This window comes from Canis lupus, chromosome 35 (assembly GCF_048164855.1).
Source record: "Canis lupus baileyi chromosome 35, mCanLup2.hap1, whole genome shotgun sequence".
Classification (NCBI taxonomy): domain Eukaryota; kingdom Metazoa; phylum Chordata; class Mammalia; order Carnivora; family Canidae; genus Canis; species Canis lupus.
Window position 1 is genome coordinate 8,531,143 of NC_132872.1, and position 288,358 is coordinate 8,819,500.

General features: G+C 39.4%; 2 protein-coding genes and 2 long non-coding RNA genes across 23 annotated transcripts; 1 reads left to right on the forward strand and 3 right to left on the reverse strand.

The window, feature by feature from the left end:
* Positions 1-6,985: 6,985 nt before the first annotated feature.
* On the reverse strand, positions 6,986-21,591 carry TEX55 (testis expressed 55). Of its 8 annotated transcripts, none has more exons than XM_072812091.1 (4): positions 20,364-21,589; positions 19,646-19,792; positions 18,290-18,349; positions 6,986-7,891 (listed from the first exon to the last, which is right to left on the reverse strand). In XM_072812091.1, exons 1-4 carry the CDS (start codon positions 21,510-21,512, stop codon positions 7,841-7,843), a joined length of 1,407 nt encoding a protein of 468 aa, XP_072668192.1. In that variant the 5' UTR covers positions 21,513-21,589; the 3' UTR covers positions 6,986-7,840. The 8 variants fall into 8 exon arrangements, with proteins under 8 accessions (XP_072668192.1, XP_072668191.1, XP_072668190.1 ...); XM_072812090.1 differs by having other exon boundaries at positions 18,290-18,352; XM_072812089.1 differs by having other exon boundaries at positions 7,804-8,259; positions 20,364-21,590.
* Positions 21,592-21,760: 169 nt separating this feature from the next.
* Positions 21,761-221,230, forward strand: IGSF11 (immunoglobulin superfamily member 11). Of its 10 annotated transcripts, none has more exons than XM_072812100.1 (9): positions 21,761-21,906; positions 22,208-22,386; positions 36,986-37,047; positions 67,213-67,291; positions 196,366-196,529; positions 197,925-198,132; positions 216,187-216,309; positions 217,201-217,267; positions 218,861-221,230. In XM_072812100.1, the coding sequence occupies exons 2-9, from the start codon at positions 22,302-22,304 to the stop codon at positions 219,303-219,305; spliced, it is 1,233 nt and encodes a 410-aa protein (XP_072668201.1). In that variant the 5' UTR covers positions 21,761-21,906; positions 22,208-22,301; the 3' UTR covers positions 219,306-221,230. The 10 variants fall into 10 exon arrangements, with proteins under 10 accessions (XP_072668201.1, XP_072668197.1, XP_072668199.1 ...); XM_072812096.1 differs by having other exon boundaries at positions 21,764-21,906; positions 217,117-217,267; XM_072812094.1 differs by lacking the exons at positions 21,761-21,906; positions 22,208-22,386 and adding an exon at positions 201,198-201,353 and having other exon boundaries at positions 37,033-37,047.
* Positions 25,852-71,990, reverse strand: LOC140624992 (uncharacterized). 4 transcript variants are annotated; one of them, XR_012024405.1, is made up of 6 exons: positions 71,910-71,990; positions 69,423-70,009; positions 49,354-49,623; positions 34,585-34,673; positions 27,383-27,555; positions 25,852-26,808 (listed from the first exon to the last, which is right to left on the reverse strand). It is a non-coding gene; the product is annotated as an uncharacterized lncRNA (long non-coding RNA). The 4 variants fall into 4 exon arrangements; XR_012024403.1 differs by lacking the exon at positions 34,585-34,673 and adding an exon at positions 64,391-64,588 and having other exon boundaries at positions 49,148-49,623; XR_012024404.1 differs by lacking the exon at positions 34,585-34,673.
* On the reverse strand, positions 85,588-95,959 carry LOC140624734 (uncharacterized). The gene is made up of 3 exons (XR_012024217.1): positions 95,795-95,959; positions 87,851-88,000; positions 85,588-85,743 (listed from the first exon to the last, which is right to left on the reverse strand). It is a non-coding gene; the product is annotated as an uncharacterized lncRNA (long non-coding RNA).
* Positions 221,231-288,358: the final 67,128 nt, after the last annotated feature.

Sequence of the window (288,358 nt, forward strand, 5' to 3'; positions counted from 1 at the left end):
CCACCATCAGGAGTCAGCTCCTCCCTCCTTGCCTTTCACTCATTCCCACCATTTCCTTTTTTGAAGGTTCAACAGGATAAACCAACATTATCTAGATTTAAGGAAAATAATAAGAATTCTAGGTCTTTGTCTTCTTATAAGTACAATTGTGTTTCTCTGCTTTTCTCTTGGAACTTGGCCACCAGCTCTTAAAGAACAGTGAATTAGGTTGTGGCCTCTCTCAATTTGATATTAGTAAGCATATACACTTCTGATTTTTAAAAGTTTTTGTTTATTTTATTAGATATTGGGGGTAGAAAATTCTGTGATGCAGTTTAAAGCTACACGCTTAATCAGAAGGGTCCTAAGAATGTTTAAGAACATAAATCAGACTTTCTGGTTCCCCCCCCTGAAAACAGCTCAGTGGCTTCCTTTTGTGTTCAAGAGTAGGATCCAAGCTCCCCACTGTGGCTTATAAGTCACTCATGTATTCGCCAACTTCATTGGGTACTACTTTCATCCTATCTGTGGTCCAAACACATGGCTTTCACACTTGCCATTCTTGTGAGCAAAAATCCATTGGCCCTAGTGGTTCTGGGCTGCCTCCTCATCATTCTTCAGGTGCAGCTCTGCTCTCACTTCCTCTGAGAAGCCTTTCTTGATGGCCCTTCCTAAAGTAGCCTGCCTGTCCGCTCCACTCTAGTCCCATGCTCTCTTTTATTATTTATTTATTTATTTTTTCCTCGCTCTCTTTTAAACATGTTTTATTTCCTTCGTAAAAATAGGCTGCTATTATCTTATTTGTTGTTTTTCTTCCTCTGCCTTTGCCGCCTTACTGAAACTAGAATAGTTTAAAATGAATGAATGGGCACCCCCGGTGCCTTAGTGGTTTAGTGCCGACTTCAGCCCAGGGCCTGATCCTGGAGACCCAGGATCGAGTCCACATCAGGCTCCCTGCATGGAGCCTGCTTCTCCCTCTGCCTGTGTCTCTGCCTCTCTCTCTGTCTCTCTCTCTGTGCCTCTCATGAATAAATAAATAAAATCTTTAAAAAATTAAAAAAAAATGAATGAATGAGTTTCTGAATTGGGAGGTTTAGGGTGAATTAGATCTATTTGTCCTGGGCAGGCGGGGGGTAGGGAGCCCATTGCATTAAATAATGCTTGAGAAGAGCTAAAAGTATCTGACCAAAGTGCCAGTTTTATGAAGGGATCTGCATTTCTTTCTGTATTGCCCTAAATTATTCTCTGCTTTTAAAATATTCATTATTCTATTCTGATAATAAAATGAATGCACACCCATTGCAGAAAATAAAAAACACTTTTCTTCCTTATCCAGTGATAAATACAATATATATTGTGGTGCAGAATCATTCATTCAGGAACTACTTGAGGTATTATTATGCATCAGGCACAGTTCTAGCAGGCATCAAACAGATGAAATCCCTACCCTTATGGCAGTTTTGATCTTCTTTGCATTGCCCCCAACATAATTGGGATCATAACTTATTTAGTCTTCTAAACCAGTTATTTTCACTTACAAAATGGTGCAGACATTTCCCTATGTGATAATTCTACAACATATTTTTAATGTATATATTATATCCTACCATATGAATGCTGTTATATATTTAACTATATCCCAAAGGATATAGATTCAGATTTTCAATTTTTCAGTATTATAAAATAATGTGAATATTCTTATACATACATTTTTAAACACATTTCATTATTTCCTTAGTGTAAATTCCTAGAATTAGAATTTCTGACTAAAGGGCATGTTTGTTTTAAAGTGTTTGGATTCAAAAAACAAAACAAAACAAAACAAAATAAAGTGTTTGGATTCAGGGCACCTGGAGGGTTCAGTGGTTGAGCGTCTGCCTTTGGCTCAGGGCATGATCCCAGGGTCCTGGGATCGAGTGTCCCATCGGGCTCCCCGCAGGGAGCCTGCTTCTCTCTCTGCCTGTGTCTCTGCCTCTCTCTGTGTCTCTCATGAATGAATAAATAAAATCTTTTTTTTTTTTAATAAAGCATTTGGATTCATGTGATCCAATTGAATTCCAAAGAGGTTGTAAAAGGTATATTCCCCACAACAGTGTAAAAAAGGACCCACTTAACTGCACTTTTAGCTAGGTTAGGTGCCATCTTTAAAACATTCTTTGTCTAAAAAATACTTAATTGGTATCTAATTTTTGTTTGATTTCTATTTCTTTGGCTATAAATAAATGTCCCATTCATGTTCTTGGCCTTTTTTGACTGGTTTTAAAAATTGATTTGTGGAACTTGTCATATATTTAGGATATTGACCTGCCATGTTCACTGCAACCATTACTCTTGCTTAATCATTTACATGTTGCTAACTTTGATACTTTTAAAATATTTCATGTCAATTATACAAATATTTTCCTTAATGATTTTCACCTTTGGCATTATGCTTAAAAGAGGCTCTCCAACTTAAGATTTGTATTTTCCTATTTTATTTCTTTCAGTCTGTCTCTTTCTCTACTTAACTCTTTGTAGGTATATGTATACAGTTACGTATGTATATGTGTACTATATGACATGGGGTAGATCCAGCTATACTCGTCCAAATAATTAAACAGTAAGTACAGCAACATTAATTGGGTGCATAGAATCTCATTGTATAGATATGTCATAATTTATTTGATCAGTCTGTGGCTGGACATTTTTGAGGTTGGAAAAGTTATCCCCACTTTTTTCTCAATATAAAAATTTGACACAAATCTCCCTTATAAATTCTCCAGGCTTAGTGTCATTTCTGGATGTGTAATTTGACTATACGAGTGATTTCATTTTGGAGCAGGTTGGGTGATGACAAGGTGTGGCTCTAGTAGTAGATGACTAAAATGGAGTGTAAAGGTCATTAGAAAGGAGGAGTCCTTTGTTACTCATACATAGCTCACTCTTCCCCCTGGTATCTGCCCACACTGCGTTTGGAGCCTCTGAGGCTCTGCCTGAAAGAGCATCTTCTCCCTCTACTGAGCCACCTTTGTGAGTTTGGAGGTGGAACTTCTGCCCTGGTTTATCTGTCCCGTTTGCTTTCTGTTTTCAGAAATCACAAAAATCTCTGGTTTCTCTCTCTCCTGCTTTGAGTATCAAAATGGATTTACTTAAAAAAAAAAAGATTTTATTTCTTCATGAGAGACACAGAGACACAGGCAGAGGGAGAAGCAGACTCCTTGTGGGGAGCCTGATGCAGGACTCGGTCCCTAGGACCCCGGGACCATGACCTGAGCCAAAGGCAGTCGCTCAACCACTGAGCCACCTAGATGCCCCAAAATGGATTGACTTCTTTTTGTAAATCTTTCCTGTTAGTTTTTTTTTCCTGTTAGTTTAATGGAGTTTGAGAAAAACCACTTTTTTCTTTTTTAAAACAACATTACAACACAGAATTAGGCAGACAACTCTGCCTACAGGAATCCTCTCTGTTCATAACCACAGGCCACACTACTACTTTCTTTCTCTGATGCCGGTGTACTGCAAATTCTGCTAATGCTACGGAGGAAAAAATAGCCTTTTGAGAGCCTAATAGGGCACTGGCACACTAGTATTGCTTGCCACACATAAAAAGCACAATTTTCTCTGAGTTTTAGCCTTATGTTATTCCCAGACAACTGCCATGATGATTCAAGCACAGAAACACAGATGCCTGGCATCTGTGTAGTAGTGTTCTAGTTTTTCCACAGTTGGCCATACCTCTGTGCACAAAAATATAGCTAGACATATGAGCACAAAAACATGAACACAACTGTACTTATATCCTCATGTATATATATTCACATTGATTACATAAGGGGGAAAGAAGGTAAGTGGAGGAGAGTAACACAGAATAGTAGTCAAGAAATAATATGAGGCTTTATTGTGGAGATCATTTCACCGTAGACACATATATCTATAATCATCACATTGGACACCTTACACAATGTTATATGTCAACTAGATCTCAATAAAGCAGGACACACACATGTGCATATGTGGTAAATAATAGGAAGCTAATTGAAAAAAATAAAGCATTTGCAAGAGACCGAAGAGACAAGGGAATTTGTAAAAAAATGGAAGAAATAGGATCATTCTCCTGTAAAGCTCAGGTATTCCTGTTTCCAATGTTTCTGAGTTTCTCCTTCACTCCTCTGTTGTAAGGTGGACTTAAAAATATTAATGTCCACGTTTATTCTTTTTTAAATAATAGCTTTATTGATATATAATTCATATACCATAAGATTCACCCTTTTGAAGCATATAATTCAATGGTTTTTGGAACACAGTCGTGCACGATCACTACTATCTAATTCCAGCACATTTTCATCACCCCCCAAAGAAACCTCATGTTCATTGCATTCACTCCCCATTACCCGCCCTCCTCTGCCTCTGACATCCACGAATCAACTTCCTATCTCTATGGATTTGCCTATGCTTGACATTTCACATACAAACATGGATAACGTATGGCCTTTGTATCTGGCTTCTTTCACTTGCCAGAATGTTTTCAAGGTTCATCCATGTCATAATCATGGATCAGCACTTCATTCCTTTTTAGAAGTGATATTCCACTGTATACATACATCACATTTTCTTCACTTTGAGTTTTTAAAAAAATTGTGATAAAAAGCACATCACATAAGATCAATGATCATAACCATTTTTTTTGTTTTTTTTTTGTTTTTTTTTTTAAATTTTTTTTTTTTTATTTATTTATGATAGGCACACAGTGAGAGAGAGAGAGGCAGAGACAGGCAGAGGGAGAAGCAGGCTCCATGCACCGGGAGCCCGACGTGGGATTCGATCTTGGATCTCCAGGATCGCGCCCTGGGCCAAAGGCAGGCGCTAAACCACTGAGCCACCCAGGGATCCCTGATCATAACCATTTTTAAACTTACAGTTCAGTGGTATTAAGTACATTCACACTGTTGTGCAGCAGGCCTCTGGAACTTTTCCTCTTGCAAAACAGAAACTTGATGCCTGCTAAACAACTTCCTATTTTCCCTACCCCAGTCCGCTAGCCATCATTTTACTTTGTTTCTATGAACTTGTCTGCTTTAGATACCTTATATAAGTGGAATTGTACAATATTTGTCATATTGTGAATGGCTTATTTCACTTAGCATCATGCCCTCAGGGGTGACCTATACTGTAGCATGTGATGGAACTTCCTCCCTTTATAAGACTGAATACTATTCCTTTGTATGTATTTATGATATTTTGCTTATCCATTCATCTGTCGATTAACACATTTTAAAAATCCATTCATCACTTGCTGGGCATCTTCGCTGTCTCCACTTTTTGGTTATTATGCATGCTGTTGGGAACACGTGTGTATGGGTTTTTGTCAGGTCATTTATTTTCAGTTGTTTTGGGTATATACGTACGTGTGGAACTGATGAGTCATATAAGACAACATTTAACTTTTTGAAGAATTGCCATGCTGTTTTCCAAAGTGGCTGCGCCATTTTATGTTCCCACCAACAGTGTGTAGTGTTCTAGTTTTTCCACATCCTTGTCAACACTTGTTATTGTCTTCTTGATTACAGCCATTCTAGTGGGTGTGAAGTGGTAGCTCACCTTGGTTTTGATTTCCATTTCCCTAATGATGAATGATGTTACATTTATTCTTTAAGTGGAAGAGGGGAGGGGAAAATGGCCTAGTTCCTTTACTTTCTGTTACTGTGATATGGCGTGGTGGGGAATGTAGTGAGGGAGGATCATTAGGATTGCTCAGGTAAAACAGAATATTAATGCTGTTGATAATAATAGCACTAAAATAGTAAGAGCTAACAGTAACAGGCACTATTCTGAGTGCTTTTACATGTTATCTCATTTAACACTTGGAACACTCACACCTCCATCTCTCTGTTTTTAAAAAAAGATTTATTTATTCATGAGAGAGAGAGAGATAGAGAGAGGCAGAAGGAGAAGCAGGCTCCCTAAGTCCCAATGTGGGGCTCCATCCCAGAACCCCAGGATCATGACCTAAGCCAAAGGCAGACACTTAACCGACTGAGCCACCCAGGTCCTCTCACACCTCATATGTATAGGAATATCTCCTTCTTCAGAAGAATCCTTGGAGGATTCCTTCAAAGGGGATCCTATCTTTTGATCTCTGGTTGTTCTGACATTTTTCTTCCACGTGGCCATCTGTGTCCTCTCTCAGCCCTACTCCGAAAAGGCCTTCCCTGAGACTCCACTTTCCTTCCTAGCTGACAGCTCATTCCACTTAGATTCTCACCGTTAGTGTTTACTCCGGACCTGGGATTACTTCTTACCACTTAAGGACTAAGAAGTGAATATATTTTTAGCTGACTGATCTTCTCCACTAGACAGCTCTTTTAGCAGAGAGCCCGAGTAACAGAAAGTGAGACCTGATCTACTGTGTTATTCCTTCTTCTTTCAGTCCTGTGTGTTCATACAGGATTATGGGGCCATACCAAGCTCATCCCCTTTGGTCCACTGCCTCACTGCAAAAGTTCAAAATGACAGTTGTGAAATGTATCACAGAAAGCCAATGAGAAGGGCTGAAATGACTGGAGTGGGCTGGCCTGAAGTGTCCTGCTTTGAGAAGTGTGTTACAGCTGTCTGGTGTTAGGGCTGGAAGCCAGTGAACTAAATTTAATACTTAATTTCAGACGTTACTGATAACATCCAAGTTTTTGAACACTAATAACTTATGGGTTGTTTTGTTCAACTGACTGATTAATTATAACCTTAGTCACGTCATCAACTTTTCTTGTAAGTTCTTTAGCTTTCACCTGGTTTTGCTAGCCCACAATCAACAGACAAGCTGCTTATCTGAGTGGATGACATTTAGTGAGTTTGAGCCCATGCACATTTTGTGGACAACTGAGCTCTGAAGTTATCTATCAGCAGGAGATTTTTTTGGTATAATTATTAGAAATGAAATTCAGGTATAAAAAAATTGGATTTGTGCTTGACAGTTCAAACAGAAACTTAATTCATTGTAATGCAACCACATAATCACACCGAGACACCAGTATAAAGAATCAAATCTGCTTTAATGTTCAAACAAATATTAAACAACAGGTTCAGCTTACAAAAATAGTATTAGATGATCATCTCAGTTATGATTGCTGGGCAGATACTCTCATATCAGACAGATCATGTTAAGGCTTTTTACTTTTAAATACCAGTTACACTGGTTACACATTCCATACAATGTGGATACTCTTCAGGGGATAAAGGTAATGAGGAAATGTGATTCTCCTCTCCCACAGGTGTGTACATAGTAATATAACATGTTTGAATTCTGTTGTAGGTTAAAAATCAGAGGAGAGCTGTTCTGAGGATTAGATTAAATCCCATCTACTAAGGGCAAAATATAACAGGCAGGGTCAAAGAGGAAAATAGTAAAAATATATCGGAGGTATTAAGAGATGAGAAAAAAGAGATTACAACAACCACTTTCCATTGAGAGAGAGGTAAAAAAAGGCTGTTAAAATTATTTTCCACATATTTGATTGAAAATTTTATAAACAGCTTGGAGACATGATAGCGTTGTATGCTTTATAAGAGCTATGTATAAATTGCTCATATTAATTTCTTGATCCTCCTTGGGATCTGAGAACCAGTTATTGTGCAGTGCTTTGGAGGAATGAGTACGAAATACCAATACATGGGTAAGTATAACATGTATATATTTTGTATGATTAGTCAGAGGTGTCCATAACTACTATGTGAATTTTTGAAGTAGATCTCCTATAGAATTTTACTGAAAAGTTAAGAACACATTTAGGCAAAGTCACTACCAATGACCATTCAAAAATCATTTTTCACAGTAAGAGACAGAACATAGTGTTGATACTGAGAGTTGTAAACAATGTTGAGGAGAAATTCACTCTCTGTAGGTTTCACTTTTGTCTCTGTTTTCTATCATTGCCTGTACCTGAGGAGAATGAAAAAGAATTTTTTTTCCACTTGCAATTTTGGTCAACTTGGAATTTCCATATCTTGTGAAGTTAAAATATACAGAAATTTAAAATATAAAAGTCCTTGTACTGACCTAGTACAAATAATTTAGACTTTGATAAGTCAAAGATACCTGTTGTAATTTCAGGGGAACCATTTAAAACATATTTTTAAAAGATTTGCTTATTTATTTGAGACAGAGAGAGGTAGAGAGAGCAGGGTGGAGGGGCAGGAGATAAAGTGTCAAGCAGAGTCCAAGCTGAGTGCAGAGCCCCATGCAGGGCTCAATCTCGTAACCCTGAGATCACGACCTGAGCCAACACCAAGAGTCAGATGCTTAACCAACTGCGTCAGCCAGGTGTCCCCATTAAAAAATATTAAAAGGAATTATTAGAGCAGTGACTCTATTCTGTATGATACTGTAATTATAGATACATTTCATATATATTTGCCAAAACCTATAGAATTTACAACACAAAGAGAGAATCCTAATGTAAACCATGGACTTTAGTTAATACTAATAATATATCAGTATTAGCTCATCACTGTAAGAAATGTACCATGCCAACTCAAGGTGTCAATCATAGGGGATTCTAGGGGTGGACAATGGGGAAAGGAGAGGGAATAAATGGGAACTCAAGGTACTTTCTGTTTAATTCTTCTGCAAACCTAAAAACTACTCTAAAAATATAGTCTATCAATTTTTGAACTCACCCTAATGGGAAACCAACAAAAAAATTTCAGAATGTATAACTTCTAAACTAATAGAAAAATGGAGTCATAAAAGAAGGCAAAAAGTAGAGGAAAAGAAATGGAAGAAGTAGAACAAATAGCATATGCTTGGACAATAGATGTAAACCCAATTATATCTTTAATAACATCAAATATAAATGGGCTAAAATTAAAATCTTGTCAGGTTTGAATAATGATAAAAACTTATATGCTATTTATAAGAAAGACATCTAAAACTTAAAGACAAAGTAAAGTTAAAAGGATATCATATCATTTAAAAATTGACTAAAATAAATCTGAGACAGCTATAACAATAACTGAACAGAGTTGTCAGAGTTCACGATATATCCCTTAATGATAACAAGGTCAAGTAACCAGAAAGTTATAATAATTCTAATTCACACATACCTAATAATATAACCTTTACTACATATACACAGCATACATTAACAGAACTAAAGGAGATAGGCAATCTTACAATCATATCAGCAGACTTGAACAACGTATTTAGCAAACTTGATCTAATGGACATATTCAGAACACTTTCTAATAATTGCAGAATAAAGTTTTTCAACCCTAATTAACTCATTCACGGTTAACAATGTGTTGTATTATAAAGCAAATCAACACATTTCAAAAATTTTAAATCTTGTTTTATGAGTAAAGTGCAATTGACTTAGAAATCATTAACCAAAAGGCAATTAGAAAATCCAGTATTTGATAGTTTATATAAATAATATCCCTAAGCCCTTGAGTTGAAGAAGAAACATAATAAAAATTGGAAACTATTTTGAACTAAAGAAGTGGAAGTACCAAATACTTAAACTTATGTGATAAAACCTTAAATGCATATGTTTTATACAAAAAAGTAAGAGCTGCTTCTATATGCAAGAAGAAGCACTTACAAAATGAATTCTGCAAATAACACCTATACACTATGAACAAAAATCAATTGATGTGATTTACCACCTTCATAAAATGAAGCATAAAAATCACATGATTGTCTTAATAGATCCAGAAAAAGCATTTGACAAAATTTAACACCCTCTCATGATTAAAAATTCTCAAAACAGTAAGAAATAGAAGGAAGTCACCTCAACATAATAAAGGCCATCTATGAAAAGCTCACAGCTAACATCATACTCAGTGGTGAAAACCTGAAAGCTATTCCTCTAAGTTCAGGGACAAGAAAACAGACCCCCTCTTGCCATTTGAACATAGTACTGGAAGTCCTAGCCAGAGCAATGAGGCAAGGAAAAGAAATAAAAGGCATCTAAATCAAAAAGGAAGAAGTAAAATCATCGTTTCCACTTAAAATGAATTGCATTTTCTAGTTTTTTTGTAAGAGAAATATTTTAGACCATAGTCTGAATATTGTGAATGGTATGTTGTGTAGATTGACTTCTGTCATTATTTCTCTAATGAATGTTGAAATAGGAAAAAGAATTCTAAAATTCTTATAGAACCACAAAAGACCTTGAATAGCCAAATCAAGCTGGAGAAAGAACAGAGACGGAGGCATCACACTTCTTTATTCCAAAATACATTACCAAGGCACGGTAATAAAAACGATATGGTACCAGAATAAAGACAGATATATAGAACAGAATATAGAGCCCAGAAATAAATCCATACATACACAGTCAACTGATCTTCAACAGGATGCCAAAGCTACACAGAAGGAAAGGAAACTCTTTTCAACAAATGGTGCTGGGAAAACTTTTTACATACAAAAGAATGAAACTGGATCCTTAATAAAAATAATCAAAATGGAATAAAGACTTAAACATAAGACTTAAAACTGTAAAATTCCTAGAAAATAATGTAGAGGGAAAGCTTCATGACATTGGTCTTGGCAATTATTTCATGGATGTGACACACAAAACATATGCAACAAGAAAAATGAGACTACCCCAAACTAAAAGTCTTCCACACAGCAAAAGAAACAACACAGTGAACAGGAAACTTACAAAATGGGAGAGAATATTTGCAAACCATATATTTGATAGAGGATTAATTCCAAAATATGTTTTGTAACACTGACAACTCAAAAGTAAAAAAAAACAAAAAACAAAAAAAACAACCTAATTTAAAAATGGACTAACTTAAAAAAGGACTTGAATACACATTCTTCAAAGCAGGCATACAAATGACCAACAGTATATGTATATGAAAAAATATGGGATCCCTGGGTGGCGCAGCGGTTTGGCGCCTGCCTTTGGCCCAGGGCGCGATCCTGGAGACCCGGGATCGAATCCCACATCGGGCTCCCAGTGCATGGAGCCTGCTTCTCCCTCTGCCTGTGTCTCTCTGCCTCTCTCTCTCTCTGTGACTATCATGAATAAATAAATAAAATCTTTAAAAAAAAAAAAAAAAAAAAAAAGAAAAAATATTCAATGTCACTAATCATCAGGGAAATGCAAATCAAAAACCACAACAAGACATCATCCAACACCAGCTGGGATAACTATTACTAAAACAACAAAGACAATAAATGTAGGTAAGGATGTGGAGAAATTTGAACTTTTGCACACTGTTGGTGGGAATGCAAAAAGAATGTAGCCACTATGGAAAAAAATATGGAGAATCCTCAACAAATTAAAAATAGAACCAGAAATTCTAATAATTCTAATAATTGCAGAATAAAGTTTTTCAACCCTAATTAACTCATTCATGGTTAACAATGGGTTGTATCATTGTTAAATTCCACTTCTGGGTTGCTCTATTTATTCAAAAGAATTGAAATCAGGATCTTGAAGAGATATGTTCACTGCAGCATGATTCATAGTAGTCAAGATGTGGAAACAAAATGTCAATCAACAGATAAATGGATAAAGACAATGTGGTATATCCACATAATGAAATACTATTCAGTTTCAAAAAACAACAAAGTTCTGCAATATGTGACAATATGGATGAATAAAGACATTATGCTAAGTAAAATAACCCAGTCACAGAAAGACAAATACTGCATACTACTTACATGAAGTATTTAAAGTACAGATTCATAAAATCAAAGAGTGGTGGTTGCCAGGGGTTAGGAAAAGGGGGAAACGGGAGTTGCTAATTAATGGACATAAAGTCTCAGTTAAGGAAGATCAATAAACTCTAGAGATCTACTATACAACATTGTACCTATATTCAATATAATGTATGGTTCACTTAATAACTTGTTAAGAGAACAGATTTAATGTTAAATGTTCTTACCACAATAAAACTTTAAAAATAAATGGAAGAGACAGTGAACAGATGCCAACTCCAAGATGATCCAATGTTGATATTATTAGATAAGCATTTTAAGGCTGTTACTATAGCTGCATTCAATGAAGTAAAGGAAAATATACTGGAAATCAAAGAAAATATAAAATATACCAGAAGATAAATAGCAAATAAAGAAAAGGACCAAACAGAAATTTTAGGACTGAAAAATAAAAAATTCACTGGATGGGCTTAATAGGGAATATAGATGACAGAAGAAAGAGTCATTGAACTTGAAAATAGAGCCAAGAAGTTCTTTGACCTGGAGAACAAGAAAACTTGAAAGAAATGAAGAGAACTTTGGAGAATCTGTGGGATAATATCAAAAGGTCTATCATAAGGTTAATTTGAGTATTGAAAAGAGGGAGAGAGAGAGAGAACAGGACAGGAAAATGTCTGGAGAAACTGTGGCAGACAACTTCCAAAATTTGGTAAAAGATCTAAATTTATAAGATTTAAGCAGTTCAGCTACCCCCCCCCCCCCCATCATAAATTCCAATGAACATCACGGTAAAACCTCTGGAAACTAAAGAAAATGAGATTATGAAGGCAATTAGAGAAAAATGGCACATTACATATAGGTAACAACAACTTGGATGACTGTGGGTTTCTCATCCAAAAGTATAAAGGCCAGGAAGTAGTGAAACCACATTTTTAAGAGCTGGACAAGTCAGAATTCTATATCCAGCAAAAATGTTCTACAAGAAAGAATAAGTCATAGATTACCAGGTAAAAGAAAACGATAAGAGTATTCTTTACCAGTAGTGCTGCAGTACAAAAAATGCTGGAAGAAAATTTTCAAGTTGAAAGGAAATAATTTCAGAGAGAAACACGGAAATTCACAAATGAAAGAAGAATATTAGAAATAGAAATTATCTGGATAAATGCAAAGATTACTTTTTTTCTCTTGAGTTCCTTAGAACACATATGATTATTTAAAGCCAAAATTATAAATTTATTATAAAAAAAATAAAGCCAAAATTATGGGATGCCTGGTGGCTCAGTGGTTGAGCATCTGCTTTTGGCTCAGGTTGTGACCCTGGGGTCCTGGGATCCTGTGACCCAGGTCTCTGCAGGGAGCCTGCTTCTCCCTCTACCTATGTCTCTGCCTCCCTCTGTGTCTCTTGTGAATAAATGAAATATTTAAAAAATAAAAATAAAGCCAAAATTATTGTCTTGTGAGGGTTTTCACTTATGTAGGAAAGTGATAGACAAATTTAACATAAAAGAATAGATGGGACTAGAGGACTCTATATGATTATAAAGCTTCCTTTTCATGTGTAGTGACACAGTATCAATTTTATACTGTGAAAGGTTAGGGGTATATATTGCAATCCCCAGAGCAAGCACTAAAAAATAAGAGGTATAGCCAACAGCCAATACACAAATTAAAGAAGGATAGTAAAATTATTCAAATAATCCAAGAGAAGGCAATAAAAGTGGAATGGAAGAATAAAAGAGAAAAAGGAAAACAAATAATAAAATGAGAGCTCTAAATTCAACCATATTGATATTTAGGTTAAATACTAAAGACCTAAACCAGGGGTTGGCAGACTTTTTCTGAAAAGAGCTGAATAGTATATTTGAGGCATTGCAGGACACAAACTATCTGCTGCTCCTGCTGCTGAATCTTCCTCCTCCTTCCCCTCTTCTTGTACTTTTCTTCTCCTTCTTCCTCTCCTTTCTCTTCCTCCTTCTCATTCTCTTCCTCTGTCCCCTTCAACCATTTTAAAAGGGCAAAATTTTTCTAACCTTGTGGGCCATTTAAAATCAGGTGGTCCATAATTTGCCTACTCTTGTTCTAAATGGTTCACTTAAAAAGCAGAGCTTATCAGAAAGGATAAGAAAGACCCAATTCTGTGGTATCTACAAGAGGCACAATTTAAATATAAAGCATAGATGGGTTGAAGAAAAGTAGTTGAAAAAATATATACCAAGTAAACTGTAAGATATGAAGGTCGGACTGGCTATATAAATATCAGAGAAAATAGACATCAAGGTAAAGAATATTACCAAAGAGAAAGATGGTCATTCATAATGATAGAAGAGTCAATTAATCAGAAAGACACAATAATCATAAATGCACATATTATCTTACTGTTTTCAGAAAATTTCCTGGCCTTAGCACAGGAAAAGAGAACCCAAAAGGAACTCTGCAGACCTTTGAGTTAAGAAGACGGAGCTGAGATCCTGGGGAAACCAAGACAGTTATAGTTTACAAACCAGAGATGGGAGAATGGCACAGAAAGTGCTCTGGAGATCTGCAGAAGGTCCCTGTCAAGTAAGGTATCCCCTGCATAGACCAGTGCATGTGTGTAAGAAAACTACCAGAGGCCATGGAAAGAACCAAGCGAGGAATAGTGCCTATTACCACCAGTCAAACTGGAAAACCTCATGATTCATGGGTTGAATACTCAAAGAGTCTTGCCTCAGGAGTAGGAAATAATTAGCCCTAGACTGAAAACTCTTCTGTTCCTCTAAAAAAATCTTAAAAGTAAGATCTGAAAAGATCAAGCTGTTTCCAAGTAAATTAGCTGGGCCCCAAAATAAAGTCCAAGAATATTTTACAAAAAAAAAAAAAAAAATCCAGCACCCACCAAAGCAAAATTCATAATATCTTATATGAATTAAAAATTGTCAGGCATATACCTACAACTAATACAATGTTATGTGTAAATTATATCTCAATAAAAAAATTACCAGGCATATAAAGAGGCAGGAAAATTAAAACTGTTATTATAACTATATTCTCTATGTGCAAAAAGTAAAGAAGAGATATCATCACTCTGAAAAGACACAAACTAAACTCCTAGGGGTGTAACTACAGAATTATAATATATGCAGTGAGAAATATACAGACACTTCATTATTAATGCCACTTTAGACATTGTAGAAGGCAAGATTACTAAAGTTGAAGACACAGTGATAGAAAGTATCCAAAATGAGATAAAGAGAGGAAAAATATTTTAATACAGAGAATCAAGTGAGCTGTGAGACAATTTCAAGTGGCCCATTATACGTGTATTTGGAGTTCTTAGAGGAGGAGGCTGGGACAGAAACATCTTTGAAGGAATAGTGGCTGACAAATGTCCAAATAGGATGAAAACCATGAGCCCACAGTTCTTAGAAGTTCAAAGCACCACAGCACAAGAAACATAAAGAAAACTAGAACAATGCTACTGTAAATGAGAGTTGAATTGATCAAAAATACTTTTTTTTTAAAAGATTTTATTTATTTATTCATGAGAGAGCAGAGAGAGAGAGAGAGAGAGGCAGAGACACAGGCAGAGGGAGAAGCAGGCTCCATCCTGGGACTCCAGGATCACGCCCTGGGCTGAAGGCAGGCATTTTAACTGCTGAGCCACCCAGGTGTCCCTGATCAAAAATACTTTGACAAACTTTCGGACAGCAATCTTTTAAAGCTGAACTTATGTAAATACTCTCTGACTTAGCAATTCCATTTCTAGGTATGAACCCCATAGAATCGCATGTACATATGCACCAAGAGGTAAGGACACAAATGTTCATTTCAGCATTGTTCATAACAACCAAAAGTCTAACTCAGAGTAGAGAATACAGAAATGAAAAGGAATGAATATGCACAAAATGAATGAATCTCATAAACATACTGTTGATCTAAGCAAGCCAGCCCCCAAATAATACATAATATTGAGTTTATTTATATAAAAATCTAAAAAAGCCAAACTAATCCAGAAGTCAGAATGGCAGTTATTTTGTGGAAGAGAAGGGTAGTGATTGGAAACAGGCACCATGTGGGATTCTGAGGAGCTGGTAACGTTCTATCTCTTGCCTGATGGGTAGTTTCATGGGTCTATTCAATTAGTGCTAATTAGTCAAGTTGTACAGTTTTGATCTGTGTAATTTTCTGTATGTATGCTCAAAAAGTTTTGTAAATGGAAATAGACATATTTAACTACATTACCAGAATAAGGGAGAAAAATCATGCAATCATCTCAATAGATATAGAAAAATAAGTTGATAAAGTTAATGATACATGATGAAATGACGTCAGAAAAGACTAGATGAGAACTTCCTTAATATGATTAATAGTATCTATAGAATAGTACAAACATCATACTTAATGGTTAAATAGGGAAAAAAAATTTTTTTAAGATCAAGAGCAAGCAAAGTGAACCACTGTAGCTATTAATTCTTACATTAATGCTATTGGAGATCCCTAATTAGTGTACTATTATCAGTCAATATCCCAACAGGAAATAAATGGCACATTCAAAATAGAAGAATTCAATGAAAGTTCATTCAGAAAGGGTTTATTTAAAAGAATTGGGCATAAGAGACTCACAGAAGATAATGCAATAATCCAAAGCCAGCAAAAGTGGAGCTAACTTCTAAATCATGAAGGTCAAGACGGGGGGGACATTACTGGAATTCAGAAACAAAGAGTTAAGCAAAAAGACATCTTGAGAGGAACAGTGCTCACAGACTCTAGACCCATCAAAGGGAAAGAGCCAGGGAAGTAAACCGGATCTCACTCTCTTTCCTCTTTCTAATCTTCCTCCAGGGTTTCCCATTGGCTTAACCCAACCAGGAGTCAGAAGGAATGAGAGCCTGTTGATCTAGTCCATATGGATTAGCTACTTTGTAGGGCAGAAAAGAGAAAAAGGTGGATCTGAAGAGGCACACAGAAGATGCATAATAAATGCAATAAGACAAGGGTGAAAACAGGGTAAGGACTGGAAAGCTCAAATAAAACTGTCACTATTTGCAAATGATAGATTGTATATGTAGAAACACCCAAAAACCCAATTTACAAATACATGTTTAGGATTAATAAGTTGAATTTAGTAAGGTTGCCGGATATAAGATCAACAACAACAAAAAAATTAGATTTATTTCTATATGCCAGGAATTAGAACCTGAAATTTTAAAAACTTCTATTTACAATAGCATCACAATTATAAAATACCCATGAATAAGTGTATCAGAAATATGTAAAACCTTTGTGCAAATGATGACTATACTGAGAGAAATTAAAGACCTAAATAAATGCAGAGGATAAAGGATTGGAAATACTCATTGTTTCAAGCCATCCTTTCTTCCCAAATTGATCTACAGATTCAGTGCTATCCTAATAAAAATCCCACCAGGGTGCGCTTCTGATTGTGTGTATATAGGTCTGTGACTTGACAAATAACTCTATATTGATACGGTAATGCACAGGCCTAAGAATAAGCAAGATATTTTAAAAGAAAAATAAGATGTGAGGACTTGTTCTGATTGATATTAAGGTTTATTTTAAGGTATACTAACATAAGACAGTCTCATATGGAGCAAGGATAGACAAATATTCCATCAGAATCAAATAAAAAGCAGTGTGGGAGAAAAACCATGAGACACTCAACTCTAGGAAACAAGCTGAGGGTTGCTAGAGGGGAGGTAGATGGGGGATGGGGTAATTGGGTGATGGGCATTAAGGAGGGGACGTGATGTGACAAGCATGATGTGACAAGCACTGGATGTTATATGCAATGGATAAATTATTGAACACTATATCTGAAACTAAGTATGTACTATATATATATTGACTAACTGATTTAAAATTTAAAAAAGATTAACAACAACAAAAAAAAGCAAGGTGGGAGGTATGGTCTTTTCAATAAAAGGTGCTTGTTAATTGGATGTCTGCTTAGGAAAAGAAATGAAACTTGATCCCATATCCCACCCTACACAAAATCAATTCCGAAGTGACTGGACAGTAATGCCAAAGGCAAAATAAACTAAGTTTAACTCTGCCCCCCACCTCCAACCCCGTCCCCACCAAAAAAAAAAAAAAAAAGAAAAAAAGAAAAATCCACAAACTTCTATGAGATAATATAAGGGGTTATGGTCAGGAGTTTAGACTAATGAGACTTCTAAAAGAGGACAGAGGACACCAGAAGTACTAATCATAAATTTAAAAGGTTATTAAATGTTACTGTATCAGAAATAATAATTTCTGTTCATCAAAAGACACTTCTAAGAGATAAAAAGGGAAGGCAGAGAGCAGAAGAAACCTGCAAGCAACACAACAAAGGGCTCATAACCTTCTAGAACATGTGTAAAATCATGACAAATGAGTAAGAAAAGGACAAAAAATCCCATAGAAAAATAAGTATTTCCCAATGGCCACTACACAAATGAGAAGGTATGCAGCTGCCTTAGTAAAAGCAGATTGAAGCTGCAGAGATTACCAGTCATCCATCAGTATGGCTAATGCTAAAAAGACATTAGCATTCAACACTTTAAAAATGCTCACTTCGTGATAACCCATGGAGTTGTACTTGTTTTGTTTTGTATGCATGTACATGTGCTGTATTTTATAATAAACAGAATTAAAACTTGTTCTCTTTCTCCTATGACATACCTGGCCCAGCATAAAACTGAGGGGGTCTTCTGGCTTTTCAAAGACTAAGTTTTCAGTGATCTGCTGAGAGAGAGCATAAGGCATCACATTATGGTTCTGAACTAAAGTTATATGGTCAGTTCTAGCTGAAGTCATCTCTTGCACTAACCTAGCACCGCAGCCTTTTAAAGAAATTCACGGACCTCTACAAAGTGACAAATTGCTTTCTTACTATTGATAAGATTAGGCAAAAGATATAGAGCAGGGTTAATGAATAAAATCATTCATCTCTGTTTTATATGAGGAACACGAGATTCACTGAAGTTAATTAACTTTCTTCAAATCACAAAGATGAGAATTGGCAAAGTTAGGCTGGAGCTCTGGGTTAACAGTTTGCATAATCTGTGCTCTCACCTCAATACTCTACTTCTTTAAACTTTAACTTTTCTAGTTTAAATGTGTTTTTTTTTTCCAGTTTAAATGTTTTGAGGTGGGCCATTCTCATTTTACACCTTTCTAACCACAAAGTTACTACTTGTACATACACATGCATTGCTGGGTAATAATATTAACATAAAAATAAACATGTCAGGCAAACAAAACCCACCAAACAACAAAGAGGTCATAAATGTAATCACTTCTTATAATTCTATATTGAGCACGGAAATAGCATACTTTCAAGGAGGTTCCAGCCCCATATCCTGTGGTCAATAATATTTGTAATTTCAAGAATTAAAAGCAACTTTTAACTACTTCTTTTTCTCCCTAAAGAATACAGGCTTTTAGGTGGTCAGATTGGTCATCTTTTGAAAGTATTATATTGCTGCCTGAAAAAACTTTTTTTCCTCTCCTTTTCAATTGACAATATTTTGTCCTTCCCTCCCAGTCTGGCTCAAGCTTTAACCCTTGGCCAAGTTTTTCCCTATCAGTTATCCTGTCTGATCCCTAATCCCTCTGAAGGGCTTCATATCACACTAAGTAGCATTTCTTGGTGTTTGCTTTTTAAATTTTATTTATTTATTTGAAAGAGAGAGAGAGATTGAACGCATGAGTGGGGAGAGGAACAGAGGGAGAGGGAGAAGCAGGCTCTCCACTGTGCAGGCGGCCCTACACAGGGCTGGATCCTGAGATCATGACCTGAGCTGAAGGCAGACCCTAAACCGACTGAGTTCCCCCAAGCCCCGCCCCCTTTCTTTGGTGTTTATCATTTGCTACTTTTGGTTAATATCTCTCAGTGCACTTACTTCTTAATGAGATTATAATGCTTTTATAACAAAGGCCCATTCTTGTACCTCTAAAAGCCAGGTCCAAGTTTGTTTTTTTAACATTGTAATTACTGTAAAACTCACTCTTAAAGAATGAGGTTGAGAGGTTTACCTGGAATATCTGCAGAATGTGGTGCTTCTCCATGTATCGTAGTGAAACTTGATAGGGATCTTCATATACAATAGGAGGGAACTGCCTCCTGTAAGTTTGATTGTATCCAAAAGATTTCCTTCCTCCTTGGTATTCTGAAATCTCATCCTGAAATAGAAATATTCCCCCCAGAGTCTTTTTAATTAATAAAAAGCCCCAGGAAGTTTTGTCGTAATTGTTGCCCTTATCAGTGGCACCTGGTGTTGATGGGACCTGAACACCAGGAGTTGGAGGAAAGACACACTATCATGACAAATCTGACTGATCCTCCTGGCAATGTAATGCACCTTGAGTCCCGGGAGATACCTTATGCATCTCTAATCTACTTCAAATACTTTTCTCTTCACAGGGATCTCCAAAAGACTCCAGATTCCTCTCCTTTGCTAGAAGCCCAGAGAGGGGAAATGACTTAGGAAAGCAACAGAACCAGGACTTGAACCCTGAATCCTGGCTCATTCGTCCCTCCTGAATGGCTTTCCTGTAACAGAGAGGGCAACACATCTCCCACCCTTCTCCTGCCTTTCCTGAATCTCCTGACTTCCTGACTAAACTATAACGTGTTGGTTTATTCCTCATCTTTGATCCAACATGTGCCTTCTCCCCGCCCCCATACTACCAAACAGGCCCTTGGCTTGGCCTCCAGTGTCCCTGGTGGTCATCAAATGCCCCTTTAACCTACAGGCTTGGTTTCTGCGGCTTCAGTTTTTTCTCGACTTATATAGTCCAACTTGGATGAGATACAGGGGAATCCTTGGGAGTAGAATTGGTCTTTTGCTTGCAAATTATTGGTGAATCTGGCATCACAGGCATCCAATCCTTTCAGACCGGTTACACTTTCAGTGTCAGATTCAGCTGAAGTCCAGGAATTGTCTCGGTCTATTTCTTCCGTCTCAAATTTGCAGGGTTCTACTCTGGGTTCAGGCTCTTTGTATTCCTTACTGTAACCCAGTTGTCTAAATATTTTGTCATCATACGGGCCGGGTGCTCCATAGTCAGCCAGGTAGTCTTCTTTGTGATTCTCTCCATCCATTAAGGGGTCAGCCTGGTCATTGCCGTCATCCTTGTCAGCTGCAAGGTGCTCAGCACTATGGGCTTGCTCAGCTGCTTGCTCTTCAACTAGCTCAGGGGCTTCCTCATCCACGTCTGGGTAGGTCTTTATAAGCGTTCTGGGGTCACCTTGGGTAGACGGTCTATGACCAGTCTTTTCAGAAGTTCTTCGCTCAACCAGTCCAGACAATCTGCTGCCAATCTGTTCAGAAGTTCTTCGGTCATCCTGGCTGGACGTTCTGTGGCCAACCTGTTCGGGGGCTCCTTGCTCAGGTGCAACAGGGCTTCTGCCGACGACCTGCTCAGAAGTTCTCTGGCTGGTCTGGGTAGACGGTCCGTGGTTAATCTGCTTGTAGGCTCTTCGTTCAGTCTGGCTGGACCTCCTGCTGTCGGTCTGCCCGGAAGCTCGTCCCTCGGCCTGGCTGGACCGTCTGTGTTCCATCTGTCCATCAGTTCTTTGTTCCAGCGGAAGAAACATCTGGCTGTTAGTCTCTTGAGCACCCCCAGGGCCGGTCTGGCTGGACGTGGTGCCATGCATCTGTCCGTGCGCTCTTCGGTCACCCTGATCAGATGCCTGGCGCCCAGGGGGTTCGGACACCCTGCGGTCAGTCTGTCCAGACATTCCCTGCGCAGCCTGCTCAGCCGTTCTGGGGTCAGTCTGCTCATCTACCTCTTCTTCATCCTGGTCCCGCCAGGTGTCTTGCTGGCCATCTGTGCGGCTGTCATCTGGGGACTTGGCTGTGCTCTCGGGACCCAAGGATTCTGCGGGAGGTTCTTCCATGATCCGCACTCTGCACCCCCGCCCCCCCCGCTGGCGGGTCTAGGAGGCCGGAAGTCGCGGGGCGGGGCGGGGCTGGTCTCCTAGGTGACGTCGCGCCCACGGGCTTTGTTCCGCCCCCAGGGCGCCTGCTCTTCCGGTGCGCGTGCGCAGAGGCGGCTTGCGCCCCGCACGCGGGAAGAGCGCGCTTCCGGTGAGCGGAAGGTGATGGCCGCGTGCGTCGAGGCCCCGCGCGCTGGGACCCGGTGCCGCAGAGCCGACCCCCCGCGGGTCGAGGTTCCCCGCGGGTGCATGAAACGGGGTCGCCCAGGGAGCTAGCGGCGGAGGCCGCCGGCCAATCAGGTCCCCGCCTCGGGCCTGCAGCGCTGCTAGCTCCCCCCCACCCCCGATGTAGCAGGTGGGCCAGCCCTGTGGATTGTTCTGGTTTTTTCTCCTTTTCCTTTTTCTTTTTTTTTTTTTTTTTAACTTTATTTATTCATGAGAGACGCAGAAAGAGAGGCAGAGAGAGAAGCAGGCTCCGCGCAGGAGCCCAACGCGGGACTGGATCCCGGGTCTCCAGGGTCACGCCCTGGGCCGAAGGCGGCGCTAACCGCTGAGCCACCCGGGCTGCCCCCCCTTTTCCTTTTTTTTTTTTTTTTTTTTTAAGAAGCCATTTAAAAAAATCCTGCCTGTAGCAGCAGTGCCCATGGTGTTTTCAGGGGCCCCAGGAAGAGCTAAGTCCTCCTAACGCACCTGTCAGCGAGACCGCGGTCAGGTGGCGCCTTCCTCGCCATCAGCGTGTGGGCTGGGGAGATGCGCTCCCCCGCCGCGTGCTCACCACCTCGCAGCCCTGCGCGCCCACTGCCGCGGGACCACCCCGCTCTGGCTCCAGGGACAGGTGAGCAGCTGATTGCTCCCCTTTGGGGGAAGAGCTGGCTTGGCTCTTGGGAACTTGGGGCTGTGCAAGCCCTAAGGTGTGTGTGTGTCTGTTTTGTTTTCTGTTCTCTCCTCCCTCCCTGTTTTACCCGAATTACGCATCCATGGCTGGAAGTCTACAGGGAAGGTCGGAGATCTGGTGAGAATGAGTCTTTCAAGCACTCCATGTAATGGACTTAGAGCAGAAGGGAGGAAGGTTAGGGTTAGGACCTAGGGTCCCAGGAAAAAAAAAAAAAAGTATAAGAAAGGTGGGGGAAGATGGGAAAAGGAATATCTAACACGTGGGGAATTTGAAACCTGATGGTGGCCGCTGTGGTCTGGCTTTTGAGATGTGACCGCCCCTTTCTGAAAGAAGCTTTAGGAACCCACTTGAGGCCTGCATGCCCCTTCCTTTCAAGAGGAGGGCAGTTCAGAGGTGGTGATTGATGAGACATTTGTCTGACCCTTCAAAGCCTGGAGTCTCTGAGGCAAGCCAACCGTTGGTAATAGAATACCAGATACGCCTTTTTTTTTTTTTTTTTTAAGATTTTATTTATTTATTCATGAGCGAGGCAGAGACACAGGCAGAGGGAGAAGCAGGCTACATGCAGGGAGCCCAAGGTGGGACTCGATCCCGGGTCTCCAGGATCAGGCCCTGGGCCGAAGACGGTGCTAAACCACTGAGCCACCAGGGCTGCCCCGGATTCGCCTTTAATTGCATTCAATAATTAGAGGTAACACTTAAGATCCAAACACAGATAGCTAAAAAAGCAAAACAAAACAAAACAAAACCCCACAGCTGTGATCAAGAGAGGAGAGGGAGAGAGTGATGCCATACTTAGGAGCCAAAAGGAGAACCTAGGTACACCGAAGTAAAATCAGTTCTGTAACAGTTCCCAGAACATAGTAGGTGCTCAAGATGCGTTTGCTGAGTATAAACGTATGAAGCATCTGCCTCAGTTATTTATCTAAGAATGTGTAGAGCAAATAGACTTTGCCTTTGTAGTAAAATAGGGTTGATGGGCTATGGTTTACAATTTCAAAGGAGCAGTAGTTTTGTAGAATTTTTCTATTTATGAATTTGAATTCCATGGCTGTAGAAAAGTAAGAAAAACAAACATAAAAAAAATCAAATAAAATTGCCCAAACACCTTTATTAATATTTAAATGTATATTCTCCTAGAATTTCCCCCACTCACATCTATATGTCTAATAGCTATAGTTATGTGTGTATTTGACAAAAGAGAATCAAACTGCGTTTGTTCGGTAAACTGCATTTTTTCATTTAATACCGTGGTATAAATTTCTTCTTTGTCAATAAATGTAATCTAAATTAAAGGACACTGGCTTTTGGAGTTAGACCAAATTTGTTCTGATTCTGTACCTGTCACTCACTGGCTTGGGCAAATCTCATTATTTCTCTGAACCTCAATTTTCTCATCTTCAGATGAAAATGGGAATAGTATAATAGCTTTCAGAGTCCTTGTGACAAATGAGATAATATATATGATTAGTTCATATGTGTTTTATAAAGAGTAGCTATTTTAAAATTCATATGTAATCTATTATATGAATTTATTTTGTTGCTTTTAACAGTGCTGCATTGACCATCATCGTACAGACATTTTACAAGCTTGTCATGTTTTTCTCCTAAAGGTGAATTTTTAGTTGTAGAATTGCTTAGCTAAGAAAGTGTGCTCATTCTGGTCCTTGGAAAGTACTGTATTTTAAAATGCCTTTCAGAAAAGTTGAGCCATTCTATGGCTCCACTGGTCCTATATGAGAGTGCTATTTCCCTATACCAACACCATTTCTGAATATATTTTTATTTTTGTCTGGCTAAGTGAAAGTATCTTTTAAAATTTGTATTCTTTTTATATGTTTAATGGCTGTTTGTTTTTGGTAAATGTCCTTGTCATGCCTTTGTCCTTTCCTTGCTGATTTGTGAGAGCTTTAATATATATTAAAAATCTTATTTTTTTATTATATAAATTGCAAATAAAGTTTCCTGGCTTATTTGCTGTGTAGAAGTTTTATTTTTTTTATTTTATTTTTTTAACAAATGTGTTTTGAAACAAGCCACGCACTATTTTCAAACTAATTTTTTTTTTTTTAAATTTTTTATGGTCACACACAAAGAGAGAGAGAAGCAGGCTCCATGCACCAGGAGCCCGATGCGGGATTCGATCCCGGGTCTCCAGGACCGCGCCCTGGGCCGAAAGCAGGCGCCAAACCACTGCGCCACCCAGGGATCCCGAAGTTTTATTTTTTAATTTTTATGAAGTTATATTCATTTTTTTCTGTGTGTGTGTGTTTTTAAAGATTTTGTTTATTTGACAGCACAGGCAGTGGGGAAGCAGGGAGCCCAATGTGGGCCTCTGTCCTGAGCTGAGGGCAGGTGCTTAGCTGACTGAGCCATCCAGGTGCCCCTGTAGTTTTTATCTTTGGGTCATGTTTACAAAGACCTTCCTTATCTCTTAAGATTGCATAAATGTACCCTACCTGTATTTCCTTTTAGTACTTTTCAGTATGTGTGTATCCTCCCCCCTTTTTTTAAGTAGAGTTAAGTGCTCAAAACTTAAGTGTGAAGCTTGATGAATTTTTAGGTGTATCCATCCACACATACACCACCCAGATCAAGAGATAGACTGTTCCCAGTGCTCTAGCAGGTTTCCCCATGCCCCTACCCAGTGAATACCCTTCTCAAAGTTAAGTGCTGTTCTGATCTGTTTTTCACTATCTTAGTTTTTCTGGCTTTTGAACATCATACGGTATAACTCTTGTTCTGGCCTCTTATATAGTTATGAGACTCAGCCTTATTCGTACATGTAGTAGTAGATATTATTCATGGTTGCTGAGCATTATTCCGTTGTATGATTATACCATAAACTGTTGATCAATTCTGATGTTATTGACATTGTTTATAGCTTGAAACTATGAAGAACTTCTTGTGTGTGTGTCTTTTGGAGGACATAAGTGCTTATTTCTCTGGAATATACTAGACTAAGGGTTCCTAAGTCATAAGATAGATTTCTATTTGGCTTTAGTAAATACTGCTAGATAGTTTCCCAAAATGGTGGTACCGATTTACACTCTCACTAGCAGTGCATAAATGAGTTCAGTTTGCTTTGCATTTTTGCCTTTTACTGTTGGCTGTTCTAGTTTGTTGCTTCTTATTGGAGGTTTCATTTGTATTACCCTTATGACTAATCCTGTTGAGCCCTTTTACAGATACTTACTGGCATTTGGATATCCTTTTTTACAAAGTGCCTAGTCACATCTTTTTTTTTTTTTTAAGATTGTATTTATTTATTTATGAGAGACACAGAGAGGTAGAGACAAAGGCAGAGGGAGAAGCTGGCTCCCCGCAAGGAGCCCAATGTGGGACTCGATCCCGGATCCCGGGATCACGCCCTGAGCTGAAGGCAGACGCTCAACTACTGAGCCACCCAGGTGTCCCTTGCCCAGTTTTATATCAGATTGTTTGTCTTACTGATTTGTAGGACTTTTTTTTTTTCTAGATTTTATTTATTCGAGAGAGAGAACAAGAGAGAGGATGTGAGCAAGGGGGAGGGGCAGAGGGAAAGGGAGAAGCAGACTCCCACTGATCAGGAAGTCTGATGTGGGACTTGATCTCAGGACCCTGGGATCATGAAGACAGACTTTTAACTGGCTGAGCCACCCAGGTGCCCTGTAGGACTTCTTTACATAGCATGCTTGTATGTATGTGTTTGTATGTACGTGTGTATTTTTTAAACACTAAAGCGTTAAGCTTTCTTTTTTATTTATATATATTTTTTATTGGAGTTCGATTTGCCAACATATAGCATAACACCCATAACACCACTCATCCCGTCTGTATTTTATTTTGGTAGATGGTTTGTGATAGAAATCTAACTTCACCTTATTTGTAAAAGGTTAACTAGATATTGCAGTGCCTTTTTAAAAACAAAAAAAACAAAAAACAAAAACAAAAACAAAAAAACCTCATACACATTAAGCAGTCACTCCTCATTATCTCGCCCCCATAGTCCCTTGAAACCACAAATCTGCTGTTTCATGAATTTGCCTCTTGTGGATATTTTAAATAAATAGAATCATATAAATATGGTATTTGGTGACTGGGCTTTGAATTACTTAGCACGTGTTTTTTCAGGTTCATCTATATTAGCTGGATGTGGCGAGTCGGGGCCAGCCTGGGTGCAGGGCCAGGGTGCTCTGCTCGGCCGCTCTGCGGGCTGACCCTCCGCACCCCCGTGCAGCCCCCAGCAGCATCCACGCCCTTCCAGGCTGGGGCAGGTCCGGGAAGGGCCTCGGAGATGGAGTCGGCTCTTGAGGCAAGCTTCTCTCCAGCGGGGCGGTGGGAAGATTGATGGGGAGTACATCGAGATCCGGTTATGGAACACTGCAGGACAAGAGCGACTTAGAGCATGGTACAGCACTATTACAGAAATGCACAGGGCTGTTGTCTTCGTGTATGATATGACCACGTGGCTCGTTCTTATAGCCTGCCGTCTTGGCTAGAAGAATGCAAACAACATTCGCCAGCCAGTGACATACCACAATTCTCGTTGGAAAGAAATGTGACTTGAGAAGTGCCATTCAAGGACCTTCAGACTTGGCACAAAAATTTGCTGACACACACAGTATGCCTTTGAAACCTCTGCGAAAAACCCCAATGGTAATGACCATGTGGAAGCTGTATTTATGAGCCAAGGTCATAAACTTAAGAGCCACAAACCACTGATGCTTAGTCAACCCCCTGATAATGGAATTATTCTGAAACCTGAACCAAACCTTGCAATGACATGCTGGTGCAAAGTAACAGTCTTTATTATACTCTCTAATTTTGACTAAAGAAATACTTTTGAAATATGACAGTGATAAGTCATAAGGTTTAATCTCAAATATAATGGGTCATCCCGACATTTTACTATTTATCATTGTCATGCTAATTTTTGTATCTTGTATCTACTTACTTGAGTTTGTCATTGTGACAACACAGGGCAAAAGTTGGCTTTCACGTGAGGTTGAAAATGAAGCAAAGGTAGGATGAATCAGAACCATCTTCCCGTTGAGAGCCCAGTGAAGGAGGCTTCAAATGAGAGCATGATGGTATTTTAGGAGTAAATGACCGTTCAATCATGTGTTCCTGGGATAGAAAAAAAATAAAAGGGTTTAGGACATATTGGCAAGGTATGTCCTTTGAATGGGAAACATTCTCAATAGGACAAAACTGGTATTTGCCTCTCCCTAAAGTTCTTTCTTTGTATTATTGATGTATTTAATTGCATTATTATTGGTACATTTTAGAGCCAAGACAATTTTTAGTTCTAGTGGGAGGAGAAGGCATAGAATGTTTTCTGGTTCTCAGTGCATAAAGAATGACTTCCAGTGATTCAACATGCTTGATATTTCTTTTTTTTTTAATGCTTGATATTTCTAATCAATATATCAATCAGATCTACAGAAGTTGGGATGCCTGGGTGGCTCAGCGGTTGAGCGTCTACCTTCGCCTCAGTCCGTGATCCTGGAGACGTGGGATTGAGTCCCACATCGGGCTCCCTGCATGGAGCCTGCTTCTCCCTCTGCCTATGTCTCTGCCTCTCCCTGTGTGTGTCTCTCATGAATAAATGAATGGAATCTTAAAAAAAAATCTACAGAAGTCATTATTTTTAGAAAAAATAACAAGTTTTATTTAGTAAGTTTTCTTACTAAATTCTATTAAAATATGCAAAATAGGTCTGACTTTAAATGAAGTGACATAATAAGGTGCTTTATATTTTATTTGGTATCTTTAATGAAAAACCAATTGAAAGTATTGGAAGAGTTGTAATTGGGGTGAAAATAGGTAAATGTGATTCCTGGCTACCACAGGAGATATATTAAAAAATTTTATATATTTATAAAAAATATAAATTTTTATATTTCTGTAACTTCAAGCTGTGTATCTGGAATAGTATCTCTTGCTCTCCCCCCCACAGTCAGTCAATTCAATGACTGAAGGTTGAATTAACAAATCTACTTCTATTTGGATTGTAGCTCTGAAGGCATACCTCTAATTGCTAGGAGTCTACATATATTTCTGTAATAGTATTGTGTTGCAACACACCAGTTTTTAAAATCTTTAAATTTTATGGTCACAACAAGCTATTCCCCCTCAGAATGAAAAATAAATAAGATATTGAGAAATACCTGTCTCTCTTAGTAATGTAAAGAATAGTACAAGAAGTTTCTTACCTGAAAAACATTTATTTTGAGTTTTAGACTTTGCACATAGAAAATAGTAAGCTTGCATACAAAGCTATTACACGAATGGAATGTAAGCCATGAACTCTAAGTGATGTGTGCACATTGACTAATTCTGATAGATTGCTGCCCTTGATAATTTTAGAGGTAATTAAGCCAAGAGATGGTTATACTTACAATATTTTCAGAATGTAGGAAATCAAATGTGTAATCTAATCTAGTTTAAGATTTTTATTTAATATTATGGCGGTCCTAACTGAATAATTATAAAAACAAGATAATGCTATTAAATGAACTAACTGAAAGAAATAATTATTCAGTTTTAAATATTAGAGCTTAAGGAAAAACAAGTTGGCTTTATCTGTGTTTAGGGAGATTAATCCATTTTTCTTAATGCTAAAATTAAAAATGGTTTTAATTTAAATTGTTGATTTGTTAACTATTTTTATAGTAAAAACAATGACAACTGTGCTAATTGTGGTGGGTGTAACAGTTTTTTAAAGAAGGGAATCTGTTTATTGCTTTTAAAACATTTTCTAAAGTATGGGAAGAAAGTTTACAAACTTTCTCAGCACATTTACGTTTTTAAGTGCTGTTAATGGTTAAAAATATTTTTTAACTTTATTTCTTTTTATAAGAACTTAATATAAGTATCTGTTACAGTTCTGTAAAAGAACTTATTTTTTCACTTAAATATTTATTAATTTTAAAATATTTATATCGTTTGTAATGATTTACTGTTTTGATTTTTTCTACATGTTTTTATTTTTTAAAAAAGCATATTTATCAGTTGAATGGGGTAGAGGTTTTAGATCTTTTCCAAAATATTTATAGAACACTTCATTGTTGAGAAATCACTTCCAGCATGGTGGCTATAAAACAAATAATTCTAAGTTTTTAAAGCACAAGTCACACATTTTGTAACTCCTGTGTGAATTTATTTTAACTATGACATTTAATTGAAAACATCAGATATGTTTTGGAAAAGTCTTAATTTGAGAACAACTGAAGGAAGCTAATCCAGAATCTATACGTAGTTAGCTGTTAGTGATGATGCTTCATTGATGGTATATTGCTAATATATTTCCTCATGAAATCTAAAGTTAAATAATTTCATTGTGGAATAGAGTCACTGTAACATTTCCATTATGAAGTTCAATAAACCAGCTTTGCCATAAAAAAGTCTCATCTATATTATAGCATGCTTGAATAATATTCCACTATAATGTATATAACATGTTTATCCATTCTTCTGTTGATGGACATTTGTGTTGTTTTCACCTTTGGCTATTGTGAATATGTACACTTATCCAGGTATTTGAGTACTCATTTTTTAAGTTTTGGGGATATATATGTAGTAATGAATTACTGAATCGAGGCATTTCTGTGCTTAACTTTTAAGGCACTACTAGACTGTTTTGCCCAGCAACTACACCATCTTATATTATCATCAGTGATGTATGAGGGTTTCAAATTCTCTATGTTCTTACCAATACTTGCTGTCTTCCATATTTGGTCTATACTAAATGTGAAGTGGTATCTTCTCATGGTTTTGATGCCTTAAGGACTAAGGGTATTGAGCATCTTTTTCTTTGTTTGTTGGACACTTTTATATTTCTTTGAAGAAATATCTATTCAAGGCATTTGCCCATTTTCAAATTGAGTAATTTGTCTTTTGGAGATCGTCAGAATTCTTTATACATTTGGATGCTAAACCATTATCAGATATATGATTTGTAAATATAATCTCCCATGCTATCTTTACTTTGATAGTGTCCTTTGATGCACAGAGTTTTAAATTTTGATGAACTCCAGTTTATCTGTTCTGTTTCTTTTGTTGTTTGTGCTTCTGGTGTCTCATTTAAGAAACCATTATTTGGGCAGCCCTGGTGGCACAGCGGTTTATAGCCGCCTGCAGCCCAGGGAGTGATCCTGGAGACCTCGGATCGAGTCCCACGTCAGGCTCCCTGCATGGAGCCTGCTTCTCCCTCTGCCTGTGTCTCTATCCCTCTCTCTCTCTGTCTCTCATGAACAAATAAATAAAATCTTAAAAAAAAACATTATCTAATCCAAGGTTGTGAAGATTTAGACCTTTGTTTCATTCAGAGAGTTTTATAGCCTTAGCTATTATATTTATGTGTTTGATATATTTTAAATTAATTCTTGTATGTGGTATGAGGTAGGTCCAACTGCAGTTCTTTGCATGGGGATATTCAATTGTCTCAATACCATTTGCTGAAAATTCTTTCTTTTTTCCCTATCCAGTTGGCCATTACCATTAGTTTGCTAGAGTTGCCATTTCAAAATACCACAGTCTGGGTGACTTAAAACAACAGGCGTTAATTTTCTTACCTTTCTAGAGGCCAGAAGTCTAAGATCAAGGTTTTATCAGGTTTGGGTTCTTTATTTCTCTCTCTCTTTGGAGTAAGGGAATGCATTGTAAATGAAATTGTTTCTTAATTTTGTTTTTTTCTATTGTTCATTGGTAGTATATAGAAATGCAGCTCATTTTTGTGAGTTAATCTATTCTGCAACTTTGCTAAACTCCCTATTTCTAATAGTTTTTTTTTTTCTGGATTTTATTTTTAAAGATTTTATTTAATTATTCATAAAAGAGAGTCAGAGGCACAGACAGAGGGAAATTCTGACTCCTCACAGGAATCCTGATGTGGGACTTGATCCCCAGACCAGGATCATGCCCTGAGCCAAAGGCCAGATGCTCAACCACTTGAGCCACCCAGGGCTTTTTTTCTGGATTTTAAAGGGTTTTCTATATACAGGATCATGTCGTTTGTGAAAAGAGATGGTTTTATTTTTCTCTTCCAATTTGATGTATTATTATTATTATTATTATTATTAGCCTATTTATGCTTAATGGAACTTCCAGGACAATGGTGAATAGAAGTGGGGAGAGTGGGCATTCTTGTCTTTCTTCTGATCATAAGGGGATGACTTTCACTATTGAGTATGATACGGACTTTTCACCAAAACTCTATCATATTGAGGAAGTGCCCTCTATTCCTTGTTTTCTGAGTTGTTGTTGTTGTTGTTTTAAATCAGGAAAGGGTATTGGAATTTGAAAATTCCTTTTATATATCAGTTGAAGTGATTATGTTTTTGTTCTCCCTCATTCTATTAATGTGATGTATTACATTGATTCATTTTTGTATTGTAAAACACTTTTACATTCCTGGAATAAATCCTGTATTTGGTCACAGATTGTGATGCATTTAATATGTTTCTGGACTCAATCAGCTAGTATTTTGTTGAGGATTTTTACATCTATATTCATAAGAGATAATAGTTTGTAGTTTTCTTGTTATTGTCTAGGTATCAGGGTAATGCTGGCTTATAGAATGAGTTACAAAGTGTTCCTCCTCTTTCATTCTTTGAAAGAATTTGAGAAGGCTTTGTGTTAATTTTTTTGTAAATGGTTGTTGGTAGAATTCATCAGTGAAGTCACCTGTTACTAGATTTAAAAAAAAAATTGGGGGGTGGTTTCGATTACTGATTCAACCTGTTTATGTGTTACAGGTCTGTTGAGATTTTTTTTCTATTTCTTCTTCTTTTTTTAAATAGATTTTTATTCATTTATTCATGAGAGACAGAGACAGAGAGAGAGAGAGGCAGAGACACAGGCAGAGGAAGAAGCAGGCTCCATGCAGAGAGCCCCATGTGGGACTTGATCCCAGGGACTCCAGGATCACACCCTGGGCTGACGGCTGATGCTTAACCGCTGAGCTGCCCAGGCATCCCTTCTGTTTCTTCTTGAGGCTTCTTTGGTCGCTATTTCTAGGAATTTGTCCTTTTCATATAGGTTGTCTTTTTTTTTTTTTTCTGTACAGTTGCTCATAGCATTCTCTTTATAAGCCTTTTTACTTCTGTAAGATTGGTAGTAATGTCCTCACTTTCATTTCTGGCCTTAGTTACCACTTCTTTCTCTCTTTTTTGTCAGTCTAGCTAAAGGTTTGTCAGTTTTGTTGATTTTTTTCGAAGGACCAACTTTTGTTGATCCTCTCTATTGTTTTCCTATATTCTATTTAATTTATCTCTGCTCTATTTTTTAGAATAGAATTTTCTTTCATCTTCTTTTTTTTTAATTTTTATTTATTTATGATAGTCACACACAGAGAGAGAGAGAATGACAGAGAGAGGCAGACACATAGGCAGAGGGAGAAGCAGGCTCCATGTACCGGGAGCCCGACGTGGGATTCGATTCCGGGTCTCCAGGATCGTGCCCTGGGCCAAAGGCAGGCGCCAAACTGCTGCGCCACCCAGGGATCCCTCTTTAATCTTCTAAATTAGGGTTTAGTTTGTTCTTCTCCTTAAAGATCCTTAAGATGTAAAGTTACAGATTTGAGATCTTTCATATTTTAATTTTATTTATTTTTAAAGATTTTATTTATTGATTCATGAGTGACACACAGAGAGAGGCAGAGACATAGGTAGAGGGAGAATCAGGCTCCCTGCCAGGATCCCGATGCAGGACTCAATCTCAGGACCCTGAGACCACGACCTGAGCCAAAGGCAAATGTTCAACCACTGAGCCACCCAGGTGCTCCTCTTTCTTCTTTTTTAATGTAGGAATTTATAGCTATAAATTTTTTTCTGAGCCTTTTGTTTGCTGCATCCCCTGTAAGTTGGTGTATTATATTTTTATTTTCATCTGTCTTGAGGTATTTTCATCCATCTTAAAGCATTACATTTCTCTTGAAATTTCTTCTTTGACCTGTTGGTTATTTAAAAGTGTGCTGTTTAATTTCCTAATATTTGTGAAGTTTTCAGTTTTTCTTCTGTTATTGACATATAGCTTCATTCCACTGTGTTCAGATAAGTTATTTGTATGATTTAAATCTTTTAGAATTTAATAAGACTTGATTTGGGTCCTAATATATGGTCTATGTTGGAGAATGTTCCATGAGAAGAATGTCTATCTGATGTTTTTTGTTGGGGTGTTCTTTATATGTCTCTTAGGTCTAGTTGGTTTATAGTGTTGTTCAAGTCCTGTATTTTCTTATCTTCTGTCTAGATATTTGATCCATTGGACACCTATGTCAGTTCTTTAGGTAACCCTCAGACAAAACACAAACAATTCTTTTAGAACAAGGTATACTCTGCTCCCTCTACGTATAGGAGACAATGATCCCATACTGTGAGCATGGACTGCTATCTTCAAAACTGCTGCTGAGTTGAGAAGCAGAGAGCAAGAACAAGTAAAAATGTTGCACTGGCCTCCAACTGTTTGCTGGTTGCCTCCTTGTTTCAGCATTCACTTGATTGCTCTTGCCTTTGTCTATTTTTCAGAATCCTGAAAACGTTGACTGGCAGTTTTTGCTCATTTTTAAATAGTTTTTGTGGAAGGATGAACCCCTGGAGCTACCTACTCTGCCACTTTCACTGACATTACTCCCTACCCTTCCCCTCTTAAACTTTTGAAAATGGCAACTTGTATATGCACATGAGATGTCTAGCTTTTTTTTTCCCAAAGATTTATTCATTCATTCATGAGAGACACAGAGAGAGAGGCAGAGACCCAGGCAGAGGGAGAAGCATGGTCCATGCCCGATGTGGGACTCGATCCCAGGTCTCCAGGATCATGACCTGGGCTGAAGGCAGCGCTAAACTACTAAGCCACCAGAGCTGCCCTGTCTAGCTTTTTTTTTATTTTTTATTTTTTTTAAGAATTGGAAAATATGTCAATACTAAGCCCCCAATTCCACATATCAGCAATTGCCTGGTGAGTCGTGGTTGCCCAGTTCAGGCATGACATACAGTCTTCATTTTCCCTGCACTTTCCCTCCTGCTCCTTAACCGTTTAAGTCATCTGATTAGTTCCTCCACCCATTTTAATTTTCAATCTCTTTAGTATTACGTAGTGATTACAAGCCTAGGCCTTGGGCCGTATAGAACTGGATTTGAATGTTGTCCTTACCATTTAAAGGCTGTGTGTCCTTAGAAAAGTGATCTGTCCTCTGTGATCTTTGGTGTCTTCATTTGTAAAATGAGGAGAAACGTAATTACCTGAGTTATGAGATAAGTAAATGATATAATATTTATGAAGAATTCAGCCCAATGCCTAATATTCAGCAAGTAAATATAGTTGTCATGAGTTTTAATGTAAATGTATTAAAGTCATTTTTTATGTCCCTTGGTAATGTGGAATGTTTCTCTTGTTGAGTATATTTGTTTAAAAATATTATTCTCATGTAATTTATGAATTTTGTTGTGAATTGGATCTTTTTTCCTAATATATTTTCTAAATAGCTAATGGTGATATGTAAGAAAGATAATCCTGTTTCTCTCTTCTCCTGCCATCTTTTTTATTTTCTTATTAAATTAAATAGATTTTCAGATTAGTTTCATTTTTCTTGATAGACAATTATAATGATAATTTTCCTCTACTTTTATAATATTTATACTCTAATTCTTTTTTTTCTAATATTGAATAGGACTGCCAAACAATGTTTAATAATTATGAAGATTACAGATGTCATTTTATTCCTGAATATAATGAGAATGTCCCGTTAAGTGCAATGCTTAATTTTAGTTTCTGATGTATGAATAAGAATATATTACAGAATAATTTCTATGATAAGTTTCTATTTCTATTTTACAAAAGGTTTTAATTGGCTTTTGAATTTTATAAAATAATTTGTAGAATCTATTGAAATAATCATATGATTTTATCCATTTTATTCATGTAATTACATCTATAGATTTTTTTTTTTTAGATTTTTAAATGTGAAATCAGTAATCCATTCCTAGAATAGACCTTTACTTGGTCATTCTATGTTTGTCTTTTAATGCAATTCTGGGATCAGTTGCTAATATTTTATTTACTCCATAATCTAATTGTGGAGTATTTTTAACATTCTAAAAAGAAATCCTGTATACATTAGTAGTCATTCCCCATTCTTCCCCCTCACCCCAAGCCTGGGTAATCACCATTATATTTTTGGTATCTATGGATTTGCCTATTTCTGACATTTCACAAAGATGGAATCATACAATATAATCTATGTCTTTCACTTAGCATAATGTTTTCAAGGCTTATCAATGTTGTGGCGTGTATCAGTATTTCATTTTCTATTTAGTATCATATAATTTTTATTATTTGGGTATACCACATGTTTATCCATTCTTCAGAATTCAGTAAATTCACATTATTTCTACTTTTTGGCTATTATGAATAATGTAGCTATGAACATTTGTGTACAAGTTTTAATGTGTATAAATAGTTTAATTTCTGTTTGCTATATACCTGGTGTGAAATTGCTGGGTCATATGATAACTCTCTGTAATCTTTTGAGGACCACCAAAACTATTTTCCAAAATTGCTTCACAATTTTACATTCCCACAAGCAGTATAGGAGGATTCTAATTTCTACACATCCTCATCAACACTTATTATTATGTATTTATTATTTCAGCCTTATTAGTGGGTATGAAGTCTTGTATCTTTGTGGATTTGACTTTCATTTCTCTGATGGCTACTGATGTTGAATATTTTTTTTTCATGTTGAATATTTTTTAATGTGTTCATTGGCCATTTATATATTTTCTTTGGAGAAATCTATTCAGATTTTTTGCTCATTTTAAATTGGGTTGCTTGCCTATTTATTATTGAGTGGTAAGAATTCTTTATATGTTCTAGATATAAATCCCATATAAAATATATGATTTGCAAATATTTTCTCCTATGTTATGTGTTGTCTTTTTGTTCCCTTGATGGTATCCTTTGACATACAGAAGTATTAAATTTAATGACCTTCCATGGCCTGTGCTTTTATTCTCATATTTAAGAAAACATTAATCCTAGATCTCAAAGATTTAGATCTATAGATGAAAACCTGGAAATGCCATCTTCTAAGTGAAGAGAGTTCATGTGTCTGTGGTTTCCTAATCTGCAAAGAGCTGGTAACATTTAACTCCTTACTGATTTTGGCAGAGAAGCCATAGTTTACTAAAAAAGATTGGATGAGTGTGCTACTGTTTTGATAACTAGTTGAAATTGTTACAAATGACTTACTACAAGGAGTAAAACAGGAGAGAAGGAAGAAGGTCAGAGCTCCTGCATGGTGCTCCCATCCCATTAGGTGATCTCATATAAACCTAACTGGGTTAGCTTCAGATAAACCTTTTTTAAAAAAATGTTGCTGTGTAACTAAATAGTCTAATGAAATAGTTCCCATTCGAATGCTTTGTACTCAAATCATGTGTCCAAAGAGATCTTATTAAAAGCAACTATTTTTAAATTTTAAAATAATGGGATTTGTCTATTATAATGTTATCACAACATAGAATTTCTTTCTTCTTTTCCTCACCTCTCTAAGGTAAGAAGAGGAGATGTTTCTGGTGGGACTTATGCTCTGGTGGGACTACTTTTCTAGTAGGGGTGAGTTACTTAATAGTAGATTTTAAAACTATTTGTAGTTATTATCTCTGATGACCTAGCTGAAAGAAGGGCCTTTTATGATACTGACCTCTTCTCACACCCTCTTACATTTTTATGGTACTGACCTCTTCTTACATTCTCCCATTTCTCAATCCTGGGAAAAAATATTGTTTTAATTTCAAAAATATTTGTTGAGCATTTGCTATGTGTCAGGCAAGGAGGATGCAAAAGGAAATAAGACAGATACAGTTTTTAACGTGAAGAATTTCACATCCTAGAAGGGATCTCTGATAAGAAAACAAGCAACTATAATACAATGTGTTAAGAGCAATGGCAGGAGAAGTACAAACAGGTATTGGTGCATGTAAATGAGACACTTGAATCAAAGTTGAGGGGAGGGGAACAGTGACATAAAAGTATAAAAGTAGTGTAGTGTATAGTCAGTTTATTGTTGTAAGACCTTTGGAGTGCTAGAGTCTAGCTGCAGGTGCAACATCTATGAATTACATTAGACAAATTTCTTAATCTTTACTGCCTTCAGTTTTCTCATATTTGAAATAAGGACAATAATAATACTCATTGAGTTTCTATGAAAATAAATGAATTAAAATAAAGTGCTTAGCATAGTGCCATAGTAAACAATAAAAATGAAACTCATGATTCTGAGAGGGGTATTTTTCTGAAGGGTTATTAAGAGTTAAGAAGTAAATGGAGTGGTCAATGTCAGAGGAATATTTCAGGCAGAGAAAAGAGCATGTTGCATGCCTGGAGGCAGAACAGATCATGGAGAGTTTGAATAACTAAATAAAATTCATTATGCTGTAATACTGAGTAGGAGGGAGCTGGAGAAAAAAATAGATGAAATAGGAGAGATAGACAGGGGCCAATCAGAGATATGTTTGGTCTTTATGCTGAGAGTATGCAGAATTGAGAGGAGGACTAAAATAGTGGAGTAAGAGGACCCTAAGCTCACCCCTTCCCATGGATGCAGCTAGATAATACTCACATTCCTGTAAAGAACCCAGATAATGACCCAAAGACTTACTGAACAAACTCCACAACTAAAGTAGAGAAGACACCACATTGAAGAGGGTAGGAAAGGTGGAGATGTGAGGGAGAGCTAATTATCCATCTCAGAGCATGTCCTAGAGGGAATTCTCCAGGAACAAAGGAACTGGTAAGTATTATATCCCTCCCCTGCTCCACAGTATAACCAGCAGGGCAGTGACATTCACTACCTCACTTTTCTTTTTTTATTTTTATTTTTTTACTACCTCACTTTCTTATGCCAAGCCCTACCCCCCACACTTCTGCAGATCCACCCCTTCTGGGCATGTTTGCCTCAGTCTGAGTACTGCAGGTGCTTTTTCCCAGAAGACTGTGCAAACCTTGCCAATGCTGCATGTCTTGATGTGCACATTTTATGTGGCCTTGGTCCTAGTGGTGGTGATGAAGTCTCATTTTGCAAGCATATCAGAGCTCACCTTGTTAAAACTGCATGCCCCATGCTGGCAAGGGACTGAACACTGTCCACAAGAGGCAAAGAGAACCTCTGCAGATAACTGGGTTGAAGGAAAAAGTGGCCAAGAAACAACAGCTGGGCACACACCATGCACATAGGAGACACCCCTGAAGCATCAGGTTCTGGTGAACAGGGAATGCTGCATTTTGGGCCATTACAGGGCATCTTCTTCATAAAGCCATTACTTTTAAGAGCAGGAGACTGAGCTGATACCCCTAATACACAGAAACAAAGAGAACTCGACAGAATGAGACAGAAATGTGTCTCAAAAGAAGGAACAGGACAAAACCACAGCAAGTGACCTAAGTGAAAGGGATGTAAGCAAGATGTCTGATAGAGAATTTAAAGTTATGATTGTACAGATACTCACTAGACTTAAGAAAAAAGGGGAGAACCTTAGTGAGACCCTTAACAAAGACATATAATACATAAAAAAACCAATAAGAGATGAAGAATACAATACATGAAATAAAAAATATACTAGATGGCATAAATAGTAGGCTAGAGGAAGCAGAAGAATGACTTACAGACTTGGAAGACAGAATAATGGAGAGTAATCAAGCTGAGCAGGTGAGAGAAAAAAATTATGCAAAATGGGAATAAACTTTGGGAACTCAGTGACTCCAACTCCATCAAATGTTATAATAATTTACATTTTAGGGATCCTAGAAGGAGAAAGAGAAAAGGTGGCAGAAAATTTATTTGAAGAAATAATAGCTGAAAAGTTCCTAATTTAGGGAGGAAAACAGATACCCAAATACAAGAGGCACAGAGAGCCTCCAACAAAACCAACCCAAAGAGGTCCATACAAAGACATGTAGTGATTAAAATGGCAAAAAGTAGTGATAAAGAGAATTTTAAAAGCAGCAAGAGAAAAGAAGACAATCACATACAAGGGAAACTCCATAAGGCTATCAGCAGATTTCTCAGCACAAACTTTACAAGCTAGAAGGGAGTAGAATGATATATTCAAAGTGCTGAAAGGAAACGGTCTGCAGCCAAGAATACTCTGTCCAGCAATGCTATCATTCAGAATAAAAGGAGAGTTCGTTTCCTAGACAAACAAGCTAAAGAGTTCATGACTACTAAACCAACCCTACAAGAAATGTTAAAGAGGACTCCAAGTGGAAGGAAAGACCACAAATAAGAGTAAGGAAAAGTAGGAGGCACAAAAGCAGTAAAAGTAAGTGTATCTGTACAAATAAGTCAAAAGGCTCATAAAGTAAAAAGATGTGAACTATGATACTGTATACCAAAAATGTGAGTAAAGAAATGTGCTCAAACTTAAGCAGCCATCAAGTTAATGTAGATTGCTATATGCAGAAGATGTTATATACAAACCTAATGGTAATCACAAATCAAAAACCAATAATAGATATGCAAAAAATAGAGAAAGGAATCCAACCAAGTATATCACTAAAGAAAGTGCAAACTGAGAGAAGAGAGTAGGAGAAGAAAGAATCCGAGAAGAACTACAAAAACAACTAAAAAACAAGTAACAAAATGGCAATAAATACATACTTACCAGTAATTACTTTAAATATAAATGAACTAAAGCCTCCAATCAAAGACATAGGGTCATAAAATGGATTAAAAAACAAAACTTATCTATATACTGCCTACAAGAGACTCATTTCAGACCTAGATACACTTATAGATTGAAAGTGAGGGGATAGAGAAACATTTGTCATGCAAATGGATGTCAAAAAAAGCTGGGGTAGTAATACTTATTTTAAAAAAATGCCTTTAAAACAAAGACTGTAACAAGAGACAGAGAAGGACACTATACAATAATAAAGAGGACAATCCAGTAGGAAGATATAACAATTATAAATATTTATGCACCAAACATGATAGTACCTAAATACATAAAACAAGTAATAAAAAAAATAAAGGAACTAATCAATAGTAATATAATAATAGTAGGAGACTTTAATTCCACTATGTCAATGGTCAGATGATCCAAACAGAAAATCTACAAGGAAACAATATCTGAATGTCTTCTTTGGAGAAATGTCTGTTCATGTGTTCTGCCCAATTTAAATTGGATTATTTGGGTTTTTTTTAGTGTTGAGTTGTATAAGTTTTTTACGTATTTTGGACACCTTTATTGGTTATGGTATTTGCAAATATCTTCTCCAATTCCATAGCTTGTCTTTTAATTGTTGGTTGTTCCCTGCTGTGCTGAAGCTTTTTATCTTGATGAAGTCCCAATAATTCATTTTTGCTTGGTTCCCTTACCTCAAGAGACATACCTAGAAAGATGTTGCTGATGTCACTGTCAGAGAAACTACTGCTTGTCCTCTCTTCTAGGCTTTTTATGGTTTCATGTCTCATATTTAGGTCCTTAATCCATTTTGAGTTTATTTTTGTCTGTGGTGTAAGAAAGTGGTCTGGTTTTATTGAACAAAACCTGTTGCTGTACAGTTTTCCCAACACTATTTGTTGAAGAGACTGTTTTTTCCCCCCATTGGTTATTCTTTCCTGCTTTGTCAAATATTAGTTGACCATATAGTTGTGAGTCAAATTCTGGGTCCTGCATTCTGTTACATTGATCTATGTGTCTGTTTTTGTGCCAGTACCATACTGTCTTGATGATTACAACTTTATAATACTGCTTGAAGTCCAGAATTGTGAAGCCTGTTGCTTCTTTGTTTATATTTATTTGTTTATTTGAGAGGGAGGGGGGGGGGCAGAGGGAAAGAATCTCAGACTCCCTGATAAGCGGGGAACTCAACTCAGGACTCCATATCATGACACTTAGATCATTACCTGAGCCAAAACCAAGAGTTGAGTGCTCAACTGACTGAGCCACCAGTTGTCCCCCTTTCCTTTTTCAACATTACCTGAGCTATTCAGGGTCTTTTCTGGTTCTGTACAAATTTTAGAATTTTTTTTTTCTAGCTCTGTGAGAAATGCTGGCATTATTTTGATAAGAATTGCATTGACTGTGTAGTGCTCTGGGTGGTATAGACATTTTAATAATACTTGCTCTTCTAATCTGTAAGCATGGAATGTTTTTCCTTTTCCTGTGTCTTCTTCAATTTCATTAAGTGTTCTACAGCTTTCAGAGTACAGATCTTTTACCTCTTAGGTTAGTTTTTTCTTAGGTGTCTTATGGTTTTTGGTGCCATTGTAAATGGGATTGATTTCTTGATTTCTCTTTCTGCTGTTTCATTGTTAGTGTATAGAAATGCAACAGATTTCTTTTTTCTTTTTTTTTAAATTTAAAGGCAATTAATTAACACATAGTGTGTTGTTAATTTCAGAGGTAGAGTTCAGTGATTTTTCTGTCTTACATAATACCCAGTGCTCATTACATCACAGCAACAGATTTCTGTATGTTGATTTTTATATCCTGTGACTTCGCTGAATTCATGTGTCAGTTCTAGCCAATTTTTATGGAGTCTTTTGAATTTTCTACAGAGTATCATGTCATCTGTGAAGAGTGAAAGTTTGATTTCTTCCTTGTCATTTCAGATACTTTCATTTATTTTTATTTGATTTCCGAGGTCAGGACTTCCAGTACTATGTTGAACAACAGTCTACTAAACATTTTTTAAGAAGTTAATACTCATTCTTCTCAAATTTTCCCAAAAAATAGAAGAGGAAGGAAAACTTCCAAATTCATTTTATGAGGCCATATTACACTGATACCAAACCAGATAAAGATACCACAAAAAAGAGAACCAATATTTCTGATTAATATGGCTGCAAAAGTCCTCAACAAAATATTGGAAAACAGGGGTGCCTGGGTAGCTCAGTCAGTTCAGAGTCTCACTCTTGATTTTGGCTCAGATCATGGTCTCAGGGTTTTGAGATTGAGCCTCACATCAGGCTCCATGCCCAAAGTGGATTAAGAGATTAAGATTCTCTCTCTCCTTCTTCCTCTGCACCCCTCCCCCCACCAGTGTCCTCCCCATCTAAAATATATATACATTGACAAACATATTCCAACAACACATTTAAAAAATTGTTTACCACAATAAAGTGGGATTTATTCCTGGGATACAAAGGTAGTTCAATATTCACAAATCAATCAACATGATACATCCCATCAATAAAAAAGAAAGGATAAAAACTATATGGTCATTTCAATAGATGCAGAAAAAGTATTTGATAATATACAACATTCACACATGATAAAAACCCTCAATAAAGTAGGCTTGGAGGAACCATACCTCAACATCATAAAAGCCATATATGAAAAACCTACAGCTAACATCATACTCAATGGGAAAAAAACTGAGAGCTTTTCTCTTAAGGTCAGGAATGGGACAAGGATGTCCATTCTCGCCACTTTTATCTAACATGGTACTGGAAGCCCTAGCCATAGCAATCAGACAACAAATGAAATAATAGGCATCCAAATCTGCAAGGAAGAAGTCAAACTCACTCTTTGAAGATGACATGATAATATAGAAAACCATAAAGATTCCACCAGATAATTACTAGAACTGATAAATTAATTCTGTGAAGTTACAGGATACAAAATCAATGTGCAGAAATCCATTGCATTTCTATACACTAATAATGAAGCCGAAGAAAGAGAAATTAAGAAAAAAATCCCATTTACAATTATACCAAAAATAATAAAATACCTAGGAATAAACTTAACCAAAGAGGTGAAAGACCTGTACTCTGATAACTGTAAAACATTAATGAAAGAAATTGAAGAAGACACAAAGAAATGGAAAGACATTCTGTTCTCATAGATTGGAAGAATATTGTTAAAATGTCTATACTACCCAATATAGTCTACATACTTAATGTATGGAGAGCATTTTCCACAGAGTTAGAACAAACAATCCCTGAATGCCAAAGCAACCTTAAAAAAGAAAAAACTGGGGTATTACAATTCTAGATTTCAAGTTATATTACAAAGCTGTAGTAATCAAAATTCAAAATTGATGAAAACCTAAATATGAGATAGGAAACCATCAAAATCCTAGAGGAAAACACAGGCAGTAACCTCTTTGACCCTTGCTGTAGCATCTTCTTACTAGACCTGTTGCCATAGGCAAGAGAAACAAAAGGAAAAATGAACTACTGGGATATCATCAAGATAAAAAGCTTCTGTACAGCATGGAACAACCAACAAAACTGAACAGCAGCCTATGGAATGGGAGAAGGTATTTGCAAATGACATATCTGATAAAGGGTTAGTATCTGAAATCTATAAAGAACTTAACTGAACTCAATACCCCAAAACCAAATAATCCAGCTAAGAAATGGGCAGAGGACATGAATAGACATTTTTCCACAAAAGACATGCAGAGGGCTAACAGACACATAAAAAGATGGTCAACCTCACTCATCATCGGAGAAATACAAATCAAAATCATAATGCAATGTCATTTCACACCTGTCAGAATGACTAAAATGAACAACACAGGAAACAAGTGTTGGCAAGCATGTGGAGAAAACGGAACCCTCATGCAGTGTTAGTGGGAATGCAAACTGGTGCAACCAAGGTGGAAGACAGTATGGAGGTTCCTCAAAAAATTAAAAATAAAACTACCATATGATCCATTAATCACACTACTTTGCACTTGCCCAAAGAATATGAAAACACTAATTTGAAAAGATACATGTACTCCTATGTTTATTGCAGCATTGTTTACAACCTAAATTATGGAAGCAGCCTATGTCCATCAATAGATGAATGGATAAAGAAGGTGTGGTACAATGTGCAAAGATATATGTACAATGAAATATTATTCAGCCATGAAAAGACTGAAATCTTGCCATTTGCAGCAACATGTATGGATCTAGAGAGTGTAATGTTAAGCAAAATAAGGTAATCAGGCAAGACAAATACCATATGATTTCACTCATATGTGGAATTTTAAAAACAAAATAGCAAAGAAAGGGGAAAAAAAGAGCAACCAAAAAGCAAAGAGATAGTCGAGAGGAGGTGGAGGGGGGAAAATGGGTGAAATAGGTGAAGGGGATTAAGAGTATGTTCATCTTGATGAGTATGGAGTAATATATAGAACAGTTAAATCACTATATTGTACACCTGAAACTAATATAACACTGTATGCTAACTACACTGAAATTTAAATAAAAGAACACATAGAGTCGTGAAAGGGTTTCTTGCAAGGTACTGACATGACCATATTTGCATTTTAGATCATTCTTGTTGTAACTGAAAAAATAGATTGAAGGAATTGCCCAGAGGTGGGAAGACTAATAAAACTGTATTATCAAGACTTCCATTTATAAAATGGCCAAGGAAAGATGGCGCTACACTCTTCTCCTAGAAATTAATGCAAGAAGAACAAGAAATAAAAACGCAAATTCAGTCTTTGAAAAAAATTAGATAATATCTATATCCCCGAACCACAATATATAAGAAAGGATTGCTGAGAGTAATTATGGTCAAAAGGAGTCTGAACAGATATGGAAAGATACTGCTTGCATCTGCATATTTTAGCCAAAATCAGCAGGGGGAAAAAATCCCCAAACATTTTCTATATTTGGAATAATGGGAATGTGCCAGTGGGAGCATCCCTAGACAAATGAGAAGCAGTATCAATCAGTAAGTGAATGGAGAGTCACACTGATAAGCCATATCTAGGCATTTTATTTTATAGGTGAGATAAGGTGGAGGAAAGAGATTTTACTGGTAAAATAAAAAGAGAGTAGAGAAAAGAGATGCTGCACTGGGGGCACCCTAGAGTTACTGATCATTGTTGACGAACGAGAAGTAAAAGCGAAGAAAACCTACACATATAACCCTGTACCGTAAGGAACATTATTATGAACCAGGAAGAATTTCTGATAATCTAGAACATAGTCTTGGCTCCTTTCTCTTATACACCTTCTACCAATAGTGACCATAGGAAGAACTCAGCTCATTAAAATATGAGCAGTAATTCCAAAAGGAATCAGCATGGGATCATATAAATATATTCCCCCCCCCAAAAAAAAGGAGGAAAGAAATAATAAACAAGCAAAATAAATGGAGAAAGAAAACTGTCATTAGAAAAAGGGTCACAATGGATCAGACAAAAATTTTGACCAAGCATGTTGTCATGAATTAAAGGATAAAATGAAACAATAGCAAATTTCAATTGTGCATCGTGCATTCTCCCTATAAATTAAAACTCAAAACAGAAAGCTCCAAGATCTCAGCAAAGATACACTGAGACCAGAAGGAATTGAGTAATGAACTGAGGAAAGAAATAAGAAAGTATTACAGAAATGAAACTAGCCCAAAGGAGATGAGACATAATACTTTGGAGACAAGGAGGCTAGGGAGAATTAAGAAAAGTAAGAAAAATGAAACACACACACACACAATGTAAAAGCCTTGGGAACAAAAATAACTGATAGTAAAGGTAAAGAAGATCCAACATACATGATAGGGTACAGATTGAATGGAGTAAATCAATTTTTAATGTGTAGTTTAAGAATTTTTCCCCTACAACCAAGAAATTAAAGAAGAATTTTAAAAGTCATAGAAACAAATGAAAATGAGACAAAACTTTTGAGATGCAGCAAAGGTGGTGCTAGGAGGAACGTACATAGCAACACAAGCCTTTCTCAAGGAACAAGAAAGGTCTCAATTAACACAAACTAACCTTACCCCTAAAGGAGCTGGAGAAAGAACAGCAAATAAAGCCTAAACCGAGTAGGAGAAGAGAAATAATAAAGATTAGGGCAGAAATCAATGAAATACAAACCAAAAGAACAGTAGAACAGATCAATGAAATGAGGAGCTGGTTCTTTGAAAGAATTAAGATTGATAAACCCATAGCCAGACTTATCAAAAAGAAAAGAGAAAGGATCCACATTAATAAAATCATGAATGAAAGAGGAGAGATCATGAACAACACCAAGGAAATACAAACAATTACAAGAACATATTATGAGCAACTATATGCCAACAAATTAGGCGATCTAGAAGAAATGGATGCATTCCTAGAGATGTATAAACTACCAAAACTGAAAGGAAGAAATAGAAAGTCTGCACAGACCCATAACCAGCAAGGAAATTGAAGCAGTAATCAAAAATCTCCCAACAAGAGTCCAGAGCTGGATGGCTTCCCAGAGGAATTCTACCAAACATTTAAAGAAGAGTTAATACCTATTCTTCTGAAATTATTTCAAAAAAAAAAAAAAAAAAGAAATAGAAGGAAAATTCCCAGGCTCTTCCTATGAGGTCAGAATTACCCTGATCCCAAAACCAGACAAAGACCCCACCAGAAAGAACAATTACAAACCAATATCCCTGAAGAATTTTTTCCCTAGAAACAAAGTCTTGTATCTATTTGTGGAAAAGGCGTACTTCATCCCAAGACAACTTGACACAGAACAGTCAGCACAGATATCATTTTTTAAAAAATAAATGGCCCTTAAAGATTAAGGCTTTTGTGCAATGAGGCAAAAAGATCAAATTTCATATGGCGAAAAAAATGAGCTGGCTCAGACTCTGCACAGCAACAATCAATGCTAAAAAACAGTGGGACAATGCAAAAACCTCAAGGAAAGAAAATGCAGATTCAAGGAATGTATTCACAGTGAAATCATCATTCTTGTTATAAAGACAACAGATATGTTTCAACATCCAAAAACCCAGAGAATGTAATTTCCATGAATCTTTATAATATGGATTTCTTTAGTATTCTAATGGGAAAACTTGAACAACTTGGATGAATGGAGAAACTGTAGCAGAAGGAGTGGAGGGAGGTGCCAGTATAATTAAGTATGATCAGCGTGGAGTTAAGAATGGGGGTTATGATTAGAATGGGAATCTTTTTTCTAATCTTGGATAGGTGGAAATGATAGGACAAATAAAAGATGAGAAGCAGTAGGAAAAATGGAATGTAGCATAAGCACCTTTTATATTCGGAAGCCAGAAGTTACTTAAGCTGATAAATGAAGTACTAGAAGTATAAATATATTCAAAATTTTAAAGATAAGTACTAAAAGAAATCTTCTAATCCATGAAAATTAGGTGTTGGCCTGAGAAGAGGAGCAGAAAGGAAATAAAGTAATGTAAACATTGGTTCATTTAATCCAAAGAAATAGAGGATTAAATGTATTATAAACTTATAGTAAGCCCACTGATATAATTGCAACTGTTAGAAAGTGAGTGAAAAGATATTCATTGCAATATCATTTATGTGAGCAAAAAGTTGGGAGTAATATATATATATATATATATATATATATATATATATAGGATATCAATAACACTTATATGTATATAACATATGGTATATCCAGACAGTGCAGCTATTATAGTGAACTCTATATATAGAGATATATATTTACCTATGTATTTATATGGGATAGTCTCCAAAACAAATTATGAAGTGGCAAAACAAGGTACTGAGTAAATAGAATGGGGAACAAAACCCAATATATATGTACTTATATATGTTTAAGATGTATGTCTTGAAGGACACAGAAAACTTAGGTTAGTTTGGTTTCCTTTATTAAGGGAGCTCTGTCACTAGGGGTCAGGGGTGAAAGGAAAATGTTTACTGTATACTTCATGGTAATCTTAAGATTTTGTAGCACGTATTTTTTTGTACCATAAGTTTTGTACCATTACTTTTAAAAAGTAACTTTAAAAAAGGAGGCTATTTAAGTTATTTGTGTAAGAGAGGGTGGTGACCTGAGTTAGAGAAATGGCGGTGGGGATGGAGAGAAGCAGATGGATTAGAAGCATTATCAGCTGCAATGATGGGGAGTGAGAAGGAGTCAAAGATAACATGAAGGTTTCTTCTGGCTTGGGTAATGGGGTGGGTGGCCGTGCCACTCCACAGGGTAGGGCAGTCAGGCCTTCTGTTCCTCTGTAGAATTCTGTTATCTCATGCCTTTCTACCTTTCCATGACATGTTTTCACCTCTTGGTGGACAGTTTCCCTGTCTTTTATAAGCTCAAGATTATCTGGAATATCAGATGCATACCAGATGTCAACTCAATCACATAGTCTTAATTATCTAATTACAAGACTAAAGAATCATAAAATTTAAATCTTAAAATGGACCTTAGAAATGCATCATGGGTTCATCGTTTTATTTTACCAATGAAAACCCTAATGGCAGAGGCACTGCATGATTTAAATTCTCTTTTTTTAAAAGGTGATTTAAATTCTTGTTAAAAATTTAAATAAGTTGGATTATGAGCTTACATATTTTTGATTTCCCTTTTCTTCCCTTGTTTAAAGAATAATAAATTATAACACACCTAAGTGGTGGATACTAGAGCAACACTGTCTTTTAACCACATGTGACAATGAATGAGAATGTTACACTGTCTCGTCTGTGGTCTCTGTCTCATTGGCTTCAACATCTCTTTAGCTGCCTAGACTCAAGAGGTAAAGATTTATTTATTCTCTCCTATTTTAATTATACTCTCCTATCCCACTCTGCATCAATCCATTGTTGAACGACTTAGGTTTTCCTTCTGAAACACATTGGTGTTTTTTCTCTATTGCCATTATTACACCTTGGAGTTCAGATTTTCTTGCCTGGACCATAGCAATGGCCCTCAAACCCATCTCCTTGACTTTAGCCTTTTTTTGTTTCAGTTTATCTTCCAAATTACAGTGAATGTTACCTTCTAAAAATGTGGATCTTACTGTGACCTCTCACAAATTTTTCAATAACTGTTCAAAGCAGGTAGATCAAAGTCCAGATTTCCTGGGTGGCATTCAAGGTGTCATCTTTTCCAAAATTAAGCCTTTACTTTTTCACTCTGAAATAACTTTTCTTTTGTTTATTTTTGTTAAAGAGTTATCCATCTTCAAGAGTGCGTTCACTTACCACTTGGCTTTCCTAGAGCAAAATTTCCTCTTACTTTTGTGTCTTTGAGTTTGGGCCATCAGTAGAATGGTATTCTGATGATTTTCTTTCTTTTTATTTAGTGATGTTTGTGTCCATGTACCTTTTTCTTTACATACAGAGATGGCGTCTTTTTCATTTTAGTATATTCCACCAATGTTCTCTTTCCCAACTTTTGCATATTCTGTGGGCTCAGAGATGATGCCATAGATGAATCAGAAATTTGTGACTCCTCTGGAGAACTTTAGTGGTCTGAAAGTGGATTGAAAACAGGTTAGAAACCAGAGGGATTAACCACAAATATTTAAGTAATCGCGCAACAGAAGCTGTGGAGACTTAATATATTTCTAAACGGTGTTCTCCATTTGTGACTTTTTTTACTTGCAATTTTCACATGTCTTATTTATTTTGCAATTTATCATAGTTGGGGCAGATTTTAAAAAGTGAAACATTGTATTTGATATGACTGATTTCCCAAAGGGGACTAGGTAATGAATACAAACAAATTTGTTACCTGAGATACTAATGCAAATTTTGGAACAGTTTTTGAAAATATATAAAAGTATTTGAAAGAAATATTTGAGTAGAAAGTTATTTTTAGGGACGCCTGGGTGGCTCGGATTGAGCACCTAGCCTCAGGCCCAGGGTGTGACCCTGGAGACCTGGGATGGAGTCCCACATCGGGCTCCCCAAAGGAAGCCTGCTTCTCCCTCTGCCTGTGTCTCTGCCTCTCTCCCTCTGTGTTTCTCATGAATCAATAAATAAAATCTTAAAAAAAAAACCACACCTCATTTTTAAAGTAGTGGTAATATAGCTAATAATACCTTATGTGCACTACATGATTTCTTCCACTAGAGGGAAGCAACGACTCATGAGTGCATCGGGTGGTAGTTTAAAAAAAACGCTTCAGAATTATCCGTAGAATAGTTTCCAATGCAAAATCGGACAGGATGCATGTGTCACTAATTTTAAAAAGCATTTATTTTGTTGACTTTCTGACCAAGTAGAAATTAAGCCCTAGTATTAGCCGTTAAGTCTAATAAAAGCAAATTGTGTTACATGGTACAAGAGTTCTCTTACCTTAGTTTTGATGCTCTTTCCTCATCTTACTTGCTCACACAGCAAACATGAATTAAGCCCTATTCTGTGCTAGGCCCCTTGCTTTTCCTGGAAGTACAAAGCTGGATAGGACATAGTCCTTGCTGCAGAGAACCCTATTTTATCTAAAAAAAATTTTTTTTTTAGTATTCCTGTGCTAAATAAAATAGGGGATTCCTGTATGTGTAAGACATAACTATAAATCACATGAATTGAATGCATCCAGTGTCCTAGGCACTGTTCCAAGTTGCTTTACTTTTTTTCATCTCACTACTCAAACAAGGAATCAGTATTATTTTACGGGTGTGACATGGAGGCCCAAGAGGTTAAGTATTTGCCAGGCATCATACAATATTTAAGTGGTAGAACTAACATTTGAACTGAGGCAGTCTTTTTTTTTTTTTAAGATTTTATTTATTTATCCATGAGACACAGAAGCAGAGGCAGAGGGAGGACCCCAGGATCACACCCTGAGCCCAAGGCAGATGCTCAGCCGCTGAGCCAGCCAGGTGCCCCTGAACTGAGGCAGTCTTAACACAACACCTACACCCCATCTATACTGCTCTGCTGCTTCCCATGTAAGCTCTGTTCTCAAAAAACAATTGCTTATGGAGAAAGGAGACATGGTGGGGAAATAGCATCATGACTTAAGTGCTTCCTCTTGAAGTCTATGACGAAGTGTCAATGAAAGTATTCCTCTTTCTCAACTAGATTCTGGCCAGTTTAAGGATAAACAGAAGACTTGGAGATGGGGCGAAAGTATCACCTTCATTACTGACAGAAGGCAAATTAGAGCATTTGGTTTTAGATCTGTTAGCTAAATGGGCTTACAGATATTGAGTCACAGCATCAGCAGGCTTCTCCACTCGCCCCTCCCTGCCCCATGAACAGAAGCCTAGGCTTAGGGTACCCCTCACCCCCAACCTTCCATCCAGTGCTTGACCCCAGCAGGGACATGGTCCCCAGAAGGGAGTGAAATGAGTGCTTCCTATAAGCACCTCACTCCCAAAAGGAAGAAGGGAGGCTCTGAGCCAGGCATGACCAATTTCTTCTTCCCAAATTTACCACTCAGATAAATCACCTTATGTCTTCTAAGCAGAGAGAAGCCAGTAATTACAATTAGTGAGTTCCTTCTGGGAAGGAAACTTCAGAATAGTGGAGATTTATACCTCCCTAATATTTTCCTGCTCTTGCCAGCTATTTACTAGCTAATTTTTTTTGAGAAAGTCATTGTGGTAGACAGAATCATGATCCCCCAAACATGTCTACATCTCAATTCCTGGCATCTGTGAACATCAGGTTACATGTCACAGGGAATTAAGGTTACAGATGGAATTAAGTTTGCTAATCAGCTGACTTTAAAATGGGAGATTATCCTGAATGACCCAGTAGTGTTAGGGAAGGAATGCTTGTGTCCTTCCAAAATTCATATGTTTAAGCCTTAACCCTTAATGTGATGATATTTGGAGGTAGAGCCTTTAGAAGGCATATTTGGGTTTGATTTAGGCTGTGAGAGCAAGGCCCTCATGATAAGATTAGTGCCTTTATAACAAGAGGAAGAGGGAAAGGGGGAAATCCACCATACCCCCTGTCTGAGTCCACATAGAGGGAAGGCGATGGGAACACAGAGTGAGAAGGCAGCCATCTGCAAGCCAGGAAGAGAGCTCTCATGAGAGCGCAACCATGCTGGCCCATCCTGATCTTGGGCTTCCAGACGCCAGAACTGTGAGAAAATAAGTGTCTGTTGTTTAAGTCTCTGTCTTCAGAGTCTTGTTATAGCAGCCTGGTGTGACTGAGACAAGTTAGGTACAATGTCATCAGCCTTAAAAGTGGAATAGGGATGTGGAAGGGTCAGACAGATGGCAGCATGACAAAGACTTGGCTCACAGAGTGTGAGAACGCAGACCTTGTGACAAAAGAGTTGTCTAACCTAAATGAGACTCCTGGTCTAGAAGACACTATGGTATGGATTAGATGGAGTAAAGCTCAGTGGATTAAAAAGAGGAGCTCCGTGGGGGCACCTGGTGGCTCAGTCGGTTGAGCGTCCACTCTCAATTTTGGTTCAGGTCATGATCTCAGGGTCGTGAAATCGAGCTCCATGAGATAGAGGTTAAGATTGTCTCTCTCCTTCTACCCCTCCCCTCCATTCATGCGCTCGCTCTCTCTCTCTCTCTCAGATAAATAAATAAATAAAATCTTTTTTTTTTCTTTCTTTTCAAATAAGAGGAACTCCATGGCCAGGCTCCCTGCTTTAGGCCTCATGAGATTAAATGGGGCTTGCAAGACAGAGGGAAAGTTATAACTTATATAAGCCAATCAAGGTCTGTGTTACTCTCTGTTTCTTTTCCCTTTTGATATGCTTTGGCATTTAGTAACAGCATGAACATCCAGTCCTTCCTAGCTGCTGGACATAAAGACACATTTGCACAGTATGCGGTAGATAGTTAAATGCAAAGTAGCACAACTTTACAGCCAGAGGCAAATATAATGATGGCATTAGTAATCTGCAGGAAGACCCAAAGGAGGAGAAAGTATCTCATTCAGGGTCAGGGAGTGCTGTCTAGTTGTTTTCTTCATTTAAGGAGTCTTGAGAATTTTGGACTTTATTATCATTAATAAAGATCACATTTCCTTTTAAGAAGTTAAAGCCGTATATATGTTCCATTTGAGTCGCAACTATTTATCCTATATCCACATGTATGCCCCAGAGTCTGGGCCATGAGAGTAGACCAGTGAAGAGAACCTTGAGGACAAGTCTGCCCACTAGTAGGTACATTCCCACCAAGAAGAATACTTGAAAGAAAAGTCACAAATCATGATAGATTATATTCAATACACTCATTGTTTATTTGGTGAGTCCCTACTAAGTACTAAACATGGGTTAGGTAGTTGCCAGAGATTAAATAAATAAATAAATAATTAAACAAACTGCCCCTGTCCTCAAGGAGCTCAAATATGCTTTAAAAGGAAGAAATGGGGACGCCTGGGTGACTCAGAGGTTGAGCATCTGCTTTCAGCTCAGGGTGTGATCCCAGGGTCCCGGAACAAGCCCTGCAGTGGGTTCCCTGCATGGAACCTGCTTCTCCCTCTGCCTATGTCTCTGCATTTCATTCTGTTTTTCTCACGAATAAATAATTAAAATCTTTTGAAAAAAAAGGAAAGAAATTAATAGTTAAAACACAGTATAAATGAAAATAAAGATGCTTATAAGAGACAATTCCCATGAGCTCTGAGCATCCTGCATGCTCCAGTTGGCTATGCCAAGAATAAAGGCCTTGAGTTTTCTTTACTTAGATGATTTCTCGGAGTTGGATTTGCAGTAAGCAACCCCATGGATAAGGTAATGTCTTCCCCAAAGAACATCTTACTGCCCACTATAAAAGTGGTGAATCTCCAAGATAAGTGTTTCTCTCCCGTAATGCATCCCACTGCATATGTAGACAACTTTCTAGACCCATCTGTGTCACCCCTGTGAGACTTGGAGAACCCAAGGAACTGGCACAGACATGAAGTTTTGGCTACTACTTTGCTGTAAGCAATAAAGTCCTTTGTCTCTGATCCAGCAATCTCGTGTCTTCTGCCAGCATCCATGAAATGTAGGAAGCTAACTGGATAGCTTCTAAGTAGGGTACAATCCCAGACCTTTCACAATTTCTGACTGTATTCTGCGTTGGAAAAGTAAACAGACTTGAGGAATGAATGTGGATATTCTAGGCTGATGAGGACATACACCATGTCAGACGACACCAAGTCAGGCACGTTTACCCTGTGAAGGCTTTAGCAATATTGTTGATCCTGACCTTTATAGATCTACTGGGTTCATGGGTTCAATTCTTGGAAAAAGTGAGTATGTGCATCCTTTTTGTAGTAGCTCTTTACTAAGAACCATTTGCATATCCCTGATGATGAGTGATGTTGAGCACCTTTTCATGTGCCTGCTGTCCATCTGGTGTCTTCTTTGGAAAAATGTCTATTCAGGCCCTCTGCCCATTTTTTTTCCTCTGCCCATTTTTTAATCAGATTATTTGCGTTTTTGATGTTGAGTTGAATAAATTCTTTATATATTTTGGATATTAACCCCTTATCAAATATATCATTTGCAAATATCTGGTCTCATTCAATAGATTGTCTTTTCTTTCTTTCTTTCTTTCTTTCTTTCTTTCTTTCTTTCTTTCTTTCTTTTCTTTTTTTTAGAGGTGGCACATGGTTATGGGTGGGAGGAGGGAAACGCAGAAGGAGAGGGAGAGAGAGAATCCCATGTAGGCTCCATGATGGGCATGGCTCAATTCTGCAACCCTGAGGTCACTACCCTAGCTAAAATCAAGAGTGGGACACTTAAGTGACAGAACCACCCAGGCATCCTTGCCTTTTCGTTTTGTTGGTAGTTTTTTTCACTGTACAAAAGCTTTTTATTTTGGTGTAGTTCCAATAGTTTATTTTTGCTTTTGATTTCCCTGCTTGAGGAGACATATCTAGAAAAATGTTGTGATGGTCGACGTCAAAGAAATACTGCCTATGTTTTCTTCTAGAAGTCTTGCGGTGTCATGTCTCAACGTCTATGTTCTTTTATCCATTTTAAGTTTATTTTTGTGTATGGTGAAAAAAATAGCCTGGTTTCCTTCTTTTGTATGTAGCTGTCCAGTTTTCCTCTTTATTGAAGAACTGCCTTTTCCCCATTTTATATTTTTGGCTCCTTTGTCATAGATTAATTGACCATATAAATGTTGGCTTATTTCTGGGCTCGATTCTGTTCCATTGATCTATGTGTGCACTGCTCCCTATTTTATATGGTGTTAAAAATATGGTGGCTGCTTTCTGGAGCTTTCTGGCTTTGTTTACATATGCTACTTGGTCTAGATATTCTTGTCCCTTTTTCTGTATTCTGCTCCATTTTGACTCCCAGAACTTTCTACTCCTTGTTCTGTCCTTTCCTAGCATTGCTGACTCTATATTAGCATCTTCTTCCACAAGGACCTTAACTGATAAAGGAGATCTGTTGTCAAATCCTTCAGAAGCTGCCTAATTGCTGCTTTATATTTCCTGCCAAACAGACATCAATTTCATACAAGTTTTGTGGCTGTTAGTGGTTCACTTGCCCTCATTTGTATTTTGTGGTTTGGAAACATGCCTTGTTGTCCAAATTTTAAATAAATGTCACTCATAGGCTTTTGACTTTGCTACCTGGTTACTCTTCCTGTTCTTATGCGAGGATTAGGGAAAATGGAAAAACTATGCTGCCATTGCCACCATCTTCCTGGGATCCACGTTAAAACTCTCATCACTATGATCATTAGTTTGGCCAGTATATTCCTGCCATCTGCTGCATCCGATGAGGTGATTTATAGGAATACTTGAGCTTTACAGAAAGTACCTCTAAAATGTCTTAAGATCATTTCCCTTATTTTATGTAGGCTATCTTCTGATCTTAATTTGATTCCTGTCTCAGAAGCAATCATGTTGATTAGCTGACATAAATAAATTGCCTTGGTGGTTCTATTTCTCATAATGAATTATTTACATATTCACTTCAAGCTAACCTTTATTTGGGGCCTACTCTATGTGCCAGGCGATGTGGGCTGGGCACAAGAGAGACAGGGTTGAAATAAGCCATAGTCCCTACACCGAAGGATTTCACAGTCAAATAAACTTGTTTGCTAGTATTCAGGATCTATCCCTAACCTCAGGTGGTATCAGACATTCAACAAACTCTGACAAAGAAAAGGAATTTAAACTATCAAAATCTTATATAAAAAAAAACAACTAGTAAAATTTCTGGGAGGTAGAGGAAACAGAAACTTCTACTGAGCCCCAAATTAATGTGAAGGACAAGACTTTGTTTTGAGTATTACTGATATTGAATTTCCTGGTAGTTGTTAGTGGTTTATCATCTCAAAATATAGACAGGTAGAGTTATTTAATGACTCCGGTTTTTCCTGACTAGTAGGGTCAATCAAGGTAATTTTAGTAGTCTGGTGAAAGAAGGCCTTAGAAACCCAAATACATGAATAGCCAGCAGCTTCTGCAGGGAGCACTCTGCAGTACAGCGTTTGGTCTGTCTGGGCTCACTCCGTTGACATGGAGCTGATGATGTGGAATCCCTGGGAAGTGTATGTAAAAGAGCGCAGTGCTGATGATTCAAGGTGAAATAACTGAGCTTTGCCCTAGAGATAGCTTAGAAATCTTCAGTTTCTTATGTAACATTAAGACATTTAGTGTGTGAATTGTATTATGGAGCACTTTTGGTTATTTACATTTTTAATATTATCCTTACAATATTATATATTGTATATGTGTATATATGTATATCTATATGCAACATGGACACATATATATGCAATTTTGTCCCCCCCCAAAATTCATAAGTTAAAATCCTAACCCCCAAGGTGATGGTATTAGGAGGTGGAGCCTTTGGGAGGTGATAAGGTCATGAAGAAATTAGTGCCCATAAAAGAGAGGCCCCAGAGAGCCCCGTTCACCATGCCAGGACACAGAAGATGGCAGTGTAGGAGGAAATGGGGTCTCACCAGACACCTGATCTGCCAGCATTTGATCTTGGACTCCTCAGTCTCCAGAACTGTGAGAAATACATTTCTGTTGTTTATAAGCTGCCCAGTCTCTGGCATTTTGTTTTAGCAGCCCAAATAGACCAAGGAGTTGGGAATAACCTAAAGGGAAATAGTCCATGAAGCTAACTGGGGATGATCGATGAAAGAATACACAACATCTATTAAGTTGTCTATTTAGTCTGCTTGATTATAGCTTTGTCTTAAAATATAACCCTAACAATTGATTTTGAAGCTATATAGCACTTACTTGATATTATAACCCTAACAATTGATTTTGAAGCTATATAGCACTTAATGATATTATTCTTTTTTTCCCTCTTCTTTCTTTTTTTTTAAATTTCAAATTTTTATTTAAATTCTAGTAATTTAACATATATGATAAAATTGGTTTCAAGTGTAGAATTTAGTGATTCATCACTTACACATAATACCCAGTGCTCATCACAAGTGCCCTCCTCAGAATGCAAGCTGGTGCAGCCACTCTGGAAAACAGTACAGAGGATCCTCAGAAAGTTGAAAATAGAGCTACCCTATGACCTAGCAATTTTACTACCAGGTATTTACCCCCAAAACACAAATGTAGTGACCTGAAGGAGCACCTACACCCTGATGTTTATAGCAGCAATGTCCACAATGGCCAAACTATGGAAAGAGCCCAGATGTCCATTGACAGATGAATAGATAAAGAAGATGTGGTGTATATATATGCAATGGAATACTACTTAGCTATCAAAAAATGAAATTTTGTCATTTACAATGACATGGGTGGAACTAAAGGATATTATGCTAAGCAAAATAAGTCAATCAGAGAAAGAATTATCATATGATCTCACTCATGTGTAATTTAAGAAACAAAACAGAGGGTTATAGGGGAGGAGAGGAAAAAATAAAACAATAAAATCAGAGAGGAAGACAAGCCATAAGAGACTCTTAATCATAGGAAACAAAGAAGATTGCTGGAGGGTGGAAGAAGAGGGACAGGGTAATTAGGTGATGGACATTAAGGAGGGCATGTGATGTAATGAGCACTGGATATTAAGATTAATGAATCACTGACCTCTACCTCTGAAACAAATAATACGTTATATGTTAATTAATTGAATTTAAATAAAATTTTAAAAACCCAATTACCCTCTTTAATCCCTCTCATCCGTCTAGTCCACCCCCACCCACCTGCCCTTCAGCAACCTTCAGTTTGTTCTCTATAGTTAAGAGTCTCTAATGGTTTGCTTCCCTCTCTCTCTTTTTAAATACCCCTGAGACAGGATCAGGTTTTTGTTTGTTTGTTTGTTTTATTTCTGAAAACCTTTCTTTTTTATGTAGCTTTGGTCACAGAAGCATGATAAGTTGATGTCTTCAGAGAAAGCTTACCATGCCTCCCAGAACCTTCTTTTAGGATTTCAGTAAAATTTAGTTTTTTATTGTTATAAATATTTAAACATACAAACTCTGAAGACTAAACATAAGTAAACAGAATTTCATGTTTTCATCAAGGAGACCTATAGTGACATCAATTAATCTGAAATATTTAATGATGAGCATGATTACTATTACGCTTCATAAAATTTAAGGATAAGTGGCAAACTTTGGAATCAAAGTACTCATCAGTTGAAGGGTAGAACAGGCATATCCCCATAAACTATATTATTGGGTTAACTGTAAAGATGCTTTTGGGGATATGATTTAATACATTGTTCATTATTTTCTGTATGAGTACTCATGGAAAAAATTTCTCTCTGTTCTTGGTACCTGGAATAGTTGGGCAGCTCCTAAACTATTGTTTTGTTTATCTTTTAAGGACTCTGTGTTTTATAATTGATTATATTCCTCTTTGCATCACCTGCCAGGAAGCTCAGAGCCAAATTTATGGCTGACCTATAGTAAATTTGGAGGATATGATTATCTGCCTTAACGTCACACTTCATCTAAATTTTACTTTACCATTATTTCTTACTTATTAATTTTTATTTATAACTTATTATATGGTTTATTTTTTTGTAAGCCACTAAATTTAATTGAGGGTTGAATAAATAAAACAAGTAGCTCATATAAATAATTACAAATGATAGGCATTTTCATGGTCCAACTCAGCTGCTCCAGGGTTGTTGCTAAATATGGGGAGACTGGATAAAGCAAGAAGTTGCTCTAAACTCTAGATGATGATCCCATGACCTGTAATGTAGGAGGAAGCAAGAAGTCAGGCTTTACAAGGGAAACCTTGTTGGAGCCTCCCATACTTAATTTGGACTGTGACCCCAAACTTGAGGACTATAACCTCAAACTCCTTTTTCTTCCCTATCTTCTGTTTTCATTGCTTGCCTCAGCACAGACCAAGGTTATATTGTAAGGGGAGGTCTCTTACCCTTAAACATCTTCCCTTGCTGCCTGAAATTCCACCAGACACAGATTTTTTGAACCACCAAGCAAATGCCTATGGAAGGCTTAAGAATTGTATCTTCGTACTTCCCTCCACAAGTAGGAATGGATGAACAACAGCATTACAAAGCTGAAAGGGATTTCAGAGAGCCCAAAGAACTCTCACTTTGTAAAAAGGGAAATTGAAAGGCACCTAAGTGGCTCAGTGGTTGAGCCCTTTGGCTCATGTTGGGGTTTGGGATTGAGCCCCATGTCAGGCTCAGTGCAGAGTCTGCAGAGATTCTCTCTCCTGCCCCTCCCACTTGTGCTCTCTCTCTCTCTCTCTCTCTCAAATAAATAAATCCTAAAAAAAAGGACACATGAAAGGGTCAAGGAGCACTCCACGGACAGTCAGATGCTCCATCAAATGTAAATAGCAGGTGGAACACATTAACACATTTTTTAAATTAATGTTCAAAAAAAATTGGATATTCATTTTACTTTTTAAGTCACTGAGAGGCATTAATATATTGCCCTAAAATGAAAATTAACGCAATGCATAAAAAGGCAAAACCAACAAATAAGCTAGAAAACTTACTGGGTAAAATTTTAGTAGGAGGGAATTCATTAATATCTGAATAGATTTTTGGTCTACAGGGAAGTAGTTAAACTGAAAAAAACAAAAACAAAAACAAAAACAACTGTCAGCCTAGGTATGGTCTGTCTTCCTCTAAAGATGCAAATTAAGCATGGACTCTCAAATGCTACTTAGGATAGGAAAGTTACAATTAGCTGCTATAATAATATGCTCTTGGTTCTTGCTTTGTTTCACAGTGGCTTTAATTAAAGGCCTAGTGATGTCGGAAAGTCACATTAATTATTCATCTGCAAACATTTACATAGACTTCCCTGTACCCCTTCAATAAATTATCAACTTCACATCTCCATAATTTAATCAAATGACTAAAAATACACCATCTCCAGCTTCTGTGCCTCCTCTCTGGGCTTTGTCTCTTCTGGGTTATTTGTTACTGGAGAAGACTTCCCACTGTTATTAAGAAAGAAGAGAAGAAAATCTGCCTGCTAAAACTGTATAGATAGCGTTTCCTTTTTTCCACACTGTCATATTGATTGGTATAAAGCTGGGGTTTGCAAATGTCCATAATTTTTTGGAGCAAGATGAGAGGTACCATAGAATTGTGCTATTATTAAAAGCCAACATGATGTTGGGATATATTAATAGAAGCATAATATTCAAGAATAAAGCAATTTCTCCCATAATCCTCAGAGTGTGAAGAATCAAAGCTTCAACCACTAAGCATAGAAAAATCATAAAAAGGGAAACTTTTAGGGGTTATAGCTGAAAGATGAAGAATAGGCGTAGAGAGCCAAATGTAAAATCAGAAACGCCATTTAAGAAAAATTATTTGAGAAGGCAGATGTGCAATTCGATGTATAAATTACTTAGTAGGTCTGCAGGTTGGCCTAACTCTTAAAGGTACGTTGGGAAACAAATAAACTCAAGGCTTCAAAGGATGGTGAAGGGGAAAACATAGATTTTGGAGTCTGTTGGAGCTGAGTTCAAATTTCAGCTTTGCTGTTTACCAGTGCTGATTTTTAGACCCTTTCTGAACTTTCCAAAGTCTTACTGATCTTGATAGGTAATGTCTTAGCCCAGGGTCATTTGATTACCAGGAGTAGAAACCCATTCGAGCCAGGTTAAGCATATCAGATTTACTTTAAGGAAACAAAGGGATCTCATGGAACACACATGTACTGACTATAGTCCAGCCTTATGGAGATTGAAAAGTTTTTAGGCAGCTTTTCCTTTTTTTTTTTTAAGTTTTCTTTATTTATTCATGAGAGACACAGAAACAGGCAGAGGGAGAAGTAGGCTCCTCACTGGGAGCCCGACGTGGGACTCGATCCTGGATCCCAAGATCACGCCCTGAGCTGAAGGCAGAGGCTTAATCGCTGAGCCACCCAGGCATCCCAGATTTTCCTTTTTTCTAAGTGTTCCCCTAGAGTCTCTCATTTTTGATTCCTGTGCAAGATTTGTATTTCCTGAAGAAATTAAGGAGGACCTAAATAAATAGATGGACATCCTATTTTTGCAGATGAAAAAATTAACATAGTTAAGATGGCAATACTCCCCAAATTGGTCTAGAGATTCAACACAGTCCCTATCATCATTCCAGCTGTGTGTGGGGCTTTTTTTTTTTTTTGGTAGAAATTGACAAGCTGATCCTAAAATTTATACAGAAATTCTAGAAACACAGGATAGCTAAAATAATCTTGAAAAACAAAGTTAGAAAATTCACATTTCCTGATTTCAAATTTTACTACAAAGTCTCAGAAATCAGGACAGTGTGGTTCTGGCATGAGATAAGATCTATACATTCAATAGAATATAACTGTGAGTCCAGAAATAATCCATATCTCTATGGTCAACTTATTTTTTACAATGGTGCACGAACATTCAATATGAAAAGAATAGTCTTTTCAGCAATGGTGCTGGGACACTGGATGTGTACATGTGTAAAAGATCCATGTGTTAAAGAATGAAGTTGAAGCTTTACCTCACACTTCATACAAAATTATGACAGGACTATGAAACTCTCGGAAGGAAAAATAGGTCTACATCTTTATGGCTTCAAATTAGGGAATAATTTTGTAAATATGACACCAAAATCACAGGCAACAAAAGAAAAGGCAAGTAACTTAGACTCCATCAAAACTAAAAATGTGGGCAGCCCGGGTGGCTCAGTAGTTTTGCGCTGCCTTCGACCCAGAGTGTGATCCTGGAGACCCAGGATTGAGTCCCACGTTGGGCTCCCTGCATGTAGCCTGTTTCTCCCAATGCCTGTGTCTCTGCCTTTCTCTTTCTCTCTCTCTCTCATTAATAAATAATAAAATCTTAAAAAAAACTAAAAATGTTTGTACATGAAAGGACAGTATCAAAAGAGTGAAAATACAACCCACAGAATGGGAGAAAATATTTGCAAATAGTTGATCTGATGAGGGTCTAATATCCAGAATGTATAAAGGATTCCTATAACTCAACAAGGCAAAAAAGAAATCTCAAATAAACAACACAATTTAAAAATGGGCAAAGGGTGGCTCAGTGGTTGGGCATCTGCCTTTGGCTCAGAGGAGAGGGCTGTAATGTAGTCCCTAAGTCTCCAAACTGGGCCTTAGCTTCTCAAAATGGAGTGTGAGAGGAACTATCACCTTTAGTACAAAAATGCTGTGTATTATACCTCAAAATTGGATTCAATGAGATAACATGTAAAGCACCAAGGAAAGTAACTAGATTCCCACCTACCATTTTGCTCTAGTTTTTACTTCTTGTCAGATTAAAAGGACCATGATTAGATATATCACCCATTGCGATTCTTTGTGGCGTGGTTGCCCAGAGAGGCCAGTGAAGTGGGGTACTTCATACAGCCTGGCAGTAGTCTGCTACTGAGGTCTCAGACCCATCCTGATAAGCCTGTGTTTTGATCTCTTAAGAATCCTCCAGAACCTTTGGGCTTGGCAAGGTACTAGGATCATCCTTTCCCACATCTAATGGGCCTGGAACAGTGTTCTCGCCAGAGGTCCCTGAAAGGACATGGTGATGAGTTCAAACCCCTGAGTGACTCTCTGTGGTTGTGAGACCCTTGAGTGTCCCCAAAATCCTGGTGCAGCTGAGGTCTTGTACTGTGGGATTTCCTGTGAACCAGAGCAAGTCTCTCCAACCCACCTCAGTTCAATTCATACCAGAAGGTTTTCTGAGGGGACATCAGGTGCCTCTCTGAGACAGGAGACTGTCTACAGCTGTCTTCACTCTTTGATGCAGGTAAGTCAAATCCATGGCAAGTGACAAGTTAGCTTATGGCAACCTGTTCATAAATTCTGTATTCTTAGTTTTGAATTCTCAATCGGGGGGTGAGCTATTTCATTTATGTAGTTGAATTTGATACTCTGAATTTCTAACAAAACTTTTGCCATGTGGGATTTTTCAGATATGGATGGATCTGTGGCCTCAGATCTTAACTCGATTTCTCATATCATGGCATTGTGTTGACCATAAGTATCAGTCAGCATTCCTGTTTTTCTATGTTTCCTCTGAGAGGGTAACCACTCCCACATGGTCACCTCAAGGACTTCTGATTATATAACATATATGTTTCTCAGAAGTTTGGAAAAAAATTTTTCAGATTTTATTTATTGATTCCTGAGAGATAGAGAGAGAGAGAGAGAGAGAGAGAGAGAGGCAGAAGCAGGCTCCTCGCAGATCTGAGAGCCCGAAGCGAGGCTCAATCCCAGGATTCTGGGATCATGACCTGAGCTGAAGGCAGACACTTAACCAACTGAGCCACCCAGGAACCCAGGATTATGGAAAATTTTGATATGCATTTCCTTCTATCCTTTGATAGTGTAAAGTAGATTGACTCCACTGGGGGCAGGGAACAGGGCACGTGGGCACTAACTGCTTTGACAGGGCCAGGTACAGAAGTAGCTCTGAATCCTACATAATTTCTCAGAATATACGGAGTTGACTAGTAGCTTCCAGAGTCCGTGTCCAGGTAACATGAAGCACTTATGCCATAGAAAAATACAGGCAGTATTAGTGCTTCTGCATCTGTTGTATCCATGGTTTATTCTGATAGGCTGTTTTCTGACTGCGTCTTTCCATCTCTTCATGTTATGATAGGCAGGAAGGAAGACTGGAGAGAGCATTGTATCAATTCCAGGCTTGTATCAATTCTTCACTATTTCTATAAGCATACATCGTGTCCCTTGTAGATGTCGCTCAACCTTCGTGCCTTGAACCTAATTCTTCTTACTAGGGTGTTTGTGTGGGGGTAGTAAATTGTGTGCTTAAACCATATAGCTCATGCCTGGTGCAAAGAAGATGCTCACTGAATGGTAATTTTTTTTTTTCTGAATGGTAATTTGAATCAAAATTCACCTGTCTGGGTGAATTCTCCTAAAGGCCCAGCTCACATAGTTACCTCCCCTCTGTAGCTTCTCAGACTCTCTCCATGTGGGTTCTTGACGATGTTATTGTAATTTGTCCTTTGTGCTTTGTTGGTCCCTTAGGCTTCTGCGGTAGCAATATCTGCATGGTTCAAATGCATTACCGGAAGACCATGAGTGCTGGCCATTTGCCATGCGACTTAGGCCTGACCTCCTTCATACAGTGCTGTGATCTGCAGAGATCAGAAGCTAAAGATAGTATCATTTTCTCCCATGAGGACTGTGAATTGTTGCATTTTCTCTATGCACAGGGCTGAACTTTACTATGATTAAAGCACTGAAGGAAAGCAAAGCATTTTCATCCTGATTTCAGCCTTCCTACCATTGGTTTGCTCCACTTCCGTTATACCTTCAGTAGCTTTTATACATTTTTACTTCTCTTCTCAAACTATACCTGGCATCTCATCTCCTACTCCAAGAATTTGACCTTGTCTTTATTTTTCAGTTGAGAAAATCAACATCCATTTCCTCCTCTGCCACCTGAAGTTATGCCCTTCTTTCTTATGTTTCTTTCTTTTTAAAGATTTTCCTTATTTATTTATAGAGAGAGAGAGAGAGAGCACACAAGCAGGGAGAGGAGCAAAGGGAGTGGCAGAGAATCTCAAGCAGACTCTGTACACAGCGTGGAGCCTGGCTTGGGGCTCAGTCTCACAACCCTGAGATCATGACCTGAGCTGAAGCCAAGGGTCAGACGCCCCAACCCACTGAGCCACCCAGACACCCCAGGAGGGCTATGTTTCTGTACTTTCTCATTTCCTATACACTCCTTAGCTCACTCCAATCTGACTTGTCTCTAATATTGGAATTTCTTAAGTGACAAGGATTCAGCGGGATTTTTGTCTCCTTGTCTTGCTTAACCCTTTTATATTATTTAAGTTTTTGATAAATCACTCCTTCAGCTGTGGCATCTGAGACATTTTTCTCTCCTGGTATTCATTCTACTCTCCGATCTTTGTATCATAGCCTCTTTTAAAGGTTCTTTCTCTCATCTGCTCATTCTTTCGCTTATTGATTGATTCATTCTACAGTTTTTTTGAGTGCCTACTCTGCACTAGGTTCTGTACTAGGCACTGGGCTAAGTACAATGGAATATAACCTTGACAAGGCCTTTGCCTTCCTGGAGCTTAATTCGAATTGGGGAAATCTTTGGTAAACAAATAATAAACGAACAGTTACAAATTATTATTAGTGCCATAAAGAAACATAGAGTGAATAATGGGGGACCCATTATAAATATAGTGAATAGGGAAGACCTCTTGAAGGAGAAACCAATAATAGTGTGAAGAGCAGAAGAACATTCTAGCAGGAGAAACGCACTGAAATGGCATGTAAAGCCGTGGGAATGGATTAAATCACTTGGAGATGGAAAAGAGAATGTTTAACATTTAAAGTTGAGCAGAGGAAGATTCAGCAGAGGGAATAGAAATGGCCGCGAAGGTAGGAGGCTCATGTGATGAGTGAGCTGGGACAATGTGGTAGGCAGACTAATGGCCCCCCAAACATCTATGTCCTGATCTTCAGAACTTGTGAATATATTGGGTCACATGGTTGCCCATGGAATAAAAGTTGCGAATCAGCTGACTTTAAAATAGGAAGATCATCAGGGATTATGTGGGTGTGCCCCAAAGTAGTCACAGGAGTTCTCATCAAAGTGGAAGACGGAGGCAGGAGAGGGATAACAGGAGAAAGTCTCCACCTGCTGTTGGAGTTGGAGGAAGAAGGCCAAAAAGCAAGAAGTGCAGATAGCCTCTAGAAGCAGGCAAAGCCCCCCTGCCCACCTGGATTCTAGCTCAAGAAGACCCACTGTGGATTTTTGACCTCTAGAACTGTAGGATAATAGATTTGTACTGGTTAAGCCACCAAAAATGTGGTGATTTGGTATAGCATCAATAGAAAAAACTGGCTTGTGATCTCAGCTGCAACAAGGTTATGAGCCAAGCCCTCTCCTCAGCTTCTCATTCTCTGTACCTGCTCTGGACAATCTGGTTCTCATCATGACTCCTGTCTGAGCATATACTCTGGCCTCCCACTCTGCAGCTGTCACCTCTCTGAACTATAGATTTGTACACAAGTCTTTATTTCATAGCCCGTTAAATAGATAATAAAGGGAAATTTATTGATCTTTTCCCCAAATCTGAGGTTTTTTTTTTTCTGTGCTGCTTATCTCTGTGATTGGTACCAACATTCAATCAGTTGCCAAGTAAATCCTCTCTCACTTCTCACAGTGAATCATTAAGTTCTCTAGAGTCTCTCTGCTGACCCATCCCCACCTCTCCTTTCTATTGTCACTGCCTTGGTTCAGGCCTTTCTCACGTCTGGCCTGGATTACTGTGGTATCAGGCTGAAATTCCTGCCTTCCTGCCCAGCTGCCAATCAATTCTCTATGCTACTGCTGCTAGAGTATTCTTTTAAAAAAATAACCGAATGTGTTTCTCCCCTCCTTAAATTCCTCTGGTAGCTTCCTGCAGTAGCTTTTGACATCTCACCTTGGCTAGGCTGAACTAAAGTCCCCACAATTTCATTTCTCGTATGTCTCCGGTTAGGATGTGAGAGCTGGAGGATGGTAGCAACAGGTACCTTCTCCAGGTTATTCAAGGAAACTCTAATTTAGGTGCTTCTGAGAAGAGATGTGGCAGCCATGATTAGAGTCCCCTCATAAGTTGACTTTGAATTAATCAGGGGGATTATGCTGGGTGGGCCTGACTTAATCATTGGAAGGCCTTTGAAAGAGGAGCAGGCCTTCTCTGAGTGCAGAGATGCTGAACTGTGAGTGACAACCCTTACCTTGTTCCTGTAGAGCTCTGGCGTGCATGTGATCTCCCTTCCAGTGTGGGCCCTATGGACTTCAGAATTGCTTAGCCCGCCCCCACTACCGGGTAAGCCAGCTGCATGTAATAAATCCTTCTATGTCTATGTCTATATCTGTATCTATGTATATACCTATATCTAGCCCCAGATCTCTCTGTGTGTGTGTATGTGCATATGTGCATGTGCATGCAACCTACTAGTTCTCCAGTTGAACAGTGATCCATACACAAGTTGGTACCAGAATTTATGGTTCCAGAGGAACAGAATCTTTTTAATTTTTTTTTAAATTTATTTATTGGGACTCCTGGGTGGCTCAGTCAGTGAAGCGTCAGCCTTCAGCTAGGGTCATGATCCCAGAGTCCTGGGATTGAGCCTCATGTTAGGCTTTCTGCTCCACAGGGAGCCTGCTTCTCCCTCTCCCTCTGCCTCTGCCCCTGCCCCTGCTTGTGCTCTCATGCTCTCTGTGTCTCTGAAATAAATAAAATCAGATTTTACTTACTTATTTGAAAGAGAGAGAAATAGCTAAGCGGAGGGAAGGGTGGAGGGAGAGAGAGAATCTTAAGCAGGCTCCACGCTCAGCACAGATCTTGACACAGGGCTTGATCTCATGACTGTGAGATCATGACCTGAGCCAAAATCAAGAGTTGGATGCTTAACCGACTGAGCCACCCAGGTGTCCCCAGAGGAACAGGGTCTTAAGGATGAGTTCTTGGAATTGACTTTGTATTTTATGGAATTGGTTCTCTGATTAGATTTAAGGGCACCCATGACTGACGCTGTTTCCAGTGGCATGAAGTGGCAATAATGTTAATAAAATTATCGTGTTTGGAAATCTTTCATCAACTACAGAAAGCAAGGCTCTGAGGCACCAAGTATTAGCAACCTCAGTACATTTTAGTCACAATGAGGAACTTAGTGGGATTGGTTGGTTGTTTTCAAGTGCACTGGAAAAAGTAGAGGAAGAAAATGATGAGCTCAGGGCTTCACATTGACTGACCTGAAAGCTTCTATCACTTTCTTGAAAGAGATCCTTATTTCCTTTAACCACAAAGTCAAGATTTCTTAAAACCAAACCCAGAGCTTCCTTTTGCAAGTGGCTGAATTATGACACAAATTGAATTTCCAACCCTACAGTATCTATTCTGTTAAAAATAGATCTTTACCGGGATGGAATGGGATCAAGACCATATGGTAGATTCCAGTGAAGATGAGGGAATTTGGACCTCTAAATTTAATCAAGGCTTTTTTTTTTTCTAGTAGAAGCAGCCTTTGCACTTCCACCTGTGAAGGTTAGTGGTGTACGTGAGACTGGGCTTGAGCCCAACAGGTATGAAATAGACCCTGAAGGCACAAACACATTGCATGAGGAAGTGGTCCAAATGATGATGGTCTCTTCTGCTATATTATCTTCTCTGTCTCAGCCTGTCCTTACAGCCTTGTGAGAATTTCTCTAAGACCAGTTGACTGAGCAAGAAAAAGCTCAAGACTGATTATACAGATGTTTTTGTGTGATTTGCAGGCACCAATCCAATGTGGACAACTGCCATACTTACTATGTACAGCCCCTCTCTGGGACAGCCTTGAAAGCATGCAGTGAAGGGAAATCTTCCAAAGTGAGTTAAACTCTGAGCAGTGCACCAAGTTGTTTATTTTGCTTGGAAGGAGATACAGCCAGGTGTGTGATTGCATACTGACTCATGGGCTGTGGCCAGTGGTTTGGCTGGATGGTCAGGACTCAGGAGTGTGATTAGAAAAGTGGTAACAAGGAAGTCTGGGGAAGAGGTATGAGAATGGGCAAATAGTGTGAAGATACTTGTGTCCCATGTGAATTCTTACCAGAGGGTGATCTTGGCAGAAGAGTATTTTAATAATCAAGTGCATAGAATGGCATGTTCTGTGGATACCAGTCAGTCTCTTTCCCCAGCCCCTCCTGTCATTGCCTAATGGACTCATGAACAAGTAGCTATGGTGGCAGGGATTGAGGTTATGCACTGGGCTTGGCAAAATGGAAGAACACTCATTGAGGCCAGCCTAGCTATAGGCACTGCTCATGGCCAAATGGCCAGAAGCAGAGACCAACGTTGAGCCCCCGTTATGGCATCATTCCCTGGGGTGATCAGCTGTTGGCAGGCTGATTACACTGGACAGCTTTCATCATGGAAAGTGCATCACTTTGCCCTTACTTAAAAATAAACTTACTCTAAATATGGATTTTCCTCCTCTGTATATAAATGCTTCCACCGGAACTACTATCCATAGATTTGTAGAATGCCTTTTCCACTGTCATGGTATTCCACATCGCATCACTTCCAGCCAGGAATTTAATTTCACAACAAAGGAAGTGCAGCAAAGTACCCAAGGCCATGGAATTCACTGGTCTTTTCATGTTCTCCATTATTCCAAGAAGCTGGCTTAAAATAATAGGGGGATGTCTCTCCAAATAACTAGCTATGGTGCCAGCTACAAATACTTTACAGAACAGAGACAGCGTCCGCCAGCATATTCCAGGATGCAGTATTTCTTCTAAATTTAGTGTATAATATTTGAAACTGTTTCTTCCATAGCCAGGATTCATGGATCCAAGGATCCTGAAAATGCCACTGCCTCCTCTCACTTTTTCCCCTAGTAACACACAAGATTTTTGCTTCTTGGCCCCATATCTTTAGGTTCCACTGGTCTAGAAGTCTTTATTCCAAAGAGGAGAATGCTTCCACCAGGGGCACACAATGATTATTTCATTGAACTTGAAGTTGACATGACCACTTGTCTTTGGGCTCCTCATGCCTCTGAATCAACAAAGAAAGTTGTTACTGTACTAGCTGTGATGACTTATGTGACCAATCTTACATGTTTTGAGATTTTTAGAAATTAAAGGAGGCATCAGATACAATATTCCTTAGAAATAGAATGCAAATTCCTCAACTTCAACAGTAAATGAAATATATCGGCATCACTACCTATACATTGATAGTTGAATCAAGTAATTGGGTTTAAATTTCCAAGATAGACAATATCCTACAGGGAAGATACATAGCTAATATACCATACTCTCTCAGTCAAATGAATACCCTCATTTTATGAGCCCTCCTCCCGAGTCTCTTTTTCTTTTAACCATGGCAGGATCACATTTTGTCAAAAACAGTGATCACAAATAATGTGAAGATTGCAACTTCTGTGATTCATGATATATCACTATTTCCTTCAAGGAATTTTTTCTTTAGTGTAATTTTTTTTAAGATTGTATTTTTAAGCAATCTCTACCCCCAACATTGGGCTCAAAGTCACAACCCTGAGATCAAGATCACATGCTTCACTGACTGAGCCAGCCAGGTGCCCCTCTTTAGTGTAAATATTTTCTGTCTGGAAATCATGGAACCCAGCCATTCAAGGCTTCGCCAAATTGTGAGTATGACTACGACTGTGTGACATTTATGCCCAGCCTGTTCCTTAGCTCTCCTTGCTCTCACAGGACCTCACTTCCCTCTCAAAGATTTCCCCCAGCTGTTTCAAGCAGCCTCCACAATTCTGGTGTTTCACATATGCTCATAAATAATTATGTCTGTGCTCTTCAACTCTTGTGTGACCCCATGACTGCAAACCACAAGAGAGGTAACTTCCCCTGGCAAAGAGCTTTTGTTTGAGGATGCTTCTCTGCTGGGCACTGCTGCCCTTGACCTGCTATATGCCGAGGCTGTGTTTCCTGGTGGGGTTGGGGGAAAGGAAGAGTAGTCTCTCTGATTCTGTATGCATTTGGTCACCTAGACAAAGGTGGGTCTGTTGTGTTCAGTCTCCTGCAGTCTTTCATAAATATACTTCCTTTGGCCTTTTGCCATGTTACTGCTCTCAGAGGAATTTGAGCTCATCCATCAGTACAGCCACGTACTGATAAGAAATGAGAAAAATGGGCATAGCATTCCCATCACTGTCCCCAATTTTCTCTTGTCTTTATTCCACAGCTGCGTCTATACCTCTCGGTCTCCTCTCAGCAAAAATTAAAAAATTAAAACCCCAAGCCAAAAAAAAAAAAAAAAAGGCAGAAAAAAACCAATCCCTGCACCCCAAAAGGCTCGTATACTCTAAAGATAGCTATTTGGATGCTACTGATGTTTTAGACAATCTGATTCTTAGTTGTCCAGGAAGGTACTGTGGGACAATTTAAAAAAATTTTTTTAATTGTTAGATTATATTAGAATCTGCATAAAATATCATCATTCAGTTGTTATTTAGATACGCTTGCTTTACCAGCTCATTTCCCATCACTTTATATTTTTTCCCTTAAGTATTCCAAATATGTACTAGATTTCTATCTAGAACAGCATTGCAACATATTATTTCGGGCTTGGATATAAATACAATAACCCTACAGGCTGAATCCCGGGAAAAAAGCTAAGCTCTTTTCTTTCTATTAGATATCAATTTATTTTTGCTTTCAATTTTCAAAGGAATAAGAAAAATACATTTGAAATTCATGCTGAGGGCCTAGGGTTAAAAAGTCTCCACCTGTTTTGGTCTGGAAGAACTGTGATATAGCAGGAGCTCTAAAGTCAGAAACACCCGAGTTCCAACTCCACTTACATGTTCCCTGTCATGATGCTTTATGGACCTCAGTTTACCCCCTTTGAAAATAGAAGATACGCCCCAGTATTCATGTCAGGGTTAAATGAGATAACGTAAAGTGCCTAGTACCTGGGGCGTCAACAATTGTTACTTCCTCCTACGCAGTGCCTCTTCTTCCAGAGTTGTCTCATGCTTCAGCGAATCATTGTTATATGCAATTTTCATTGCCATGACGACAGAATCAGAGCAGCGAAAAATTTCCTCCCCAAACAGGAGCAACAGTTAACAAAGTAGCACCTTCTTAATTGGTGGCAAATATGTGATTTCTTTCCTTCTCTTTCCCCCTCTCTTTTAACTAGTTTCCCTAATCCTGTTTATTTACTCTGAATCAACCAAAAGGAGAAGTTAGTAATTTTCTACTCACCGTGAAAATATTAACAATGATATCAAGTTCTTTTCTAGCACCTGCCTTCCAACAGCTGCCTGTAGAATATCATTGAAAGTACCTGGGATTTTATTATAATGTAAAATTAGAATTTTTCATAATCAGTGTCTGTATTTGTCAAATACCTTTAAGCTATATTTCCATATTATTCATGAAATCTCAAAGAGTTACAGTGGTCATTTAGTCTTGCTTTCCCTCTCTAAATAGAATCATATGCAAGAGGAATTTTTCTACTCTTTGTTTTGACATGCCTTAAAATTGACTCAATTAATTTCCATGGTAATATATTTCACTCCTTCATAGTTTTTGTGGTCTTAATAACCACCAACCTACAAAAACTTAAGCCTCTTCTCTCTTTTACCAAAGATATATAAAATAACTGATCATTGTTATTAATATATTTTTATTGGCTCTAATTAAGAAAGATCCCAAGTTGTATCTTTCCTTTAGGGTCGTTAACTTTTTGTCACATGAGAGCACAAAACTATTGTATTTATTTGTTTATAAAAGAATATTTATTTTAAGAGAGAGAGAGCAGGATGGAGGGGCAGAAGGAGAGTCTTAAGCAGGCTCTGTGCTCAGCAGGGAGTCTGATGGGGGGCACAGAGCCCTATGGGGGCTCCTTCCCAGGACCCTGAGATCATGACCAGAGCTGAAACCAGGAGTCAGATGCTTTAACCAACTTTAACCTTATAACACTCAGGCACCCCAGTACAAAGCTTGCTTTTATTTATTTATTTATTTATTTATTTATTTATTTATTTATTTATAAAAATATTTATTTATTCATTCATGAGAGACACTGAGAGAGACAGAGACAGAGACACAGGTAGAGGGAAAAGCAGGCTCCACGCAGGGAGCCCAATGTGGGACTCGATCCCGGGACCTCAGGATCACGCCCTGGGCCGAAGGCAGGCACTAAACTGTCGAGCCACCCAGGGATCCCAAAGCTATTTTAAAACAGTGTGTTCCATTAAAACATATTTTTATTTTTAATAATTATTTTATTTTATTTTTTATTTTTAGAGAGAGAGAGAGAAAGTGTGTGAGCTGGTTGGGGGAGGGAGGGAGAGGTAGAGAGAGCATCCTAAGCAGGCTCCATGTCCAGTGTGGAGCCCATGGTGCAAGGATGGATCCCACAACCCTGAGATCATGACCTGAGCAGAAATCAAGAGTCAGTCACTAAACCTTCTGAGCCACCCAGGTGCCCCAAAACATATTTTTAAAAGCTCATTTTGAAAGCTTGATTCCTTGAAGCAGTTTGGCAGAGATCTGTAGGCTTCAGAGGTGAGAAAAGAAGTCATTGAATGAAAAATGTATTTTACTAAGTTATAATTGACATGTAATATATTAGTTTCAGGTGTACAACATAGTGACTCAACTTTTGTATACATTGCAAAATGATTACCGCAAGACTAGTTATCATCTGTCACCATATAAATATGTTAATAAAATATTATTGACTATATTCCCATGCTGTACATTATGCCCCCATGACTTATTTATTTTATAACTGGACATTTATGTTTCTTTTTTTTTTTTGACATTTATGTTTCTTGATCTCCTTTACCCACTTTGTCCTCCCTCCTCAGGCTCTCTGACTCTGGCAACCACCAATCTATTCTTTGTATAACAGTCTGTTTTTTTTGTTTGTTTGCTTTTGTTTTACTTGGGTTTTTTGTTTGTTTGTTTGTTTGTTTTAGATTTCACTTATATGTGTGTACTTATTTATAGACATTTATATATAAATAATATGTGGGTATATACTATTTATATATATTTACATATATATAAAATCGTATCATATTATGATAATACAATACACACACACCCTACATCTTTTTTATCTATTCATCATCGATGAACACTTAGGTTGTTTCCATAACTTGGCTATTGTAAATAATGCTTCTATGAAAATATCTGTTCAGGTTAGTGTCTTTGTTTTCTTTGGATAAATACCCAGTAGTGGAATTCCTATATAATATGGTAGTTCTATGTTTAATTGGTTGAGGAACCTCCATACTGTTTTCCATAGTGGCTGCACCAATTTATATTCCCACCAACAGTACACGAGGGTTCACTTTTTTCCACATCCTTATCAACACTTGTTATTTCTTGTCTTTTTTTATAATAGTCGCTTTGGCAGTTACAAATGATATTTCATTGTGGTTTTGATTTGCTTTTCCCTGATGATTAGTGATGTTGGGCATCATTTTATGTGATTGTTGGCCATCTCTATGTCTTCCTTGGAAAGATATCTATTCAGACCTTCTGCCCATTTTTTTAATTGGATTGTTTAGTTTTTGTTATTGAGTTGTATGAGTTCTTTATATATTTTGGATATTAACCTCTTATCAGACATATGATTTGTAAATATCTTCTCCCATTCAGTAGGTTGCGTTTTTGCTTTGTTGATAGTTTCCTTAGCTATGCAGAAGCTTTATAGTTTGATATATTTCCATTTGCTTATTTTTCCTTTGTTCCCCCTGCCTTTGGAGTCAGATCCAAAGGAACACTGCTAAGACCAGAGTCAAGGAGCATACTGCTTATGTTTTCCTCTAGGAGTTTTATGTTTTCAGGTCTTATATACAAGGCGTTAATCCATTTTGAGTTAATTTTGTCTATGATGGGAGATAGTGGTATAATTTTATTCTTTTGCATGTAGCTGTCCAGTTTTACCAACACCATTTATCAAAGAGACTGTGTCCTTTCCCCATTGTACATTCTTGCCTCATTTGTCAAAAATGAACTGACCATATACGGGTTTATTTTTGGGCTCTCCATTCTGTTCCATTAATCTCTGTGTATGATTTTTATTCCAATACCATACAGTTTTGATTAATATAGCTTTGTAGTACATTTTGAAATGAAGGAGTGTGATACCTCTGGCTTTGTTCTTTCTCAAAGATTGTTTTGGCTATTCAGGATCTTTTGTGGTTCTATATAAATTTTATAATTATTAGTTCTAGTTCTGTGAGAAATGCCATTGGAATTTTGATAGGGATTGCACTGGATCTTTAGATTGCTTTGGGTAATATAGACTTTTAAAAAATAATAATTCTTCCAATCCATGAGCATGGAATATCTTTCCATTTATTTATGTCATTTTCAATTTCTTTCATCAATTTCTTATAGTTTTCAGAGTACAGGTCTTTTCACTTCCCTGGTTAAATTTATTTCTAGTATTTTATTATTTTTTTTCAAGATTGTATTTATTTATTCATGAGAGACAGAGAGAGAGAGAGAGAGAGAGAGAGAGGCAGAGACACAGGCAGGGGGAGAACAGGCTTCCTGCAAGGTGCCAGATGCGGGACTTGATCCTGGATCCCGGTATCAGGCCCCAAGCCAAAGGCAGACACTTAACCGCTGAGCCACCCAGGTGTCCCAATATTTTATTCTTTTTGATGCAATTATAAATGGGGTTGTTTTCTTATTTTGAAAATGAATTTCTTAATTTGAAATTTTCTCATTTGAGAAAAGAACTGAATGACAAAGAAATATGTCAGTAAAATTATTTCTGTCTCATTGATGAAGAATTACTGCAGATATGGAAGTCATGCTTCTTGCAAGAAAATATAAAATGGAATAATTCTCTGGGCTTTTGATAAGTTATTTGGAGCAGAAAATGTTTTTTCTCAGGTACAATTATAGAGAGGAATTAGATAAGAAAGAAGCTAAAAGTGCTAAAAATGGAACTGTAGCAGAGATTGCTAGCTGCTCACCTGATAACCATTTTCTTATTCTTTTAAAACTTAGGCAGAAGCCTTTTTTAAAAAAAGACTTTATTTATTTATTCATGAGAGACACAGAGAGAGAGGCAGAGATACAGGCAGAGGGAGAAGCAGGCTCCCTGTGGGGAGCCTGATGTAGAACTCGATTCCAGGACCCCAGGATCACTACCTGAGCCAAGGCAGACGCTCAACCACTGAGCCACCCAGGCGTCCCTTTCTTATTTTTTCTTTAGGAAGGGAAGCTCAGTTTTCATGGGGGTGATATTGTGTTCAGGTTAACAAATGTTACATTTCCCTGCCTCCTTTACAAATAGAAATGGGCAAGTGATACAGTTCAGTTCAAGGATTTACAAATGGAAGTTTAAGTTTAGAACTTCTGGGAATGTGTCTTAAAAAGTGAGTGACCCATGGTTAGTATGGCTTTGCTGCTCTATGGACTTTTTCCTTTTCTTCCCCCATGAAATATAAAATGCATAATCGATGTGGGTCTATTTATCTTGTAAAAGTAAGGGAAAGCCTAGGTACCTTATAGATAACTCACCTCAGACCTCAGTCTTGTAACCGTTTCTTTGATGAAGTCATTATTGCTTTAGATTGGCTGCTTATTAGAATTGCCTGAGTATATTTTTAAAAACTAAGTGTTGGGACTTCTACTAGTAGGTATGAGGTAGAAGATAGTGGCAGACCAGTGTTTCTGTTGCAAAAGCCATACAAATTAAAAATACATTTCTAAAGGTATCTGAGAGCTGTAAAAGCAAGTTTATGATACTAAAATTCCAGAAAGGAAAGAACTGTCCTAAGGTAGGTGGATGGACAATTGCCACTTCTCTTCCTAGAGTCATTTGCCAGCCTTGGGCATGGGCTACTGATCTGTTGTGATCTAGGCAGAAGAGTCTGCTAAGAGAAAGAGAAATGTATAAAGTTTTTAGTGATCATGAAGGGTTGGAGTGAAGAAAGGAAACTTGAAGCACAGTAAATGCATGTCTGGTTTTCCTCACAGGACATTGGTCAAGCTTTGGTTCTATACAGGTAGCTGAAGAGCTAAGCTGAAAGCTTTTAAAAGGCAGAGTGAAATCCCCTGCAGTCTCCTGATACTTAGGAAACAAAGATCTGCCATGGGAGGGGACAAGCATCAAATGCACACAGCTCGTCTCCCCTTCAAGAAGACATTTGCTAGATTTTAAAATGTAGGGGCAGGCGATGACAGAACTGGGCTGAGAATTTTGGAAAGGTAGAGCTGGATCTTTCACAGTGTGTTAGAGCCAAAGATATGGAAACATACCAGGCTCTCAATAAGAAGTTCAGGAAATCAGGAATATCAGGTTCAGAAAGCCTGAGAAAGAGGGGAACTAGAGGTAGATCTGAGTCTTACTAAAACTGAAACTTAGTCCCAACCCTGTCAGTACTTAACTGGATTGAGGCAATCAGCCTCTCCTCCTATATGCTAATAGAGGACAGAAAAAAACCCTCTTTGGTGAAGGTAACACAGAGTTTGGCATACTATAAAAAATTACTAGGCAAACAATGAGGCAAGACAAATAGGGCCTATAATTAAGAGAAAAAGAAGACAATTGACTAGGGCCACAGATGGTCTAGATGTTGAAGTTTGCAGACAAGGAATTTATAATAACTGTGATTCATATGTTTAAGAAAATAAAGGAAAACATGGCCAAAGAGATGAAATGATGGAAAATCTCACCAGACAACTGTAATCTATAAAAAAAATTAAATGGATATATGTAGCCTAAAAATACAGTATCTGAAATTAAGAACTTAATAAATTGATTTTATGAGATTGGACACAGCTGAACACAGAATTAGTAAACTGGAAGACAATTCAAGAGAAAATATCCAAGTTGAAGCATAGAGAGACACAAGAATAGAAAGAACAAAACAGTGTAACAAATGTGTATTTAATCCCTCTCTCTGAAAAAAGAAATCTTGATTTTTTTCAGATATAGTGTGCAATGATTTATCATTTATGTATATGTAACACCCCGTGCTCATCACATCACCTGCCCTTTTATTTAATTAAAAAAAATTTTTATTGGAGTTCAATTTGCCAACATATAGCATAACACCCAGTGTTCATCCCACCAGGTTCCCCCTCAGTGCCCGTCACCCAGACACTCCCACCCCCCACCCACCTCCCTTTCCACCACCCCTTGTTCGTTTCCCAGTTAGGTGTCTCTCATGTTCTGTCTCCCTCTCTGATATTTCCCACTCATTTTTTCTCCTTTCCCCTTTATTCCTTTTCACTATTTTTTATATTCCCCAGATGAATGAGACCATATAATGTTTGTCCTTCTCCGATTGACTTATTTCACTCAGCATAATACCCTCCAGTTCCATCCACGTCAAAGGAAATGGTGGGTATTTGTCGTTTCTAATGGCTGAGGAAAACTCCATTGTATACATAGACCACACCTTCTTTATCCATTCATCTTTTGATGGACACCGAGGCTCCTTCTACAGTTTGGCTATTGTGGACATTGGTGCTATAAACATCGGGGTGCAAAAAAAAACATCGGGGTGCAGGTGTCCTGGCGTTTCACTGTATCCGTATCTTTGGGGTAAATCCCCAGCAGTGCAATTGCTGGGTCGTAGGGCAGGTCTATTTTTAACTCTTTGAGGAACCTCCACACAGTGTTCCAGAGTGGCTGTACCAGTTCCCATTCCCACCAACAGTGCAAGAGGGTTCCCCTTTCTCCACATCCTTTCCAACATTTGTTGTTTCCTGTCTTGTTAATTTTCCCCATTCTCACTGGTGTGAGGTGGTATCTCATTGTGGTTTGGATTTGTATTTCCCTGATGGCAAGTGATGCGGAGCATTTTCTCATGTGCTTGTTGCCACCTGCCCTTTTAAATGACCATCACCAAATTACCCCATCCCATTGTCCACCTCCCCAAAAATCTTTTTTTTTTCTCTCCGAAAATCTTGATTTGTAATGATACCACTTACTGCCATGGTATAAATACTGTCACCATGGCTGATTTCAAGCAACCAATGATTTAATAGCCACGCCACCAAATACCTGAATATTTAACAATTTACTTTGGCAAGAAGTTATACTGCACTCTTCATGTGAATCATATTCAGAAACTCTAAAATATATTAGAAACCCAGAGGAAATAGAATGAGGTAGATGCAACCTTTGAAGAGCTTATAGCTGAGACTATCCAAAACTTTTAAAATAAATCAAGTCATGGATTAAAGAACTCAGCCCACTACAAGCATAATAAATACAAAGAATGCTACACAAAGAAAACTGCACCTCATTGTAATACAGTTGCAAACCAAGGTGCAATGGGCTGGATGGTGATGCCCAAAGTGAATTATCCATGTCATAATCCTTGAAACCTGTGAGCGTTATCTTGTTTGGAAAAAGGGTTTTCCCAGATGGAATTAAATTAGGATTTTGAAATTGGTATATCATCCTGAATTATTTAATCCTGGGGGACCCTAATTATTTTCCTATTATTTTTCTATCATTGTAACAAAAAGGTAAATATAAATTACCTGCATCAGTTATTAAGAAGGTGATATTACTATGGACTTTAAAGACATCAAACATACACTGAAATTTTTATTTATTTGGAGCCAATACATTTGGATAAGATAGAGTTTTGAAAAATAACAACTAGCCAAAGCTGCCAGGGATAAATAAAATCTGAATAGTGTGTTATTTATGAAAAAGATTGTCGGGATCCCTGGGTGGCGCAGCGGTTTGGCGCCTGCCTTTGGCCCAGGGCGCGATCCTGGAGACCCGGGATCGAATCCCACGTCCGGCTCCCGGTGCATGGAGCCTGCTTCTCCCTCTGCCTATGTCTCTGCCTCTCTCTCTCTCTGTGTGACTATCATAAATAAATAAAAATTAAAAAAAAAAAAAAGAAAAAGATTGTCGAAGGAGAAACACTTTTACATAATGAAAACCCAGGTTTGGTGGATATATAAGTAAATTCTCACAAACATTTGTGGAAGAAACAAAACACGTCTTCCACAAATCATTTTCTAAAGAATAGAATAGAGACAGAAGAACATCTTACTTTATATGAAGCCAGGATATCCTTGCTTCTTACACTTGATGAGGAAATTATAAGAAAATTATCTGCTGATCTTTCTCATGAATGTAGATGCAAAAATTTTGAACAAGCACTTTAAAAAATCCAGTTGTATGTAAAAAGGGATGAACATATGACCAGTGGCATTTATTTCACAGACACAATGGTAGCTTACTATTCACAACTCAATTAAGGTAACTTACACATTATCAAGGTAAAGAAGAAGAAGAAGAAGAAGAAGAAGAAGAAGAAGAAGAAAGAAGAAAGAAGAAAGAAGAAAGAAGAAAGAAGAAAGAAGAAAGAAGAAAGAAGAAGAAGGAAGAAGAAGAAGAAGAAGGAAGAAGAGGAAGAGGAAGAGGAAGAGGAAGAAGAAGAAGAAGAAGAAGAAGAAGAAGAAGAAGAAGAAGAAGAAAGTGCATGCTCATTGCAACAAGTACAGAAAAAGCATTTCAGAAAACTTAAAACTGCACCTGAGTGGCTCAGTTGGTTAAGTGTGTGGCTTCTCCTCAGGTCGTGATCCCAGGGTCCTGGGATGGAGCCCCACATAAGGGCTCCCTGATCAGCAGGAAGCCTGCGACTCCCTCTCCTTTTCCTTGCTCCTCCCCTTGCTTGTGCTGGCTCTCTCTATGTCAAATGAATAAATAAAATCTTAAAAAAAATTAAGAGACATTAATGATTTTTTAAAATCCTGGCAAACATGGAATAAAATGGAATTTTCTTAATTTAATAAATATATTAAAAAATATAGAGGAGACATCATATTAAATGATGAAATATTCACAATGCTTCCACTGATATGAGATATAAGACAAGGAGTCCTACTGCCAACACTTCCATTCAACTTTTTCTGGAGGTCTTAGGAAGTGCAATAAGGTGAGAGAAAGAAATAAATAAGGATTGAAAAGGATTATTTTCAGATGACATGACTGTATATGTAGACCATTCAAAAGAATCTATAACTATTAGAGTCGATAAGTAAATTATTGGAAATAAGATGTATGAGTTAAATTTTTTTCTATATACCAGGCAAAAACAAATAGAAAATAAAATTTGAAATATGATACCATTGATAATAGCATCAAAGGATTGTAGTCAGCTAAATTTAGGGATAAATTTAATTGGGAATATAACTAAAAGTGGACAAATAGCTACTAAATACGACTGTGAGAAATGAAAGAACCCTAAATGCCTTGCTTGATTTGGCATGTTCTTAGATTGGAAGAATGAATATTATAAAGATATCATTTTTCCTAAATTAATCTACAGTTTCAACATAATCTCAATCAAAATCGCAGGAGATTTTATTGTGGAAATTTAGGTGCTGGTTCTAAAATTTACCTGGAAATGCAAAGAAGCAAGAGTAGCCAAAGCAGCCTTAACAAAAACAAAACTGAGAAAAAAAAAGAAAGAAAAAACTGGAGGATTTACACTACTAGGTATCATGACTATTATATATCTATAGTAATTAAGGCAGGGTAGCATTGGAGCTAGAAGAGAGAACTTGATCGATCGGAACAGAATAGAGGAATCAAAACTCACACATATTCGTCTCATTGATGACAAGGCTACACTGTAGTTCAGTATGGAAAGGCTAACCTTTTCAATAAATGGTGCTGGGTTAGCCGGCTATCTCTGTGTCCCACCATGCACAAAAATCATATCCGTATGGATTGCAGATATAAATGTGAAAGGTAAGATAATGCATTTGGAAGAAAATGTAGGAGATCATCTTTCTGACCTTGTAGTTTTTCATCAGTGGGCATTTCATCCCAATGTGTTCAATAATGTTTTTGGAAGAAAATATAGGAGATCATCTTTCTGACCTTGTTTTCCTAGTTTTTCATTGGTCGGCATTTCATCCCAATGTGAGGGCTCACCAGTGTTCTTGGCATCTCTGAGTGCCTCTCTTACCTCACTCAACCAAGAACATGATGATAGCTCCAATCTCTCCTTTCTCACCACCGTCAGGGAGTATATGCAGTTCTGTGCGACCATCTTCTGGCCTCTACCCATCAACACTTTTTCCAGAGCCATCATCCCTCTCCTACCACTCATTTTCTAAATCACAGCAGTGCCTCCTTGAACTGTTCCACCTGCCAGGGAAAGTGAAGGCACTCCAGTCGGACTTCCTCACCTTTTCTCTTTCTCTCCCTTGGTTCTTCTTAGAGAAGCTTCCATGACCTTCTTGGTAGGGTTGGAACCTCATTTATGTAGTATCCCTGACCTGTCTCCAGGATGATGTAACAATAGAAGCCTTTTGTTTCAATCCATCTGTCTTGTCTCTTGATATTTAAAAAGGAGGTATTTGATTTATTTTTTAAAAGATTTTATTTATTCATAGAGACAGACAGATACACACACACACACACACAGGCAGAGGGAGAAGCAGGCCTAATGCAGGGAGCCTGACATGGGACTTGATCCCGCGTCTCCAGGATCAAGCCCTGGACTGAAGGTGGCGCTAAACCGCTGAGCCACCTGGGTTGCCCGAGGTATTTGATTTAAAAACAAATAAAACCACAAACAATAATGACAACAACAACAAAAGCAGGTAGACCGTTTCCATCTCTTGAAGCCTGGTTACTAGGAAGTGGCCCTGCCATGGACTCAAAGAAGGGACCATCCTTCTCAAAGCAAAAGAATGACCCTTCCCTCCCCAGCTGCCTGTTCTGCCTTCTGCCCAACAAAACTCATGGCTTTCTGTAAAACGGTGAAAGATTGAAGGAAAACATGATTTACAAAGGGAAGTTAAAAAGGCATCACCTTGTTTCAGAATATCTCAGTTACACATTCTGTTGCTTGAGCCAGAAATTATCTACTTCTCCATTGCTAGTCAACCTTCAGTCTTTTTAGAGGAATCATTTCTTCAGAGAATTCTTTTCAGATCTCTCTAATTATGTTAGATTCTGTTTCAGTCCTGCTTAAGCACCTAAACTCTCTCCTTCATATCACTGTCACATTTGTTTGTATGATTATGTGATAAATTTCTGCATTTTCCACTAAACTGGAAGTTCTGTAAGAGCAAACATCTTCTGATTTTTGTTACTTAATGTATCACCAGTTTTGGACAGGACCTGGGATATGTAAATACTGTAAAACTACATTATATTATGCCTCATAAATAATGAGAATTAACATGTAATGGAATTGACTATTAACTCCTGTCCCATGTTCATCCCTTTTGTGTATTGGTGGTGTGAAGACAGGGTGGAGGCTAAAGCTCTTACTTTCCAAGGGAGGTTGTGGTGGGGTGAGGCTGGAAGGTTAAATGGCAGGTAGTTATGCCTTAGGAAGCAGAGGGCATGTTCCTGTATGTTATGGCCAAGTATTCCTTCATCAAGGTAATGAAACAAGTGCCAACTCAGTATTCCTGGAATCATGGCTGCTGCTGTGGACTACCTACGGATCAGGACCCACATTTCCATCAGTAGCCAAGCTTTCGTTAGATATGCCACCAGGTGGCACTAAAGCACAGCTAGGACAGGAATAGATCTGGATCCAGCAATAGGACCCCTATTCCTGACCACCTAGCCGATTCATTAACCTAGCCATTTTATTAACCTCATAATAATGCAAACATGCATTTTATATGATCTAGTTGCTCCATTGCCACTTAACACGTCATATAGGAATTTCTCTGTATTTGCTGAATTGATGAAAGACTGCGTGAGACCTGTGTACACTCATTAAAGGTGGAAGGGCAGGGTAGGGTTGGCTGTGAGGCAAAGGTGTTCGTTAAAGCAATAATGCCTTAAAGTCTCTCATTTCAAAGATCTGATCAGAGGTCTTTTCAGTTTATTCTGTGAAGTTATCTTGATTCTGAGAATTAAATAGATTCAATGATTTGTTAGGGGCTATAAAATACAATGCAATGAAAAATTTTTGGTGAAATACCAAATCCATAAAATGGATGTTTTGTCCCCATGAGGGAAGAGTTTCAAATATAAGATAAATAATTTATAAATAATAAAATAAATAATCTCATAATGGTAATAACAGCAGTTAACATTACTTGCTAGGTTATTTGTCAGAGGTGGTAATGGGCATTTTCACATATATTACCTCATTGAATTCTTATAACAACCTGTGAAGTAAGAATTATATTCCTTTTTTTTTAAGATTTTATTTGTTTATTTGAGAGACAGAGAGAGAAAGAGCAAGCATGAATGGTGGCAGAAAGAGAGGGAGAAGCAGCCTCCCTACTGAGCAGGGAGCCCTAGGTGAGGCTCCATGTGGGCCTGGATCCTAGGATCCTGGGGTCATGACCGGAGCTGAGGGCAGACACTTAACTGACTGAGCCACCCAGGTGCCTCTATATTCCATTTTAATAAAGATTATGGTTGAAGCCTGGATAGGTTAAGTGACTTTCCAAAGGTTATTTAAAAATATGTGTAGCAGAGTTGACATTGAGCAAACCTTTTATCATTTAGAATTTTAAATGCAAAACTGTATTTTTTATTTGCCTTATTTGATTCTAGGTTTCAACAAAGATGGGCACCTGGGTGGCTCAGTGGTTGAGCATCTGCCTTTGGCTCAGGTTGTGATCTCGGGTTCCTGGGATCGAGTTCTGTATCGAGCTTCCCACATGGAGCCTGCTTCTCCCTTTGCTTGTGTCTCTGCCTTTCTTTCTGTGTCTCTTATGAATAAACAAATAAAATCTTTTTAAAAAGAGTATTTCAAGAAAGATACATTATAGAGACCTGCCAAAATCTCTAGGACAAGGATAAGTGTACTATTCCATAAATTTGATGTGTAATTTGGAAAGAGCTGGTTATTAGAAAAAAAAAAAACTATAATAGAATCTTAGTAAGAACCACATATCCAGTCATATAAAATCTACCAAGGGTAGGTCTCTTAGCCTAGATTCCCTTGAAAGTTTACCCTGAGACAAAGGTTTATGTAGTTAGCTTAATTAGAAAGTAATTTCAGAGATCAGGGTTAATTGTTGAGGAAATGAAAAAAGAGAGGGAGGAAATGCCAGTCCAGGATGGATTCACTGTTTCTTGGTTACTGTTGATCATGCCAGGGCCTTCTGCAGAGCTTGAGGAAATAAGCTGACCCCCTTGGAGAATGCAAGGCAGAAGGCTTATCCATTGGCTCCCATCCCACATAAGCCAAGAGTAGCCCCATAAGTGTTGGCATCCCTGTGCTTCTAGGTTATACACGTCAGTCCCACCAAATTCCTGCTCGTGTTCCAGGCAGCAGTGTCCTGAGTAGGGAGAGGTACTTGGTGTAGGTCACAGCAAAGCAAATTAGTGTCAGGTTGTATCTGTGAGTAGCTGATTTGAGCCTGCAGCAGAGACTGGAATAAGAAGGGGGCTCAGAAGATCAGAAAGGCTGCATAAGACCGGTCTAATCACCTTCCTCTAGGAATACATGGTATTAACATGTAGATTTGGGTAATAATGATCAGATATATATGGATTTTCTACAATGATATGAAAGCCATGAGCCAACTTATTGGAATTAAATATCTTTGAGGCCATCTAATATTTTCTTCATTGTGTTACCATAGAAACACAGCATGGCTCACTGTTGTTAATTCAGTTCCAATTTTTATGGGTTATTACTGATTTTATTATTAATAGCACATAAAATCCAGGTATTATTTAATCTTTCAAGTGCACTAACCATAAAATTTTAAATTGTAAGGAGTGGTAGTAATCACTGAATTGTGTAAGTATCTTCTAAGGAAGAATGTTCATTAACGGATTCAGAAGACAGGCTGAAATGCAAACAAACAATTCTTTAGTACTAAAAAGTAGCAGAAATAGTTACCAGTTCCAAATTGCCAAGCAGGTTGCTCATTCAAATAGAGGTGTTAGGGTATAGTGGAAAGAAGGCTGCCCTTACAGTCAGAAAGGTTGGGTTTTACTATTTGGGTTTTACAACTTAAGAACTGTATGTTTTTGACCAAGCATTTTAAAGTTTTTTTTTTAAAACCTTGGTTTTATTCACCTGGGAAAATGAGGGGGAAACTATCTCACAGGGCTGTTGACAGGATTTATTTATTTATTTATTTATTTATTTATTTAGTTTTTTGACTATTCATTTGCCTTATTTTTAAAACTTTTTTTTATTGGAGTTCAATTTGCCAACATATAGCATAACACCCAGGGCTTATCCCGCCTAGTGCCCCACTCAGTGCCCATCACTCAGTCACCCCAACCCCCCACCCACCTCCCCTTCCACTACCCCTTGTTCATTTCCCAGAGTTAGGTGTCTCTCATGTTTTGTCACCCTCACTGATATTTTCACTCATTTTCTCTCCTTTCCCTTTATTCCCTTTCACTAATTTTTATATTCCCCAAATGAATGAGACCATATAATGTTTGTCCTTTTCCGATTGACTTATTTCACTCAGCATAATACCCTCCAGTCCCATCCACGTCGAAGCAAATGGTGGGTATTTGTCATTTCTAATGGCTGAGGAATATTCCATTGTATACATAGACCACATCCTCTTTATCCATTCATCTTTTGATGGACACCGAGGCTCCTTCCACAGTTTGGCTCTGTGGACATTGCTGCTAGAAACATCTGGGATGCAGGTGTCCCGGCGTTTCACTGCATCCGTATCTTTGGGGTGAATCCCCAGCAGTGCAATTGCTGGGTCGTAGGGCAGGTCTATTTTTAACTCTTTGAGGAACCTCCACACAGTGTTCCAGAGTGGCTGCACCAGTTCCCATTCCCACCAACAGTGCAAGAGAGTTCCCCTATCTCCATATCCTCTCCAACATTTGTTGTTTCCTGTCTTGTTAATTTTCCCCATTCTCACTGGTGTGAGGTGGGATCTCATTGTGGTTTTGATTTGTATTTCCCTGATGGCCAGTGATGCGGAGCATTTTCTCATGTGCTTGTTGGCCATGTGTTGTTGACAGGATTTAAATGAAACTCTCTGTTAATGCAGATAGCATGGTGCCAGCACATAGCAAGTATGCATAAATATGGACTGAATTTAAATCTGAAATGTACATGTGACACTGGCTCTGATCCACACGCTGATCAGGTATTTACCAGACTGGAAGGTATTTTTCTACAATTTCTGGTGCTTTTTATGGCTTGTTTTTTTCATGTTTTTTGACTACTAGGTAAGATGTTACCTCTTTAGAAAGATAATCTCTGCTGGCTGTAATCAAATAGGACCTCACCTTTTTTGAAGTAAAAGTTCATGAATCTCTTACCTCCTTCTAGAAAGGCAAGAACCTCAGGACACTAACTCTGAAGGCAGTGTTCTTGGTGGCAAACAACATAAATTGATGGTGGTTAATTAAAGCAGGAAAGGAGAAGATGGGAAGTCTAAAGGATCAGAAAACAAGCAGCAACCAAAGGAGGCTAGGTCACCAGAATGACATCATAGGAACAGTCCAGAGATAACCAATGCTGGAACCAGGTACTAGATGTCACAACTGGCATCATAGCCACAATTACCTCTCTTCAGTGGACAGTAAAATGAATTCTTTATCCCTTCCTTATTCTTATCCCTGAATTTTGTGACACTTGCTTAAGATTGATAATCTAGAGGTGAGCCTCTCTAATTGGCTACACGTTCTGTTATGTGAGCATGCTATAGTTGCTAGGAGTTCAGAAAGCATTTTTGGCATTTGCAGTGGAAGATAGACTCTGATTCCCACTGAGAATAAAACTGGGGAATTCTTGAACATTGAAAGAAGAGTCTTGATGCTTAGCAGTCACAAAATACACAGCAATCCTTCCCATAGTGTACTCCTTCAAATGCTCAATGTCTACCAATACTTTTTTCCCTTATATTTATATTTTAAAAATACATAATGTGTCTATCTTCTCACAACTGTAAAATCACTCAATTCTACCTTAGGAGACAATCCAAAGTCTTATGATTATTTATGGTTCCCAGATTTAAGTCCAGTGGTGATATTCATTCTTCTTTGTGGGTTATTCTTATGTCCTCATATTCCTCAGTCTGTGGACTGACTATAAAATTACCTGCCACCCATAACACCCTAATAAAACAAGAAGAGGAAGGAAACAAAGTTAGTTGAAAGTGTAAATATGTAAATGACACAGCAAGGAAGAGATAGAGGTAGAGGATACAGACATTATTTCTGAAACTAATTATTAGGCCATAGTTATGTTAATTCTGTATCTTTATGAGGTAACATTCTTTTTTTTTTAATAAAGATTTTATTTATTTATTCATGAGAGACATAGAGAGAGAGGCAGAAACATAGGCAGAGGGAGAAGCAGGCTTCCTGCAGAGAGCCCCATTCAAGACTGGATCCTGGGACACTGGGATCATGCCCTGAGCCAAAGTCAGATGCTCAACCACTGAACCACCCAGGCGTGCCAAGAGGTAACATTCTTTTAGCACATTCATAGAAAGTACTTGAGTTTCAGTCCAGGCCTTGAGTCCAGAATTTTGGGATTTAAGTATATTATCTTTCTTTAAGCAATGTGGTAGCATTAAAAGAATTCATCTACCCCAAGGCTCTTCATACTGCTTTTACTGTTCTCTGAGAATGGCATCTCAAAGCTTTGTTTTCAATGTGCACTTAATGAAATAATCATATAATTTTTTTCTTAATCCTTTAATAGTGAATAACTTTAATTTTCATATATGAAACCAATTTTACATTCCTGAAATAAATCCAATTGGTGTGATGAATTAATTACCTTTTTTATATATCACTGAACTTGATTTGCTAACATTCATTTGCGTAATGTAAATCTCTATGTGCTGAAAATTGGCTTATCTTCTTTTCTCCCATTATCTTTGTCAATATTTGGTAATCAGTATAATGCTAGCACTGCAAAATGAGTTAAAGAGAGTTTCATTTTTTCTTTATTGTCAAGTAATTTGCAAAAGATTGGAGATTTTGCTTCCTGAACATTTGGTGAAACTTGCTGATTAAATCATCTGGATCTGTAGTTTTACCAGTAAGAAGATTTTAAACTATTGCTTTAACTATCTTAATTACATGGGACTATTCATATTTTCTGTTTATTTTTGAGCAAGCATTGGTAAGTTCTGTTTCTCTAGAAATTTGTCCCTTTCTTCTAAGTTTTCAAATTTATCAGCATAAAATTGTTCATTATTCTCCTTATCATTTTAATCTATAGCATCTGTAGTGATGTCTCCTTTTCAATTATGATATTATTTGAGATCTCTTTCTCTTCCCCTGTCTCTCTTATTTTAAATTTTAGATAAGATGGTCAGCAAAGGCTTCAATTCATGTGCATGTGACAAAAGACCTACAGGAAGTGAAAGGAAAGCTATGCAAAATGTAGGGAAAGAATAATTTTGTTGGTTCCAAGGCAAACATGTTCCTGTTTGTTCAGGAGATGTTGAGGAGGTCATTGTAGTGAGAGCTGAGTGAATAAGGGGAAAATAGAAGAAGCAATTAGATAAGGAGGGACTAGATCCAGTTGGGCCTTGTGATAAGCAGAGTAATGGCCCCCACCCTGCAAAGATGCCCACTTCCTAATTCCTAGAACCTGAGAATATGTTCCCTTACTTGGCAAAAGCAAATTAAGGTTGCAAAGTGAATTAATGTTGCCCTTCAACTAACCTGGAGATGAAGAGATTATCCCGAATTATCCAGATGGGCACACTGTAATCATAAGGATCCTTAAATGTGGAAGAAAATGCAGGAGAGAGAGTCAGAGAGACAGCAATGTGAGAAGGCCTTGGCCTGATGTTGGTGACTTTGAAGATGGAGAAACAGGGCCATAAGCCTAGGAAAGTAGGTGGACTCTAGATGCTGGAGAAGGTAAGGAAAGGATTCTCCAGAAAGGAACACAGCCCCACAGCCATCTTAATTTTAGCCCAGTGATACCCATTTTGGACTTCTGACCTCAGAACTGTAAGATAACAAATTTGTGTTGTTTTATACCACTAGATTTGCAGTGATTTGTTAAAGCAGCCATAGAAATCTAACACAAGCCCTGTGGTTTATAGTAAAGACTTCTACTTTCACTGTGAGTGAGATAGGAAGTCGTAGGGCAGAGGAGTGATCTGATCTGATTCAATAGGATCATTCTGGATGCTGTGATGAGAATAGACTATTGAGGAATTCCTTCCCCCTTGTAGGTTTTGGCTTGACTGTCCCATATTTTATTGAGGTCTCATCAATTTTGTTTAAGATTTAGAAAAATATAATTTCACATTTCTTTTGTAAGTTGGGGTCTCCACTCTGTTTTGTTGCCAGAAATACAACTCTGAACTTGCTTTAAAGTTCTATGGAAAACTCGGAATTTGAACCAGCCAAAATGTGATTGCAAGTACCAATATATATAAAATCAAGTGAGAGATTGAAAGAGATTAGTTTAGATTAGTGAATACTGGTAAAGAGACTTTGAAAAATATTTGAAAATTATTTTCCTTGCAGTGTAAGAAAGAGAATACAAAGAGAACACTGAAGTGACATAAAATGCTTCTTATGCTGTTGCCCTTTTCAAGTCCTAAAAATCATAGTGGCACCATCTTAGATTTTCCATTAGGATAAATTCAGTAGCATTTTGTCTTAATGGGCCCTGCTCAGAGAGTAACTTTACCTGAAAATAAGTGTGTTCATAATATTCTTAAAGTTTAAATTTGATTAATATATAATGTATTAATTTCCAAGGTAGAGGTCAGTGATTCATCCGTCTATAATACCCAGTGCTCATTACATCATGTGCCCTCCTTAATGTCCATAACTCAGTTATCCCATCCCCCCAACTTCTCCTTTCCAGCAACCCTCAATTTGTTTCCTATGATTAAGAGTCTCTTGGGGGATGTCTGGGTGGCTCAGTGGTTGAGCATCTGCCTTTGGTTCAGGTCATGATCCTGGGGTTCTGGGATCAAGTCCCATGTTGGGCTCCCTGTGCGGAGCCCACTTCTCCATTTGCTTATGTCTCCGCCCCCTCTCTGTGTGTCTTTCATGAATAAATAAAATCTTAAAAAAAACTCTTATGATTTGTCTCCCTTTCTGATTTCATTGTTTTATTTTTTCCTCTCTTCCCCTATGACCCTCTGTTTTGTTTCTTAAATTCCACATATGAGTGAGATCATATAATTATCTTTCTCTGATTGACTTATTTTGCTTAGCATAATACCCTCTAGTTCCATCCACATCTTAGCAAATGGCAAGATTTCATTTTTTTGATGGCTAAGTAGTGTTCCATTATATATATATCTCACATCTTTATCCATTCATCTATTGACGGACATTTGGGATCTTTCCATAGTTTGACTATTAGGAACATTGTTGCTATAAACATTGGGGTGCAGGTGCCTCTTTGGATTAAATGTGTTCATAATCAAAGGACTTACAAGAAAAGAGCCAACTTTTCCCCAAATAGATGAAGATGTGAAACTTTGCTTCAGCAATATTCACAGTGGCCATAGGGATTAGCTATCGTAACAGGGATGGAAATACCGCTTGCCTTTGTGTAAATCCTATCTAGCACTGCTCTACCAGAGGACTGGGTAGAAACTGACAAAACGAGCAGATATCAGAAAGACTAAGCTGTCAATATATCTAGGTTATAAATTGATCCAACATTTAAGAAGGAAGTGTTAAAGTATGAAATGGGTTCTTTAACATAGAATAAAGTTATTGGCTTATCAGTTATTCTAACAATTCCCTTCTTATCTTCTCCACTCCTTTATTGCTATTCTAAAAAGTATTTTATTTATTTATTTATTTATTTATTTATTTATTTATTTATGAGGGGGTGGAGAGAGAAAGAGCTAGCGCATGAGCTGGGGGAGGGGCAGAGGGAGGAGCAGACTCCCTTCTGAGCAAGGAGCCAATGAGGGGCTTGATCCCATGACTCTGGGATCACAAACTGAGCCAAAGGCAGATGCTTAACTGACGGGGCCACCCAGGTGCCCCCTTTATTGTTATTGTTTGTTTATTTATTTATTTATTTATGAAAGGGAGACCATGCATGAGGCAGGGGGGAGGAGGTGGGGGAGAGAGAGAGTCTCAAGCTGACTCTGTCTTGGCCAGGCTTGATCTCACAACCTTGAGATCATGACCTGAGCTGAAATCAAGAGTCTGACAGCTTAAACGACCAAGCTACCCAGTTATACTGATTATAATTTTATACTGATTATAATTATAATTATAATCTTGGCCAGGCTTGATCTCACAACCTTGAGATCATGACCTGAGCTGAAATCAAGAGTCTGACAGCTTAAACGACCAAGCTACCCAGTTATACTGATTATAATTTTATTATACTGATTTTATATATATATATATATATATATATATATATATATATAATTTCTTCTTCCCAAAGGAGAAGGGGGAACAATTCATTTCAAATTTTACTTCTGAAAGGACCAAGCTCCAGTCTAGCTTATATATATGGTCCTAAGTAGCTTGGTTAAAATAGTTACAAAAAAAACCAAAAAAAAGTTACAAAAATGAGTCACTGGATCAAAAAATATTTTCTAACTTTAAGAATGATCTTCTTATAAACTATTCCATGGACAAACATCCTCAAAAACTTAAATGCAATTAACTTTTAATTATATACATAAATGGAGAGGTGTAGGTGCTATTAATAATTTAAAAATAGCTAATTAAAAATAATATATATTTGGCTTTGGAAAGCCTTGTAATTCCCTCTGTTTCTCTTTCTTGTTTTTCTCCTAAGCTAATATTAAAATTAATTTTCCATTCTTGAATGCAGAGTAACGGTAGAAAGAGGATCTAGCATTTTGATGGGTGGAGAATAGAAGCTGGTCCAGTATTACATTTGGATTTGGATAATCTATATTTAGATACTTAGGAATTGACTATATTCTCATGTCATCAATGTTTTTGAACCAGGATTATTATGACACTGTATCAGAGTCCTTTACCCTAGGGTTCCTGGTCCCAGACATTCCCCTCTCCATTTCTTCTTTGGTCAGATAGACCAACTAGAGCTCCCTTAGAAGGGGTTGGGGGTGTGGCATCAAAATGAACAAAATTTTATGGGCTACTTATGCTGGGGTAGAATGGAAATGGTAGGAGTGGGGTGGAGATGGGACAAATGTTGGGGCGGCACCTGCAGTGTTCCCCACAGACAGTTGTTAAGACACTATGGTATATATAAATCTCTTCAGATATTGGTCTGTAAAGAGAAAAGAAAAAGACTTTGTGGTGTGGTAGGAAAACAACTATAGGATGAATGTCAGAAAACCTTGGTTTCAGTTTTGGTATTTACAATCCCTTGATCTTTTGGAGACTTAGTGTATTAACATGTAAAGAGGGGTAATAATACCTACCTTATCTACCCCCTGGGGATTGCTGGGAAGATCAGAGCAGATAATATATATGAAAACACTTAGAAGTTTATAAAGTATTACACAAAGGTAAGATGTCTGTTGCTTTAGCACTTGGAATACTTAAAAGATTTAAAGAAATCCTACTGTGGTCATAAAGTAGATTAGGACGAAAGAGTCTGGGGAATTCATCTTTACTAATAACAAATTTACTCAAAATACATGCCAGTGGTATTATCTCTGTGAACTAAAAAGCATGTTTTTTTCTCTGTTTCCTGTGAGAGTGTCCTTTTGGGATGCTCTGTGTACTGCACTTAGAGTTTCTAGAACTCCCAATCTGCTTCCTGTGAGTCCACCATCTACCATCTGCCCCTGAGCTTTCGGGCAGCCAGATTGCCGCCTGAAATCGGATCCCCACTCCCCCTTCAGAAGCCACATTTCCTCTTCTACTAAAAGGGCTACTTCTCTTCCTAACTCACCAGATCCTGTTGGTAGAAGGTAGAAGGTACACTATGGTGACTTAGAGGCAGGAGAGCGACTCTTTCTCTGATTCATGACCTTGCGGATATACCCCATGTACAATTATGAGTTTTTTAAAGGGTGGATGTCATAGCTTATACTTTACGTTTAACCTTCAAGCTAACCAGTGTCTTACATGGTGTAGATACTTAGTAAATAGTTGCTGAGTCGATGTGCTAAGAAATATATGAGGCAATTTGCTTTATCAGGGCTTTCATCCTAGATTATTAGGTTAAGAATGAATATTCTTTTTTTTTAAGATTTTATTTATTTATTTATTTATGATAGACAGAGAGAGAGAGAGAGAGAGAGAGGCAGAGACACAGGCAGAGGGAGAAGCAGGCTCCATGCCGGGAGCCCGACGGAGGACTTGATCCCGGGACTCCAGGATCTCGCCCTGGGCCAAAGGCAGGCTGAGCCAAACCGCTGAGCCACCCAGGGATCCCCAAGAATGAATATTCTATCTCAATATTTAAATCTGGGATGATAGAGAAGTGAAGACCTATTCTGAGTAGCACCTGCCACTTGAGAGCTTCCTTGCTTTTCTTCTTATATTACTCTCATGCCCTACTTGGGACTGGGTTTGAATGTGGGAATATGTGTAGGACAAAACAAGGAAGTGAATTGGATGGAGGAAAATATGTAGTCCTTGCCGTGGCACTTAAAAGAATGAGCCCAGTGATGAAGTCATAGTTGAAGTTTAAAATTTCTGTTATTAATGTCAAATAAACTATGCTGTCATATTCTTTTTTTGCCATTAGAAATCTGGTAAGGGATTCTAACATATTGGAAGTAGTGAGCAAAGTTGAAGCATCTTCAATTAATAAACTATATCTTTTCAGGGTATTGGTATTAAAGGTGATTGGCATTTCTTAATGTGTTCTCTCTCTCTCTCTTTTTTTTTTTTACTTAAAATTATAACATCACCATTTTCCAAAAAACAGTGCATCCATAATTTCACCATCTTGATACTGTTATTTTTGCATTTGTCTTCCGATCTTTGTCCAATGTATGGATGTTTTACTTACTTGCTTTTCTTCTGTGCATACTGTTTTCATTCTGAATTGCCCTGGGAGTATTATATCTGCCAGATGGAGGCTCAAAATTTCTGAGTGGCTCCAAGAATCCTAATCGATGCTGCTGTAGAAATTGACATTTCCCCCTGGGGGAAGGCATGTCCAAAAATTTTAGAAGGTTCCCATTGGAGGCTGAAGCAGAAAGTGACTATGGGCTGTTAAAACACCAGCGATCCAATGAAAAAGGAAGGCAGGTTGGCTTTTAGAAGAAGAGAAGTAGGTGGATATTTAAGTAAAATAATTTCAGATGCCAAGAACATATCTCTTCCCACTTACCCAAAACAAACAGGAAACAAAAAATAAAAACCCAAAGTAATAATCACCATAATAAAATCCCCCTCTCACTAGTTGACGAAGAGTTGAAGTTAGTTTAGGAAAGCTATTACGTGGGGCACCTGGGTGGCTCAGTGCTTGAGTACCTGCTTTTGGCTCCCAAGGGGAGCCTGCTTCTCCTTTTTTTTTTTTTTTTTTTTAAGATTTCATTTATTTATTCATGAGAGAGAGAGAGAGAGAGAAGCAGGCCCCATGTAGGGACCCGACGTGGGACTCAATCCCAGGACCCCAGGATCACACCCCGGGCCAAAGGCAGGCGCTGAACCGCTGAGCCCCCCAGGGATCCCCATGCTTCTCCCTTTGCCTATGTCTCTGCCCCTCTCTCTCTCTCTCTCTCTCTCTCTCTCTCTCTCATGGATGAATAAATAAAATCTTAAAACAAAACAAAACATCTGTAATGTTTAAAATGGCAAATTTTAAATATCAGAAGCTGAGATAAATTTTACTAAAAGGGCAAGAGAAGACGGTAGGGGTCTTTGCTAGAAACGGGGAAGTGAGGGGACTAGTACAGCCCTTTAATGCTCTTTTATGGGAAAAAAAAACAAGAAAAGGTAGTGGGGTTGGGGGAGAGGAAAGGAAAAAAAAAGTTATGAAATGGAACAAACCTCAGCAATTCTTAATTTTGCCAGATTGCACGAGAGAGGAAGTGGACAACTAGAAATCATCTGAAAAGGGCCGCGGACAATCTTGCTGCTCGCAGGTGGCGGCGAGTCCCAGGCGCGGGCTCTGCGGGCCGAGACCGCGCGGGCCTGGGGGGCGGCCCGGGGCGGGGCTGGGCGCCCCCCATCCCCCACCCCGGTCCCCCGTCTCCTCCCCCCCCCCCCCCCCCCTGCCCCGGGCCGCGCAGGTGCAGGTGGCGGGGCCGGGCCAGCTGCGCGCCGCGCCCGCTCCGGGGGGGCCGCCAGGCGTCGCGCTGGAGCCGCGGTTGCCCCGGAGACCGAGCGGCGAGTGGGCGGCGCGGAGCGGGGCTGCTGCGGGGCCTGGGGCGGGCGCGGGGCGGGCGCGGGGCGGGCCTGGGGCGGGCCTGGGGCGGGCCTGGGGCGGGCGAGGCGGCCCCTGGGCGCGGGAGCTGCACTCGGCTCGGCCGCGCGTCCCACGGTCCCGGCCGCGGCGGGCGGAGCGGCTGCCCCAGGAGCGCCGAGGGCCCGGGCGGGCGGCGGGCGCGCTCCCCGCGGCCGCGGGATGACTCCTCCGGGCTCGCCGCTGGCGCCCCTGCTGCTCCTCTCCCTGCACGGTGAGTAGCCGAGCCCGCCGGGCCGGGGGCCGCCCCGCCCGGCGCAGGTGGCGCAGGTGGCGCAGGTGTGCCCCAGGTGGCCCAGGTGTGCCCCAGGTGGAGAGGTAGCCGCCCCCGCCGCTCGGTCCCCGCATCCCCGACCCGCTGCCGACGCGCGGCGCTCTGCCGGTCACCCCGGTCACCCCCGGTCACCCCCGGTCGCTCACCGGGCGCGGCGCGAAACCGTTTCCGTGATCCCGCGGCTCCGGCAGCAACAGAGGTGCTTTGAGATAAAGGAGAAAACTTTAAATTCTGGCTTTACCGTGACCTTCAACTAGCACATGCAGCTTTCGCTGAGTCTGTGATCTTTGCTTTAAGAATAACTAACTGTACAGTGCGCTACACCATGTCCGAAAACACTGATTTTATTTTATTTATTAATTTTTTTGTGTGCTCTAGCTTCTTCCCCAAAGCATTTACAGGGGCTTACAGAAATGCACAATGTGCAACAGCGTTAGAACAGAAAGACTAAACATCTGTGTACTTTTCTTAGTTTTTTAAGAAAACTGACTTTCCACTCTCGATTTAATCTCTCTTGCATTTTATTTTTCCATCACTAGCCGTCCTGTTTAACTCTGATTTTCACCTAACACAGTGCCCTTCTGTGAGCGCACTGTCCTTGGAATCAAGTTTTCTGTCCCATTTAATTGATGAGATTTATTCCAAAGGTTTCATTTAAAGAGCAGGTTCAGTGATTTATGGAATATTGTGGTTAACCTTGTTTGTTTCTGGAGATACCAGTATGTTTCCCATAGTTTTGTGGCCTCACTTGAACTGATAATGTACCAGGGATCTTGAAGTAACTTCATGTTAGTTGACTTAAATTGTTCGAATTTATTTAGTAGGGGAGAAAGAAAGACAAAATTTTGCATACTTTTTCCGTAGATGCAAGTGAAGGAAATCATCAAAATTACAGAGAACTTTCCTAAAGTTCAGTAGATATATTTTTGGTGATGACGTGTAGACAATAATTAAGTGAACATGAGTACGTGCTAGCAAATTAATTTTGTCTGGTTACCCTTTTGAAGGGGCCGACATTTTTCTCTGTCCTACTTCTCTCAAGTGTGAAATAATTAGAGCTTTTTATACAATTCTTTGGCTATAACTGAAAATGTTTATAAATATTGCTATAAGAGCTGCTGAAGTTTTGGTAAAAAATATTCTTAACCTTCATCTATTACAATAAATGCTGCTCTCTTTTTGTAAGTAGCATTTGTGTATAGTTTGTTTTTGAATTATTAGGCAGTACTTCAAAGAGTGGATGTAATTTGCAGAAGCAGCCTTACAAGGTCATCTGATTTGTTTCCTTTCCTTCAGCAAAACTATTCCTCAGCTGTCCTAGGATGTTTTTAGAGACTTCCAAGGACAATTCAGCCTTCATGATAATCTATTCTGTAGAAGCACTTTTCACCCTCAGAAATGAACAGTTGTGTTCATTTGCTCAACATATATTTACTGAGCTCCCACTCTGGGGCTGGTGGAAGACAGGGATGCACAGGAGCTTGTTTGCAGCCCGTATGGAGTCTGCCTTTTTAAAACAGGCTGTAAGCATGCAAAATGATTCATGATATAAGGAATATATATATAAATACACACACACATATATATATGATTGCTATTTATTAATGGTGATAGCAAGGAAGACTTCATAGAAAAGTTTTCTGTAATCTGGACTTTAAGTTGGGTTTGAATTGGCTGACATGGGAGTGGTTGGGCCTGCTTTCCTAGTCAGAGGAACAGCTTGGGTGAAGGATATGAAATGAAAAATACTGAGGCATATTCTTGAAAGGCCAAGTGTCTCGCTGCTAGAGCAGGAGATGTGTGCAAAGGAGAAAGGGCTAAAAAAAGTAGTAAAAGAATAGTAGAGAGCCTTGAATGCTGAATTTGGGATTTATTCAGGAGGCCACGGTCTCCTTAAGATGGAGAGCGGAGGGGGGTGAGCAGCTGTTGTGTGCCTACTTGTGCCTAGCATAACAGTCCCCAGAGTATACTGTGTCCTGACTGCCATTAAGTTCTTGAAGTCAAAGACAAAGTTGTTTTGAATGAATTAGGGCTCATCCCTAGGACTTAGAATGAGGAGAAGGGGTGGAAACATGAGCAAAGTGACTTCATTATGAAGGAGGAAAAGAAATGGAATGCTGAGTAGATAACCGTTGTAGCGTTGGCCACTACGAAGGCATGATACACAAAAGGTAGAAACAGAGTCTTGCATTTTTGAAAGAAAGTGGATGTCAAGAGATTCCTGTTTTTATTTTTGTTTGAGTTTCTGTAGAGTAACTTCCAAGGGAATTTGGACTGAAAAGTTGGCTTCTATATAGTTTTACCAATGGGTTAGATATATCTGAAGTGGTTTTTTGTACTACTTGTGTAATGCCTTGAAATAGCAGTTACTTTCCAGAATCTGAGAAAATCCTGTAAAAAGAGAGATCACATGAAATGAAATGAAAATGAAAAGAATTATGAGCCTAAATGTTAGCATTCTGAAAAATTTCTTGTGAACTTTGATTCCTTAGTTCTAGCTTGAATTATGTAACTGCTTTGGAAGGATTCGCTTTTTAGCAGAAAACCTGTCGTTTTCCCTACATGAAAGGTGACAGCCACTGGATGAAAATTTTAGAGAAATTAAGCTTAACACACTGTATATTCAATGTGGACTATTCAGGAAGCAATTTAAACATGAAATCACTAAGTGCTTCTAAAATGCTATGCTTAAGAACTGTTGTCAGGCTTAAGGTAATGATGCAATGGGTAAAGATCCCCACCCCCCCACCCCCAAGTAACAGTATGTTGCACATTTTCAAATGGGTTTTCACACTTTGATAGTGGAAGCATTTATAATGAAAAGTCTCATTTGGATCTTCATACTTAAGCCATGTGATTTAGTGCCAAACAAGGTGATGTGCTGGTACACAAGATTCTTTAGCTGCAATGAGTCCTACAGAACAAGAGACTGGAAATACTAGCTGAGTTGAGGGGAAATTGTGGCACTCCCACTGAAATTCTCATCTTCCTTAGTTCATTTAGAATAGGGATTCTGAATTTATAGTTACCTACAATAGTGATATTTTAGGCAGTTGGAGGTAGGATTGCGGGATTTCTGGTAGCCCACTCACTTCAAGTATCCCCCTCCTTTGTTTGATAAGGACTGTCTGGCACTCAAATAGCTCACCCTTGGATTTTGAGAGCATCCCTCAGACCATCTGGAGGCTCTGATACCCTCCTTTAATCATAATTGAGACTAACTGGTTTCGGAGGGGTTGTCAGTTCTTGGGTGGTATTCAAAACGCCATATGAAAAAAAAAAAGAAAGAAAAAAAAAGAAAAAAACACCATATGATTTGAACTGAATTGGGTCTTAAAAGTGGGAAGTTGTTTAGTTACTTATTAGTTAAACTGATCTTACTAAATTGTGGAAGGATTTTTTTTTTCTTTCTATTAAAGTTTGGGTAATTGATTCCCTCCATACTGGTTTCCTACCACCTAGAAAGAGCAGTTTACCTTTGTGATGATTTAAAAAAACATGAAGTTAGTCAAAGAAATAAAATCTGTTTCCTGATTTCACAAATGATAGACTCGGCCATTGACCTGGTACCAGTTCGTCTTCATCATTGTCAGATACCACATAGCTGGTATATGGTGTGACTCTGCGTCACATGTATTATAGGACGATCATATTTTAGCAAGTATCACTAAAATTTTTATGTTTATAAGAAAGATTAAAAAATACAAATTTGCCAATGTGAAAAAAAGCCTGTTCAATGAAAAGATTTTTTAGAAGAAGTCTAATTAGTGGTTTCCCTTCATTTAGCATTTTGATCTTGAGAAAGGTAACAAACTGGGACACCTGGGTGGCTCAGTGGTTGAGCATCTATCTGCCTTTGGCCCAGGGCGTGATCCTGGAGTCCCTCATTGGGCTCCCTGCAGGGAGCCTGCTTCTCCTTCTGCCTGTGTCTCTGCCTCTCTCTGTGTGTTTCTCATGAATAAATAAATAAAACCTTTAAAAAAAAAAAAAGAGAAAGTTAACAAATTGACAGTCTTAGATGCACACTTTTAGAAAAGCATTGCCAGTAAAGAAGTTGAGATGCAAAAAAAAAAAAAAAAAGTTGAGATGCCAGAAGCCCTGAATTCAGGAAAGTCTTGTACTACTTAGAGTTCTTTGGAAGAATCCCATGTTCTCATTAATGTTGATTCTTTTCTGTCCTCTTTCCTTCTCATCTTCTTCCATTTTTATTTTATTATTATTATTATTATTATTATTTTATTTTATGATAGTCACAGAGAGAGAGAGAGAGGCAGAGACATAGGCAGAGGGAGAAGCAGGCTCCATGCACTGGGAGCCCGATGTGGGATTCAATCCCGGGTCTCCAGGGATCGCGCCCTGGGCCAAAGGCAGGTGCCAAACCACTGTGCCACCCAGGGATCCCATCTTCTTCCATTTTGGAGAATGTTCTATCATTCTATAGCATCAGGGTCTTTTAAGGTAAATAACACCATTCATGGTTCCTTCCAATGATTTAACTCTACCTAGTTTGAGGATACATCACCCATGGAGTCAAGTAGGTCAACCCAAAAATCACCCTAGAAGCTGGGCATTGTTGAGGATATGTGAGAATGTGGACATAGTTTATGCTAGTATTTTCCCCTTGTTCCATGATGTCAACTCTATGATATAACTCGGTGTGTATATGTGTGTATGTGTACGTACACACATATGTATATGTGTATGTGTGTACTTTCTCTAAAAGACATTATCATACCTGGCACAGAGTAAGTGCTCGTAGATACTTGAGAATGACTAAGTGAGTGGTTACTTATATAATTGCTAATCCTGTGTGCCTGGAGTACCCGAAAAGAATGTTTTTTTCCCCCTTTTAAAGAAAAGTAATTTTTGTTAAGCATTTTTTTAGGGATTTGGTGAGACTGTATCAGCTTCAGTGTATCTTTAAACCTAAGTATGTATTTTGTGAAGCAGAGGTGATAGAGATCTATTTTCATAGACTTTTCAGATTCTATGACTTTGGAAATTAATTTAAAAATATAATACAGATCTTTCGAAACTGATTTTTAGCTTATTTTTAATCACAAGGCTTTGGAATTGTCTACATTTGAAATATTTTTTTCCTAAGGAATTTCTGAAGATGTTGCTCCATGCAGTAAGGAATGACCTTGGACTTTTGGGTGTTCACTTATAGCCATCAAGGTTCCCATTTCCGTGCCTTGTATTCTTCATCCTGAGGGCCTGTATGTCAAAACTAGTCTCCCAACGAAATAAAAACAAAAACAAAAAAGGGAAAAAATTAGTCTCCCAAGAACAGAGATATGAAATAACACCTGTGTAGGGATGCCTGGGTGGCTCAGTGGTTGAGCGTCTGCCTTCAGCTCAAGGCAGGATCCCGGGATCAAGTCCTCCATCGGGCACCCCACAGGGGAGCTTGCTTTTCCCTCTGCCTATGTCTCTGCCTGTCTCTCTGTGTCTCTCTTAAAAACAAAAACAACCTGTGTAGTCTAAGCTCAACACCCCCCTCCCCCATCACAGATAGATAGTACTGGACTTTGTTTTAGAAAAAAGAGCATTTAATTAGATGAGCCCTGTGTGGAGACATCATCGCCTGCTCCCAAGGGAGATTGCCAGTTGTCCTCTCCTCTCATTGCCTTGCCCTTTCCTGCAGTCTTCCATATTTCCCCCCAGAGTTTCTTCAGCTAGGATTTATTCCCTATGGACCATTCTCATAGTCTGTAGACACTCCTGAAATGTCATCAGTATTCTAATCATAGCTATATCCTCAACCACATACTCAAAGGTGCCTTAAGGAACATCAGACATCTTTTTATAATACTTCATCTTTGTTTCCTTGTAGCAGGTCCATCATTACCTGTTATACAACTTTTGTCAGCGCCATGGTTCAGGGTCATTTGCCAGAACACAAAATACGGGGCAAAAAGTGAGGATAAAGTGTAGTAAGTGTCACTTGTTGCAGAACACATTGCAGTCAGGCTACATTTTAGGTTTCCATCGGGTGAGAAACCTTGTAGTACATTTCACTTATGCATATTGCCCGTGCGTAAATACAGATTGCCGTGCTAGCACTTGTTAGCCAAGACTTATGACAGTATGCAGAACATGTGAAGAATGTGTTAGCAGTGCAAAGATTCTCAAACTTTTGGCTCTGGGATTACTGGGGCCTTAAAGATTATTGAGGACCACAAGGAGCTTTTGTTTATGTGGATTATATCTATTAATATATACTGTATTAGAAATTAAAAGTAAGAACATTTAAAAGTATTTATTAATCAATTTAATAACAATAAATCCATTGTGTATTGACATAAATGATACATTTTCATGACAAGTAAGAATTTTTGCCCAAACCAAAAAATATTAGCAAGAAGAGTGGCAATATTCCACATTTTGGAAATCTCTTTAATGTCTGACTCATTAGAAGACAGCTGGATTCCCCTATCCGCTTCTGCATTCAATTTCTTATGATGTGTTTGGTTAAAATATGTGAAGACTGTCTGGCTTTACACAGCCATGTAGTTAGGGGTATTTTCATAGCATTTTCAAATAATTTCAGCTATTCTTTGATATTTACCAAAACTCAAGAAGTAATAGTTTCTTAAGGAGTGGCTACTGTGGGAAATTAGAAACCATGGCAATAAACATTTCTTGCTCTCTTATTTTAAAATCCATTGGTTTATCATGTGATTTGAGCGGATCTTTTATTCCTGTATGATTTTTTAGTACACTATACATTGATAATTTGGAAGATACGGATTCCTCAATACAGATTTTACAAATGTTGACATACATTGGATTGAATAATATAAACAAATCACATTTGTTAATATCACCATTGATCTTATCAGTGAAGTGATAGTCGTATTTTGTTCAGTGTTGAGAAAATGTCTGCCACATACCTCAGTCTGAATAATTGTGGTCTGTGAGTTGTTCTTTCAAGTGAAAATGCTGATCCCCCCAAAAGCAACTATCTTGTTCAGTTTTGTGCTCAAGGATTTGTATCAGGGCTTTTCCTTGGGACAACCATTTTCTTTGGTCTGCTGCATAAGTGAAATATGTTTCATATTGCCCATTTTGTCATACAAGATATTATAAAAGGTCAAGATTTAATAAAATCATTGTTATTGCTTCATCAAAGGCATTCTTTAGTGAAACTGGATTTTCTTTTTTCACTGTGAGCACATGATGGTGAAGGCCCAGTGCAGTGCCTGTGAGGACAGTTCGGTGCCACTATCCAGACAATGGTGGGGCACTGGCGGTTCGCTCACCACTGTGTCTGTACCATCAGCACAAATGTCAGCACAGGCAAAAGACAGATGACAGTTCGCCATTATTAAGAAAATGGTCTTTACCTCATGGATTTTCTGGAAGGATCTTGGAGACCCTGTTGGGTCCATGGAGTGTACAAAAAGGTGGTATACTATAAGGGAATGTTAGATTTTTTTTTTTTTTTTTAGAATTTTTTTTGAGACAAATGGCCAAAATTATTATATACTATGTAAGATGATATTAAATGGAGTATGCATTGATTGTTTAAACATAATAAACTCATTGAAGATTCTTTATTTTTGTATTTTATGTTTTTAATTACAGAAGTAACATTCTAGGCATAAAAATTCGAACAATGCAGAAGTGCTTAAGAACTGACTCATACCCTACCTCCACCCACGAAATTCTCTGGTTTTGCTGTGCACTGTTCCAGACCTTTTTCTAACGACAACAAAGTCTGCATGTACGTGTACTTTTTTTTTTTTCCTTTTATGAGGATTTCTGTGGATCGCATAGAGGATCAGTCATTTATTTGCATTTTTTGGAGCTTTTGTTTGCCCTCGTTACCTAAAATCTAGGTTCAAAATTCAATTGTTTGATTGCACTTAGTAGGAAAGTAATCATAGCTACTAGGTAGAAAGTGTTTGTGTGTGTGTATTTTGTATGTGACTAACCACCACCATGCCATCAGATAATTTTTCATGAATTACTCATATTGTGTTTTAAGTCAATTTTATTGAAGTATAATTAGATTTTGGTAAGATGCTCCTATTTTGAGTATAATATTAGAGAGTTTTGATAAATTTATGCACCTGTGTAAGTGGAGTCAAATGTAGAAATTTCCATCACCGGAAAGAAAAAGCTCCCTCAGGTGCCTTTGCAGTTAACTCCTCCACTCTTGGGTCTAGTCAAATGTCGATTTGTTTCTGTAAGCATACATTAATTTTGACTGTTCTAACTTACCTAAATGAAATCATAATTATTTGTGCTTTGAAAAGTACAGACTTCAGGTTTTTTATTTAAAAGATCCACGTTCATTTTAAGTTAAACAGTACGAAGCAGGAGAAAAGAGTATTTCAACATAACATTCTAAACCACACCATCCAGATGTGTCCATTTTAATATTTGATGATTATGATTTATTTCTTGATAAATCTAGGTAGATTTCCATCATTTGGAATCGTTTCAGTGCTTACTTTGTCTTCTGAATTAGTTCATGTTTTCACTGCCTTTTTCTATTCAAATTGAAGGAGAGTTTGTATACATATATTATTGAGTCAAAATATCTTTCCTAGAATTTGTTAGAAATTACTCTCCATTTTCTGGCAATGACTGTTGCCGTGGTGAAGTATGAGATCAGGCTAAATTTAATTTTTCTCCCTTGAGAGTGATTTACTTTTTGTACCTGGATGTCAAAATCCTTTATCTTTATGGTTCGCTAGGTTAACCACAGTTTATCGTGATGTGCTTGTTTTTATCCGTTTTCTTCTGTGAGATATTATATCTTTTCAATATGCCTACTCACATCTTCCTGCATTTCGAATCTATTTTCCTGTATTGTGTTTCTGGGTATTCCTGTGTTTCCTATCTTACATTTGTTATCACAGACACTATGTGTTAAATTATTTTTTTCTCTTCTATGTAATTTATTTAAAAAATTTTTGACTCAGTTTATTTAAACTAAACCCAATTCACTCACTTCTCTTATTTTTTAAAAATAACGTCATAAATATTGTCCTATAATTTATTTATAAAACATAACAATTTAATATGGGTATTTTTCTGCATCTGTCATATGGATATACCCCTCATTCTTTTTAATGACCATTTAGTATAGCATAGCATGTATTTGCCATAGTTTATTTAACTATTTCTCCATCGTTGAACATTTTATGTTGTTTCGGATTTTTTTTTTTTTTTTTAAGTAGGCACCATGCCCAGTGTGGAGCCCAACTTGGGACTTGAACTTGTGACTCTGAGATCAAGACCTGAGCTGAAATCGAGTCAGACATTTAACTGCCTGAGCCATCCAGTCACCTCTGTTTCTTGTTTTTTGAGATTAGTGATGTTGTAGTGAACATCTTTTTTTTTTTTTTTTAAGATTTTATTTATTCATGAGAGACACACACAGAGGCAAAGACATAAGCAGAGGGCTGGAAGCAGGCTCCCTATCCGGGGGCCCGATGAAAGACTCGATCCCAGGACCCCGGGATCATGACCTGAGCCAAAAGCAGATGCTCAACCACTGAGCCACCCGGATGCCCCTGTAGTGAACATCTCTGTATATATATAATCTATACGTTTGTGTAGGTATTTCTTCAGTTTGTCTTGCCCAAAGTGGAATTATTTGGATGTAATCATTTAACATTTGGGGGGAGATAACAGTATTATGTGGGCTTTGTATAGTCAGACATATTGGGTTTAAATTCCTGACTTACCATTTATTTGCTCCATGATTTTGAGAATGTTTTAATGTCTGAGTTTGAGTTTGATTATCTGATACAGTGGAGATGGCCTTCGTTAAGAAGTACTAAATTAAATGACACATCTCAAATGGGTCTAGCATCAAAAAAAAAAAAAAAAAATGCTTGGTTAGTAACAGTTACTAGGATTATAAGGACTGGTCAGCCCCAACTTGAATCAGAAGTTCTGTATGGGGAGTACCAGTGGGAGGCGTGGCCTGGGACACATCCTAGCAGTTCTCCAGGCCTGCTTTCATTTACAAAATGAGGGAGTTGAATAAAGTAATCTCTTGTTCTTTTCCAGCTCTGTAATCTCATGATTCTTTGATGTGGCATCCAAGTATTAAAAATACTGGCAATAAAATAAACTGGAGAGAATATATGGCTGGCTTTAACATATTCACAAGACTTGCCCTATAATAGTTACTCGATTTTCCTCTCCTCCCCCATAAATATAATGCAACTTTCTTTAATTCTAGGAATTAAAATCATCCTCATCTGTTACAGAAAGATTACAAAAATTGGTTTCAAATATAAATCTTATTTTATATTTTATTTTAAAATTTATTTTTTGCACTTTGGTTCAGGCTATGTACATACCTATTCTCTTAAATCCTTTATATCATAGACAGATCTTGTATGTGTCAGGGGAGGGTCAGTGGTAAGCAGACTATAAATATGACAGAAATTTTTTTTTTTTTTTTTTTTACCACAGTCACTGACTGTATTCTGGTCCTTTGTCTTGATTTCTATGACTTCTCTCTGCTTTTTTCTCGTAATGACTCTTATTTGTCTCAGCCAGGCATAGGTACCTAAATTTTATCTGTATGAGATTATATGACAAATACAGATATTTTCACAGTGCTATTGTTGATTAAAAGTGGGAAGCCTGTGGACTTTTTTTAAAAAGATTTATTTATTCATTTATTTAGAGAATGAGCTCGAGCAGGGGGGAGGGGCAGGGGGAGAGGGAAGAGAGAGAATCTTAGGCCCACTCTGCACTGAGTGTGGAACCTGATGTAGGGCTGGATCTGGATCCCACAACCCTGAGATCACGACCTGAGCAGAAACCAAGAGTCGGAAACTCAACTGACTCAGCCATTCAGGCGCCCCAAGCCTGTGAAGTTTTAAAAAGATGAAAACCAGGGAGTTTTAGCAGGGAGATAGTGATATGTAAATGGAAAGCTTTGGAGGGTTTGGTTAGGGCATGTCTGGATTCTAACTAGATTTTATGTCACTAATGGTGTTCCCCAGCTGTTTTCTTTGCATTTTAATGGAAGAAGATTTTTTTAAAGTATGTTCTATTTTATTTATTTTCACTTATTTATTTGCAGATGTATTTATTTGAGAGAGACAGAGATATTTTATTTATTTTTATTTATTTGCAGATTTATTTATTTATTTGCGAGAGAGAGAGACAGATAGTGACAGTAAGAAAAGTACAAGCCGGGAGCAGAGGGAGAAGCAGACTTCCTGTTGAGCGGGGAGCCCAGTGTGGAGGGCTCGATCCCAGGACCCTGGTCATGACCTGAGTTGAGGGCAGGCGCTTAACTGACTGAGCCACCCAGGTGCCCCGACAGGATTATTTTTATACAAAGCCAGGTAGTCTCCAAAATTGGCAAGAGTTGGTCACACCTGAGATTCTAAGCTCTCTGCCTACTGTGTTATCTTGGTAAGTAAAGTTTGTTTTCAGATCATTACATTTTTTTTTCCAAAATATTTACAGTAATTTACACATGATTCGTTTTCCTGAGTATATTTTCCAAAATTGTGACTTTTAATTCTTCTAATTCATGATCTCAGTGTCCTCAGAGCAAGGCATGTTTTAGTTGCCCTTTGATCAATCTGCATCTCTGGTTTCCATCTTAACACTTACACTTCTTTGGACAGATTAATTATGCTCCCCCCTACCCCTTCCTCCCTGGTTACTTCCAGTTCAAGGGGTTCAGTTGTCTTTCTCGTTAGTAAGAACGTGTAAGGCTGTGAGCCACAGGGACCTGGACCAGCACGGTCTCTTAGAGCCTTTAATTCCATAATGTCCTTGATCTGAGGAAGCCGCTCGGTAATCTCTTCACAATTTCCATGACCGAGCCATCTGCCTGCATTAAAATAAATCAAATCTGCTTACTCCTTCAGTGTCTAGCAAATATTCTATAAACTGATGATAATGGAGACCATGGACACAAAAATAATTTGCAATCTTGAGCATTTCCTCTGAATTCTCAGCTCAGATTCTCTCGACATAGTGGATGCCAGCTTTCTCTTTGACTTAAGTAAAGGGTGGTGGAAGCTTTTCCTCTAGTCCTTTGATGACTGTTATCCCAAGCTTGGCAGGGGAACTAATTCAGCTTTTCCGTATCTAGATGAACCACAAAAACTTTCCTTGCCCCTCTGCGTCATACATAGCGGCTAATTAGGTAAACACACATAGATGTTTAATTTTGTATTTGGCAGTTTGCATGGATGCTGTGTGTGTGTGTATGTATATATTTAGATCTCAAGCAGACTGATTTTGTGTTGGCACAAGCTTCCACTCTTGGGCAGACTTTGAGTGTGTGGACTATGGTGGCGTCATGCTGTATGAGGGAGTGCGTGACCCCGGGGCCTGTTCTTATGCAAAATAGTTTATTTTTTCACCTCTGAAAACCCCTGAATCTTTAGCATATTTCTACTTAGTATCCTTTTTTTTTTTTTTTTTTTAAATTTATTTATTCCTGCGAGACACAGAGAGAGAGGCAGAGACACAGGCAGAAGGAGAAGCAGGCTCCATGCTGGGAGCTCGACGTCGGACTCGATCCCAGGACCCCGGGATCACAACCTGGGCCGAAGGCAGATGCTCAACCACTGAGCCACCCAGGTGCCCCTTCTTGGTATTCTTATCTTCACCTTCCTTTCTTTCCTCTGCATCTTCAGTAATTTTTATCCTTATCATTTTAAGTTTACATTATCCTGACAGTTTCCTGGCTGATGTTTACTTCACCTTTCTTTGCTTTGATCCACCCTTTGCTTTCTGCAAGGTTGCTTTTCTGTCAAACACTGCTTTCAGTAAGTATATCCCTCCCTTCCTTCAACAACAAAACACGAGCTCAAAAACCTTGAAGGATAAATTCCGAACTTTTCATAAAACATCAGCGGTGCCCTCCGTGGCATTCTGCTCTTCCCAGCACGTGCCCAGCACCCTCTGCCATTCTGGTCCCGTCTTCCTCTTCAGCTCTGTTGCTCACATTTCCCTCCTCTGCTGGTTGATCTGAAACACGTCACGTCCTTCTCTCCATATATCCGTACTCCTGCCCTTGCAGGCCCAGCCCAGCCTGTTTGCTCCGAGACGGACCGCCTTGCGTTCTGCCCCGACCCCTGTGTAGGGCCTGGCTTCCTCTCAGTCTCCTAGGCCGGGGCAGTTCACACTGCTCCTGTGGTAGTGCCTCCAAACTGCAGTGCCTCGTGCTCTTACACTTTCTTGCACACTCCAGAGGATGAGCACTCTGCTCTGCACATGGCAGGTGCCGGCTTTGTCCAGTGAGTGGATGAATGTGAAATCTTTGCTCTCCGCGCCTTTGATCGTGTATTAGGTAATGGACAATCTGTTTCTCTCATTTCACAGGAAAGAATTGAAATTCTGTATGTGAAATTGAGATAATTGAGATATGCCTGTAAATATTAAAGTGGTTTTTTTTTGTTTTTTTGTTCTTTGCGAGAGCATAGACATTTCTCGCTTTCAAAGAATGAAAAAAAAAAAGATTCTTTTATGTGGTGGATTGAATTCGCATTTCATTTGTGCTCCAGTTTTGAAACGGTTAATAGTTTCTCACCCTTTTTCTTTACATGTGCTAAGTTTACGATAGCTTCTATCTTCTAACATGCTTCTGCTGCCTTTCTCTGATTCATACTTTGTTCATTCCACTGAAGAGCATGGACTTATATTGAGTCAGGGTTTTTTGATTATGCTGTATTTCAAAGTTGCTGTATTTATTAGAATAGGCAATAGTGGCAGGTAGCCAGTTTTTTATTTCTAACACTGGAAACTAGTTTGCATGTTTTTGAAATTTATGTAAATGGAATCATCCATATTCATTAATGTACTCTTTTGTTTCTGGCTTTTAAAATCCAACATTGTTTATGTGATTTATGCACATTATGTATGGCTGTGGTTTCTTTACCTTCATTATAGTATAGCACTTTATCGTGTAAATATACCATGATACTGACCTACCCATCCTACTGCTGATATACTGTAGGTTTTCTCCAGTTTTGGCCTACAATAAATAATGCTGTGGTGAAGATTCTTGGCCATGTGTTCTGAGCAAATCAGAGTGCATTTCTGTTAGGTGTTACACTTAAGAAACAGACTGTGTATATTCAGCTTTAGTAGGTACTGCCATTTTTGCTCAAAGTAGTTGTGTTGGTCTTCATGCCTACTAGCAGTGTCTGAGAGTTGTTTTCTCTTAATCCTTGTGATCGATTTAATTTAGCCATTACGATGGATGATTGTGTATATGTGTAAGCATTTTGCTGTTCCCGGATTATTCATAAGGTTGCTCACCATTTCCCCTTTTACTGGCCACTTTAGATATCTTCCTACATGAGTTGTCTTCTCAAGTCTTGCCATTTTTTTTTAACAGCTTTATTAAGATAAAATTCACATGTCACTTAAAGTATACAATTCAGTGGTTTTTGATATATTACATTATGAATTTTACAATTCAGTGCTTTTGGTGTGTCATTAATTGTTAAGAATCATGGTAAAACAACATGAAATTAATTATTTTAACCAATTTTAAGTGTACGAATCAGCAGCATTAAGCATATTCACAGTGTTGTGCAATGATCATCAATATTTCTAAAACTTTTTCATCATTTCAAACGAACTATAAACAGTAAGCAATAACTCCCCATTTGCCTCTTCCCTCAGGCCCTGGTAACCTCTGGTCCATTTATATTTCTATGAATTTGCCTATTTTAGGTACCTCACATAGGTAGGATCATACAGCATTTGTCCTTTTGTGACTGGCTAATAGCACGATGTTTTGAAGGATCATCTACGAGATAGTGTGTATCAGGGATTCATTCCTTTTTATGGCAGAATGATATTTCATTGTTATATTGGTATATTTTGTTTATCCATTTACTTATTGATGAACCCCTTGGGTTTTGCCAGTATGTATGTATGTATATGTATGTGTGTGTGTGTATGCACATATACATATATGTGTGTGTATATGTGTATATGTATATATATATATACATACACACACATATTTTTTGGGGGAGTGGGGAAGATTTATTTATTTGCATGCATGAGCAGGGGGAGGGGCAGAGGCAGAGAAAGAGCATCTCAAGCCGACTCCTTGCCCAGCTTGGAGCCCCACACTGGGCTTGATCCCAGGAACCTGAGATCAGGACTTGAACTGAAATCAAGAGTTGGACGCTTAACTGACTAAGCCACCCAGGCACCTCTGCCAGATTTTAAAATTAGAGTCTGTGTGTCTTTTTTTCTCCCTGATTTGTATGGGTTTTGAAGTGTTTGTGGGAATACTGGCACTCTATTGGTTACATGTGTTGCAAAAATCTTCTTTTACTCTCTTATTTTGATGTCCTCTTAAAGAGCAGTTCTTGATTTTAATTAGTGCATGTTAACAATTTTTCCTTTTTGACTAGCACTTTCTGTGTCATGGCTAAGAATTTGTTTCCTGCCCCAATGTCAAAAAGATATTCTTTGTTTTCTAGAAGCTGTACTGTTTACCTTTTATATTTTGAGCTACAGCCTACCCAGAATTGATCTTTTTGGTGTGTGATGAGAGTTGGGAGCCAGGCACTAAAACTTACTTTTTGTAGTGGTTTACCCATTGATGTTTATGTCCAGTCTTGTTGCCTCCCTAAGTTCTTTGATACAGTCTTACATTTCATCTTACCTTCAGGGTCTAGTGCAATGCCTTGAATGTGGTAAGTCATCGGTAAATGCTTACTGACAATAGTCAAGCCATATATCTTCATTTCTCAAAAGAAGGGACCCAACCAGCATGCTGTGAAATCGGACTTTATCTGTAAATAGTATTCATTTCCTCTTTACAGCATTATTTTCTCCGCTTTTTTGTTTTTCGGCTTGTTGTCTCCCTCTTTCTCCCCTGTTGCATCTGCCCACCTATTATCATCATCTCTTGCTTCATCATCTGGAGCTGAGGTTACCTTCTGAATCTCATCATCTCCATTTTGCCATTAAATAGTAATTTCCTTTAAAAATAATAATTTTAGGGACACCTGGGTGGCTCAGTGGTTGAGCATCTGCCTTTGGCTCAGGTCATGATCCCCGGGTCCTGGTATTGAGTTCCTTGTCAGGCTCCCCGCATGGAGCCTGCTTCTCCCTCTGCCTGTGTCTGTGCCTCCCTCTCTGTGTCTCTCATGAGTGAATAAATAAAATATTTAAAAATATAAAAATTTAAAAAAGTAGAATTTGTTAAAAATAAATAAAAAATAAAAATAATAATTTTAGTGGCATAAAAGCCTTTCCTATTGTTGGGTGCCTTGCATCTCAACAGCACCACTTTACATTTGTTTTGTACAGGGAGTTTGAACTTATGGTTCAAAAATAGTTTCCAGAGAAGGCACAGAAATTTTATGCAAAATATAGTGTTGTATGCATTTAATTTTTTTTCTTTATCCTAGTGGAGAATATCTCAACTTTTAAAAAGTATATCCCTTCACTTTGCAATAAGCTATTGAGAAACCCCACTCTGTGTATACCACTGTGTTAGGCATTGTGGGTTAGGTGGAATATTTAGTATGGTACCCGGTCTTGAGGAGCTTAATACATGTGTAACTATAATTGGAGTTGTAAGCACACTTATAATTTGGAGATTTATGTGAATCAGAGAAGCAGTAATTGTGGAACACTTGTCAGATCGTGTGAGAAAACAGAAGTGCAGCTCTGCAGTAGTTAAAATGTCAGATGCAAGAAGATAGAGCCAGGTAGTGAGTGGCCTTGTGTGCTGCCTGTTTCGTCTTTATCCCACCCAGCCTATGAGGCAAATCATCCTTGTTACTTTGGTATCAAGCAGTTTTTAAGGAAAAACAAAACAACAACAACAACAACAAAAGAAGTGTCTGTTATGCTCCAGGAATCTGGTGGTAGAAAGATGAAAAAAAGAGTTGGATTTAGTCCTCAAGACTCCACAATTTAGTCTAAAAGCCAGACATGACTCAGCTTATTCTGATACCACGGAACTCTTGTGGTATGAGGGAAGTGTTGTCTCCTGTTGAACCCACATGCTTGTTCTGACCAATCCATGCCATTTCCCTGGGTGGTCTGGTTCTTGGGGTCTGCAAGTCCTGCACTGGCTACTCTGAACGTGTGCTCGAGCACTGACCTGGATGCGGTGGCAGAAGCAGGTAGAGTCTGAGGCAGCGCTCCTGGCTCCATGGGGCCTTCCTTGAGGTGTGTAAGAGACCTGATAGTGTATGTGTGTCCTGGGGCGGGGACCTAGAGAAGCCTGAGCTTAGAATGAAGGAGTCTCTGCACATATGGCCTTTAAGATCAGAGACCAATGGCTGGGACCATTGTATGAAGACGGGGACCGGCACGTACTCACCCCTGTCCCCCATTCAGCACCACCACAACTACCACCAGAAAGAATGCCCCACACAGGACCAGTTGTAACCTACTGGCTACCACTCTGGAAGTACTGGTTAAGATACTCTAGAGCTGAGTCCAGTGGAGACCCCGGCAACTTTGTATAGATATGAGGGCCACCTCCTGTTCTCTGCCTTGGCGTAGTTTGAGGATTCTCTCCTTCAGGCAGTCAGATACCATCTGGAAGAAAAGTAGGACATGGGGAAGGAAATCTAAAAGACTGAGCATTTACCTGAGCCATCCAAAAGAGACATCTATAAAATAACTTTAAGAGGCTACTCAAATTATTGCATCAGTCTTGGCTGACCGGATTGGACTGAATTTAGTTATGCCCTGACCCCTGCCACCCATCTAGTTTTGGGGTAGGTTGTTGAGGTAGGAAGTAGTGAGACCATCACATCAATTTGAAAGAAAATAGACTGTGCTTTTATGCATATGCTCATTTATCGACAAATGTAAATTTACGTATTGCTCTCCTCTTGATAACATTTGGTTTAGATGTGTGGCCAACTCTGCAGAATCTAGGGTCCCAATCTGGCCAGATGTGCCAATCTTGAGCTCTGTCCTAGTTTTTAACTTAAGCTGATGTACCAACATGGCAGCAAATGTGTAAGCAATTGCAAGAACCATACTACAGTGGTTTATTGAATCTCAATAAATGATCTTTTCTTTAAAGAAAAAGCCTCTTTATTTGCTTGATCACTTGGAGTGCTTTTTTTAAATACTTGGATTTTGGCAGGCATTTAGAAACTGAGGTGCCCACAGTGAACTGAATGTGGTTAAACAGCTTGGAACACTGGAGTTGAATAGGCTCTGGGCACATGTGCCAAAGAGTGGCAAGCCAAGTCATCCTGCCCTCAGTGCCAGCTCTGATGAGCTTCAGTTTTGCTGCTGCCACCACTTCTGGATCCCTGTCTAAGTCACATGCATTGCTTCTGATTTCAAGGTGTCATAAGTTTCCAGGCTGGATGTCAAATTTCCATTTCTATTGTAGCTGCCGTTTTTGGGTACCCAGCGTGTGCCATGCATTACCTAGGCATTCTATGTATATTTATTCATCACGTCTAAGACAAGTCTGTGAGACAGAGTATATAATCTCTATTTCCAAATGAGGAGATCGTGCAGTTGTGGAGTAGAGTGGATTTCAGTATGTGGAGTTAAGTGCCTGGATGATTAAGAAAATATGTAAAGTGCCTAATACTGTGCCAGGCTCAGACAGTCCGTAAGTGGATTATGTTGTTTCTTTTAAGCTCCATTCTAGGGCCTGACTGGGGAAGAATTTGGGGAACATTTATATGAACCATGAGCCGGGCTTGTAGAGATCTTTGGAACCCTAAGCATGAAAAGATCGTGGTGCCCCCTCCTGTGAAACTCAGAATGGGACACTGAACTATAAAAAGTAAGCAAGTCCAGCACAGTTGTGTTCTTTCCTTCAAGACGACGACTTTGGTCTTTGTTCTTAAATATCAAATGTCAATCAGCCTTAAAAATGTTTCCCCTTTCTCTCTCTTCCTCCCACCACCCTGTTCCTGTCTTGCCGGTGCCTTAAGTACTTGTCTCTTTTGGGCAATACAGCGCTGGACGTAAGAGTTTAACATTTTATTTTTATCTATGTCAAATAAGTAGGCATGATAGAAGATTTATGAGTTGTCAGATTCAAATGGGAATGATCGAACAATTATGTCAACAAGAAATCATGCTTGAAAGTTCTGTTAGTGCAGGTGTCAGGAAAGAAGTGTAAGTCTCTATCGCTGAGTTTATAGTTTTTGAGGGGGAAAGAGGCATTTTTGACTGCTTCCTACTTTAAAGGCTCCCTTGGGGCGCCTGGGTGGTGCAGGCAGTTAAGCATCCAACTCTTGGTTTCAGCTCAGGCTGTGATCTCAGGGTCATGGACTCGAGGCCCACGTCTAGCTCCACATTCAGTTCTGTCTGGTGAAGATTTTCTCTCTCCCTCCCCCTCTGTCCCCCCCACCCCCCGACCTCTGTCTCTCTCTCTCAAGTAAATAAATCCTTAAAAATAAAATGCATCCCAAGTACAGTCCTTCAATATACATTATATGATTCATCTTCACCACACACTTGCATTGTTTCCTTTTTAAAACTGAGGAAACGATCTTCAGAAAGGTTAAATAAAGTCACAGCTCATGTCTTTTGGTTTCTAGAATTTACCTTCTTCCCGCTTCAGGCAAAAGGGAACGAGAAGGTGCTGTTGCCTCAATTTGAAAGCAAAGCCCCCCTTCCTCCTCTTTTTTTCTGGGCCTGGAAAATAATGCTTATGCTTCCAGATACGGGTTGGAGGTCACCTCGCCCATGGTCTCCCGAGTTGGCTTCTTCCTCCCCGTCTCTCTAGAACATTGCCCAGACTTTAGCCCATACCTGTCTTTTGTGACCTACGCACCCACCTGCGTCAATCCCGCTCTTCCTTCCTCGGCCCTCGCACGGTGCGCACGGTGCCGGGGCCCAGCTGGTGCTGAGCCTGTCCCTGTTTCATGCAGAGTTGGTGATAATTGTACGGTTCAGGCTACAAGGCACCGGCGATCACAGACTTCATGGCATGGGTGGGAGGTCACAGAGTCACCCAGCGTCTGGATGGGGTTCAGGCTGGTGCAGCAGAGGCCTGGCCCACAGTCCTGGGGGGCCGGGGAGCCACAGCAGAAGGGGCCCCATGGAAAGGAGCGTTGCTAGCTCCTGGGGGGGAGTGATGGGAGTTAAATTTGGATGCCACGTTTATTATTTCAGCTCTTTGAATACTGCCCCTAATGATATCTCTTTTCTTTTGTTTCCTCAAAATTAATTATCTTTTTGTAGCTATGGTAACTCATTTGAAGCTCTATTATGCATGTAATCTGTACACATTGAACTCTGTGCTTCAGTGTTCGAAACATTTTCCTGCATAGTCAATAATTCTATATTTGCAGCGTTCTCTTCCTTCTGGTGAAAATTGGCTTTTCCCTTTAGATTTCTGGAGATGATTTTAAAAAGCATGAGGAATGACGGCCTGACTAATAAATTACCGTAAATGACCATCATCTTTGCTACTAACGTTCATGCCATGATTTTCTGGTACTGACCTATTTCTAGGCAGGTTTTACTCTGAGAAGCTTTGAACACGTGGCACATACCACCCTGGTTCCCCCAGTTTGTCTGGCCCAACGGCTCCTGAGAGTCCCCGCACCTGCTGCCCCCCCTTCTTGGACTCCTGCGGCCCGCGGGACACCCGTCGCGCCTCTGCCTGGCCCCGGTCCAGGCACTCACACCTCTGGGTTGGGCTGGCTCTTTTCCTGCTGCTGCTCATCCTGTGGCCAACCTTCCTGGCCCAGCCTTTCTGCCAGGGCTCGGACAGCTGTCTTTTATGCCTGCATCTGTGTCTGTCTGTCTGTCTCTCTGGGAGGAGCTCAGCACCTTCACCCCAGCTCACTTAGGTAGACTAGATGGTCCCATGCTTCCTTCTCTTCTTTGGGCAGAGCCTCTTTTTTAATTAATTAATTTATTTTTAATTTTTAATTTTTATTTTTTGGGCAGAGCCTCTTGTTCTTTGTCTGGAAAGAGAGGCCTGCCATCCTGTCCGTGGAGTGGCTGGGTTGGGTGAAGTGATGGCCCAGATGCCTGGTGTGTAGCAAAAGTCTGTCTCCTCCTGCACCTCCGCCCTTGATATGGCCAGACTGCCTTTGACGACATTTGTTGTTAGTTCACTCAGTGCTTCTCCAGGGCCTGCTTTGTGGTAGCCACTGTTCTAGGTCCTGAGGGGCGTGAGAGGCAGGAACAGCCTAACAATGTGGAATAAGGCAGGAAAAGGTGACCCAGCACTAGGGTGTCTCTTTCAGGTCCCCATTGCTTCTTAAAATGTTTGTTCATCTATAAAACACTGGTGGGCTGAGGATAATGGAACTGTCAGGAAGAAATCCTGTGAAGAACCTAAGTCTCCTGAAGTGCTGGTAAACAAGTTTTTTAAAGCTTTTACAGCCTTATTTTTTGTTGTGGTTTCCAGGTATGTAACAGTTTCCTAAGTGAAGTCACAGGCTCATGGAGGTTGGCGCCTCTGCTGGGTCCCTCTGTCTCTAAAATACTTGCACTTCGGTAGTTGTGTCGGGCCTGGTACATCTTATGTAAGAAATTAGAACCAACTCCCATGACCAGTATGGCTTTTGGTTCCTGTTGATCCCCTCTTACTTCTACCACAGAACCTCCCATGGTCAAGGTATTCAGGAAAGGTTTATGAACACAGGAAATGTTTCTTTCTCTAGATGAGCTCTTACACTTTTCTTTTTGGGGCTCTGTTAACAGTCACATTTAACGTTTATCACCAGCAATAAACATCATCCTAGATAATGTTTGCCTCTCTTTTTCTTTTCTTTCTTTTTTTTTTTTAAGTTAGTTAGTTAGTTTGTTTGTTTGTTTATTTATTTATTTATTTATTTATTTATGATAGAGAGAGAGAGAGAGGCAGAGACATAGGACGAGGGAGAAGCAGGCTCCATGCACCGGGAGCCTGACATGGGACTCGATCCCGGGTCTCCAGGATCGCACTCTGGGCCAAAGGCAGGCGCTAAACCCCTGAGCCACCCAGGGATCCCCCTGTTTTTCTTTTAATGTATTTTTGTACTTTAGAAATATGGACTTCTTTTGAATTGTGTTTATTTTAAAAATACTTCTAAGTTGCTTTGGTATATTTGGTATATACTAAATATTTGCTTAGTTTCTACTAGATATGACTCAGACACTTTAAGGATAAATAAAAAGGCATATAAATTAATATTTATTGATTTGCTTCTGTGTTTAATGTTGATAATTTCAAACCAGGAGGGGAAAGCTTCTTCTACTCAACAGAGGCTTCCCTTTGAAAATTCATGCGGTTGTCGTATAGTCCTAGAATTACAGATCTGGAAAGCACCTTCAGTCTGTCTTGATTTCTGTCCTTTATTTAACTCTTTCTTCCTTCCCATCCTGCCTCTATTCTTTCTGTAATGAGAAAGCCAGAGAGGTAGTCTTTTCAAAACTACACAGCTTTTAAGTGGCAAAGTTTGGACCAGGATCCAGGTTAAGGTTCTTTCTAATAATATAAGGGAAGTGATAGCGTCAAGCAATATTTCATTTACTTTCCTGGCTTGTACAAACTAATTTCAACCCTGTTAGGGTCAAGCATCATCTCTTCCTGGGGTCTTTCTGTCTCTTTCCCCCATCAGCCCAACAAAATATTACACAAGAAAATGTTTCTATACCATGAGTGTACACAGATGTGTATAAATAGTGGGTGTGTTTGTGTAATTGTAGTATGGTTAGTTAAGCATAATGGAGGTATTGTGTATAGCAAAAAAAAAAAAAAAAAAGTATTAGATCCCCTGCCCTGAGCTACTTTTATGCCACTGTAATGTCCTCAGATTCCAGACTGGATAAGATGAAACAGACAAGAAAATACTCAAATTTCATTTCAGAATCTGCAGCAGCTGGAGTGAACGTCAAACAGATGGGCTTTTCCACCCTGATTATCCTAACTTCCTAAATTTAGAAATACATGCTTTAAAAAAATGTAAATTACCCGAGGGGGTGGTGTAGCACATGCCAGGCAGTGCTAACGAGTGCAAATAGATGTCATCTGCTGACTTAGATGAATCTCAGCTCCCACTTCTGGGTCTCTGTTATTTCATTCCCTTTAGATTTGTTTTATGTCACTGCTTTCAGGCCTCTTTTCACATATAGATTAATATTATTTTAAAATATTGAGATTTATATGTCTTAAGCCAAAATAGTGTTTAATTTGTCTTATTACTCAGAATTCCTTCAAACTAGTGGAAAAAGATAAAGAGATGTTAGATGAGGAGTTTCTTGTATATTGCCTTTGTGACTAGCCAGCTGGATAAGTTTGGGCAAGACATTTCTTCTACGATAAAGTAGGTGGACTGGACTCAATGGTGTTTAACGAACCTCTTAGCTATAGAGTTGTTTCTATAAATCGTCTAGAATTTATTTTGTGTGGTGATGTGTCTCTAGAATCTAGCACAGTGCCTGGCACATAGTACATGTTTAATAAATAGTGACAGGGGTGCATGGGGGCTCAGTGGTTGAGCTTCTGCCTTAGGATCAGGGCCTGATCCTGGAGTTCCAGGATCGAGTCCCACATCAGGTTCCCTGCATGGAGCCAGCTTCTCTCTCTGTCTGTGTCTCTATCTTTGCTCTGTATTTGTCATGAATAAATAAATAAAATCTTAAAAAAAAAAGTGACAAAAGAATCAGTATAGTCTTATATTTTCAATTTACAAAATTCATTAGGCAAATGTTGGAACTAAGTGTTTAATGGCCACCCTGTCCCTATTAGAATATACGTTTTCTCTCTGGTATCTTACAGTTAAGTTGAGGAGATCAACAATGATCCAAGGACATAAAAAAGCAAAATCCAGATAAGTGAGGAGGTTTGTATATACATATCGCCTCTCATTGGAATGTAAGTTGTATGAGGAATCACATTTTATATAAATGAATATGTTGGTAGAACAGCCTTTATTCCACAGTCACAGAAGGGAAAGCAGAAAATGATCTGTAAGTCCATACCAAAGGAAGCAGAATGATCGAATTTGCAGAAGAAGTGAATCCAGAAGCTTCATCTTTGGGGTCAAGTAGGAATTCAGGAAGCTAAGAGGTAATGCGGAAGGGAGAGGGGTTGTGAGAGCTAGCCTTTGTGGGCAAAAAGAGAAGAAAGCAGAGTTACAGAGGCATAAAATAGTCTGGGAGCTACACATGGAGGTGGGGTTCCAGGGCAGAAGATAGAGATAGGGCCACAGGGGCCACAAGCCAGACTCATCTGGTGAGCAGTGGGAAGCCTTCATAGGGGTTTAAAGGGAAATAACTTGCTCACCTTGGCTCTTGGAAACAATTTGACTTTAGTAGCAGGAGGAGGGTGGATTGGAGTGGACCAGGAGGAAGACAGGGAGATCACTTAAGAGGCTGTTGTGTTACTTCAAGATCACGTGAGATTCTTCATAAATGCTGATAAATACATTTAAGCCCATGAGGAGAGGTCTGTTCTCAGTGAATTTTTCAAAAGCTTGGCATAATTGCTTTTGCAAAAACCTCCACCCCAAAAGGTAAAGACTTGTAAAGAGGGTATTTTCTTAGAATGGGGGAAATGTAAAAAGGCAAAATACAGTAAATTTGGGGTTGTTTCACTAATATATGGATAAATGTGAATAATTGAAAGGTGATTGTATTGAGATTGAAATCTAGCCATTTGTGTCTGTTTGCTAGTTCTAGTGTTGGTGTGCAGGCCAGACCTCAGAAATCTAGATAACATAGTAAAAGAAGAAATTTGAGTTTCACTTAAAGGATGCTCATCTGAGCACAGACTAAACCAGGCCACCTTTTGGAGGAGGATATAAATTTTGAGTACATGGAGTTAATAAGCATGTAAAATCATAGTACAGCACTTATTTGGGAATTTCATAAAGATTTGAGAAATGTTAGAATTAATAACTCTAAGAATGGCAGACCTTTGCAGTTTCCTTTTTTTTTTATGAATTTTCCTCAAGAGGCTAACAGCTGATAGTTTGCCAGTTTTTCCATATTTCTCAGAGGTCTCCAACAATCTCTTGGCCTCAAGGCTCTTTTCAGAGATTATAATTAAGTCATGTCTTGCACTTCCTGGGAACGGATCCTCTCCCACCTTCCTGGTGTGGGGGGACCATACCACTATCCCGTCTCATCTCTCCACCTCCCCTAGATTTCCTCCCCAGTGGAAGAGCACATTAAGCTAAGTTAACCCTGCTTAACTGTAGCTTTGCACTCACTCTCCTTTCCTCCCCTGACCCCAGGCAAGTTCAAAAATTTCAAAATTTTGTTTCTCAAAACTAATGTTTCGTTTATTTAGGGTAATTTTTATATGAAAATAAAACTTTTTTTTTTTTTTTTTTTTTAGCTTGGTTGATGTAATCACAACTTTCACTGACACCATGATCTTGTGGAAGGTGGTAAAGTGGTGGGGTTGCCTATGATGAATCTACTCATTGTATCACAGGAAAAAAGGGCCCTCCAGTGAGCACTGGTGTTTTTTTTTAAAAATCCACTTAGTTTAAGGTAGTTTACCAAAATCTGCATCTGTTTAAAGTATATGGTTTGATGACAGTTGTAATATATCCACAGGTGCAGTAGATCAGTCAAGATGGAGAACATTTCATTGCCGCCTAAAGCTTACCTGTGTCAGTTTGCATCCATCCTCCCCTCTGCCCCCAGGCAACCACTGATCTGCTTGCTGCCACTGTGTGCTAGTTTGCATCTTGTAGAACTTTTGTAAATGGCATCCCACAATATTTTCTCTTTTGTGTCTGGTTTCATTCACTCAGCATAATGATTTTGAGATTCATCTGTGTTGCTGTGCGTGCCAGTAATTTGTTGCTTTTTATCCCTGAGTAGAACTCCTTTGTTGGAGGTACTATAATGTGTTTTTCCCTTCTCCTCTTAAGGAAAATTTGAGTTATTTCCAGCCTGGGGACTACTGTTATAGGAGTCTTCTTTATGTGAACACATTTGAATTGTTTTGGTGAGTCATTATGAGTGGAATGGTTGGTGTTGAATTTTTTGAGAAATTGCCAAACTGTTTTCTAAAGTAGTAGTACCATTTTTTACCCCCATTTTCAGCGTGTAAGAGTTTTTATTGTTTCACATTATTACTTGTGAACTTGGTATGGTCAGTCTGTTTAAATCTGAGTCGTTCTAATGAGTGTGTAGTGATTTCTTGTGGTGTTAGTTTGTAATTCCGTGATGTCCAGTGATGGTGAGCATCTCTTCGTGCCCATTTACAAAAATGGGCTGTCTGCTTATTGAGTTGTAAGACTTATTTTATTTTCTGGATACCATTACATTGTCAGGTATGTATTGTGAATATTTTCTGCCATTTTGTGGGTGTAGTCTTTACAATTTATTGATGGTATGTTTTGAAGAGCAGATGTTGTTGATTTTGAAAAGTCCACTATAATTTTTTTTATGCTTTGTGCTTTTTGTCTTCTAAGAAAAGCCTATCCAGAAGTTGCAGTATTTTCTCCCATGTTTTTATCTAGAAGATTTATAGTTTTAGTTTTTACACTTAGGTCTGTGATACATTCTGAATTAGTTTTTTAGTATGTTGGGAGGTAAGGGTATATGTTCATTTTTCAAAATGCAAATATCCAGTTGTTCCAATACTTTTTGTCTGAAAGTTGTTCTTTTCCTCTGTTGAATTACCTCTCATCTTTATTTCTTTCCTTCTATTTATCTTTGATCTTCTTAAGACTTAAGACTTAAGTAGAAACTTAAGTCATTGATTTTAGACCTTTCCCCTCAATATAAGCACGTACAGGTATACCTTTCCCTGTAAACACTGTTTTCTCTGCATCCCACATATTTTTATATGTTGTATTTTTCATTTGAATGTAGTTTTCTCACTTTCATTGTGATTTCTTCTTTAATCCAACAGGTTTCTTAAAAGTGTCTTATTTAATTTCTAATCACTTGGGGGTTTTCCTAGATATATTTTGTTACTGATTTGATTTAAATCCTTTTTGATCAGAGAACATACTTTATATGTTATCATTCTTTTAAAATTGATTGGAACTCATTTTATAGGAAAACACATGTTCTCTTTGGGTGAATGTAACAGGTGCACTTAAAAATAATGTGTATTCTGCAGGTGTTGGAAGTTAAGACAATAGTGTTCTGGTCCTCTTTACTACATTATTAATTTTTTGTCCAGTGTTTCTATTAATTGCCCAGAGTGGGTGTTGAAATCTTTTATGATTGTGGAATTACTTGTTTCCCTTTGGTTCTGTCAGTTTTGGGTTCATGTGCTTTTAAGGTCTTTTATTAGGTTCGTACATATTTATGACTGTTATGACTTTCTGATGAATTAACTCTTCTATCATTATGAATTTTTCCTCTTTATCTTTGGGTGTACTCTTTAAGTCTGTTTATATGGTATTAACATAACTCTTTCAGACTTATTTTTATCATTTGTATGGAATATCTTTTCCCATTTAGTTTTTTCAGTCTGTGCCTTTATATTTAACACACACAAGTAGCATATAGGTGGGTCTTGGTTTTTAATATATTCTGTTAATTATCTATTGACTTGTAGGCTGTTTCTCTTTATATTATTTTTTGGTGCTTGCTCTAGAGATTATAATAAGCCGCCTTAACTTGTCATGGTATAGTTTAACATCGTACCAATACAAACTCTACAAACATAGAAATACATTTATTATAACTTCCACTGCCGTTTATGTGATTATTGTCATATGTCTTACATCTGCATGTTTTATAAACTCAAAAGGCAGTTTATGTGTTAAACAGTCATTTATTTTAAATTAAGAGAAAAATATGTTATAGTTACCTAGATTATAACTATTTATGATGCTGCTCATTCATTCATGAAGATTCATCTTTTCAACCTGAAGAATTTTCTTTAGCAATTTTTATTGTGCAGGTCTGCTTATGATAAATTTTCTTACTTTTCCTTTATCTGAAAATGTCTTTGTTTCTCTTTCATTCTACAAGGGTATTTTTGCTGAAAGTAGTATTTCTAGGCTGGCAGATTTTTTTTTTTGTTACTTTAAAGATATTATTCAACTGGCTTCTGTGGCTGTGGATAAGGAGTCTGCAGTCGTTGGAATCATTTCTCCTATGTATGTAATGTTTGTTTTTTCTCTGACTTCTCTTAAGGTTTTCTCTAGGTTTAAAAAACATTTTGGCCATGACATTTCCTAGGTGTAGTTTTCTTTGAAGTTATCCTATTTGGGTTTTTCTGAGTTTCTTAAATATGTAAGTTTGTCACTCTAGGTTTTTTGGGAGTTTCTGGTCATTTATCTTCAGTATTTTTCTTTGCTCCATTTGTTTTTTTCTTTTTTGAAATACAATTATTGTATGCTAACACTTTGCAATTGGCACACATATCCCTTAGATTCTGTTCATGTTTATTAAATCTTTTATTTCTGTCTTCAATTTGGATGATTTATGTTACTCTAGCCCCAGGTTCATTGACTTTTTTTCCTCTTCTTTCCCCACCCCCCTTTTCTACCTTTAGGTTAGGCTTATCTAATAGACTTTTAAATTTCAGATTTTTTCCAATACTAAAATTTTATTTGTTTTCTATTTTTGAATTATTTTTTATTATTTATTTTTTTTTTAGAGAGGAAGAAGTGGGGAGGGGTGGAGGGAGAGGGAGATAGAGATCTCAAGCTGGCTCCACAACTAGCACGGAGCCCGTCATGGGGCTCAGTCTTACAACCCTGAGATCATGACCTGAGCAGATACCAAGAGTTGGATGCTTAATCGACTGAGCCACCCAGTGCTCCTGTTTTTTTTCCTCTATTTTTTAAAAATGAAATTGCCTATATTTTCGTTCATTATAAATAAACATTCTTTTTCTTTGTTGAACATAGTTATTATAGCTAGTTTAAAATCCTTGTCTGAGAATTTATGTTGAATTTAACATCTGTTGATTGCCTTTTCCTCTGAGGCTTTTTATGTGGAGAAATTTTAGATTATATTTCTGGCATTTGAAGGTTATGTTGTGTAGACTCTGTTTCTGTTACCTTCCTCTGAAATATGTAAGCAGGAACTTAAGGTGGTCAGACTCCAAGTGTGGTTGTGGTGGCTCGGATCTTATTCCAGGCTGTCTCAGGTCTGCCCTCACATATGTGGTTCGGAGGTCAGCCAGAGACTTGTGCAGTATTTCTACAAAATTCTGGGTCTTCTGCTTCTCATTTTTGCAGACTTTCTCCCTTACTCCCTGTAGCCTTTGTTGTCTTCGGCTCTGATTTCTCTTGCCAAAAAGATGGTGAATTTTTCTATTAACGTTGTAGCTTCTACATGCTGTGGCCACAGTGAGTGGTGGCTCATAGCACAGTGTAGATTAATTTTGGTCTGTTCCATACATAGACACTTTACATGTCTGCCAGAGGCTTGGGCAGAGTTTTTACACAGAATTTGATGTTCACCTTCTCTGGCTCTCTTCTTTCTAAAGTTTTCCCTCACTGTTCAGTGGCTCTGGTATCCTGAAGAGTAGGGTTTTTAATTTTTTTTTTTTTTTTTTAAGTAGGCTGCATGCCCAACATGGAACCCAGTGGGAGGCTTGAACTCAGGACCCTGAGATCAAGACCTGGGCTGAAATCAAGAGTTGGATGCATAACTGACTGAGCCACCCAAGTGCCTGGAGAATGAATTTTTTTTTTTAAAGGTTTTATGTATTCATGAGAGACAGAGAGAGGCAGAGACACAGGCAGAGGGAGAAGCAGGCTCCCTGTGGGGAGCCTGATGTGAGACTTGATCCCAGGACCCCGGGATCATGCGCTGAGCCAAAGGCAAATGCTCAACCACTGAGCCACCCATGCATCCCGAGGATGGATTTTTTTTTATTTTTATTTTATTTTTATTTTTTTTTTTTTTTGATGGATTTTTTTTTAAAACAAGAGTTTGACTGTTTAGCATCACTACCATAACTGTAGCAGTATTAGGGCAAAGCTACAGACTTGTAACTTTGGACTTACGTGACTCCATGCCAGAGGAAGCCCTCCCTATTCTTGGTACACTTTGTGTATCATTCAGGGATATCCCGTGGCTCTAAGTCTAGTTGGCTCTGAAATAGGAGTCTGAAGGTAAGGAGAAGAAGCAGATGCCACACAAAACCCCAGAGGGCAGCCTGTAGGGTGACTCTTCTCTTCATGGCCTCTTATACTTCCCCTTCATCTCTCATCCCTCCCTCTTATCCTTCCCCTGGTTTGCTCATCACCGTTCGCCCTCCTCTCCTCATTGTAGTTATTAATTTTATTAATATTCAAAATCACAATAAAATAGTGTCTTCATGTTTCCTTACCAGTAACCCATTATTTTACTTTTTCAATTGTTTAATTTGAAATCTAGATATTGTGTATTTCTAGATGGATGTGTCTTGTAGTACCCTGCTTTCCTCAATTTTTTGGGTAGCTGAAAATAATGTGAAAAAAACATAAAAAGTAAAGCAAAAAAAGTCTATGAAGCCTCCCAGTTATTTGGAATGGAAATACCTGGAGAGGTTAAGAGTATAAGCAAGATAATTTTTTTTATCTGTTAATTCCTATTGATTCTTTGTTTAAAGTCCTCATTATTTTTTGGTAGTTATGTGGATATTTCAAGGACTGTTATGAAATAAGGCATTGAATGGGGAGAAAGCTTGGGTAATAGAATTTCAAATATTTTACTCTGAGACTGGAGGTCGCCTTCTAGAATGTACAGTCTGGGAGACTGAACACAAGGAGATTACAAGTAGATTAAGGAATCTATACCCTTCATGCTCAGCTGGGCATGTTTATTTGTAGAAGAGGTTAAGCCCTAATTCAGGAAAACTTCAGAGACTTATTTAGGATGAGTAAGAATGTACAAAAAGAGGTCTGTAGGGGAAAGAATGTGCACTATTAGCATTTGGTGCTGTTGACTGCTTCCACCTTCTGGGAACTCTGCTTCTTATTTCCCTGTTTCCTTTCTCCTTCTCTGACTGCTTGTTCAGTTTTTATGCAGGGTCTTTCAGCACCCAGATTTAGAGTGTGTACTGCAGGCAAGTTCATGGCAGAAGGAGGAGTAGAGAAGAGGAAGAGCAGTTGGCCTTTTTCCCAAAAAGATTCCACAGTGGAAGTTTATTATTTGGTTTACATACTTAGGAATTCGTGAAGCACAAGGCCATATTGTAAAGCTAACTGAAATGGACTTTGGATTATCTGTTGCTATATATGTATTGATCTTCATTTCAGATTATAATTGTAGTTCTCTCTTTTTCTTTTGTGGAGATACCTGAAATAGTCTTGAGTAGGGTTCATCTTGATTTTTTTAGTTGTAGTGTTGTTTGTTTGTATTTTACCATGGAATGCGTATTCTTCTGGATGGAAGGACATCAAGATGTCTGCCCAACTGATTCACTGTATAATGCTGGTCAAATCAATCTTTCATGACTCTCAGCTACCTTACTCATATAATAAGCTAAATGGAGTAGATAAGCTTGAAGGTTCCTTTCACTTTTGATTCAGTGATTATGAAGACATTAAGGAACTTTGGTAAGGCTATTTTAGTAGAGGATTTGAAACCAAAGCATACCTTTTCTGAGAGAAGAAGGAGGAGGTAATGGATGTGGATTATGTATTTGGGCAGCCTGACTAGAAAGAGGAGAGAAATAGGACAATAGCGGATGGAGCAGGATCAAGAGAAGTTTTTCAAAATAAGACAAGGTATTTGCTGTTTTGAAGGCACAGAGGAAGGGGCCAAAGAAAAGGGAGCAGTTGAAATGTGAAGTGGTAGGTTGATGGCCCAAATGAGATCTTGATGGAGGTTGAGAGACGTTCTCAGGCAGGGCAGGAGTTACCCTGCCTCCTTGGTGGGAGAGAAAGGTGAAAGGGTAGGCAAAAAGATGGACACTCTGGTGAGGAAGGGAGAAAATTCCTTCCCTCCCTTCCTTCCTCCCTCCCTCCGTCCCTCTCTCTTTTTCTTTTTCTTTTCTTTTTTTTTTTTTAAGATTTTATTTATTTATTCATGATAGTCACAGAGAGAGAGAGAGGGGCAGAGACACAGGCAGAGAGAGAAGCAGGCTCCATGCATTGGAAGCCCGACGTGGGATTCGATCCCGGGTCTCCAGGATCGCGCCCTGGGCCAAAGGCAGGCGCCAAACCGCTGCGCCACCCAGGGATCCCCCTCTCTCTTTTTCTTTCTTTCTTTTCCTTTTTTCTTTCTTTCTTTCTTTCTTTCTTTCTTTCTTTCTTTCTTTCTTTCTTTCTTTCTTTCATTAGAGAGAGAAAATTTGCGATTGGGGTGGGGGAGTGGGGCAGAAGGAAAGGGAGAGAAAATCCCAAGCAGACTCCCTGTTAAGCGTGGAGCCTGACAAGGGGCTCGTCCTCAGAACCCTGAGATCGTGGCCTGAGCTGAAATCAAGAGTAGGACTCTGAACTGACTGAACCGCCCAGGTGCCCCCTTCATTTCTTGTAGTAAAGGTGAGAAGTGAAGTGTTTGCCAAGAGTTTTAAAAGGTTAGGATAGGAGAAGGAGCTCAAGAATGATGAACCTTTGGAAGCACTGTCAAAGTCAATTGGCTGTGAACTCAGTGAGAAATGAATAATGAGAAAACCCATTTGAAGTTGGATAGTGAATAGAAAAACAACCTTTGTTCATTTTGTTTTATATTTTTAGATTTATGATTTTAATCTCCCAACAACTCTGGGTGTCAGTTGGTCATTGGTACTGTAGACATCTTGCTTTGTTCTCACCTTTTTTTGACCTGAGACCATATTTCTCAAGAATCTCCTTTTGAATTTAGTTTTAAAAAGCATTTAGTCATCTGGGGTCTATAAAAGAAAATGTGATTAAGATAAATTTGGTCTTAAATGGATATTCTGTTATTAAGTATTGTGTTATAAATTTTATATTTAATATATGATTTTGTGCAGCATTAAGAATGAAAAGATATTTTGACTTTTCCATTTAATAAGTGATGTACAGTGTAATAGAAAGAAAAATTGAATATTTTAAAAAATTTTGTTCTCAGCACTCGTTTGGGGTTGTCAAGAAGCTCATATTTGTATTGTTTTTTCCTTGTAGCCCTGAGAAATGAAGGAACCTATTGTAGCTGCTATTTCAACCATTGATGGAACATGGAAAGGGTTTGAGATGGAATTAACTCTAAGATTGCTGTGTTCCATGTGATTTAAGAGCACATGTACCAAGCAGTTTTAAGATTATAGACATAATTATGATCGTTCTTTTACAAAATGGCTTTATCTATGTGATTATATATGAACTAGTTATTGAGTACTATGTTTTTGAGAGTATTCATTTCTTTTAAAATACTCTTTTTTGTGACTGACTTTTAAAAAATATTTAAACATTTCTTTTTTGGAATAGGTTATAGATTCACTCAATGGCTCAAATTTAAAAATATATATATAAAAGAATACTTCTTGAAAAGTTTTTCTTGGCTTCATTCTTCCAATTTATCTCCTCCACAGGCAACCCATGTTGTTAGTTTTTAAAAAAAGTATCACTGAGTTATTTTAAGTATATACAATCAAATATATTTATAACCCACCCCCATTTTCCTACACAACCAGTAGCACATTATACTGTATGCTTTCTTATCCTTTTTTAATGTCTGCATAACATTTTATCATATTGATGTACCATAACTTGTCTGCCTGCTAATGGATACTTAGATGGTTTCCAATATTTTACTATTTTAAATAATGCTAGAATGAGTGACTTTATACATGTATTATTTTGCATGTATAACAAAGTTGCTTAATTTAGTTTAAATTAATCACCTAAAATAAAGACCCACTTGTCAGATTTTAAGATGACATGCTCTTTGGAATATATCTATATTAAAGTGTGGATTGAAATTTAGGATTGTATCAGGACATCAAAAATAAATAATAACTGTAGTTTATCACTCAATGGTTGAAAGTCCAGTATTTTGTCTATTAAAAAAAAAGTTATTTTGAGGCTTTCTTTAAAAAAAAAAATAATAAGGAGCACCTGGATGGCTCAGTGCTTGAGCGTCTGCCTTTGGCTCCGGTCATGATCCCAGGGTCCTGGGATTGAGTCCTGCATCAGGCTCCCCACAGGGAGCATGCTTCTCCCTCTGCCTGTGTCTCTGCTTTTCTTTGTGTGTCTCTCATGAATAAATAAATAAAATCTTAAAAAAAAATAAAAATTTTCAAACTTGTATTCATAAGCACTATTATGGTAAATAACACACACGGAGGCAATCTTATTTCCTGTAAATGAAAAGCCAGTATTGATATTTTGTTTTCCATATTTCTGCTTTTTTTTCTATTGAATTTTAAAGTATTGGAGACTTTTTTTGTTACGATGTAAGAAATTTGATCAGCTAATGCAGTATACAACACTGGTAAAAATTATCATGAGTTAAAGTTGTGGGATTTAATGTTTGTGTTCTTTATTCACTTCTATTTCAATAATTTCTATGTTTTCTGTCTTTAACCAATGGTCCTTTCAGATATAAAGTAAATGATATATGACTAAACATAAATAAATGAATTAAAAACCTTAGGACTGTCAAATTCACCAGGCTGTTTCCTGGGATCACCTGAATGAGAAACCAGCTGACTAGGTCATAACCTGACCAATCTCACAGAACTATTATTGTACATGCTCTTTGGATATGTAGACAGAAGTTCTCAAAATGTTCATTTTTAAAGGTTAGACCTTCGAATGGTTATTTAGCATATTGACTTGAAAAGTGACATAGAGGGATCCCTGGGTGGCGCAGCGGTTTGGCGCCTGCCTTTGGCCCAGGGCACGATCCTGGAGACCCAGGATCCAATCCCGCATCGGGCTCCCGGTGCATGGAGCCTGCTTCTCCCTCTGCCTGTGTCTCTGCCTCTCTCTCTCTCTCTCTGTGACTATCATAAATAAATAAAAATTAAAAAAATATTAAAAAAAAAGAAAGAAAAGTGACATAGAGATATATACTATCACCATCTTATTGAACTTAAAGGGTTTGTATATAGTAGTTAAGAAACACTGATACTAGCACTGGGTGTTATTCTGTATGTTGGACAGAATCAATAAAAATAAATTTATTAAAAAAAAAGACTTAGGAGACAACTTGAAAAAAAAAAAAAAGAAACACTGATACTGGGGAAAGTTAAGGAGGAAAAAGAATATTGGGGGTTGTAATCACTGTCTCCCACATCTGCATTTGGAAAAGTAATTGCTACTTGTTAGAAACTCTCTGGAAGCTCTTCGCTTTTATTTGTCATGCACAGTACTTTATATTAAATGCTTCTGCACAGTACCATGGGAAGCCCACAGCAAATTATAATTTAATTATTGTCTAAAAAATCCTTACAGCACCCACATCCTGAGGTAGCTCTTTAGGATCAGTAGGAGAGAGGAAGGAAGATAACCTTTGTGTCTGTTATCTAAGCTGTTAACCTAGTGGTATCCCCAGACCGAGAAATTGCCTTCCGGGCACCGCCCCAGATATACTGTCTGAGAGGCAGGAGCGATTTATGATGAACTAATAGAGAAGTCATTTGAAAGTTGTTGAGGACATCAGGGAACAGAGGGGCAGAAGTATTGTGAAAATACTTTGAAGGAAGTGGCTGCGTCGTAGCCTTGGTGCCAAATTGCTCTTTGTAAAGATCCCACCAGAAGTCTAGTGCTAGATCTGTGGTTTCTGTTGTCCTTGAAATGCTAACCTAGACCTGACCCAGAACTGCAGAATTTCAGATTAGAGAGACACTTTAATCTTTTCTAAGAAGCTGAGCTTGCTTCAAGCTTTATTAACTTAGTTCATGATTATCTAAAATAGTTTTAGTCCTGTTTACCGTAGTAATTCTGTTTCTGTTAGTCTTGACATAGTGAAGCCAAATGTCATTTGGGATCCAGGCCCATATTGCCAGTTGCCAGCAGGGTAACTACTTGGATATTCCATAGAGGGCTCAAACCCAACAGACCTGTACTCATCATCTTGCCCCAGGTCTGATTTCTCTGTTTTATTCTTTCAATGTACTAGGCACTGAGTATCCTAAGGCATGTTCCCCATCCTTAGACTTGAGTGAAGTGGGAATTTATTGAGGGCTTTGACACTTTAAAAAGATCATCCCTGTGTGTAGAATGAATTGGAGTGCGCCAAGGCTCATGGCAGGGAGACCAATGAAGAGGCTGTTGGAAAATCAAGTGCAATGTTGGTAGTGTGAGCTAGAGTGATGGCAGTAGCAATAGGGAGAAATGGTGGCTGGATGGAACAAATTTTGAAATTAGAATCAGCGACTCTGATGATGGACTGAGTGTGGGGGCTGGAGGCAGCAGATTCAATGGTGAATCCCAGGTTTCTGGCTCTAGCACCAACATCGGTCCGGTACCATATCCTGAGATGATGGCACCTGACATTGGGGAACTGGTCTGGAGTGGAGGGGTGAGAGTTCATTTTGGGGATTAGGCTTGGATTATCTTTAGGGAAGTCAGGTATCCCTTGTACATTCCCTTTTGTCAATGAAGCCATTCCTCTTGATCCTGGCCGTCATCTAACATTCTCATCTTTTACTCTCTTTCCCCCCAAATTTCTTTCAGTCCTCCAAGCTGTTTCGTTATCACATAGACCTTTGCATTGCCTTCAGTATGGTTTGTTTTCCTTCCTCTGTCCCCTTTCCCACACCATTCTCTTCCTGTTTACCCAAGCCTCTGAAGCCCTGCTCAGGTATCATCATTCCTGTGACACCATTGTGGGTCATCTCCAGATGAAATCACCTCATTCTCTGCTCTATTTCTCTGCCCCATGCTCATCCCTGTAATTTGCACACAGAGCACTGAACTTGAATCATGTGAATACATATCAGTCTTGGACTTAACAGGCTATGAATTCCTTGATCATTGGGCCTAGTATATCTTTTGTCTTTGTATTCTTTTTTGTTTTTAAGATTTTATTTGAGAGAGAGCATGAGTGGGGAGGGGGGCAGAGGGAAAGAGAGAGAAGCACACTCCTCGTTGAACAGGGAGCCCAACGACACAAGGCTGGATCCCAGGACCCCGAGATCATGACCTGAGTTGAAGGCAGAAGCCCAACCAACTGAGCCACCAGGTACCCCTTTTGTCTTTGTATTCTAAACATAATCCTTGGTCGCTGGTGGGCTTCAGTCAGTGTTTGTTGAAGTTGGCAGCAAGTGCAGACAGGTTTTGGTAATTAATAGAAAGAGTGTTTAAAAGTATATATTGGGTTCTGTGGTGCCCCCAGAGCCAGTCTAGTTCTAGACAGTGCTTAGGTTATAAACACAGGTTGATGTGAGTATAATTGCTCTACTTCAGGTGTACTTTGCCCATTTTGATATCAGGTAGTTTGAAGGACAGCTTTTAGGACTGCATAAAGGTTTGCAGTTTGGCACAATCAAAAAATACCAGCTTTATTGAGATATAATTTACATATCATAAAATTCACGCATGTCAAGTGTGTAATTTGATGGTTTTCAATACACAGCTTTGTGCATCCTTCACTATAATCAAGAAAAACTTGTACCCATTTGTAGTCACTTTCCACTCCCACCCATTCATAGTGCTGAGCAATCTCTGTAGAGGTGCCTGTTCTGGACATCTCTTATCAGTGGAATCATGTAACGTGGTCTTTTTGTGTCTGGCTTCTTTCACCTAGCATCATGTTTTTGAAGTTCATTGATGTTTTTAATGTGTATTAGTACCTCATTCTTTTTTATCATTGGATAATATTACATGCATGGATATACAGATTTCTATTACTTATTCATCAGTTGATGGACATTTGGATTGTGTCCATTTTTTGGCTATCATGAATACTGCTATGAACATTTATGAACAAGTTTCTCTGTGGACCTGTTTTCACTTTTCTTGGATATATACCTGAGGGTGGACTTGCTGGATCTTGTAGCCCTCTGTTTAACTGCCAAACTATTTTCCAAAGTGGCCATGCCATTTTACATTCTCCCCAGCAGAGAATGAGGGTCTTGGTTTCTTTGCATTCTCACCAACACTTGCCGTTGTTATTTGATTGTGTCTATTTGAGCGAGTTTGAAGTGATACTTCATTGTAGATTTACATTTTCTTAATAATTAATAATGATAAACATCTTTTCATATGGTTATTGGGCGTTCATGTGTTTTTTTTTGAGAAATGTCTTATTCAAATCTGTTGCCTATTTTTATTATTAAATTTAAAGATTTGTGTCCCTCATCAGACATGATATACAGATAATTTCTCATTCTGTTGGTTGTCTTTTCTGGATGGTATCATTTGAAGCACAAATTTTTTAATTTTTAAAAAAAGATTTTATTTCTTTATTCATGAGAAACATAGAGAGGCAGACACATAGGCAGCAGAAGAAGCAGACTTTCTGCAAGGAGCCCGATGCAGGACTCGATTCCGGGACCCTGGGATCATGACCTGAGCCAAAGGCAGATGCTCAACTGCTGAGCCACCCAGGTGCCCCACAAAATTATTAATTTTAACAAAGTTTAACTTAACAGTTTTTTTCTTTTGTTGTTTGTGCTTTTGGTATTATATTTAAGAAACCGTTGGTTAACTCTGGTACAATTTCTTAAACCTGTCTTTTCCCCTTGAATTTTTCTCTTCAATCCCAGGGTGGCCATGTAACCATCATAGCCTATTTTGGGAGCCTTTGGACTCATTATACCTTCAGATCAGATGCACGGTGCCAGATCCATAGGTCAAATAGGCCAAAATTGCATGTGTGCTTGTAAATAGGGGTGACGATGGTGACTATTTGCCCTGCCAATCTTGGAAATCTATTTGCTAGACTCTGTTAATCCAGTGGGTAAAGGCTTTTCAAATGTATAAACAGGCTTTGCACTTTTTTACGTAATGTTCAGGGAACACCATTTAAATTAACTGTGTCCCGGAATCTTAGGCTAGAGTTTAAACTTGCATGTAGTAAGCAGTTTACAAAAGGGGAGTATTTGGGTGAAGCTTGCCAGTGGGTTGATAATCAGGAGACCTGTAACATCCAGACTTAAGTCTGCTGTGTGCATTTTTCAAAATGCTAGCTATGGTAGTCTTTCTTATTAATTTCACATTTGGGAATATAGGTTGTTTGTGATTGTTTTTGGTACATTTCCCTGCTCTTCCTCTTGTGCCAGTTTAAGGAATTGCTAATTGTCCATTCTTGCTGGGAAGTACTGATTTCCATTTGAATATAACAGTCTTTTTGCTAAAACTTTCCTATGGTTGATTTGAGCAAATACAAGAAGCCTTCTGTTTGTGGACTGAATGTTCAGCCAGCCGTGACGTAGTCACTATTATCAATGAAGCTTATTCATCACTTTCCATGCTGGTGCATTGTACGGGGCTTGCAGAGGATCCTGGAGACTTTGAATGGAGAGCTTCTCCTCTGCTTACCTCCATACACTGTTGGTATTAAGCAATTCTGTTCTCTATCTTTTCCAGACCTTGTGGATAATTAGATCTTTTTGTTTTCTGCTGATTCCCAATAGTGTCTTGCAGATGGGCAGGCACTGATTGAGAATTTGTTCGTTTCTGATAACAAAATGGCAATTAATGCTCTTTGGAGATAGTTTTATGTTCTCTTATATGGGAACATTTGTCTTATATCCAGTGTCATTTTAAAAAGACATGGGCCACATTATGTTTTATAAAATAAAATGGAGTGGCAGTTGGTGATCTTAGATTTAAAGCTTATTACTCTTTAAGTAAATTAAGCTGTTTAATATTTAATCTTGTAAACTTAGATTAAATTCACAGGTTAATTGCTGAATTTCACTTGTATAGATAATAGCTGTAAAGATGCACAAGGCGTTATTTGTCCCAGTTCATGACCAGAATGAAGTAGAAGTTGTTATGAAACTAAGTCCATTATATCCTTTGGTAAAATCATGTGCCCTGAAATACAGCAGGCACTTATTATGGGAGCCTGATAAAACACAATCAGATCACCGTAACATGGTTGCTGGGCTTGTCCCACGACCACAGTAAATGATAAGTGGTATTTCCCGTGTGTGTGAGTTGTGGCTAACAGGCCACATGGCTAACACGATAGAATAATATTTGATTCGTTTCTGATTACATCTAACAACAGGCTTACTTTTTCCCAAAATGGTCCATGAGAAATGGAATATGCTTGCCCTGCGTTCTCTACCACTGTGGAGGACTCCCTGAATTTCAGGGACTCACTAAACCTGTGAGAAGAAGCCATTTGAAGGAGAATGGATCCCTGTGGAGTTTACATTTGGTTTGGGAAGGCTACACCTTCCCTGAAGTTTGGGAGTTCCAGAGGGGCTGGTTGACTCAACAGTTTTCATCTGAGGGACTCAGATTTTCTCTAGGGGGATATTTCAGGGCATTATTTCTTCTAGCCAAGAAACCCTCCTACCCTGCCTACCAGTACCACACACACACACAATCACTTAAAGCCCCCTCCCTCCCTTAAGAGATTCCCTAATCCACAGAATTCTCTGGATTGAAAATGAGTCTTGGTTTGATGCTTATTGAAGTAAGTACCTCTAGTCTGCTGTGGTTCTAACTAGGGGGTTCAGGAGACCCTAGAGTTGCCCTGGGGCTAGTAGTGAAAGGATTATTCTCCCCTTTTTTAATCTCTTATGGTGTCTAAAATATTGCTTTATATATAGAGTGTGCAAAATAAATGTGTTGGCTCTTACTCTTTTCTTCTCTCTCTATAGGTATAATATGTATGTGTGTGTGTGTGTACATATATACATGTTATTAAGGCCCAATATTATTCTAGAATTTCACTTTTACCCCAGATACCTCCCCTGTCTCTCAGCAGCAGGCTCATCAAACTTATATTTACTGAACTTTAACATTTTCATTCTCGAATTGCCCATTTCATCCTGATTTCTCTCCTCTCAGTGACCTGCTCATCATCCTTGGGCTTACCTTTCTCCCCCTTGTATAATCAGACCATCTATTGAATTAATTGAACAGCCGTCTCATTGCAGATTCTAATCCATAGGGATAAGTAAGGAACATTATACGTTCTTACCTTTGAAACATTTCTCTAAGCCATTCTCTCTTGCCTATTTCCTGCGACATAATGCAGGTTCTCTTCACTTCCCACCTGGATGATACCAGTATGTTCATAACTGGTCTCTGCCTTTCCTTCTATTCTTTCTCCCTTCAAATCTGTGTCTAATGCCAGAAGAACTTGAATGGAAATATAAACACATCCTTCTCTGGATAATAAAAATGTTCAGTTGTTCCCTCTTGTGTTTTATGTAAAAAGCCCAAAGCCTCATCTGCAAAGTCATACAAGTCTCTTGCAATCTCTTTGTAGCCTTGTAGTTATTGTTTATAACTGTGCCTCAAAGTTCATGCACCAAACGTACCATCCACTTTTATGACCTCCAAGCTTTTGCAGATGCTCTTCCTTTGCCTAGGATGCCCTTCACTTCTCACCATCTCTGGTTAACTCCCACTTATCCTTTGCAATCTAAAGGTTATCTCCTTTTAGGAGCCACCCTTTAATCTCACAGGCCATTTCTCTTCATCTGGCTCTTTTAGTAGGTATAGTATAGTATGTCGTACCTGTGTTACATCACTTTATTGCCTTGCTTCTCAAACTATTTGTGGACTGATATTTTGTAAACAAACAAACAAAAAAGTAATAAAATGAAATACTAGAAAAATGAAATGTAAAAAACGACAAAGAATAGAAGCCTCGTTTTTTAAATTAATAGATTCAGCAGACCTAAAATTACTGTTAAATTGTTATAAAGGTTTCTAAATGTTTACTCTCAGTTTCTGAACTTGATATCTTCTTGTAGACCAGCAACAAACATTTCATGGGTTGGCGTTGGTCCATAGGCCACATTTTGAGTAGCACTGCTTTATAACATTTATCAAACAGTTTTATAATTTTTGCATGTAAGATATTTATTTTTCTTACTAGGCAGGGGCTATGTCTTATATATCTTAATCGTCTTGTGTTTTCCTTGGTGTAGTCTCCTCACCACCCCTAAAATAGGCCTTAAAGTGTAGTGCATGACACAGAGTTGATTGGTACCTTTCATTGAATTAAGTGTAGCACTGATGTCCTTAACTTACAGTCACAACTGGCTTGCCTTTCGGTTTGCAAAGTAGCTTCAGTAGAGCTTTCCATTAGTTTATGTGGGTATCACGTTGAACTTCATGATGTCACAGAGCAGTACTGCTGAAGAGAAAGGGCTTGCAAACTCTCAAGTAGATGCATTTGTATTGTAATATGCCTTAATTTCAGCCATCTCTTAAGAAATCTTGCATGCAAAACATCCCTGAAGGTCTTAGCACAAGTGATAAAATAGCGCTCAGCAGCGGGGAAGGGGGGAAGGAGTAAACTAGTTAACACCACTGAAGCAAGCTTTTAGCAAATAGTTGCTTTGAGGAGAATGTTTACTGCCAGTTACAAATGACATGCTTGTAATTTTTCTGGTTTTCCTGACATAGCACATGCATGCGAATGCCTTTCAGTCCTCCAGGTCTCCCCTCCTTGAGAAGATCCAGCCCTCGTCCCTTCCTTCATTCTTATTCATAGTTCATCAGTCAAAAATCTGCTCTTTTGAAGTTGTATTCATCCAGCCTTAGATGTCCAGAACCTGCCCCCCACCCCACCCCTAGATTTCAGTTGGAAAGAACTGGAAACTTGAGTTCCAGCCCAGGCTTTGCTATTGACCACAGGACTCTGGAGAAGTCACAGTCTTTTTATAATTTGAGTCTTCCTTTGAAAATCCAGATTAGATTATTTCTAGGGCAGGTTTTTTTTTTTTTTTTTTTTTTTTTAACTCTTTTCTCTGGTTCTTATGGGGATTCATGTTTGCTTTTAGTCTTTTAACTCTTGACGGGCAACCTTCATATACTATGATATATTGAGATTCTCCTTGCTTCCCCCACGCCCCGAGGATACTGTAGCCTCCTCAAAGACACCTTATTCATCTTTGTGTTAGCTGCTCTTGGTCCAGAGTCTCAATTCATGCCCTATTAATGTTGGGTGACGTATGAAGCTGAACTCTGTCCTTTGTTTTTGCTTCAGAGTGCTGTTTAGCGGTTTGCCTACCAGGGGAGAACTTGCACTGGTTGCATATTTGATACCTAATTAATATGTTACAGGACTGTTTGAAGTTGTTAAAGTCATAAAGCCATGAGAGTAATGGGGATCAGTCACATGCATGTGTGAAACAGATGAGAATTGTGGTTATTCATTCATTGTTCTCCTCAGGAAGTTCTCATTGATTATTAGCTTGATGAGGGATCTGACTTGGTATTCCTCTGTCTGGGTCTTCTTGGCCTCTGGCAGTGGGAGAAAGATGTGAATTCTTTGCACACATTCTGTCCAGCCCAGCAAGGCAGCCTGCCAAGCGTCTCGAGTCACATGCCCAGTGAGTTGCTGTTATATTTTTTTCTTCCTTGTCTTTTTCAAGGCTCTTGTTGTTGGGATCTCTGCCTCATGTCCCTGGGTTGTAGCCTCTTTTAGTCTCCCTGTGGTGAGCTACAAATGTTGTTTAGTAGCAGTTGCAGTCTTTTCCAGGGGCTGCTGTTACCTCTACTGAGTAGGCCAAGCATATTTTATGACACTGGGCTACCAGGCAGGTCTTGGAGAAGTGGGGCCACCAGACTTGTTCTGGTCTTTGCTTGGAGCCAGAACTTACACACATTGAGCCCCTGTTCCTCAGCCTGTGCCAGAATGGGCCCATCCTAGGGTGTGGGTGGGATGGGAACCCTGTGAGAGGCAGCTCCTCCTCACCCATTTGCTGAGGGAGAGAAATCCTCACATGAAAATGATACATGAACTATGAACCCCCACATTTAGCTTTTCTTGTCAGGCATTCCATGGTGCATTCTGTTTGCGGAGCTGAGCCTCGAGCCTCAGTGATAGCTCTCGTAGACCAACGTGCAGGCACCATGAGGAAGGTTAATACTTTGAGCTGTCCTTGTAATGGCGGCATTGGATTAAACCTGAGCACCTACACGTTTTCCTAGTCCATGTGTTTGTGAGTTGGTTCTCAAGGGTTAGAAGTTTAGTGGATGGATATCTAGTGGAATGAACTAATTAGTACCTAAGTTTATTGAACCACCGACCTTAACGTTCCTTACCACAATGTTCAGAATAACAGCCATGGTCTTAGAATGACCCCATTACTTAGACTCACCTATTCTGCTGAGAAATGTGCAGAAAAGAGAAAACTGTGAGACTGGAGAATTTAGAAGATTTCTTCTTTTTTTTCTTTTTCTTTTCTTTTTTTTTTTTTTTTTTTTACTTTTTGTTATTTCTTTTCTTTTCCATTGAATTTCTCTGTTCTTTCTCATATGGGGAGGAGCACTATTGAGTTGACATGAAACCTGTATTTCAATATTGACCCCTCCACTTTCGAGCTGTGTCAACTTGGGAGAGTTTGTCTTCTCTGTACAAACAGGTTACTGCCTCTGCTCACCTTACATGGCAGTTTTAAACATTAAATATCATGTGAACGTGTATATGTGGCATGATGTGCTGCTGACCTGGGGAGGACTTCAGTAAAGGCTCCTTTCCATTCCTGTTACATTGAGCATATAAAATATTCCTTACTGTAAATCCCTCACTTGTATTGCAAAGTGAGAGAAATTGAGTCACTTACTGAAAAAAATTTAGTTCAGTGAACATTTCTTGTGTATTGGAGGCGAATGCAGCTTCCTTGAGGTATTGGTGAGCTAGTGAGTAAACAGGTGCTCTGGCAGGCCTTCAGCAGGGTGGGCTAGGCCCCTGGAGGGATGGCCATTTGTCATGCAAATACAGAAGGAAGAAGCCAGAGGAGTCAGAGTTCCAGAGGGAATGGATTTTTGAACTGTGGCCAGCTGAAGAGGGGAAGGACGCTCCAGGCCCAGCGGACTGCCCTAAGAAAGGCAGAGGTGTGTCAAGTGGCCCAGGGAGTGCACCTGGGTTTGCAGGCTTGCCTAGTTGAAGCAACTGTGTGACAGTGCCCGTGGGGGAAGGAGAGGCTGTGAATGGCAGCTCATGGAAGGACTTTGTGTTCCTGCTCAGAAACCTGGTTTATCCCTTAGAGGAGAAGTGAGGTCCGTTCACCCCAAGGATCTATTCTTGGGTGGACCAGAAGCACATTCGCATTTTGGAAGTGTCCTCTGAGGGTCGGCTGTGCACAGAATGTATGGGCGGGGGATGAGATGAGAGGGGCAGGTGCAGGGGTTCAGAGGAGAGATGGTAAAGGCCAGAACAAGGACAGCAAGTGGCAGAAGAGACAGAGAGGCCACCAACTGAATGCTACTTCCTCTGTCTTACAGGATGACAAAAATGTCCTGGTGAATCTCTAGGTTCTTGTCTTGGATTCACTGGAATGGAGAATAAAAGAATAAGATCCAGTTTTGGGAAAAGATGACAAAACCAGTTTTGGGTGAATTGAATTTGTTCTGCTTGAGGAATGTGACCAAGGGGAGGAAAACCAGCAAGCCATTCAATATATGGGTCTAGGGTTTAAAGGAGGTCAGAGCCAGAAATGTAGGTTTTCATATTAATCTTTATAATAATAATGTAGGAAACAAAAAGTAAAGTAGTCCTTTTGTCCATGCATTGTGACAGAGGGACAGAAATTCATAACACATGTTATTAAAAATGTCTGGTAGATCTCCTACCCCCCCCCATCTCCATTCTTTCCTAAATAGAGATAGAATGTTGTTATCTCCCTTTTTTCTCTCAATTCCCATAGTGCCTTTTAGTTTGAAATACTGCTTTGAAATTAAATAAGGTTGAATTTTGAAGGGTCTTACATTTTAATGTGATACTTTACATAACTCCAAGCTGCATTTTAATGTAGCTCAGCATCTCTTCTGATACCTCTGGGAGTGCTTCAGAGTAATTTATTATTATTATCATCATTATTATTGTTATTTTATCATTAGCTCTCAAACAAAAGTTTAGAGAAAATTATTAGAAAAATCAGGATGTGTTCCCTGGGCTGTAAGAGGGATAAATGTAAATGTCTCAAGCACAGTGGTTTTTTTATCTTTTCACTTGGCACACCTGCCTTCTCTCCCCTGGAGGCTCCACAGTTTTAGATCAGAATCAAGTTGGTACTGAGTGACAGTATTCAGATAAAGTTCTTGAAGCTCAGAATTTGTTTAGATAATCTTCTGTGCCATCACCTTTCCCACCTACCATTCCTTTACCTTTTCTCAGCAAGGAGGACAGACTTTCTTATTTCACAGGATCTTAGGAAACCACATTCTTGGATATTCTCATTCTGTTCCTTTGTGATCTATACATATTTTCCTTAATTATTCTCATGTCAATATTGAGTTTTATGGTAATCTGTCCGTTCCTATCCTCTGCCATTTAAATATATGTAGAAAATCAATGATTCTCTTCCGGCTTCCTTGAAATTGTAAATTTGTTTTTTATTTTCCTCCCTTCCTCCTTCCCTCCTATCCATGACGGTAGATAATATTCCAGGTCCGTTTACAATCCCCTCAGAAATGTACCTGCTAAGCCCATATATTGATCTAGCATGACCAACTGCCCTTTCCATAAGAGATTTTTGTACTGGGAAGTTTACTGTCTCATACAGCTCATTTCATTATCAAAAGGCCTCCTTTATGTAACAAGGTGATATTGTGATACATTAACCAGTGTGCTTTCTGTTCCTGGTATTTCCTTGCTGCCCTCTGACAGTTTTACTTTTTCTGGTTATCAGAGGAGGAGACACCTCAGCAGAATGCAGAGAAGAGGCAAGCGTGTCTAGTTTTCGAATTTCAGAAATCACAAAATCTGGGTGTGTCTATAAAGCAAAATTTGGAAAAGTTAGGGAAAAAAAAGGTTTTGTAGACTAGTTGAGGAAGATGAGTCCCATAGGCAGTTGAGGAAGTATAGGTGTTGGCATTATGTTTGAAAGAAGACTTTAGGAGGGTTTGATGAGTTCTAGAGCTAAGTGGACTTCTACCTGAAACATCAGTGCAGAAATGCAAAGAGCAGGTTTCTGCCTTTTACTTAAATGCGGGTCACAAACAAAATTAAGTTTAGTCACAGAAAAATAAAAAGAACGAAGTTACATTCCTTGCTTATGTGATTTGTAGACTGAGATCCTATTCATCGTCTCTGTACGGTATTGAATACAGTAGAAGATTGCTTGGGTTTGGAAGCCAGCTGGATGGGGATCGCAGTCCTGGCTCAGCCTAACATCCTAGCCAGGCTACTTAATCTCTCTGTGTCTCCCATTTATGTACCTGGAATTAACAACACCCACCTGTGGAGTGCTTAGATGGAGATGTATATACGGGATCTAGTCCAGTGCCATAAGCACTCAAAAATACTCTCCTTCACTTTATTTTTTTCTCTCAGTACTTCCTTTTATTTTGTTTTCTCAAGACTTACAGAATATATCTAAATACTTCTGTCATGCGCTATCCCTACAGGTATTTGAAGACCAATATCCTCAACAGTGCCTAGCACGGTGTCTTGCATATTTGAGAAGTGGTATCTCCTAGTGAGTTCTGGAGCACATTGCTGACTCCCCACTAGGTCACTTAGTAGCTTGGGTAGGTTCTTTAACTTCTTTGGACCTCGATTTCCTCATTTGTAAAATGGGATAGTAACAGCTATCTTAATGGTGGTTGTTGATACTAAAGATATTAGGACATATAAAGACTTCGACGTGCATGGCAGTTAATTAGGTATGTAGCAAGCACCTCGATTGACAGAGACAGCGCTACTTATTCACCCAGTTCTGTTTTCTTTTTCTCATTAGAGCCAGACCAGAGCTGCGTTCTTTGCAGTTAGGCTGGGGCCATCCATGCATGTATTCTAACCAATAGACTTTAAGAGATGGTGATAGATTGTGGGTTGTAGACATGCACTTGTTGAGATGAGGGACTCATGAGATGATATGAGACTGGATCCCTTGAGTCACTGGTGGAAGAGAGCTTCTGGGCCATCGAGGATGTTATGTGAGCATGAAATAGATGTTGTATAAAGCTGCTGTTTCAGTGGTGATTTGCTATGGAAGCATAATGTAGCCTGTGTGGATTAATATAGTATGGCTATTAATATTATTGATTAGACGAACACCAAGTGGAAGACACTGTTGAGTGGTGGTCAATTTTAGCAGAGGCCTTTTATTTTTTAAATATTTTTAAATTTTTATTTATTCATGAGAAACACACAGAGAGAGGCGGAGATGTAGGCAGAGGGAGAAGCAGGCTCCCTGCAGGGATCCCGATAAGGGACTTGATCCTAGGACCCTGGGATCAGGCCCTGAGCCGAAGGGAGATGCTCAGCCACTGAGCCACCCCAATGTCCCTAGCACAGGCCTTTTTAATGAAGATAAAGAGAGGAGGGGATTTTATTAAGGAAACAAACAAGGTTAGGACAGGGACATTAATTTTTCTTTTTGAAAGGACTTTCGTGTACATTCATGTCAGGGTGGTACAATTCTTAACCCTTCTTTTTCTTGCCCCATATCTTATAAAAGAAATTTATTTGTTTTAAACCTTCTTGTATCTTGTTGAACTTCAAGCAGGTGTATATTCTGGAATGGTAATTAATAATTTTATTAGTGAATGAATTACATGGAGGCTGAGGATAAAATGTGGCCCATCCATAAACAGGGTGAAGTGATCCTTGAGGTGAAGCCTGTGGAGTGACAAAGTGTTGCCAGCCAGTATTCTGATAGTTTCTCTGCTTCCTGGGCATGACACACAAAATAGTAAATGGATTTGATTTTTGGAACGAGCTTTCAAGTATCTTTAAATACTTTCCATAAGAAAATAATGCTTCTCAAAATGCTTTCTGTATCATTTTCCTTCATGTATTTCTGAAATTAAGTTATTGAGAAGATGGGCAAAGAAATGATCGAATAAAGTGTAAGAAAAATATAAGTGAAGTATTAAGGTGACTTACTTAGAGGTCTAAGCAGAACAACTTCATTTATTAATAGAAATTGATATGTGAAAAAATTATTTGACCCGTGGCATTACTGGGTCAGTGTTCGCATATCACATATGCTCACTTTATGTTACCATAATGTCTACTTTTGAGAAAATAAGAGCATGCAAACAACTGTTCCCTAAACTTAAAAAAAAAAAAGGTACAGTGCTACCTTGGAGTGGCTGATAAAATTCAATGACTTTTTTTTTTCTAGAAAGAATAGTATTTTCTGATCCTGACATTGGAGTGTTCCATTGTGGGGGGAAGAAAGCATAGAGCCTCCTATGATTTGGGATTTTCCTGTCTCTCCTGGACCACTGTGGAGTGCCATGGCTGTAGGAGCACTGATGCACATTAATAATCTGGACTGAGCTGATATTAGAACTGAAGGGAGAGGCATATCACTTTGGGGAAAGGAGGTGGCCTAGATCCAGTTTTCAGAATACACTCTACCTTCAGGCGGGAACTAAGAGTTTGAGTCTATCTCTTGTTTCACTAAGAGGCAGAACTTTTGTTGTTTTTTTCTTGCACTCGGTTTCTGTCCTGGCACAGGGGCTTTACTGAAACCCCCCAATCATGGCCCCAGTAGTGGATGCTCCTTGTCGAGCCCACCTGATGGTGGTGGTGGTGGTGGGGATTTCCAGGGTCATGACTTAAGGGATTTCCTGAGCACAAGATCCTATCTGATGGTATTAATAGTCACCTGAGGGGTTTGAAAGGACAGCCCCAAGGGTTGGGCCAGCTGTTACCATTAGCCAGAAGGCAGAAGTCGGGGAAAACAAGCTTAATTTTCAGGGCAAGACTCTGACTTTTTGTTGTTAGGCCCCAAATTAAAGACACCCCCACCCCATTCGTTATTTGATGGAATACATCTTTGAGATCATGGAGCAGGTTTGTGGAAGTGTATGATTTATTATATGAACATTGACAAAAATTTTCCATAAGTACATCTTTTGTTCAGCAGGAGTACAAATTTATCCCTGTTATCTCTACTAATAGAAACCAATATGAAATGAACAAATTTTGTTTTCAAGGAAGGATACTATTGGAGAAAATAGAAAAGTGGGATAACATTTTTTAAAACACATATTTGACTTTGTGAACAAAATAATTTTTTTTTCTCCCGGCAAACTTCCTTCAATAAGAGAGAGAGAGGAGCTTTTCTTCTCTGTCACATTTAATCTGTAGCCATCTGCTGCTGTATCTCATTATGTTCTTCATGTAATTAGAGCAATTAGGATGAAGCTTGCACTATATATTGGTCTTGGAATGAGTGTTGAGCTATTTGCAGGCTTATTTTGAAAGACTGGAGATTAATGGCCTAATCTTTTAGGTAAACTGATGGAAAATGAGGAATGTTTAAGCTAGTAAAAGAATAAGGGCAATTTTTTCTCTTTATCTGTAATGTTGCCTTCTTATCACCATGGTAACTAGGTATCTCGACAAGTAAATTTTTAATAAGATTAACTCGAAAGATGATAGAAAAGAAAAGATTGTAGAAGAAAGAGAGGAGATGGGCTGTGTGGTGTGGGGATTGTGGTGAAAAGCTCTCTGTAGATTTACGACACTGAGCTGGATGGAATTCCAGGAGGGAGTCTCGGAGGAAAGGAGTAAGGAGAAGGAAGAGAGACAGCATTCATCATCAAAGATGTGCAGAACTCTCTTTTGGGAAGCCAGTCCCATGCTTGTGGTTTGAACGCTGAAGAAGGATAAGGGGATTAGGTACCATAACCACAGTGTGCTAACCACTGTGAGATCCTTTGGCTCGGACATCAGCACCTCTCCACACACCCACTAGGATTAGTGTGCATTCCACATCCTGGAAGGGGCTTCTTGTAAAGGATGACAGTTTTCCCTTGCTGCTCGGTCTCCTTCTCTGCCTTCTTTTTTTTTTTTTTTTTTTTTTAAGATTTTATTTATTTATTCATGAGAGACACAGAGAGAGAGAGAAGCAGGCCCCATGCAGGGAGCCTGATGTGGGACTCGATCCTGGGACTCCAGGATCAGGCCCTGGGCCGAAGGCAGACGCTGAGCCACCCAGGGATCCCCTGCCTTCTTTATCTTCATTGCAATTGCCAACACATTAGTAACAATTAATAGTACATTAGTAGTGTTATTCTTATTAATAACATATTGACAGTAACTCAGCTATTACACTGTTTTCCCACTGAATCTTTCCTAAGTCATTATTCACTCCACTTCAGTATCCGTTGGTCACCAAATACATTTTTGTGGAGTATCCCTTCATCTTTGTCTCCTTTTTATTCAGGTGCTTTTATTAAAGCTCTGTTATTGTCCACAGTGCCAGACTCCTTATCCTGTACCTGTGTTATCACCCATAGCTCTTCTGCTTGCACCCCGTTCCCAGCTAGTGTAGTGTCTTCCCTGAATCAAAAAAAAATTTTTTTTTAAGATTTTATTTATTTACTCATGAGAGAGACACAGAGGCAGAGAGAGAAGCAGGCTCCCTGCAGGGAGCCTGATGCAGGACTCGATCCCAGGACCCTGCGAAGGCAGACACTCAACCACTGAGCCACTCAGGTGCCCCTCAAAAATGTTTCATGTTCTTCTCTTCTGTTGCTTCACCACACATGCCATTACTTTTGTCTGAAAACCCCTTTGTTTGTCTAAGTCCTAAATCCTTCAAGGTCTAAGTCAGTCCCTCACTATCCTAATGATTTTCTACCACTGTTGTCTCTTACATTTGTATTTACTAGTCCTCACAGTGCTCAGAATGGTTGTTGGTAAGACAGTAGATGCAGAAAAGCTGGTGGTGATGGAACCATAGGCCTGTAGACCTGGAAGAGACTTTAGGGTTCAAGGTGACCCATCTTGTTTTGGATTTCACGTAGGTGTAGCACTGGGTTTTGGGGGACTTAGGCAAGTCAGCGTAAAGGAATGAGTTGGGTCTTGATTTCGTTTCTTCTTTAAGTCTGCAGTCAGAGTTCTGGTATTACTGAATTCTACTGTGCACAGGCAGTTGACCGAGAAAGCCATTTTCTCCAGTTTTGTGGGGATTTATCCTGGATGCATTGAATGTGTTTAGCTTCTGGGTCTGTGCCCAGTGGGTATGCATGGAACAGTTAATTCTAGGGGCTGTCCATGCTCTACTCTATTTAGACCAGGACTCATTTATGTGTGCCAGGCCACTGCTGAGCTTGGCACATGCTGGTGGGCAGGAGAGGCCTGCTTGCCTCTGTGCATATGACAAGTTCTGTTCCTGCTGGGTGGGGCATATGCCGGAGTGAGAGATCCTGCATGAGAGAGCCGCAGAGAGAACAAAACACTGGGAATGGGGGCCAGAGAAGGAGAGAGTAAGAGCTGAAAGCAAAGGAGGTATTGACAATAGAGGGAATAGATATGCACATTCTTGATGGAAATGGCCGGAGAGATGTCTTGTGATGTCTTTCCCAGTGCAATGCATCTTTATCTAGGTCCTAGCATCACTTGGAGGTCACTGACTTCAATCTTTCATTCATTTATGGCATGACATGCCTTATCCCAACTCTGCTTAAAGAAGGTGTGAATTCTTTATTAAAGGTGTCTTTATTTTAGTTCTCCAGGGGCTACTGAACTCTAATTTGCTTTTAGTTTATGACAGTGAGACTCTGGTCTACATGACTGAAACTGTTCCATTTGTCCTTGAATTATAAGCCCCCATCCCCCCAGCCCCCCACCAAGCATTCAGCTATAACCTTTATAAATCCAGTACTGGCATCTGCCCAGAGTGAGTAGGGTATAACTTTCCCATACTTTATGTTTCAGGCACATGGATTCTGTTGCTTCAAAGTGTCAGGTTTACAGGGTGTCAGGATTTGCACAGACTGTGCATGTACCCATCAACAACTATTTATTGAAAAGTATTTGATCTAAAAAATGTGAACTTTCTTGCCTTCATAGAGCCTCCATTTTAGCAGGGAGAGACAGACAATAAACATTGAGCATAATGTATATAATATATAGCATGTTAGGTGATAAATACTTTGGGCAACAAAAACCTGAGAATGGTGAGGAAGTGACTTGAAAATATGTGAATGGGACTATAGTTTTATATTTTCCATTTGACCACATATAAGCCTCATACTTAATTAAACAAATTTGAAGAGATTGTGCCTTTTCGTGTTTTTTTTTTTTTTTTTTAGATTATAGAACCCTGAGGAGTCAGGCATTCAGATCCTTGTTTCCAATCTTAGAAGAATAATTAATTGGTCATTTGGTTCTGAATGTTTGGGGCTGGCGATGAGGATAGGAATAAACTGAAAAACCTCCAGTGTGGATCAAAACTTAGAAGAAGCTCCACACTGAGTTCCCCCCTTTCTGTTCTCATGAACTTGGGATTTTGTCCTTAATGATAGAAATGCATCTTGTTGTAATATTTATCTTCAGTGTACAACAATAATAATTTGAGTTTTAGGTAGTATTGATTAAATCTTATTGAATACATTTAAATGTTATTTGGAGAACATGTTATTTTAAACATGCCATTCTTCACTTTTTATCTATACACTGAAATGTTCACTTGCCAGGGAAGACTTCAAAAGGTGGTAAGTGGAGAAAGAGTAGATTTCCTTCATCTACCAGCTATACTTTCACATCTGTTACTTTACTTTATTCTTTCAGTCACTTCTTTTTAGGATAATCAGTGTTTTTGAAGTGAGGAAATACATCTCAGAATCAAGATCAAACAACACAGCCCGACACAATTCTGGATTTTTTGATGTTCTATCTTTCATGTGTGCACGTAAACCTTAAATGTTTTCCTTTGGGTATTTATTTCCCGTTACTGAAGTTTCGCTCCCTGAAGGTTGCTAATCTGATGGACACTGACCTAATAATTTATAAGGTGAAGCCCTCTCTCTGCTCTTTGCCCCTACCAACACAGCATGCCCCGAGCTTACTGTATACTCTAGTCGTCCCAGGGCTTTTTTGCCCTTTAATACTGTGATGGGCTCCTACTTCTATTTCTTCTGGTTATCATCTGGGCACGGAGTTAGTAAGGGAACAGTAGGTAAGTGTCAGTCTCTGCTGCAGAGATAACTTAGGGGCAGCAAGGAGGTGCCTGTGTGCCAAGAGGGCGTGCACGTAGCCCAGAGAGAGCCAGACTTGCAGGAGGCTTGTGGAGGAAGCAGCAAGTCCGGGGAGGGATCCGGGGGGCCTGCTGGTGGAAGAGCTTCAGATGTTTGCAGGGATAAATGACCCCCCACCCGTTCTGTTGCCACCCCCCCCCCAAACCTAATGTTTCATAATCCTCTGGAACTTAGATGTAACCGTTGAGAAAGAGGAAACCAGACCTTGATTGAGGCTACCTTGAACTGCTGACTGTAATTTAGTTGCTACCATTAAGTAGAAACATTTCCTTAAAATGGAAATGACATTCAGTCGTACAGAAGGAAACTACAACTTCTACACCCAAGTTTGTGCTTTGCCAGAGTTCCCAAGGGCCTAGTTCCTTCCCGGTGTTTCGCTCTGATCTGGCTGCTTCTGGTGGAGGCATTTACCATGGCACTCTCGGATACATGACCCGGATATCCAGATTCTTTGTGGTCTGGCTCTGCCCCATTGTGTCCCCACCCCGGTCTCCCAACTGGAACCTGTCACCCAGGAAGGCCAGTCTCCTCATCAGCCTTCTGGCTGCCAGGTGCCTTCAGCTTCCCACGCAGCTGTTCTGTCTTTGCTTGTATTTCTCCTCCTTACTTACCTTCAGACAGGGATGGCCCCCCCTTTTCCTTTTCTTTTTGCTGCTCTAAATCCTACCCCTTTTCAGGGTTCAGCCCAGATTATGCTACCTTAAAAAAAACTTTATTTTCAGATTCATAATGGTGTTGGTTAAAAAAAAAAATGACAGTACCTAACTCAGCACTTAGTTATGTAATCTATTCCTTGATTTTTGTTCTCTTTTTTTTTTTTTAAGATTTTATTTATTTATTCATGAGACACACACACACACACACACACACACACACACACACAGAGGCGAAGACACAGGCAGAGGGAGAAGCAGGCTCCACGCAGGGAGCCTGACGTAGGACTCGATTCCAGGTCTCCAGGTCTCCAGGATCAGGCCCTGGGCTAGAGGCAGGTGCTAAACCGCTTAGCCACCTGGGCTGCCCTGATTTTTGTTCTACAGCCATTAGTTTTTGGGTTTTTGTTTTCATCCAACTAGATGATAAGCTTCTTGGGAATATGGGCCATGCACCTATATTTTTCTTGCATTCTTTTTAATGCTAGGACATGGTGGGCATAGAGTAGATAATGAGAAATTATCCAGTAATTAGGATAGAAAGCATTGTTATTTACATTATGTAGGAGATGAATTTTATCTTTATCTCTTTTATTCTTTATGTATTTCTCTATCTCTACCACTCTGGTAGTTAAAGAAACAAGCAGTGGGTGGATGTACTGTGCATGTCTCTGAAAAGTAAAACAAAGCTGATTTGCTCTATTTTTGGAAGGCTTGATGGTGCTCATTTTTCAAGTGTCACTTAAAAATGAGTAGCTAAATAAGTACTCTGAGTATTTCCAATGCAGTGGTGTACTTTGGTAAAAGGGCCTTTGGAATATAGGCCTCACAGGTTAAGGCATTTTTAGTTGATGCTTGCTCCAAGTTATCGAAGGGATAAAAAAAGCTAATGATGTCTTGATTAATTTCTTTACTTATGAAAACTTATCTGACATTAATTAGTCTCTTTTTGACACAACTTCAGTAATTTTGTCACAGATTTTAGTTCTGTGTTTCACTTGTTTGCTTGAAAAAAATGCAGCTGTTTTCCTGCTCTGTTCTGTACTTTCTTTTTTATTCAATAGCAGGAGCCTTTCATAGAAGGTCCTCCTCCGTTAGGTTTTAGAGAGACTTCTTTTCCCTGAGTGTAATAATCCCCTGGAGACCCAGGGCATGCAGAAAACCTGGGGAAGGAAGGAGCAGAAACCTGAGAGGCTTCAGGCACACAGGGATGCTTATCCTGTTCCCCTGTCCGCCGCCCCCCCCCCCCCAACAATGCATTCGTTTTCCTGTGTCCCACTGCAGAACACAGAACCCATTTTGCAGGAAGTTCTGTGTGTCCGTCTTTGGGGATGACCTCTAAAACATGTGTCCTTTTTCGCATATAAAAATATGTAGCGTATCTAATATTTTTAAATCCTGAGAAGATCCCTTACAAGTCATTTGTGCTTTGTAATACCGTGCTTGGATGGCAGTCCAATCAGAGGTGCTTTTTTATTAAGAAACTCTCAAAAAATTATACACACACATTTTCCTACTGATAATGACCCTAATGACAGGGTGTCACAGCAAGGTTATTGGAGAGTGTGTCCTCATTGTGGGAATAAGCAGAAAGAACAAGCATTAATTTTGGGAGGGTGGGGATTCTTTCCTCATTCAGTAGCTCTGCTTGCCAACGCATAAAAAGAAAATAAATAGAAAAGCTTCTACAAAGAAAAAACAGTATAACTATATTTGTTCACTTGCTTGCTCATTCACTTATTTATTTCACATGTTTCAGTAAACACTGATGAGAAAAAGCACCTGGTGCTTGAGACAGAATGCCTAGGGGGCCTTTCTGAGAGGGGTCTTTAAGGAAATTCTGTCTCAGTTGAGATCCGAGAAGTGAGGAGGACTTAGAGGGTGGACGAGGTGAGGCAGTGGGACACCACTGGGCACGTCGGAGGACCTGAGGGCTAGATGTGAGGCGCAGCAGCAGAGAACAAGAGTGGCAGGAGAGGGAGACAGCTGTCCTTAGAAGTGCTTCTGTTTAATTTTTAAAAGATGATTTTTGGGTTCATGTTTGACAACTAGCTGTGGAAAGTGAACTAGTCTGTTTTTGCACAGATTTGCAGCAGCAGTAGATTCCTATGAAGTCGTGTTTAACTCTTCATAGAGACTGTGAAGGAAGATCAGAGGAGAGATGTAACACAGATCATACTATGATCAGTGGCTCTTAGAAACTTTTTATTTACTCTTTTACTGCCAGTAATGAGTGGAACACCTAGGCATTTACTCGACAAATTTCATATTGATATATAGTTGTCTTTTAGTTTAATGATTTTGGCATTAATTCTTGAAGCTCAGTTTATTTGGCATTCCTCTTATGTTTAGTGACCTTTAGTACTCGTGTCATCTCACTAATAATACATCAGTATGACCGAATTAGAGCCCTCCTTCAATCTTGAGCTAACTTTGGCACATGTGTCTTTTTTCTTTCTTTTCTTTTCTTTTCTTTTCTTTTCTTTTCTTTTCTTTTCTTTTCTTTTCTTTTCTTTTCTTTTCTTCTTTCTTTTATTTTCTTCTTTTCTTTTCCTCTCCTCTCCTTTTCTTTCTTTCTTTCTTTCTTTCTTTCTTTCTTTCTTTCTTTCTTTCTTTCTTTCTTTCTTTCTTTCTTTCTTTCTTTCTTTCTTTCTTTCTTTCTTTCTTTCTTTCTTTCTTTCTTTCTTTCTTTCTTTCTTTCTTTCTTTTTTTCTTTGTTCTTTCTCTGTCTTCATTTTTCCTTTCCCTCCCTCAGCTTATCTGTTAGGTAGAATTACAGGGGGTGATGGGAGCAGTTGTCTCTCCTGCGTGTGGTGCCGTGTTACTACCTGTGCAGCCAGAGCCCTGTGCATTCAGAGATGTCCTGGTAATGGAAGCAGATAAAGGGAGAGGAATACTGGGCTGGCTTGGTTAAGCCGTGGGAGGTTTAGTTTATGAAGGGATAAATTGGATATGAGGAATAGGAAGTGGCACATAGTTTTTCACTTAACTATCTTAAGTCTAAATCTGGCTCTTATTCATGTAATCTGGCTGCTTTTGATTTGGGCAAATATATAATCTTTGATATACTGTCTTACTGCTGCCTTTGTACTAACCTGAGTCTGGAAATCCTTATATATGTCCTGGGAGATACATGATACAGAGGTCAGAGTTACCTGTTTAATTCTGTTCCCTAGGAAACCTATTGCCAGATAGATGCTTGATAAGAAAGCGGAAGGAAATCAGGAGGTCAGATGTCTTTTGATAGACTTACCAAATCATTTATGATTTTTAACTTGTGCAGAATATAATTAAGATAAACCAAATAACTCCGTTTAAAGGAGCGGAGGTATAGGGGCCTTTTAACTTGCTTTGTCACAAAGTAGCTCTGTGATTTTGGACTGAATACTTAGATATTCTGAGCCATTTCCTCACTTGTGCAATGGGGATGGTGATACCTGCTTCATTAAGGTCCTTTGTGAGCGTTACGGTACATGTGGAAGTGCCTAGCACAGGCGCATGTCCCTAACCTTCAAATGAATTTAATTAAATAATTGTTCAGTACATAAATGCGCGAGGTTAGGTATGCTGGTAAGATATCCCTGGCTCCTGCCTTTCAGCAGATTATAGTCCACTAGTTTGGAGACCTGCTCTCTTACAGTTGCTCCATTTGTTGTTCAAAAAGCACCAGCAGTGCCCTTTCTGCACTATGCTTTGATTCAGTGGCCAGACCAGTCATTTGCAGGGTCTTGAATCAGACGGTGGACCACATGACGGGAAGCTCACTGTCTGGTCACCTTGCTGGACCACATGGGGTCAGGGAGTGCGAGACTCATCCCGGTTTGGCTGCTACACGGTTTGGTGATGTGGGGGTGAGTCCCCCAAAATCAGAAACGGTGGAAGAGAGCCTACATGACCACATAGCAGGAACTCAGCTGATACTGCTTTTGTATCACTCATGCATTTTGTATTAAAAAGGAGATAATATTTTTGTGCGCTGAAATGGGTTCTGATTACATTTGTATCATACTCATTTCTTTGGCTACTACTGCAGTTTTGTCCACAAAACTCCTTACTTTTCTATTTTATTCTCCTTTCTGTGCCTTTTTCTTTCCCTTTCTTAATCTTCTGATCTGGTCTTTTCTGAATGTCAGAAAATGTGAAACTTTTCCACACCCAGAGATCATTCCCCCAGCTGTTGCGCATAAAGCAAGTTGGCCTTTCTTCATCTTTTTTCTGTCTCTCCAAAATGACGCTTCTCTTGCTATACAGTAAACGTGTTCCTGGGTACTTCCTTAATTCTAAACAAGATCTACACTTTTTTCCAGGAATTTTTAGTTGATAAAGGAAAGTATAAAGAAGAAAATCAAAATTACCCACAATGCTTTAGCACTTAGAGGAACCATCTGTTTAAGTTTTGGCCTGTCCTTTCTTAAGAAATTACTTAGTAAACATTTGGATTTTCAGTGCAACTCACATAAACTTGCAACATTGAGAAACTTACGTATTTACATGCGATCTCTAAAAACATGGGGTTATTTTTCTTCAAGAATTGCAATCACTTCTATAGGAAACTGGGCGGTTTTATTTATTTATTATTTTTAGGGATTGAGTTCTTTATTTAAGAAGAAGAGAGAGAACACATGTGGGGGAAAGGGCAAAGAGAGAGAGAATCTTTAAGTAGCCTCCCTGACTGTGGAGCTCATCTTGGGGCTTGATCTCACGACCCATGAGATCATGACCTGAGCTGAAACCAAGAGTCCAACTGAGCTAGCTACCCAGGCACTCCTGTTTTTTTTTATTTTTTTATTTTTATTTTTATTTTTTTAAGCACATCTTGTGTAATACTACTATGAATGCTAACCTTGATTCACTTTTGCCCCCCCGCCTCCAAATTGAAGCAGAAATCAGAAGAGATGATCTCTTTGATTTAGTATTTTATGACATGTTAGACATTCAACAAATAGTTCATTTTCTTTTTCTTTTCTCTTGCTTTTCCCTCTTTTTATTTTCTTCTACTCCTTTTCAGCTTATGAATTTAGCTAAGGAATGGAGCCCTAGTAGATCTTTGGGGTGCCTTGTAGGATGCAACATAGCACTTGAGTGTGGTTCCTTAGAAGTTACACAGATCCATCTAAATTAGAGGCTCCTGCCCTGGGCATATCTACATCCCCTAAAACTGTATGCCAAAATGCATTTCTCTGTGTGCCTTTCTGGGAGGAGAATTGGTCCATGAGTTTCATCAGATTTTCAAATGACTCTGTCACCAGAAAAAAGGTTCAAGATTTGAATCTTAGATCTGGTTGTGGCTTAGTCCATGAGTTATTGTCAACTCTGAACAAGGCACATAACCTCTCTGAAAAGAAGAGGAATTACTGTACACAGTGTACATGGAAATTGTAAAAAGAGATTAAATAAGTTTATGACAAATTGAATTTATTGGTCTGAAAAAAGTCAAGGGATGGTTTTCTGCCCATCTGAAGCACATAAACTGTTACTATATTCTGAAGCTAGCTGTGAGCTGTGGGATTTAGTAACAAATAAATACAGACTAGATATTCTAGTGTCAGATTGGGTAGACTGTAAGGAAACATTTTCTATGAAGAATTTCAAACACAAGAATGAGTTTGTGTAATCTTCCATAAGCCCTCATAAAGTGGATTAAAATTTTATTTATGTGAGATGGTTTAAAAGCGATCTTTTTTTTTTTTTTTTTTTTTTTAATTTTATTTATTTATGATAGTCACATAGAGAGAGAGAGAGAGAGGCAGAGACACAGGCAGAGGGAGAAGCAGGCTCCATGCACCGGGAGCCCGATGTGGGATTCGATCCCGGGTCTCCAGGATCGTGCCCTGGGCCAAAGGCAGGCGCCAAACCGCTGCGCCACCCAGGGATCCCAAAAGCGATCTTGTTTATAGTTAAAATAGGTTGGATTACCTATGAAAGAGCCCATATGCTGAGGCTAAAAAAACAAACAAAAAACCCAAAAACCTTAGTAGCTAGTTAAAAGTATAAAATGTCTTCCCTTTGCATTTGCACCTCTTCCCCTTGCCCTGCTTTTCTTCCTGCAAGTAATTGGTATATTTGCCGTAATGTGTGTGTATGTACCTTAAGCTAGTGTTTTCAAAGCCTCTTTCCAGCCTGTGACATACTAACTAGTGGGACACCTTCTACCCTGACCCCCTTCCTTTCCTCCTTAGTTCTGCACATTCTTCAGCCCTGTGATTTGCACTCATTATGTGCATGTGTTAACTATTTATGGAATACTGTGGTTAATACACAATCATAGATACAATGCATCGAACTTTTTAATTTCCACTTTCTTACTGTTTTATTTAAAAATCCGCAAACATGCTAACCCAGAATGTAATGATACCCCAGGACCGTCTTTCCCAAGGTAATCAAAGGTATAGGATGCTACAGATGAGTCAAGGGCAAATAACGAAAAACTCAAGTAAAATGAGTAGATCCTTTAGATGGTGTGGGGCCTGGGGAGGTGTTGGAGTGATTTTAGAGAACAGTATATGGGAGTCCAAACCAGATGGCTTCTCAAGGATCTTTCTGAGCCATAAAAAAGTATTGCCCTAGTCAGAGACCCCTGAAAACAAAAGGTTTCTGTGCATAATGGAGCTCAGCATGCTTCTGACCCCGGAAGCTTGGCAGAAGGCCCATCATACGACTGTCATCAGTCAGTTAAAGTCAATATCAATTAGGGAATATTAATTAAAATTGTAACCTCCCCAAGGGAAAAAACATCGATTCTCTGCCTCTGTATACGATAAAAACGTTGACTTCTTTATAGATGAACAGAAATGTAGCTTTTTCCCCCAACCAAAAGAAAGATAACATGGGATATCTTTTGAAGGTATCTAATAATAGTAATGGGTGACTTCTTTTTAGCACTTTGGTACCATGGAGCATGATGTTCTCTTTTTCACTCTTGTTTTTACATAGTTTCCCTGCCCACAACTCCCATATCTGTGGGTCTCCCAGCTACATACAAAGGTAGTTCTGCATGGCTAGCGCACTTCCCCAACAGAGAGAGTGAGCATCATCAGAATGATGGCAGCACGTAATCTAGATGGGTTAACGTAAATGAAGAGCAAAAGTATTTCTGCCCTGAGTACTTGATACTATATGTGTATCAGGTAATTTCTGACTTCTGGATGGATTTTAATAGTCCTTGCTTTAGCACCCTGTTTTCAGAGAGAGAAGCTATTGAACTACAGAGTGGCAGAGGTAGACTGGGCCATGAAGAGCACGTAGATCAGTGGTCCTCAAATGCAAGCAGGCGTAAAAATAATCTGGGAAGCTTATTATAGGCACCTTGTCTTGTTTTTACCTCCTGAGATCCTGATTTGAATGTCTGAAGTGGGGTCTTCAAATTCTCAATTTTAAACAAGTGCCTCAAACAATCCTGATGCGTGTAGTTCAGCGACCTCCCTGCAGAGGTCTCTGGAGCCCCAGGAGTCCCACTCTGGTCCACCTGTGGTTGGAAATGTGGCCTTGTAATGATGTAGATTGAAGTTTTAACAAAGTGTCCAGACCTACTACCTTTTGAGAACTGATTTTATAAAGATCCCTGGACACCTCCTAGTAGTCAAATGCAGGGTGGTGATTGCCTTCAGCCTTCATACTAGTAGTTGACTTAAACTTACAAATTGACTTTGTAGTTTTTTCTTCCTGTACTTATTCACTCCTTTTCCCTTGGTACTTGTCTTCCCCCCTGCACGTATTTGTTTTTACTCTCCTTCCCCTGCCTCCTCCTAAATGAGACTATACCATGACGTTCGAGCTTTTACTTTTTGTGTTTTACTTGACTGATCTTCTGTCCAGTTTCATGATTTCTCTGGCCCACTTGTTTGTCTGTGACTCCTAGAGCTTGTTCTTTTCCTGGATTTCCGGCTACCTACTGGGCATTTTTATCTGCTTGTCCCTCAGAGTCTTCAAACTCAGTGTCTGAAATTGAGCCTAAATCATTTCTCCCCACACACTTCCTCCACTTATATCTTCTATTTTAGTAAATAGGCCCCCCCCAGTGGCCTACCCAGAGTGCTAGACAACCACAGTAACACCCCCCTTTCCTATATGATAAAACTGTTGTCCATGGTCATCCTGCGATGAAAGAAATAGTAGTCATGGCCAGAAAATAGATTTTTCTTACTGAAACATACATACATATAATCAAACCAATAACAAAATAAATATTACACTACAAAAAAGGGAAAACTTGTATCTCACAGTAATGCAATTGAGTGGATGTAATAATTGAGAAGGGGAGGGAAAACATGTGAAGCAGGGCTTCGGGCTTCTGAAAGAGTGAACTTCATAAGGTTCAGAGAGTGATTTGAAGGTAGAAGGACAGACCTGAAATTATTCAGGTGTGTTTCTTCCGTTACAACCACTGTGCTCATCATGTTTGTGGAGAATCTACTCTTCAAATACAGGACTGTGTAGTGGGAAACACAACTGCACCTGACATGAGCCCTTGTCCCTTCAAACAAACCTGAATCGGAGGCCAGCCCATAGATTACATAAATGTAAGTCCCTTAAGAAATAAAAACGTGCCAACTGAGAGTTTACATACATGTTACTAAAACTTTATAGTCACTGTTGCCCTTGTTTGGAACTAAGACCAACATATTTTTTTCAGAGAGTAATTTATCAGTGACGTTGTTTAGAATTGCTAGTTCAGGGACGCCTGGGTGGCTCAGTCAGTTAAGCATCTGCCTTCCACTCGGGTCTTGATCTCAGGGTCCCGGGATCGAGCCCTGCGTGGGGCCCCTGCTCAGCAGGGAGTCTGCCTCTCCTTCTCCCTCTGCCTCCCACTTTGCCTACTTTTGCGCTCCACCCCCCTCAAATAAATAAAATCTTTAAAAAAATAATAAAAAAGAATTACTAGTTCATGGTGACAAGGATGTGCAAACTGGATTTTAGTCAACTTTATTATTATTTTTAAGTTGATGATGCAAACAGCACACCCTGTGTTGTCAGATTCACTCCTGTGCCCTTCCTGTACTACTGGATCCTGCCACTCACACACATTCTAAAGCCTTAGAACCATTTTAAAAATTACATTTCTTTTATGTTTGTGGAGTTTATTGTGTTATTCTTTTTCTGACTTCTTCTTGATGTGGTTAGTTCATTATTTTGGACTTTTTATTTTTTTTTTTTTTGGCTACAGTGAACATTTTTGGCAAATCATCTGCCTTTACCACTTTAAATACATAGCTTTGGATATCTGGTTTTTTTTTTTTTTTTTTTTTGAGGTATTATTTATATGTAGTAAACTCAATTCTTTTTTTTTTTAGCGTACAGTACAATGAGTTTTGAGAATTGAAGATGATGTGGGAGTGTCCCTCCAGAGGCCCAATATTGGAGTCCAGAGGTCTGTGTGTAGGGCTTTCCGGCCGGAGCCAACTCTCTGGGACTACAGGCCCAGGATGAGTGCCAGTGGGCATTCCCCACAAAGCCTAGGACCAGGCACATCTCAGCAGGAACCAGTCCAGGGAGAGAGCCACGTTGTAGCAAACAACAGCGGTGATGTCCAGGGGACGTTGTCTGGGTCAGAAGAATCCCATGAGGCCCATCATGTATTGCCTCCCTTACTCTTCCTCCCTTACTCTTCCTGGGGGATGGGGGAGGGGGGTGGTGGTGGTGGCAGAGAGCTCCCAGGGACTGTCCTAATGACACTCAGTCTTCCAAAGGGGACCATATAATAAACTAGCAATTTTGGCAGGTCAGATTCTGAATAGGTAAATATTTAAGCTGAAGCCTTGTTTAAACTAGAAGAGATTGAAATATTGCTAATGGGAGTTCTGAGGGTGATTAAATCAGCTGTAGAAATGAAAGAAGCTGTGTTTTCTTTGCCCAACTGAATATTTCAAAAATAAATTTGTATTATTTACCACAGAAAATAACCCCTGCCAAAAATAGATTTGTAACGTCACTCTGTGACAATAGGAGTAATAGGACAAATGCATGGGAAAAAGATCAGAAATAATGTACACCAACAGTCTTCATCTCTGAGTGGTGACTTTACAGGTGATTTTAATTTTCTGTCTTTATGTTTTACTCCCCCTAAATTGCCTCAAATAAATTATATGCTTTATATCTAGGAGAAACAAATGCTATTAAAAATAGAAATTCATCAACCAGCGAAAACTAACAGTTTCTTTATTAGATATATGTGCGTTATGACACAGCCTTCTGGTATACATTTTACATGTAAATATTTGATACAGTACATTTTGTGGAATTTTATATTTTGCTTCTTGTCACCTAATATTATAACATGATCGTTTCCCTGTTCCCCTAATTGTGTTTTTTTACTTTTTATTTTTTTAAAGATTTTGTTTATTTGAGAGAGAGCAAGTGAGCAAGCACTAGCAGGGGGAGGGACAGAGAGAGAAACAGACTCGACACTTAGTGCAGAGCCGGATGGGAGACCGGATCCCAGAACCCTGAGATCATGACCTGAGCCAAAATCAAAAGTCGGGTCCTTAACCGACTGAGCCACCCAGGCGCCCCCTAGAATGTGTTTTTAATTTTAAAAAATAGCTCTAAATAGTTTGTTGATGAATCATTTCTCTCTTGCTAGACATCTAGGTTGTTTTAAAAATGCCACCATTTTAAGTAATCCTATAATATACATAATTCTTTGTGAATTTTTGCATCTTTTCAAAAATATAAATTTGTTACTTATTATTATTACAGTTCCTGTTAATAGTTCAAAAGTATTACTATGAAAAAATGGGCGGTTTTTTTTTGTGTGTGTGTGTTGTGTGTTTTATTTATTAATTAGAGAGAGAGAGAGAAAGAGTGCACAAGCAGGGAAAGAGCAGAAGGGGAGGGAGAGGGAGGGAGTAGAGGGAATAATCTCAAGAAGACTCCTTACATGGAGCCCCATGTGGGGCTTGAACTCACGACCCTGAGCAAAAACCAAGAGTCTGATGCTTAACTGACTGAACCAACCAGATGCACTTTTTATATGTTTTCAAAACAGGTTTGAAAAATCAAACTTTTTTCCTTTCAAAACACCTTTCAAGTTGATGGCTACAAACATCCACAACTAAACCATTTTAAGTTGAAAGCAGATAGCATGAGGTCATTGTAAAGTAATATTTTCTTAGATTATATAATAAATTCCAAGTGTCTTTTCCATTTACTGTAGTAATAAGATCATAGACACATTTACTTTAATGACATTAGTGATAAGTATATTTAACAGATTATACCAACCCAAGATTTCCTTTAGACAAAAAAAAAAAAAAATCCATTTTTATAACTTTAACAAAACTGGTTTTTAAAATCCACTCACTATATGCGAACCATGATTGTTTCAGTTGAAAGTATATGCTTAAATAAGTCTAATCCCCATGTCATATATGGTTAAGTGAGAATCTAGCCATCCCTGAAGTTTGCTGTATTCCTGGTAATAGTGTCCTATTCCATAACTTAAAATTCCAGTAACACCTACTTTGAAGACTCAGAAGAGGAATCCAGCTATGAGTCTCAGGAGTGTCACAAACATCCCTCTAAGGAGCATGGTGATAGGCCAGTGAGAATCCAATACCAAGTTGTTACTTAGTCTTCAAATATTTTCATTCCAATTGCCCTGGCATCCAGGGTTTTTATTGATATCATTTCTAACTGCCCAGAGTTCTATAGCATTTTTTGTCCTTTCACTCCTATCTTTAAATATTGTCTTATTTCCTACTGTCAAAGTGCCATTTTTAGTAGAGAAGTCAGGGAGACATCTCTGGGAAATGGTTTGCTTAGAAAAAGCGCTGTTGGACAATCATCATTCAATAAAACTTGTGTGAGAGCCTTTACAGGCTTAACAAAGTAGACTTGCAGAACTGGCTGTGGTATATCCAATAGTTTTGTTTATTTTGTATAAATTGTATTTTCACGTCAGTTGAATTTTTTTTCTGGGCACTTGGAGACACAGGTCCGTGCGGTAGGGCAGGCACTCTTGATTTTTACCACTACAGAGGGACTGGTACAGCTGAATAAGATAAAGTAAAACAAAATGGTCTTGTTCTCACTGGGGATGCCCTTCTGGGTGTAAAAGTGGCCCTTGCTATCTATAGGATAGGCAGTAATTAAACACACACAGACACACAGACACACAGACACACACACACACACACACAGCTGTTTTATCTACCTATGAAGGCTTCCTCGACCTTCCTCCTAAAAATTTAGGACACCTGTTGTCTGTCTGTTCTCTTTGTGAAGACATGTTTCACTACTCAGTAGTTGCTTACCTATGAATTTGACAGGGACAACCACCTAAGAATGGTCACACTTCTTTGTAGGGTCACGTTATCCCCGGATGTTTTTACTTAACTGTTCCATCAGGAGTAATTCTTGCCATGTTTCTCAGAAGAATTCATTGCTCTTTCCTTTATCTGGAGCGTGGTCCTCCTACCTCCTTGCTGTTTGATTATTCTCCTTCTGGTCCACATCTCACTCAGGCCATTCCACAGTCTTTGCCTTTGAGTTAAGCCGAGTCAGCTTTGCCCTTTTCTCACATCCAGTAGCATATGTAATCTAAATCAGGAATCTTTTTTAGTGGCTTAGGTCTTCTCTAAGCAGAGACCTGTGGCCTGCAATTCATGGTAGAGAACATCAAAATTGGATATCTGTTTAGAGAACAATCTATATGTGTTGGAGGGCTGGTAGGCTCTTTGTACTTCATGCTTGATCCAGACAGCACCTCTAAAATGCATTCTTTAGCATCTAGTGAAATCTGGTGTGTCCAGCTTTATTTATTGGTAAAACAACTTGTCTCCCCCACACATATTTTGTGGGTGCCTCTGTAGTCCGTAGCATCCAGCAGAAGTAAAATTGCTGGGAGCCAAAAGGGAGTTAGCTCTTGGAACATGTGAAATGGGATGATGACTTCCCTTAATGCAGCCTCATTTGCTGTTTTGGTATTCCTCACAACACTTAATGCTAAGGACAAAATTTACCCTTAAAAAATTTCTCTATCTACATTTCCCTCTTATTTTATTATAATAATGATGTGGTTCATGATAATTAGGTGTTGAAGAACACCTATTATGAAATACACTTATTAATCCTTCAGGTCACTGGTTGAACTTGCCATTATCTCAGCTGCTGACTCCATGCAGTTTAAGCTAGTGTTCTTCATTTTTTAAAATTCATTCCAGTGACAAAAACAGTCATAACCATCAAATGTTTATATTTCTTGACGTTACGTAGTGAATTTGCATGTATCCGTTAGTGATGGTCTTCTTTATCTTGCTGCTTATAACTTCAGCCTTGTTTTTTCCCAGTGACTAAGGAAAGTGGAAGACGAATGAAATGCATGACTAGAAGATTCCTGGCCACAGTCCTCACATAAGTCATCTCTGAGGACATTGTGAGAAAGTAAGAAAAGGGAGAACTTGAAACTGACCAAATTGAGTCCACGAAATAGGCCTATGTTCCGCCCTGTATCTCCCTCTAAAGCATGAATGGTGGCCATAGTGATGGTCATTGTGACGGTTTCTGGATTCTGGTTCACTGCCACCTATGTCAACTCTGATTTATTTCTCGTTCTCCTATACAAAGGAACAACAATGGCATTCATTATTAGCAATGTTCACTGTGAACTTTAACCATTCCTTCAGTGCAACTTTGAATTTTTTAAAGGTCTCCCATGAAATATAAAGAGCATTGCGGGCAAGGTCTGTGATTCTGAGAAATCTGAGAAAAGTGGTGATTTGCAAGTGATTGTAGAATAAGCAGTGTTAAGCTTAGGGTTTCCTTTTTTTTTTTTTTTTTTTTTCTGAATTTCTCCTTTTGGATTTTAGCACCTTTGAATTAGGAGGAGGGGTGTGTAGCTGCTGTAAACCTAGTTTTGTTTTGTTAATGTCTTCCCAGTCGAAGTGGAAATAGGTAACAGGCTCAGTCACTCAGAGAGAGTGGGAAAGATAAGAAAATGTAGAGGTTGATGTTCTTTCTTGGAGATAAAGGAATGCTGGATCTGTGACCCCAGCTCACAAGGTAACAAAACCAGCTGCCTATTTCAGCCTGTAACCTTCCCTTGTATTGGGCTGTGGTTTCAAAGTAGTTGATTTCACTCTTTAAAACAAGGGTGAAGTGGAGACTAGTAATTACTTTGAAGAAGTTATATGTTTGAAATCTGTTGCTTGTGAGGTTAGTGATGGCTGGAAGAAAAAAGCTAGCCTGCAAGGAGTGGAGAGCCTGATGAGTAAGCGTCTACGCGGACTCTGGAACCAGATTTTTTGGATTCAAAGATTGGCTCTGTCATTTATTAGCGGTAAGTTGGCAAGTTCCTTCAGCCCCCTATGTCTCACTTTTCTTATTTGTAAGTTAGAGAAAACGGTATATGTAATAATAGGACTTCTATAAAGGTCATAAAGATTGAGCTAATACGTGTGAAGAACTTAGAACAAGAAATGTTAGATATAATGGTCAACTGGGAGTACTCTTTCTGAAAGTATTTAATTCACATTAAAAGTAAAAATGCTGTGATTGCCAAACCATACTTGTTTGTCAGCCAAGTTTGGACCATGTATCACTAGTTTGTAGTCCCTGGTGTGAGGAATGCATGCATGGTAAGTAGTTTAGCTCTGTAAGACTAAGAATCTAAAACTATGCTATTCAGTATGTTGGCCATTTGCCTTATGTGGGTATTTAAATTTAAATTTAAATTAATTAAGACTCCGTTCCTTGGTTACACAAACTACAATTCAGGTGCTTAATAGCCACATGAAGCTAGTGGTTACCATATCAGATAGTACAAGTAGAGGACATTTCCATCATTACAGAAAGTTCCATCAGATAGAGCTGATCTAATGGTTTATAAAATATTCACTCATTGCTATCTACCAACTTACATATACCTACAAGAAATGGCCAAGCCCGAGGCAGTAGACCAGTCATATGTAGTAGTGTGGGGTTGGATGGCGCTGTTTCCCTGCTTGATCTACAACTGTTAATCTACTCTTCTCTAGCAGCAGCTTATAAATTTGTTTTTTTAAGTGTTTCTTAAAAAGCACTTTGGTGACTCTAGGCTGCTGGTACTAGGTGACTCTCCAGTTTGAGGAGAAAATTCCATAGGGGAATAATAAGGATGGTTTTCCCTCCTAAATTTTAAGGGATACATTATAAGTGCATATACATTTCTAGGGATGATGGAGAAAACTGAGTTGCAGTAGATCACATGTTTGCATGTGTGTATTTTTCCCCACTAAAAAAAGTACGTCAGTGTGAAACTTGAACCTTTACATACTCTTTACTAAATATATCAAATATGTATTGCTCTAGAATTTCTTTAACTGTGTCATAATAATGCTGTGTCTCATGGTGGCAGTCATTATCTGCTATTGCTGGAATAATGCCCTATGATGTATAATGGGAAGTAGCACACTTTTGATCATATAATGGTGATTTGAAGACTTTTCACTCTGTTAAAACTTAAATGGAGGGAACTTGAGATGGTGGTGGGGTAATATAACAGATTAGATCCCTCAGAACTGCTTACCTTAGTGGATAAGATTGTATCTCTTTTGCCATTCATGGTAGATCCCATGTATTTCTCCTTAAAGAAAGCATAGAGCACAGTGGGAGCATGCGTAAGTGCCATGATTTCTTTAGGAAGAGTTGGTGGTATCAAATATTCTGTGTCATGAATTACCTGTTTTCTCTGAACAAATCTGTATTTTCATTCCTGACTCAATAAATACAGGGCTAATTCTTTATATTTTCTCTCTTTCCTAAACTTTTGCATTGGTAGCTATCCCCTCACCTCCCTAACCTAATGTAATCTATTCTAAGTCTTGAATTTGAGGGCTACAATCAACTTTTAGTGGTAAATTAATTTCAGATTAATTGGTGAAATAAAAAAAATGAATGCATCCCTTCTCCCAAGGTGAAGTATGTAAAGGTGTGTATTTAAGATGTGAACATTTTTCTGTATGTGTTATACTTAAAAGATTTTACATTAACCTATTGAAGGTATAGCTAATTTTATCTTATTTATAAGGGTTGGATATAGGTACTTTTAGCACATAAATAGTCTTTTTTGCTAATCCACTTATTGTTCTTTAATTTTTGTCTCTGGTTATACCAATAATAACTGTTATAAAATTTTATTTGCTTTATTATGTAATTTTCTCATATAAGCATTTAAAGCTATAAATGTCCCTTTAAGTACTAGTTTAGCTGCCTCCCAAATATTTTAAGATTATAGAGAAAAACTCCTGTGGCACTTCATGCAAAGCCAAAGGGTTAATTCAAAGCTGACCCAGTTGGGGATCCCTGGGTGGCGCAGCGGTTTGGTGCCTGCCTTTGGCGCAGGGTGCGATCCTGGAGACCCGGGATCGAATCCCACGTCGGGCTCCTGGTGCATGGAGCCTGCTTCTCCCTCTGCCTGTGTCTCTGCCTCTCCCTCTCTCTCTGTGACTATCATAAGTAAATAAAAAAAAAAAAAAAAAAAGCTGACCCAGTTAAGCCATTATTGTCGTGGGGGAGGCCCCTTAACCCTAATGATACTTCTTTGAGACCCCCTGAAGGAAGACATTTACAAATATGAGAAGGATAGAGAGGATCTCCCTGAAGAATATGTAGTAGCCTCCAAGAAACTCCCAACAGACAAATACTTGGATATATGGAGAGGTATCGAATTACTGAATCAGAAGTCTACTAGAAAGCCAAAGTGTACTAGAAAAATTTATGTAATAAAAAAATAAGGCACTGATTGACTTTTGCACTTCTACTACAGAGGATCTGAATTAACTTTAACATCTGCTGAAATGCGTCTCCGTGGTCTTAATTGACACTAGGGCTCAGATTATAGTTATACTTAAGAATTTCAATGAATTTAAACAAGGTAATCCTGTACACCAGGGTCCTACTACATTTTAATAAGGTATCTCTATATTCAACAGGAAATTAACAAATATAAAACAGAGAATAAATAGGAATGCCTTACTTTAACCATTTAAACTATTGTCTGCTTAAATTTCATATGTTTTTTTTTAAGATACTTGCAAATTATATTTCTGACATAGGACTGATGTCTAGAACTCTCAAACTTGACAGCAAAAAACAAATGATCCAATTACAAAATAGGCAAAAAACATGAAAAGACATTTCATCCAAGAGGACACATAGATAACAAGTAAGTACATGAAACAATGTTCACCATCATTAGCCATTAGAGAAATGCAAATTAATCAATATGAGGGATCACTACACACCTAACAGAATGGGCTAAAATAAAAAATAGTGATAACAACAAATGCTGGAGAGGATGTGGGAGCATTTATTACCCTAAAATATCCCATAGTCAGCATGGGTGTTCTGACCCAGTGTGTAATAAATTAAACTACATCTTTGTCACTTACAGTAGGCTTGGAAAAATAGGACTCCCTTGACCTCTTTCCTACTCCATGATTAAAATAGTTAATATTGCTCTACCAATGCAGTATTGCCCAAAGTAAATTGAAATAACCGTCAAGAATTAAAACCCATAAATAAGATTTTTATAGAGAAGGGGTAATCATTTCTGTTCTTTCTCCACTTAACAGCACAGTTTGACCCTTTCTTAAACTTGGAAAGAAAGAGTAGTGCCAAAGAATGGATTGCCATAGCCTTCATACAATAATCTTACCTATTAAGCCCCCTTTCCAATATTATTGAAATTGCTGACACCATCTAATCAGCAACTGGTAATACTTTGAGGTTATAGATCTCGTTAATAGGCTCTGTTCAAAGCCTATTTCAACAGCCTTTTGACTGCAGTTTGCCTACATCTTTGAAGGGACACAAGACCCCTCTACCCAGCTATCCATAGGGTACCTCAACAGCCCTATTATTGTACACAGTCTTTCTAGGCAGGATCTTAATCACCTCCAACTTTCTTTAGGAACACAAGAGTCATTTCACACTGGTGACACTTGACAGACTCAGGACATACTAATATTCCCAAAGGATATGTATGAGCCATTGCTTCACACATACATAGAGCAGGGCCTTGCTACCTTTGTTCAATTATTACTGAAAATTATTTGGCAAGGTGGGGGCCACTCCATCCCTAGCAATATCAGGAAACAGCTGATGAGCCCTCTTAGCACCCACAAAGGTTGAAACGGGCTTGACATCTTGCAGGTCTTTTTTGGCTTTGAGAGACCACATATTTTACTTTAATGAATTTTCCTTCATTTTATGTTACTACTTGCAAACTGGTCTACCTTGAACGGGACTCGATACAACAAAAGGCTCCGGAATCTGTCCACACTGCAATACAGTGGCATTTCCATTAGTGTCCCTCTTCCTGCCCTAACACTTCTTTTGCTACAGAGGCTTTAGCGGATGCCTCCTGTTATCTCTGGACCACCCTTAATGACCACAGTTTCTCCATAGACTTTTCGATGTGATCATCTGCTTTCCTGGCACCACTCTGTTTGCCATTAGATACTGAGATCTCCTGGAAATAGAGACTCTTATTGGCTCTGGGCCTGTGATCCTCTGCAGTCTCAGCCTGCAGTGTCTCTGTGCAGCCCCCTAAAAGCTCTTCTCTTCTGAGCTGAATAGAATTGTGCCCTTTGTATGCGCAACCAAGTCTTCGGCCTAAGAATCAAGGAGAACTCTATACAAATATCTGGAACAATTTCTTTTTACAGCTCCTGCTCCATGGTAACCGACTCCATAAATTCTGTCCTCCTCAGTAGTCCCAAACTTCAGTCTCTGCCTTTTCAGCTTACTGAGTCTGCTGTGCTCTGCTTTGATTCGCCTTTCAAAGCTAAGTCTGGAATATGCCTCGAGGCAGAAGGCTGGGGTAGTTGTGGGGATCACCTTGTCATAATTCTATATGCTTCCTTTCCAGCCTCTGAAAACAATTGCTTCATATATTTTGCTCAATTTTATAGTTATTTATATGCAGTGGGAGGGATAATATGGTACCACTTAGTCTTCTAGGACTGGTAGTGTAAGTTATGATATAATTCTTACTAATATTTAGTGGCAGCTTTCTTTCCACCCCCCTCAAGTTTTTATTTAAATTCCATTTGGATAACATACAGTGTATATTACTTTTAGGTTTAGAGCTTAGTGATTCAACACTTAGATATATCACCTGATGCTCATCACATCACATACCTTCCTTATCCCCATCACCTATTTATTAATCCATCCCCCTGCCGACCTCCCCTCTGATAACCATCAGTTTCTTCTCTGTAGTTAAGGATGTGTTCCTTGGGGGCGCCTGGGTGGCTCAGTGGTTGAGCATCTTCCTTTGGCTCAGGTCATGATCCTGGGGTCCTGGGATTGAGTCTCGCACTGGGCTCCCTGCAAGGGAGTCTGATTCTCCCTCTACCTCTCTGTGTCTCTCATGAATAAACAAATAAATAGAATCTTTAAAAAAAGAATGTGTTCCTTTCCTTGCCTCTCTTTTTTTCCCCTTTCCATGTTCATTTGTTCCGTTTCTTAAATTCCACATAAGAGTGAAATCATATGTTGTCTTTCTCTAACTTATTTCACTTAGCATAATACACTCTAGCTCCATCCACATTGTTGCAAATGGCCAGATTTCGTTCCTTTTTTTAAATTTTTTTATTTCGTTCTTTTTGATGACTGAGTAATAATATTCCATTATATATACATCCACACCATATCTTCTTTATCCATTCATCAGTCAGTGGACACTTGGGCTCTTTCTATAATTTGGCTATTATTGATAATGCTGCTGTAAACATTGGGGTGCTTGCGTCCCTTTGAATTAGTATTTTTGTATCCTTTGGGTAAATACCTAGTAATACAATTGCTGGATATCATAAGGTCATTCTTCTATTTTTAACTTTTTGAGGAACCTCCATACTGTTTTTCCAGAGTGGCTGTATCAGTTTGCATTCCTACCAACCATGTAAGAGGGTTCCCCAGCCTTTGCAGCCTCACCAGCACCTATTGTTTCTTATGGTCTTAATTTTAGCCATCTGACAGGTGTGGGGTGGTTCTCATCATGGTTCTGATTTGTATTTCCCTAATGATGAGTGACATTGAAAGCTCCAGGCCTCTTGCTCTGCTTTTTACTCCTCTCCAAAGAGGAGATGCAAATGACCTGTTTGATAAAGTTGAGAGAGGAATCCTAACTCAGCTTCTCTACCTCCTGGCCTCTGGGGAGCAAACATTTTAGCTTCTGACAGGTGTGAGGTAGGATATCTCATTGTAGTTTTGATTTGGACTTCCCTGATGACGAGTGATGTTGAATGTCTTTTCGTGTGTCTGTTGGCCATCTGTATGTCTTCTTTAGGAAAATGTCTCTTCATGTCTTCTGCCCAATTCGTAACTGGATTATTTGTTTTTTGACTGTGGAGTTTGATACTTCTCTATATAATTTGGATATCAGATATGTCATTTATAAATATCTTCCATTCTATAGGTTGCATTTTAGTTTTGTTGATTGTTTCCTTCATTTTATTGAAGCGTTTTTTTTTTTTTTTTAAAGATTTATTTATTCATGAGAGAGACAGAGAGAGAGAGAGTCAGAGACATAGAGGGAGAAGCAGACTCCCTGTGGGGAACCTGATTATGGGACTTGATCCCCAGGATCACAACCTAAGCCAAAGGCAGATGCTCAACCACTGAGCCACCCAGGTGCCCCTGTGTGGAAGCCTTTTATTTTGATGAAATCCCAGTAGTTTATTTTTGCTTTTGTTTCCCTTGCCTCAGGAGCCGTATCTAGTAAGAAGCTACTATGGCCAGTGTCAAAGATACCTGTGTTCTTCTCTAAGATTTTAATGGTTTCCTGTCTTACATTTAAGCCTTTCATCCCTTTTGAATTCATTTTTGTGTATGGTGTGAGAAGGTGATCCAGTTTCATTCTTTTTGCTTGTTGCTGTCCAGTTTTCCCAGTACCATTTGTTGAAGAGACCGTCTTTTTCCTCCTGGATATTCTTTCCTACTTTGTTGAAGATTGGTTGACCATATAGTTGTGGGTTCATTTCTGGATTTTCTGTTCTGTTCCATTGATCTCTGTGTCTGTTTTACTGCCAGTACCATACTGATCACCAATATAACAAGAAGTCTGGAATTATTGATGCCTCCAGCTTTGCTTTTCTTTTTTAAGATTGCTTTGGGTGTTCGGGTGCTTTTGTGGTTTCGTATGCATTTTAGGATTGTTTGATCTAGCTCTGTCAAAAATGCTGTGGGGGATCCCTGGGTGGCGCAGCGGTTTAGCGCCTGCCTTTGGCCCAGGGCGCGATCCTGGAGACCCGGGATCAAATCCCACGTTGGGCTCCCGGTGCATGGAACCTGCTTCTCCCTCTGCCTGTGCCTCTGCCTCTCTCTCTCTCTCTGTGTGACTATCATAAATAAATAAAAATTTTTAAAAAATATTTTTAAAAAATGCTGGTGGTATTTTGATGAGGATTGCATTAAATTGCTTTCAGTAGTATAGACATTTTAACAGTATTGGTTCTTCCAGTCCATGAGTGTGGAATGTCATTCCATTTCTTTGTGTCATCTTCAATTTTTTTCATCAGTGTTTTATAGGGTGTATCATGTTGATTGAACCACCCTTGCAGTAGTGGCAGCTTTCTTATCCTAACCATTTCAGTAATGCTGTCAGACTTATTCTATGCGCTTTATTTTAATGGTGCATTATGCTTCATTTATATATTGACCAGATGATGTTTTCACTACAATTATACTTTTATTTCTAATTCTTAAATACCTGTTAATTCCTTATAGGTTTTCTGCAGAACTTATACTTCATATAACCAGCTTCAGTTCTATATGCTGTTGTATGTGATTTGGATATTTTATACTTTACACTTATTTGTATCTAGTTTAAATCAAAATGTTTCACTAACTTAAAAAAAATCTATTTGCATTTTTTTATACAGTGGATCAAGTTCACAAATATGATATCCTGGAATAATTATAGCCAAATATCTTTTAGGTATTTTCCTTATGACAGAGTAAGTTTTTAAAGCTCTTGAATTTTGTGTGAGCTCATGCAGAAACAGTAACACCAATGTTTGATTTTCTAATTTAGAGAATACTTATTGGATTTTCATGGGGATTGTGGCCTAAAATATTAGAAGGTAGGGAGACATAAAACATAGATAATTGAAGTTATTTAAATCACCAGTTGCAATTTCACTTCTATAATTTCAACCTCTTTTCATCCAAAAAATTTAAATAACCAAGTCTTCTAGAAATTATTAGAATGAATTGATTTCAGAGTCATTTTCTTTTTCTCTATCATCCACCATTTGGTAACTGTTTAAATGAGTAGTAGAATAAACAACAGTGGAAAAGATAAGTAGATATTTCAGGCTTCCAATTCATAAATACTTGAAAGTTATTCCTGGGTATTTGAGTTCCTTTGTACAACAGATCTGATACAGTGAAAATAACACTGAGCTGGGAATTACAGGCTGACAGTGGTGATTTCAGACCAATGATTTCCCTGTTGTGGGGGACAGTTTTTTCATTTGTGAAATAAAGGGATTTGATTAGATGATATTTAAGGTCACTTTGTGCTCTTTTAACATTCTGAAAAGCTCCAAATATAAAACCCAAATATTAAAATAATATCTCAGGGCACCTGGGTGGCTCCATCAGTTGAGCCTCTGACTCTTAATTGTGGCTCAGGTTGTGATCTTAGGGTCTTGAGACCGAGCCCTGTATCAGGCTCTGTGCTGAGCGTGGAGCTTTCTCCCTTTCTTTCTGCCCCTTCTCTCCCCCACTCACTCTTTCTCAAAAAATAAAATAAATTTAAAAAATAAAATGATGTCTCATATGTAGAATTTACCTTTATTTTTATAGGAAAGTGAAAGAATCTGTAAGCTTTGTTAAGTATTGTTTTTTTTTTTTTGTGAGTAGTTTTGTAAATTTTTCTTCAGAACCTTCATCTATTTATGGTTAGGGGACTATAACCTATTTATTCACCTGGCTATTATAAGAATCTTCAGAGTAGCGCATCTAACCATCCAGAATAAATAAATACTTTTAAATAGATATTTGATGAAAGCAGAATAAGAGAGCAATAATGGCAAATGCTGTCTGGTCACTGACTTGATTTCTGAACATAGTTTGAGCAACTGGTATGCTCAGGAGTAGAAAACTCACTAAAGGTAGAAATACTGACTACAAGATACCCTAAGCCAAATACAATTTGGGAAGGAAAGCTGGTAATTAAGGTTAGATTGAAGCAATCTATACAGTTTAAATGCTTTTTTTTCCTTTAAGCTTCAGTTTATAAAATCGAGAAACTAATTGTAGACCACTATTTTATTTGAAAACTAACTCACTAAATGCACCACTTGACTGCTGGATTGGATAGAGGGTATCACTTTATTTTTTGTCACAACTCATATATATTTACTGAATTGTGTATGTGTATTTTCATCTCAATTACAGAGCCAGCAGAGATACGGTTTTGTCTAATAGCGCTTACCATTAGATACTGGCATGTGAGCATCTGGAGAAGGCTATTCTTGTCGGCTTCTAATCAAAAATAGAAAATGATTGTTTTAAGTAGAATTTTAAACTAGTGAATTTTAAATTGAGTTGCTTATCGGATTCCATCTCACCTTCAGTTGTTTCTGTGTGTTTCACACGCACACACACGTGCCTTGAGATGTAGTGTTAGAATGGTCATAAATACCATAGGAGATTCCTCATAACTGAGGAGTGCATTACGCCATTTGTGGGTAGTTTGAATCTCTGTCTTCAATGTCGTCTTCCTCTTTATTGATCACTACTATAAAAGATGAGGTGGTGCTCCCCACTGGAATCGGCTGCAAGGGAAAAGGGGAGGTGGGGGAAGCAGATCGTTACTGCTTCAGACAGTTCGGACAGTTCAGACAGTTCCATGGCTTTTCAAGGTTGTGTGTGTGGATTTTAGACCCAGCCAGACGAAAAAGAGACTACTCGGTGCAAATTGGCTTCCAACGCATAATCAACTGCAGAGCCATCCAACAAATATATATCTATGTCTATATAGATATAGATATATATGTACAGTCTGAGAATCTGGACACAGAATCAGCTACCCATGCTGGAGATCAACAAGAGAACAGCATTAATAAAGTGTTATGAAGAAAGTAGCCATTGAGCTCAGGCCTATGAGAGTAGAAAGATGACCACATTACCCACAATTGTCAAAGGGTTAAATTTTTATTTTTGTATTTTCAGCTTTTTTCACTGTGGCCAGAGTAGAGCTGGTTCAGTTTTACTCTGGAACCATCAATCAGACTCTCCCAGGAAGTGCTAAAATTTTGCATGAAAGTGGCAGCGATGTAGAAAGTTCTATTTATCCTGCGTGGCGTCTCCAGTTCACTGTCATTTTTTTCTTGTGCCAAAGAACACACCCTTCTGCTAGTTTGTCTGGGCTTTTTCTGAACATCAGTTTGATCAAAATTTAGCTGAAATATTCTCTGAAACGGAGACAGCTCTGGAAAGACTAGTGGGCAGAATGGGAGGACACAGACCCTCCACCCCTTCAGATGACAGAGTCCTAGGGCTCCAGGGGAGAGTTGCCTCCTCCATTCGCCCGCCAAGCCCTGAGGGTCAGTCACATGCTGCTAGCTAGCCTGAACTCATGTTTTTCCTGAGACCCAAGGAAGACTCCCTGTCTGTTGACAGGTCAGGGGTTCCAGAAGTAGCCAAATTTATTAGAGAAATGCCTCTCAAATTAAAACCAAACCTCACAATCTAAGGAGCCTCATCCTGAGAAAAGAGAAGTAGAAGTGGGTTATTTTCTGGGTAACATTTATGACCATTGTGTTTAATCAATTAACAGCTGTATTTCCACTGGATTGTTGATTCCATGAGGGTGGAAACTATGAACTATGTCACTTATGCTTGCTGCTCCTACCAGTGCCTGACATTTGTTCAGCTGCGTGGATTAGTGAATGTGAAACTCAGTAGGCCTGGGGACGTAAGAGCCTTGGACTGAGCAGGAGCATAGAGCAGTCCCAGTGCTTCCCCAGCCCCTGCCCCAGCCATTGCCTCCTCCTCCTGTCCTCCCCCCTTTTCCCCCCGTACCCCCCCACACTATACTGTCATTAAAATATTTTCCCCATTTCTCCTCCACTTAACCCATTGTATCCATATTCCTTATTGCCTGTTGTCTCCCTGTATTTTAACAAAGGGAGCCATAAAAATGTATCTTCCTGTGACTTCACATTACTAGATATAAATATATGAGCTCAGCCCATAATAACACTTAACCATTTAGAGAATGAACCAAGGCCGCCATGATATGTAATAATTCAGCAGTGCACATCTCAAAAATCCCCCACTAGGGAGGCCTTCTGAATTCTAGTGAAGGCTTCCAACAGGTGTTTACCACCTTCCGAGATGATGCCTAGGCACCCAGAGGTTATTCACGGAAACAGTGAGATCTGTAATGGTTGTTCCCTCTCAAGAGCAGCAAGTCTTGACGTCTTGACGGGAAGGCTCACTCATCTAAGTTGTCATTGCCATCTGCACCCTGGGTGCTTTTCCTTTCTGTAAAGTGGTGCTATGGGGGGGAAGGGGGGCTGTGCTTTTCTGATGAAATCCTGCTTCCTCATACCTGTCTGGCTATAGAACCTCTTCATGTTGAAATGTATGTGTTGTGCATATTCGTTGATCCTGTAGTTAAAACATTAAAGTTAGGCCAAAACAGGGGAACAGTGACCAAAACCTAGGATAAGTAGTATCCGAAAAGAGACTATAGTCCTCTCTTGCTGCTTTTACCTGGTAGAAAAGTCCTTGTGGGTGGAATGACCCTTCTAGTTTTTCTAGTTTTAAACTTTTCACCAGAAGCATAATGTACAATAGGCACAAAGTTGCAACCTTAAAACATAACTATTGTAACAGCCTTCCTCACTTAGGAATGGTAGATGATATGAAAGCGCCTTCTTCCAGACCGAATGCTAGGAAAAATGTTAGGCCTCAAAAGGTACATTAAATCTATTGTAAAGTGCAATAATTGTTAACAAATGTAAATGCTATAGAAGAATAGCAAGTATACACTATTTTGGTTCATTCTGGTTTTTAGGGATTAGTCTTCTATAGCAATATAAGTTTTCAAAAGAATATGTGATTAAAAACAAACAAACCATTACGGAATTCAACAGTTTTGCAGGATTTGTATATAAGTGAGTGTATGTATAACATGTATATTTTTTTTTAATCTTCTCTTCTGTTTCTCGCCACTGCAGATCAGTGGTTGCTATGGAGAAGGTTACAGTAAGGAAAAGCACCAGAAGGTTAAAAGTTCCTCCTGCATCTGGGACAGAAATAACAATTCCCCCACCCCAACCGGGATCTCTCTACACCCTCCCCCTCCTGTGATGGTCTCCCCAACTGCACTGCTGGAGGGAAGATGGTTTGACATGCTATTTAAAACATCACGCAGAGGGGCTGATTCTCCTCTTTTTTACTTTTCAGCTTTGTCATTTTATCATCTTTAGTATGGACACTGAATAGAAGGAAAGAATAGATGCACTCGGATGATGGTCAAGTCAGAACATTTCTGGTTTGTGTGGGTGGGTTTTTCCCTTTTGCTTTATTTGTGCGTTTAAACTTTTTATTTATTCCTTATTTGCTGGTAGGAGGGAGGAAAAGCTTAGAGAAAGGACCTGATGTAGAACAGTTGGGATTTGGTTAATCTGCTTAGAAATAACATTAATCAGTGGATCAGATGCTGTCAACAATACAGGGCCTTCTATCCCCCTTATCTTCCCCATTCTTTTCTTGCCTATTCTTTCTGTACTGTCTTTGGTTTCATTTAGATTTATCTTTTTACTTCCTGCCAGTTATTTATTTTCTAATGTTTCTTTTATATTTTTACTTCACATTTCAGTTTTGAATTTCACTTCTGCTTTGTCATAGGAAAGCGTTCAGTCTTTTGGCCTTTTACATGGTGGGGGCGTGGAGAATATAGATATGCACTAACCCACATACCAACAGAAGTTTTCTCTTAAACATATGCTAGAGCATATCTCCATACTGTTCACAGCATTTAAAAAAATCAGAGCTGTAGGTGTGCATCAAAATAAGTGTATGGCCACAATTTTCTTGACAAGTTTCATGCCACTGGGACAATTATAGGAATGTAGGTGAATACATACTGCTTTCTTTCTTCTCTCTTTCTTACTTATTACTGCTTTGGGTTATCTTCCTGAGATTGAATTTAATTTCTCCTGTTTAAAAACTTCCTTTCTGCCAAGCATTCGAATATACACTTCTTCAGAGTGATCTTGGGAGGTAGAGGTTTTCATTATTTCTACAAACACGCAAACATACTAAGGATCCAAGAATTTTAAGTTTCAAGCCCGAGGTTACACAACTCGTAAGTAGTGACCCCTGGATTCTACTGGATTCTATGTGATTCTAGTGGATTCATGGTGAATTCTGTGTCCTGTGTTCTTTCCACTACACTTAGGAGGCAGTATAGTGTAGGTGTTAGGAACGCCCCTGGAGTCAGGCTGGATGTTGGTTTAAATCCCAGTTTTATGTAGGAACATTTTTTTTTTAACACCTCTGGGCCTTGGTGTCCTCATTTATAAAATATGACTAATAACCATATCACCTCCCAAACATACTTGTTACTAAGCTAAAAGAAGTGCTCAGAGTGTATTTGGCACATAAATTCTTGATGAATATTATCAAATACATAGTGGACATTTACTGTATTATGGTCACTGTGTGTTGGGACCTAAGCATATAGCTTCTACTTAGAATCTGGTGAGAAAGACCTATGCCAAGAGAATTTGAAGTCTTATTACAGTTTAAAGGAAGTGTAGAGTATTGTGGAGATATTTAAAGGAGAAATGTCACCTGTTTTGGATCAGGGAAATTTTGAAGTCTGAAGGCGAGGTAAGAATTAGAAGGGTGTATGTATGTAACAGGGGAGAGTACTTCAAGCTAGAGAACAGACTGTAACAATCCAGGAGAGCCCAGTGGATTCTTGGACCTGAGAATGGTCCACTCTGGCAGGAGGTACTCTAAGACTGACCTCAGAGACAGGCAGAGGCCAGATTAAGTAGAGCTTGGAAGGTCAGGGACAGTGCTCAGGTGCATTGTGTCGGTGTATAACGATGAGGCCATATTATCTAACTTGTATTTTCAAATTAGGAAGAACTTCTAACAGGATAGCTAACAAACTCCCTATCTCCACATTTTTAAAAATTGAGGTGTAATTTATATAACAGTTTCAGGTGTACAACGTCATGGTTGGATATTTGTATATTGCAAAATGATCACTATAGTGAGTCCAGTTATAGTTGGGAATTTTTTTTCTGACACTGAGAACTTTAAAGATTCATAGTTTCAAATATGCAGTATAGTATTATTAACTATCATCACCATGATGTACATAACATCCCCATGACATTCATTTTTTAACTGGAAATTTGTATCTTCTGTCTCCCTTTCATCCGTTTTGCCCACCTGTTCATCTTTTGCCCCAGCACCTCAGACAACCACCAGTCTTTTCTATATCCATAAACTCAATTTTTTTGTTTGTTTTTATTTATTTATTTTTTAAGATTTTATTTTTTTATTTTTTTATGATAGTCACACAGAGAGAGAGAGAGAGAGGCAGAGACATAGGCAGAGGGAGAAGCAGGCTCCATGCACCGGGAGCCCGACGTGGGATTCAATCCCGGGTCTCCAGGATCGCGCCCTGGGCCAAAGGCAGGCGCCAAACCGCTGCGCCACCCAGGGATCCCTTTTTGTTTGTTTTTAGATTCCACATATAAATGAGATCATATGGTATTTTTTTTTCTTCCGACTTATTTAACTTAGCATGATGCTCTCGGGATCCATGTATGTTGTCCTAATGGCAAAATTTCATTATTTCTATCTATCTATATCTATTTATTTATTTTAGAGAGAGAGAGCATGAGTCGGGGGAGGTGCAGAGAGAAAGGGAGAGAATCCCAAGCAGTCTCCATTCCCAGCACGAAGCCCGACGTGGGACTCCATCTCACAATCCCAACATCATGACCTGAGTCAAAACTAAGAGTTGGATGCTTAACTGACTGAACCACCCATGTACCCCAAGATTTCATTCTTTTTTGGCCAAATAATATTCCAGTGTGTGTGTGTGTGTGTGTACCACACTTTCTTTTCCATTCTTTCTCTTTTTCCACTTTTTCTTTTTCCATTCATCCACTGATGGACATTTAAGTTGTTTCCATGTTTTGGCTCTTACAATTAATGCTGCTATGAACATGGGCTGCACGTATCTTTTTGAACTAGTATTTTCATTTTCTTTGGATAAACACACAGAAGTGAAATTGCTAGATTATTTCTAATTTTTTGAGGAACCTCCATACTATCATACTATCTTCCATAGTGGCTACACCAATTTACATTCCCACCAGCGTGCACAAGTGTTTACTTTTTTTTCTCTGCATCTTGGCCAACATTGTTATTTGTCTTTGTGATGATAGCCACTGTAATAGATCTGAAGTGATATCCTTGTGGTTTTGATTTGCATTTCCCAAGTCAGTGATGTTGAGCGTCTTTTCACATACCTGTTAGTCTTCTGTATGTCTTCTTTGGAAAAATGTCTATTAAGATCCTCTGCCCATCTTTTAAAAATATTTTTTCATTTATTTTAGGTTAGGAGGGGCAGAGAGAGAACTTGTGTGGGGGAGAGGGAGAGTCTTTTTAAAATTTAAATTCAGTTAATTAACACATAATATATTATTGGTTTCAGAGGTAAAGGTCAGTGATTCATGAGTCTTACATAACAGTGCTCATTACATCACGTGTCCTCCTTAATGTCCATCCCCCAGTTACCCCATCCTCCCAATTACCCCCCATCCAGCGACCCTTAATTTGTTTCCTATAGTCTCTTATGGTTTGTGAGGGAGAGTGTCTTAAGTGGACTCCGTGCTGAGTGCGGAGCCTCATGTGGGGCCTGATCCCACAACCCTGAGGCCACCCCCTGAGCTGAAACCAAGAGTCTATGCTTAACTGACTGCACTTCCCAGGCTCCTCTGCCCAATTTTTAAATTGAATTGTTTGTTTTTGCTTTTGAGTGGCATGAGTTCATTATGTATTTTGGATGTTAGCCCCTTATCAGATACATGATTTACACACATTTTCTTCCATTCAGGAGGTTTTCCTTGGATTTTGTTGATCCTATTTCTATTTTTCAAATCTTTTATTTTTCATGTTGTGAACACTGAAGAATATACACCCAAGAATGCTTTAAACTAGTTCAAAGTTAAACTAGTACTGACAAATTCACAAGATCAAGAAAATCTTAAAAAAACAGTGTTTAGTTTTGGAAGGAGGCTGTGTTATTGGTGAAAAAGAATAAAATATTTCAGTAGAGACTTAAAAAAAAAAAAAGAATGTAATTGGTTTTGGAATATAACATCCTTCCTGATGGTTTCAGATGGCTTTATTTATTCATAAATAACTCTACTTGTTGATTTAGCCTCTTTTATCACATGAATGCTTCATTAAACAACTGGCGCTTGCTCATAACAGCCGAGTGGGGCTGTGTTCAACCAGGTGGTGAAGTTGAGAGTAGATGGCTGTATTTAACAGTAGAGGCCATTTACTTGGCCTTTTGCCATCTGGAAACTCTAGTTAGTATTTCCCAATATAAATTTTCAATCTGCTAACCAGACTGATACTGGCATTCAGCTATAGTGTCATGATGTCAGAAAGGCCTACCAAAATATAAACTAAAGTACTGTGTAATTTCTTTAGAAAGGAAGCAAAACTGAAGAAACATACATTTTTCCTACCCTAGTCATTGTCCAGGTTAAAAACATAGGTATTCAGAAGTCTTTAGAACACTAAACAGCACAGAATTTTGATTTTCCCTCTTCTGAGAAGGGTTAGTCACTGGCAATTTGAGATTTGGGCCAGAGGGTTACCCCCTGTAATAAAAGGCAATCCTGAGACGCTGAAAATAGCATAGGGAATGTCCCGTTTTCTCTCCCAGTGCCCTTCCCTTTCTTTGAACAGGGATTTCTGAAATTGGAAAGTAGAGAGATTTTTTTTTTTAATCTTCATATAACCCTTGGGACATTAGATATATTTTAAAATTATACTTATCATTCCTAGGAGCCACCAAGGTTTACAAGTTTTGTCCATTCATCTATTTTCTTTAAATCCAGTTGAATACAAATCTGAGACTCTCCACTTACCTTTGTGGCAGGAAATTTAATATCCATTATTTTGGGGGGCTCCCCCCACCACACAGTAAGGTCTGTTCCAGAACCAAAACACAGGGGGACCCCTCTGGTCTTCCATGGAGTAACTACTACTTCCCACATGGGAACCTCCAGGGGAGCCTTTGAAGTCTTGCTCTGCGGCTTCTGTGCCTCACAGAGCAGGAGTCCTGGAATGACAAAGCTCCAGTGCCCAGGGCAGCCGTCCTCTCTGAAGCCCTGCTGTTTCCCTTGGCCCTCCTCTCCAGGAACTTGGCCAGCTCTCATGCCCTTTCCAGGAGCCGTCTCTGCTCCTCTCCTGTGACAGAGTTTCCTCCCCAAGCCAGAGCAGGCTTTCACTGGAGACAGGAAGCCTATTGTCTTCACTCCTTTCAGCTTTCCACCTAGTAGGAGCCTGTGAGGGAGGGAATGAGAGAGGGCTGGAAGAAGATAGGCAGAGAAGGGGAAGGGGGGAAGATGGGAAGAAACAGCTTTTAATGTTTGCACTTAACTGCTTGTCCTGTTAACGTTGGGCCATCATATTTTGCATAGTATTTCTATCCTTGGAGAAATTCCTATGTTATGAGTCCACTTTCCACATTAGAAGTGTGAACTCAAATTTCCATCCTATTTGTTAGCTCGGACTCGGGCTCTCCAGTCAGATGCACGTAGGTGCCATGATTTGGAAGCGAAGGGTGTGAGGAAGGGCCTCTGTGCTGAGCATGGGGAGCCACAGAGGAGTATAGCTGTGGGGTGATGGTGTTGCAGGGCTGAGTGCCAGAAAGAGCGCTGGCCTCATTAGTCATTGCTGAAAGGTCCTGCCATTTAGGGTTTGGTTTGGTGACAGAGACAGCTGCAGCAATTCTCTCATCAAGCCTGTTCTGCACTATAGTCTCAGATATTTTCTAGAAGTTTATCCTTGAGCTCGTTTGCTTAGCCATCTCAGTGATTCTGAGAGCTTCCCAACATCTTTTTTTTTTTTTTTTAACTAAAAAGAATCAGATTGAGGTACAATTTATATACAACAACCCCACACACACCCCAGTAGTATAGTTTGTTGAGTTTAGGACAGTGTTTACAGCCTTCTAATGACCAGTACAGTTGTGATGTAGAATATTTCTATCACCCCCAAAGACTTCATTCATGCCACATGTAGTCATTCTCCGAGCCCGCTCTCCTCTCCACCTCAGCCCTAGCCCCTGGCAACCACTGATGTGTTTCCTACTGCTGCAATCTTATCTTTTCCATAATACAGAATTTTTAAAAAATGGATGCATATTGTATATAGTGTTTTGTTTCTGGGTTCTTTCACATAACATAATGCCTTGGATATTTATCTATGTTGCATGTGTCAATAGTTTGTTCCTTTTTGTTGATGAGTAATTTCCCATGATTGTTTGATCCATCTGTAAGTTGATGGACATTTGAGTTTCCAGTTTTCTGGCTATTATGAATAAAGATTCTATGAAAATTTGGATATAGGCTTTTTTTTTGTTTTGTTTTGTTTTTACATCTCTTGATGAATACCTAGGATTGCAGTTGTTAGATAGTTTGGTCAAGTGCTTATTTAACTTTGTTAGAAACTGTGACAATGGGCAGCCCTGGTGGCGCAGTGGTTTGGTGCAGCCTGCAACCTGGGGTGTGATCCTGGAGACTCGGGATCAAGTCCCACGTCAGGCTCCCTCCCGGCATGGAGTCTGCTTCTCCCTCTGCCTGTATCTCTGCCTCTCTCTCTCTCTGTGTCTCTCATAAATAAATTTAAAAAAAAATCTTAAAAAAAAAAGAAGCCGTGACAATATCCCCAAATATCTCTACCACTTTGCAGTCCCTCTAGAAAGCTATAAAAGTTTGAGTTATTCTGCATTCTTGTCCACTCGTGGTATTGTCAGTTTAATTTAACTCATTGTAGTGATGTCTCAATGTGGTTTTAATTTCTCTGTTGACTAGTAAAGTTGAACATCTTTTCATGTTCTTGTTATCCATTTGTATGTTTTCTATGTGCCTTTAAAAAAATTGGGTTCCTTGGGCTCCTGGGTGACTCAGTTAAACATCCAACTCTTTGATTCTCCCTCAGGTCATGATCTCAGGGTCATGAGACTGAGCCCCACATTGTGCTCTCTGCTGGGTGTGGAGTTTGCTTGGGGTTCTCTCTCTCCCTCTGCGCCTCCTTGTTCACAAGTGTGCACACCCTCTTTCACTCCCTCCTTTTTGCCCCTTCCCCCCTCAAAAAAATAGGTTCTTATTAATCTGTAGGAGCTGTTTCTGTATTATAAATACAAGCCTTTGCTGTGTTTTGAAAGTTATTTCTACAAAATATGGCTAGTATGTTTATTTTCTTAATAGTATCTTTTAAAAACAGATTAATTTTGAAAGTCTAATTTATTATTTTAAAAAATAACTCATGCATTTTGTATCCTAAGAAGTATTTTCCTAATTCAGAGTCATAGAGACGTTCTCCTGTGTTTCCTTCTAGAAATTTTATGATTTTTTTACTCCTATACTTCACTGTTTGATCCATTTCAGGTAACTTTTATATAAAGGTATAAGGTAAAGGTAAATTTACTGTGTATTTTGAGGTCCAATATTCTAGCACTGTATTTTGTAAAGAATATCCTTTCCCACTGAACAGGCTTGATATCTTTGTTGGAAATAAATTGGCCATATATATGTAGATCTATTTCGGGACTCTCTTTTAGTTTGTCCTTATGATCTCACACTATCTTGACCACCTTAGCTTTATAAGATATTTTAAAATCAAGTATGGCAAATCCTCAAACTCTTTTTTTCCTTTTCAAAATTTTGCTATTTTTTTAAAAAAAATATTTATGTATTTGAGAGGGAGAGAGAGTGTGCAAATAGGGGAGGGACAGAGGGCAGAAGACTTCCTGCTGAGCATGGAGCCTGATGTGGGACTCAGCCTCATGACCTGAGCTGAAATCAAGAGTCAGACACTTAATCAACTGAGCCACTCAAGTGCCCCTCAGAATTTTGCTATTTTAATCCTTGCTTTTACACATATATTTTACAGAATGCATTTTGACTATTTCTACAAAGTAGCTCACTGGGATTTTGATTACAATGTATAAATCAGATGACTTTGAGGAGACTTGATATCTTAACACTGTTAAGTCTTTGGATTAATGGCTGTGGTTTATCTCTTTAATTCTTCTCACGAAAGTTTTGTAATTTTCATTATATAGATCTTACAGATATTTCATTAAAGTTATCCTTAAGTGTCTTGTCTTTTTGATGCTATTATAAGTGGTATTATTTAAATTTTTTAATTTTCAAAATCTCTTTGCTACTATATAAAAATATAGTTGGTACTTGTGTATTAACTGTGACTTTTGTTACCTTGCTAAACTAATTTATTAGTTAGTTGCCTTTTTGTAGATTTATTACAATTTTTAATGTAGATGATTATGTTATCTACAGATAAATATAGTTTTACTTTTTTTTCTTTTCAATCTATATGCCTTTTCCCCCTTATTTCTTGCCTTACTGCAATGGCCGGGATCTTCATTGTTGAATAGACCTGGTGAGAACATCCTTACCTTGTTTCTGATTGTAGGAAGAAAAGCAGCTTAGCCATGTAGTAAAAGTTGTCTTTTTATCATTAATATGGTATTTGTTTTGTTTCAGAGATGCTTGTTACCAGTTTATAGAAGTTTCTTCTCTTCCTTGTTTGAAGAGAGCTTTTAAAATGAATATTTTATAATGAATACATTACTTATTTTTGTCAATTTTTCAGTGCCTATTGAAAGAAATTATGTATATAGTTTTCTTTTTTAGTATGTTGACATGTAAGTTGTATTGATTTCAAACATTGAGTGAACCTTGCATTCTTGGGATAAACATCACTTTTGTCATGATTAGTTCTTCCTTCTGTATATTGCTGGATTGAGTTTGCTAATATTTTTAGGGACTTTTATGTCTATGTTTAGAGATGTTAGTCTGTAATTTTATTTGCATATATTATCTTTGTTGGATTTTGGTATCAGGGTAATATTATTAGCTAGCCTCATAAATTGAAGGGTTTTTTTTTAAATCTGGAAGAATTTATATATAGAATTGGCATTATTTTTTCATTAAATGTTTGGCAGAGTTCACCAATGAAGCTACTTGGGCCTGGTTATTATCTTGGTGGGAGGATTTGGAACTGCAAATGAAATTAATTTTCTTTACTGGTCAAAGGGCTCTTCAGGCCATCTATATCTGTTAAAGTGAGCTTTGATATTTTGTATCTTTCAGGCCATTTGCTCATTTCATCTGTGTTACCAAATATGTTAGCATAAAGTTATTTATAACATCCCTTTATTATTCTTTCACTGTCTTTAGTATCTGTAATTATGCCCATTCTTTAATATTTGTACTTCTCTCTTTCATTCTTGAGCATTTTGGTTAGAGATTTATCAATTTTATTGACTTTCTCAGAGAACCAGCTTTTGAGTTCACTGATTTTTTAAAATTTCTTACCATTTTTAAAAAAGATTCTATCTATCTATCTATTTATTTATTTATTTATTTATTTATTTATTTATTTATTTATTTATATTTATCCATCCATCCATCTGTCCATTCATTCATTCATTCATTCATAAGAGATACAGAGAGAGGCAGAGACACAGGCAGAGGGAGAAGCAGGCTCCCTGTGGGGAGCCCAATGCAGGACTTGATCCCAGGACCCTGGGGTCACAACCTGAGCTGAAGGCAGATGCTCAACCACTGAGCCTCCCAGGTGCCCCTACGTTTCTTATCATTTTTGTAGAATTCTACTCCTTCTTCTTTTGACTTACTTTTGATTTGATTGGTTTTAGTTTCTTAAGGTGGAAGCTTAGGTTGTTGATTATAAATCTTCGTTTTATATGAGCATTTAGATGCTATTACTTTTTCTCTAAGTAGTGCTTTCTTCTCAAATTTTGATATGTTTGTTCATTTTCACGTAATCCAAAATATTTTCTGATTTTCCTCGTAATTTCACCTTAAAGTGAAATATTTAGGAGTGAATTTTTGTGAATATTTGATGATTTTCTGAGTTTCTTTTTATTACTGAATTCTAATTTAATTCACATTCTTTTTATGATTTTAATTATTTTAAATTTATTAAAGTTTATGTTGCAACTCAGAATATGGTCTATATTGGTGAATGTTTCTTGTGTTTTGGAAAATAATGTGTATTCCATGATGTTGAGTAGAGTGTCTTAAAAATCTCAGTTATGGGGATCCCTGGGTGGCGCAGCGGTTTGGCGCCTGCCTTTGGCCCAGGGCGCGATCCTGGAGACCCGGGATCGAGTCCCACGTCGGGCTCCCAATGCATGAAGCCTGCTTCTCCCTCTGCCTATGTCTCTGCCTCTCTCTCTCTCTCTCTCTCTCTGTGACTATCATAAATAAATTTGAAAAAAAAAGGGATCCCTGGGTGGCGCAGCGGTTTGGCGCCTGCCTTTGGCCCAGGGCGCGATCCTGGAGACCCGGGATCGAATCCCACGTCAGGCTCCCGGTGCATGGAGCCTGCTTCTCCCTCTGCCTGTGTCTCTGCCTCTCTCTCTCTCTCTCTCTCTGTGACTATCATAAATAAATAAAAATTAAAAAAAAAATTTGAAAAAAAAATCTCAGTTATGTTAAATTATTTATTGGTAGTATTGTTTAGGTCTTCTGTATTTTACTGATTTTTTTTTCCTTTTTAATGACTTCTATCTATACTACGAATTTGTTCTATGTCATTGTTAATGACAGAAGAGTGTTCCAGTCTCCAACTATGATTGGTATCTTTTTTCTCTTTTCAGTTCTATCAGTTTTTGCTTCATGTACTCTGAAGCACATACACAGGACTATTATGTCCTCGATGAATTGACCCCTTTATCATTACTTAATGTCCTTCTTTATTTCTACTTTAGTGACCTAGTTCTCTCTTCACATGCTGCTTTTTCAAACTCCCCACCAAGAAGGAAGGTTGTGTTGGATTTGCCAGGCACCATTGATTTGGTAGTATCTTTTGACAAGGATCTTATGACAGTTACCTCACAAACAACTGTCCAGTCTATAGGTGACTGTTTTGGCTGATTGCCCATTCCTGGTACAATCACTTGTAACCAGGATGTGAATGAGATCCTGTGTCACAAACTGTTGTAACCCACATATAAGGAATTGTCTCATTCTGCTTTCCCTGAAGGAAATTGTGGCCAAGGTAGCCGTCATAGTATCATGTCTCGTCATAACATTGCAAAACCTGTTTCTGCTTTTGTGTCTTGCTGCTTTAAACACTTAATTATAGTCACATTATTCACTTAGTTTTACAGATGAGTTTGCAAATACAGATGCTCTCTGGAGTCAGGAGGGTATCCTGACTGAGTAAAGTGGACCATATTATAGAGTTAACGGGGGTTGGGAATCGTGGGGAATCTGGGAGTATGGAGAGCTCATGTTTTGTCTAACCGTAGCAGCACTAATTATCATGTGAAATGCAGGCCCAATGTTACTATCTTCACAGTTTTTTAAGATAAGTTGGTAATCTATTAGAGTTTTGTGCTATTTAATTGTAAGTAATTCGAAGTATTTAAAAACTTTGAGTGGGTCATAGAATGTAGGCCAAACAAAATATGTATGTAAATGAGAAGGTTGTGGTCATCCCTGTAAGAGAATTCTTAAATACCTATTCCCAAAGCCAGATACAAAATCAAGAAAGGTCAGTAATAATGGGAGACTTGCTGTAGAGGATTCTGATCAAGTTCACATCAAGTGTTAGGAGCTATTGTTGAGTAAATCAATCACATAATGGATATGACATGGCATGGGGACCAAATAGATATATATATATATCTTTTTGATTATTTGTAAAGTGACAAGGGGAGTGATCATGTAGACTGTGAGCATTGGTTTGGTACAGGGCTTTGGGCTCCCTCTGTCTCATCTCTTGAGTCTGCTCTGAGGAAATAATTTCAATATCTAGGTCTCCTGGCATGCTGTTTGCTCTTGGTATGGTCCCCAAGGAATGTTTGTGGTTGAAAAGGAGAAGTTAATGAGAAGGCACTGTTTTAATATGTGAAGGGGAACCATAAAACAATGGAAATATAAGACTGTGATACTATGAGTCATAGGCTATGTAGGAGTATTCAGTGCCTCAATCAGAAATATATAAGGATACATAATTTTACAGTAGCTTGCTTTTGTATACCAACAATAGAGTATATTGTTTAATATGGCATCAAATGATAGAGATTTAGCAGTGATCCTACAAATTGATTAATGTAGATGACCAGTGCATAATAAAACGATCTACATTGATCAGATTAACCAAATTTACATTAATCAAATTTACTCATTTAGTTTAGTACTGTGTTAGTGGCCAAAATATAATGTAATATCAACTAACACATTTTTCAGTTCAGATGGCAGTTTAAAAAAAATCATATAATAACAATTATAATTGTAGATTATTTCATCTAATTAGAGTTTGGTTACAGTATGAAAAGTGATTTGTCTTAAAAATCACTACGATATTAAAGATCAATAGATACTCCATAGTTTCCTTGAGAAAATAAGGAGTGTAGAATTTTTATTTTTTGAAATTTATTTCAGTCTCATGGAACTACAGAACTCAATTTACATAGATTAAATGAATTTTATATTACATTTTTTTATATGTAAGAAATAGCACGAAATCGTAAAGGAAATCACATAAGCCAATTAGCATTTTGTGACTGCTGGTATTAGTATCTTGGGTAGCAGGGCAACATAGTCCTCCCAAAATACCATCAGATCCTTTGATACTTTGCTGGCTGTATTCCCAGAGGGGAGTACTCTGGGGTTTGGGCTGGTCCTGAAACATGAGTACATGCTCCATAGACATCAGTGAAACTCTGTTTTGAAATCTCAGTTGGATTGCTTGCTCCAGTCCTCCTCCTGAGCTCCAGGTGTTCTGCTCTGATGGATTTGTAGAGGATGTTTCATGTTCTCTGAGTCTGCAGATCACGGCAAAATGTCCTTTGTCAGTTCTCTTGGCTACTGTGTATTGTGGATGATCCCTCTTAAGACTTTGAAGGGTTCTCTGCTCCCAGTTTCTTTTCCTCTAAGGGGTAATTCTTGGTCTGAGAAAAGTATGAATTTCTTTCAGCTTTAAATCTTGGGAAAGAAAGAGTATAGACAACTGTTATTTATGATTTCAGCTCCTCAGAGGAAACAGGGCCATGTGCTTTATGTCTTTCTTATTTAATTGCTTAGCGTCATTCAGAATTCATGAGTTGACTTAATTTTTCTTGGGTAAAAATACTAAGAAAAGATCCAAGCCTGCAAAATGCTGCCAAACCAGCTTCTAAATTATGCATTTCTCATGTAAATATTGCAAATTGTAAGGTATTTTAAATGAATTTTTAATCTAATATTTAGCATTAAAGTTTAAATTCCTGCCTAGAATTTCAAACATGGAAACACACTCCTAAAGGAAAGGGTTTTTAGTTGTCTCTTTAATAAGACAGAAAAAAATTCATCATTTAAAATGTGAAAAATATCCATTTCCCTCCTTTTTACTCTTTCAAAGAAATTTTCATTCATACTCAGTTTAGTCAGTATGTTCAATAGGAATTCTGAGACACAGTCCCAAAGCAACTTTCGTCTTCCTGATCTCTTTAAATCCATTCAAGATGCAGTTCTTCTTTTCTTACAAGAAAACTTAAGCAGGTTACACAACTTTTCTGATCACTCTGAGTTTAGAAATAAAGCAAAACAAGAAAACTCTCAATTAAGAGACAGAAGTATATGTGGTTTCCAGAATGCCAGTGGTCCACCCTCTAGGATTCAGAGGTCTACCTCCAGCTTCCTTCTAGTGAGGTCTCATCCAACAACCCTCTAGGTGAGAATGGAAGGTGGCCCTGCACCAGCATTTTGTTTGTTCACATCTGACCCATTGGGAACTCTCAGATGTCCTTGGCTCTGGCATATTCCAGGATTGGAGGCCCTGTTGGGTGGGAAAGGGCTGGGGCTTAGAGCTCACCAAGCTCTAACAAGGAAGCCTCTTCAAAGTCTCTTTACAGTTGTTCACTCCTGACCTACTTATTCCCAGGGTCGCCCTGAAAGTTGGGTGGCCAGTTTTCAGCCATTTTCTTTGTGTGAATCCTTTAGGGTAGCTTGCTCTGGCATCTGATATCTTAACAGATGACATTGTAGGGTCTTGGGTTCTTTCTTTTAAAATTCTGTTCCATAGAGAATTCTGGTAGCTAAAGAACATAATAACCTTTTTATGTTAAAAGTTTCTATTTAAAAGAGGCTGAGAGGGGTGCATAGGTGGCTCAGTTTGTTAAGCATCTGCCTTGCTCAGGTCATGATTTTGGAGTCCTGGGATCGAGCCCCGCATCGGACTCCCTGCTCACCTGGGAATCTGCTTCTCTCTCTGCGCCTCGGCCTGCTCATTCTTCACTCTCTCTTTCAGATAAATACAATCTTAAAAAAAAAAAAAAAAAAGACAGACTAGAAGAGATATATTTACAAGTAAATATATCTTTATATAAGTAAAGTATATATTTACAACTAAGTATATCTTTATCTTATCTTTATTGATAAGGAGGTATCCCTTCACTTTAATCTGAGTAGATGTGATAGTATTATCATTTATTTTCTGAGACATGATCTGTGGGAGAGTTTGACATAGTAGAAAACATACCGTATTGGCAGACGGAAGACACAGATCCTAAACTTAACACCTTTGGCAAGTCTGTCTCCCTGGACCTTACCGTATGTAGTCTTTCATGTGAAGACTGAAGGAATTGAATTAGATCAATTCAGTAACATGTATTTATTGAGTTCTTAATTATGTGCTCAAAGTGATGGAGTTCTCAGTGGACCTTCGAGTGTACTGGTGAAGATACGTCAAATAATGAAATGAAATGAATATGAAAACTAAGGAAAAGGTGGTGTCAAGTTTGGAGAGTGCTTGGAATGAAAGGAACATTGCTTTATGAGACCCTGACTGGGCTGAGGGGTCAGGAAAGGCTGTGAAAAGGCTGTTATTTTGTGAAAAATAACACTTGAGCTGATAGGAAGGATGAGCAGGAGGCAAGAATTGGAGTGTGGATTAAATGTGTGTGTGCACGTGCGCAGACGTATGGGCACGTATATTTATAAATAGTGCTTACTGTGGGGCTTGGCATATGGTCACTGTTGCATGTAGTATGTGTTAATAGCAGAAGAAGCCGTGGTGGTCATTGGCTGTCAGCATCCGATACGGCCCTTAGCAGACCCTTTTGCTGATGTGATGTGATGTGATGTGAACTTTTAGCCCCACTTTACAGATGAAACAACTGAATCAGAGATGAAGTGACTTGTTTGGGGCCACACAGCTAAGAAGATGAATGTACCAAATTGCAAACTCTAGAGCTCTCCACCTTTAAACCCACCCTTTTCTTATCTGGAATGTTTCTCCTGTAGCCATCTCAGTACCTGAGATTTCAGAGTTCATCTTCTAGGAAACATGAAGTAGAGAAGTCAGTGCTTGATAGCTTCCCCACCCCCCACCCCCCAGGGCTTGCTCTCCCTAGCAGACCTGCTCCCTCCCCTCAGCTCCCACCCTGTCCTACGAATTTATTCTTCCTTTACTTACTCCTGACCCACTCTAGTTGGTTTCCCCATCAACATCTTTCTCTCTCATTCTTAGTCTATATTGGCCATTTTTTTTCTTTTTAAAGTCTGTGTGTGTGAAAGATTGTGTGAGCTCAGCTTGAACTCAGTGAATGAGGGTGGAAGGTCCACATTATCCTGTATGGTTAAAAGGGCACACAGTCCCTTCACTTCTTGGAGTATTATCTGGAGAATGTAGCCCGTTTGGCTTCTACACTATTGGCTTCTCCACTACACTAATGCCATCTCCAGCCGCATTTATTATAGACACTGTGACCAAGAGACTCCCCCTAAATAACCCTCTTCTGCCCTTAAGGTAGCTCTTTCCCTGCTTCATCGCCTGTTTCATAATAAACCCTCACTTAGTACTTGAGGTTCTTTCAGTTTTCCCTAATATGTTCCTTCTACACTGTTCCTGATGTTATCAACTGCTTTGTATCCCATCACAGATGGCTTTATGGTTTTATGAAACGTTTTATCCTGTAAATTTAACTCCTGAGAAATCATCAGACTCTATGTGAAGAACATGAGGTTCTATAGAAGGAAGGTGTTATGTAGATTGATTTTTTTTTTAACTAATTGTAATCATAACGGTATGTTACCGGGATACTTTTTTTTTTGGAGAATTGAGATAATATCACTTCAAAGTAAAACAATTTGAGATACTGCCATGGGCTTAATGTAATTTTCATGATTAGAATAGCTTCTCTGTTGGATCTCCCTGGCCTATTTTAATCTCCTGTTAGTCCCATACTGTTCTGTAGTCCCAGGGGGACAGGCATTCTTTTTAGAAGAGATAACAGTTGATTTTCACTTCCCAGGATTTGGCTCCAATAAATCACTATTTTCTTTTTTGAATTTTAACAGTGTTATTGAGGTATAATTTACATTCCACAAAATTCACACGTTTAAAATTCAGTTATTTTTTTGGAAATTTATAGAGTTGTACAACCATCTAACCATCCAATTTTGGAAGTTTTCCATCTCCCTAGAAAGTTCCGTGGAACCTATTTGCATCAATCCGTCATCCCTCCTCTTTAGCCTCATGCAACCACTGATTTGCTTCTTGTCTTTATAGATTTGCCTTTTCTGGGCATTTCATATAAATAGAATCATACGGTATATAGTCTTTTGCGTCTGGCTTCTTCCGCTTAGCAGAATGGTTTTGAGAAGCTCATCTGTGTTGTATCAGTAGCTTGTGGTTTTTTATTTCTGAGTCATGTTTCATTGTATGGCTATACCATATTTTGTTTGTTCACTAACCAGTTGATGTGATAGATATTTGTATTATTTCTCTTTGGGGGTGTGATATCAGTAATGCTATCATGAACATTCATGATATATATGTTTTCACTGTACTTGGGTAGATTCCTAGAGGTGAAATTTCTGGGTCGTTATGTTATATTCTCACCAGCAATGAATGAGGATTCTAGTTTCTCTACATCCTTATAAAAACCTGGTTTTGGGGGATTCCTGGGTGGCTCAGCGGTTGAGCGCCGTCTTTGGCTCAGGGCATTATCCTGGAGTCCCAGGATGGAGTCCCATGTCAGGCTCCCTGCAGGGAGCCTGCTTCTCCCTCTGCCTGTGTCTCTGCCTCTCTCTGTGTCTCTCATGAATAAATGAATAAAATCTTAAAAAAAAAAAAAAAAAGTTGGTTTTTTTGATGACAGCCATTCCAGTGACTGTGTAATGGTATCTCATTGTGGTTTTAATATGCAGTTTCCTAATGAATAATAATGTTGAGCATCTTTCCATGTGCATATTAGTTTTTTTGAAATATTTATTCACATATTCTACCCATTTTAATATTGGGTTGTATTTTCATTGTTGAATTGTAATAGTTCTCTATATATTCTATATGTGAATCCTTTATCAGGTGTGTGAATTACAGATATTTTTTCCTGGCCTATACCGTGGCTTTTTATTTTCCCAATTTAATCTTTTGAAGTATGTAAGGTTTAAAAATTTTAATGAAATCCAACTTTTTAACTGTTGTCTTGTATGATTTGTGGTTCTGGTGATATATCTGAGACCTCTTTGACTAACCCACAGTCACAATGATTTTCTCTTTTGTGTATTTCTAGAAGTTTTATAGCTTTAGCTGTTATATTTAGGTCTGTGACACATTTTGAGTTGATTTTTGTGTATACTGTGAGGTAAGTATCTGAATTAGTTTGTATATTAGTATCTAATTGTTCCAATGCCATTTATTGAAAAGATTATTTTCTCCCATTTAATTGCCTTGTACCTTTGTTGAAAAGCATTTTACTAAAAATATAAGGCTTATTTCAGAACTCTCAATCCTGAGCCATCCTTATGCTACTACCACACTATCTTGATTATGATAGCTCTGAAGCAAGTTTTGAAATCAGTGTGAATTCTCCAAATTTGTTCTTATTTTTCACTATTATTTTGGCTATTCTAGTTCTTTGCCTTTCTCTGTGTTTTAGAATTAGTTTGTCAATAGCTACAAAAAGCCTACTGGGAGTTTGATTGGGATGGCTCTGTAGATCAGTTTAGAGAGAATGGAATCTTCCAATCCATGAACGTTGTGTATTTGTCCATTTTTTATCTTACTTGATTTATTCCATTAGCATTTTATAATTTTTAATTTATAGATCTTACATGTATTTTATTAGATTTACATGTAAACATTTAATTTTAAATGTTTGTATTTAATGATATTAAATATTGTAATGATATTGTAATGATGCTCTTGAAAAAATCGATTTCTCATCCCTCCTCACCATTGCAAGTTTTTTTTTAAGATTTTATTTTATTCATGAGAGAGAGAGAGAGAGAGGCAGAGACACAGGCAGAGTGAGAACCAGGCTCCAGGCAGGGAACCCGATGGAACTCGATCCTGGGTCTCCAGGGTCACACCTTGGGCTGAAGGCAGCCCTAAACTGCTGAGCCACCCGGGCTGCCTACCATTGCAAGTTTTGCTCAAACCCTATCAGTCATCTTTCTCCTATGTTGTATTTGAATCTGGCCAAATACCAACTACCAACTACTTACTTTCTTACAGAATAAAGTAAGAAGCTGCTCATATTTTTCATTTGTGGTTTCTTTCTTTTTTTTTTTTTTTTTAAGATTTAATTTTTTATTCATGAGAAACATAGAGAAAGAAGCAGGCTCCATGCGGGGAGCCTGATGTGGGGCTCGATCCCAGGACTCCAGGATCAGGCCCTGAGGTGAAGGCAGACCCTCAACCACTGAGCCATCCAGGCATCAGTCCCATCATTTGTGGTTTCTAAGAGATAAAGAGACGAACAATTTTTATTATTTTGAGTCAACGATTGGTCAGTAGTTGTTCAGTAAGACTAAGACTGTCATATCAGTCTGCTTACATTCCTTTTTTTTTTTTTTAAGATTTTATTTATTTATTCATGAGACACACACACAGAGAGAGAGAGGCAGAGACACAGGCAGAAGGAGAAGCAGGCTCCACACAGGGGCCCGATGTGGAACTCGATCCCGGGGCCTTCAGGATCATGCCCTGGGCTGAAGGTGGCGCTAAACCACTGAGCCACCTGGGCTGCCCAGTCTGCTTACATTCCTAATAATACAACATTCAAACCTTTTCTCTAGGGGTTTGGTCTGTCAGGAAGGGGTGAGCACACTACCTTCCTGTTCTTTCCCCTGCAGGTGTCGCAGCTTCCCTGGAAGTCTCCGAGAGCCCTGGAAGTATCCAGGTGGCCCGAGGCCACACGGCAGTCCTGCCCTGTACCTTCACTACCAACGCTGCCCTCATTAACCTCAATGTCATTTGGATGGTCATTCCTCTCTCCAATGCTAACCAGCCTGAGCAGGTACTTCTGTTCCTTTCCATGCTACCTCTCAAATGTTCATCTTTTCAGAAGAGGTGGGGAGGGAAGCATCCTAAGTACATATTTGATTTCTAGAATAAGGTGGCACTTTCAGTGAGCCTGTGCTGTTTTAAATCCTATTCCTGTGTTATTAGTCAACTATCAGAAGAGATTATCCTATTTTTAAGAGATTTCTTTTTTTTTTCAAACGGATGTCAAGAGAATCCTTCTGAGAGTATTACATAGGAATATGGAATTTTATCAAAAGGCATTGCCGATAGGAAATATCAAGACAGGAAATGCAAAAGTATACTTTGACAGGAAGGGACTAACAGTGGCATACGTGGATGAGAGTATGTTTTAGAGACAGTGATAATGTTAAGGAAGTAACATTAAGTAGTAGTCTTTGATTTATTTGACTAATTTCACAAGTGTTTTAAAATAAACACAGCCAGGCATACTAGCCAGCCTCAGAGAGTCAAATAAATTAGGATATATGAAAATAGAAGCTACTACCCAATTACAGGTAAAAGATCCACAATTTTTATTATCCATTGCAGAAAATAATGCTCAGAAAATTAATGAATAGTAATCATGATTATACCTTTATTTCCAAAGATAATTTATTACTGTTACAAAGCTTTTCTGCTTCAGTAAGCCTATTACCACCTAAAAATATTTGATAAGTAAATTTCTGATATGAATTTGAATATGTATATTTAATAGAAGCTTGCTTTGTTTCTTCAAACCAAGGAATTTATTATAATTAGGCTGAGCCTTTGAGATCATTTTATTCAACTTTATCATTTTAGGAGGCAAAGAAAGACTTGACTGTATTCCCCAAACATTTACAGATAGAGCTGAAACAGAACCCAGTTTCTCATTCTCAGCCCACAAGGCTTTGTGTAACACCATTTTGCGTCCTCTCTCCTAAATAGTTGACTTTGATAATAGAAATTGACATAAGAGCAATCATGACCCGCAACTCTTCCCCCTCTTATGACATTCGTTTATATTCAGGCTATAACTATGATCTATCATTTTGTCACCTAGTAAGCATGAGAATGGCAGTGCTAATTTTTTAAAACTTTTTATTTTGAAATTATTTGAATAAAAATATGTATGGGCTAAGAGTAAGATTGCATTAAAGACATTTTCTATATTGTGATGGATTAGAAGTAAACAGTGTTATTCCAGTTTGGGGATATAAGAATTTAGAATCCCAGAATAGACCTACGCACTGGTGCTGAGGTAGGAACTTGGTGACAACTGTAAGAGGAGAAGTAAAGTTTTCCGATGTTTGGTGCCGTCTCCTATCTACCAGATAGTTATTGTTATGTACTGTGTGTCTAGACGGGGATGTAGTGGCCTATTTATTTATTTTGCTTTCTTTTTCAGGTCATTCTGTATCAGGGTGGACAGATGTTTGATGGTGCCCCCCGGTTCCATGGTAGGGTAGGATTTACAGGCACCATGCCAGCCACCAACGTCTCTATCTTCATTAATAACACTCAGCTTTCAGATACAGGCACCTACCAGTGTTTGGTCAACAACCTTCCAGATAGAGGGGGCAGAAACATTGGGGTCACCGGTCTCACAGTTTTAGGTGAGTGACAGGATGTATTCCTGACTCTGCTCTTGAACGTATTTATTTCTGCCCATCCTTACTTGCCCTCTAGGTCTGCTCGTGTCCTTTTCCTGTCTCCTTTCCTGTCTGCCCCGTGTGAGCTCTGCTTCTTTCTGCTTTTTTGCACACTACCTTCCCATCCCTTTCTCCACTTCTGGTGGCTGTCTAAAGCTGCTTAAATGATTTGTCCTGAAGGTGGCGAAAGGTGGTGTAAAATACCATCACAAGTGGCCTCTCACTTTTCTTCAGTGTTTACAGGATAGGGCTTAGCGTTGAGAACAAGTTAAATCAAGAATCATATATTTTTCATGCAAAGCAGAAGTTTCAGCACATAGGAGAAAAAAATATTATTTCATGTCTACATAACACCAAGTAGGCTCCCTACAGTTCTCAGCTTACACTTCATGTCCTGGTGTAATCGCAGTAATACCTCGTTCTCCTCTCAGAAGTCTAAGAGTGATAAGTTATATGGTCAATTTAGTCTTAATATTGAGACCCTACAGATTTAGGGCCTTTTTCATGGTGGCATAGGCAATGAACGATAAAGCTTAGATGAAAATGTAGGTCTCTTGTCTCAAACTGGTACTTCTTCCATTATACAGTGCAGTTAGACTGTCTCATACTAAATTAAGTCCATTCTAAACATGTTTTATTTCTCACTTCTGCTGTCTCGGAAATGAAACACTGGCCTCCTAAATGCAGACTTGTGGTAGAAGGGGCTAAATTCAGCTCATTTGAGGAGACCTAGAAGTGCTGAGAGGAGGCTGATGCTCTAGATTGTCCTCCATCCCCTTCACATCGCAAAATCTACTCCCTTGTTCCTTGGCAAATTCTTGCCCTTCCTTTTCCCTTCCATTTATGAGTTACTTGAGGATACCAGTCCTGGGGCTTTTTTTTTTTTTTTTTTTTAATTTTCATTTATTTATGATAGTCACAGAGAGAGAGAGAGAGGCAGAGACACAGGCAGAGGGAGAAGCAGGCTCCATGCACCAGGAGCCTGATGTGGGATTCGATCCCGGGTCTCCAGGATCGCGCCCTGGGCCAAAGGCAGGCGCCAAACCGCTGCGCCACCCAGGGATCCCCCCAGTCCTGGGGCTTTTTGCTGTTTTCCCTCTTTGCATGACAATATGCTATGGCCTTGGTGCCTTATTTTCCCAGTCTTCAAACAAAATAGGAAAACTAAGGACCAGGTTGGAGATTTCGATTCTAGAAATACTGTAATATGTTTAAAATTGTAGAATTTTTAGTTATATTAAAATTATAGTTATATTGCATTATTAGTTATATTATTAATATGTAATTATTAATAATAAATAATATAATGATATATTATTAGTTATATTAAAATATAAAATAGAATCATATTTTTAAAACTAAATATAGAGATTTAAAAATACTTGAGTACTGAATACAGAGTACTCATGGAATTTCAGTGTTTTTCTTTTTTTTTTTTTTCAGTCTTTTTCTGATGTTTATACCTCTAAGTTAGGTAAATGACTTCCCACATTATCTAAGTTTATTTTTTCAATTTTTAAAGAAAGAAAAAAAGCCTTAATTTATCATATAGATAATGCTACCTTCATAGATTTTGAGTTTTCTTCACAGCGTCATGGTGGCAGTGTTGAAGGCAGTAACTGATGAGATTGGTTTACCCCATCACAGCAATTAGGATTCTCTGAGATTTTTTTACCCTTTTGTTGTTCTTCTCCCATACCCGCTTTCTTTCCTGGTTCCTCGGTCTATTGCACTTATCTTTTATGCATTCACACATTCATTTTGGAAAAGTTGAACACATTTATTGAAAAGTCATTAGCGCATTACATCATTAGTTGGATTTAAACTTTACTGCCTACATCCCCCAACATGAGACTCCAAGCTGTGGACTTAGTTTATATTTTTATTTGCTTGCATTCTTACTACAAAGCACAACCTTCTTCCTTTAGTGTTCTTTTTCGGTAATTGTTTATTTCGTGTCCTTTGTGTCCTTATCTGCCTTAAAATCTCCACTGTATTACAACCCAAGTAGTAGACATGCTTGAACCTTACTCTGACTCCCCTGTAAAGCAGAATTTAGTTTAAAATAGGTCTGTTTGGTTTTTGTTTGCAAAGTAACAAAGAACCTTGGGAAGATGGTCTTATCTAGAGAGTAAGCTGGCAGGGTCAGTGGTTATTCTTCCTTGAAATATCTTTTCTAAAAGTAGCTTCTTCCAGTAATTAAAAAAAAAAAAGTTAAATTGTGGTAAAATACACATAACATGAAACTTACCATCTTAGCCAGTTTTTAAGTGTACAGTTCTGTAGTGTTAAGTACATTCACATTGTTGTGCAGCCAACCTCCAGAACTCTCTTCAACTTGCAAAACTAAAACCCTGTGCTCATGAAGCAACATTTCCTTCTGCTCACCATCGGTAACCACTTTTCTATTTTCTGTTTCAATGGATTTGAAAACTCTTAGGTGCCTCATATAAGTGGGATCATTCTTTGTCTTTTTATGACTGCCTTATTTCACTTGGCCTAATGTTCTCAGGGTTCATCCATGCTATAGCATGGGTCAGAATTCCCTTCCTTTTCAAGGCTGCATAATATCTCATAGTATGTATATACCACGTTTTGTTTATCCATTCATCCGTCCATGGACACTTGAGCTGTTTCCGTCCTTTAGCTACTGTGAATAATGCTGTGTAAATGGGTGTTCTCACTAATGTCTCGAAAGGCAGTCTGTGGGCATGAAGGACCTTAAGCATTCTTTAGAGGAAGGAGAGCGAAACCAAGACCATAAGAGTCCTTGAAAATATCAAGAAAGGGCCCCTTTTACGTGTTTGCCTCCTGGCAGCTGAAGTGGTGGGTCCCCACACCTGTGCCCAAGTGAGTAGTACTTATGAGTAGTACCGGACGAGCCACTGGCCCCACTCATGAGGCGGTCTTCTGGTATGTGGTCTAGAAACTATTACCTGAGGCTCCAGTGCACTGAATGTTGATGTCTCCTTCATCATCAGTTGGCTTACAGTAAATGCATCCTTTATTCCTTACTCTTCCTATTGTAGTTCCCCCTTCTGCCCCACACTGCCAAATCCAAGGATCCCAGGATATCGGCAGCGATGTCATCCTGCTTTGTAGCTCAGAGGAAGGCATCCCTCGGCCAACTTACCTTTGGGAGAAGTTAGACAATACCCTCAAACTACCTCCAACAGCCACTCAGGGTATGTACAGTGTTGCTTTACCCATTTAATCAGTTACCGTGCAGAATTCAAATTCTGAGCCTCATGAAGTAATTAACTTTGATAGATTTTGAAAAATAACACACTGTATTTGTAACAGCTGAAAATTTATCTGGATCATTTTGCGTTTTCAATTTTTAAAAGAATTAAACATTTTCTTTCTCCTGTGCTGCCTTTATGAATCCCACCCAGTGGTAACTATAAATGGAAATTCCATTCCATTACAGGGAAGATTTAAAATAGCTACATGGTAGCTTCTTTGTAAAGTTAACTGTAAGATAATTCTTGAAGTTTATAATTGAGAATTCACTTCCTTCTTGAGGCACAACTGCCTATTTTAGTATGAGAACCATAAGCATGATCGTGAGAGGGTCAGTCATCCAGTTTTCTGCTTCAAGTCTAATTAGAGGATGAAGATGAGAAAAAGAATAGGAAAACGCCTCCAATCATGGGAGAACCAGGAGTTGATCACCCCAGACAGGTAAAGATGGAAGAGACATGAGTATTGTCGATAACTTTCTATATGTTAGGCATGCTAAAGAACCAGGCCCACCAGCCCTTTAAGAACCTGTAAATTTCCTGTGAGAACCCCAACAGTAATATTAATGGACCTTCCCATCATTTTTTAATTTACTCAGCCCCAAATTCATTATTTAAAAAAAACTTCTCAGTGACAGGGGCATAATAACTTCTGGCTTACTCTGATAATGATTACTGCAATACCATCGTTTCCTACTGATTGCAAAATTGCTAAAAGTTTCAGCCACACTGTGAGGTAAATAGATTTTTTTTGTGGACTAATTTGTTAATCTCACTATTTACATGTAAATGGCATGTTTAATCTAGCTCTTGTGTTGAAATCCTGAAAACCATATTTAAATTCCTAAATCAATCAATCAATCAATCAATTCCAGATTTTCCAGTAAGTATTTCAGTAACAGTTTACCTCTCTGGGCCTGTGTTGCTTTTTTTTTTTTCAACAGGGGATTAAGTAATCATTTCCAAGGTTCTCTGCATCAGCACTAAAATTCTATGATTTATGTTAAAAATTTTTCTGTGAAATATTGGGCTGAGTTTGAAATTACAAGTGTATGCTTAAAAGTGCTTCTTTGTATGTAAGTTGAGAAATATCTGTAGAAAGAGCCTATTGCACCTTCTTTGTCTCTGAGTAGATATATCAGTCGAGGTTTTTGATATCTTCTTTGCAACGTAAATATTTTTTGGTACTTTAGGGTATGAAAGTTGAACTTGAGTGCTCAAGATGAAAATGTTTGCCGTTTGTCATTCAAACTCTGGATTCTTTATCAGAATTACTTTGAATAACTTCATTTATCATAACAATGCATGTTAAGTGAGTCAGAGTTTTTATTTAAATTTACATCTTGGTACTGATATTAATAAAATAGATCTCAAAATAGCATATAATCCCAAAATAACATAGATTCTGAAAACACTTTACTAATATGTTTGCTGCTGTTTAAACTCAAGATGCATTCTCTGAGAAAATAATGTTTGACACCAGGGAAGGGTACTTCAGAAGTCACATTAGTGACAGGGGCATAATCTTTGGGGATTAGAATTGTCTTTGTGTGTTGGGGCTAGCTTGAAGGAGCTCCTTCTGGCCAAATCTGGGACAGTGTGAAAATTAAAATAAAGCTACCATCTATTGAATAAAATGAAAGTCCCTGAATCCTTGCTTATATGCATAAATAAATGGAGAGAAGGAAAAGCATTTTCTTATGGTAGAGTGCCAACTAATGTTTGTAGAAGGAATAATGGAGTTTGAAAATCACCATTGGTGTCTAAATAGTGGGCAAAGTTTGATGAGGAACAAGACATTTACATAGTTCCAAAGTGTGCCCCCACATATTTCTTATTAATTACTAAGAAAGAAAGAACTTTAAAATGGGGAGACCTGTCAATACTGCCTTAACTGAGTGATCAAAGCAAACATTACCAATACTGTTACAAACATATCCTGTGTAGGGATCCCTGGGTGGCTCAGCAGGTTAGCACCTGCCTTCAGCCCAGGGTGTGATCCTGGAGACCCAGGATCGAGTCCCACGTTGGGCTCCCTGCAGGGAGCCTGCTTCTCCCTCTGCCTGTGTCTCTGCCTCTCCCTCTCTCTCTCTCTCTCTCTCTCATGAATCAATAAATAAAATCTTAAAAAAAAAAAGATATCCTGTGTCTACCAATAGATATATGCCTTGAGGAGGACACAGCATCATTTCTGTGGTATTCTTGTCAAAAACACAAAATCTGAATCCAGTCATGAGGAAACATCAAACAGAGGTGAAGACAAAACTGTTCCAAATTGAAAGAGACTAAGGAGTTAAAATACAGTGCAGAATCCTGGATTAGATTCTATACAGGGAAAGAAAAAGCCATAAAGGACATTCCTGGTACAGTTGGTGGAATCCGAGTATAAACTGTATGTGGATCAGATGATACTATTGTGTTGATGTTAAATTTCTTCACTTTGAAACTTATACTGTGATCATGTAAAGAATGTCTTTGTTCTTAGGAAATATGAAGTATTGAGTTTGGCCCGTGCTTCTAAGGTCTGTACAACTGGTCCAGGTTTCGTTTAGTGTCTGGGCCTGTGGTCACAGTTGCCAGCCCCTCCCTCAGTGGTTCTTAACTGGGACAATTTCATTTGGCAATATTTGGAGACATTTTTGTTATCACAGCTGATATAGGAGGGTGCTACCAGCAGCTAGTGGGTAGAGGCTAGGGATGCCACCACAATAAAGAATTATCTGGCCCATGGGGCACCTGGGTGGCTCAGTTGGTTGAGCGTCTAACTCTTGATTTCAGCTCAGGTCATGATCTCATGGGTTGTGAGATCAAGCCCCACTTCAGGTTCTATGCTCAGCGAAGAGTCTACTTGTCCCGCTTTGTCCCTCGCCCTCTGCTCCTCCTCCCACTTCACTTGCTCACTCTCAAAATAGATAAAATCTTAAAAAAATAAAATAAAAAAGAATTATCTGGCCCAAACTGCCAATGAATGAATTACATTAATATATTTTCTAATGTTAAATATTCTTGCATTTCTGGAATAAAATCTATCAGTTGTGATTATTTTTTAATAGATTTCTCCATTTGGTATGCTAACATTTTAATAGAGTTTTTCCTTTTGTGATCATAAGTGAGAATGGCCTATGATTTTTTTTTTTTTGTCCTGTCTTTGCCCTGCCTGGTTCAATTTTGGTATCAGATTTTATAAGGGTTTCATAAATGAGTTAGGCAATTTTCCCTCTTTTTTCTATACTCTGAAATAGTATGAATAAGATGGAGATTATTTGATAATTTTATAAATTTGCCTATAAAAGCTTTGCCTCGCTGCTATGTTTTGTTGGTAGATTTTTGACTACTGATTGTTTTTTTAATGATATAAGTTTACTTAGATTTCTGTATCTTCTCTATTTTTCTAGAAAACATCATTTTGTCTGAGTTTATACATATTGACATCAAGTTGTTCATAGCATTCTCTATATGATATCAGGAGAATGTATTTAAGAGTGCAGGTTCTGGAGTCCAAGGACATGATGTAAAATCCTGGCTCCAGGGATGACTGGTTATGTGACCTTGTGCCTTAGTTTTCTTACATGTAAAATGGACACAATAGCAATAATAGCCTCACAGAGGTGGAATAAAATTAAGTGAAAACATACATAAAACTTTTAGAATAGCATCTAGCATGAATAGTAAGCACTTAATAAATACTAATGTTTGTATTATCATTATTATTGTATTAGTATTATTATTCTCATATATGTTAAAACTCTATTATATTCCCTTTTTCATAATTAATCCTGTTATTTATGCTTTTTCATCTTTATTTTTTGGATCAATCTTGTTAAACGAGCTTTCGAATTTACCTGTTCTTTTGTATACTGATATACATTTCAATTATTCATTTATCCATTCAACAGATATATCTTAGGTATCTACTAAGTTTCAGACACTGTTCTAGGTGTTGGAGACACAGTGAGAACAGAGTAGAAATGCTTCCCTCCAGAGAACTTATTTTCTAGTGGGTGGAGATTGAATATAACAAATCAGTAAATTGCAATTTATTATCAGGTGATATGTACCTTAATTTAAAAGTGCTTTATTTCTAAAGCATGCTAACCATCATCTGAGCTTTCAGTGAGTTAGAGTCATTTTGCTGGTGGAAGGTCTTGGCTCCATCTTGATGGCTGCTGACTGGGTGGTGGTTGATGAGGGTTGGTGTGGCTGTAGCAGTTTCTTACAGTAAGACAATAATGCAGGGAGCCACATGGATCCATCCTTCCTTTCATGAATGATTTCTGTGTAGCATGCGATGCTCTTTGATAGCATTTTACCCACCGTAGAACTTCCTTCAAAATTGGAGTCTGTCCTCTCAAACCCTGACGCTGTTTTATCATGTAAGTTTATGTCCTATTCTGAATCCTTTGTCATGTTTCAGCAACCTTCACAGCATCCTCACTAGGAGTAGATGTTATCTCAAGAAACCACTTTTTTTTTGCTGATCCATAGGAAGCAGCTACTCATCCACTAGAAGTTCTATCATGAGATTGTAGCACTTCAGTCACACATTCAGTCTCCAATTCTAGTTCTCTTGCTGTTTCCCCCATATCTGCACTTACTTGCTCCACGGGGGTCTTGAACCCTTCAAAGTCATCCATGAAGGTTGGACTCAGCTTCTTCTAAACTCCGGTTAAGTTGCTGTTTTGTCCTCTTTTCCTATGAATCATGAATGTTTTTCGTGGCATCTGGAATGATGATTCCCTTCCAGATTCAGATCCATTAGAGGAGTCACTAGCTGTGGCAGTAGTAGCCTTATGAAATGTGTTTCTTAAATAATAAGACTTGGAAATCAGAGTTACCCTTAATCCCCCTGGCAGAATGGATGTTGTGTTAACAGGCATAGAAACAACGTTAATCATGTTGTCTATCAGAGCTCTTGGATGACCACTGTCCATAGGGAGTGATCTTTTGAAAGGAATCTTTTTTTTCTGAGCAATAGGTCTTAACAGTGGGCTTAAAATATTCAGTAAAACATGTTGTAAACAGATGTGCTGTCATCTAGGCTTTGTTGTTCCCTTTATTTTTAAAAAATATTTTATTTATTTATTCATGAGAGACACACACAGAGAGGCAGAGACACAGGCAGAGGGAGAAGCAGGCTCCATGCAAGGAGCCCGATGCGGGACTCGATCCTGGGTCTCCAGGATCACACCCTGGGCTGCAGGCGGCGCTAAACCGCTGCGCCACCGGGGCTGCCCTGTTGTTCCCTTTATACAGGCATGGTAGATTTTATCATAATTCCAAAGGGTCCTAGGATTTTTAAAATGGTAAATGAGCATTGGCTTCAGCTTAAAGACACTAGTTGCATTAGTCCCTAACCAAAGAGTCGGTCTGTCCTTTGAAGCTTTGAAGCCAGTCATTGACTTCTTCACTCCAGTTATGAAAGTGCTAGATGGCATCTACTTCCAGTAGAAGGCTATTTTGACTACATTGAAAACCTGTTGTTTAAGTGTAGCTACGTTTATCTGAGCTAGATCTTCTGGATAACTTGGTGCAACCTCTCCATCAGCGCCTGCTGCTTCCCCTTGCAGTTTTATGTTACAGAGGTGGCTTCTTCCCTTAAACCTCATGAACCAACCTCTGCTAGCTTCCAACTTTTCTTCTGCAGCTTCCTCACCTCTCTCAGCCTTCCTAGAATTGAAGAGAGTTAAAGCCCTGCTCTGGATTAAGCTTTGGCTTAAGGGAATGTTGTTGCTGGTTTGATCTGTCCAGACCACTGAAACTTTCTCATTATCAGCAATAAGGCTGTTGCGCTTTCTTGTCACTCATGTGTTCACTGGAGTAGCACTTATAATTTCCCTCAAGAGTTTCTCTTTGTCTTCACAACTTGGCCAACTGTTTGGTGGAAGAGGCCTAACTTTTGACCTATCTTGTCTTTCAACATGGCCTTCCTCACTAAGCTTAATCATTTCTAGCATTTAATTGAGTAGAGTGTGTCTTCAAATGAATGAATGAATGAATGAATGAATGAATGTCATTGTAGGGTTATTAATTAGCGTGTCTCAGGGAAGAGGGAGACCTGGGGTGGGGGAGAGAGATGGGAATGGCCAGTCACTGGAGCAGTCAACACACACACATTTGTCCACTAAGTTTGCTGTCTTATATTGGTGCATTTCATGGCACCTTCAAACAATTAAAATAGTAACATCAAAGATCACCATAACCAATATTATAATAATGAAAAAGTTTGAAATATTGTGAGATTACCACAAGGTGACACAGAGACCCAAAGTGAGCAGATGCTCTTGGAAAATGGCACCAATAGACTTTCAATCCAAGTTTGCCACAAACTATCAGTACCTAAAAAAAATGCAGTTACTTGTGAAGTATACTTAGATAAGGTATGCCTGTATATAGAATGAGAAGCTTGCTAATTCTATTATTCAAATATTCTGTATCTTTACTAATATTTTATCTTTTTCAGTTATTTTATGAGAGAGATGTGTTCAAAAATTACACAGTAAGGGGACCCCTGGGTTCGTCAGTGGTTAAACATCTGCCTTTGGCTCAGGATCAAGTCCCTTTAAAAAAAAAAAAAAAAAGATTTTATTTATTTATTCATGAGAGACACAGAGAGAGAGAGGCAAAGACACAGGAAGAGGGAGAAGCAGGCTCCATGCAGGGAGCCCAACGTGGGACTCGATCTCCGATCTCCAGGACCATGCCCCTGGCTGAAGGTGGCACTAAGCCGCTGAGCCACCGGGGCTGCCCTAAATAAATAAAATCTTAAAAAAAAATCACACAGTAGGAATGTGATTTGTCACAATTTGGATTGGATTGTGGATTTGTCAATTTGTCCCTGCATTTATACTGATTTTTTTTAACCCACTCTAATCAGCCTGTGTCATTAGGTGCTTATGGGGTATTATATCTCCCTGATTTTTCTATGTTTAGTATGCATTTTTACGTTATTTTGATTGTTATTAAAATTTCTATAGTAGGTTTCTTGGGTTAATTCTTGCTAGTATGTTTCTATTTTATGGTTTACTTATTTTCAGGTTTTCATATTTTATGTTTTAGGTGTTTTGCTTGTAAGCAGCTTATGTTTGGATTTAATTTGGTGTTCAGTCTACAATCTGAGACTTTGTTCTTTGATTAGATCCATTTATATTAATTGTGATAATAAATGTAGTTCAGTTAATTTCTAATATTATATGTTTTTTCTACCAAGCTTCTTTTTTTAAAATTTTTTTATTTATTTATGATAGTCACAGAGGAAGAGAGAGGCAGAGACACAGGCAGAGGGAGAAGCAGGCTCCATGCACCGGGAGCCCGATGTGGGATTCGATCCCGGGTCTCCAGGATTGTGCCCCGGGCCAAAGGCAGGCGCCAAACCGCTGCGCCACCCAGGGATCCCTACCAAGCTTCTTTTACCTTTCCATACTATTTACTGATTATTGCAGTGTTGGTTTCATTTTTTTAAATCATGCCTTTTTCCCTTCATTGTTCCCAAGAAATCCTCTGTTGTCCTCATCCTTTCATAATTTAATACAGTGAAGAGAGATGATTAACCCTCCTGTTTGCTGCTTGTTGAGAACTCTGCAGAACTTAGTATGGAGGTCATAGATGGAGCAGGAGAGTGTCTCAAACATCACTGTAGTCCACCACTGTCATGTTCCAGGGCGAAGCCTGAGGCCCAGAGAGATGATCAAGTTTGCCCAGGGGCTACATAGAAAGCACTCCTATTCTTTTGCCACGTCTGGAGCCTCAGGAATCTGATTCTCCTTGAATTGCCACTGCTGAGTCCCTTCCCAGTGAGTGTTTCCATAATTCTTTCATGGGTAGAAAAAAAAAAAAAAGTTTTTACCCACTTCAGTTGCTGAATAAATAGCTGCTTATTTCCTCCTTATCAAGATACTATTCTCAGTGAAGGCAAATTTTTCCTTTTTGTTTTTGTCCTCTGACATAAAGAAGCAAGTCCTATGCAATGTTCAGTCTTCCCTCTTTAAAAAGTAAATACCAGCAATCGTCACAACCATATTGATTTGTTTATACAGTTGTCCATTCTATACATACATGTGTGTCTGTGTGCGTCTGTACACACAAAGACACAACCCTTATTTTGTGCAACTAAGACACAACCCTTACTTTGTGCAACTACTTCAGTGTAGTGTGTTTGGGAAAGTAGAGAGATAGGAAGATAGAGACGTATCTTTATTCTAGAGCTCACTGTCCAGTGAGGGAGACAGAGATAGAGAGGTAATTATAGTACTACTGAGTGTTGGATGCTATAAAAATGTTTACTATTAACCTTTATTTCCCAAAGAATCTAGGAAGAACTATATAGGAGTTTCCTGAACAGAAAAGGATCTTAAAGGATGAGTAGAAATTTTACTAGGGAAAAGGGGTTATTATTAGTAGAGGGAGCCATGCATGCAGAGTCTTGCACATGTAAAAGTTTGATGCTTTTAAGTGTGAGAAAAGCGATGAAGCTGACAAAGATTCGTGAAGGTTTGGCTAGAGGGGAGGTTGGAAGGTTCAGGTCCACATTGTGAAAGGTATTGTATAGCATTCAGGGAGTGTGGAGGTTGTCTTTGAGACTGTGGGTGTTCCCAGGCATTTATAAAGCAAGAAAAGTTATCCAGATCTGCATTTTAGAAGCAGCTGCAGCAGTCAGGGTGTGAGAATGATAGCCTGGCCAGAGATGGGAGACTTTGGTAATAGCTCCATCAAGGAATGAAGAGGGCCAGAAATGAGGCCCTTGTGACGGGGATGGAGAAGGGATGGGGAGATGTGGGGGGTGGGATTCAGGAGACACTGAAGACAAAAATCAACAACACACAGGGCTCAGAGAAGAGTCAGAGTCAGCTCAGATTTCTGTCGTAGGCCCATTGAATCAATAACAACTGTATTAACTCAGAGAAGGAATACTTAGAGATTTGCTGAAGGAGTGAGTGAGTGGTCCTCTGGGAGCTGAAATAATGATAACAGGTAGCATTTCTTGAGCACTAAATACCATTCTCCTTTGAGAATTAAAGCTTAACTGTCAACATAGAGACATGTTGATTCCAAAGAATCTACAGATGTCAAATTAAAAGCAAGAACACTCAGAGTCAGCATTTCTGGGAACATGGACAGAAGTGAGTAGGAGAGAAGCAGTCACGATCTAACCCATCTTCCTTGCAGCTGTTGGCCGTGTTGTAAGTGTGTGTTTGTGTCCCAGTCTACCGCTAATGGCGAGTCACTCTTGCAAGTAAATATTAGTAAGTTTATATACATAGTATATTTTATACATGCTGTGTGAGTGGTATTCTGGGAAATAACAAGTTTAAAAGCAAAGAAAGTCCTTAGCTTGGTAATTATGATGTGTGATTCCATGTAATGTTAATACTGCGGGTTCCAAATACTACATTATTCAGATATTGCCCACCAATGTCCAACATTATTTTCCAGTGTTTGAATGTTTGCTGTAGACTTCAGTTCTTTGCAAATACTTCAGTAGCAGAAATGCAAAGAAAAAGAGATGAGGAATGTTGGTTTGGAAATACACTGACATGAAATCAGAAATGAATTTAAAATCTGAATTGGCAAAAGCTGTATCTGTTTCGGTGGTAAAGCCAAAGCAGAGCAAAAGCAAACAAACAAAATATTTTCATTATTAAATTTAAAAAGCTAATAGGAGGGCAGCTCGGGTGGCTCAGCAGTTTAGCACTGCCTTTAGCCCAGGGCGTGATCCTGAAGACCCGGGTTTGAGTCCCACGTTGAGTCCCACATCAGGCTCCCTGCATGGAGCCTGTTTCTCCCTCTGCCTGCGTCTCTGCCTCTCTCTGTCTCTCATGAATAAATAAATAAAAAATCTTTAAAAAATAAAATAAATATACATTTACAAATATTTTTAAAAAAGGCTAATAGGAGGCAGCACATATTCTAATGTGCGACTAATGTATACTTTGGATACTCTCTTAATGGGGACAGAGTCTTTCCCTGTCTATTCTTCATCTACACCTCAATTCACTGAATATAAATACAAAAATGAAATAAAATTTTCCATGTCTGGAAAATTGGTGATGAGAAAAAAAAATCAAGATTATTGGATAGAAAACTTGATGCTACACAGTGTTTTAAATTTTTTTTAGAATGACAGCTTAAATATTAAGTATTTATAATATTATTTTTGAATTTTAAAATCAATTTTAATTTGGCTTTATTTTGTGATATTGTTCCCCCCCTTTTTTTACTATTTATTATCAAATATATCAGGTTGAGATAATTTTTTACATACTATTAGAATATATAATTTTGTCAGAATTGGTTCAAATAACAATAAACTGTGTATTCATTATTTTTTTTTTCTATGATTCAGGATACTTCTGAAACTTTTTTAAGATTTTATTTTATTCATGAGAAACACAGAGAGAGAGGCAGAGAGAGAGAGAGAGGCAGAGACACAGGCAGAGGGAGAAGCAGGCTCCATGCAGGGAGCCCGACATGGGACTTGATCCTGGGTCTCCAGGATCACGCCTTGGGCTGAAGATGGTGCTAAACCGCTTAGGCATCGGGCTGCCCTTTAAAAAAAAAAGAAAAATTATTTATTTATTCATGAGAGATTGAGAGAGAGAGAGGGAGGCAGAAACACAAGCAGACTCCATGCAGGGAGCCCGACGCGGGACTCAATCCCAGGTCTCCAGGATCATGCCCTGGGCTAAAAGCGGCGCTAAACCACTGAGCCACCCGGGCTACCCACTTCTGAAACTTTCATATAAGAAATGACTGACTGTTTATTATTATGGCCACTTATTATTCCAAAGTACTTAAATCATATAAAAGTATAGAATAATTCTTGACTTAGGAATTCTTATCTCTCAACCTCAGATCCTGAGTATTAATATCTGTTGGGGATTTGGAGACATCTGACATTTTCCCAGTTTCTTAACTGATTTTTCATATGACTCAGAAAAACATATAAATTCCCCAAGTGATGCCAGGATGGAATTCCTCCATGGACGCTTTACCAGGCACTGTACTATGCCTGTGGCATGAATTACCTCATTTTGTCCCCACAGCAACCCATGATATGCTGGTAGCTCTGTGTTACCCATGAGGAAATTCGCTGGTAGTTGGTAGGGCAGACCCAGCCCAGGTGGTCTAAGCCTAGAACACCAGCTCTTAGTGTAGCATCCCTCAGGCAGTCAGAAATACGGTTCTGGGCCTAAGGAGAATGGATGGACGTGGACATGGACACTTACATTTATTTCCCTGTGATTCTGAAGGGCATCCTAATCCAGCATCCAGCTGCGTGGTTGGTGTGGGATCCAGTGTGGCTGGGAGCTGACGCGGTGGGCTGGGATGGCACGCGTGCTTTCCAAACTGTGGTTGCACATGGTTGGACTTTACCTATCCTTAAAGAAGATCGTAAGAACATTTGCTTTCTAACTTCAGTTCAACAAATTACTTCTGCACCAGAGCAGGCCAAGTGAAGTGACAGATTGAGCTGAAGAATTAGTCCTTTTTCACTTAAGAAAGAGCCCTGTGCTTGCTAGCAGACAGGGCTCCCGTCTGCTCTTTGCCTTGAGCCTGAGAACAGCCCTGTCCTGCTTGTGGCTAATCCTCTCTCACCAATGTGCCTCCTTCCCTGCTTCCATTGTGAGTTAGCCCTAGCGTGGTACGTCAACCAGGGTTAGGAATACTTCGTTCTATCAGTCTGCCCGTGGTCTCTGTATCTAGAGAGATGCAGAACGGTGACTTCATCTTTTAAAAATAGCCCTTTAAAGCAAGAATCTTTAAAGTTTACCTCTTTCTACATGCCAGAATGGTGCTTAGTTCAGCTGTTAAAAGTCTCCCAAGTTATCTCTATGAAAATGTCAACAAAATTACTGGTTTGGTGTGAGCTGATCAAATTCCTAGAATTTCAGGGCTTAGGAAAACAGCACCACAGTGTGTGGAACGGTGGGGTGAGTTGCCCAGAGATTATGGTCTTCTTGCACGGGGACATCTGGTAATGTATTGAAGAGGGAGGTGGGCAGATGGCTTAGTTTAATACTAGCAGCAGTGGAGCATTGCATGGTTAGGAAATATCCTGTAGGTGGACCCTACACAGTGTTGTGGTGTAAAATGCCTTACTAGAACGTCAAGCACACGTTTGATGCCTATAAGCTTCGGACATGGCTAGACCTGATTTTATAGATTGCTGCTACTTCTATACTGTGTAATCTTGAACAAATTGTGTAGCCTCTCTGAGCCTTTTCACCTTTGAAAAGTATGGAAACCTAGGAGTTTTGTTTTGCTTTTTTAGTTTTTTTTTTTAATCTGAATTCCAGTATAGTTAACAGTGTTATATTAGTTTCAGGTGTACAATACAGTGGTTCAACACTTCCACACAGCGCCCAGTGCTGATCATAATAAGTGTGGTCTTTGATTCCCTTCACTTATTTTACACATCCCTCAGTTTGTTCCCTAAATAAAACCTAGGATTTTGACAATTAAATGATACCTATGTAAAACTCAGTACAGCTCATATGGTACACAGTAGACCCTAAAGAGAGGGGAGCTCCTTTATTTACTGAGCGCTTTCCTGTGTGCCAGGTAATTTCTATGGTTGATGATGCAGTGATGAACAAGACAAACTCAGCCCCTTCTTCCTTTTTTTTACTTTTCTTTTTCTTTTTTCTTTTTTTTTTTTAAGAGAGGAAAAGAATGCTGGAGAGGGGCAGAGGGAGAGAGAGAATCTCAAGCAGACTCCCTGCTGAACACAGATCTCAAGACCCTGTGATCATGACCCGAACCAAAATCAAGAATCAAACAATCACCTGAGCCACCCAGGCGCCCTGCCACTCCCATCAGGGCCATCTTTTAATAAGACAGGCAAAAAATGTCAACAAATGGTGTTAAATGCCAGCACTAGATAATACACGGTGCTGAAGTGCACATAAGAGGGGTGTTTAATGGTTTAATGAAGGCCTGGCAAATCAAGTACAAAACACAGGAGGAGAAAACACTTTCCTCCCAGGCTGGCCCAACTACTGAGTGAATTCACTGAAAGGCTCTCGCACATCGGTAGCCCTCAGAGTTTTTTGGGTTTTTTTGTTTGTTAAGGAAAAGGAAATAATAACACAGGTATAAACAAAGTAACCACCAAATATGTTGACTTGGTGTGTCCAATACAATTCAGACGTCCAAATTCTTCAAGCGTCATGTTCTGAATAAGCAAGATGCCCATCTAATATTGGATTTGACCCTTTAAATTTCCCATTAAAAAACAAAAACAAAAGCAAGGAAAAAAATGTCCTTTCCTTGGCTTGTTTACTTAAGTTAATTCCAGAAAGGTACTCAATAAATATTTACTTCTTAAATGACTTAACCAATAAATGCATGCAGTGCTGTGGTTAGGTCTGCTTTTGCTGACTCGCTTCCTCTGCCTCCGCCTTTGCTCCAGATAGAAACGAAGATTGCAGCAGAAACAAGATAATGTTAGTTTCTTGGAAAAACAGCCCAGGGTAGGGGTAGCTCCGGGTGTTGCCCTAGGAATACATGGACTTTGTGCCATCAGGATGCTTTCTACTTTCTCCTAAATTCGCAGCTATTTTGAGTGATTGAGAAGGGAGGCAGGGAAGCCTAGAGCTTAGATCTAAGACAGCCCCCCATCTAATTCCAGTTTTGTGTAACTAGCTGTGTGATCTTATTACTCACTTAAAGCCCCAGTCTCCTTACCTGTTCAGTGGGATTAATAATAATACCTCATGGCGTCACTGTAAAGATTAAGATAATACTATAAAAGCTTAACCAATGCTTGGCACATGGTAATAGCTATTAATCTTAGTTTATTGTTCCTGTGATTTACATTTTGTTTACAAGCAATAAATAATCCGTGCTAATGTTGATGAATTAATAAAAAATGAACTACTGAAACATTTCTGGGTAATATCAGCGCGGTGGCCTTGAAAATGCGCTGCTCCTCTACGACACGGCGGACCGGCAGTCCCAGCTGCTTCCTCCAGCAGCTGCCACTGCTTTGCACCCAGTTTGCTTTCACGGGGGCTGCTCCCAGCCAGTGACCAGCACAGCGGTCGGCTACACAGGCCTATTCCTGCAAGCTGTGACTGCTTTACCAGGTGACTTCAGCTCAGAGCCTCCCCCATCGGCCTGATGGAGTCTTCTGTAACACTGGGCAGCAATCTGAGATGCTCCCTGCCTGGCCCTCCTTCACCACCACCCCCACCCTTCACAGGGTCCAGACCTGCACTGCAGTCTCAGGCACCCCCACCCTCCCCAGCTTCCTCTCCATCTCCTGTCCTGGAATTTCTTCCACTAAACCTCTGGCTCATCTGGGTGTCTTGCTTTGTGAAGGATCCAGACTTCCAGTTATAAGGGTCGTTGGAAGTAACGACCCCTGGAGCACGGAGTGGATATTTTCTCCATCAAGTCTAATGAGTTTTAGCTTCATCTTTACATTTATCGCGTTTCCTCAGAATTGAAATTTGGTGTTACTGGTCGTAAATTCTCCAGGACAAACTGGAGGAAGTTTGTCTGTTTCCTCGGGGAAGGCCACTCACATTTAGGACCTCCGACTAATCAGCAGATTAAGTTGTGAGATTGCACTCAATTAGGACCGGCCTCCACGTCTCCGTGTCTTTAACGTGACGTGATTTTCGTCTTTTCACGAACCAAAGAAATCTCTTTGGCAAAGGCTATGGATGGCTCTCCAGTGTTTATTTTTAAATTTTGTCTCCTGTTGATTTCTTTGGTTCTCTTAATGCCTCCCCCCCACCCCCAACTGCTCACTTGATTATGATTTTTGTGACAGACCAGATCCAGGGGACAGTCACCATCCGGAACATCAGTGCTCTGTCTTCAGGCTTGTATCAGTGTGTGGCTTCTAATGCCATCGGAACCAGCACCTGTCTTTTGGATCTCCAGGTGATTTCACGTAAGTATATACAATTCTGATGTCGACTCTGGGTCTGGAACACCAAAGATCTTTGTTACACCAGGAAACGAAGAATTTCTCTGGATTGTTTTTAGGTCATTTGAAGATTAAATAGAAATTCTCTTGGTTTTATTAATTATTGAAATGTTTTATAAATGTGTTAGCATGCTTTTCAGCCTCCACACTGTGACATCTTCTTTATGACACAGTATCTTTCTCCTCCAGATGATTAGAATCAAATTGGTCACTTGTCTTCAAGTGATTGCATAGTGCTGTAGACATTATAGAAACTTACCATGGTCTCATGGCCACAGCAAGACCTTCTTGTGTTTTCTCCTAATCCCTTTATATCTGCTTAATTGTTAGGTGGCCATAAATAAACAGTGCAGACATTTTCTCTTTATTTGAGAATTCTGGGTTATTTGAATTCCACTTAAAATAAGTAGTGATCTGGTTGGGCTGAGGTGATAGTTATTGCCAGGGTTCTTTTGGGCGGATCACACAGGTGGGCATCTTTGGCCTGTTCTGCTCTAAGTGTAGCTCTACTGAAGTGGTGAGTCCTGTAATGCTCGTTCATTCAGCAAGTGTCTGTGAGCCTACGGTATGTTAGTCCTAGCCACTGAGGACACGGGTTAACTGAGATTTAATTTTATATGAATGCAACACTTTAGGCAATTTTGTGCATTTTAAGAAGATTCTGTGGTGAACTTACATATTTATGAAGTTGTATGAGTGTATGCTATTTCTCTTTCTCTCTCTCTCTCTCTCTTTTTTGTTCTTTAAATCTACCTTAAATATATTTTGCAGCCCAGCCCAGGAACATTGGACTAATAGCTGGAGCCATTGGCACTGGTGCAGTTATTATCATTTTTTGCATTGCACTAATTTTAGGGGCATTCTTTTACTGGAGAAGCAAAAATAAAGAGGAGGAGGAAGAAGAAATTCCTAATGAAATAAGGTTTGTGTATCAGACAATTTGTCCTACATGGTCATTGTCTGTATTTCTATTAATTTTGGCAGCTAAGATTTCTTTGCTAATCCAGTGGCTGTGATCGCCAAGACCGTTACCAAGTCATCTTTTCTTCTGTGTTGTATCACTTTTCCTCATGATACTGCTCAGCGTCACTTACTGGATCATGAAAGGGGAAGAGGGTCTGAAATGTGCCCAACCAGGAGGACACACATGAAAATTTCCTTCACCTCCCATAGCCCCAAGATAGGTGAGGTTAAGGTGGCTGCCACAGTAGAAAAGTTAGTTTAGTAAAGAAATGTGTTTGACATCGGCATTTATAATAGAAGCTAGAAGGAACACCACAAGAGCATACCCGTACCTGTGTGCACAGAGAGGCCAAACAGTATGGCTTGGTGTGAGAAACAGGTCAAAGATATGAACCTCTTCAGAAAATAATGTGAAAATCACCTTTAAAGAAAATTGACTCTTGGCATATTGTAGGGTCGGGGAGTTCGAGCTCAGTCTCATACTGTACCATATCATATCCTTGTTGAGAATGCTTTAAGGACTGCAGTCTACTTAGCATGAGCCACACAGCCCTTCAGGATCTGACCCTTCCCTGCTTCCCTGGTCCTCTGACCACATCCATGATCACTGGTGATCCAGTCTATTTTGTAGCCTCTCATGCCTCGGGATCTTTGCTCAAGCCTCCACCCTCTTCCTGGACCAAACTACTTCCCTTTTTATCCATCTCTTCGGTAAATTCCTTGATCTGATTCAAGACCAGTCCAGGCATCACTTCCTCACAGAAGTTGACTCTAGTCCCTTGTCCAGCCTTTCAGACTTGGAGATGTTCTTGGATTGATTGTCACTCTCGTTTGGCCATAGGCCTCTGGGGTATAGGAGCTGTGTCTATTTTTTTTTTTTTTTTTTACATAAAACATCTAGTAGAATGCCCAATACTCAATAAATGTTGAATGAATTAGTTAACAGCTTAGGTTAAATTAGTGACTTCTCTTAGCCTCTTGTAATTCTTAAGGGTTTGGTCTGTATGCAAGGATAGATTTCATCCCAGCATAAGATCACTGAGAAAAATCACTCATCAGCACACCACAGTGAGTTCTCAGACCCCCAAAAAGTGCAATAAAGTCAGGTCAACTCTTAATCATTTTTTGAAGTTCCTCACACCCACAGCTTGTTTTTTTTTACAGCAGCAAGCTCAGTGGATTTCTTTAAGGTCTATTTTCCTATTTAGAGGGGGAAAAAAAAAGTTATATACACACAGATGCACATACATATACACACACATTTTTTCAGTTATTTTGGAAAGTATAGTCTGAGAGATGTGACCTTAACTTTTCTGCCCTTGGCTATTGAGAAGCTGAGGGAACATTTTTCTTGAGCGTTGTCTCAAAGGGAATGAGTGTTAGCCGAGGCCACCAGAACTGATGTTTGCTTTCGTGGTAGTGTGGTCTATCCTGAGGGTTTGTATCTCACAGACAGACTGGGCTTAGCAGAAGAAGAGAGAGTCCTGGGCAGGAGGGTAGGGTGACATTCAAGTAAATCCTGACGACAACTTTATATTTTCCTCCTTTTCAGAGAGGATGATCTTCCACCTAAATGTTCTTCTTCTGCCAAAGCATTTCACACCGAGATATCCTCCTCAGAGAACAACACATTGACCTCTTCCAATACCTACAATAGTCGATACTGGAGCAACAATCCAAAAGTTCCCAGAAACACGGAGTCATTCAACCACTTCAGTGACTTGCGCCAGTCTTTCTCTCTCCACTCAGGCAATGCCAATATTCCATCCATCTATGCTAATGGGAGCCACCTGGTCCCAGCTCCCCATAAGACTCTAGTAGTGACAGCCAACAGAGGGTCACCCCCGCAAGTCATGTCCAGGAGCAATGGCTCAGTCAGCAGGAAGCCTCGGCCTCAACACACACACTCGTACACCGTCAGTCAAGCAACACTCGAGCGAATTGGTGCTGTCCCTGTCATGGTGCCAGCCCAGAGTCGGGCAGGGTCCCTGGTATAGCACCTGAGCCGATAAAGTATTCAGAAAAGAATCAGTGGAATGCCCCATGCAGGGAGAGGGTGGGGTGAGCAAGTGCTGGGAAAGAAACACTTTCCTTACATAAGGATACTACTAAAAAGCACAAAGGAAAAGGCAGTGCTGTTACCTGGCCAGTGAGATTTGCGAAATGAACTGGAATTCTTCATCCTGAAGACTCGTTTCCCCACTACAGATGTCCCAGCATTCTATTAAAACAAACTGGATCTCAAAGATGTGCCAAGCCAAGGAAAAAGATATAAGAGCAGAATAACACTTAAAACCCAAACTGCAGTCCGGATGGGCTTATTCTTTAATTCATGCCTAACTTAATAATTTTTCAGGAGACTAAAGTGCCAGGTGAAGTTTAAATAATGAAATTATTTAAAAACATAGTTGTCTTTAGGAAAATTAATGAGCAACCCTGGGATCGTCACCGTTCCCTCTTTATCTAGAGGGCTTAATGGGCATGAATGGTTAATGTTGGTCCCAACAGGGCTGGCTCTTGTATCATAGAGTCCAAACTTTTTTTACACAAACAAAATTCAGTAAGAAATGGGGGAAGACAAAAGAAACTTCTCTGAGAAGCCCATTCATATTTATTTATTTATGTCTTCCTGAACCATGAATTTCATATTTGGAATGTTGCTATATTGACAGATTCTTGCCTGTCTGTGTTTTTCTAGGGTCTGTTCCAGGTCCATGACAATTACTGTTCATTATTTCCTGGAAAAATATTTTTTTAAAAGAAAACTATTGTTTTTTTTTTTTTTTTTTTTTTAAAGAAAATACATGAGGGGCATAGGGCTGGGAAAGACAAGAGTGTTATTAACAGCATGTTCAGTGATGGTGTTGGTCGAGCCCTGCGGGAGGCCCATGGTGGGAGGGAAAGAGCTGGGTGCTGTGGGCCGCACAGGAGCCGGAAGGCAGGTGGGAGGGACTCGGGCCTTCTTGGCAGCCTCAGAGCCCGGCTGTCCAGGGCTCCCTTCCTATCACACCAGGTTGCTCTTAATGAGGGCACCACCCGATGCCTTTTGCACTGAGGTAGATAACTTTCTCCTTGTTTGACAAGTGGAGGTTAGTAGGTTGTTACAGGGAGGGCGGCAGTGGTTCTGTTGTTGTTTCCAAAATAACTATTTTTGCAAAAGAGATAAGGGTAAGACAAAAGGGATGCCTTCAGGTGTGCCCCTGGGTGAGTCTGCCCTATGTTTGTCACAGCTCAGGGTTGCAGTTTTGCCCAGATGCATTTTTACACCACTGTAAAGAAACTTCCTTCTGTGATTAATGACCTGGCTTGGCTGGCCTTGGAGTTCACCAGATAATTTACCAACTCCCCACTCTTGTTTTGTGCTGTGTGGATCTGGGCATACTTGTATCGGGGACTATCTCGCCTTAATCACACTTTAAGCAGCACAGAAATGATTTCGTCCCAGAATCGTTCTCTGAATTATTTATGAGGCCAACCTCGTGGTTCGATAAGAGCATCATTCTGTTCCCAATGTTGTCTCTCACTCCCTCTTCGCACTATGCCTTTTGCCCTCTTTTCCTGCGAGCAGAGCCATCACAGGGAGTGGCTTCCTGATTTTCAGACCCATTTGAATAAATGGAAACCAGCAGCTGCTGGGGACACTGTTTTCTGGGAGGGCTAAGCTCAGAACCTAACCAATTGCAGCCATTTCGATATTGATGAAATGCTGAATTTATGTTAGCATTACTTATTTTTTCCATGTGATGGTTCTTGACTTTGTAAAAATTTAAATAAATGAATGTCTATACTTTTTATAAAGAAGAGTGAAAATACCGTGACAGAAAAGACACTATCAGATGTTGTTTAGAAAGCATTTATCTTGCATTTGTTTATTCTTTCTAATTATCTAAAATTCAATAAAAGTTTATTCATATAAAAACAAGTCGTCATTTATTATCATAATACATTGATGAATTTCTGAGTTTATAGTGTTCTATTTAATGTTATAAGAATTCTCCATTCTGTTAAGTAGTATTCATAATAATTTTAATGAGCGAATAGTACTCTTGTTAGAAATTTGAGTCCAGTTCTCATGTGTATGACCGAAGATATAATGACCCTTTCCGTGTACTGAGCTATTTTCATATTTCCCAGTCTGAAGTTCAGGAAGACAAGGTCCATGACTGTTCTTTTTCACTCTGAATCCCTCATCTAGACAGTGCCTAATACAGGTGGTGAGTAGGTGAATGACTGATGACTTCTGCACTGGAGTTGCAAAGTTCCAGTTCAGAAAGTTATGGTTATGATTGCAGCTCTTGGGATATACTGGATCATTCTTTTGTTTAAACTTTTTATTTTTTTTTTTAAGTAAGAGTTGGGCATTTAACCAACTGAGCCACCCAGGAGCCCCGTTTTAACTTTTTATTTGAGATCTATATATTTATACAATTTTATATTTATAATTATGTAGTTATATGCTGTTACCAGAAATAGTGGAGACTCCCATAAACCCTTCATCTGATTTTTCCAAATGGAAATTTTTCCAAATGTCTTGCATGTAAATCATGCAGTATCACAGTATCACAAATTGACATAGATGCATTCTATCAACCTTACTCATATTTCAACAGCTGTACATGCACTCCTGAGTGCAGTTTATGTATTTAGTTGCATGTTATTTTATCAGGTGTAGATTGATGTGACTACTGCCACCGTCAAGATACAGGATCCCTTTTAGAGTCACAGTCACCTTCCTCCTCCCCAAGTCCCTAATTGTTAATTTGTTATCCATCTCTATAATTATGGCCTATAAATGGAATCAGATAGTATGTAACATATGAGGATGGGCTTTTTTTTTTTTTTCTTTTTTTTCCTCAGAATGTCTTTTTTTGGAGATCCATCCAACTTGTTGCATGTATCATTCCTTTTTATTTCTGATTAGTAGTCCATGGTGCAGATATACCAGTATATTTAACCATTTCCCTGTTGAAGGCTATATGAAGGATATTTGAATTGTTTCCATTTTCGGCTGTTAGAAGTAAAACTATGTGACCATTTTTTCCAGACTTTTATGTGAACATAAGTTTTTATTTCTCTGAGATAAATGCCTGAGAGTTCATTTGCTCCATCACCATTTGTTGAAAAGGCTATCCTCCTTCCAGTGAATTGTTTTTGCAGCTGTGAAAAACTCATTTAGGCATATTCGTGTGGGTCTCTGAGTTCCTTAACTGTTCGGTGATCTTTGTATCTGTTCTTCCACCAGTACTATGGTGACCACTGTAGCTATCTAATAAGCTTTAACTGGTGGACTGGTTTCCTCCATTTTATTATTCTATTTTGAAATTGTTTTAACTATTCCAGGTTCAAGTGCCTTTCCATATAATTTTTAGAATAAGATGGTTTATGTCCACAAGACACTTGGCTGTTTTAATAGGAATGGTGTTAAACATATGATCAATTTGGGAAGACCTTGTATCTTTACTATTTGAGTCTTCAAATCTATGAACATGGTATATTTCTCTATTTAGACCTTCTTTGGTTTATTTCATGAGCATTTTGAAATTCTCAGGATACAGATCCTATACATGTTTGTCAGATTGATCCCTAAGCATTTAATTTTCTTTGAAGCAGTTATAAATGTTACTGTGTTTTAAATTTTGGTTTCTATAGGGTGCCTGGGTTAGCTCAGTTGGTAAGGTGCCTGCCTTGGGCTCAAGTCATGATCCCCACATCCTGGAATCAAGCCCCCATTGCGTTGCATCAGGCTTTCTGCTCAGCAGGGACTCTGCTTCTCCCTCTGCTCCTCTTCTTGTGCATGCTCGCTCGCTCTCACTCTCTCTTAAATAACTAACTAACTAACTAAATAAATAAAATCTTTTTAAAAATTTTGGTTTATATATATTTGTTCTTAGTAAATGGAAATGTGATTGAATTTTTTGTGTTGATTTTGCATTCAAGTTTGCTGAAATCATTCCTTCAGAGTGTGGTTGTTTTGTGTTTTGTAGATTCCTTGGGATTTTCCATATACAGAATCACATCAGCTACAAATAGAGACAATTTTTTTTTATTTCTCTTCAATATGTGTGCCTTTGCTTTTTCATAAAACTGTTAAATACAAAGGTTAGTGTGATATATTTTTCTTATTCCTAGTTAGAGGGGGAAAGCATTCATTCTTTTACCATTAACTATGATGTTAGCTATAAGTTTTTGTAGGTGCTTTTTATCAAATAGGAAGTTTGATTCTATTACTAGTTGAGAAGATCTATCATTTATTTATGAGTGTTGGGTTTGGTCAAATGTTTTTCTGCATCATTTGGTACAGTCATACTGTTTTGTTTTTTGCTTTAGTCTGTTGATAATGCTAGGTTACACTGACTAATTTTCAAATGCTGAGTCAGTCTTGCATACATGGAATAAATTGCATTTGGTCATGGTGTATAATTTTTTAAAACTCTGCTGGATTTAATAATATTTTGTGAGAATCTTTGTGCATAACGGCCTAGAATTCTCTAGTAAAGTCATATGTGGCTAGAGATTTCCTTTTCAGCTTTTAATTTACCAATTCAATATCTCTGATGGTTAGAGGATTATTCAGGTTTTCTATTTCATCTTGAGGTAGGTTTTTTTTAAAGATTTTATTTATTCATGTGACACACACACATAGAGGCAGAGACATAGGCAGAGGGAGAAGCAGGCTCTCTGTAGGAGCCCGATGCAGGACTCAATCCCAGTACCCCAGGATCATGACCTGAACCAGAGACAAACGTTCAACCACTGAGCCACCCAGGCATCCCTCATCTTGAGTTTTAATAGTCTCTGGGCTTGAGGAATCGACTCAACTGTTCTCCTTGTCAGTATTTATGGACATAAAGTTATTTGTATTTTTCCCTTTATGTCTTTCTAATGGAAGGTGGATCTAGACTGATAGCTCTGTTTCATTCTTGTTGGTGATCTGTGTCTTAATTTTACCAGTCTTGCCTAAAGTTTGTCAATTTTAGTTATTTTTTTTTTTAAAGAAACAGCTTTTTGGTTTTTCTTTCTATTTTTCTATTTTCAGTTTTATTAATTTCATCCCTTCAGCTTGCTTTGGGTTTATTTTTCTCTCATATTTCTATTTTTTTGAGGTGGGAGCAATGGTTTCAAACTGTTCCTCTTTTTTATATTAGGGCTATAACTTCTCCTTCAGTACTTTAGCTGTATCCACATATTTTGACCTAGTGCATTTTCATTTTTATTGAATTCTATGTATTTTTATCTTTCCTGTGAAAATTCCTTTTTACTCATGGATTATTCAGAAATGTGTGGAAATTTTCTGGTCGTTTTCTGGTAATGATTTTTTAGGTTGAAGCTAGAAAAAAATCTATTAAGTTAGGAAGAAATCTGTTGTATTTTAATTCTTTTACATTTGTTGAAGTTCATTTTATGGCCTAAGATGTAGTCTCTGTTGGTACATGTTCCATGGGCTCTTAAAATATTTATTCTACTGTTGTTGGATAGAATATTCTGTATACAATTAGATCCTGTTAGATGATTGTGTTGGTCATTTTATATCCTTACTGATTTTCTACCTAGCAATCAGTTTCTGAAACTGAAGTGTTGAAATCCCTAACTATAATTGTAGATTTGTCTATTTCTTCTTTCAGTTTATCAATTTTTGCTTTATGTATTTTGAGGCTCTTTTTTCATACAGGTGTATTTAGAATTATCATGACTTCCTGGTGGATTGATCCTCTTATCATTATGTAATGTCCCTCTTTGTCTCTAGGAATTTTCTTTTCTCTGAAGTTTACTTTATCTGGCTTTAATTTACCACCCTGCATTTCTAAGTTACTGTTTGCATAGGATATCTTTTGCCATCCTGTACAAAAATGTCGTCATATTTGAAGTGAGTTTCTTGTCAATGGCATCTTGTTGGATCATATTTATGTACCCACTCTGCAAATATCTGTTTTTTAATTGGCATATTTAGATCATTTACATTTAAGGTAATTGTTGATATGTTTAGGGCTAAAATCTATTTTTGTTTTCTGTTTCCCCCCTTTTTATTTATTATTTATTTTATTTTATTTTTAAGATTTTATTTATTTATTCATGGGACACAGAGAGAGAGGGAGAGGCAGAGACACAGGCAGAGGGAGAAGCAGGCTCCATGCTGGGAGCCGGATGTGGGACTTGATTCCGGGTCTCCAGGATCACGCCCTGGCTTAAAGGCAGGTGCTAAACCACTGAGCCACCCAGGCATCCCTTTCCCCCTTTTCAAATGATCTGTTTCTCTTACCTTCTTTTGGGTTGATTGAATAATATTTAGGATTCCTTCTTGATTTATTTATAGTGTTTTTGAGTATATCACTTTGTATATAGTTTTTTTAGAGTTTATTCTAAGTATTACAATAAGCATACAGAGCATATCACAGTCTACTTGTATTAACATTTTACCACTTTAAGTCAAGTGTGAAAACTTACTTCCATATATATCTTTTTTCTTTCACCACTTTTAAACATCTTTTTCCTGATCACAATATGGTGTATAATTTTTTTCAATCATCAAAAAGCATTTCTAAAACTTATGAAATGAGTCCATTGTATGCACCCATATTTCTGCTTCTTTGTTCTTTGTTTCTGATGGTCCAGGATTCCTTCTTTCATCATTTTCATTCTGTTTGAAGAACTCCCATTAGCCAATTTATAAGGGTAGGTCTACTAGGAGCAAAGTCTTTAGTTTTCTTTTGTCTGAGAATGTCTTTTTTTCCCCTTTATTCCTCATTGGATGTAGTATTCATGGTTGACAGTTCTTTTCTCTGAGCACTTGAAAAATTTGGGAAGTGTTCCACCACTACTTCTTAAAACACTTTCAGCTCCCCTGTCTTTCTTGTATCTTTTTGGGACTCTGATGATGGATCTTTTGTTATTGTCCTGCAGGTTCCACAGGCTCTCTTCATTTCTTCAGTCTATTTTCTCTTTCTTGTTCAGGGTAAATCCTGATTGATCTGTCCTCAGGTTCACTGATTTCTGTCCTCTGTTTCCACTCTGCTTAGTTAGATCAGAAAGATTTTCGGTTACTATACTTTTTAGTTTGGCAGATTGATTCTTCTTAAAATTTAATCATTAATTTAAATTTTATATTAAATCATATCAAGATACAATTTATATACTATAAAATTCACTCGTGAAGTGTATATAATTCAGTAGCTTTCAGTATATTTGTAGAGTTGCATAAACATCACTGTAATCTAATTTTGGAACATTTCCATCAGTCCCAAAGAAACCTGTACCCCCTAACAGTCATTCCTTTTTCTACACCACCATCAACTCCAGGCAACCATTAATCTACTTTCTGTCCATAGATTTGTCTGCTCTGGAGATTTCATGTAAATTTTATCATACAATATGAGCGTGTATGTGTGTGTGTTTTGTAACTGCCTTATTCACTTAGCATAATGTTTTCTTAGATTCATCCACGTTGTAGCTGTGCTATTGCTTTATTCCTATTTCTTTACTGAGATTTTCTAGTTTTTCAGTTTTAAGAGAATTCATAATTGCTTATTGAAGGATTTTTATTATAGCTGATTTAGCAATCTTGTCGGATAATTTCAACATCCCATTGATTTTAATACGGACATCTATTGATTGTCTTGTCTCACTCGTGTGATTTTCCTAGTTCTTAGGATGATGAGCGACTTTTTAATTTTCTCCAGACATTTTGGAATTATGAGACTCTGGAACCTTTTTTTTAATATTCATTTATTTTAGCAAGTATTCCCTTTGTTGAGGTGTAGCCCAAAAGCCAGATGTGTGTATATATTTAGTTTTTTGGTGGACACTACGAATAGCATCTCGGTAAAAGTGAAGTGTTTACACACTCTCTTAGCAGATGGGTGGGATTGAAGGATAGCTCCCCCTTGGCTCTGCTTACACCTTCTTGGTGAATGAAAGTTGGGCACCAGTCTATACCATGTTCTTGCCTTCAAATAGGGGGTATAAACTCAGCTCTTGGCTGGGCTTTGCTGAGACCCAGAAGGGAAGAAGGAGGGCACTTATTCATGGCACTTGCCAGGGGATGGGAGTAGGAACTCACCTCCATGCTGCCTGATTGACACCAGTAGAGGGGAAGGAAGGAAGGAAGATGGAGAGCTGCATTATTCTGCATCCTTGATGGAAGGTGGGACTTCTGGCTGGGCTTGCTGCGACCAGGGGAAGGAGGAAGTGGAGTGTTGCTACCACCGTGCCTTGCACCTTTTTCCACCTTGTTGATACTGGATGTGAATGCAAGCTCAGCTCCCCCCACTGGGGAGAGTACAAAGATCTCTTAAAAATCCATCTTTTTGCCACTGTTCAGAGTGTTCCTAATGCTTGTATTGTGTCTGGTTTTTTTAAAAATAATTGTAAGAGGGAAGACTGGCTTACAATGGAGATTTTAGGGGATCCCTGGGTGGCTCAGCAGTTTGGCGCCTGCCTTTGGCCCAGGGTGTGATCCTGGAGTCCCGGGATTGAGTCCCGCGTCAGGCTCCTGGCATGGAGCCTGCTTCTCCCTCTGCCTGTGTCTCTGCCTCTCTCTCTCTTTCTATGTATATCATGAATAAATAAATAAAATCTTAAGAAAAATGGAGATTATAATGGGGCTACCCCATCTTGATTGGAACCAGAAATCCTGAAATATTATTTTAAAAAATAATCAGTTACATCTTACAGTACTCTATTATTTGGAGGGTTTTCAATTGTATATTAAATAAAATTCTTATTCCTTTACTCGATTCATTCAATTCCTTCCACAAATGGTCTGTTAGCTTTCAATTCTTGACTTCCCTGTTTCTCTACATGAAAACTCTGCTCCAGGCCTGTTCACCTTCCTTCAAACTAACTTTTCTCTCTTTTTTTCGACACCTTCCACCTATCTCTACCCAGATCTTTCTGTATCACAAATAGAATCCAAATATTCTACCCTAAATCCTCTTTTTCCATCTAGTTAGAAGGGACTGGAGCTTCTCACAAGTGATAGCATTTACTATATGTAAGGGAAGTGTCCCAGTCTGTATTACATTCCTGTGTACATGATTGGTCTCCTCCACTGGGTCCGGTTACTTCACAATTTTTTTTTTTATCCCATACTGTGTGCTACATTGCTCTAGGTTTGGAGATAAAAACAGAAGAAGGTCACATTGGCTATCCCCAAAGAGCTTATATGAGAGGAGTACAGACTTGTAAACCAATTACTGCAATATCATAGGTATACAAGTGGATGTTTATACAAGTTTAGTTGGGACGATATCTTCTATGCCTTAGCTGTGAGGTCACAACACAGCACATTCCTTCACAAAGAGAAAGTGCTTGAAGGATGTGCTTAATTGGTGGAACTGAAAATGGACAATTGGTCTCTTAATCTCAGGTATTAATGTAGCAGTCAGATATCAGAAAATTCCCAAAGCAGTGATGTATCAGAGTTATTCACCCAATCACCCAAGGGGCAAATGATTGTACCAATTCCTTGAGACGGGTCCTTTGGAAAAGGTAGAGATAGTTCTACTAAATGCAGGGATTTGGAAGAGTTGATGGTAAGTAGCTGTGAAATATTTTAATAAAAATAATAATTGCTATTGTTTTGTGCTTACTACATGGCAAGCACTTTTAAAAATGCATTTAGCATTCATTTACCTTACCACGATCTTGTGTGGAAGATGCTACTCATATTTTACAGTGCAGAAACTGAGGCTAAGAGTAGTTAAACAATTGATCAAACTAGTATGTATCAGCCAATTGCTTTTCTCAGTAGGTACTCCTGTCTGAGTATCTGAATGTCTGAATGAGAGATCTGGGGTCTTGCTTGTTTTGCTTTCTAACAACCCTCTTTTGGACAAGTCATCTAACTTACGTTTCATAAAATACAGGAAAACATTGAGAAGATAAATGCAATCTAGAGAAAAGTTGACTTGTAAATTCTGTGCATATGTAGTTATTTATAGCTTTTTCTCACAGCTCCCTTGTGAATAAGGTATTATTTCCCTATTTTAGGTAAAGGCAGGGCACAAAATTCTGACTGAATCATAAGACATTAACGTTAGAGACAAAATTATTGGGCAAAGCAATACGTGTAAGTGCCAGCTGTGTATTTAACACTGTGAACTCAGATGATAGCTGATTAATTTTGGCAGGTTGAACAACTACATTAGATAATTTAGGCTAAAATATTTTACACTGAAGCCACCTTTCTGTACCATCCATCAGTTGCCCCCCCCCCGCCCCCGCCAACTTCATCAGACTGACAGCAATTTTACTTGTGGGACTTGAACAAAATACGACCATGTATATGTATATGGATGAGTTGCAGTTGTCCATTATATGGGACAAGTTACAAAATTCTCGAAGGCTCAAATTCATCTACAAAATGGAGATAATTAGCTATCTTTGAGGGCTAAATGAAATAATGCACACAGAGTGAACAGCACAGTGTGGCCATAGTAAACACTTAATATTAGTCATTGTTAGTGGTTCAGAAACTTACATTTTTAGTTAGCTAAGTCATTTATACCTATTCAGTATTCCAATTATTCTTGCCAGAGGTACTACTTGAGTGCTGCCGATATCACACAGCACTTTGAGACTCTTTGTTCAAGAGGAAGAAGAATACTGGGTTATAATTGTCTGCCCAAATAGTCCCTTGTTTTCTGATTTCTAACAGTTATTCCAAAATAGCATATCTGTGTTCTGATTAACATCAATTTAAATCACTTGAGGAGAAATTAAAACATTTACAGAATATCTACTGCATGTCAGCATGCTAATCACTTTGTGTGTATCCTATCCATCCTCACAACACACTTCCAAGTTAATATTATGCTGATTTCATAGATGAGGAAACCAAGGCTCACGTAGGTCCAGTAATTTGCTCAAGGTCAAAGCTGGTAAGTCCTAGAGCTAAGAGTCTCACCATAGACTCCTCTGCCAGTAAGATGGCTGATCTTGGCACTCCTAGAACTTGGCATGGCATAGACAGAATTATTAATTCCTTCTAGTTATTCTTTGTCCATGTGTTTTTTAAAACTGGAGGGCATTTCCATCTCTGACCTTCTAGACAATTAGGATCATTTTCTCCACGCAGTCAAGGTTTTTAAGTCTTCCTTTTTAATTCCTACACTTTAGGGAGTCTCGCAGCCTTTTAATTCTTTTTCTCATTCGTTTCCTAGGGCCGTAGCAGATGGCATAAAGTATAGTTGCCTCCCCACCTTTGGAAGGCAGTCAGAGAGGTCTTGTGAGAGAAGGAGAAGTGGAGGAAATTCTCTGAGGTGAGAAGGTCTGAGAGGGATGAGAAGTCCCTGAAGGCACGTGGTGACAGGAGGAAGCTGCTCCCCTGCAGGATGCGCTGCATGACCCCACCCTGAGTGTCAGACCATCCTCAACCCTCCTGATGGATTTAGGCAACTCGTTGAGCCTCTCTGGGCCTCATTTTCTTCCCCCTTTAAATGAAGATCATAATTCCTACATCATAGTTCTGAGGATTCAATGAGCTAATATGTGAAAAATGATATAGTTCTGGGTAAACTGTAGCTGTTGTTTGACTTTATTTTTTATCTCTCTATTTTTTTAAAAGATTTTATTCATGAGAGAGAGACAGAGGCAGAAACATAGGCAGAGGGAGAAGCAGGCTCCTAGTGAGGAGCCTGATAAGGAACTTGATCCCAGGACTCCGGTGTCACTACCTGAGCCAAAGGCAGACGCTCAACCACAGAGCCACCCAGCTGACCTGTTATCTGACTTTTAAGCCTTTTATTTAAATTTTATAAGGAGGAGGAAACATTCCAATGGAGAGGCTACAGAAGATCTGAGTCTCATAGAAAACCAGCTCATCACCCTCCCTCTTCTTCACTTCCCATTTCCTAATCATCAAGACGTCAAGGCTGTGTTCACCCCTCCAACGTCACAAGCCACTCCTTATCAGGACAGAAGAATAGGCTCTGATTTTCTGAGCCCCAGTCCTTTCAGTGCCATACCCAGAGTTTAGCAGCTGCTCAATGACCTCCAAGAGTTGCCAGCAGGTCTCCAGGCCCAGGATGGCCAGATCTCTTGACATTCAGGAGAAGCCAGACTTGTATACATCTCCTGAATTGTGAATGTTGGCAATGAATTTTTTAAAAAGTTGAGCCCTGTTTAACTTAACTATGCATGTCTGTGGGCCTTAGTTTCCCTGTGGTCCAGTACCTAAGATCTCTGTCACAGGAGAGACCAATTTCAAACAGCTCGGTGGGTTGGTCAGCCTGGGGCTCTCCTCTGCTGAAGAGCAACTAGTGTCCGGAAACTACATTGCAGCCACTTCCCTGTGCACTTTACATCTATTAATTCGTTTTACCCCTCCCAGCACCTCTAGGCAGGTGCTATTACTGTCCTATTTTACAGAGGAGAAAATGAGGCACAAGCAATTCAATAGCCCAAGGTTAAGTAGCAGCAGAGCTAGGACAAGGATGCAAATGTAGGCAACCTGGCTCTTAACTGCCATACAGTGTTTTCTGGTATTTATGCTTCCACAAGAAGAGACGGTGCATTACTGATCATTTTTAAATTAAGAGGAAGATTTGAGAGATTCAGATTAGCATACTCCTCTCCCCAGTTCTCATACCAGTCTGGGCTTAACATTTAGACAGGAGGGGAGGAGGCTGGTCTGGCATGTGACTTCTTGGGCGAGGTTCTTGGGGAGCAGATGGAGCTGAAAGCCCTCATTGTGTGAACTCCCAGCCTATCCCTCCCCCTGGGCAAGAAGTCATGAGCAAGTCTTGAGCCTACAGAACTCCAGAAACCTATAGAGGAAAGCTCTTCATTAACAATGCATTGATTAAAAAAAAAAAAAAAAAAAAAAAAAAAAAAAAAAAAAAAAAAAACAATGCATTGATTTGTGACTCCACTTTTATAAAAAGAACAGCTTTAATAGAGGCTTCTGCAGCCTTTTTTTTTTTTTTTTTAAAGTGTAGTGTTTTGGGTTACTTGCGAAGCACTGAAGACGAATTAACTGGTAGATGGGTACAAGGAATCATCAGATGTGTTGCTGCTAGCACTTTTTTTTTTTTTAATTGAGTATATGGGTGAAAAGAATGTTATTTTCAGGGGAGGATTATCAGGGAAGAGAATTTCTTCTCAGTTGTTGAAACACAGCCGAAAGGGGGGAACATCTTTCACCTCCCTCTGACTTTAATTATTCCATATGATGGAAAAAGTTCCCCTGTCTTGTCTAAAAAAGAAAGTGAAAACTTGTCATTTTAGTCTTGCACTAGAAAAATTAGAAATACGTTTAACCGAGGAACACAGAGCTGGGTAGAGATTTTTGGTCAGATGGGGAGAGGGAGAGGGCCTTAGTCACTCCCATCCGGCAAAAGGAAATGATTTATCAAGAGCCCACCATGTGCCAGACACAGTCCATACATTATCTTATTTATTCTCACTTCAAATCCATGAGGTAAGTATTATTTTCCCTGATGTGTTGGAACAAAGCAGTCATTCTTAATTGCCCTCCACCTCCACGTCCCTCTTCTCCGCCCCCAGGCACTAGCTGTGGCTTCCAAAGCCGAGCTGCTAGGGGTGGCCTTCTACTGGAAAGCGGGCAAGCAAGGAGGAGGAAGGGAAGGCGGAGGGTTTTCCTGTAATTCGGGTGGCACAGCAAATGTTTTTCTGTTACCTGTTTATTTAGGAGGGCTGCAGGAGATTATGGGAGAGCTGGCGGCTTGACATTTCAATCCCCTCTCCTCCTCTCCTTCCCAGCCACTTGTCCTTTCCCCTGAGTCACTTGCACCTTCATGGTGGTCTCTTGAGCCCAGCTTCTGGCTCAGTCTGGTGTCCACTTCTGTAGGTTGTGCAGCTGCACGGGCGATGGTAATGTGCATCCTGTTAACCATCCAGGCTCCTCAGCTCTGTGAGTGATCCCGCCGAGTTCAGCACTCCAGCCTCCCTTCCCACCCTACCCCTAGCTGGCCTCACGCTCCAGTCATATTCATATGCTTGACCCCCCCCTTCACTCTGAAGCTTCAGCCCTCCCGGTCCCTGCACCCCACTGCTCCATCCTTTTATCTGGAATGATCTTCTTGTCCTCCTTGACTATTTGGGGGTGAACTCTTCTTAAATCGTAGCTCAGGAATCACCTCCCAGGAGAATTGAGGACACTCTTTCTCTTGGGCCCCAACCATGCATCTGAGGTTTGTCTGCAACACCAGTGTGTTCATTTGTTTAAATGTCTGCCTTCTCACGGTAGAGTTGAAGCACTTCGCATTTGGAGTACTGAGTACATAATGATTAAGGCTAATTAATGTTTATTGAATAAAATGAATATACTTTATAGGTGACTCAAAGTTACACAGGACTCCAAGACTGTCTTAATTCCATGCTCTTCTGCCTTCTGCAAGCAACTATGACATGGAAACGTTAGGCGAGTCATAAACACACTGAAGTACCCAGTCTCTTAGCTATGGCCCCAGAGACCCATCTCAATGCATACATACTTAAAAAATATTAAAATCAGGCTCTTTAGATAATTGGTATCTTGCTTTTATCACTCAATGTTATTTTAATATATTCTTATTGTTATTTTAAGAAGTATTTATGTAGCTAAATAATATTCTATGACATGATTACCATATTTTTAATCTAGTGTTTTTCAAACTGGCTCATCACCTATTAATATGTAGGTTTAGTGAGTTGCAATCAACACTTTAGAATGGATGTATTGTACGTAGTAAGAATATAGTCTCATGAAGGTTTTGTTTCACATTGTATATGTATATGTACATGCAAATGTGGGTTTGGTGTGTGAATATGTACACAACAGTGAAAAAAAGTTCAAAAGTTCCTGTTTTAAAGATTTTATTTTTATTTATTTATTCATGAGTCATGCACAGAGAAAGGCGGAATCATAGGCAGAGGGAGAGGCAGGCTCCATCCCAGGACCCCAGGATCACAACCTGAGCCAAAGGCAGATTCTCAATCATGAGCCACCCAGGTGCCCAAAAAGCTCCTGTTTTAAGCTTTCTCCAACAGCAGGATATTTAGGTTACTTACATTTTTTTACTGTTATAAATAATGTTGTAATAGGTTTCTCCATGGATAATTTTTTGAGTTTGTTTCCCCAGAAAAGATAGATATGGCAAATAATTGGTTGAAGAATATGAATTGTTAGCCTCTTGATATCTTTTGCCAAGTTATTATCTAGAAAGTTCATAGCAAACTACAACAGCAGCAGCAACATATGGTATTCTCAGGTGATGTTTTAGAGCTAGGCTCTGAGTAATGAACATTCTCAGCCATTCAATGAGGGAGGAAGGCACATTCCTAGTAGAGAAAGAATAACCAAAGGAATTGGGCTGGGGATGCCGGAAGTGCCTATTAATATTGAGGAACTGCAGGTAGTGTTATGCATGAGTGGTTATTGAAAAAGAACAAGAATTTAGTTAAATAGCTTGGGGCCAGAGTTCAACCTATATTTCAGAAAAACTAAATGGAGAAGAAATTAAGCTTTAGAACCCAGTTGGGAGGCTATTTCAATGATTCAGGTAAGAAATGTGGAGAAACGGATAGAAAAGAGGGTCCTGCTTTGAGAGACTCCTCTTACATAGAATAAGATGGCTTGAGGGCTTATGGGTAGATAACTTATAAATGGTAACAGAAATGGGAATGGAGTTTGGTTGAGGAGAGTGGGTAATAATAGGAATACTCTAGTTTGCTAACGCAGGTGCCATGGAACCCTATCTTGCTTCTCAATGAAGAAATTATTGGACAACCTACCTGAATGTTTCATGGGCCCGATGCACTGGTTTAAACCTCTTTTTGGCTTGGGTTCAGCTGTTATTTTGGGATAATTTACAATCCAGGTAGAGGGCCATTGAGAAACATACTTTTTTTTTTTTCTTCCCCATACTACATCCTACTCCAAAACTCAGGAAGCCATTTGTGATGGATAAAACTCGTGAATCAGTACCATTGCAGGGTGAGATCTTTGCTGGGATTCAAGACTCTGATTTGGAGAAGGATTACAAACAGCTTTAAAATCTGAATATGGCAACAGTCATAAGACTGTTGGGGACATAACTGGGGCTCAGTGAAAAGGCAGGATTGCCTACTGCTAAAAGTTTCAGTTTCTTGTCCTATAGTTCTGTTTATCAAATACATTAAGATATAAAATGGAAGACATTTACCTCCATACACCAAGTGATTGAGGCAAACCTCAAAATAGCTGAATTATGTAATGGCACAGTGTACCCATTTTCACTTGTGTTCTTTCCCCCTTTGGTTTTTCCAAGATTTTACTCATCATCATTTTTTCCTCAAAAAACATTTATTAGGCACTTACTATGTGCCAGGAATTCTTCTAGGTACTATTGATGCAGCAGTAAACAAAATGAAGTTTCTCCCTGAAAGAAATGTGCATTCTAGAAATTGTAGCAGAAATAAGGAAACCCATCTCAGCAGTATGAATCATAAATATGTGTGGCACTCCCAATTGACCAGAAAGTTCTATTCTTTATCATTTTAGATTCTAGATAAACTAGACATTATTGTTTTATGGCTACTGAGACCCCTGGAGCTGATTATCTTCTTTCAGTCAAAATCTACCTAGGATGGATTATGCATAAATTACGCTAATATGTACCAAGATTCTGGTTCCTCTTCAACAAAAATAGCAATAGTGTGCTCTGGACTTGGATTCAGGAGACACAGTACTTGGTGACCAGCAGTAGAACCTTGACCAATTGACTTAGACTCTTCAGCCTAGTTCCATTTTGGGAAAACTGAGTACAGTAATATCTGCCCAACTCATTGTACAAGGTGGTGACAAATTTCAGTGAGATTATGGAGGTGGAAAATATTTTGAACAGTACAAGGGTTGAAGTCAATATAAGGTTACTGGTATTTTCCATGAGATTATAAGGGTCCCAAAGGCCTTGTTCAGACCTAAGGACAGCCACGTTCACCATGACTATTGATTCTGCAAAAGAGCAAAGGCGCCTGGGAGAGGATTGTGTGCTCTTAGGATTAGCATCGCATAGGTAGGATCCCAACCGCAAGTGATCATTGTAAGGACTTGGGGATGTGAAAACAGAACAGAACAAGAACCGTTTTCGAAAAATCGACTTCAACATTTTGCCACTACCGGGCACCCAGCAGCCAGCTCTTGTTCTAGAGACACTTCCTGACTGATGGTCAAGCGGAGCAGGGCGGGGAGAAACGCTGTGCTCACAAGTCATATGCAGTGTAGCATGAAACGGTGCATTGGTTTTTCTTTTTTTCTTTTTTCTTTTTCTTTTGTGTTGTTTCGCCCCAGGTTAAAACGTAGCCAATGTCTTGCATTACCTGATGCGCACGCACCGGTTCCCCTCCTCGGTGCTTTGGGGGGTGTGTGTGTGTGCGTGTGTGTGTGTGTGTGTGTGTGATCAGGAATGGACCGTTCGGTAGCTGTAGGGTGACGCCTGCTGCAAATTGCAGGAAGCGCATCTCCTACAGATGCAGCGTTTGGATTCCTCGGGCCTCAGGGCCCCCGCCCCGCCCCCGCGAGCCCCTGCCCGGCGCCGCGCAGCCCACCTAGGAGGCCGACGCACTCGAGGCACACGAGCAAAGCGCAAGCGGCTTCAGAAACACGACCGAGCGGCCGCGCCGTGCACGTGCTGCCACCGTGTGGCGGGCCGGCCCCGGGGCGTGGTGGTGGCTGCCCGGGGCGCCGTCGGGGGGCCCGCCCTGGGGCGCCGGCCCGCAGCCTTCAGCTCTGCAGCCTCTCTGCGGCCCTAAAACGTGCCGTGCCCAGCAAGCGGGTCGTTCGGTGGCGCAATGACGGGCGGCAGCGCTTGTAAACGGTGCGCAAAGCGGTCACCCTAGGCCCCTCGGGGACCCACGCCGTCCGGGGGTGTGCAACCCAGGCGGGCCCGGTCACGCCGCGGGACCCACGCACGATACTGGGAGCAGCGGTAAGCCCGGCCGATGCTGCGCGGCTCTGCACGCCGACCGCTCCAGCTCACCTGGGCGGGCATCTCCCGGTATCACCCCCCAGCTCCAGCTCACGTGGGAAGGCATCTCCCGGGACCGCCCCCCCCCCCCCAGCTCCAGGTCACGTGGGCGGGCATCTCCCGGATCCCCCCCCCAGCTCCAGGTCACGTGGGCGGGCATCTCCCGGGATCCCCCCCCAGCTCCAGCTCACCTGGGCGGGCATCTCCCGGATTCCCCCCCAGCTCCAGCTCACCTGGGCGGGCATCTCCCGGATTCCCCCCCAGCTCCAGCTCACGTGGGTGGGCATCTCCCGGATTCCCCCCCCAGCTCCAGGTCACGTGGGCGGGCATCTCCCGGGATCCCCCCCCAGCTCCAGCTCACCTGGGCGGGCATCTCCCGGATTCCCCCCCAGCTCCAGCTCACCTGGGCGGGCATCTCCCGGATTCCCCCCCAGCTCCAGCTCACGTGGGCGGGCATCTCCCGGGATCCCCCCCCAGCTCCAGCTCACCTGGGCGGGCATCTCCCGGGACCCCCCCCAGCTCCAGCTCACCTGGGCGGGCATCTCCCGGATTCCCCCCCAGCTCCAGCTCACCTGGGCGGGCATCTCCCGGATTCCCCCCCAGCTCCAGCTCACCTGGGCGGGCATCTCCCGGGATCCCCCCCCAGCTCCAGCTCACCTGGGTGGGCATCTCCCGGGACCCCCCCCAGCTCCAGCTCACCTGGGCGGGCATCTCCCGGATTCCCCCCCAGCTCCAGCTCACGTGGGCGGGCATCTCCCGGATCCCCCCCCAGCTCCAGCTCACGTGGGCGGGCATCTCCCGGATTCCCCCCCCAGCTCACGTGGGCGAGCATCTCCCGGGACCCCCCCAGCTCCAGCTCACGTGGGCGGGCATCTCCCGGGACCCCCCCTCATCTCCAGCTCACGTGGGCGGGCATCTCCCGGGATCCCCCCCACCCCAGGTTCTCGGCTGGGCTCCCCACAGGGCAGGTTCAGCGGCTGCGGATGGGGGGACAGGGGGCGCGGGGCGCCCTCACTTCTGCTCTGACCTCCTGGGCCTGGAGGTTCCCTCCAGCTCCCCAAGTTCCTGCGCGCCCCTGTGCAGCTGGGAGGCGGGCACCCGCTCGACGGGGCACCCAGCAAAGTGGGAGTGAAACGCGCGCGAGTCGTGGGGTCCGGTCTCCCTGGCTTTCCTTGGCTTAGGCCCAGACTTTCTTCCCCACCTGCCTGCTCTTGGGGCGACCCACCTCCCCAGGCCACCAGCAGGTGCACAGACGGCCTTCCACCGTAGCCTTCCTTAGCAGCAGCCCTTTGTGGCTCCTGACCAGAGCGTGTTGCCCCATCCTTGGGTTTCCCCCATGCTTACCTTTACTTACCCATTTTGCCCCACAATCGTGTAGGGTCGGATCCCCATAATGAAACCCTTAGTCCATGTCAGGCGCGGTGGTTCCCCTCCCCTGATGCAAGCCTCCATGGTAGCACTTAGACCCTTCCAGGCAGTTCCTGTAGATTTACATATCTAACTTGTAATTATATAATATAAATATAAATATAATTATATTTACATATAATTTGTACCGCAAGCCTGGAGAAGAGGTCCTGTTCTTCCCTGCATTTTGAAGATGAGGAAATTGAGGCATAGAAAGGTTAACTAACTTGCTCGGCTTCGCAGAGCCACGAAGGTGCAGAGCTGGGATTTGAGTCTATTATTCTCCACCCCGCACAGTCTCTCCTGATTATTCCTTTAATTGCCGCTGTTGTTGGAGTTCAGAGGGCCGGAGAGAGCCATGAGGACTGAAGTTGGCCCCTCAAGGGCGGTGAGACTTGCACGAGAGAGCTGAGCCTGAGACTACCAGGCCCCAGCCTCAGAACAAATGTAAACTCCAGACTAGCGTTCCCGACGACCAGGAAGAAAGGACAGGCAAGCAGTCAAAATGAAATCCAAGGTCCAAGGGCCGAATGGAGGGACAGGATTGGTTCGGATCTCCGAGGAGTCCCGCACGGGTTAGCATGGCAGGGATCTAGCCCCAGGCTCGGAGAGAGAGAAGCCGGATAAAAGGAGCTGCGGGTCAGGAGTGAGAGTTCAGTGGGAATTTAGCTCCCTGACACGGTGACTGTGGCCTGAGCAGATGCAGAGGAATGGGTAGTCGAATCAGCTTTTGTTTTTTTTTAAATATTTATTTATTTATTTATTTATTTATTTATTTATTTATTTATTTATTTATTTATTTTTTAAAGATTTTATTTATTTATTCATGAGAGACACTGAGAGAGAGAGAGGCAGAGGCACAGGCAGGAGAAACAGGCTCCATGCAGGGAGCCCAATGTGGGACTCGATCCCGGGACCCTGGGGTCACAGCCTGGACCAAAGGCAGATGCTCAAGTACTGAGCCAACCAGGCGCCCCTGGAATCACCTTTTAATATCCAGCTCCCTAATTCCCTTGCCTTGGCACTGAGCACAGGGCCTAGGGCAGGTGGAGCCACAGATGGTTATATGCTAAATGGGTATATGTGATTTGTGCCACATCCCTTCATTTGGGGGCCCACCTTCCTTGATTTTGTGTGGTTCACATGGGGCTCACCAGACCCCTCACTGTACCCTCAGGTCCAGAGCCAAGCTTGCTATGAGGCTTGGAGAGTCAGAGCTTTGTTTGCCAGTCCTGTTGAGGATAATTTAGGTTGGGGTTGGCTCCATTCCGCTGGTCTCAGTAATTGATTCGTGGATGAACGTAAAATATCAGCAATACCAATCAAAGCTATCGGAATGGTATCTTTTTCTCTGTGACCTTGACCTATAAGTACACTATAAATTGAACTGACCCGTGGGCCATCTTGCCCAGCCAAATGCAGGTATCTCTCTTTTTAGAGAGGATGAGCTCAATATGCAAAGAAAAACACAACTGAGAGAGAGGCCAAACCTCACTATTTGAATTCCTGGATACAGTCACACACGAAGGTCTAGCTCTAGCCTGTGCTGTTTAATATAGTAGCCACTAGCTCGTGTGGCTTTTGTACAGTTGAAAAATGCCTAGTCCAGACTGAAATGTCCTGGAAATGTAAAATACTAGAGTTTGAAAACTTAATGTGTGTAGAAAAAAAAAAAGAAAAAAATTGTCTAATCGATAGTTTTCACATTCTGATTACATGTTGAAAGTAGAATACTTTGGGGGTATATTGAATTTATAAAATATATTATTAAAATTAATTCCACCAGGATAATTGGATAATTTAACTTCTTAACGTGTCTGCTAACAATTTTTATTTTTTATTTTATTTTATTATTTTTTAAAAAATTTTTATTTATTTATGATAGTCACAGAGAGAGAGAGAGGCAGAAACACAGGCAGAGGGAGAAGCAGGCTCCATGTCCCGGGAGCCCGACGTGGGATTCGATCCTGGGTCTCCAGGATCTCGCCCTGGGCCAAAGGCAGGCGCTAAACCGCTGCGCCACCCAGGGATCCCAACAATTTTTAAATATATATGCGTCTCACATTATATTTCTATTGGTTAGTGCTTCTCTAACTCTTCAGGTATAGTAGCCAGTAACTTCCCTTTTTTTAATGAATCTAATTTGAATTTTTTTTCTCACTTGCACATGAGAGTTTAGGACAGGCACATATTCAATCTCAGCTCGGGGCCTAGGAAAGGCACAGGAGCAGCAAGCAGATCCCTACCTAAATCATCAGGATGAAGACCACAAGACTTTAAGCTCTCCATGTTTTGTGACCTCCCAAATCCCATCCTTTCCCCACTTCCTTTCTGAGCAGTAGGTGAAAATTTACAGATGTCAGTGAGGCATTTCTTTTTGGCCATTGCCCATCACAAAGTCAACATGCTTGTGACAAAATTGTGGTGCCCTTCTGGTCACCGTATCAAAGATTTGAAGTCATCCTTAATCTCACCAACGTCCCCGACCTCTTGATTTGCAACAAAACAGATGAGCCAGGATAAATTTTTAAGCTCCTCTAGTTGGATGTGGACTCAGTTCATAGGTATGAAAACTGATGAATCAGGAGGTCTGTTGAGTCTTTCTCCACACTCTTGGCCTGTCATGGCTCTTTCCAGATGACAGAAGCAAGGAGTTGCTGCCCCTCCGGCCCTACCTTTCTCCAGAAGAAAGCCACTGGCCACCTTCTCGGATTCCTGGTATTGTAATTGCTTGGGTTAAATGATCTGCTTGATTGAACTGACACCTTGTGGCACCAACACGTGTGAATTGGTAGTGCACCCAATAAAGAAGAATAGCCGAGAATTCCCGAAGTTATACTGATGTTTCATTTGCCTATTTGTTTTCATACAAGAAAAGGCACATGGCATTTGACTCATTTACTTATCAAGTTTATACTAGAGAGCACACTTTATTCACGAAGCTAAAAATCATTAAAAAGTGAAAATGAAAGGCATATGAAATATGAAAGGCACAAGAAAGAAAAGGAGCAGAAAAGGGACTGATTAGGAATAAGAGACAATGACAGGCCTCAAGAATGAGGCAAGGAGGGGAGCCTGGGTGGCTCAGTGGTTGAGCGGTTGAGCATCTGCCTTTGGCTCAGGGTGTGATCCCAGGGTCCTGAGATCGAGTCCCACATTGGGCTCCCTGCCGGGAGCCTGCTTCTCCCTCTGCCTATGTCTCTGCCTCTCTCTTTCTGTCTCTCATGAATAAATAAATTAAAATCTTAAAAAAAAAAAAAGAATGAGGGCAGCCCGGGTGGCTCAGTGGTTTACCGCCGCCTTCAGCCCAGGGCCTGATCCTGGAGACTCGGGATCGAGTCCCACATCGGGCTCCTGCATGGAGCCTGCTTCCCCTCTGCGTGTGTCTCTGCCCACCCCCCCATCTCTCTCTCTGTCTCATGAATAAATAAAATCTTTTTTTTTGAATAAATAAAATCTTAAAAAAAAAAGAATGAGGCAAGGAGAGAATAATAAAAAGAAACTTTAAAAATAAAGAGACAAGGAAAGATAGAGTGAGAAACACAGAGACACATAGGGAAAGAGACCTTTAAATGAGAAAAGTAATCACTATGGAAGGAGAGTTGTGCAGAATCTAATGCTGTCTTCCCAAGAAGGAGCCCTCCCAGGTCAAGGCAAGGGTGAGGACCCTTTGGGGGTAGTGACGACGTGGGCGTTCAGAGGAGAATAGGGAAGAGAGAGGCATGAGGGAACTCGACTAGGCTCGGTGGGCAGGGTGGCGTGGATGGTTTCAGGCCCTCCATGATGCCTCAGACTTAGACTCGAGTAGGGCACCTCCAACTTCCTGTGGAAGGGGCTGTAATAAACTGGGGATAGAGAGCCACACACATAACCGTGTTAGAAGCAGGTGACAAGGCAAGCCTATCTTGCTTGGGGTTGCATTACTCAGCGTGAGCTACTGTATCAAAATACCATAGACCGGGTTTCTGAAACAAGAGAACCTTATTTCGTACGGTGTTGGAGGCCAGGAGTCCAAGATCGAAGTGCCAGCGTGGCTGGTTTCTCACTGTCCCCACATGGCAGGTGGAGACAGAGTTCTGAGGTCACTTCCTCCTCTTACAGGGACACCAGGCTTGACAGATTAGCATCTCACTCTTACGACCTCATTTCACTGAAATCAGCTCCTAGAAGCCCCCTTTTCAAACACAGTCACATTGGGGTTTAGGACTTCAGTATAGAGATTTTGGAGGGACACAGGTGGAACACACTTCCAGCAGGACCATGTTGGAATGCTGGGACATTCATGGTGGGAAAACTCTCTCCACCGGGAAAGGGGGGTGAGGCACCAGGAGATGGAGGGTACTGGCAATGTGACCACGGAGGCTGGGGAGAGATGGCCAGGGGGACAAGGCCTGTGGGGCATCCGCACCGAGCAGTTCCCCTTGTCATCTGCCATCTGCCATGTAACAGAGCTAGGAAGGAAGTGAGAACTCCAGCCCCGCGGGGATCAGAGACGAAGTTAGCTCTTGACCCTGAGAGTGAACTGATCATGACCCACCCAAGAACCCTGTCAGGAAGAGGGAGGGGCTCTGGGAGAACTGGATTCTGGTGTTGTCATGGGCAGGCGCTTTGTTTCATTTTCTAAATTGCCCACACCTTTCTCAGGCTGTGACACCTGGGAGACATAAAGATCCTGGAGCAGGGGGAGACAGCAGGCGAGGAGGATTGGTGACCATGGGAGGATGGATCGAGGGGCTTGGGAGACAGAGCGAAAGCCCCACATACAGGTGAGCTCCCGATACTCTAATAGACCCATGGGTGCTCGCTGGAGTGGGAAACCTTTATGGTGTGGCCTTTTGGGTTTATTGCTGTTAAAGATCTTCATGCTAGGTGGTGCGTTCCCGTCACAGGTGTGGAGGGAAATGTGGCCCTTGGTTCCTGCCCCCGAGATGGACAGCTTTGGGCCGGGGCTGGGATCTGGCTTGGGGAGCAGAGTCTCCTTTGCATTCACCCCCCAGTGTAGTGGAGCTGGCGCCAAGCCCGCTGGAGGCCTCCCCCGCTGTGTCCTCCTGGGAAGAGTCACCTGGCCAAGCGTAGTTCCAGGTGGGCCCAGCCACCAGCTTCTCCTTGAGTGGGTGAAGAACCTGATGGCACAGGATCGCAATCTGCATGTTCACACGTCAGTAGGGTTATCAGAAGAGAAGCAGGAGGTGACTCGGAGCTCGTGTGCAGAAGAGCCGGGCCTCCTTACGGTTAGTAAAGGAGGAACGACAAAGGGGCTCAGAACTAATGGAAATCAAATGGCTACGTTGAGTTGAAATACCTCGCAGGTCTTGCTCAAGCCGTTTAGGAAGCCGGGCACACCTGAGCCAATTCCACAGCGCCCAGGATCTCCAGACCAGCCTGTCGTGGGTGTGCAGAGCCACGTCATCGGAGGCAAGGATCTGGAAAGAGGCAGCGGGAAGTCTTTGGGGGGTGGAGGGGCTAGCACCTCCAAGGGCACAGGCCCCGTGCAGGGCCTGGCAAAGAAACTCAGAGCAGCCTTCCTCCCTCAGGGCCGGGCCCCTGAGCTGGAACGCAAGCAGAGCGTGTTTCGCAGCAGAATGACCCAAGCAGGACACGTCTTCCTTGGGGGCCTTGTGTCCAGGGACTGAAAGCCACTGGGGGGCCAGGGCAGCAGGAAGAAGAGACCAGAGTTCAGAGGTTTGTGGGAGAAAAAGTGGAGGAGATCATTGATTGGGGGGGGGGGCAGTGTACGTGTGTCCGAGGAACTGTCCAGCCTGGGGTGGGCTGTGACATGGAGGAAATAACTAAATAAAACCCTTCTGCCTCAATCAGTGAGCTCAGGAGAAGAGCTGCAGCTCCTCTGTCCCGGGACACCTACTTCTCAGAGCTCTCATGTTCTCGAAATCCCGTGTTCATATTTGTTCGCGTTGTTCTTGTTGGGATAGAGCTGGAAGCCCAATACCTTAGACAGAAGGGCGGTTCTTTGCAGGATTTATTTTGATTAATTACACTGGTTGGGGAGCTAACTGTCCCCGGGCTCGGAGAGCCAGGCTTGGGGTTACCCAGGACCCCACTCCCCATGCCACGACTTTACGAGGAGGGTGGGAGCCAGGGCGGGGTTTCTGAATTGAGGCTGGTGCTTCTGGAGGCACTTGCTTTCTGGGGTGCTGCAGGCCAGATGGCTCTGCTTTTACCCCATGACCACAGCGGTGTCAGAGATCCAACTGGCCTTGTGTTGCTCTGGTACCAAGGAAGCAGCGGACCCGGTACCCACTCACAAAATTAAACTGTTCCAGAATTTCGCAAAATTCAAATCCTTTTTTACTTTAGGGCAGGGGTTGGCACACTTGTTCTGTAAAGGGCCCGACAGTAAATATCTGAGGCTTTGTGGGCCAGTTTTTACTGCAACCACTCAACTCTGCCACTGTAGCATAAAAGCAGCCACAAGCTACGTAAACGAATGAGCATGGCAATATTCTACAAAAAACTCTGTTTACAAAAACAGGAGGCTGGCTGCTGGCTGGTTTGGGCCCAGGGACCATGGTTTGCTGCCCCCTGATATAAAACATCTTCTACAATCTTCTCCCATCTGAAACTCTCGCCTCCACCAAAACAATCTATATTCCATAGTTATTAGGAGCGATGGGAGGGGCTTGAAAATTCCAGGTATCTGTTTTGGTGCCTGAAAGGGGGTTTGGGATGTTGGCCCTCGATAAGATCAGATGCGTATCCCTGATCAATCAGCATTTGAAAAACCGTTCAGGGAACGCGTTTCTGCACAGAGTTCTTAAAACATTTTTTAAAATGTGAGTATAGTTAACATACAATGTTCCGTTAGCTTCAGGTGTGCAACATAGTGATTCAACTTCTCAGTGGGTCATGCTCTGCTCCCACGGAGAGCTACAGTCTGTCACCCCGCAGTCTTATTACCGCAGCACTCACTGTACTCCCTACGCCATAGCTTTCATCCCCTTGACTTACTCATTTCATAACTGGAAGCCTGTATCTTTCCCTCTCCATCCATTTTGCTCCTTCCCCCACCTTCTACCCCTCTGGCAATCGTCAATCTCTTCTCTGTATTTGTGGGTCTGATTCTGCTTTTTGTTTATTGTTTTTTTTTTTTTAAGATTTTATTTATTTATTCATGAGAGACACAGAGAAAGAGAGAAGCAGAGACACAGGCAGAGGGAGAAGCAGGCTCCATGCAGGGAACCCAATGTGGGACTTGATCCCGGGACTCCAGGATCACGCCCTGGGCCAAAGGCAGGCACTAAACCGCAGAGCCACCCAGGGATCCCCTTGTTTATTGTTTATACTGAACAGAGTTCTCAGCGTCCTCTCCTCTGTCCTGTATCCATAGAGAAGTCCCTGCATCCATAGAGAAGTCAAATACCACCAAGATTGTATCACCTCTACGTAGCAAATACGGAGATGATGGGAACAAGTCAACTCCGACAGTGTCCTAATCATAAGAGGAGTCTCTAAAATGTTTCCAGATGAAAACAGAATTCACGACATCACTAACTAAAGTTAAATAAATGTAGGTGGGATAAATGCAAGTGTAATTTTACTAGAGGTTGTCATTTTGCCTACTTGATAGCTAAGATTAAGAAAAATGTTTTCCTATAGCCTCACCAAAAGGTACATGGTTAGACTCATGGGTTTTGCTGGCAAATAAGTGAGAAATACTATATTAGTGTTTATTTTATTTTATTTTATTATTATTTTAAAATTTTATTTATTTATTCATGAGAGACACAGAGAGAGAGAAAGGCAGAAACACAGGCAGAGGGAGAAGCAGGCTCCATGCAGGGAGCCCGATGTGGGACTCGATCCTGGATCTCCAGGATCACACCCGGGGCTGAAGGCAGTGCTAAACGGCTGAGCCATCTGGGCTGCCCTATATCAGTGTTTTAATTTGTATTTCTCTCATTAGGAATGAGATAAGCATCTTTCCATATGCTTATGAAATATTTCCTTATCTGTGAATTTTTGTGATTGGTGGTTGTTCTTTATTTTTTTGGGTCATTGATCTTTTGTGCTACCTTTTTTTTTTTTTTTTTTAAAAAACCCTACGTACATATGGAGACTAATTTTTTTATATAAGTTGCATTTTCCCAAGTATATTCATTTTATATTTTATATTTATATAAGTTGCATTTTCCCAAGTATATTCATTTCATATTTTAGCTTTTCTTAGTTTTTAAGTGTAAAAGTTTTTTTTTTTTCTTTTTTCTTTATGTTTTATGGAGTCAAATAGAGCCGTCTTATTCTTCTTGCTTCTAGAACCTAGGTCATGTAGGAAGACTTCCCTTTTTTTCAAGTTAAAAACAATATGCCTATTTTTCTTTATTATTTCATTTTTTATATTTAAATCTCTAATATATTTTGAAATTATTTTGGTGGGTAGTATGAAAAGGGTTCAATTTTGTTTTATTTTCCAAAATGCTATGTAATTATTCTTAGCATCATTTATTAAAAAGTTATTTTTTTCTGTGATTCGAGAAACTATTTTTTCATATACCAAATTATCATATACACTTGGGTATCTTTCTTGACTTTCTATTTTGCTTACTTACATGTTGATATTATATTGTTTTAATTTTAATGGATTATAATATATCTTAATATAGGGTAGCCTCTCCCCCTTTGCTCTTCTTTTATCAGGATTTTTCTGGTTGTTTTTTCTTATTTCTTCTTCCAGTTTGACTTTATAATTAAGATGTCTGTCTGTAAAAAATGATTCTATTGGTATTTTTGTTGGGATCACAATAAATTTATGAATGAATTCAGAATTAAGATTTTTAGAATACTTTGTCTTCTTATTTAAGTATGTGCTGTATCTTTTCATTTGTTCATATGCATTTTAGCATCTTTCATGAATGTCTGTAGTTTTTTTCAAAAAGATTTTATTTATTTATCCACGAGAGACACGGAGAGAGAGGTGGAGACCTGGGCAGAGGGAGAAGCAGGCTCCCTGTGGGGAGCCCAATGGAGGACTCCATCTCAGGACCCTGGGATCATGACTTGAGCTGAAAGCAGACACTTAACCACTGAGCTACCCAGGTACACTGAATGTTTATAGTTTTGATAATTTTCCTTTAGTTCACAGAACTTTCTTAACAAATGTTTGTTGGGCAGTTCTGCTGGTGATGAGCTTAGTTGTTATTTATCTGAAAATGTCTTTATTTTATCTTACTGTATGAAGAATATACTATATAAAGAATTCTAGATTGACAATATTTATTACTTTCAGCATTTTAAATATGTCATTTCATTAGCTTCTGGCTTGCAGAAGGAGAAGTCAGTGATAATTCTTAGTATTTTGGGGTCTTTTTTATGACTGTATTTCTTTTCATCTTTGATTTTTAGAAATTCAAGTATGATGAGCTTATGTATTGTTTTCTTTGGTTACTTTGGATTTTGGTGGGTTGAACTCTTCCAATCTGTCAGTTGCTATTTTTCATTAATTTTGGAAAGTTTTCAGCCATTATTTCTTCAAATATTTTTTGCTTATTTTTACTGCAACCTGCTTCTCCTCTACCCACTAGAAGTCCAGTCACATTTTTATTAGACTTTTTGCTATTACCATATAGTCACTGAAATTCTATTCATTTTCTAGCCCTCCCACTCACACTCTGTGTTTCAGTTTAGATAGTGTTCATTGTTCTGTCTTTATTTTCCCTTTTTTCTTCATCATCTGGTCTGCTATTATATTCATCTAGAGCATTTTTCATTTTCGTTCAGTTATCAGTTTTAAGTTATGTAATTTCTGTTTCTTTTACATAGGGGCCACGTACTTCATCCATTGTATCTTTTCTCCTAAATTCTTAAGCATATTTATGCTAGCTATTTAAAGTAGTTGTTTCTTAATTGCAACATCTCTGTCATCTCTGGATTGGTTACTGTTGATTTTTTTTTTTTTTTTTTTTGGATTATGGATTACATTTTCTTACTTTTTGTATCTGGTAAGTTTTGGTTGTGTGCTAGACATTTAAGATGCTGCGTTAAAAGAAAAAACCACCTGGCTTTTGTTGTCTTAAGAGTGTTGGGTTATGTTCTGTCATGAAATTAATTTAATGGAAGATCAGTTTAGTGGTTTCAAAGCATATTTTTAAGCTGTATTAGGAGAGACTTATAGTAGGCTTTACTATATGGCTAGAATAAGACAATTCATTTTTAGATTTTTCTGAGGTCTCAATTAAAATTTGAAGTGTGCAGTGAGGTTTCTTCACATTGCTTGGGTGGAACGCCCATATTTCTATGTGCACCTGTGACCTCTGCAATTCCCACTCAATGCACAGAATTTCTTTAAAGATTTATGTATATATTTTAGGGGGGGGGAGAGAAATAACATGTGTGTGTGCAATTAAGAGGAAGAGTGGAGGGAGAGGGAGAAAGAAAATCTCAAGCAGACTCTCTGTCGAGTGTGGAGCCCAATACACAGCTCGATCTCACAACTCTGAGATCATGACCTGAGCCAAAACCAAGAGTCAGTCACTTAACTAACTGAGCCACCTATGTGCCCCTCAGTGCGCAGATCTTAACACCAGTAGTTGTTATCCTTTATCTTCTCATTCTGTGCATGTGCATTGTTCAAAATGTTAAGACCCCTTTGCACATTTCTTGCTCTACTACCTCCGTGTGAAGCTCCCTTCTTCTTAGCACAAGGCTTCACAAATCCATTTCCTTGAGACCCTGATCCCCAATTTCTGTCTTTGTAGGTAATAAGTTGATGTGGAGCATAATGGGTTTATCTTCCTAAACTATGGCCCAGAAATTGCTTTCATACAGAAAGCCAGGGAGATCATAGGATTTATTCCATTTACTTCCCTTCTTTCATATACTGCATATTGTCCAACATATGAAAATATTTGTTTCATTAGTTTGTCCAGTTTTACCATAGATTAGTTTGGTATGAATTACTGTCATGGTCATAAGCAAAATCATGTTTTGTATGTTTTGTTTTGTTTTGTTTTCTTGTCCTGGTTGCTTGGCATGATGTTCAGGAGGAAATTTTGTAGATTAAATAAACAGCAAACCTATCTTGTCTCTATTACTTTTAGGATTCTGAAATCTTCATGCATGGAGTGGACTACAAATATGTCCTTATCTCTACAGCAACTCTTTAAATCATTTTAGCTACCACATTTTGCCTTTGAGTTTTGGCAGTTTGTCACACTTGCCTCTGAGCTTGTCACTGTGCTGACCCTCAACTCTTGAGGGACTCTATCCTGACCTAAGCTCCCTTTGTAAATTAAGGTCCTGACCTTAAATCTCATGCCACAGCTGTGCCCTTGCCTAGTCCTTGTGTTTGGGTATACTCTCAGCTCAGGCAGGATTCAGTTCTTCACAGAATAGGATGAGAGAAATAAGCATCACCGGTCTCTAGAGTCACTATAGAGTACAAAGACACTCCAGTTCATGTGGGCATGGCCTGAGAATTCAAGCCAGCAGCCCCTGGAGTTGTTGCTACTGACAGCACACCCTTTACTGCAAACCTCAGAGGGATTAATAGTGACTTTGCCTCTAAAGCTTATACCCTTTGTGGCTCTGAGGCTGTCACTTCCCTGGAATTATAGATTCATACAGTGCAGCTGCTTAATTCCCATAGAGAACCAACATGGTTTCTCACTGTCATGCTGAGATGCTCTTTCCAAAGGTTTTTTAGAAAGACAGCATCCCCATTCCCAGCCTTTTCTTCTCCTCTACCAGGAAGAATGGTGAAAAAAGTACAACTATTCTAGCAAAGGGGGAGAGAGATGCGGACTCCTTTTATTACTTTATTCTGGGCTAGAACTGTGGGCTAATATGATACCCAGGCACAATTTTATTTTGTTTTCTTTGACTTACAAAAGGTGTAGAGTCTCCCATTTTGTTTATAGAAACCTACATATCAAAAGAGAGAATAAAGGAGATTTTTATATAACGTGGTTCTTAGCAAGAATCTGCATGTGTACGTGCTTTTCTCCCTCATTGTAGATATACAGTCTCTGGAAAGGGCACATGGAGACCCTGCAACCCTTTTAACAAATAATGATTAGGGTCTATTCTGTTTAGCACTGTGAGGTGGAAAATCCTTCTGTGGTGGTGCCAGAAAATGTAGGCCCCACTGAGGACATTTTCTGTAGATGTTCAGTACATCATTTAATATGAATGTACATCATTTAATATGAGTGTGTTGTGACTTGATTCAGAGCTTTTTTACAAAAAATTCTCAGGAAACTTATTTTATTGACTTTGGATGTTGCTTTCTTTATTTCTTCTCTTTCAGCATTCTAGGAATTAAGGAGATTTCTTGTCAAAGAGTGAGCTAATCAGAAATTTAATTTGGAAACAACACACAATAAATATTAATTTCATATAGAAGCTAAAATATCTTGTGTTGCCAACTGTGATGCAGAAATCTTGGGGTGTATTTCCTGGGCCTCAGTAAGGGGCATCATCCAAGTGGTTGTGGAATCCACTCTTCCCTCCAACTCTACTGCCAAAAGCACATCTTTAGTTGTTGTTCGGACGCCTGGGTAGTACAGAAACCTACTGCATACATCACATAGCCTTCTGTAAGGGACTTAAAAGAGAAAGGAACTGCAGTTCCTTTTCTCTGTGTGACACTCTCTTTGATTCTTCTTGTCTTCCTCAGGCTATTTTCTTCCACTCTCTTACTACAGTGTTTCTTTTACTGGCTAGTGTGCTCCTGCTGGGCTTTAGCTGAGAGGCTTTTCCCAGTCAATTATTCAGCCTCTGCCCCTCTCTATGGTGCACTCCTATATTGCAGCCACATTGCATTATTAAACATTTTCATGATAAACAATTCAGAGTAGCATTCAAAATTAAAAACATTCATCCTGAGGCAAATAGGAACTCTAGTTTATTGGAATGTGCTTTAACAATAATCTGATATTTTTCAGAAGTAGGGTATCTAAATTACAATCTGAGTCACTGGGTGGTGGATATCTTTTCAGGGTCCTAGGACCTAGTGACCCTCTCAGAATTTGCCCTTGGTTCTCAGCAATATGGTTTTCTCTGAAGCTATGAGCTTTTCTCACAAAGAGCTGATTTTCTATTAGAAAGTTATCCACAACTTCTCTTTCTTCCCACACCTCTGAGAAAGAAGATCCAGCTTCTTCCTCCATCATCTATTAGTTCTAGGTGAACTGTATTGTACTATTGTATTAATTAAGTTTGAATAATGCACCAAGCTCAACATCATGTTATAATGAACAAATCTTTAAAATTCTCATCATTTCTGAAAGAATTTTCTTTATTAACCCTTGAGACATTCTCTAGGGTAATCTCAAATTCTTTCTTATGTGCTTCTTAACTAAGCAACATTGTACTTAAAGAACAGCTAAAATCTTTTTTTTAAAGGTTTTATTTATTTATTTGAGAGAGTGAGTGAGCAAAAGAGCACAAGCAGAGGGACTGAGTAGAGGAAGAGGGAGGAGCAGGGAGCCCAATGACCTGTTTTGCAGGACTACAGAAATGGTGGATGCACTGCTTCCTGTATCCTCTGGGACTTCACAGCTCCTGTCTCAGTATTTCAATTTCTCAGGTGCAAAATGAAGATTTGTCATGGCATCCAGCATTTAAGGTAGTTGTGAAAATATATTGAATTAATAGATATTAAGCACTTGAATAGTGCCTGAACCATTATTCAATAAATGTTTTAATGATTTTATTTATTCATTTGAGAGAGAGAGAGTGAGAGAGAGAGAGAGAGCAAGCACACACTCAAGGGGGAGCTGCAGAGGGAGAGGGAGAAAGAGAATCTTAAGCTGACTTCTCGCTGAATGCACAGACTTGTGTAGGGCTCGATTTCATGACCCTGAGATCATGATCTGAGCTGAAATCAAGAGTTGGTTGCTCAGCCGACTGAACCACCCAGGAGCCCAGTTCTACTATTACTATTAATTGGAAAGACTTATTATAAATAACATATTTTAAAATGTGCATCAAATCAGCATTGTACTTAACATGATTCTGTCTCTCCAGTGCCTCAATACCACTAATTGGATTTGTGTCTTAGGTCTTTCCAGGCAGAACCTGAATGAACTCTGGGCTGCATGCAACTGGGCTTTACCAGTTTTCAGTGGACCATTGAGATATTGCATTCCTGCCCTGACTTACTGAGTTTCACCTCTTCTTTCAGTGGTTTCTGCTACCAGTTGAGATGGCCTGTGATTTTACCTTTGCTCCTCCTTCTCTTGTCACCTCAGCCACTGGTGAGTGTTTACAGAGGCTGAGGTTGGAGAATGCTCTAGACCAGGAACCTCTGCTGGCATGTACAGCTGAGTTGGTCTCCTCAGTGTATTGTAACTGGGTCTAGTGTACTCTTGGCCCTTTTTCTGTCACGTCCTTTGTTAATGATCCATTCAGATAGGATCCTATTCTCACTATTAAAATGTTCTCCATTCTCAAGGCCAAAAATCTCAAGTTTCAGAAGGAAATGTAGGAAGACCATTGGTGATGACAAAGTATGTTGTCAGGGGGCATTTACCATTTACCAGGCTGAACATGTGTGTCCTCCAAAATCCATACGTTGAAACCTAGTTAGAGGTGGGGCTTTTGGAAGGTGATTAGGTCCTTTGTAAAGGTACATATAAGGTATTAGTGCCTTTATAAAAGAGACCCCAGAGGGCACCTTGCGTCTTCTATGATGTGAGGTTACAATGAAAAAATGGCTCTCTGTGGACCAGGAAGCAGCTCCTCAGCAGAGATTAAATTTGTCAGTACCTTGGTTATAGACTTCCCAGACTCTAGAACTGTGAGATATACATTTCTATTGTCTGTAAGCCACCCGGTCTATGGTATTTTTGTCATAGCAGCCTGAGCAGACTAAAGTACAAGATGACCGGAAATGTACCCTTGCACTAGAGTGACCCTGTTACCAGTTCATCTAGGTTAGTCTCAGTTTATATTTGTAATCCTAGAAGGTATTACTTTTTATTGAGATGTAATTGACATGTAACATTAATTAGTTTCAGGTATGCAACATAATGATTTGATCTGTGTGTATATCTCTTTTTATTATTTATTTATTAGTATTATATTTTTAGATTTTATTTATTTATTCATGAGAGAGAGAGAGAGAGAGAGAGAGAGGTAGAGACACAGGCAGAGGGAGAAGCAGGCTCCATGCGGAGAGCCCAATGCGGGACTCGATCCCAGGACCCCGGGATCATGCCCTGAATGGAAAGCAGATGTTCAACCACTGAGCCACCCAGGCATATAAATCTTTTTAACATCCATCAGCACACATAGTTACAAATTCTTTCTCTTATGATGAGAGCTTTTAAGATCTACTCTTTTGGCAACTTTCAAATACATGAAACAGTATTTTTACCTAGAGTCACCATGGTGTATATTACATTCCTAGGACTTATTTATTCACTAAGTGCAGATTTGTAGCTTTTGACCACTTTCACCTACTACCTCCTATTAATCTGTTCTCTGCATTTATGAGTTTTTTTTTTAGATTCCATGTGTAAGTGACATTATACATTTTTCTATCTCTGACTAATTTCACTTAGCAATGCCTTCAAGTCCCTCCACATTGTTGCAAATGGCAGATTTTTTTTCTTTTTTATGGCTGAATAATGTTCCATTGTTTATATTTACCACTCTGTCTTTATCCGCCCATCAATGCACATAGATCATTTCAATGTTTTGGAGATTGTAAATAATGCTGCAGTGAACATGGGGCTGCATATATCTTTTCAAGTCAGGGTTTGATTTTTTGAGATAAATACCCTGAAGTGGAATTACTGGATTGCACGGAAGTTCTGTTTTTAATTTTTTGAGGAGTCTCCATACTATTTTCCACGGTAGCTATACCAGCTTACATTCCCACTGAGTGCACAAGGATTTTTTTCTCCACGTCCTCGCCAACACTTGTTGTTTCCTGTCGTTCTGATAATAGCCATTCTGACAGTTGTGAGGTGATATCTCATTTGGTTTTGATATTTATTTCCCTGATCATTAGTGATGTTAATCACCTTTTCGTGTACCTGTGGGCCATCTGTTCTCTTTGGAAAAATGTTCAGTTCCTCTGCTTAGTTTTTAATCAGTTTATTTGGTTCTTTTTCACTATCAAGTTGTAGGGCTCTTTATATATTTTTATATATTAAATCTCTTCCCTGATGTATGATTTGCAAATATTTTCTCCCATTCCAAAGGCTATCTTTACGTTTTGTTCATGATTTCCTTTGCTGAGCAGAAGGTTTTTGGTTTAATGTAGTTGCCATTTATTTATTTTAGCTTGTGTTGCCTTTGCTTTTGGTGTCAAATCCAAAGAACCATCACAAAGACCAGTGTCAAGATGCCTACCACATATGTTTTCTTCTAGGAGTTTTATGGTTTCAGGTCTTACATTCCCTAGCAATTTTTGTATCTCTCCTTCAGTCTTAGAAGTAAATTATAGGGTAGTAAATTGTAAGGCCATTTTACCTTGAACTGTTGTCTTATAATCACTATCCAAATTGCTTTATGACAGAAATTAATGTCCGTTTTCCATGATCTCCAACTCTGCATTACAGGTGGTTTTTAGCGATTCTATTACAAACCTTCCAGGAGAGTTATGTGGATAATTGTGTTTAAGAGCCTAACATAAGCATATTTGTGGTGAAAGGTATGATGAACATAGGATATAAGACTCTACCACAGTAAAATAGAAAAAAAAATCTCTTCTCAGGTGACACCTCCTCCTGAAGCCTTTCTTGATTGCCCAAGACAGGCGAAGCAATCCTCTGTGCTTACATAAGACCTCCTGTACTTATATCTCTCTTAGGATTTACCATATTATATTCAAATTAACTTTGGAATGTGACTGTACTTTTTGAAGGCAGGGACTGTTTTGCAATTATTTGTGCTTTCCCAGGGCCCCACACAATGCCTGGCACTAGTAGATACTGAAAAAAATGTTTGTTGTTTGTCATACTCAGTTGAACACTAGGCTATTTTTATTGTCTCTTTTATTGATTGAATTTGGCCACCTACATTATAAAACAAATTAATCGATGTTTTATCGATCATGCAGGCCACCTATCCAGCCTGTATTTCCAGTCTTCCACGTCTGAAACATTCTCTTGCTTCCACCTCACATGGAGGCAAGTCCATCTTGTTTCCTTCTCCCTATTCTCAAGAAGTCTGATGACACTCCATGTTCCTGGTCATGTGATAATAAGACACCAAAAATAAGATTTTAAGATGGAGGCAACATCTACCTTAACTGGGAATTTCTTAGTAAAACCCCATTAGGGACTGTAGCCAACCCCAGAGAGAGATATGGCTACAAGGTCCACAAATTAAGCCAATAACCCAGGTAAGGCAGATGTTAATAGGTTTCTCTGGCCAAAGTCATGTCTGGAGTCTGAAATAGGAGCTGATCTTGATGAAAGAAATTGATCAAATAAAGAGAAGCCAACTAGAACCTAGAATAATTCTCATTCTTTGCCTGTAATTCTGGTAAAACATTTGAAGGTAGTGGCTCACATATGGTGTTTATACTCCGTGGATTTGAATGACCTGAGCTATTCTTGTTTTGCTTTGCAATGAATAATTGAGATTTGAGCATTGCAGGATGAAAGAAAAAATGTTTCAAAATCCAAAGTGACTATAGCAATTTCTACCTTTCAAGTGGGGTAGGGTGACATATTTCATATCAGAGGAAAAATATACATCTGTACTACTGCCTTCTACTCATGGAGGCCAGAAGTGGAGAAGGAAAGGAAAGCCTGAAACTTCAAAGTCTCTGCAAGTTTTTTGGGGGTACCAAAGGTGGAGATAACCCACCGTTTTGTCAAAGGACATTAATGAGTTTTTTTTTTTTTTATGGTATTTGAAAGTGAGCACAGAGCTTGGTTAGATTGGAGAATTAAATTAGTCTGCATAATAAAATGAAGGGAATTGAGATGTGAAATTTGAGGGGAAGAGGTGGTTAAGCAACAGGTCAAGTTAGTCTGGAGACAAGTATGGGGTGGTTAATAATTAAATATAAGCTATAGGCATTGCTTCATGCTCAAAATGCCCCAAATTCCAGTTGTCCTAAATATGTAGTAAGGTCTGTTCCACTCGCCATGCTTTTGAGGAAATCATGGAGCAAATGAGTTCTGTATCTGTGTTGTCTAAATTGAATATAACAGAGCTCCTGGAACTTTAATATACATGCAGATAGACTGGGAATCTTGTTAAACATGCAGATTTTGATCCAGTAGCAGGTCCAAAATTCTGCATTAGTAAGAAGCATCCTGATCTTAGCAATACGTCTGGTTTCGAGACCACATTTTGAGTGTCAGGGAGAGAGGCAAGGGCACCATAGGCAAGAAATGTAGGCGAACTATCGTGTTCAGTGGATTGGGAAACTTAGACTCAGAAAACCCTTGAGAATGTAAACCCTAGAGATCCTCACATGTCTTAGGACAGTATTAGACTGCCCACCAAACATGGGGAAAAGGGTGGAATCACTTTTATTAAATTTCAAATGGCAGGGAGAGGGGAGCTGACACTGGAGTTCCAGGCACTTGAATTACTTTTTGAGTTTTCGAGTTTTGGGGGTTTTAGGATAGAAACTTTCATGATTTGCTTTTCATGGTCTCTTCCCCCACCCTCCTTTTTTTTTTTTTTTAATTTTCCATTGTTTTTTCTCCTAATCTGCATTTTGTTCACATCCAATGCATAGTCTCAACTGGAATCCCAAGAAGAAAAGTCAAGCTTGCCCTGAAAGTGTCACCCCTAATTAATATCCTAGAAGGCCACCTTTCATTAGTATTCAGCCCTGTTTTCAGCCCAGATCATTAATGGACTCTTTTCTCTGAGGATGATAATTGGGTGTGACGCTGATGTTCCCTGCTGGTCTGGGGATATGAAGAACTTTATCACTGTGGTGGGCTCCTCTGGGAGTTAAATGGCATGGCTGGAAGCTGTTCCACCAAGAAAACATCTTCTGGTATTGTAAGCAAAGTTTCAGCCATCACCAAACCTGATGTTGCTGCATACCTGCAGGTGAGGTTCACGTAATCGTTCATGGATGAGAGCACTAACACTGCTGTTCACTCATGGAGTGTCTGTTGTCAGTAAGCCCCATGCAAAGTTCTTAGCCCCTCTCTGGAGTCACTCATCGGTAGGTTAAATGCAACAAAAACAAGAATTCCTCCTCTGACATGAGTTTCAATTTAGGATACTCCCCATTCTGACTTGGTTAATATGAATTCTGAAATAGTAAATCACAGGTTTCCCAAACCTCATTTTTTCTCAGCCTTTTACTTGTTGACCATTCTTCATTCTAGTCTAGAACTTTGTGTATATCAGAGCTATACATGCATTTGTTTTGTCACCTTCCCAATGGAAACTTTCTTGTCACTTTCCCTGGTTCCATTCACAGGGCAGCATGTTCCACAGTATTAAGCAAGCATTTCCCTTTCTTCCCCTGGTAATTGTGAGCTCTGGCTAAGTCTGACACATTGGGGTGTGGACAGCAGTTCTTGAGTGGCAGGTGAGTGATTAAGGTGGGACATGGACTAAGAACCAGGCCAAAAAGCAGGTAAGGAACCAGGCCAGCAAACCAGACCTGGGGCCCCAACTTCCCGGAAAGCAAAGCAATGCATGTGGTCTACCTTCCTGGGAAAGGGATAGGACTTGTTCTACAGAGCTGAGGAGGTAGAGAAAAGCAGACGAGAAAGCTGAGGATTATTAGAACAGCTGCAAAGTCAGGCTGCTTACTGAAGCCATCATCAGTCCCTGAAATTTATAGATGCTTCCTGCTGAGGTCCTATCTGTTCCCCAGGGTGGCTGCTTCTGGACCTGCAGGTAGAAGTGAGTGAAGTAACTTGCTGGAGTGGAGGAAGGCGTAGGTCCAGAGAGCACAAAGACAGTTACTGATACAGATACTATGGATTATAGGATGTCTCCAAAATTATAGGATGACCCTGAAGGGACAGCACCGATCATGTTTCAAGCTAGACTTTAGAAACATGTGTATGGAGCCAGTATGAACTTACTACTAGCACAAAGACTAGCACCCAACAATACACAGTAGCTACTACTCATGTTTGTTGTATTGAGCTGGACTAAGTATGAGCAGGCTGGGGTTTGTCCAAGTGGAAGCCTTGGGTGTGTGAATCACATAGCAGCAAATTGATATGATTTTAAAAGGGCAGATATATTGAGAAAACTGAACACAGCAATAAAAGGAAGGCTGCATGTTGGGAGAAGGGGTGTCGTGAGAAGGACACAGTGTGAGAAATCCAGAGGTGGGGCATCTAGAGAACAGATTAATTCAGTCACCTGCTAATGTCTTTAATGGGCCAGCTTCTTTCATTCTTTCTGATCTCCATCCTCAGCGGGCTACTTTTTCCTCAGGCTTGACCTTCCATGGTGAGGAGGTGGCTTATCGCTGTCTCATAGTTGCATACAGACACAACAACAAACAGGGTTATGAGAATTGTCCATTTCAGGTTCTCCTTCATAGAGAGGTCCAAGTAGACCTCTCCTCATCACTCTTTGGCAAGAACTGGGTTCCTGTTTATTCCTCAATCAATCACTGACAAGCAGAATGAGATTTCCATGACTAGGATATATTGTGCTGAGCATAATGTATTCCTTGAAGCTGGGGGCCTGGCACTGGATCTGGACTCGCTCTAAACTAGCAGGAGGAGGGTGGATATAGGTAAGAGAGTTTGGGTAGGCTACCGTGAATGTCTGTTAGAACAGAGACTTAGGCAGTTTGAGGGGTTCTTGGAATGAGTCTTGCCGAAAGCTGAAGTTTAGTGTCTGGGGTGCACTTATCTCATTTCTAATAGAACACTTGTTGCTCTCTGAGTCCCTGAACTGGGGTCATGCTGAAGACCATGCATGCAGGAAGGGTAGTGAAGGGTTCAAAGGGCAAAGACTGTATCCCAAGTCATGATCTTTAGAAGTAGAACCCACCTGTTCCTGTTGATGTTCTGGGTGCACACTGGGGACCCTAATTTTAGGAGACTGGCCTTAGCTTGGCTAAGGCCAGGTTCATCATGTAGCTCTACTGATGATCCACAGAGAAGTTTCTCCTTGGTCCAGTAACTCTTCTATGCAGTCATAGATCGAAGACTAACAATGTGGATGCTCATTCCCCAAAATGCTTTCTCCTTACTAGCTGGATGTCTTCCAACAGCTCTCTGCCCTTCTAGCCCCTTATGTTCCTTGCTATAAGCCCAGGCTCATGTACTTTCCAAGGTCAGCTTTGAACCAGTGGGGAAGTGCATTTCTATCTGAAACTTCCAGACAGCCTGTGGGGAAGTTGGGAACAGGATATTTCTTTTATGGCACCCCTAGTCTTACTAGATAACTATTCTTTCCAATCTTCCTCCTCCTTTATGCTCATTCTTCTAGATGTATTTCAGGTTCAAAGAGGCCAAAATGAATGATACTTTCCTCCTAACCAACTTTTAATCATGTTTTCCACTTACTGCTGAGGTGGTTGCAGACATATTATAGTTTTAGATTTGGAAGAGTGCTTCATTTCTATTTCATCATTTTCCTAGTAACACTTAGTTATAAATTCTTTGGCCAAATTCAATTGGAAAATGAAATTATCCTTATTTCATTCTCAATTTCTTTATGTGAGAAAGTCACAAAAGATACTTTTTATGTTCTGTCTCTTGAGGTTTAAATGCCAGTCTAACCTCTTGTACCCTTGACACATTGTCCCAAGATAGTTTGACAATGGAGACATTTTGGATGCCATAGGATATTTCATAACTTTAAATATTTTATAACAAATTAAATGTTAATTATATGCTGGTCAGGAAAGAAAATTGCTGAAGTATTTAATTAACATTTAATTTATTAGTCATCAAATATTTAAGTAGCTCCTATTGCAGGGACTTTTCTTCCTCATTAGTTGTAAGTTAGTAACCCGGTATCATTGTTAGTTACTCTAGCTCCTACTACTCCAAATATGTATGGCCTCTCTAGATTTCTTTAAAAAGATCTTTGCATACTGTACAAGGTAAACCTCAATACAGAAAGACATTTCTAATTCCTTTTCCCCCCAAAGTTGATTACTACTTAGACATATTTTCTCACAGAAAATCGACATTTGTACTGTAATTTATAATTTGAAAAATGCTTTCATTTTCATGATATCAAATGGCCTTTTCATTAGTAGCCACTTTGAAATTTGTAGGTGGGTAGAATCACTGCTATTTGTAGGAGTTGGAATCTTAGTGGGGTTGTGTAACCTCCCAGTTCCCACGTAGCGTAGGTGACATTTGACCCCAGAGTTTAGTTAGCCTGTATCATGATCATTGTCAGGTGGTATTTCAGCCTCAAAAAGTCCTGACAGTTCCTTCATTAAGTCACTTTTGTGTTTTGTTTTTAATTTATTATGAATGGAAACTATGGCCTATAAATGATTTCCTTGAATGTATTTTTATTTAAGCAAAATATGGGACTAATTTCTTTTTTTTTTTTTTTTGTGAATGTATCACGGACATAAGACAAAAATGTATATTCTCTATTTGGAGCCATGTGGTTCTCCATATACTTAATATATTTATTATTTGTACTATTCATTTTATTGATTACATTAGTTCCTCTAGGTATTTGCTTATTTTTTGTTTACTAGATCTACCCATTTTTGAAAGAAGTATATTCAATCTTCCTGGTATATTTGTTAAGTTTATTTATTTATTAAGTTCTGTTCGCATTTCCAGTACTTTTTGCTTTACATATTTATCTGCTGTGTTTTTTGGTGACTGTGGCATCTTCATGAATAGTGTATTCTTATTGTAAAATATTTCTAAGACATCTCTGATGTTTTTATAAGCTTGTCTGATTTTAAAATGCTCCATTCAACTTTCCTTTTATTTATATTTTCTCAGTATCTCTTTGTCTCTTTATTTTCAACCTTTCATTTTTGCTTTAAGTATTTCTTGTAAGCTTAAGAGGTTTTCTTTCTTTTTCATTAAATAGATTTGATTGTCTTTTGCCTTTTAATGGGAGAATTGAGTCATGCACAGTGCAAAGACAGGTGTGCTTGATATTATTCCATCTCTCTTGCTTTGTTTTGTATTCATTTACATAGTTGAGTCTTCTTTTTACTTACATGGCTTATTGAGATATAATTAAAGCACACTAAATGGGCATATTTAAAATGTACTGTTGGTTAGTTTTTGATATATCTGATATATGTGTACATTTGTGAAGTCATATTTTCATTCAAGACAACAAGCATTGTTGTCACCTGCAAAAAAAACATCCTTGTGTTTGTTTGTAATTTGTCCCTCTTTTCACCCCTGGCTTTAGGCAAACACTTCTGCTTTTTGCTGATATAAATTAGTTTGAATTTTTTAAAATTTTATATGAATGAAGTCATAGAGTATATACTCATTTTTTTGCCATTCTTTCAAATTACAGAATGATTTTGAGATTCATTTACTTTGTGTGTATAGCAATAGTCATTTCTTTTATATTCCATTGCATAGATATGCCACAGTTTGTTTATCCAATGACCTGTTGATGGCTATTTGGGTTGTTTCCAGTTTTTGTAGTTTATGAAGAAAGCTGCTATGAATATTTATGTAAAAGTCTTTGTATGGACATATGCTATCTTTTCTTTTGGGTAAATACGTAGGAGTAAAATGGTTGGATTATATGGTAAGTATATATTTAACTTTATGACACTACAAACTGTTTTACAAAGTGGTTATCCTTTTACATTCTGACTAGCAGTATATGAGAGTTTCATTTGTTCCACATCCCTATAAATACAGAGATTATAATAGGACCCAGGAGTGACATGACATAATAATCTAATAATCTAAATGTCTAGTTACTTGATATGTAAAGAACCAGGCAAATGTGACCAATTATCAAAGGAAAAGGCAATAAGTAGATGCTAACCCTGAACTGGTCCAGATGTTGGAATTATCAGACAAAATCTTTAAACATCTATTGTTAACTATGCTTCATGATGTCAAAGCATACACATTTGAAATGAATGGAAAGATAGAAGTTCCCTGCAGAGAAATAAAAACTATGACAAAGAGCCAAGAGTCATTTTTTAGAACTGAAAGAAATGTAGTATTCTAAATAGAAAAGTTCACTGTATGAGCTCAGTAGCATAATGGAGAAGATGGAGAAAAAAAGTTTGTGAATTTGAAGATAATCTAAGAAACAAAGAAATAAAAAACAAAATATTAACAGAGCCTCAGAGACCTGTGAAACAATAGCAAAAGGTCTAACATACATGTCATGGTGGTCCTAGAACAAGAGGAGAAGGATATTGAGGCAGGAAATACATTTTTTTTTGGGGGGGGGAATCATCCAAAATTTATTCTCCAACAAGACAGACAGAATCAGCAGGTAAAAACTATCAGGGTTTCTCCACAGATCATATATTCACATGGGCATGATTTGCTTAACAAGGAGAAAGGCTCTAGTGTGTTCTCTGTAACAATATCCACTTCACAGTGTAAACAGGTACTAACGTGTTCTCAACTTACAATTCCAGAAGGAAAGGCACAACGTGGCAAAAAAATTCTTTTTGGATCCTAAAGTTGGGTGCAATAAACACATTTTAAAAACTAATGACCAAACTTCCCAATTTTCCCCCGGGAAAATAAACCCATAAATTTAAAGATTTAGGAAGCTCAGTGAAACTTAAACAGGACAAACTCAAAGAAAGATGTACCTAGATACATCAGAGTCAAACTGATGAAACTAAAGATCAAGTCTTGAAAACAGCTGGAAAAGTCTCACATTACATACAAGGAAGCAATGATTAGGAAGACATTGGATTTCTCATCAAAAACCACGGAAGCCAGAGAGAGTAAAATGACCTTAAGTGCTAAAGAAACAATGAACCGTCAACCCAAAATTCTATGTCCAGTGAAAATATCCATCAGGAATGACAGCAAAATGAAAGTATTTTTCTCAGAAGAAGGAAAGCTAAGAGAATTCATCAGCAGGAACAAAAAATGCTTCTTAAGAAATGCCAAGGAAATGTTCAGGTTGAAAGGGTCTTTGGGAATAAAGGAGAGCACCAAGAATTGCAACTCTCAGGGTGAACAGAAAAAATTATTTTTTTTTTCTCTTGAGGTTTCAGAAATATGTATGACTGAAAACAAGCAAATACTTACGGGATTTTCAATGTACGAAGAAGCAATATGTATGACAATTGTAAAGGTTGGTGGAAGGACCCATGTGGTTGCAAATCTACTTTTTATATGAAATGGAACAAAATTAGCTATAATTATGCGGAGAAGGTAAGGTTATATTTATTTTGTAATTATATTGTAATTTCTAGAGCAGCCACTGAAGACCACTAAAAACAGGACAAAGCAAAAGATACATAGCCAAAAAAACCAGTAGATTAATTAAAATGGAATACTAAAAAGATTTAAATAATTTGAATAAATACTCTTTTCATTGTTTTTGCTGATTTGTTAGAGTTGATATTCATTTCATTTGTTTCCTGCTTATTAATTTGAAAGTTCTGCACATTACTATTCTTTTTTCCGTTGCTCAAACTTGTATATGTATTTCTCTACTATTTATTTCCCCCATTAAGACCCTGTATCTTCCCTCTATTCTCCTGATGATTACTCCCACTAAAATAAGATTTCAAGAATACTTTCACTTTCCCAGTCTCTTAAACTCCCAGCCCCAACCCAGATGAGACTTTTGGAAGACTTCTTCTTTTCTCTATCCCTAACCGCAAAGTTTTGCTGAAATAGTTTAGTATTATTAAATTTTTCACTGTGTTTATCCTTTCTTTTTAATAACCCTTATTTAGTGAAAACATCACTCATTCTCACAGTTTTTAAATATTCATTTATAGTTCTCTCTTGCTTTCACACACACACACACACACACACACACACACACCCACCCAAACACACACTGCAAAGCCTGATGCTTACCACTGTTTCCTCTTCTTTTCACTAGAGTACACATTGAGTTCTTCATTCTGACTTATTAGTTGTTTGGATAGAGTCCTTTCTTTAGCATTATCTTCTGATGAGAGATGGGTGACATAATATATGCAGATAATTTTTTCTCCTGACAGTTAAGTATCAAGATTGGATACAGAATTCTTGGGTTGCATACCATTCCTCTCAATAGGAAAGATGTTCTCCAAAATTTTCTGGCTTTTAACATGATGAATAAAGATTTCTTTTTTAAATATTTTATTTATTTATTCATGAGAGACACACACAGAGAGAGAGAGAGACAGAGACATAGGCAGAGGGAGAAGCAAGCTCCATGCAAAGAGCCTGATGTGGGACTTGATTCTGGGAATCCAGGATCCTGTCCTGAGCCAAAGGCAGATGCTCAACCACTGAGCCACCCAGGGGTCCCTGAATAAAAATTTCTATACCACTGTGTAGCAGATAAATTTTTCTTTCTGCTAGAAACTCATAATTATTTTGTTATCCTTGGACTTCAGGAATTTTAAGACAGTGTACTCAGGAGTATATCTTTTTCAGTCAAATTTGCTTAGTGTACACTTAGTGCACACTTTTAATCTGAAAGCTTAGACTTTCTTACATCTCAGGAAAGTTCTTTTATTGCTTATTTTACTTATTTCCTCTTGTCACTATATTCCACTGATGATTTCTAGAACTCCTATGACTGACATCTTAGTTCTCAGTCTATCCTCCGAGACTTTGATCTTTTCTGTCACAATTTGCTTTTCTATTCTTTGTGATTGTTCTTCTAATTACAATTACAAGGCACTAATTTGGGTCTTGGTGTTTACCACTTCTCTGTCGATTAATTTGCTGGGATATTTAGTTTGAAAATCAAGGTTTTTTGATCTAGAAGATTTGTGTGTGGGTGCTTGAGAGCTGCACTTGAATTTCATGAAGTACTATTGGTACACTTTTGGTCAGCTGTCCTCTTTCTGCTATGGAAGCACCACTTTGTTAGGCGCCTCTTTTGTTTGGTCTTGTCTTTTCTGGAATCATTTGATATGTTCTTCTCTTTTGTGTGTCACTGAGACTCAGATCTAGTTATTGGGATTTCCCAAGTGGCAGGAACCCTGATACCAGTCAGAGGTAATATGATCTCTGCCTCATGGGGTGGTGAAGTGGAAACAGCAGTTTGGGGTCTTTAGAGAAAGTTGCATTCTTCCCAGACTCCACACATTCTTCTCACCTGAAGGGCAGGAAAACTTTGGCTCCATAGTTCAGCATATCTCAGCTTCCTGGGGACCTGTGAGACCTCACACGAGGGGTCAATGTTGACCTTACCCTTAGGCGGTGAAAATCTGTGGGGATGGAACTCCTTCAAGGTATCCAGTCACTACGTATCTCTTTGTGGTCTTCAGTCTCCCATGTCCTCTCCCCATTAGACATGAATTAGAGTCTGACATCTCTCTGGCAATTAGCTGCCATCAGCCCCAGCAGCTAATTGGGGCAGGAACAACAGATCATGTGGACTTAGGAGGAGAGGGAAGACCTCTCCTCTGTATGAGGTTGCCATCATCCCAGAACCCCCCTTCTTGTGGAAGTTTAAAAAAAACCTAAGCTGCTTCTGCATAAAAATGTAAGGGAGATGGAAATAGGATTTTAAGCAAAATAGATGGAAAGAAAATGTATGTACACATTTCAGATGTTCATTTACCTGGGAGAGCAAAGGGAAGACATCCATCTTAAAGGATGGGGAGAGTTTGGGACATTTCATACTGGTAGTGTTGTAATAAATGGACTATTACCTAGGGCTAATTGACTAATGAATCCTAGTGATGTAAGCTAAAGCTGTGGTCATTAAATAAGGAGTGACCTTAGCTATATACAAACATGTCCTTGGGGTCAACTTAATGTTCTGTTTTGACCCATCTGGGGTAGATCTAGTGTGGGGGTTTGAGGAGTTCCTCTAAGCCTTTCATGTCCTTGGGAAATCCCTGCCTTCCCTAGGGGAACCACTGCTACTCTTTAACCAGCAAGAATATTTTGGACCAACACTCACTGTTGGGGCTGAGGGCCTGGGGGTTCTTTGAGTAGAGAAAGACATAGTGGATGTCTCTGAAGATTCCAGTAATTTCCTAGTGAGAGAAGTCTCTGGTCAAAGAGACTAGTCATTGAGCTATTGTCTCTCACCTCCACAGATACCCTTCTATACTCTACTTTGTGATAGATTGTCTGTCCATCACATTTATGCTTTGTCAGCTGGTTCCTGTTAGGACTTGTCAATAGTGAATGCTAAGAGGGAGACTGCAAGAGGAGGAAGATGGGATTTATTCCTTTCTGTTTGCTTTTTGGTCCTTTGAGTATCACACAGTAAAGCTTCTTCACTCTGGCGGCAGCAGTTCTTCCCTGTAGGAGCAGCTGAATTTGTTTGCAGTTTTTTCCAGCACCTGAGAATCAGTCTCATTGCACTCCCTCCCCTCCCCGCCCCCCAGCACCAGTCTGCTAGCATGCCCTTATCTGAAGATGATACCCTCCTCTAAGTCCCCCCCGCTACCCCCCATCTCTGAGTTTCCATAATTACAAACTCTTCCATTTGCTCCTCTGGTTCTAGGGGGGATAGCTGTGTCTTATTCTTACTGTAACTGTGATACCTTAATGTTCTTTTATACTTGCAGCTTTCTGATTAATAACTTTGTATAATTCTTTATATAAAATTTTTTCTTTTCTTTTTTTTTTTTAAATTTTTATTTTTATTTATGATAGTCACACACAGAGAGAGAGAGAGGCAGAGACACAGGCAGAGGGAGAAGCAGGCTCCATGCACCGGGAGCCCGACGTGGGATTCGATCCTGGGTCTTCAGGATCGCACCCTGGGCCAAAGGCAGGCGCCAAACCGCTGCGCCACCCAGGGATCCCTATATAAAATTTTTTCTATTCAGATTTCTTCTGTGTTTTATGTCTCCTGACGGCTTTAACTGATGTAAGACTCATTTGGGTTTGTACCTAGAATTGTAGTATGGATTTTTCAGTCAACACCACGTGGGAGCCCTTGAGACTTAAAAGTCTTTGCAGAAAATAGGAAGAGGCATGACCGTTTTTATTTTTTCTGTTCCCCAGACCTTCCATGAAAATGGATCACATGGATCCTGTCTTATATGGTGGTTCTAATTGAGAGCCACCCCTTCCCCACAGTGCTGGTTTGGGCCACTAGAAGTTACATACTTCCAGACAAGACTACTCTAAGAATGCCTAGATACCCAGGAAACAAGGCAGTGGTATAGAAGCATAATCCTTGGCCCTACTGAGAGTCTGCAGAGCCACCTAAGGATTCCTAGAAGAGGAAGAGTTAATGCTGCAGAGCTCTCTGGAGTCTGTGGCCAGAACATTTAGAAGAGACTTATGGTAATGGCTGCTCTAGTAGCTGCCATAAGTCAAATTATCAGGGTTTATGGGAAGCCAGGGAAAGCTGGTCTACAATTAGGAATCTGGGCAAAATTTTGAAGGATGATTGGCATATGGCTAATAATAGTATCTTCACTTTATTGAACACTGTATCTTAAACACTTGACATCTATAATCGTACTTAATCCTCACAACCATCCATTTTGTAAATGAGGAAATAGTTTTAAATAGGTTCAGTAATTTACTCATATAGTCATGTAGTTAATAAATACTCAGAATGGGCCTTGGGTCCAGGTCTGTCTTGAAACTAGAGCTATTAAGCACTATTCCTGACCTTCTCATTATGTAGAAATTTTGATAGGCAAGAAGTCAATATTCCAAGTGGGAAGAAGAGCATAAGCCCTCTTTGGCTGTAACTGCCTAGTTCCTACTTCTCCCTGTTGGTCTGAAATTGGTTTTAGTAAAAATAATGTTAATTTGACAAAATCATCGATGTTTGTTTTATCTCTAGGCAGTTTGACTTTTTTCTTTTTTGGTTCACTTGTGTTTACTTTTTTGGTAATCCAAGCTATCCCTTCAGAGAAAAAAATCACTTTTCTTTTTTCCAATATAATTGATTGATCTTTCATATAATTGATTGATCTTTAAGATAAGCTGGGTACATTTCTCTCTGACTATAGAAAGATTCTCAACTCACTCAGACTTATTTAGTGCATACATGAATAGAATTAATGTCACATCATGGCAGTGGGAGGGGAATGTAGTCGGGCGAAGAAGTAGCAGAGAGAGAAAGCGTCACCATCCTCTCTTCTCCCATTAGGTGACACATTCCTGGAACCAGAAAATCTGTTTACGATTCCATACTGCCTAAGCAGCGTTGTTAATTGGTCTTAAATAACTGATATAGGGCTTTTGTTTTAATGTATCTTATAGCCTGTCCAATAAGAACAATACACCTAACCATCTACACATACTTTTGCCAGCCTGTCCTCAGGTCTGATATTGTTGGTGGTGATATGAGTGGAGCCATTTGATGAATTTACTGCCAGGTCCACAAGTGGGTGGTCGTGGCTCTTTGCTATTAGGAAAAACCACTGCTACTCTTTAACCAGCAAGAATATTTTGGACCAACACTCAAATTTTTATTTTAATTGTATAATGTCAGAATATTTACACTCAAACTCAGTGGAAATGATGAATCTGGGAAAGAGGCTCTTTAGGACCACATTGTGGGGATGGCATATGACAGTGCCCTGGACTTGGAGTCAGAGGACTTGAAACTTGGTCTCATCAAGATCTCAGAATGTCAGCCTTCTTATCTCTAACACTTGACTAAATCACCCCCCATACAGTACCAGTATGAGTTAGGGTGAGATCAGCTGTAAGTAACAGAAAATTTAGATCAAATCAGCTTACGTAATAGAGAGACTATATTAGTTTATGTGATCGGAAGTCTAGAATTAGATAGGCTTCAGGATTGGTGTGATTCAGCAGATGATGTCATCAAGAATCATGTCTCTTTTCATCTCTGTCCTTTTTTGCCTTTCCTGGTGCCAGCTTCATCCTCAGAATAAATACCCATTGCTGTCACAACTCGAGACCCATATGCATCCTTGTCCACATTTAGAGTGTGTATATATGGGAATACTCTGGAAATCTTTTGGAAGATAGATGATATTTTCTCTTGCAGACCCCTAGAAAACTTCAGCGTACATTGTACGGTGCTCGTTCAGTGTTTGAACTGTGTCAATTCCTACCTTTAAATTAGCAACTGAGGCCTGAGGTTGGGATACTACTTCTTTTCCTACATATCCCACATCTAGAACCAGGTATGGCATGACCTTCTGCCAAAGCATGTGTGCTACAGTAGATTGATTGTAGATTCCAGAATGGAAATCTTGGCAGCTACCAAGAGAAGGGGAATGGAGGTTAGGGTAGCAACCACAATATCCATGATGGGAACGTTGAGGACAAGACACTCAGCCCCAACGTGCCCCTAACACACATACCTTCAACCAAAGCAGCCCTGACCACTTACTTATGGGAAAATATTAGAAACCCAATAAAACACCATATCATGGTATTGTTATTATTAATAGTAGCAACCACAAAACTACCACAGTCTTAATTGGCTTACTTTTTGTATCTCCCAGTAAGTTTTGCGTCCTGTGGACTTTGTTATTTTCATTTTCTCTTCAGCCAGAGAAGAAACTGATAATTTTGTATCTTGCTTAGGTCCAAAGAATATTGAGTAATGCTGATCCCAATAAGCTTATTGCCATTCTCTGCTTATAATATATTTGAAAGCACCTTTTCTGCACCTGAAAATGCAGATTGGTTTCTGTTTACTGTTGCAAGAGACACCTCTTATTAAGATGTAAGCAGAGTAGAAATAAAATTATAGAAGAAGTCTTCGGTTTTGACCTTCTTGACTTTGTTGCTAATAAACTGTCAAGATAACACATTACCTTATAAAGAACACCTTAAAATATTCAAGACTCCACTGGTCAAATTCCTTAGCCAAAGGAAAGATAAATCTATGTATAAACAGGTAGATTACCAATTTATATTGTCTGTTTCTTGTTTATCAGTCATTGAAGTTCAAGGCCACAGTAGCTTGAATTTTTCCTGTCTGAAAGGTTAACTTGGTGTTTTTGGATAAGGGCTCTTAGCTTTTTAGTCTTTCGACCTTGGAATGCCATTCAAACTAAGCCCTTCCCTCTAATGTGGCCTCAATTATTCACAATGCCTTTAATCTTACAAATTAACCAAATCCCTTCCACTGACCTTGCCCAGGGCGCAGGGTAGACCTTTATCAGTTAATGAAATTTGACTTGAAAATTTTGTGGTTTTTATCATTTACGTTTAATTTGAAACTCTTCTTTTTCTTTATTACGAGTTAAAGCTACAATGAAGAGCAGACTTGCCCAAAAGTCTGACAGCATTGTTTTAAAACAATAGATTTTATTCAAATCCTAAGCGATAGAATAAAATGGTCCTATCATCCATGGGCCAGCCTTGGCTATAAAATTTCTTCATCTAGTATTTGACCTTAATTTAGGAATTCTTGTCTCTTCCCTCCCTCCTCCTCTGTCTCCTTTCCTCCCTCTTCCCCATTGTCCTTTCTCCTCCTCCCCTCTTTCCTCTTCAAGGGTTGTGACATAGATTTTGTCCTTCTCAGCCAACAGTGCTTGGTTTTAGGACCTGCTCTATAGGTTAGGGCCTAACATGTAATTTTGCTTGTGAGATAAACTATTCTCCCCGGTATTTTCCAACCCTGATGAGATAGAGGCCTGAGCAACACCCCTGCCCATTTCCTGTACCGTACCCTCAAATCCTCTTAAAGCCCCCGCCCTACCCCGTTAGCTTCACCCCAAACTGTAATTCATCTCTATGAGTCAGGTTAAACCCTCTGGAACCCTTCTCCCAGCTATTTTATTTTCCAGAATACTGGAACCTTTAGGACTGGCTGTTCTTTACTGGAGTATTGGTTCAGTAAAACTTTGAGGCCTGCATGCTGTGACCAGGTGCAGGCAGGTGATGGAAAGGTAGCTTCCACCTCATTCCTCAAAAGCTCTCACTCCTTCACCCCCCACTCCCTGGGCTTTCCTCAAAGATCACTCAGGCTGTCTGGGTTTGTCCATCATATTCCTACTGGGAAAATCTCTTTCCCATGATTTAATTTCTGCCTAGGAGCTTCTGCCTCTGGATTGCCAAGGGCTGTTGCGCCACCAAGGCTAGATGGGCTTCCATGAAGGTGCCTGTGACCAAACATCACCTGATGGGACTGAGGCCATGATCTCCCCCTGCTGGCTGTGCATACACTGTGCTCTCTGTCTCCACAGGGCGAGCAGGCCTGAGGGCCTGGAGTGGGGCTCCCGGCCTGGAAGTCAGCGCAGAGCGTGCTATTGCCATCCCTGGTGCTGGCACTCACTTCACTGACCACTGTCACCCAGCTGGGCTCTTCTACTATCCCCAGTGAGGACTGGATGGATTCCTTGATGGGGTTTCTAGGTCTTACTCTATCTCAGGCAGAGTCTGCAAATTGAAATCAAAGGATTATGCTTATTAAATGGACCCCAGGAGGGGCAATTGACTGTCACAGCATTCATAGCCCACCCGCCCAGTAGGTTTTGCTGGCTCACTATTGACTTGCCTGTCTGCCTCTCTGCACTTTTCTGCATCAGTGTTTGGAGACTGGGAAATATTTTCCGTACTCAGACACTGTGTTCAGATGCTGGCTTTCCTGCCTTCTATCTGTGTGCCTCTGGGCAAGTGAGTTAGTTTTTCTGGGCTTCAGTTTCTTCAGTTGTAAAATTGAGGCTCTGCTGTTATCTACCTCTGAGAGCTCCTCGAAGGCACAGATAACCTAATGTCTGTGAGCGACTTAACCCAGTGCCTGGCACATTGTACATGCTCGGTAAACACCTGTCATAACTGTTGTAATCATGCCTATATTTGGTTGCACTTCTGTTATCTGGCAGTGTTTTCACACTCATTATCTGATTGAAACCACCCAGCGTTTCTGGGAGGCAGACATTATTGTGTCTCTTTTACATACGAAGAAACCAAGACTCAGGAGAATTAAGTAATTTGTCGAACGTCATGCAGCTAAAGCATGAGAAGCTCACTCATTTGGACTCTGGTGTGTATGGATTCCAGAGCATCGCTCTTTTCCCTGCTGTTCCCTCCCTCACAGCTGGATGGCACAGTTAGCTCACAGTCGGGCCCTTCCTCATTAGGAAGGTTTTATGCCTCCTAATTTGGAATCCAGCATTTCTGAGAGATCTCCTTCCCAGGTTCCCGAATTCAGCCTCAAGCCTGCCCGAGCCCCATCATTCCTAAGTAAGAGACCCACAAGCACTGGCCCTCCTCCCCTTCCTTCTTCTCCCTGCTGGCCAGTACTATGCTCTGTGCTGACTTCTAGGGCTCCAGCAGCCAGGCACCATCATCCCTGGGCCTAACTAGCCCTGTCCACCACTTCTTCTTGGTCATATGAGGGGGTTTTTCTGTCTAGAACATCAAGGCACCCTTATGTGCATGCTCTGGTCTCATGGTAGAGGAGGGAAGCTGGGCTGTGCAGGACTTCACAGTGCAGGGATCGGGCCTGGGAAGCTCCCCGTCCTAAGCATGTAGAGAAACCTAAAGGGAGGGTCGCTCAGCAGGGCATCTGTTGTTATTTTCCCTTGGGGATAGCTAAATGCCTTCCAAGTGAGTTCTGCTAGCTGCTTAAAACAGCTATTCAAAGGTTTCAGCATGTGGATATAAACATAACAAAGGCACCAAGACTTCTATGAGTATATGAAAAATTCACCTATAACCTTTAGATTGGATGAACCTATCCCTCTGTCTCCTGCAGCTCACGCCTCTTCTGTAGGGTCTGAGGTGCTAGCAGATGTTCTGAAGCTGCATGGGAAGAGGGCCTCCACGGTCAGCTATGTTTGAGATGTGCTGGATCGCACAGCTTTCTCCAGCAGAAGACTTTTCACAGCCCTAATGGGGGGAAATAAAACTCTCTAGAGTGAACGTTGCTTGCAACATTTTCAATCATGTTGGACCCGGGAGTGTTTCCTTTTATCCCACAGAGCACCCACTGAAGCAAGTGTCACAGTGGGCTAGGAGGTGGGGGACTGGGGCTTGAACCTCATGGATGGTGTGACCTGAATAAGCCACTTCCTATAGGGAGCGTGGCATTATCAGCTGCATAATAAGGATGTGGGGCCCCTAAATGATGTCTTTCAAATACACCATTCCAACTGTGGGTTATACTAGCATGCTTACTTGCTTCTTGTGCGTGTTTTTGGGGAGATGGAAGGTAGGAAGGTGATTAAGGAGAAAAGGAAAAGGCCCAGTATAACGTTTCCCAGGCAAAGGCAATCTGCTTATTATCTTTTATTGTCCTATTTTTCTTACTTGTGAATCCCCATTTTTACCTCACACTCCTCTTATGCTTTTCCCAGTCCCTCATTTTCTCTCCTACCCCCCCCACCTATGACCAGTCATCAAGTCCTGTTGGCTCAGCCTCTGAGATCCATCCTTCGGCTTCCTACCTCCTCTCCCTTTCCCCTGCCATCACTCTGGTTCCTGCCACCACCATCTCTCAGCAGGACATTGCAACAGTCTCCTAGTTTGTGTCCCAACGTCTCTCTTGCTCCCTCAAAATCCATTTGCTACTCTGAAGCCAGCTTAGAACTCTGTTGTTTGGAAACAAAATTTATGAGATTTCTCTTTCAAGTAGCACTTTTGCAGGTGTATTAATGGCTCAAGAAGGGATTATTGGCTGGGACATAGAAATTGTTTGGCCTTACAGGATTTATTTATAGATTCATTAAAAAAAAACTTTATCAAATGTCTGTTATATGCACTATTCCAGGTGCTGGGCTAATAGTGGCAGACACGATGAATTTAGTCTTTGCCCCTTTGGTGGTTGGAGTCCAGTACAGTGGTTCCCAAACTTCAGCATATACCAAATCACATGGAGAGCTTGCTGAAACGGATCCCAGCCCTCAGAGATTCTCAGGGAATGTTGTGTGGTTTCCCCAGGGACCACACTTTGAGAACCAGTGGTATAATGGAAGAGAAAGAAAAATCCATGAGTAAACAAGTGAAATAATTACCAATCATAGTACATGCTATAAGGAAGGATGGGGGCCAGAGGGGGATTTACTTAAGGTGAGGTGGGCAGGGAAGTTCACTCAGAGAAGGTGTTATCTGTGGTGAGGCCTAAAGGAAGAGCGGGGTCTAGCTACGTCTGGCAAAGAATGTTCAACAAAAAATGAGCGTGTGCGTAGACTGTGAGTTGGGAAAGACGCCCCATGTGGGACATTTCAGGTGTCAGAGTGCGTTTTATTCGGACTGCAGTGGGATGCTTCTGAAGGAGTTCTAGGCTACCTGTGGAACAGAGAACGGATGTCAGGAGCAGGACGGCAGTTGGGACAGCAGCTAGGAGACTGTGGCTCTGGTCCAGGTGAGAGAAAACAGTGGCTCTGGACTAGGATGTAGCATTGGAAGTGGGGAGGAGGAGATGGATGACAGGCTGGCTCCCAGAGGCTCAGTCAGCAGCACTGGTAATGATGTGGGCAGATGGCTGTGAGGGAAAGTGCAGAGTTCAGGATGGCTCCTGAAGAGATTCCATTCAGTAGGGCCCTGTAATGGGGTTTATTTAAAAAGCATCTGCTCAGTAAAGTATAGAGTTGTCAAATCACTGTGTTCTACACCTGGAACTAATGCACCATGGTGTGTCAACTCTACTTCATTAAAAACAAACAAAAATATTCCATCAGGAAGATGGAGCCCTTCAGTGTGTGTGCCCACCCTAGAGCATGCCCTGGAGGCCCGCAGAGGCTCCCAGCGTGGTTTTCTGGTCACAGACTCCTTGCTCACCTCAATGAGAGCCATTCCCAACCTCTTTACATCACCCTTTCAGCTTCTAGCCCACCTTCCCATCTTACAGCCGTTTGCATAGAGAGCTGCGTGTTATAAATGATCAGTCATTTGTCAAATGGAAGAGTAGCCATAAAAATCATCAGGGGAGCCCGAAACACCTGCAGAGTAGTAGGCGCCATCCCTAGGGCTGCAATTCTGGGTTGGGTCCAGGTGTCTGAGCTATGGCGAACTGAAGTGATGCCGATGCAGGTGAGGAAGACTGCTTTACCTCTGCCACTCTAAGTGTGCCCCTGGAACTAACCATCAGCATCCTTTGGAGCTTGTTGGAAATGTGGATTCTCAGGCTTGTCCCAGGACCCTCTAAATCATAATCTGCATATTAAATGTAACAAGATTCCTGGTGGTTCAATTGCATGGTAAGGTTCAGAGAAGCCCTGCTCTAGATGGTATAGCAAAACTGATACCCGTTGTCTTGCATGATGAATTTTGGAGAAGACAAGGGCCTACCTCAATTTTCCACATAAACCAGCTTGGACTCTGTTTCTCCTTTCTGCTGTATCCTGGGGAGGGCCGAGCACCTCCTAGCCCATGGTGAGTGGCCATGGGCTGGGAGCCCATCCTTGGCCCATGGAGGAACTTACTCGGTTCTCTCTTCCTGGGTAGTGAGCATGTTCCTGCATGTCCCCGCTCCTCCCTGCCCCTGAGGAGACCCCTCTGTCTGCTGCAGTTTTATGGCTTTTAAAATCTATTATATATTCCATTATGTGATTCCACTGTCCTCCCTCTCATTCAGCTGTAGGATGTGCTCCATTCTAATCTGGGTTCAGAACATTTCATCAGATGGTCTCTGATTAAAAATCCAATAAAATTTAAAATGGCGAGAATCCAGAATAAAGGAGATGTCATATACCACATGAGATCTGAATCAAATTCTGCTCTAAGCCACCTGAACACATGTTGGAGACCACCTCTGAGGCCTGTATCAGAAGGAAACAAAGCAACAGTAACAGCTCCCTCCCTCGCTTCCTACCACACAACCTGTTTTGTGTCTTTAGCTTTAGGAACCAGTAATGTGTATGAGGACTTCCAGAGTATAGTATTTATTAGGCTCCTTTTTGTTTTTTTGTTTTTTTTATTTTTTATTTTATTTATTTATTTATTTATTTATTTATTTATTTATTTTTTAAAATTTTTATTTATTTGTGATAGTCACAGAGAGAGAGAGAGAGAGAGAATGAGGCAGAGACACAGGCAGAGGGAGAAGCAGGCTCCATGCACCGGGAGCCCGACGTGGGATTCGATCCCGGGTCTTCAGGATCGCACCCTGGGCCAAAGGCAGGCGCCAAACCGCTGCGCCACCCAGGGATCCCGTTTTTTGTTTTTTTTTTTAAAGATTGATTAATTTGTGACAGAGAGAGAGAGAGAGAGAGAACACAAAGCACAAGCAAGGGGCAGGCAGCAGAGGGAGAGGGAGAAGCAATGCTTAGTAGACTCCCCCTGAGTAGGGAGCGCAATGCAGGGCTCCATCCCAGGACCCCGGGATCATGACCTGAGCCGAAGGCAGATGCTTAACTGACTGAGCCACCCAGGTGCTCCCACTTATTAGACTCCTGTATGCTAAGTGTGGGTACCAAATATTATTCTTTTTTTCTGTATATCTGCCCATGCATCCGTCCGTCTGTCTGTCTATCTTCATCATCTACCTGTCATCTGCTTTATAGCGTAACTGCAGCTGTCAAGCCCTTGGAGCCAGTCTTCCCCAGCCATCTGCACTCTGACCAGCTTCCTCCTTCCCCGTCTGCTCCTGGCTGTCCCCTCTGCCTGACTCTGCCTCCCTGGGTGGTGCTTTCTCTGTGCAGCACCATTTCTCTCCTCCCACACTCAGCTCTTGCATTAGGTCAAAAACTGGCATTAGAGAATTAGAAGAACTTTACTCTGTTTATCCCTGACAAATGCTATGGAAAGTGGATTGTTAACCGGTTTCTAATATATATTTTCCTGTCACGTTTCTCAGTATATGTAATTAGATGCACCCAACTTATATTTACTCTCTGCCCCTTCATAATTATGTTCCCTCCCCTTCTGCAAAGGAAGGTTTCTTCGGCGTAATTCTCCTTACTTTAAAATAGCAAACAAAGCTGCAGCCAGCTACACTGTCATGCACACACTGACACCTTCACTCAGAATCTCCATTATAATTTTTAGCGTAAAGAAGTTTTTGCTTTGTGCAGCATTTTTTTTCCCTAAGAACTTAAGGAATTGTCATAATTGCCAGGGACAAAGCATGGGCCATGTGGTCAGAGAGACAGAGTGCAATTAATGTTGTCATTGATTTGGAGATGGTCCCTCTTCCCTGGAAAAGTAGGCTCCATTTTTCCCCAACACACATTAAAATGAGAGTTTTGAAAGGTGGGGGAGGGAAGGAGGTGACATGTGCGTATGAATACAATCGTACTGTTTATGTGCAATTATTTTCTGTTCAGGCTACCAGAGTGGGAGTCAGAGGAGGGAGCCAAGCTAAAACTCAAGTTAGTTGTTTTTGTTGTTTGTTAAACTGGAGGAGGAGAAGAACTGCAGGGAGGTTCCGTATTATCTCTTATTCAGTTTTAAATATTTCAATTATGCTTCTCCATTGGTATGGAAAATTGAGAGTTGGCTATAAAATGCTTGTAAAAATAACCATACTTGAAGCAGTTTAATTACTTTAATGAAATGGAGACAAATATTTGTAAGTGAGGAGCATGTTCATAGATAATGCAAGTAGAGTACATGTATTATTCAGCAAATGACTTAATTAGTTTTTAATTAGTAGAAATTGCAATAATTTTTCAGCATATCTTTTATTGGAATGGTTTTTAATAATAAAATAGCGTGTGGGTATCCTTTGTAGAAAGCCATTTACTGTAAAGCAGGATAACAGATTTGTTGTTTCAACTAGAAAAATTTCAGTTCTATTATAAGCTAATTATAGTTCAACTTGTCTTGCAGTGTTCAACGTAGTGCTTCCCATGTGTTATCTGCAGGATGTGTACATCCGAATATGGGAAGCGATGTGAAGATGACAGTTTCTAGACTCTTTCAAAACTTCTAGGTTTGCATCCATCCATCTACTCATCCTTCCATTTATCATTCACTCATCCACATATTTAATATTTACAACATGCCAGGGATGGTACTAGATATTAGAAATGTAAAGGTTTCTAAGGTATAGAGCCTTTGAGAAGTTCAAAACCCAAGGATGTGTGTGTGTATGTGGGTGGGGGGGGCATAGACATGTAAATGAATAATTAGAATTACTTAGCGAATGGCATTCTACTGATGTGGAGAACAATGGAAAAAGAAAAAAATAAATTTTGTTACAGCTTGTGGCCCATTGACAAGTCCTTGACACAGTTAGAGTGGCTTTCCTCTAGGAACTCAATGGTCTCAATGTTAATAGCTTAACATTAGCCCAACCTCCAGGATCCGTAAGGCTCATTTAACAAATAAAAATTCCTTTGGAAACTTCCTTTATCTCTATCCCCCAAGATATATGGTAGCAGTTATCCTGCAAGCATAGGGCATATACATCTGAAGGGGCTCACGACTAAAGGTTTTAGTGGATAGCAGTAAATAACCTTTTCCTAACAACAGCTAACCCCTCAAAGTCCTGGAAACCTTACTCCCAAATTCCTTAAAGAGTTACTCTATCCCTAATGCCCTCCCACCTTGAACGTATGTAATTAGCCACTCCTCACAACCCTAGTACAGCAGCTCTTTCTGTCCACCCGTCCTGTCTTCATGCTTTGCTAAAACCACCTTTTTGCACTGAAGATGTCTCAAGAATTCTTTCTTGACCATTGGCTCTGAACCCCAAGATTTTCACATCACTACCACCACATGTATCAAGTGGTTATAAAACAAAGATGAGGCAACAGCTAGTTTGTACTGGGGTCTTCAGAGACTGTCATCCAGAAGAACTGACTTTCAAGTTCTTGCAAGGACTTCCAAGTGGTAAGAACTTAAAGAAGAAAAGCAGGGAGGTATGGATGTGCCTGATGTGCTTAGGAAACAATCAGGATTAGAAGGGAACAGACACAATGGAGTCTTTCCAGGCCTTGAGAACCATGTGGTGGAATGTTCTTTCAACAAACATGTTCTTTAATTGTTAAGATAATACATGCCCAGTGTGGGAAATTTGGAAGAAAAACCCAAAGAAGTGTTATAAAGACTAAGAAAAAAATCACATATAATCTTACACATTGTTCATGTTTTGTTGCTTTTTCTCTGCACACAAACACACTTAAAAATTCAGATTGTGCTATAGGAATAGCTTTAGGGCAGCCCTAGTGGCTGAGCAGTTTAGAGCCGCCTTCAGCCAGGGTGTGATCCTGGAGACCTGGGATCGAGTCCAACGTCGGGCTCCCTGCATGGAACCTGCTTCTCCCTCTGCCTGTGTCTCTGCCTCTCTCTCCCTGTGTCTCTCATGAATAAATAAATAAAATCTTTTTTCAAAAAAGGAATAGCTTTATATCCTTTTTTTTGTCGCTTTGTGCATCATAAGCACATTTTCCATGTCATTCAAAATTCCTTGTAAATTTAATTTTTAATGGCCGTATAACAGTCCACAGTATGCGTGTTTGGATGGCCTGTAATTTATTTAAGCAGCTCTCTCTTGTTGGGCATGTTTATTGATTCCATTTATTACTGTAATAAATAATGCTATTATAAACATATTTACACATAAATTTGCCTGCATTTCTGATTATTTCCTTAGGGTAGTTATCTAGTATTGAAATTACTAGGTCAAAAGCTATAAAAACTTTAAGACTTTTGATGCATATTGTCTTAGCATATTTTCTGTGGAAGAGGGCAGTCAGGAGTTTTTATAATGTTTTTAATCTTTGTTTTTAATCTTTGCCAACTCCATAGAAAATAGTGTCTTGTTGGTGAGGTAATTTACATTTCCTTAATTATTTTTATTTAACGTTTATTTCAAGCAGCTGCTTAGTGATGGGCTCTGCAGTTTTCACAGCCATTTGTGTTTTTTTCTTGAATTATCTGATCCTTGTCTATTTTTCTACAATGCTTTAATATTGTCATTATCAACGTATTATTTTATTGATGGGTAAAATATAGTCAAATCTATGAAAACTGTCCCTCAAGATTTCTTCTATTTTTAAATGTTTTTCATATTATATGACCTGCATTCTCAAGGATCCTTTGGCAAACCTGCCATCATCACTTACCAACAGGTCTTTTTTTTTTTTTTTAACCAACAGGTTTCTCAGCCTCTATAGTGAACATGCAGCCTTCATCTGTGAATAGTTGTGTCTGGGTGATTCCCATGAGATGTATGTGTGTGTTATAAATGATAAATAATATTTATAAATATTGTTATTTTTTGTATTATATCACTTATATTACCATATACATATTATATATATATGGTAAATACATCTATGAGTTATAACAATGGAAAAGAAAATGAACACCTAAGATGTTCATTAGCTTTATATTATACAATGTCACCAAAATGTTTGCATATTTGCTATCTTGTAATATATTTTTAGAGAATGGAAAGCCTGCCTCTTGGAGCCCTGATGAAAAAGGAGAGTTATGATTGGAGGTCATTACTGTTGATCATGTTTGGATTATAATAGAGGAAACTGTGACCACTCAAGGGACGACTATCAAGATAACTACCCTACTCAAGGGACAGAGAGAGGAACTCGATCATGTTCTAGAAACTTGACTGTGGTTGCACCTAAGCTAGTGAATGTTGTGTGTGTGTGTGTGTGTGTGCGTGTGTGTGTGTGTGTGTATGTTTCTCTAGCTTGGCTGACGCTTTTGAAACAGTTCTAGGAGAAGTCATATTGATGATTTCTTAATGTTATCTTGAGTAGAAAATAAAGGGACTTTGTTGAAAAAAATGTCTGATTGATATCTTGGCCTTTCACTCACTGCCATTAGAAAATAATTAATTAATTAATTTGGGGCCAATCAAGGAGAAAAGAGTTCTGATCTACGGCCAGAAATTCTTCTAAATGCTCCAATTCTTGTAATCTACATCAAATATCCTCATCATCAAATTAAAAGTCAAACAACAAACAAGGAAAAATATTGGAAATAACTATAGAATACCCTGAAGAGAGAGTTCCACATTCTTCTTTCAAGGTATAGTTCTCCAATTTAGAATAACTTTGTTCTACACCTCTCTCTTCAAAAAATATTCAATAAGAAATAATTAGAAATGCAGATAAAGATTAATGTACACACATTTTTGTAGTGTATTTATTAATATATTTGATGAATTGATGTTTGAGAACAAGATTAATGTTGAATGAACATGTGACCCTCCATAGAATGTCTAATAACATCCCAGAAAAATAAGAAATTAAGTACATCCCCTCCAAGATGGGGCAGATGAGTACTCCACCACTGGAACAGATTCCTCTCAAAGCATAGTCCAAAAAAAAAAAAAATTGCCAAATGCATGCCATCCCATTATGAACAGGGCCACAGTCCTAGTAGAAAGATTACATGGAAGACTATTCTCTGCTAAGTGAAGTTCCTTGGCTCAGTTCCTTGGCTCAAACAGAAGGATGAAAATAATTTCTCTGATGTTCTATGGACAAGAAAGAACAAGCAGATTTTGGACAAGGTGGGGATGGGGTGAGTGGTCTGGTTAAGATGCTGTGTTTATTTCAGCTTGGCAGAAGTATCCTCAGTCCGCCTGTTGGCCCTGGAGGATTTCAGTGATGGACCAGCACATGGGCCTGGCATAGGGCTGCCCAGTGGTCCAGCCAGTTATGGCTGCCTATTTGAGGCAGCATCTGTTGCTATGGTCCCATTCATTTTTGAGTTTGTGGAAGGTGCATCTTTGCTGAGAAATCTTTAGAAGTCATTTGAAAGTGAGCCGGACGTTTACTTGACTGACTCTTGATTCTCTCATACTTTGGCCTTTTCATCATGCTCATCTTTATAAGACCCTCAGTTCCTGTGAAGGCCTGTTAACTTCTCAACTCTCTCTGCAAGCGGCACAAATAACTTCATAACTAACTTGGCCAATAGCATGAATGAATGTTAAAATCCTCATCTGTGAAATGGGATAAATATATTGTCTGCCTGACTCGTAGAGTTGTTTTGATAATAAAATAAAAATCGCATATGTGAAAAGTGCTACAAAATGTGAGATATGAGCTCAACATTGTATTTTAGCATTCATTCATAAAGATAGACCCTGAAGATGCCAGGACGAGCCTCACTTAGCATTTGGTCCCCTCTGGTTAAAATGGGATCTCCCCAAAGGAGGATATTTGGTAAAAATAGCAATCATCACTTAGTGAAATTCTGGAGGCTTGTGATGTGTTTCCGAAGTTGTTTGACCCCCATAGAAAAGGCATTTTTTGTTGCTACGGAGCAGATTAACCTTAAGTTCCTCCTCTCCAACACTAGGTGGTACTAGTGTACCCAGTAAAGCAGTTTACCCGGTAACTGAATCAAAACTCCTTTTCATGTCAGCCTTAATTTATGATCAGGATTTACAACCCATTGCCATAACTTTACCTTTCCTAAGCCATCAATTCTCTGTTTCTCTTTTAAAAATTCACTTCTTATGAAATTACTACTTTTCTTTTCTCGGGGGCTGGGTTGTTTTTGTGACAAATCCATATCTACATTTTGAATTACTGACTCTTGCTGTCCTCACGGGGCCGCGGCTGGCCTTTCTCCAGTGGGATACTTACTGCAAGACCTTGTTTGCACAGTGTCACCATCAAGTCCTGATTTGAAATTTTTCTGATGGATAGTCAATTGGGAGGAGGGGGTGAAGGTATTTTCTGCATTGCTGAGATACCGCTCTGTAGGAGGAGCTTTGGGCTATATATTGGGAGACCTGCATGCCCCATGGGCGAGTTACTTGACTTTCTGTGCCTCAGTTTATCATCTCTAACATGGGAACAGTGGTTAAAACAATCTCTTTGGGACTGTTATGAAGACTGGAGATGGATGATAATGTTCTTTTTTCTCATCTGTGAAATAGGATGATGATAAAGTTATTGCTTAGGGTTGTAGACTAAGGAAACGGAAAATATGTAAAAATGCATAAGCTCAGCGCTTGGGACTTAGAGGGTGCTCAGTGAACCTTAGTGATTATCGTCATCATCATCATCAAGGATGCCACAGGGTCTGTGCATTGGCTGGAGGTTAGGCTGGAGGACCCCCTTAGGCCCCGCTCTTAGATTCCTTGGCTCTATGTGATTATATAGAACTGTTTTTTCTGTCTGGATTAAGCTGGCCATAACTGCATTTGAAGGGTTAGGAACATTTATCCCTTTTCCCATTCCTTTCCTTCTCCTTTTCACCAAAAGAAATAATAAATTATTTCCATTTAACCTGCCCCCCCCCCCCCCACACCACTTAGGATATGAATTTGCATTTCTGCAAAAGACCTGAATAAGAAGACAGGAGACCTAGTTTTCTTCCTCACAATGCTGTCAGGGAGCCCTGTGAGATTAGAGAGAGTTGGCCTGGAAGTCAGGGGACTTCTTGGAATTATAATTCCTTATAAATGTTATGACTGACATTCTCCGACTTGATGATTCTTTAAAATGGGAATGGTAATATTTTTTCTTCCTATCAGACAGGTTTGTTATGAAGGTAAAAATGAACATATAAGATATGAATGATAATATTGGGTTCCAAATGTCAGTATTAAAAATAGAAGGTTATTAGGTATCTGAGGGTGGGTGAAAGAGGTCATGGTTTTGGAATGCTGACTGGACAAAATGTGATTGACCTACAAGTTTTCAACTCTAAAATCAGGAAGCTAGGGTATTACATATTCTCTCCCTCTCCTCTCCCCTCACTTACACACACGTACACACCCCACACACCCTAGTTCCAGTTTAAAATAGGACAATTATTTGTCCCAGTGGAGTTAAAAATGGAACAAACAGTAAAATATGGGTCACTCCCAACTGTGTTTGGGAGATCTAGTAATTTTACCTTTGGGAGACCATGAACATCATTTTCTAGAGCAGAGATCAGCTCCTGGCCTCTCCTTAGTGGAATAAAACCTGCCTAGATGTGAATAGGCATAGAACATAGGCAGGGAAGAAGGTAAAGAGCAGCTCATAGAAAAGGAAGGAGGTGGGAGGAGAGAAAGGAGGGGGGGGCAGAGAAAGGTTAAAGAGGGGGTTGTACACTGTTGGGAGTCAAGACAGTTACCATCTATGTGTTCAGATGGGGGAAGACGAGAGACTGGAAGCTTGGGAGTTAGGGAAGCCAGGGCTGGGACCCCAGCTGTACTGCTGGCTGGCTCTTCTGTTCTGCTTGATTTGTGTTTCCTTAATTCTAAATTGGGATTAATAATCTGTCTTTGCATGGTTGTGGTTAGCTTAGCAAGACAAAATGTCCAGCAGTAGTGTGTACGTGTGTGTGTGTGTGTGTGTTGTTGCCCGGAGTTGAAGTTGCCTGCCTGCCACACCCTTGTGGAGAGAACCCTTTCAAAGCCTTCTCTGTTGAAGCCTAGTTGAATTGTGCAGCGATCTTGTCATATGCAGAGACTCTCCTTGAAAGCATCCATCATTGTCAAAAATGTGCAACAGAATGGCTGCAGGGACAATATTCTCCACATCCCGCTTTCAAGCCAACTTTGAACACATAATCAACACTACTTGGGGGTAGTTTTTGAGTAGACACAAATGCACTGAATCACACTGCCCATTAGTGCCCATTTCACCATCCTGATCACAGGGACATTTAGGGGGAACGTTAGTGTTATTTTGCTAAAATCAAGGCATGCCATGTTTGCAACATCTCTAAAGTTATTTGGCTTGGTAAGCAATTCTAACAAAAAGGTTTTGTTATGAATATTTCAAAATCTTTTGTTATAAAGTGTGCTCTGAATTTTCTAAGAACTGGTAGTAATGTATTGGTCTGTAGTATCCTAGAACTATTCTTTTTCCTTCTTTTAAAAACTCAAGGATTATTCCATCTGCAGTCTTCAAATATATCGTCTCTTCTTCAGGATTTCATCACGCTAATGTGGGGTAAATAACTCTGAGATACAAGATGTAAATTCCTTTAGCACCGGAGATAAAATTAGTCTGGGTTCTGTTATGTGTTTTTTTTCTTTTAAAAATAAAATAGGGATCCCTGGGTGGTGCAGCGGTTTAGCGCCTGCCTTTGGCCCAGGGTGCGATCCTGGAGACCCGGGATCGAATCCCACGTCGGGCTCCCGGTGCATGGAGCCTGCTTCTCTCTCTGCCTCTCTCTCTCTCTCTCTCTCTCTGTGTGACTATCATAAATAAAAAAAAAAATTAAAAAAAATAAAATAATGATTTGTCTCCGTTTGGGCTGCTGTAACAGGATACTATAGGTGGAGGTTTAAATAACAGAAATTTATTTCTCACAGTCCTGGAGGCTGGGAAGTCCAGGATCAGGGTATGGGCAGATTCAGTCTGTTCCCAGCTTCATAGATGGCTCTCTTGTTGCTGGGGCCTCACACAGCAGGAGTTCATCAGATCTCTTTTATACAAGCACCAATCCCATTCAGAAGGGCCCTGTCCTCATCTCCTAATCACCTTCCAAAAGCCTCATCTCCTAAAACCATCACTTTGGACGTTTGGAGGTTAGGTTTCAATATATGAATTTTGGTGGGAAACACATATTCAGTCTGTAGCGTGAGTCTTTCTTAGAATAGGAATAGCAATGGCTCAATTTGAGTGTTGTCTTAAAAATTTGGAAGCACTTCCCCATGCATTATCTCATGATCGTTAGAGTCACTTGAGAGGTTTTGGTAGGGCTGGCGTTGTTGTCACCATTTTAAAGACATGGAATCCTGGGTTTAATTAGGATGTTAAATGAATCGAAATCTCACTGCCACCTGTTGGCAGAGCTCAGTTCTACAAGGCATGGAATTTGTGTCTCCATTTTTTTTTTTTTTTTTAAGATTTTATTTATTCATTCATGAGAGACCCCCACACACACAGAGGCAGAGACACAGGCAGAGGGAGAAGCAGGCTCCGTGCAGGGAGCCCGACGTGGGACTTGATCCCTGGTCTCGAGGATCACACCCTACACTGAAGGCAAGGACTAAACCACTAAGCCACCCAGGGATCCCCATGTGTCTCGATTTTTGAATGTGTTGTTATATTTATGTATATATGTATATATATATGTAGTATATATATTATGTTCAGAAGAAAGACAAATAGACAAGAACACGCATGTGTGTTTGTGTGTGTGTGTGTATAGTGCTATCCAGTAGAATATTGTGATGGAAACGATCTATGTCTGTACTATCCAGTTACAGTAACTATTAGCCACATGTGTCTGTGGAACACTTTAAATGGCTAGTGTGACTGAGGGCCTGAATTCTTTTTTTTTTTTTTTTTTTTTCTGAATTCTTTTTTTTTAAGTAGGTTCCACGCTCAGCCAATGCGGGGCTTGAACTCACAGCCCCAATATCAACACCTGGACTGAAGAGGCTGATGCTTTTAACCTACTAAGCCACCCAGCTGCCCCTGAGGAACTGATTTTTTTTTTTTAAGATTTATTTATTTATTTCAGAGAGAGAGCAGAAGCAGGAGAGGCGGAGGCAGAGGGAGATGGAGTCTCAAGCAGACTCCCTGCAGAGCTTGGAGCCAGATGTGGGGGTCGATCTTCCAACCCAGAGATCATGACCTGAGCTGAAACCAAGAGTCGGATGCTTAACCGACTGAGCCACCCAGGCACCCTGAGGAACTGAATTTTTAATTTTATTTAATTGAAACGGCCACAAGCTAGAGAGGCCCATGCCCAGGAGTAAGTGGAACAGGACTTCTCAGCCAGCAGTCCCTTTTTCAGAGCTAGGGGATTTGGTAAGTCCACCTTGGGGGTAGACTTCAAAGGGGCAAATCTTGAATCCACTGTATTTTCACCCTAAACAGACTGTATTAAGCCACAAGTGAGTGCTTGGAAGCCTTGCAGGGGCAGGCAAATAGAAATGGGGGTTCGGGAGCATGGGGAATTAAACTCCATTTCTGCACGTCTGAGTCATAGTGTGTAAATTTTAATTCACTGCATGAGCAAGCCTCAGGCCCTTTGGGGCTTTTGCCCTGCTGAATTATTCTTATAGGGTCTTGCCACCCTGTGTATGAGTCTTTGGTTATGTGCTCTGCTTTCTAATTCTGTACATTTCGGAGTGTGGATCTCCACATGGGTAATTGGTTTTGTTGTTCTTGCTCAGAAAGAACACGGAGCTCCCTGACCACCTCCCTCGGAGTCTCAGAGCCAGCAGATAACAGCATCGAGAGCATGGGTTTGGGTGCCAGGCTGCCCAGGTTCAGCTCTCTGCTGTGCTTATTAGCTACATGACTTGGACAAGCACTGAAGTGCTGTGTGCCTCAGTAGCTTCATCTGTAAGGTGGAGATGATAATAGTACTGCCTGCTTCATGAGGCTGAAGCGGGTATTAAATGAGTGGTTATGTTAACAGTGCCCAGCACGGAGAGCACCACATTTGTGTTTGTTGTTGATATTGTAATGGGCTCAGCCCCCTTCTTGTTTTTTTTTTTTTTTTTTTTTAAGATTTTATTTATTTATTCATGAGAGACACACACAAAGAGGCAGAGACATAGGCAGAGGGAGAAGCAGGCTCCCTGCCAGGAGCCCGATGTGGAACTAGATCCCAGGGCCCAGGATCATGACCTGAGCCAAAGGCAGATGCTCAACCACTGAGCCACCCAGGAGTCCCAGCCTACCTCTTGATTTAAGAGCCACTGAGACCAAGGGAGCTTCTAGGCTAGGGGGATTTCAGGGACACCAGGCTTTCTTCTAGTAGCTGTGTAACAAGAGCTGCTGCTCCTGCTGAAGCAATGGGGTACTTGGTTCCTGGAGTTGTGTCTGTGCACCAAGACCCTGTGCATGGGGCTGTCTCCAGCCATGGCTGGACTTTCCCAGGGCTGACCCTTATTTGTCTCCTGACGGTCCATGCCACTTGCCTTTACTTCCATGGTCAAATTCTGGAAGCTGGAGGGACCCCCTGCCCCACTTTGGGGGGTTGGCCCAT

What these genes read in the sequence shown, in the direction of transcription:
- IGSF11 (XM_072812095.1), top strand. Translation starts at nt 165,176, where the DNA reads ATGAGTAAGCGTCTACGCGGACTCTGGAACCAGATTTTTTGGATTCAA. An exon ending in GGATCTCCAGGTGATTTCAC is followed by an intron (nt 216,310 to 217,116) that starts GTAAGTATATAC and finishes TATATTTTGCAG; the next exon opens with CCCAGCCCAGGAACATTGGA. An exon ending in GAAATTCCTAATGAAATAAG is followed by an intron (nt 217,268 to 218,860) that starts GTTTGTGTATCA and finishes CCTCCTTTTCAG; the next exon opens with AGAGGATGATCTTCCACCTA.
- TEX55 (XM_072812086.1), bottom strand. Translation starts at nt 21,512, where the DNA reads ATGGAAGAACCTCCCGCAGAATCCTTGGGTCCCGAGAGCACAGCCAAG. An exon ending in ACATTCTGCAGATATTCCAG is followed by an intron (nt 18,353 to 19,645) that starts GTAAACCTCTCA and finishes GCTCTCTCTCAG; the next exon opens with CAGATCACTGAAAACTTAGT. An exon ending in TCAGTTTTATGCTGGGCCAG is followed by an intron (nt 10,318 to 18,289) that starts GTATGTCATAGG and finishes CCTTCTGTGTAG; the next exon opens with CTTTGGCATCCTGTTGAAGA.